Raw genomic sequence first — 288,358 nt, forward strand, 5'->3', positions numbered from 1 at the left:
AAATAGGTCAAGAAGCAAAGTTAATCTCAGTCTGTGATGCCATTATCCATGAAACGTGCCAAGAGTTCCTTAGAGAAATGGCTCACTCCAAGGCTGGCGCAGAGGAGTGACAGGATAAACCTGGGAGTTTTGTTAGGCCAGAAAGTTAAGAAATTATGTTTTAAAATGGGACATATGGCCCTGGCTGGTTGGCTCAGCAGTAGAGCGTTGGCCTGGCGTGCGGGGGACCCGGGTTCGATTCCTGGCCAGGGCACATAGGAGAAGCGCCCATTTGCTTCTCCACCCCCCCTCCTTCCTCTCTGTCTCTCTCTTCCCCTCCCGTAGCCAAGGCTTCATTGGAGCAAAGATGGCCCGGGCGCTGGGGATGGCTCCTTGGCCTCTACCCCAGGCGCTAGAGTGGCTCTGGTTGCGGCAGAGCGATGCCCCGGAGGGGCAGAGCATCGCCCCCTGGTGGGCAGAGCATCGCCCCTGGTGGGCGTGCCGGGTGGATCCCGGTCGGGCGCATGTGGGAGTCTGTCTGACTGTCTCTCCCCGTTTCCAGCTTCAGAAAAATACAAAAAAATAAAAATTAAAAAAAAAAAAATAAATAAAATGGGACATATTACAATGACATTGGAGTGAGATTGAGGGGGCATCCTCAGGTCAGATCTGAAATAATTTGAGCATAAAAATAATAAAGACCAATAATGAATTATTAGCCACTGGAAGAAATAGGAACCCACAAGCCCATAGTGATCAGAGGTAATTAATGATGGGGGAGTTGGGAGGGCTCCTGCTTAAAGTAGAAAGCTGAGGCCAACTGGAGGGGTTGTTGGAGCTGAGCTACTGTCTTTTCCCAACCAGTACAGTAAAGATTGTTTCAGCCAAGGTTCATCGATAGACGCTAACTCTAAGGGGAAATTTTAATGAGGACCAGACAGCTTATCAATTGCCAGAGAGAATAAAATGCGGTCATTATACCAAAAAATTAGGTGACACTTTAACTGACTGATGAAATTTTATGTTACCTGTGAGGGACAGACAAACATTGGATGAGGATGAATCCCTGATACCTATGCTGTCTTCCAGCCAAAAATGCATTTTATCAATGTCAATCTAACAAAAAGAAACATCAGATGACAAAACAAACAAACAAAAACCAAGGAAAATTATAGGTTAAAAAAAAGAAAGTGGTTGGGGTGACGTGTACATTCCTTCGTGGCGACCTTCCATCCTTACAGCCAGTGGTTGCACTCCTCCAACCTCCGCGTCCTAGTTCACGCCTGCTCTCAGAACCTGACTCCCTCTCGTAGGGACCCTGTGATATGGCCAAGGATAATAATCTTCCTGTCTCTAGACTTAACTCAATCAAAGTCTTCTTTGCCATGTAGGGTAACATAATCACAAATTTGGGGGGATTAGGAAATGGACATTTTGGGGGTCATTATTCTGCTTCCCACTGGACTAGTTTTCAGAAATGTCAATGCCATAAAGGACAAAGAATGGCTGAAGAGAAGAGGCTAAACTGATAAGACAGCTAAGTACAGTATCTGACCTTCAACTAGATCCTTTTCAGGAGGGGGGAAATGCTAAAGGACATTCGTTATTACATCAAGTGACAAAATTGGAACATGAATGGTTGATTAAATAAGGGTAAAAATATAAATTTATAAAGTTGATGAATGTACTGAAGTTATATAAAAGTATATACTTATTGTAGGAAAGGTACCGTGGAGGGTGTAGGAATTAAGGGCTATGATATAAGCAGCTTTTCAATGGTTCAGAGAAGATTATGTGTAGTCAGACACAGAGATGGAGAGAGAGCAAGAGGACAAATAATGAAGCAAATGGGGCAAAATGTTAACAGGAAGTCAATCTGGAAAAAGAGCACATAGCTGTTCCTTATATTATTTTTATTTTTCAATGTTTGGTAAGTTTGAAATTATTTCCAAATAAAAAATTTAAAAATACACATTTATCTGCCCTGGCTGGTGATGCAGTGGATAGAGCATGACCTAGGAGAGCTGAGAGTGCTGGCTCAATCTCTAGGTAACAAGTTCGAGCCCCGGTCTGGGCACCTATGTGAAACAATCAATGACACAACTAAGTGCAACAACGAATTGATGTTTCTCCACATCCCCAGCTACCTCCCTCTCTCTTTCTCCTTCCTCCCCTGCCCTGTCCACCTCATCCTTGCTCTTTCTCACACACACACAGAATTATCCAACTTGCCACTTAGTTCCCAATGTCTGCAGTCCTGAAGTGATGGGTGGTCATTCAGCCGCCTGGCATCTAGTCTAGCGGTTTGAATGCCTCCGAGGATGGGGATACTCAGCATCTTTATGCGGCACTTGTCCATTTACTGGTTATCACAGGGGTATAAAAGATCTCTACAGGTTAAGAAAAATGAAATCATTTTTTTGTTGACTTTCACCTGTTGTTTGGTATAGTCCTGCCTTGTGGTGAAATCCATAAGTCTTCTCCTTCTTCAAATATTCAAGATTGGGTATCATATCTCCTTCGTAATTTGTCTAAAAGTTTCTTGTCAGTGGATGCTTCTGCATCGGTTTCTAACCCATCTTACCGGGATGCATTTCTGTTTGTCACTGTTGCTCTTAAAATGCTTTATTTCGGAGAACACAGCGCTCTAGCCGGGGGCCACTGCACTGAAGAGCACAGTGGGCGCATCCGTTTAGTTTTATTTGTTCTCTCCCTTCTCTTCTAACCACACACTCTTCCAAGTCACCACAAACCCTACAGGGAAAAGCCATTTAACGATATGCATTGATTTTGATGACTAAATCAATGCAGGTGGTTAGGGTGCAGCCCCAGTAGGGCTCTGAGGGTCCGCAATACCCGGTACCTGGTAAAACAAAACGGGACCTTAAAATGAGCCTCTTTACTGCTGTAATGCAGTCTACTATAAGCACTTGCTCTAACCCAGCCAGGGCAGAGCCCAGGTCTCTCCCATAAAGTGAAATCGGCAGACCCTTAATCAGACATCAAATGTCAAAAATAAAAACCTGAGCCTGAGCTGAGCCAGAACCAGAGCCTGGGCCACAGCTGGAGCCTGGCCCAGAGCAGCAGCTGCCAATGCAGCTGCAGCCACAGCCAAAACCAAAGTCTGAGCCACAACGCAAATGTGAACATGAATGACAACCTGACGAGAACATGAACGTGAAGCTGAACCTGAACCTGAACTTGAACCTGCAACTTAACCTGAACTTGAACCTGGGCCCATGCTTCAATATTTGGCAAGTTTGAAATTATTTTTAAATGAAAAGTTGAAAGAAAAACACATCGACTTTAGTGGCTGGTAGCTCAGTGGAAAGAGCATCACCCAGGAAGGCTGACGGTGCCAGCTGAATAGCTGGGTAACAAGACTGAGCCCACACCAACATGAAAACACTACAACTTATATGTCAGATTTATAGTCACAGTCAAGATAAAGTTCACGGTCAAGTTCAAGGTCAAGGTCAATTGCAAGTTCAAGTTAAAGCTCACAGTCAAATTCAAGCTCAAGTTCACAGCCAAGTTCAGGCTCATGGTCAAGGTTAAGTCATAGTTCAAGTTCACGGTCAAGTTCAAGTTCACGATTAAGTTTAAGTTGACAATTGAGGTACTCACGGCCTCAGCTGGAACAACAGCCTGAGTCAGAGCCACAACGTGAAGGTGAATATGAACGTGAACGTGAGTGTGAACCTGACTGTGAGTGAGAACTGTGAACATAACATCTTCAGGAACAGTCAAGTTTTCCGGCACAGTGAAGTTCAGGATCACTGTCAAGTTCAAGTCAAATTCATGGGCATAGTCAAGTTCCTGGTCACTTTCAGGTTCAGGGTCATCGTTATGTGCACTTTGCAACTTAGCTCCGGTTTCCACTGAGGCCCGTTTTCTACCATACGGTGGAATTGACAGGGACTCAATCAGATCTCAAATGTCAAACAAAACGGGACCTTAAAATGAGCCTCTTTACTGCTGTAATACAATCTACTATAAGCACTTGCTCTAACCCAGCCAGGGTAGAGCCCAGGTCTCTCCCATAAAGTAAAATTGACAGACCTTTAATCAGACATCAAATGTCAAAGATAAAAACCTGAGCCCGAGCCCGAGCCCGAGTCTCAGCACAACTGTAGTTTTAGCTGGAACCACAGCCTGACTTTGACCCATAGCTTGAAGGTGAATGTGAATGTGTACGGAATCTTGTTCAGTCAAGTTTACAATCACGGTCAAGTTCACGAAGTCAAGGTCCCGATTTTGGCCACGACGACCAGCAGTCTCACCAGAAACCGCAGTCTCACCGGAAACCGCAGTCTCACCGGAAACCGCAGTCTCACCGGAAACCGCAGCCTGACTTGGCACCACTAACTGAAGGTGAATATGAACGTGACTGTGAACTCGAACCTGAACGTGAACATGAACGCGAACGTGCACGAAAACTTGATTGTTCAAAATTTCAGTCACAGTCAAGTTCATGGTTAAGGTCAAGTTTTTCACCAGGACACCAGCAAGCCTCACCTGAAACTGCAACCTAACTCGGAGCCAGAATGAACATCAGCGTGAATGTGTACGAGAACTTGAACGGTCAAGTTCCTATCACCATCAGGTTCAAAGTCACGGTCACATTTACCTTGCAACTTTTAACTCCGGCTTTTGCGGAGGGGGGGTTTTCACCCATAAAAGGAAATTGACAGGCCCTTAATCAGATGTCAAATATCAAATGTAAGAACCTGGGCCTGAGCTTGAGCCAGAGCCGCTGCCCCGAAAGGAGCCTCAGCCTAGACCAGAGCCGAAGCTGGAGTTGGAGCCACAACGCAAAGTTGAACGTAAACTTGAACGTGAACGTTTACGAGAACGTAAACGAGAACCTGAGCCTAAAGTGACGCGAACGTGAACTTGAACGTGAATGTGAATCTGACCGTGAACCTGAACCTGAATGAGAATGTGAACTCGAACCTGAACCTGAATGTTACCGTGAACCAGACCGTGAACCTGAGCTTAATTAAACCTGAGCTTGACTCCAAACACGAACCTGGGCCCACGTGGATGACCAAAAATAACCTTCCTGTCTCAAGAGCCTTAACTCAAAGTCTTCTTTGCCCTGTAGGGTAACGTATTCACAAGTTTTGGGGGATTAGGAAATGAACTTTTTGGGGTCATTATTCTGCTTCCTACTTGACTAGTTTTCAGAAATGTCAATGCCATAGAGGACAAAGAATGGCTGAAGAGCAGAAGAGGCTAAACTGATAAGACAACTAAGTACAGTATCTGACCTTAGACTAGATCCTTTTCTGGAGGGGGGAAATGCTAAAGGACATTTGTTATTACATCAAATGACAAAATTGGAACATGAATGGTAGATTAGATAAAGGTACAAGATACAAATTGATAAAGTTGACACATGTACTGAAGGTATATGAGAGTGTATCCTTACTCCTAGGAAATGCACACTGGACTATGTAGGAATTAATTGACATGATGTAAACATCTTTATAATGATTCAGAGTAAAAGATTAAAGATTATGTGTAGTCATTACACACAGAGAGAGCAAGAGAACAAATGATGAAGTTAACGGGCAAAATGTTAACAGGAAGTGAATCTGGGAAAAGAGCGTGTAGGTTTTTCCTTATGCTATCTTTGTTTTTCAATGTTTGTAAGTTTGAAATTATTTCCAAATAAAAAGCATAAAAAACCATATTTAATCTACTCTAACTGGTGATGCAGTGATAGAGTGTCACCCAGCAGTGCTGAGGGAGCTGGCTCAACTCCTAGATGATGGGTTTGAGCACATAACAGAAGCAATCAATGGCACAACCAAATGGAATGAGTTGGTGCTTCTCTCTCTCTCTCTCTCTCTCCCTCCCTCCCTCCTCTCCCCTTCCTCTTTCTCTGTTCCTTTCTCTCCTTCCCCGTTCCTCTCTCTCTCTCTCTCTTAAAAAAGAAACATTTAATCAACCTCTCGATTAGTCCCAAATGCCTGCAGCCCTGAGGTGATGATGGGTTATCATCTAGCCTCTAGACATGTAGTCTAGACTCGAGGTTTAAACTCCTTTGAGGATGAGCATACTCAGTATGTGCATGAAGTACCTGTTCAATTGCTGGTTATCAGAGCAGTTTGACAGTTCTCTCCAAGTTAAGAAAAACGAAAGCAACTTATTGGTGACTTTTACCTGTTGGTTGGCGTAGAATTGCCTCGTGGCAAAATTCAAGAGAAGTCCTCCCTCTTCAAATATTTGAGGCCGGCTGTTATATCACCTTTGTATTTTGTCTGAAAGTTTCTTGTCAGTGGATGCTTCTGATTCGGTTTTTAGACCTTCTTACCAGGATGCATTTCTGTTTGTCACTGTTGCTCTTAAAATGCTTTGTTTTGGAGAACACAGCGCTCTAGCTGGGGCCACTGCACTGAAGAGCACAGTGGGTGCATCCGTTTAGTTTGATTTGTTCCCTCCCTTCTCTTACAACCATACACTCTTCCAAGTCACCACAAACACTACAGGGAAAAGCCATTTAACGATATGTATTGATTTTTATGACTAAATCAATGCAGGCGGTTAGGGTACAGCCCCAGTAGGGCTCTGAGGGTCCGCAATACCAGGTACCTGGTAAAACAAATGGGGACCTAAAATGAAGTAAATGGACCTAAAATGAGCCTCTTTACTGCTGTAATGCAGTCTACTATAAGCACTTGCTCTAACCCAGCCAGGGTAGAGCCCAGGTTTCTCCCATAATGTGAAATCGATGGACCCTTAATCAGACATCAAATGTCAAAAACGAAAACCTGAGCCTGAGCCTGAGCCTGAGCCTGAGCCTGAGCCTGAGCCTGAGCCAGAGCCAGAGCCTGGGCCACAGTTGCAGCTGTAGCCAGAGCTGCAGTGTGAATGTGAACGTGAACCTGAACGTGAGCCTGAGCCTGAGCCTGAGCTGAGCCAGAGCCAGAGCCTGGGCCACAGTTGCAGCTGTAGCCAGAGCTGCAGTGTGAATGTGAACGTGAACCTGAACGTGAGTCTGAGCCTGAGCCCGAGCCTGAGCCTGAGCCAGAGCCTGGGCCACAGTTGCAGCTGTAGCCAGAGCTGCAGTGTGAATGTGAACGTGAACCTGAACGTGAGTCTGAGCCTGAGCCCAAGCCTGAGCCTGAGCCTAGACATAGCAGCGCAGCAGCAAGGACTGAAATCTGACACTGGCAATATTTGCAACATCGACTGCAGGATCAACAGTCATAGTGAATATTGGGGTGGTATATTTTTTCCACTAGCAATCTTCAATTTTCAAGCAAAAATCATTCTCTATCCAGAAACAATACTATTAGGTGATTGCACCCGAGGATCCCCTTTATTGCTCACTAACACCCCAGGATCCTCAGTAACCAGCAGCAGTTTTCAGCCATGACTGAATAGCTGCATTCACTCTGCAGGACTAACTTTGGTTTAGTCCACTAGTCGGCAAACTCATTAGTCAACAGAGGCAAATATCAATAGTACAACGATTGAAATTTCTTTTGCAAGCCAAGTTTTTAAACTTAAACTATATAGGTAGGTACATTCCTTATTGAGGTAGTGCCTACACGTGGTATTTTGTGGAAGAGCCACACTCAAAGGTCAAAGAGCCGCATGTGGTTCGCAAGCCGCAGTTTACTGACCAAGGCTCTAGCCTCAAGGATTAGCTAAGCCGTGGGATCAGGAGAGTTTAACTCTAGTTAGTAAACTGGCTGTTAGTCTCAGAGGCAGGACTGCTCCAGAACACAATGGGAAGTTTTACAACAGTTCTGCCCAGCTTTCAAAAACTGAAGTGAAGGTATTTAGGAGACTGCCTAAGGTCACAGCTGATGTCTGATGGCAACAGACAAGAAGGTGAAACTCAGTTATTAGGTTCTACTGTGTTGCTTAGAAATTGGCAAGAGAGGGCTTAGGAACAGTCTTCTGTGGCGAGTACTTTTAATGACTATAGGTGGTTTTAGGATTCATCAGGGTCACCTTTGCTTCATTCTAATGAGGGAATCAATGCCAATTGACCTCGAAGCATCATTTCTCCAGATCATGTGGTAGACGCTCCTTTCCCGTTGCATTAATCCTTCAGCAGCAAGTCCAGTGAGCCAGGGCTACATGACCCCACGCCTCGCAGCGCTCTTGCGAACATTGAAAAGACCAGGCTTTCAGTGGGCCAGGGCTACATGACCCCACGCCTCGCAGCGCTCTTGCGAACATTGAAAAGACCAGGCTTTCAGTGGGCCAGGGCTACATGACCCCACGCCTCGCAGCGCTCTTGCGAACATTGAAAGACCAGGCTTTCAGTGGGCCAGGGCTACATGACCCCACGCCTCGCAGCGCTCTTGCGAACATTGAAAAGACCAGGCTTTCAGTGGGCCAGGGCTACATGACCCCACGCCTCGCAGCGCTCTTGTGAACATTGAAAAGACCAGGCTTTCAGTGGGCCAGGGCTACATGACCCCACGCCTCGCAGCGCTCTTGCGAACATTGAAAGACAAGGCTTTCAGTGGGCACTCTGCAGCAATAGAAGTGTCGGGTCACTACACAACTGCTGCCTTCCAGGGTCAGATATCTCACAGTCAAGGCAGTAGGAGAGGACTGCTTTCTGCAAAGTCTTTTAAAGAGAATTCCTAATAATCAAGCCTTCATGATGGTGGGATGAAGCTGGTTTGAGGGAAGAAAGACAGGGACGGAAGGAGAGAGGAGGGACAGGCTCTTCTTGTGAGCCCTTTGACAGTCAACTTGCAGAAACTCTTAAACTGGAAATCCTAATGGCTTGTAATCTGAACTGCCTGAGCATGGTTAGCTCAGTAGTGACCAACCCATCGTTTTATCTCTGCCACCGCCCCCGCCCCCCACCTCCCCAGCTTCTAAAGTAGAGTTAAGGTATGAACAGCATGGTCCTAATAGTTTGTCAGGGGGTTTTAGAGATGGGGTCGAAGTCTCAAAGGGTGGTGGTCTGGATAGAAGTACAAGGAATGGTGAGAAGCTACCCTGTTGGGCTGTTTTTGGGAGATATACCCAGATGTGGATGAGCTAAGGGGCTCGGTAAGTTACCAAAGGGTGTTTCGCTGACAGAGAACACGAGCAAGGGAGTGGGGCCACTTACCGGATTCGGTAGGGAAGTGTCTTGGCCATGTTCACAGGGGCTTTTCTCTGTTTCTTTTAGTGAAAGAGAGAGACAGAGATAGAAGGGCAGGAGGAGCAGGAAGCATCAACCCCATATGTGCCTTGACTGGGCAAACCTGGGGCTTTGAGCTGCTGAGCGCAGCATTCCAGGTCGAGGCTTTATCCACTGCGCCACCACAGGTCAGGCTCCAGGGGCTCTTCTCCTTTTAAGCATCTGGTAGAGCACCACCTCCTCTTCCCTGTGCCTGTTTATCTTGAGTCATTACTCAGTATCACAATCAGCTCCACTCTGAGCACCCTTTGTGTCTCAGAAGAGTCAGTTGGTCTTCAAATCTCTAGACATTGCGAAGTTTCTCTACACTGGAGGCTGGGGTCAGAGCATGTGGGCAAGGCAACTAACAAGAAATGTGCATCATCACACGGGGGACCGCAGATCACAGAAATGTCCCCGCATGACCGTGATGGTGTAAATGAAATGGGAGTGAACTGTTTCTCTTCTTCCTCCTCCCAGTGAAAGAAACCACAGGCAAAGAAGCTGAGAGAACAAATATTGATACTTTATTGGAATGATACGGCAAACATTATACTTCGAACCCTGTCTCCCATGAAAAATAAAAACACACCAAGGTTTGATAAAAATAAGTATCCTTGTTAAAAAAAAACCCTTGTGTGCAATCCTGTGTTCAGGTTGTTTGATTCTATGGAAACACACAGCTGGCTGCAACAGCCAAAAGTGTGTCAGGGAAGAGACCAAAGGTTAGACCTAATATTTTTCCCATAAGACTGATGAAAAATAAGTCTGGTTGGTCTTTGCTATAAAAAACACAAAAATCCTTATAAACAAGAAACTCATTCCTCTAGGGTTCCCAGCTTTCTCTAAAATAAAGAATTTACAGATTTTAAGTCATCTCTTAATTATGAGCTCAACAGGTTTTTAGACTTCAGAAGAGTTCATGTTAATAGGGGAAACGGGTAGATTCAGAGAAAACGGGCATCTAACTCAACAGAGTAATGGTCTGTAAATGACCCCGCTGCAAGAAGACCTAAAATATATATTTTTTTTTGTAGGAGACACAGAGAGAGTCAGATAGGGACAGACAGACAGGAAGGGAGAGAGATGAGAAACAATTCTTCGTTGCGGTTCCTTAGTTGTCATTGATTGCTTTCTCATATGTGCCTTGACCGTGGGCCTTCAGCAGACTGAGTAACCCCTTGCTTGAGCCAGCAACCTTGGGTCCAAGCTGGTGAGCTTTTGCTCAAACCAGATGAGCCCGTGCTCAAGCTGGTGACCTCGGGGTCTCGAACCTGGGTCCTCCACATCCCAGTCCGATGCTCTATCCACTGCACCACCGCCTGGTCAGGCAAGAAGACTTAAAATCTTGACTTTAAATTTCTCTACAGAGTTCTGTGTTTCTCAAAGGTAGTGTTATGGAACCGAATGGTATCAAGTAATTGTTAAACCTTGGGAGTTCCTTGATTTTCCACTTGGTAAGAAACAAAAACCTCACACACAAAGATTCCCTTTCAGAACATGGTCTTTTGAATAATTGTATCCACACTATTTTAATGATTATCCTTTTGCACTACATAAATCTATGTTAGGTTACAGAAAAGGGGCAAAGTTCTGGAGGGCCAACCTCTTGACAGAAGCACATTTTCCCCAGTGACAATTTTCTTTTGTGTAGACACCAAGGACATAAAAGTTTAGTGTGGTCTGAAAGTTTCATGTTTCCCCTGATTTCTATCAACACGCAAAGGGCCACTGAAGGTCTAGGTGGTTCCCTATGTAGCTTCACGCTCAAATGTACAAATATGCAATAATAGGCAGATTCAGTTTGTGGGATGGAATATAAAATTTGTCCAATGGGCAGAAGACTCTTCCATCTGAATGAGAATCAAGTGTAAGAGAACAAAGTAGTCTTTAAATACTATGCAGTATCCAGTGACTAGATGAAAAATAAGATGGCTAGTAATTACAAGAACATCATGAATCTCATTCTGAAGATCAGAAGTGCTTGGGTCCTCTATCAACCACCGAGACAATTTGTTCTCAGCTTGACTTCAAAATGGGTTGAGAATAGCCAGCAGCCAGTGATATGGGGCCAAGAGAAAGGCAACACTTCCCATATTGACCTATACCATAAATTATTATTATTTTTAAGTGTGCGCACACATGAGAGAGAGACAAACAGGAAAGAAGAGATGAAAACCATCAATTCTTCATTGTGGCACCTTAGTTTTTCATTGATTGCTTTCTCAAATGTGCCTTGACCAGGGGCTCTAGCTGAGCCAGGGATCTCTTGCTCAAGACAGTGACCTGGGGCTCAAGACAGTGACCTCTGGGCTTCAAGCCAGCAACTTCTGGGCTCAAGCCAGCGACCATGGGGTCATGTCTATGATTCCACGCTCAAGCCAGCAACCCCTTGCTCAAGCTGGATGAGCCTGTGCTCAACTGGTGACCTTGGGGTTTCAAACCTGGGTCCTCAGTGTCCCAGCTGATGCTCTATCCACTGCACCACTGCCTGGTCAGGCCATAAATTATTTTTTAAAAAGTCCTTCAAAATGAAACAGGTTTTGATTCTAGAGGTTAGAGTCTTTTCAATACCAGCAGATAAATAAGTCCATGAGTAGCCCCACCATGAAACTGTATAACTCATACAGAGTTACACAAAGAGGTTACAGAAAGAGTTACAGAAGGAGGTAGCCTACACTGCCACAAGAGAGAACTATACCCTTCTAGTCTGGTATGTAAAAGCTAAAAAATATGTATGTATATTTGATTTAGTAAACAACTTGCAGTATTTAATTTAATGGTGGAAAGTTCAAGGAAATTTGATAATGCTGTCTTAATAACTCATAGAAAGCATATACACACACCCAGTGAATTCATCTCTTTATTGCATATTGCTATTTTAAAAAAATGTACAATTTCATAACACATACATTTTTTTCTTGGTACTATAACAACAGTCTTGCACCTAAAGACTAAGTGGTTCCAACTACTAAGCTAATAAGATACAAGACATATAATTAAGTTTACAAATTATAATGCTTCTTCTTTTTGGCATTAATTTATAAAAACAAACAAACAAAAAAAACTTTTAAAATACACACCCCAAGAGAGAAAAGTGGCTACTTACACCAGCACCAATCTAAAAAAGTAGATTTTTTTTTTTCAACAATGGCACATGGAATTACCTGCACACAGCTTTTGGGAAAGAAAGCAAAAATGGAAATGGCAAAAGAGGCCTACCAGGACGGCCGTGTCAAAACGAGGGTGACTGGAAAGGGCAGGCAGGCTCGCTCCTGCGGGTGACTCTCCACCCACTTGTCTATTCCTTAAACTGTGAAACAAAGCCATTTTCAAAACACAGTTCCAAAACTGAGCCAAGACCAAATTTCTCCTGCTCTAAATAGAAAAGAATATCCACAGAGGCACTTTAGTTAAGGAATAGACAAACCCATCAGCATAGCCACTCCTCCTCATCTCCAAGCCTGGTTTGAGTGAAGTCTCGCCTGCACCTTTGGCGGGCGTGTTTGCAGACCTTGATGACTCAGGGTTGGGGGAGCGCAACCTCTGCTGTGTATTTATGTCTGTTTTATCTGCTGGAGTCATTTACTCCCATCTAGTATGTAGAAAGTCACTTAAGTTTGCAATGAGGGGAAATATGTAAAACCACAGCTCTTGACAACTCCTAGAGCACTATTTCACAGCTTCCACAGAGCGCAGAGACCGCGCCACCTGCGCTAAGGATTATAGTTTATACAAATTATTTTTAAATAGCATGATTCTTATACAGCACACACATTGGTATCCTACTTACCCCTAATATCCCCCATAGAATGTGAGCTCCTCGGGGGCAGGGGCTCTGTCTTGCTTACCATTGTAGCCTTACTATGCCTGGCACATAGTAGGTGTTTAATAAATATTTGTTAATTGACTGAAAAACTCAATTTAGTGAGTAAATAATGTTCTAGTGCAACAGGACAAACTACTCTCTCCACAGGAAACCCAACCACAACAGGATCGATAGAAAGAAAAGAAGGAAGCTTAGCCGCCCCTCCCCCACTACAAATAAATAAAACAAAGCCAAAAAAAAAAAAAAAGTAACAGTCTTCTTTATATAACATATAATTTAAGGATATTAAGAGTTGGTAGGTTAATGGTAAGCATCTATATTTTATTTTCTAATGTTCACTGTTTTTATTCATTTCTCCCTGAGAGCTTTATCTTTTGGACTGAAGTTTTACAGGTAGCTTTACTGACACACATTTAAAAATGACAACATATAACAGTAAACCACTGCAGACATACTTAGAGATAAAGAGATCTTGGTATCTCTGTTGGTGGTGCTGACATTTTGTGCATTTACTAAGTGTCCTTTATTTACAGAAGATGCAGCTTGTCCTAAAAAACAGAAAATAGATAATACAAAAAAAAAAAAAAAAGGAAGGCACCCCATAAAATTTTTTTTTTATAATAATTGTTCAGAGAATTCCTCCTTTTAGGTCTTGGATGGGAAATTTTAGTTAAGTTTACGTATCTATTGTTAGACAGCAAGAACGTTCTGGCAATCTTGTTCTTTAACAAGAGCACGAATTGCATTTAGATAAATAGCGTTCTTTCCAAAAGCAAAGTAAAGAAATCATCAAGAGCACTTGGCAGAGAACTCGATGAAATCTGGGGGCAAAGAAACTGATGTCCAAGTTTTAAATATATAAAAAAATTCTGATTGACATTCTACATGATTCAGATTGTGTGCAAGATGTTCTCCATAAACAGTTACAGACTGCATCCCCACACCGGCGTCGGGAGTCCTAAGCTGGTCCTGTCCGGTACTGACGAGATGCTTTGGCACCCCGTGGTCAACTAGCAAAAACCATTTTAAATCTATATTTTCCAACACCAGTTTCACCAATGAAAATAATTTCAAAGTATACCAAGCTTGGAAACCATAGAATATATTTCTCAAGCTTTCCTTTCTTTATTATTTTTTTTCTTTTTAGGGAATGTCTCTGTCATGTCTTTCAGGAGATAGGCTTGTGCTTCTGAACAGTCGTGGTGTTCAGGGGAAGATGAGCCACACTCAATATGAATGCATTCACAAGGTTTCTGAGCACAAACATTAATTAACACAGGTGTTTTTAAAACCGTATAGACAGGTCTCCAGACAACACTCAGACTTCTATATACATTTTTTTTTAATATACATATACACATACATTTACATACACGCACATTCACTCACAGGTGAAAGAAGAAATTGCCACTGTTCGGATTGCAAGGCAGTGTAATGAAAAGTTCTAGTCACCTCAAAGGGCTGCTAATGAGCTTTCTAAAAAAAGGGTATTCAAGGAAAATTAGAAATTAAGTTTCGTGACTGGTCTCTCCCGGCTGCTGTCCGTCATCTGGTTGGTGATGCGTTTGCGATTCCGTTTTAGTTTAGAAAGGTCTTTGTCAAACACTTCTCCGGAGCGTAAAGCTGAAACCAGGTCATCAAACTCTCCGCCTTCCTCGCTATTCTCTTTAGCTTTCCTCAATTTACGTTCCCTTTCACGTTGTTCTTTGAGCTGCAAATAGAAAGCACCCTCTTAGAAGAGTCAAAGTGTTGTTTTTTGCTTTCAGTGGCAATGAATATTTCTATAATGGACTGAGAAACTTATCACTATTAAACAGACCCCAAATATTGGTTTCTTTGATGATACAGAGAGACTAAAGCAAATACTCATTGGGCCACTCTCCTTTCTTCAAAGACTTAGCCTACTGTGAATATCTGAAACCTGCTATGCAAGAATTACTATTATTAAAGGCCAAATAACACCAATACATTAGAGAAAATTTGAGACAATTCAGATAACAAAAAGAGAAAAAAATCACCCTTAATTCTACTATCATGATCACTATTTGGAACTTTAGGGGGCAATATCAAACCACTATTATTTTCTATATTTACACTTACTTTACATAAAGAAAAGATTCCATGTAGAAATCATTTTGTAAGCTTTCTTGCATTAATCTTTGAAGACACGACTTTTAAGGACTGCATACATATTCCATCACATACTATTACTTCAGTCAGAACTAATATCTGGCTGGTAAACACGTCAGTTGTTTCCAGGTTGGGGCAATTACAAAGACTGCTGTTCTCTTTGTGCAAATTTATGGCCATTTCTTTGGAGTAATTTCAAAGAAACGGAATTCCGGATCAAAGGATAGGAATGTAATTTTTCGGGCTTTGGATAAAGACTGCCAAATTGCCCAAGAGAAACTTTATACTGAATTAAACTCTCAGCAACATTTGACAGTGAGCTCTGATGCCCGCCTTGTCAGCACTGCCACTGAACACCACGGGGCTGCAGCTGCAGAACCGCTGGGAGGCGACCGGCCAGCAGCCACCCTCTTACCTGAGCCTCCATGCGTGCTCGGCGCTCTTCTTCCTCTTTCTTCTTCCGCATGTTCTCATTCTCTTGTTTGGCTTCTGCCACAGCCTGAAGAAACTGATCAAAAATGCCAAAGAACTCATCCGGTTGTATTTTGCCAGCCTCTTCCCCAAAGTGTTTCACTGCTTTAGTAAACTGGAAAAAAAAAGATAGGAGTTTGAGAAGCTCAGTGTTCCCAAAGAGTTCTATGATCCGATGTAAAAATCCCTCTAGGACTCCAGCTCCAATTGAGTCAAATGTAACTGGCTGGATGTTAGTGAGCCCACATTCATCTCTGGCTGCCGGATGCGTCTATCACTCATTTCTAAAGTTACAAAATTTAATACTCCTCGACTTTAGAAACCATTTATTCTTGTCTGCCTCATTTCAGCTTAACATCTATGGTTACCTCCTATGACTTTTTATTAACTAAACAGTAGTAAAAACAAGAAAGCAAAATATCGTAGGGCAGAGCACTCAAGACATAAAACTAATAGTAAGCTCAGCAGGGGTAGGGAAACTTGTACTTTTAACTTTCCTTTGAAGTAAGTTTAATATCATTTATTGGTGCCATATGGTTAATTTCAAAAGCAAATGGGAACCAGGGCTTCCAGAGGTTCTTTCTAATCAGAAATAACGCTGGTATTGTGGTGATAGTTCCTGGGCCTCAACTAGAAAACAGTAACTGATTATTAAGGGAGATTTTTTAAAAATTGCATTAAAATATATGTATATGGGAACAAAATAGTATGTTCAGTCTTTTCAGTTTTAGCTGTTTCTATTTTTAGTTCTTCTGGGAGTTATCCTCATAACTTGAGATTGTGTGCTTTCAGGAGTCTTACCATCATTATCATTATCCAAATAACGTTCAACACTGGTCAAATTATTTGTTAGCGTTCTTCTTCCTTGTAAGGATTTAAGGCTGTTATTTCTGAGCTTCTAAGGATGGTGTTTCTAGCTTCAAAGTCAAATAAATACTCATTCTCTATGCCTAATTAACTACTTAAATTTTTCTAGGTTTTTAATATTTTTTCATATTTATACCACAAAGTTAATGCATTCCCCCAACACTAGAGTTTCTGCTTTTCATTTTTCTTGCTTTATTTGCCTTTATTGCATGAAGTTTTTCTGATATCTCAGTACTACTAGCTACCTAAAGGAAATGTTTCCAATATTTATTCTTTTATTTTTTATTCCTCCTTCCCTGTTTTATTGATATGACTGCACACAACACTGCATAGTTTAAGATATACAGCATAATTACTTGACGTATGTATATTGGGAAAAGACCACCACAATAAGTTTAGTTAACACCCATCATGTCAGACAGATAAAAATATTTCTTTTCCTTGCAATGAGAGCTCTTAGGCCTACTCTCTTAACGCCTCAAGTACAGCATCCAACAGCGTTAACTGTAGTCGTCATTACATCCCCAGGGCTTATCTTAGAACTTTGTATCTTTTGACAACCTTCCTTTGATTCCCCCTCAATCTTTATTCTTAAATAATTTTTGATTATATGTGTGTGTATGATATTTTATAAATATTATTTCATATCTTTAAATTTATTATGAAAAAAAATATTTTTTACCATTTTTCTTTCACTGAATTGTTCTCAACGTTTTACTTATTTGGAAACAGTGTTAAAAACCAGAGCTCTTTAGGAAAAAAAACAGCATTCTTCACACACCACATAAACACTCCAGCTTGTTCCATGGCTTTATAAGCTAATTTCTAAAAGTTCTGGTATGAACAAAACGTCAATAGATGGCCTACAATTGTGTTTCTGAAATACTCAAGTTCATGCACTTCAAGCCATCTTGAATGATCTTTTTATCTAGGAATTCTGGTGATGATGAAGTCATGTATATTTTTGTCTTAGAAATCTGAAGAAAACTAGTTCCAGACTAAAGTTCCCACGCTAAAAGACGGGGGGGGGGGGGGCGGAATAGACTTTGTGTGATATGTATACATCAAATATTAACCATCTAGTTGACTTTAATAAAAACGTTTGAGCCTTGATGCAGTGCGTACAGTATTGCCTGGTTTGAGGTAGGGGTGTGTGGGGAGGAGGGCCCCTGTCATAGAGTGCATATTTCAAAGTGTGAGGCACATACAGACGGGGCTGGGGGCTATCTGAGGGGAGGCTGCTGACATAGTTGACTCATTGCAATCACGGGATATCACAGGCTGGACCTCTAATAGCAGTCATGAGAACATACATTGTCTTTCCATTTATTTAATAATGTTCAAAATGGGGCTTAATGTTGAAACTATCTAACGTATCTTAGCACAGTCTCATTCTAAATTTTGACCAGTTATGTATGTACCCTTTCATAAACAAGCATCCAAGTGTATGACTGAACACAGGACACAGAAAAATGACATCCTTTACTCAAATTTCAAAGGAAAGATTCAAGTTAAAGCAAAAGTTGTGGCAACTGAGTAATGGGCAGTATGGAAGTACTCAATGGGTCGGGGCAGGGCTTACCTTCATTTATAAACAATGGAAAAAGGAAACAAGAGGATATATGCCTATATATGATTTTAATATGCATATATTTTGGGAGAGGAAATAAGAGAGAGAGAGAGAGAGAGAGAGAGAGAGAGAGGCAGGAGGACTTAAAGGTCTTGGTAATTAGTTTAAAAAAACCTTTTCCTTTATAGAAAAACAAAATTTTGAATTAGCAAAAATTATAAAAAGGAGTCTCTTATTAAAAAAATATTCTTCCTGCAACAAGACTGAGGATGAAGAGATATCTCATCTAATAAGTTCTGGTAGGAATTTCAACAGGAAGTATCCTATCCTCCTGAGTCTCTACGTCAGGAGAGCATATTATTTACAGGAACTGAGGCACAGGGCATTGGCCACACCTGATCTCACAGATCATCCTGGCTTTGGTTTCCATAATCTACTCTTCTCTGGCTTCCAGAGATAAGTACCTCCATCCACTATTAACCAAGAGAACACTGGCTTGCTTTCTTCATTGGTTTCACACCGTGGTCTTGCTAATAATGCAAAGGCAGCACAGGGCAGTCAGACAAAAAGGGTGTGTTTCAATTAATCATAGCCTAGAAATGAAAATACACTGACAGTATAATATCTGAAAGTAGCAGCACTGTCAAACAACGCTCAGTGTGCAAGGGGAAATTTACCAGGTCCTTAGCTTCTGCTAGAAGATCTTCAACATCAGAGAAGCTGAAGCTGGCTACTGTGATGAACTGGCTGACAACAGACACAAACTTATCTCCAGGCTGCGGGGGCTGAGACTTCTGATACTCCAGCTCCTTAAACACAGGAAATGGATAATGTCAACGTAGGCTTTAAATGCAGACACACCCTGTCTCATTTCCCATATGTCTCAAAGTTAGTAAATGAGAAACCTGCTCTGAAACATATTGTGAGGCTCTAGTTCCACCCGCCCTTGCGCCCACCATGCTAGAGCCGTGCCCACGGGCACACACGTTTGCAAACAGCCATTTAACCAATCATCTGAGTCCTTTATCAGTATGATTTCTTACACTGACTTAAAGGTACACAGACTAGTATTTGCATAAAACGAGCAGAAGTTAAACAAGAATTCTGGTTCCTTGATTTTTTTCTTCTTTCCCTCTCTGCCAAATCCTACTTCCTTTCTAGACTGTGATATTTGGGTCAGTGGGATTTCAACTGCAACGTTTGGCACCATGATCAGCTACCACTTTTCTCCTGGTCCTTTTTTTTTTTTTTTTGTGAACAGGCAGGTAAGGAGTAGCAGTGCCTTGTTCATTATCCATATTCTCCATCACCGTGGTGACGAACACACAAATTATTCAAATTTAAATAATCAATTTCAACCCGTGCCAGATGCACTTCCTTATTTAATTCCACAACACCTCTATGAGTGAGGCGTTACTACCCCCCATGGTGGAGGCACATAAATTGCAGCTTAGAGGGTTCAAAATCCTTGTGCAAAGTCAAGTAACTTATATATGATAGGGTCAAAACTTGAACGCAGGTCTGCCTGACTCCAGTCTCAGTCACAACTATGCCGTGTACCAACTGACAATCTGGACTTATGTTCTTCTTCACCTGCTTGGGCAGAGGTACTAACAAGCAGAAGCAGTAGTGTGGAAGTCACAGGCTATGGGTTCTGACTCAGCTCCCCCTCCCCCCCCCCCCCCCCCCCCCCCCCGATTTGGTTGTGATCCATGACAGGTGGTCTGGGCTTCAGTTTCTTCACTTGTAAACCGAAGGCATTATCTGCACCACCATAAGAATCAAATGAAATAACAGATGTGGAAACTCATAAATTATGGAGATTGCCCTGATTGGAAAAAACTGCCACAGTTCTAGTTCTCTGGCCTAGAAACTGAGGTCTGTGCGTCTGTGAGGGGCAGGCGTGAAAGCAATTTTAGCATTTTATTAATGTATAATTTCAAAAGAATTCCATCTTTGATAGCTTCAAACAGTACCATCGGTTTGTGCACATCACCACTGGGATACATGGATATGTAGGCAGGCCCAGGTCTGCCGCCTGCCACTTCCTTCCTAGGCTACATCTTGGCATTGAAGCTGCCAGGGGAGGGGGAGGCTGCTGCAGCCGCTTTCCTGTAGAGTGTGTGACAGTGTACATGACCCAGGGGCTGGAGCGATCTCAACAAAACTAACTTTAATAAGCCCCAAACCCAAAACTTCCTTGCCCCTCCCCATGCCTTGCTGTGAAGCTCATAGCTCAGGTGCAAGGGCGAGAGAGCGCATGATCATAACGGCCACGTTGTCCTCAAGAAAGCCTTCTACTGGGAGGAAATAAAACAAGACTCGTCCCAAATTGCCCTTATCCAGTTTGGCTTTTGAAAGCCAAGGATGGCCTATGTCAGTGTCCTGCCCACGGGGGCTAGGAGGTAACAGTTCACTCAATTAGTTCATTTGTTGTTTTTTTTTTCTTAAATAGCAGCTCCGCCCCCCTCCCCAACTTCAGGGGTGGGGGGGGAGAAAACCTTACATGCTCCTTAATGAATTAAAAGCAAACAGAAATGATGAGAAATTATAACTTCAATTTTTATTAAAGGTATGTCTTTAATGAAGTCAACTACTTTCTGTGGCATAGTTTAGAAACATACTTAAGAGAGGGGCACCTTTCCAAGCTCCCTGTGAATCAGTGTCCTTCACAAAGTGCCAGACCAGAGCTACATCCGCTCTCCTGAGCAAGCTTCTCATCCCCTGAGCTGCCTGCTCATGCTGGCCCCGTCTGTGCAGTACGGAGGGGGCACCGCCACGGTCTGCCCACCGAGCCCCTTGCCCCCAGCAGTCTGACCTGCTCTCCTGTGCTGGAGCCTGGGCCAGGTTGTCTGTGTAACTGGGACGACCCCCCTCCTAGGCACCCGAGTTCACCCACCCTCCCTCTCAGCCACAGCTCATCTCCTCCCCACGAGAAGCTTCCGCTAATACATGCCAGTCATTCCACAATCGCAGACTAACCCACACCCACCCTTCTTCCTGCAGGCCCCTTTGTCATCACTGTGCTTATCTGGATGCGGCCAAACTGAGCAAACGCAAACGTTCTCTGGACTGACTGCTCTTGGCCGCCGCAGCACCTGGAGGGCAAGGACTCCCGGTTGTCATGACCCCTCGCCTTGAGAATGGACTGCGCCAAGTGCCTGCTCGGTCACTACTCCCCCGAGGACAGACTCAAAGACAACAGAGAAGTTCCATTATTCTACAGAGAGCGCAAACGTCATTTATTACAGAACATGAACACTGAGGGGACCTTGACCCACGTGAATGACTCCTGTCTCACGGGCAGGAGGTGGGTGCAGCTCTAGGTCCAGCTTCCCAGCTCCTGCTCCTGTGACACCCCCATGACATCAGGCTGCCTGCAGTTGAGTTGCCTGGCTACACACAACCTGCCTTTGTTTCTTCACTGTTGCTGTTTTGTTTGGTTTTTTAAAGTCAATAAATGTTTTTCTGGGCATACCATATGCCAAGGCAACCCGCAGCTCATCTGCTGGGTATCCCAGCACTAGACAGGGGGACAAGACCAGGGACTGGAGCAAGGAACGAATTACTCACCATTTCTACTGCTTTCAGGCCGCTTCTCAAGGTACTGATTTCTTTGTCCAGCTCAGTCATGCTGTTGCAAACAGCAACATTTTAGTAACCAACATGTGATTTACATGTACTAAATAGGTGACGGCTTTAATAGTTTATGCTTGGCAGCCCATACTGGTTTATTTCAAACATTTCAAGTTCCCTTCACTGTTCAGATCTCACAGAAAGACAACACTATTTTAAATGTAACAAAATTGTTTTGTTTTGTTTTTTAAATTTTCCACAGCCAGCAGGTATGTTTTATAGGTTAAAAACAGCAGAATGAAAATATCTTTCCATCTGTACAAACTACTTCATGTTTTAATCTCAAAGATCTCACTTAAGCAAATTACTCTGGGGAAATGAATTTCTTGCCTTGTGAGGCTCCCTTAGCACAAGGAAAAGAAACAAGCTATCCACCACCACATGCGCGTTGTGCCCTTTATAATTATTGGAGTTCTTCTCATGAAAGCTCTGGTAATGTGAAAATTACAAGGTGATGGCTTAAAGTTCAATCAACAATGATTTTTCTTATGGTTGCATTAACCAGTTTTCATTGTTTTTGCCTTTTTTTTCCCCCAGGCAGAGAACGCTTCCTGGGCTTCTTCCATTACACTATTTGACGACTTTTAAATTAGAGAACACAACTTCACTCTCACAGATAATTCACATGTAAACAAATTCGCCAACACTTCATTTACATTTTAACCTCATGTCTTACATGGTACATTTCTACCAAACTCTAAAAGCTGAGGGAAAAAATTAGACTGTTTATGCTTTTCAAATTCACTGCAGAAAGATGCAGTTAAATAAAATGTTTTCTTTCTTCTTCTTTCTTCCTTTTTTTTTTTTAATAAAAAAAAAAGACCAAAAGGAGGAAAGAAGAGAACAGCAAGGAAAACTGCCCGCTCCTCAGTTTCTGAAAAGTGGTGTGAAGTTTGTGGTAAAAGTTTGGCAACTTTCCATCTTTTATTTTTAGCGTCTTCATTTGCATAAAGACTGCTTTCCATTCAAAGGTTGCCGTGGTTTCTGGGAGTGTGTACATGTGAAAACTACTAGCTGCGTTCTGACATTTAGGTCTTCTATTTGCTTACCCATCTATCCTCATTTAACTACCTCTTTTTTTTAATAGAACTGCCTCTGAAAAGTACTAGTGAAACCACATTCCTTCACTCATAATACCTACTCTGAATACACTCATAATAAGGTCCTGTGGAAGTTAAACATTTCATGCAGGAGTATTCCAAAGGAGCTAGAACACACACATATATTTAAAACCATATGACACATTTGAGAGATCTGGATAAGGTTCAAACTTTATTTCATATACTAGTGCTCAGGGAAAAGCAAACAGAAGGACCCTTTTCAGGCGAAGCTAACTAACGCTCTCAATGGCTAAAGCACAGTCCAAGCGATACAAAGGAAACCTAAATAATTCACTGTAAGTACTTACTTTACTTTTGCTGCTTGAGGAATGTCCCGCAGCTCTTCATTTAGATTGAGAACCTTGGGGTACTTATTTTCCACAATAGTTATGAGATAATGCAAAAGTGTAATGTTCCTACAATTAAAGAAGGAAAGAATATCAACCATGGTTAATATCTGCATGTGATTTTGTACATTCAAGTGGTCAAATTTACAAGAATGCTATATTCTTGCATTCATTTCATACTTTGGTGGTTCCTATGAGGCAAGAATTCTCAAGAGAAGGGGATATAGAGAGAGCCTACATGAAATTTACATAAATATATGTCAAAAGGAAGCATACATCTACAAGGGAAGGGCAGGGGATGAGAATTACTTCTTTGGCCCATAATGAACATCCTTCAAAATCTGGGTAATGCAATGGGTGATGGAAATGAACCTGAACCATTACCAGTGGGGATATACCTCCACAATGCCTCCAGCAAAGAAGAGGTATATGCCCTGAGGGCACACAGCACGCAGGGGGTGGGGACTGAGGGGTGTTTAGCCCACTAACAGGACAACTATTTTCCAGTCTGGAAGTACAGAGCAGGAACTCACTGATGACAATTATTGATAACTCTCATTTAGGGTTCCCTTCCTCTCTGACTTGCCCATTTTGCTGTTGCAGCAAAGGGTGGTCAGAGAGCAGGAAAGCTCCCTATGGCAGGGCTGGGCCTGGAAGTGGGCCAGATTGAGCCATCATGGATGTGATACTCTGGCGGCCAAGAATCCACTTCCTAATTTTAGTAACACTTCAGGTCCTAACTGTACAACCCAGCTCCCTCTTCAGTGGTGACAGGCCTGAACCCTGACTGACCTGGCTTGAAAAGGCAGGCGTTGGATAACACTATCTATTAGGCGAAGCTGTGGCAGTCTGGGCCCGTTGTCTTCAACTCCACTGCACATCATAAACGGACCCCAGATACTCGGGCCAAACTAACATTCGTTTCATTGCAATGAAGTGGGTCCAGGAATGGGTATTTTTAAAAACTCCCCAGTGATTCTAACAGCAGGATCAAGAACTGCTGGTCTCTTGAAAGTTATCATAATCAGGAGGACTCAATGCACTTCTTTTAAAACTCTTGAATAGTTCTTAGGTAGCTTACTAATCCACAATGCCAAGTCACAGCAGTCCCACCCACCTCCGGCTAAAGCCGCAGAGCTGTCACACAATTTTCTTTTCTACAACAATGAAAATCACTTCCGGTTACCCTTGCAGCTTCAGAGAGTCAATGTAATACTAGTACTCTGAGTCAACTGGTTCACGTGTGAAAAAAAATCCCTGACTTTCCTTGCTCTCAATAATTAGAGAACAACTGCTCGGCAAAGTAGCTGAAAATTCTAGCCGCTTATTTTGCAATGTTCCGCTGTATCACTGCACATCAATTCTGCCGTTCACAGAATCTGTGAGTTTGGCTGCGTGCCCACTGTGTGCAGAGCAGCCCGTGGGAGCAAAATCTCAACCACCAGCCAAGAAAGAGAAATGCCATTTTCCTACATTATTTCAGAGAAATGCTTTGTCAGAGAAATTTAATTTACCACATACACCTTTCTTAATGTAGAAAGACTTAACATCAGATCAGAGTTTCCACATATAGTTGTTATCCAAATAACACTTCATTTGACTGGATATAAATCTTGAAGAATAAAAAAAACAACTAAGACACTCATTGGATCATCCTCGTGTCATTTCCAGAAATAAGCCTTTGATGCAGAGTGAACGCACCCTGCGTGCCGACTGTCCCAACCTTACACGGTGTGATTACAGTCAACTGAACATTGAATGAGTGATTGCTCATAAGCAAGCCAGGCTGCTCAGCACCACAGGTTGATAAGACACTGGAGCTACTTTGGGAGACCAAACAGTCCCAGGCAGAAAGAAGAGGAAAAAGAAAGAGATCAAAAATGCCTTTAATTGAGTTGTTTTGAAAAGACTGGTGGATTAGATAAATTCTGTAGTAACTTGAATAAGCAGATAATCATGCAGTGTCAGGTTGTCAGTCAGTTGGGGAGGGCAAAGGGTATCACAGGCTTGCGGGTGTTTGGGAGAGGGGGAGGGCATGGGAGAACAGGACTGACTGGTGGTGAGCCCCTCCCCCCTGCAAGCCCAGTTGGAGCGGACCTCCTTCCTTAGAACGTGGCCGTGGCCGCTCTCGGAATGCGAGTCAGATGTGGCAGTTGACTACAACCACCAGATCAGAGCTATTGTTTTTATAGAGCAGAGCTGCAGACAGACTATTATCAGGTGTCAAATACCTGTAAGGCCAAAGGCCCTTCTTGTCTGTGACCCTAGGCAAGCTAAACAAGTCTGCCTCAGTTTCTTTATCTGACAACAGGTGATACAACACCTAGCCTGTGTACTTCACAGGCTGTTGTGACAGTCAAATGGGGAAGGGCCCTGAAGAGGATCAAGGCTTACATGAAAATAAGGTGGCAGCGAGGAAACAAAACAGCTGCCCTTTGCCCCTCTCTCGCTACACGATGCACAAATAAGGCTTAGTCCTTCTATTTAACATGTTTTGTTTTTTTTCACGGGATGGGTGCAGGGTGGCCATATGCTATTCTTCACTATCCGGATAGAAAATACAGAGCAAGAAGCCTTGCCAGGTAGGAGAAATCAGGGTGAACAGCACACATTAAATAAGAAAAAAAGAATGCAGGTACAGAGAAGTTTATCTTAGAAACAGTTGTGCACGTTCCTTTGAAGTCAGAACCTTAGAGACTTCACATGCTTCATGACCCTACCTGCTAATGACACCACGGCCTTTTCACATCGCAGGGTCTCTACCTGGAACCAGGTCACCTAAAACTTTCTAAGAAGCATTTTAACGAGTCTTGGGAGGAGTAGCTGCATACTAACAGCCAAGGAACAGTTTCACGTCATACTTTTTTCATATAGTGCCAGCTTCAACGTGTAAAGGAAAGCATGACCTGAATAGTCAACAAGCTTCAGATTCTACCACCAGCTGTCAGGTTTTTTCCTCTTCCCGGGAACACGGTGCTCTGTGGGGGGTCGTGACCCGGAGAGGCCATGAGCCGACCCTGAGAGCGCTGGCCGAGCTCCGTCTCTTGATCTGGGCACTGGTTATACAGAGATATTCAATTTGTGAAAATTCACCAAGGTGTACATTTATAATTAGTGAATTTGTCTTTACTGTGTCATCCTAAAATAAAAAAGTTTATCTAAGAAAACCCAAAAAACAAAAAACTCAGACTAGATGATATCCCTGTGGACTGAAAATGGATGAAGGGTAACTGGCCCGATGGGAACCTGGGGCTTCCTGTGGTTGTGAGAGGAAGGAGAGAAGAGAGAGAGAGAGAACCGGAGCTCACAGTATCACGGAGGCCCAGGGCCAGACGGGTACAAATTTAAGCCCTGGCTGAAGTGCTGTGTCCTCCAAGCACTGGAAGATCCCATACTTACTTGTCAATACTGGATTTTGTGTCAGCAATCTTGTTTAGGCTGGAAATCTTGAACCCATACGCATTGCCTCTTTGGCCTTTATTCATGTAATTTCCAAACGCCAAAACCACTTCTAGCAACTGCTTCAGCGCACTGCTCCTAAACACCTCTTCTGAGCCGGAACGTATCGCTTCAAAACAAAACATACAAAACACAACTGTTACAACCAAGGCTTTTCAGTGCTACCCATGCTAACTCCACACTCCTAATAGCATCTACTGATGGTGCAAGACTGGGTTGTTAGATGGCCAGGGGCACTTTCAAAACACCTAAACTAAGAGCCAAGAGCAAGAGGATGGGGAGAGCCAGCTCACGGTGTTTAAGAGATCCCCGGGCAGCTGCACAGTCCTGTCCTTTTCCAGCCCTGTTCTTGGCTGACTTATCAACCAGAAGCAGCTAGAAATACACAGAACAGAAAGTGCACTTCCTACATTCCCTCGCAAACACTTTCTGCCTGGTAGAGTCAGATCAACAGGATTACTGATCCATTCCATTAATAGAAAAACTGGTCAAATGTGTTACATGTTACAGCTCGCAGGTATCAGGGCTCAGGGCTCAAGCAAGGTCCTGATGCCAGCCTGCCTTCTGGGGCTGTGCTCTTCAGTTGCCTTGACTACATTTCAAACATCTACACATTTAATAACCTCAAAATCAATCCATATTTATAACCTCAAATCTTACCTCAGAAAAATCTAGTAAGGCCCTGTTGCAAGAAAGCTAACTAAAGGTTGAATGCTTGTAGCAGTCAAATATATTCCTCCCAACACCCATGTGGTTAAAGGCCGAGTCCCGTAGAGGAGCCCAGGAGGGGTGCTGTGAGTTCTGGAACCTGGGCCAGGACAACGAGCCAAGCGCTGACCCTAAGTAATTATTCATCAGGATTCCAAAAGATTTTGTATAAATAAACACCAAAGGAATCTTGTTTATATGTATTTATACTTGGACGGCACTTGCAATAGGGGCAGTTAAGATGAACAGCACTTTCAATCTGGGCGACTTGACTTTGACTTTACCTTCCACTTTAGGTTTAACTTCTGCCACGCGCTCTGCAAACTTCTTTTTGAAGTACAGTGACTGCAACCTTTGCTGATAATGATTAATTCTGTAAGAGCAAGCACAGATTAATGAACATTCACTTAATATGTCTATGTTCACTCAATGCATATGGAGGCGGGGGAAGCTCAGAGCGCTCTCCCCAACTCCAGACTCTCTCTCTCTCTCTCCCCTCCACTGTTCCTCTTCTGAGCAAGAGCACTGGGCAGGAGGCAACTTTGCCTACAGGACCCACTCTCCTCTGACCTACAGGGGACATTCGGGCAATTGCGCCAGGGTCCTCATCTCCAATCCGATTAGGCAATGGTTGGCTGCTATCGACTAAAGCCCCCTTGGTTCCTCAGAGTCCCAGCAGCTCTGTGAACAGAGAGGGGATACAGAGCGAAGTAAATGAAGAGTCCCCATTCTGCTGCGAGTAAAGGGCTGTTTCCTCCACTTCTCCTTTGCTTCTTAACCTTCTACAAGGTTTGCTGGGGCAACACCGCAGAGGAGAACTGCCTCCAGCACTTTCTCCTCACTCACGTCCCTGCACCTTCCCTTTCTTTCAGTTAGCTCCCTATCTGTTCCCTCAGGGTGGTGAGCTCGGCCTTCCCAGATAGCAACTAGCTACTCCAGACAACAGGGAGGCGGAACGGCCTCTGGTCCCCACCAAGGTTAGCAGCTCTGGGCTGCTGAGGGGATGAGGGTAGGCATTTTGGTCCAGACTTTCTGGAATCACTGCCTAACCTGCTACTGGGTGGAAATTTCAGTCCAGCAGGACCAGGGATCAGCCCCTCCTCCGAAACTACACTATATCATCAGACAGACCTGGGTTTGCCTCCCGGGTTCTCCTTTTATTAGGTGACCCTGAACAGGTACCTTGACTTCTCCATTAAATGGAAGAGAACAGCTCTGGACTTCACAGCCCTCCTGGCAGGGCTGACAGGAGGATTAACTGAGATGATGCATACATACAAAGATCTGGACAATTACTAAGTGGCAGTAGTGTGGGTGGTCATCTGGTTTGTGTACACACAGGTTGTTGGACACAGCTGTCCAAACTGCAAAACCATCCTTTGCTCTACTGTAGTAGGTAAGTTGAGATAGTACAACAACAAAAATAAGCTTGGACAGGTTAGAAATGTGGGGTAAGAGGCATGTTCACCTTGGCTATATTTGTTGGCCTTTGGCTCTTGGGAAGTGTCCTGCCCTGGAGTTGACTGACAGTTTCAGGACCACTGGTCCTTCTCTAATGCAAAATCAATTCGCTAGGCCTGGATGGCAAACACACTCAGCTCACATGCCAGACTCAATCAGGAAGCAGGGGCTGCCTCAGGGACTGCTGGAGAGGGTTGAGAAAGCCAGTCGAGGAAGAACGCCATGACTGATTAGTGATGTATGCATGTGTCATGATTTGACATCCAGGACCCAGCTATTCAGTTATGTGCACTCTGGGTTGACAGCACAGAGTCTGTCCATCAGCATCAACAACCCTGAGATGGTGAGGTAGGAGGAGGAGACACAATCCCCCAAAATCAGAGTGGTGAGGAGAACGACACTGACTAGGAAAAGTTATGAGTTAAACAGGTCAAAGCTCACGAGTCAAAAGGGCCCAGAAATAGATAATTGTAGAGAAACCTGACCCTGTGTCACCCATGGACAAGCAACCAATTAAGAAAAACAAATTCCACACAACTCTGACTTGAAAAGATTCTGGAATTCAAGAGGGCTTTGAGTTAAACCGAACCATTCGACATGAATCAAACGTGTAACCTCCTTAGAAAGGCAGGGGCATCTTTGCTTCTCAAGCATTTTTCAACTCACCGGCTCATCTCGAAAAGGAACCGATCGGCCTTGGCCATCCGGTCCAGCTCATGTTTATGCTCCTCCAAAAGGTCAATGTCACTTTTTTCAGGAACGAATTTCAGGAGCTAAAGAGCATACACAAACATTAAAAGTGAGGTTTGTGACTTAAATTTCTTCAGTAACCTTTTCACCCTTTCAGTGAATTCATCCCAAGATGAAGTTTTAACCTTTGTTTAATTTATAAGCTCTGCTCACAAGTGATTATTTAGATACAACAGAAATTCAATCTCTCCATTTTTACCTGAAAGTAGTTAAGTTGATATAAAACTCCTTCCTGGCATCTTTCTGTTCTACACTGCCTCTCAAGCCAGAACTGGGGCAGTTCATCACCACGGCCTGCTTCACAGACACCATCAGCGGGACCTTGGAGATTCAACCCTCTCATTAGGAGATGATACAAATGAGGCCGCGAGAGATGAAACGCCTGAGCCAGGAGCATAGAGCAAGTGCGTGTCAGCCTCGGAAACGGAACCCGCGGCGTCTCTCCTCCCTGCTCTCTGCGTTTGTTCTCTCCCATCACGCTGGAACGAGTGATTCTCTGCATTTTCAATTCAGTTTGCTTATCGAGCTTATCAAATTCCATCTTTTTTTTCTACTCCATGTAGAGTTGGATAACAGGAACGCAGTGGGATTTGAAGTCTTTAATTCCACATTTTATTTTGGAAGATGAAATGAGCATGGGATGTGGAAGAAATAGCAATGATATTTAATGAGGAAAAGTGCTCCTTTAAAGGAGCAGATATGTGTCTGGGTATGCACAAGCCTTTCTAGAGCAAATGCCTGTGGACCCTGAAAAGAAAAATGACACTAACCCCGTGGACTCTAAAATTCTCCCCATAGCTTGACGCCGACCTTGGGTGCTGTTTAGCAGGTTTTCAAATGTTTGTTGGGTTGATATAAGGCACCCGGGAAAGGCAGTCGGTATGGGTGCGACCGGAGAGAAAGAACTGGGACCCCAGGGAAGGATGCGAACGCCGTGAGGTTGGACACAGACAGCAGGCAGAGCGCACACTGTGTGCCCGGACTGGCATGGGTGGCGCAGCACCCACGCAGGTGGAGGAGCAGCTGTAACAGCAGCAGGGGAGGGCGGCAGTGGTCAAGGTCAGGGAGTCGCAAAGGCCCTATAAGAAGTTCAGTTTTTATTTTGAGGGTACTGGGATAAATCTAAAATCTGAAGTAGAGGAATGAACTTGTAGTTTGAAAAGGTTACTGTGCCTGAAGAATGCAGAATTAGAAGCGATCGAAAGTGTTGGGGGGCTGTGATTAGGTGGTCGATGCCGTCATCCAGGTGGGAGATGGCCGTGGCCTGGACCGGGCAGCGCTGAGATTCTAGAGCTAGTCAGGGGGTTTGAATAGACCCGGCCTGGCTTGTTGCTGGATGGATTATGGTAGATGGGAGTCAAAAGGAGGAGATCCAGGCTTCTGGTGTAGGCAACAACGTACCCAGAGTGTACCAGGGAACCCGGGAAGAGAAGGTTGATGAAGGGTGGGTGGGGAGGTGAGTTGGTGTGTGAAATACTGACAAGAGAACCAAGTAGTGATTTCTAGTAGGCAGGTGGACAAATGGGCCTGAAATCCTAATCTGTTTGGGAGACAAAGCCCTGGGGTTGGTTGGAACATGCACAGAAGTGAGTGAGGCCACGTGGACAGCCATCAGAAGATAAAAGCAGGGCTCCAGAGGAGCCAGCATTTAAGGGGTGGGGACAAGAAGAGGAACCTCCGAAGGAGGCCATGGAGGGGCCTACATGGAATCTCAGGACAATGGAAGGAGGTGTTTCACCAGAGGGCAAGTGGCCATCAGTGTCGCATACCATCAAGAAATGAAGGAAGACAAGGACTGCAAAGAGCCCCTGGCTTTGGCAACACGGAATTTGTGTCCTTAGGGAGGTGAGGAAGACAGACTGCAGGGAGCTGAAGAAGAGTGATGAGGAGGTGAGTGGAAGTGGGGACAGGCTTTCAAGAACTTGGGCTGTGTCAAGAAAGAGAGAGGACAGCAGCTGGATGGGGCTGTGTGGCCTTAAGAGGTGTGTGGGTGAAAAGCTGAGGCTCAAACAAGTTATGTGTCAAGAGGGAGAGGTGAGAGACTAGGAGAGGGGTCCCTGAGCAGAAGGAAGGGATGGGCCAGGGGCACCCCTCTTTCCTAATGGGGTGGTAGGGGTGGAGGAGATGGAAGTGCTTGCGGGGAAATTCATAGGTCTGGTGGCCTGATGGCTTCTGGCTAATTTATGTTCCGCTATCCAAACAGTGGCAGTGAAAAGGACACAAATCTTCTTGTTCTTCCTCAGTGCAAGGAGGGAAGGTAGCAGGCAAGAGCAATGGAGAAGGAAGAGTGAGAAAAAGGCTTAGTTTGGAAATTCAGTTCTAGTCTCAGGCATCGTCCCCACTCGTGATGCAAAGCCCACAGGCCCCTGTGAAGGAAAACACAGTCCCTAAGCCAGGGGTCCCCAAACTTTTTACACAGGGGGCCAGTTCAATGTCTCTCAGACCGTTGGAGGGCCAGACTATAAAAAAACTCTGAACAAATCCCTATGCACACTGCACATATCTTATTTTAAAGTAAAAAAACAAAATGGGAACAAATACAATATTTAAAATAAAGAACAAGTAAATTTAAATCAACAAACTGACCAGTATTTCAATGGGAACTATGCTCCTCTCACTGACCACCAATGAAAGAGGTGCCGCTTCTAGAAGTGCGGCGGGGGCCGGATAAATGGCCTCAGGGGGCCGCATGTGGCCCGCGGGCCGTAGTTTGGGGACCCCTGCCCTAAGCACTCTTCCGTTATGTACAAAAGAAGAGTAAGAGGAACATTCTAAAGGCGCAGTCCTCCTCACAACACAGTCATATCACAGGCCGTGCATGGATAGTTTTAAGAGAAGAAAGAGTTAGAAAAAGAGTCAGTTGATCTTATCCGAGTTCTGAGCCCAGTAGCTAAAAGCAGCAGAAGAGGACATGAATATGGCTCAAATGCAAATCAGAGAGGAGCAGAGAGATGCTGGCTTCACCCCGTGCTTGGGGAGAGTGCTGTATGAAGGCAAAGGGCACAGCGGAGGACTGGCAGGACCGGAGCCGGGGGCGGGGCTGAGAAGAAGAGGCTGGGAGTGGAGCGGAACAGGAGATACACAGTTACCCGAGACCTAGTCCAAGCACCCTTGCTGGCCAGATCTGGCTGGCTTCAGTAGATAGATTTTCTCACTTGTATTTATTTGAAGCACATTCTATTTGCACTGCAAGCCCTTTTGGCAAGATTTTGAAATCTTTTCCCTCAAGGAGGAATTTTGCTGGATGCAATTTCACAGTAAACAGATTTTGTGGAATTTTAAACACATGACCTTGTCGATAGGGGGCCGAAGGCCTCAGGACTAAGACAGCTTTCTGCATGGCTCTCCACCCTGGGCGAGCATTCTGATGCAGACAACTGCAGTGCAGGGCGGGGTGGGGGCAGAGGTGGCTGGGCTGCATGCCCATGGGCAGACTGCTCTGCCTGGTCCACAGAGAGGGACAGAAGAGAGTGTGGAGGAGCTGTATAGTGCTCTGAGAAATGAATCTGAGGTTTAGGAATGACTTTTAAACTATTCACACACAGAGCACCCTAACAGACTGGAAAGCGCAGTCATTAACTGTTTTGATAACTAAATCAAACCTTAAAAGGAAAGCATGGAAGTTTGGCATTGCTAAGGTGTGAGACTTTTCACTCAGGTCAAGTGCAGCTGCAGTGGCTCCAGGGAGGGCAGGGCCATGGAGGTGTGGTGACCCTAAACACACCACCCCTCCTGCTTTGTGCTTGAGGCCTGTTAGGACATCAGCGAGAACCTAAATGTACATGCAGACAGACACCCCTCCCCCCCCCCGGGGCAGCCTTGCTACCCAGGATCACTGTTAGCAATGCAAACTATTCTTCTCCTCTGCTCTAGGGGGCTGACCATGCCTGCAGATGGTCAAGTTCAGCCTGGAATCATGATTACTTGTATCCAGTCAACCTTAAGTGTACCTGGCTCTAACAAACATGGACCTTTTGACGAAAATCACTCAAACTATGCTTCTATCCCAAGGACAATGAGAGAAGCAGACAGAACAGTCTTAGAGTATTCCAAGACTATCTCTAAAAAGCACAGAACAATTTAAGTCCAGACCAAGAAACAGGCGATAATCCTTAGAATATCTGCTAGCTAACAACACTGTCATGTGGGGGACCAGTGAACCAAGCTGTGGAACAACATGACACAGTTGGAGTGGCTACACAGAGCACGTTATAGAAATGCTGCATGAAGGGAGGCTGGGTCACCACACGCCCTTGTCTGCCAAGGATAATATAGATGATGTACAACTTGCTAGCCCCGGCCACTGAATGAACTGCCATTTACAACACAAGAAGAGTACCACACGATATAGGGACAAAACTCAGCCCCATGAATGCGAATCCCACCTGATGACACATCTGGATATTTAGATGTAGATGGCAGTGATAGGGGTTTAACAGTGGCTTCTGTGGTTGTGGGAATGGTGAGCACTGTGGGAAAGACACGCATTGTATGCATGAAGGATTTAGCAATGGATCGGTGTATGTAGTACAGCATGATCTCCCAGTGCTAGTGATTCTTGATATTCCTGTGAAACAAACTTTCTACTAAAGCTACTAGATATATATGACCTACAAGGGAGTAGTAACTTAGCAGCGTGAGGGGCAGAGCCGGCATTGTGGACCCAGGGCACTTGACACACTTGTCACCTTGCTTCTCATGCATCATTCGGAGGAACACCGAGAGAAGAGAGTCTCAGTTTCCTAACAGAACCCTATGGAACCTTGGCTCAGCCTCAGTTCAGAAATGAAGAAATTGTCTATCAACCACAACCAGCTTTTCTCAGCATCTCACTCCCTGCAGCAAGTCAGCTGTCGCTTGGGCTCTGAGGTACGTCTGGCGGCTCACCTGTTCCAACATGTCCTTGGGCAGATCTTCTTGTTCGTCCATTGTCAGAATTGCCCGTTTGATTTCATCATTGGACAACTTCAACCTGGAGAGAGAGCATTTTCTCTTGTTGGTAACACCCCTGGCTCGAGCGTTACAATTGAATGGAAGATAATTCATTTTGCTACTGAATTACTCCAGCTGCTGATTTTCAAGTACTGTTTTGCTCAGAATCTCTCAGTGAAATCTTATTTCCTGACAATACTGCACCTAAAATTAGGATTTTGAACCTGCTTTAACATTCTTTCAGGGCTTGGTCAGGCTCCGCTGACACAGCGCACGGAGCTGTTCGGTTCTGCTGGTCAGTTTCCTTGGACGACGGCTTAGAAGAGGAGAGGTTTGGACACCACCCATGCCCGACATCCCCTTCACATCCACAATCTGCAGGCGAAAGAGGAAAGACCAAAATCTATGGTCTTAACTTGATTATCGACCAGGAGTGTTTAAAGCTTCCTGTCATGCTAAAAACGGGTTTAAATAAGTTAGGATCTATGTTATTGTTAAAAAATTGAAAGATCGTTAATATACAAAATAAAATGTACAAGTATTTCACACTTGAGGAGTTGTCACATGTTACTTCATCTGAACTTCAAAATAACTGGGATAGTCATTTTAATATTTTCTAATAGAGGAAGAAACAGAGGCTCAGAATAGTTAAGCAATTTGCCCACGGTCAAACACACAGAAAGTGGCAGTATTTCACACAACCCTGACATTCTTGATTTGCTTATCCCAAATTCTTTTTATAAATATTACTTACCTAATTAATGTTTTATAGGGGAGGATTTAAAACAAAAACAGAAATCTGTTTTCTGAGTACCATAACTTTATATAATTCACTAACTAAGGATTTGTCTTGATGATGTCAAGACACCAAAGTGTTGACTGGAAAGAGTCATAAAATTAAAACATACTTGTAAAAGTGTGATTTTAGTAGATACAACCAACAATCATAACCAGGGCAAACGATCATTAACTGTAACAATCGAGTCATTCTTTTCTTATTTGTAAGCACAGACCCAGACTTCCATTAAAAATCTCCCTTCCTTACAAGGTACCAGTAACACGACATGTTAACATCATCTGATCTGTTCTTTTAGTCTCTGATCTTCAAGGATAACATTTCGGCCTAGTGAGGAAGATATGAACACAAATACAGAGCAAGACGTAAGCCCTCACACGTAATGCTTAAAGACGGGGACTTTGGCATCAGACGGGCTAGGCCCCGTCCTGGATCTGACACTGTCTTAGCCTGTGTGACCTTGGAAAAAGATTTTCCGTAGTCTCAGTGTCCTCATCTATAAAATAGCAAGAATAAAAACCACATTTAAATAAAGGAGTGTGTGTGCATGCGTGCGTGCGTGTGTCTAAGTAGGTGTATAAAGTGAAATAACACATGTAAACTGTTTAGTGCCTATCCATAGAAGGGCTCAATACTCTGTATGAATCCTCTACAAGGTAGACTTTTCTACACCAGGAAAAAAAAAAAAGGCAGCAATGCTTATGTAACCTTAATTGTCATGTGCATTTATTTGATCATTAAACAGCACTTAGCGGGGTTACTATGAACACTTCCCACAGTACTCTCATATCCATTATTTCACCATAGTTTCCTCTCCACATATACTACCCATTAGGCCTGGGAGTACTGAAAATGAGTTAGGGGACATGGTGTTTATTTTAAAAGTGGGTATAATTTTTGGAAGAATCAAATGATAAGCTGAACACTTGACATAAAAGAATGGAAAGCCCACAGTTACCGCGTTCCCGTGGATAAATGAGAGCTGGACGAGAGCGGGGGTGACATAAAGGCCGCGGCCGGAGGAGAGAACGCCAGGGTGGAGACCCCTCTGGACAGCCCTGGCTGGGCCTTGCCTCTCGATTTTGATATAATCTTATTAAAACCACCCACCCAGCCATTTAACCTAAACATTGTTTCATGTGCCAATAAGAAGGACAGGGAAGGGACAGCAATCTGGGAACCCTGTTGTACCAATACCATTCTCTTCTATTTCAAGTTTCCAGATCCAAATATAGCATCTAGGCGACATGCCCAGTTGTCTGTGTTCTAAAATAAGGCCCATACTATTGCCTAGGCTGGGCTGTGGTAACGTTGGAGCTTCTGGGCTGTAGACAGCCACTCTAGACCTCAGCAGACTTCTGGGGACAGTCAGTGCCCCCTAAATATGATGTCCACTAGAACATCATAATGGAAAAGCCTCAAATTTAAATGGAACAAGTAAGCAAGTTGGCATGGGTAAAACGTCTGTTGGGAAAACACGGTATCCTAGCAAAGGTCTCCACCGTTCTGGCCTGGGCAGCCCTAGACGCCAGGACACCAAAGGCTCTAGGGTCAGTGAAGGGCAAACACCGCGGTGCGGCCCTGCAAAGTCGAAGACGAGGGCCCTTAGGGAAGGCTGAACGTGCCACTAATAAAAACCAAACCGGCTGTGGAATTGTCTATAGTCATCATGAAAAAAACTGCACTTATTATAAGAAAAAAATAAATTAGTTCTGTGTCCTTCTCACACTGAGTTGAAGAAAGTACTTTATGGTGCCGTTCTGCTGAGTCCTCTGTTTTGTATTTAAAAGGAGCTGAAAATCAGAGTGAGAACAATACTTGAAGTATCAGATTTGCATTTCATTAGCTCCCCATATGGAGTGCAGAACTTCTTGCTTTTGAAATTGTATATATTTATGCTCCTCAACCCCTCCATCCCCACCCCCCACCCCAGAGGCTGTCTGGACTAAACACTAGCTCTAATTCATAACAAGTCTCGTTTCTCTAAATGTGGCCCAGAAAGAGACCCGAGACTTTAATGGATAGTACTTAAGAAAATCTACCTGTCAACATACCGCCTCGCACGTGGCCCGTTGGAGGGACAAGGAAACTGTACCTTTGGGGAAAGCGGAGAAGGGTCTGCTGCCCCCCAGGATGGTTCCATAGGTTGCTAGGCTCTTCGTATCATCTGTCATCCACAGAATGAGTTGCTAATCTCTGTAATTTAAGGACCCTACCATTTCTAACCTTTTAATTGCTTTTAAAGCTTGGCAGTGTTCTGGTGTACTGGAGGGTGGCAACTTCTGAGACATCCCCTTCCACTCTCTTTACAAGGCAGGAAAAAGCCATTTAAAAACAATATTTAAATCTACCTTGGTCTACTCAGGTATTTCAGAAATGTGCCGAGGGAACATCCAGGCGTAATTACAGTAAGTTAGGGACGGACAGCTGGATCAGCCTCAGCTCTGTGTCAGTGGATTTCAGCCAAATCCTCCCACATTAAAGTAGCTTTCTGTGGTCTGCTACAGCCCGGCTGCCATGTTAAGTGAGCATCTGGAGAAAAGAACGGCAGGACGCTTCACAGAAGCGTGTTTCAGGTGGGTTCACTTTGCAATGTGAACCAGCCTCCGAGGCTGCTTCTGTCTTTTTTATTTTCTCCCTTTTTGGAAGGGAGAGGTCTGTTTGAGGGAATAAAGCAGAGTGAATTTTAGATGGCCACAAGCCGTCTAGAGGCATGCAAGAGAAAAGGTGTGGCTCAGTCTCCCAGGGCCCGAGGGAGGGGTTCTCATTCTGCACTCCTCGGGTCTGGGAAAGGCCGGGCCAGTGGCCTGGAGCTGCTGGTTCAAACCCACATCTTCCAGGCACTCTCTTTCTAGGAGCTGCAGTGACCCTGGCCACTCGTGCTGTGAACACATAAAAAGGGCCTGTACCTCCCTGCTGCTTGGCCCCTGGGGTGGGAAGGGCTTCCTTTTTGATTGTCTGCTCAGCTCCTGGCGAGGCTGTGGCAGGTGTCTCCGACCAAAGGGCCCACGGACTTTTGCAGTGTGGGGGTAAGGAAGAGCTTCTAATGATCATCAGCACTGCAGACAGATGCACTCACTAAAATGGAAACACTGCAGACTTTTCACTGTAGAGGAATTTGGTGTAATGACTACATTGCTGGAATTAAATTCCTAGTCAGCAAGATAAGAAACAGAGCGGGCTGCCACTTTTGAGAATGAAATAAGCAGAAAAGAAGACAGTAAGTGTGGAAAGGTAAGCAATCTTGACATCGACTTGGCAACGTTTCTACTCGCTGTCCCTAAGCACAGAACCCGTCTCCAAGTCCTGTTCAGGGTTTCTCCATCTCTCTCAACTCCATGCCCCCATCAGGTCTCACCTGGACAACAGAAAGAGCCTCCGACTGGAAGGCCACCTTTGCCTCCAGTTCCTGACCCCTCCCACCTATCCTGCGGACCTCTGAGAGATCAAACGTGCAGCCTTATTAAAACAGTGTGATCTCCTCCCCAACAAACTGCACTGATTTTCAATCTTCTGGGCACCTAACAGGCCACTGCCTGAACAGCAGCTGCATGCATATGGGCATCCTGCCAGGTCTAATCCTCACAAACCCGCTACAAGGCTAGCACTTTCATTATCTGCATTTTACAGATGAGGAGGGTATGGCTCGACCCTGGGCTGACTCACGCCTTCACCAAGGCACCAGGCATGGGTTGCAGTCACTCCTGTCTGTTCTCATTCAAGCCAAGCAATGACGGTCTGCTGCAATTTACAGAGCTCTCTTTATTAGCTGTGCTTTGCCCCTCTGGTGCCTTTCTTCCTGCTGCACACTTCCTTGGCACTGTCTCCATCTCCCTGGCCACATAACTGTTCCTGCCTTCGAGGCCCACTGTCCTGGGAAACCTGTCAGTGTCCCTCTCGCTTGGCTGGGCTCCTGTCTCCTTCCAGCCAGGCCAATCTAAGCCGGGAATTGTTCACAAGTCACCTCATCCGTGTCATCTCTCTTCTCCAATCAGCCATAAGCTTCCCAAGGCAGCAGTGCTATGTCACTGTGGGTCGTCCCACGGTGTCCAGCCGAGTGCCAGGCAAATGGGTGCTTCAAAGTGAGAACTCTAAGAAAAAGGCCTCGGACGTGCTCTCAGAGAGCTCTCTGCCTTTAAGCCCCTAGCTCCTTCAGTGGGGAGCAATGCAGCGCCCGCACAGAGGGGAAAGCAAAAGCAAGGAAAACTGCTGACTGGTTAACAAATAAATCAATCAATAAAACACAAATTAAAATTCAATCTGCTTAATTTCCTTTGCCTTTACCACAGCCCTGTGCTTTCCTGAGAAGAGAGGGGAAACTACTGATCACTGAGCAGAAAAGCAGGTGCTAATGAATCAGCTGGGGAAGAGGTTTTCCAACCTGATCAATAAGGCTCAATTACCATACAGTCAACTGAGATGCAGAATTACTTTGTTATGCACAATAACTTTTAATTCTGCATCCTGTCATAGCACTTATTCATTAAACTGGACTTCAATAGATAATCTAACAGCTACCATCTTCGAGAGAGAGAGTTTAGGCACATTTTAAGTTCTAAGTCACCTGATACTTCTGAGGTAACAAAGGAATTACATACCACAAATATGAAATAATTCTTTCAATTATAGGATGGGAAATTTGCCGGCAAGAGATGTAACCTTATCTATAACTGGTGTAATTACCCTGGTTGGCACCTAGTACTGAGAATAATCTGTCTATAAGGAACTGGGTCATAATTTATATACCTATGAGCACTTTCAATACTACAGAAATTCAAGAGTGATAGCTCCCTTTGTCAAGTTGTTTTCAAGTATTCCTCTAAAAATAGAGGAGGAATTCTAAAATTGAAATAAAAACCACATTTCCCCAAATTTTCATTTTATTTTGCTGTTAAGAATGTTATTTGTGAAAAGAAATTGGAACAAAACAGATGGTGACCATGACAGAAGAAAAATGAGAGACCTTCCAATTATCTTCAGTGGTGTCTTCCTGAGCATGTGCTCAGGGAGTGAAAGTGGGGATAGATCCAGGGCCTGCCCCTTAACACAGCTGCCATTCTTCCAGCTGCAGAAATGAAATGCCAGCGAACAGGATGGTTCACATTACCTTACCAGTTGTATTAAAATTCAGTGATCTCGCGAGGCTTCAATTTCCTGTTGACTAGAAGAAACACTTGGCCCCTGAAGTAATATATATCTGGCTAACAATCAAAGTCCCATGCTGAAAACCAAGTAGCAGTTCTGTGCTGAAAGAAATTTACTCTAAGACTATCTAAAAACTAAGGACTATGACTTTCCCTCTTTACTCTCCCTGAAAGAAAAGTCACCTTACACCAGTCTCAACATATACACAGCATTCTTTCTAGCATGTAACCAATGGGACTTATACTTAAAGCCTCAAAGCTCAGGATTCTTTACATCTTCATTCAGCTCATAAGCATTAGGTATCTTTGCCTAATGTGAAAGGCCCTTTTAGAGAAAAGAGAAAACTAGATCCCGATAGGCTACTTGAAATACCCACGGCAACCTCAAGTGACAATTAGATCCCAGGCTCCCAAATTTCCTTTCTTCTTTTCAAGTTCCAAGGTCGTGATGGTTCACTAATTATGAGAAAGATTTCTGAACAGGACTGACTTAGATAAATTAGCATTTCATTGAAGTTTGAGATTTACATATTTTTTTTTAGCCATAACAATGTTCAGAAAGAGCATGAAATCATGTAACTTTGAAGTATAAAAGGATGATTTTTTGAAAGCAAGAGAAAAAAGGAGGCTTTATGTTTGGTCCTGATTCTGTGGCAATGTTATTCAACAGACAAAATATCTCTGAAGTCAAGAAGTATAAATAAAAGTCAAGTCCATTTTATAGGCTATCTGGGAAAAACAAACAAACAAACACAAACATTAACTTGGGATGTTCTGCTTCTTAAATTTAGGAGTCTGTGGGAATTAAATTCCAAGGCAGTAGGCAACCAGCTCCTATATATTCAAGTAGAGAAAGTACATAGCACAAGTGCTTTCCGCTTAGACAGAAGAGAAGCTGAAGAACAGTACCTCAGCAGAGTTTACTTATAAGAACAAATAAAACATGCGTTTTGGAGCTACATGATAGAGAAATTGGTCCTACCAGAAATGTCTGTTCAACATCAACAATACCTCGATAGAAGGATGTTGCAATTCTGAGCTCTCCGACCGTCAATCACTGAAAGCTCTTTGACTTTAAGTTTGGAACTCAATGTGTCATCGATGGCATCTGCTTCTTTCTATAAAGAGCATGAAAGAAATCCATCACGGTCAAACAGGGACATTCCGATTTCAGACACATACTTTTCCTTTATAGTTTCCACACACACACACACACACACACACACACGTGCGCGTGGACACATACATGCAAAGCTGAGATGGTGAGGGGGGAGTATAGGGAGGTGGCGAAATTAAAACAAAGACTAAAATTTAGTAGACAAGGAGAAATAATAAGAAAAGCTGACCACCCACATTTGAAAAGCATTCTTTGGAAGAACAAAGTGCTTCTAAGTTGAAGATGCTCGGTGTGCATAAATTATCAGTGAGTGGTGCCCTCCTTTTGTCTCCCAAGTCCTATGGATAGCAGACAGAACTGTCACTATGAATCAAGCTCAGCTGAGGTCTGCCATTGCAGGTCCAGCCTTTCGCAGGGCACATTCACCCCAGAACCATTTGCATCCTGAATGCTCAAAAAGCTGAACAATAAAGACTCCCAAACATCTTCATGTGCAACAGGAAGCTCCCAAGCCCAGATGGTACCTTCCATTACCCTGAAACCTGATGGACAGTCACTCAAGGGGAGGGGACAGCTCAAGCATTAGTTCAGTTGCTTGAGTTAACAATGAAACTCTACTTGCATACTCTGCTGCTATACAGAAAGCTGTAAGCAATGATGGCCACTCATCACTTTTGATGGAAGAAGCACAGAACAATTATATATAAGATACTGTTTGAGTAAACTGGACATCAAAGTAAAAACATAGACTAACTTGATAAATAGCAAGTTTGATCTTATTAGAGAGGTCAGGATCCATTTAAAAAATAGATCATGCCATTTAAAAATGTAAGAAAATCAGGGAACTCTGGAATTGTCTAACAGTTTAGGAAACAAAAACAATGCGGAGTTGAAAGTAAGAAGCACCGGGCCCTGGCTGGTTGGCTCAGTGGTAGAGCGTCAGCCTGGCGTTTGGAAGTCCTGAGTTCGATTCCCAGCCAGGGCACACAGGAGAAGTGCTCATCTGCTTCTCTACTCTTCCCCCTCTCCTTTCTCTTTCTCTTCTCCTCCCACAGCCAAGGCTCCATTGGAGCAAAGTTGGCCTGGGCGCTGAGGACGGCTCCATGGCCTCCACCTCAAGTGCTAGAATGGCTCCGGTTACAACGGAGCAAAACCCCAGATGGGCAGCACATCGCCCCCTAGTGGGCATGCTGGGTGGATCCCGGTTGGGCACATGAGGGAGTCTGTCTCTCTGCCTCCCTGCTTCTCTCTTCAGAAAAATATAAATAAATAGATAAATAAAGTAAATAAGTAAGTAAGAAGCACCATGTGAACAAACTTAACAGCTGTCTTTTGTAGTGATGAGATTTCAGGAGTTGAAACCCAATGTGAAACTACCTCAGCACAACCTTACAATATCTGAACAGAACGAGGTAACCAAGACATTTCAAGTTTACAGTGAGCGAAGGAGTTTATACGAAGCAAGGTTTAGGTAGTAACTCACTTACCTGCTTGGAGTTACTGTTCACAAAGAAATCCTACAGCCATGGCAGAGGCATGGAAAAGGCAAAGCAGATACATGCAATTCAGAAATCACAGCAACAAATGAGAGAAAGTCAAGGAAATCAGTGACATGGGCTAAGAGATGATTATGCCCCTAGGAGCGACAGTGAGAGTTAGTGAAGATGGGAGAGCCCGGCTGGAAGGACAGGTAAGGGCATGGCACTGAGCACGCAGGGCAGAGAGGGAGGACGGCAGGGGCTGCACCTCATTTTCACTGGTGGAAAATCAAACTCAGAAAAGAAAGGACTTAAACACCCAGGAAGACTCAAGTTGGGAAATGAAGGTATCCCGTTGGAAAGGATCACTGGGCTCCCTTTATTTATCATGACTTCCACTTAAAGTTAAAAAAAAATTAGTTTAATCAACATAAGGAAATTATTCCCATTGTCATACACTAGCAAAAATATGTGTGTGTGTGTGTGTGTGTTAGAAGTAATCGTTTGTCTTCTCGTATCACAAGGGCTATGGAAAGGCAAAAGGCTGTTTCAACAACATAGGTCCATAATATTAACCTTCAGTACTCCTCCAGAGTCCAAACAATGCCTGTCAGTGCTATAGGCAGGTATGAGGAAAAACACAGAACGTGCAATTGTGAAATAAGGGATTCGTGTGGTGAGCAGCCACCGTGGCCCTGTCCCAACTGCCTCGGGGTTGTTTCAAGCACACAGAAGTCAACAGTCTCTTCTTGAAATAGTCCACAGAAAAGACTTGGCGTGAAGGAGAAAAAGAGGAAGAAGTAATTGACAGACTCTGAGAAAGTTATTGCTTTATTTGCATATTTTTGCCATGATAAAATGAAAATAGCTTCGGTGTGCAAAACATAGCCCAGCTTTCCAGCCAATCACTTGCACAACCAGCACTTGCTCAGCAAACTCCTTCAGGCCTCACTGGTCCTAGCAGCACCGCCAAGGCCAATTTCACACAGATGAGATGGCTCATGTCATTCCTCTAGTGGGAACCAAAACGTGCCCTCCTCCCTGGCTCCACCCAGACCAGAAGGGGTTGTTTTCTCTAGAATAGCATTTAAAACATAATTTGGTGACCATGAGAAACCTTTCTTCTTCTCTGACGTCACAATTTTCTCTTGATCTTGTTGTAATGGTCCATTTTTCTACTCTGGAACTCCTGAGTACTCTTTCCCCGTAAAAGCAGTTTCTCCTTTCCAGGACAAGAAAAATCTACGACAACGTGAACTCCACGAGGTCTTACCCTACTTTTCTCTCTTCAAGAAACAAGTTGCTAGTTGATTTATATCTGGCTCACTCTCTGGCCTTCAACAAAAAAACTTTGTGGGTTTTTTTTTTTTTTTATTAAGTGAGAGGCAGGGAGGCTGAGAGACAGTCTCCCCCATGTGCCCTGATCAGATCAACCCGACAAGCCCACTAAGGGGTGATGCTCTGCCCACCTGGGACCACTGCTCTGTTGCTCATCAACCAAGCTATTTCAGTGCCTGAAGCAAGGCCATGGAGCCAACCTCAGCAACCAAGGCCAACCTGCTCGAACCTTTGGAGCCATGGCTGCGGGAGAGGAAGAGAGAAAGAGAGAAAGCAAAAGAGAGGGGAGAGGAGAGAGAGAGAGAGAGAGAAGGGATGGGGTGGAGAAGCAGATGGTCACTTCTCTTGTGTGTTCTGACCGGGAATCAAAACTGGGACTTCCACATGCCGAGCCTATGCTCTACTGCTGAGCCAACAGGCCTGGGCCAAAAAACCTTCTAAGACCTTGTCTGGAAACACTCCATAAGTTCCCACCATCAGGAAACTGAGATTTCTGACTTCTACTGTAGTGGGCTATGAACTCAGGCAACTAGTTGGGTACAGGTGCTCAGGCTGTCCATAAGATGGGGCCCACAACTGAGTCATCGGTGTGAGGATTAAATGTGATAATGCGTGTAATACATTTTGTACAGTACCTGACACATGGTGAGCTCAATACTGGGAAGCGATTATAAAATTATCTTTCAAGCTGATAATCAAGTCCTTTTTTTCTCCTACTGTCCTGCTTTCAGCTGAGTTGAAGATCAGTTAGTTGGTCATGATCTCCCACATGTAACCAGCGGCAGCAATAAGTGTAACAGTTAATAGCTAAGTAATATACCTTATCTTTCCAAAGATGAGGATGAGGAATGCCAGGGGAGAGTTTGGTTAACTGTTAGCTTTCCTTAAGAGTCCTTTAATCATCACATTTTAAATAACATGACAAAGCTTCTCAGATTATAAAAATAACTGTTTCCAGGCCCATTTCAAATAAGTTACCATTCTTTTGAAACCTTAAATCCTTTACTAACTGGCTTGAACCAAACATGATAGAATCCTCTATATTTGGCTCCCCCTAACAGGATGCCTGCTTTTTCCAGATGATTTCTGGTGTCAGGCTTTGGGCTTGGAATATAAATAGGAAGTTGGGACTTGCATTTTCAGGAACTAGTGCTGATAGATTCCTATTGGTAGGGTTCCACAAGGAAATACTGACTCAACATTTCTTAAATAATAGTAACCCTTGCACAAACGGTTCTTCATCTTTTTGAGGTTGAGATTCCTTTGTAAACCTGATAAAAGCTGGGATCCCTCTCCAGAAAAATACATACACTAATAATTATGACCATTTATAAAAATCAGAAAATACCACAAAATGTTCCAAAAGGGACTCCAAGAATGATTTGTGTATTACATGTTAGCAGGAGAGATCAGATTGTGGAGCCGGAGATAGCAGTTACCCTCTGTTCCCTAAATCAGAGTAAGGAGGCTTTGAAATATTACTTTATGTTCTGATAACAGGACCTATAAAGAAGGGGTATCCTCAGGCAAAGAGCTGGGAGGAGGAATGAAGACAGCAAGCTGTTAATTTATTGCTACAACGATATGACTCCCTTTAGGTAAATGTCAAGTTCATTTTCCTCTGTCCAACTGTGTGGATAGGGAGAATGAATTTTTAACATCTCGAGATAAAATTTCCCATGAGACCAAGATTAATAGTGTTAGATAATTGTATCTGAAATAGTATTACTATGCAATGTGCTACATGGTATAATAAAATACGTCTTTGGTGGCTGGCCCGTATAATAATAGTTTTAATGAGGAAAAAAACGAGGTTTTGAGATTCAAGAAATTGACTTTCAAATGAACTTTTGGAATATGAGCAGGGGAATAACTGCATGCTATTAAATTCCATTTCATGTGGCACATTAGCTTATATAATTAGTTCTGCACACCTTTGATATCCATGCTGAAAAAAAAAATCCTAAATAAGAATGGTCTTGTTCTTAAAATTGCAGTTAAAGAAAATCCTTTACAAAACCCGACCTTCATAATGAATAAAAACCATGAACAACATGGAGCTCAGAATCGTGACACTTGTCTACCTGGCTGTGCCACCTGTTCAGACACTGAATGTACACTAAGCCATTTTTTATTATCTGTGAAATAGAAGTAATATTCACTTCATAGAATCAGTGAGGATTAAATTAAAAAAAAAGTATAAGAGCTCCTTGAGAACTAAACTTTAGGGTTGATGAAAATGGTAACTTTATATATTGTTCTCAGTACCAAAACTGATTATCTTTCTTTAGTCTGTCTATGGTCATTTAAAAACTTCCCTCATCTCTGCTTTTATACTACAAGTTGCACTGCAGGCCTGCGCAGTAGTTCAATACGTTCGTCATCATTTGAAGTACTTCCTATACAAAGCAGACAGTCTAAATATTTGTTCTGTTTTTAATGATACAATATTTCTCAAATCAATGGAGCATATCTTGTGTGTATGTACATTTATTTACATCAGACCTCCCCTAAATGTCATTAATCAATGTTCACATAATTATACTGATCTGATACTTGAGTTTTTTAAAAAACCGTCCTCTGTGTAGTGTTTTTGGTGCATGAATGCAGATAATGTGCTTGTGTCCCTTGCCTTGCTGAGATGTTCACTTGGCCAAACAACTGGCTGAAGTACAGAGGGTTTGATGAGGTTGTTTTTTCGTTTGTCTGTTTTTTGTTTGTTTTTTGAACTCTAAAGGGAAAAAAGAGGAGATACCACAGAAAAAAAATAACATGTTCCCAGTATTCATTTGGGAGTGCAAAAGAAAGCAGCTCAAGTGTAATGATAATTATACAGCACCGTGCCAAGACTACAATGAAAATGCATAGGTTTTTGATGTTCTCATCAAATGAGATGAGGGACCATTCAAGGACAGGCACACTCGTCCCTTTATGTTGTCCTGCACCTCCCCACTAGAATGCCTGCATCTTTCGATTTCTTGTCTCTCAACACTCAGTAAATTCAACTAAATGGTTCAAATTTCCTTCATTTGGGAAATATAGTTATGGCTTAAAAGTTCTTATGTCAAATTCTTGCACCAAGAAGAGAAACACACTTGAATCAAGCTTGAGCAGAAGTGTTGAAATTTTTTTGCAGGAAGTGCTAATGAAAATGTCACAGACGAGTCTCCTTACCAGCCTACTCAGTGTTAAATACAACTGAAATGTTCTGGTCTATGCTGACTGAAATGACAGCTGATTACTTAAACAGTCACTGGTTGCTAGGAGACAATCACTCAATTGCCAAGCTTTCTGCAACCCCGTCTCTCAGAGATCTTGAGAACTGTCCACATATTTGTCCCTGAGCATTTTGGCAGCATCCTTTTGCACCTTCTGCTGAAAGCTAGTTAATTACAAGTCTTGTAAACTTGGGTCTTCCAACCACCTGCCTTCATAATAAACGCAATCTACATGCTCAAACTTGAAGAGCATCGTTTGGAATAACTGCTGTTTTCCTTTCTTCTAATTTACTTCCCAAACCCTTACCTTCTGCAACCAGCATGGACCAATATTAGCAACTGAAACTGAAATAGGAAATCAATGAGGTATTTAATGAGGTCAGAATTATTTGAATCTACCAGGAAATCAGCTAAAATGTCCTAAGGCTTCATGTGAAGGCCCAGAGAATACCTTCTTGTGATAGCAGAGAGAGGAGGCCCTTCGTAGCCAGTCAGGACTAAGTCTGCACTGAGCACCTGCTGTATGAGGGCTCTAAACACATCCTTTATTTGAAAGGTAAAGTGTCTTGCTTCTTCTCTTCCTGTACTTCATTTCCTTGAATGGTGTGTATGACTATGCATAAGTTTGCCTTCACACTTCTGGGCGGCCCCAGCCAAGGGCTCCCGTTTTAGGGGTGTACCACCATGACAGGCAGCCACTTGCATTTCTGTACTTTTCTAACAGCATTAAAATGCACTGAGAGAGGCTTTCTTTCCCTCTAAGTGAAAACTGTCGGGCTAAAGGACAGACCGCGTTTCCTTTACAAAATTTCAGATGTATCAAAAGCAATTTTGAAAATAAAACGCACTGGCTTTTGTTTCTCCCCCACCATCAGTCCACCTTCTCCCTTGGCGCCCGGGGCTCGGCAGTTGTTTTGAGACACTCTTTCTTAGGAACCAGGCCAAGCGTCAGCAGACTAGGAAGTGTGCCGCTTGTCTGAGGATGCCCCACCCTGGGCATGATTCATCTGGGAGTTACGGGCCTCCCAGCAGAGCCCAAGGAAAGCCGCTGTGCACAGGCGTGGCCTCTGCGCCTTCCTGTTAAAGATGTATCGTGCTCTTTCTTCTCTTCCTTTCTCTCCCACAGTTATCCTTAACAATCTTCCTTCTCACACTCAGGACTTAATTTTTCCCTCCCCAGGTCTCTGATTGACTATTTGGGACCCACTCACCTTTTCCTTGCTATTCTGAAACTCTCTGAGCCAGCCACACTGCCATGACCTCTTCCGTTCCATCCTTAAACGGCTTGATTAAGATGCCTGGTCCAGGACTGAGAAGTATCACGCAGATGCGACCAGGTCTCACCATGTGACACTGCATTTCGTGGCTTGGCCACATAAACAAGCACTGGATCACATGCTCTCACCCCGATCATGGAAGCTTTGTTCACTTTCAGAGGCATCTCTGGCCCTATTTGCGTCATTGCCCTCGGCACACATGCTCAGTCGGTCATGTTCATGACACGGTAAAAACCTCTCTCTAGATCCTAGCCAGCTACCAAACTACAGTCACTGACCAACCCTCATACTTCTAAAAGGTTCCATGTATTTGAAAAAAGCAGTCCACTTCTAATAATAACCATATGAAGTATATATTTTTAAAAGTCAGATAAATGGCTTCAGAAATAAATACAGTTTTGACTAAGCACAAGTGATAATAGTATACAGGACTTCCACCAATGGAGACAAGGCCTTGGACACACACAGGGTATGAAGTTCCCTAACAAGGAGCTTATATACCTCTGACATGTCCACACACACGCACACTGCCAGGCAAACACGTGTGAACACATACACCATGCTGCTTTGCAGGAACATGCCCCGGTAGACCAAACAGCCGAGAACTTAGATGCCTATCATATCATGGGTATGGCAGATGGCCCGGGGGTCATGCACAAGGACATGCTTTTCCTTCTGCAGGATCGGGAGGGCACATGCTGTAGTTACCTGCTGTCTTTGGTAGGCAGAGAAAGTTCGTTCCAGGTCTTCAAGATCTAGAATTTTGAAGACTTTGGTATCATCAATCTCAGTCCATACTGTTCCTTCCAGTTTGTTCTGCAAACATTAAGTTTATAAGTGCTAGGGTTTACAGTTACGCACAAAAAGAACAGCCGTGGTTTTAGTTTAACGTGCTACTATCCCCAACTTTTCATTTTACCAGATGCTCAGAGTGAGCTGGCTTCGAACAACATGCCATTTATTTCAGAAGCTTTATCACTTAGATATTTGAGCTTGTGAAAACCCCAAGTCCGTGCTGGAAAAGGAAATCATTTAACAGCCAGCATTCCCTCCCCTTTCTGCAAAGGCATGGGCTGCTAACGCCATCGTGGCTTACCTCAGGCAGCTTAGACCAGTTGAAGGACTTCAGGGCGTTGGTGGGCTGAGGGATGTTTTTCTTCTTTAGTGCCAGACCCAGTGGGGCACCAGGAGGTGGCATGATTCCCCCTAAGGGAGGAGGCCCAGGGGGAGGAGGAGGACCGCCTGGAGGGAGGGGCGGAGGTGGGGGAGGAAGCAGTCCTCCTGGGAGAGGTGGGGGTGGTGGAGGAGGAAGGAGAGAGCCTGGCACAGAGGAAGGAAAGGGCCCCCCTGGGGCCCCAGGCGAGGGTCCACCTGGGATTGACGCACAGACAGCCCTCTGCAAAGATAAAAATAGAAAAAGATCAATGGAAAAAGTAAATTCATTGGATGATTCTGAGAGTCTGATAGTGTGCCTAAAACTATAGAGAAATTCACACCTCTGAGAATGTGGGTTTTGCAGGGGCAGTAAGTCAAAAAGACCGTCTAGGCCTTGCTGGACTCTATTGGGTCAGCCCCTTCCATTTGGCACTCTGGTGCTTGTTTGCAAAGCAATTACATGCCTCTCACTTCTTGAACCATCGTCCAGTTTGGTTTTCATAAAATCAGGTTTCATTTTAAAAGGCTAATACAATTTCCCTTGCCTTTATTAGAGGATTTGTGCTTAAAAATGCACACCCCCAAATGGCCTTGGAGGCACAACCTATAGGACAGCAAAGGGGGCCAGTCTCACAAGCACTGCGACAGATCCTGAGACGCTCAGGTGCCGCTCCCCCAGTGAGGAGCCGTCTGGAGGGTGAGGGGCTCCCAGGTGCGGGAAACAAGAACGGAGGGTGCTGCCCTCGGGCCTCACCCTGCTGAGCTCATGGAGCTGGGCCGTGAGATCTGCCACCTGCTGCTTGACTTGCTTATGCTCAGTGGTCTCCTTCTCAAGTTTCTCTTTCATTTTGTTCAAGGTCTGCATCATCTCCTCCTTCTCTTGGGTCTTGGCATCACACTCTCTCTCTTTCTTTTCCAGTTTCTGTTGCAGCTCATTGTGCTCTGCACACGAAAACAATCAGACATGAAAACAAGGGACTCTTCAAAGCTGAGGTGTTTTCTCTAAAAAGAAAGTGGACTGAGGACTGTGAAGCTCTTTATTAGGTAAACATCTTTCCTCTTCTTCACCGAGGGGAGCAATTTCTGCGGGCTCAACAGTGTTTGTGCTTGGAGGGGGCCTTAGATGAACAACTTTATTAAGGACAGCATTTTGGAAAAGATGGAAGAAGAGGCCCTAGAGTCACAGTTCTTGTGGAGGAGAATGGTACCTGTTGGTACTTCATTCAGAATCTTATCATAGAAATGGCCCTTTACCTACACTAGGGAAAATGAATATTAAAAGGGCCTCTTGCCCTGGCCGGTTGGCTAAGTGGTAGAGCGTTGGCCTGGCGTGCGGGAGTCCCGGGTTCGATTCCCGGCCGGGGCACACAAGAGAAGCACCCATCTGCTTCTCCACCCCTCCCCCTCTCCTTCCTCTCTGTCTCTCTCTTCCCCTTCCGCAGCCAAGGCTCCATTGGAGCAAAATTGGCCCGGGCGCTGAGGATGTTTCAGTGGCCTCTGCCTCAGTGCTAGAATGGCTCTGGTTGCAAGAGAGCGACGCCCCAGATGGGCAGAGCATTGCCCCCTGGTGGGCATGCCGGGTGGATCCCAGTCGGGCGCATGCAGGAGTCTGTCTGACTTCCTCCCCATTTCCAACTTCAGAAAAATACAAAAAAAAAAAAAAAAAAGGGGCTCTTTTGCAAAGATAAATGAATGGGACCACATCAGACTAAGAAGCTTTAGCATAGCAAAAGAAACTGACAACAAAACAAACAGCCAACTAAATGGGAGATGATATTTTCAAACAACAGCTCAAATAAGGGCCTAATATCCAAAATATACAAAGAACTCATAAAACTCAACAACAAACAAGCAAACAATCCAATAAAAAAATGGGAAGAGGACATGAACAGACACTTCTCCCAGGAAGAAATACAAAGGGCCAACAGATATATGAAAAGATGCTCATCTTCATTAGCTGTTAGAGAAATGCAAATCAAAACTACAATGAGATACCATACCACCTCACACCTGTTAGGTTAGCTATCATCAACAAGACAGGTAATAACAAGTGTTGGAGAGGCTGTGAAGAAAAAGGAACCCTCATCCACTGTTGGTGGGAATGTAAAGTAGTACAACCATTATGGAAGAAAATATGGTGGTTCCTCAAAAAATTAAAAATAGAACTACCATATGACCCAGCAATCCCTCTACTGGGTATATACCCCCATAACTCAAAAACACTGGTATGGCCTGACCAGGCGGTGGCGCAGTGGATAGAGCGTCGGACTGGGATGCAGAGGACCCAGGTTTGAGACCCTGAGGTCGCCAGCTTGAGTGCGGGCTCATCTGGTTTGAGGAAAAGCCCACCAGCTTGAATCCAAGGTCGCTGGCTCCAGCAAGGGGTTACTCGGTCTGCTGAAGGTCCGCGGTCAAGGCACATATGAGAAAGCAATCAATGGACAACTAAGGTGTTGCAACACGCAATGAAAAACTAATGATTGATGCTTCTCATCTCTCTCCGTTCCTGTCTGTCTGTCCCTGTCTATCCCTCTCTCTGACTCACTCTCTGTCTCTGTAAAAAATAAAAAAAAACAAAAACAAAAACAAAAACAAAAACAAAAACAAACAAACAAAAAAAAACACTGGTATGTAAAGACACATGCAGTCCCATGTTCATTGCAGCATTGTTCACAGTGACCAAGCATGGAAACAACCAAAAAGCCCTTCAATAGATGACTGGATAAAGAAGATGTGGTACATATATACTATGGAATACTACTCAGCCACAAGAAATGATGACATCGGATCATTTACAACAACATGGATGGACTTTGATAACATTATACTGAGTGAAATAAGTAAATCAGAAAAAACTAAGAACTATATGATTCCATACATAGGTGGGACATAAAAATAAGACTCAGGGACATGGACAAGAGTGTGGTGGTTACTGGGGGTGGGGAGGGGAAGGGAGTAGGTAGGGGAAGAGGAGGGGCACAAAAAAAAACAGATAGAAGGTGATAGAAGACTATATGACTTTAGGTGATGGGTATGCAACATAATCAAATGTCAAAATAACCTGGAGATGTTTTCTCTGAACCTATGTACCCTGATGGATTAATGTCACCCCATTAAAATTAATTTTAAAAAAGGGCCTCTTTTCACAAATAAGAAATGAGAAGGAGAGAAAGAGTGGTCCAGTGCTTATTAGCTAGGTTTTCTGCTTGTGTCCGACTAGCAGGGGGGCTGAGAGGGAGTATCTTGCACTATAAAGAAAACACAGCCAGCCTGACCAGGCGGTGGCGCAGTGAATAGAGCGTCGGACTGGGATGTGGAGGACCCAGGTTCAAGACCCTGAGGTTGCCAGCTTGAGCACTGGCTCATCTGGTTTGAGCAAAAGCTCACCAGCTTGGACCCAAGGTAGCTAGCTTGAGCAAAGGGTTACTCGGTTCGCTGAAGGCCCACGGTCAAGGCACATATGAGAAAGCAATCAATGAACAGCTAAGGTTTTGCAACAAAAAACTGATAATTGATGCTTCTCATCTCTCTCTGTTCTTGTCTGTCAGTCCCTGTCTATCCCTTTCTTTGACTCTTGCTGTCTCTGTAAAAACAAACAAACAAACAAAAAAACAGAAAGAAAGCATGGCCAGACCCTGTGTTTGCCCTAAAGCAGTCATCTCTCCCCTCCCCTCTAGAAAGCTACTTGGACTTGAAGAATTTTACGCTTCTGGTAAACAATTCTTAAAAATTTGTGAAAGCAAATGTTATCATCTCAGCATTAAATATCTTTAGGGCAGCAGCACTGGCTGAAAGTGAGAATCACCATAATATGGGGAAAATAATGCTAGCTCTTAACTATAGTTTTACTGACCTCCTCAAGCCTGCTATAATGAACAGAGCATCCAATTTAGCAATAATGCTTATTTACCTTGCCAATGTGCCTGCTGACCCCAGCACTGATGAGACTGATTCGTTTTGGAAAAGAGGCCTAATGAAGTTTAGGTTGCAGATCTTTATTTCAAATACTTGGCCCCAATTCCTATTCCTTTTCTATCAATAGACCCACCAGAGATATAACCCACTGGGGCAGAGCTGTACAGAATTGGTCTCTATGTCTGAATTTGATAAAAGCATTTAAAGTTTTGCTTTCTCTGTCTCTTAGTTTCCCTCTTCTGAGTCCTCCAAAATCAGAGTTTGCTGAGACGGGTTCAAGATAGCAACATCTTTAGATTTTACCAGCCCAGGAGCGAAGGCAACCATCAACTCACTTCTACCACTTCATGTAGTCAGGGACACACCTGAAAAGTCCTGCACTGTCTCCCATGCTCCTCCTTCTGGCTCCGTTTCTCTGCTCTGACAGCTGTAAGAGCTGGCTTTTCATCATCAGTCATCCGCCTTTGACAAATCTGCCCTGGCCTCAGAACCGCCTGAGATGTACACCTTAGGGCCCCCAGCCCCCATCCCAGGAGGTCTCTTCTGTAGGCCGGGGGCAGGGCTTGGCAGCTGTCATTTGCAAATGCTCCTCAGGTGATTCTGATGTGAGGGCAGCCTTGGGAAGCTTCCGCCTCAAGGGTTCTGTCCATTCATCATCCATTTGCTATGCTTTCACTCAACACTCACTGACCTTGTTGCATGAAAAAGAATTTTCCCCAGGTATTCTCCACCTTTCAGGTCTATAGAACTTCCTGTCTCTTCACAAGTTTCCACCCTCTGACTAATTCATCAACATGTGCCCTCTCATGCAATTTTGCTACTTGAAGATTCTGGAAAAGAATTAATTTCATCTACCATCTCTCCTTTCGCACTCTATCCTTGACTTCGCTTTAAAGCATCCTGTCCCTCCTATTGACCGTGGCCATTTTCCCTTGTACCGCTGCAGCCAACTAAATCCTACATAGTCCCTATCCTTTATTGTGCAACTAGCATGTGCCAGAAACGATCCCACAGTTCTTATATTCCTTTTGTCATTTCATCGCCACAACAACCCTGTGATTTAGGTTTAATTTTCATTTCACAGAGGAGGAGGCGGGAGAAGAGGAGATGGCTTAGCCGACCCACACAATAACGAGCAGAGCTGAGACTCAGACCCAGGGCCCAGCACAATGCCTGACACATACCGGAACCCAACAAGTCTCCTCTGAGTGAATGACTGAATGACTCCAAAGCTAATGTCCTAAGTTCTCTCCTAGACTTGCATACCCAAGTCTCTATCCTCCCAAGGCATATTCTTAAAATACCACTCACTGACCATTTTCTCTTTGGTATAACCTCTCTTTACCCTAACTTTTAGTCAGTGTTTCTATTTTTTTCTATAGAAGTTTCTGGAATTTATTTATAAAAATGGATATGTGGCCCTGGCCGGTTGGCTCAGTGGTAGAGCATCGGCCTGGCGTGCATAAGTCCCAGGTTCAATTCCCGGCCAGGGCACACAGGAGAAGCGCCCATCTGCTTCTCCACCCCTCCCCCTCTCCTTCCTCTCTGTCTCTCTCTTCCCCTCCCGTAGCGAGGCTCCATTGGAGCAAAGATGGCCCGGGCGCTGGGGATGGCTCCTTGGCCTCTGCCCCAGGCGCTAGAGTGGCTCTGGTTGCAACAGAGCGAGGCCCCGGAGGGGCAGAGCATCGCCCCCCTGGTGGGCGTGCCGGGTAGATCCCGGTCGGCGCATGCAGGAGTCTGTCTGACTATCTCTCCCCATTTCCAGCTTCAGAAAAAAAAAAAAAGGATATGCAACCTTACTTTTTTGAGAGCAATCTGAATTCATAGGAGGAACTTGGTATCTCACAGTACTCCATGCTGGGTATCCTCTCATATCAGTAGTGTTTCCTAATACATATATCTACAATGGTCACTGAGCCCCTGCAGGATTTCTCTGTTTATAACTGGTGCCAAAATAAGGTCACGTGGAGAACTGTAGGGCCAAAAGCAAGCGCCCTCTGTTTCTCTTTTAAAATTCTGGCATTCCTTATTCCATTTCTGAAAACACAGTGTTCTTTAAAGAACAGTTATGGGGATGGTTTGGGAAGATTGGCAGTTAAGAAAAATTTGAATCAACAAATACTGAACAGCAAATGCTACAAATTTTTCCCCAAAGTTTATGATTCTAATAAAAGGAAATTTTGAGAACTAGCAGGACAACTAAAATAGCTTAATTCTAGAAAAAACCAACACAAAATGTCCTTGACATGAAAAAAAAAGACTTATGCATTAGAGTCAATAAGATGCATCAATGTCAATTTCTAAAATACAAAGAAGCAGAGTTCATTGCCCAATAACCAACCACGTGGTCTCTTTTCCTGGCAGCCCCCCCCCTTACCTTTTCTCATTTTTTCTGCTTGTTCTTTCCACTGCTTAACTTCATTTTCATTAACCAACCTGTGTAACAGTTAAAGTAGCATCCATTACAAAAAAACAGAAACAACCCACTGCTAATGAAGGTTCTCTAGGTACAAAAACAGTCTACTGCAGAGAAAACCCTCAGCGTGCTTGAAACCCACTGATATCCAGGTGATACGTAGATATAATACATGTGTAGATAAAAGAATTCATTTTGACCTCTAAAACATTTCAGGTCTCTCAACTGCTCTTTTAAAGTAAGATTAAAATGAATGCCTTACATTGTCACTTACTATCTTACAGGCAGCAAATAAGAAGAAACTTACATGCGTACAACATTCTTAATATTAAAGTTTTCCAAAGGTGTGGAGTCAGGGTCCTGTCCTTTGTCATTCTGGATAACTATTTGCTGTATAATTCTATCCAGTAGGAGCCAGTACTGAACGGTGTTTCCACTTCTCTTGTCTAAAAAAGAAAACAATGGTGGAAAACACTTCAAGTTATTTCTAAACTAGAATGAATATTTTTCCAACAGTGGTCACCTGGAGACCCAGCCACAGACCAGAGAGATGTTTACGTCTGTACCTACGCCTCCCAAAGTTCCTGGAATTCAGGCCTGCAGTGATCATTTGTTTGATTGAGAGGAACTTTTTACCCCCTTTCTAAATGTGCTGTGGCCTGATCTGTGGTGGCGCAGTGGATAAAGCATCGACCTGGAAATGCTGAGGTCGCCGGTTCGAAACCCTGGGCTTGCCTGGTCAAGGCACATATGGGAGATGATGCTTCCAGCTCCTCCCCCCTTCTCTCTCTCTGTCTCTCCCTCTCCTCTCTAAAATGAATAAATAAATAAAAAATTAAAAAAAAAATGTGCTGTGAGGCACATATTTATTTTTAAAATCAAAGTAAGTTATAATTAATTTCATTTTGAGAACTTCACAACACCCCATAGGCTGTGTGGAGCCACACTGGGCTGTCACCAAACCAAAGTTTGAAATCCCTGGTGTGCACCCAACCTAATCAGCACTGTTCAGAAGACACAGTCCTTTGGATGATGCCCAAATGTTCAAGATCAGTGTCACAAACACTCACAAGGCATTTGGAGGCAGTGGTGCAGGATGGACATGAAGTGAGGGTAAGCTTCACTATGGGTCAGCCTCTTCCTGGTCAGCTCAAACATCTGAGTTGCACTTTTTGTGTCTATGTGAACCTATTTCACATGAAAAAGAAATCTAAGTCAAACACCTAAGTTCCTCAATTCCCACAATGCAAGGCAAGGGGACCCGAGGCAAGCAGAAGTTCATCCTGCCCCTTAGGTGGAAAAACAGAACTCTGATGTTGCTCTTAGGTTGCACTGCTCCATGTCACCTCAGCGACACATTACAATGGGGAAATTCCACGAGCTCATGAGTTATGTAAGAATATTTGTAAGCTCACGTACCAGTTCAAATCGTTTGGCAAATTCTAGTTCATCCTCATTTCGGAGCATTTCAAAAAAGTCTAAATGCCTGAAAGACAGTTAAAGAGAAGCTATTAGAAGTAGAACACCCTACAAACACAGGCACATAGGAATCGGGACTAGGTTATGGAATCAGGGCTAATGCCAAAACCAACACCAGGTTCTCTGCACAACATACTGCTTCTTTCACAAAGAGAGTCAAGAAAATAAACATCATTAGCCGAATTAACCTTCTGGTGCGAGTACCCTGTGTTACAGACAAGTTACAAGTAGTTCACAGAATGGCCATAGAAAAGCATGACCTATCTCAGATCTGAACAGTCTGACTTACCTATCTAATGTTGAATTTTCATGTTCCCGTAATTTATCTATCACGGGTTGAATTCCCAACATCAGAAATTCATAGCGGAGATGAAGCCTAAAGTCCAAACTTTCCTGAAAGGAAAAGGGTGATAAAAAATACATTTATGCTTCTGAGACTAAACCGTCGAAAATCTTTTTTAACAAGTGCTTAACTAATGTGTGTTTTCCTCTGTGGTACGGGAGGTGCTTACCACTCCTGCGCCTTGGCTCAGCACCGCATTGATGAAGGACATGATGGCCGTCTTGAGGCTCACTTCGTCCCGATACCGCCCTGTGCTTTTATCCAAGTCGTTAATTAACGTCTACCAAGGATACAAATAGAAAAACAAAGGACGGAATCATTAATAACCTTACACTCATTATACTTTTTTTATACTCAGAAATTAATTTTTAAAATCTTGTGTTTAGTCAGAATTACTTTGAGCCATAGAAAGTCACTTTTTAAAGATTAGGCCTAAAAACTTTCAAAATCCTTACTATTGGCCCTGGCCGGTTGGCTCAGCGGTAGAGCGTCGGCCTGGCATGCGGGGGACCCAGGTTCAATTCCCGGCCAGGGCACACAGGAGAAGCGCCCATTTGCTTCTCCACCCCCCCCACCTCCTTCCTCTTTGTCTCTCTCTTCCCCTCCCGCAGCCAAGGCTCCATTGGAGCAAAGATGGCCCGGGCGCTGGGGATGGCTCCTTGGCCTCTGCCCCAGGTGCTAGAGTGGCTCTGGTCGCAGCAGAGCGACGCCCCAGAGGGGCAGAGCATCACCCCCTGGTGGGCAGAGCGTCGCCCCTGGTGGGCGTGCCGGGTGGAGGGTCAGGCGCATGCGGGAGTCTGTCTGACTGTCTCTCCCCGTTTCCAGCTTCAGAAAAATACCAAAAAAAAAAAAAAAAAAAAATCCTTACTATCACTTATATTTGCATATACTTATATACAAAGTACACAGACTGTCCTTTGCTAACTCTGCTTGTTTTGTGTAAGGGAGTATAAATATGGTGATATCATCTCGCTGTTTATTCTGATCAAAATCAAGAATGGCAACCTTAATAATTTGGGGGCAGCGTTCCATTTAGTGGATTCAAAAGATGTGTGCTCTATGGTACGAGAGAAACAGGGCCAGATTTTCAAGTTTGGTACATCCCAAATCCCAGATTGATCAACTTCAGAAAGCCTACCCTACTCTCTGGTACTATCACCACTTAAGAGGAAAGAAATGCTTGATGTAGAGTGTGTGTAGTCTCCAGCCAAGGAAATGTCAGGTCATGTTCCCCGCTCAGTGCCAGGAAAGGCACCTGTCAGAGGGGTGAGTGAAGAAGTGGGGAGGTACCTGAAAGCGGGTCCTTTCGCTGGCGTACTTCTGGTAGTGCAGCATGGCCTGCAGAACCTTCTTGTGGCCCCCGGGAACCAGGCACACGGCGCCCAAGATTTCCAGCACGGCCACCTTGGTTTTAATGTTCTCTGTGCTCAGACTCTGAGCAATTACATTAATACTCTCAGAATGAGCCAGGACATGAGCCCGACCTTGAGAGTTGTTCATTAGCGCTTTGATACATCCAATGAGAGAGGTATGTATGCGAGACTCTGAGGTCTCGTAGTCCATGGTCTTGAGGAAGTTGAGAATGCACGACAGGCCATCCAAGTCGATGAATCTGGTTACAAACCTGTCAGGAGGAGGTGAAATGTATCCAACATAAGTCTCTTTGGAGTTCGGTAACAGCCCTTAATAGAAACGTTTAGAGGGTGAGGAGCAGGAGAAAGGAAGAAGGTGCAGTTCCTAAAGTACCAAAGACTTACACTGATGAAGTTTTCTTAATTCCTGCCTCTTCCTCGGCACAGACCCAATGGTCAGGTCTAACCAGAAGTGTGCAAGAAGTCTCCATTTGAGGTAAACAGATCTCAACTGACGCAAAGATCCAATTAACAGATCACATAACCCCAGAAAACCAGGAACAAGAAGGCACTCAGAATATCTGCTGCCCCTGCGTCATGGCAGTACCCTCCCCTGCCCCCCACCTTTCACGTGCTGCCCACTGACTCAGGCAGGCCCCATGTCAACGCAAGTCAGACAGAATGCTTCAACTCTGGGACATCTGCTGTGAGAAGCACTAATCTCTATCCCTAAGGTTTTGTAGCAAAACCCTTCTTTTATATAGCACGCTACCCAGAATCCAAATATATAAAATAAAGTAACACTTTATATATCACTATACATTTATTTTGTTGATATGTATGGCACTTACTTAACTGTAAAGTCAATCAACAAGAATAATTCACAATGCCCATCTGTATGGTAAGCGTCTGAAGAGTTCTGAAGTCATATAACCTGTTTATCTGACTACCCCAGAAATTTCCAGACTTATTCAGTGTCCGATACCCACTACCATCTGAGAATGCAGAACACACACCTTCAGGGAAACACTGATCTAGTATGGATAGGCTAGAAAACCTCTGACATACAACTACATGAGATTTTTGATAAATGAGTAGCTTTTCCTGGTTAGCATTTTATAGTCAAATAAAGGAAATCTTTATTTTCCAGCCTTTTCATCCAACTGCATGACCCAGATAGAGCCAAGCTGGTTAAACCAGTTGGCTTCATTCATAGCACTTGTGCTGACGAAATGTACCTGTACGCCCAACACCTCACCCCGCCTGAGAGGCATTAATAGAAAAATGAAGGTGTGGGGCTCACACAATGGAAGCTGACTGCCCATCCTTTTTAATAATGGCACTTTTGAGAGATAATTCAAAGACCGTACATCCACACTTTCAAATGTACAATTTTGTGATTTTTTGAAATATATTCACAGAGTTGTGCACCCATTGCCACTACGTGATTTTAAAACCCATTATCAATTTAATCATCCCGAAAAGACGATTTCCCTTTCTCCCCAAACTCAGGCAACCACCAATCTTTCTGTCTCTATGGGTGGGCCTTTTCTAGGTACTTCCTGTAAATGGAGTCACATAACACGTGCTCCTTGGTATCTGGCCTCCCTCACGTTGCACAAATATTTTCAAGGCTCATCCATGTTATAGGGTATATCAGTACTCCATTCTTTTTTTTTTATTTTTATGGCTGAATAATCCATTGGATGGATATAGCATATTTTATTTATCTATTCATCAGTTGATAGTATTTGGGTTGTTTCCACTTTTTGGCTACTATGAATAATGCTGATGTGAACATTTGTAAACAAGTTTTTTGGAGGATGCATTTTTTCATTTCCCTTGGCTACACACTGAGGAGTAGAATTGTTGGGTGGGGTGGTGACACTACGTCTAACTAACATGTTGAGAAACTGCCCCACTCTTTTCCAAAAGGGGCTGCACCATTTTTTTCATTCCCTTCAGCAACTGATGAGGTTGGCAATTTCTCCATATTCCCATCAACACCTGTTAGTCTCTTTTTAAATTTTATTTTAGCCAGTTTAATGGCTGCTAGCATATCTTTTAATTGAAGAAAATCAATTTATCGAGTATTCCATGATTAAAGGATTTTATCCATGGTTCAGCTGCATGCTTTTAATTTAAGAATTCCTCGAAAGTTTGGCTACTGCAGGAAAAAAAAAAAGGAAAGAAAGAAAAAGGAAGAAGAAAGGATAGAGAAGAAGGAAAAAAAGGCAAGTAGTACACACTACCCAGGTAAAAATTACCTCATTGGTTTTGTCCTTAGTGCTGTCTTCAAACTCTCTATGGTTTTACTTCTCTCTTCTTCTTCTTCCTTCTCTAACGCCAGCAGAGATTTTCTCTGTGCAAAGAAAACTGAAGTTACTTCTTTCAATTCTATGGATTAATTATGATACAAGCAAGACAAACCCACAGATTACATGCTACTAATACAAATAAATAATAAATCTGTAACGAAGATTTACGACAGGCCAAAATGTAGAGCAGAAGCACCAAGAATCCCACAAATTTGTTATCTCTACAAAAAAAGTTCTTTCCAGTTTTAAATACAGCTTTAAGAAAATGTTTAGAAATCTTAGTAAAGATTAAGTTGTCCAAATATTTGTATAACTATTCTGTAACTGCACTCTGGTGAAGATTCTGCTATTTATATTGGAGGGAAAGAAAAGCGAAACCTGTGATTCATTATAAAGTCCTGGCAATTAAAGTTAATAACATTATCACACTGTCAAACTGAGGTGGGCAGCAATCCCTTCACCCTATCTCTCCCACCCTTCAGACCAAAAGTATAATCTGCATTGAAAGCAGTAATCAGTCATACTTTTTGTGACATCAAATTAATTTTTTAAAAGAAAGAATTAAATTGGACCTGATACTAAGATAGACAATTCCTTCAGAGGAAATGCTTATGTTTTAGAAATAACTCAACATTGCTTGGAAATCAGCATGTGGAGGGGGTATGTGTGTGCACTCTCTCCTTACCCAGGGATCTGCCAGAGCAGTGCTTCTCAAACTTGAATGTGGATACGAATCACCTGGGCACTCTGTTAAAGCACAGGTTCTGCCTTGTGTGTCTGGGTGAAGTCTAAGATGCTGCAGGTCTGTGGCCCTCACTTTGAAGAACAAGGCTCTAAGGAAGCAGACCTCAATTGATATTATAGAGTCATGATCACTAGTAAGGTGTATAGACTTGTTAAAAAGTTTTTTCTATTCCTTTCACCCCATGACCACCTAATTGTACGAAAGGTAGCCCAAGTGTTATGGCCCCAGGTGCCTCTACCCACAGACAGAACCATGGGTCCCTTTCCTTCATCCTGCTCCGAACAGGTGATTGTCTGATCTCAGTCTTGTTACTGTTACCAATCCTGATAAAATGCATGGCTGTGGTGCAGCCTGGGGTATATGGGTGGGAAAATGTTTGGCTCCTATCCAATGTGTCCAAATGATCCAGTCTCTCCCCTTCTCTCAAGAGGAGGCTTTACTTTCCAGTTAACAGTATCAGCATTGAGTAACTAGATGCTAATTAAAGCTTAACTTTGACTTCACAAATAGTGAGGTTGTAAAGCCCAAAGAAAACAAATATCTCAGTATCATTTATGGCAAGTGAAATAAAAATCAGTAAAGCTTTGTTTTTTAAACTGTTACTGTTTCTGCTAAAGCTGTCCTGCTGCTGGTGATGCGTCTGGACAGCTGTCACCAGAGGATGGGAGGGCGGAAGCTGTGTGCAGAAGTCATCAGTGCACTCCTCTACCGCTCTAAGAGACCCGTCCCCTAGAAAACTCAGCACAAATCCAGCCAAGCATGTTTAATCTCCTATGGCACAGCTGAGCTCTAAACTCTTAAGCAATCACTTTGTATCTGCAGCTCAGAATCAAGCCTTTTATAACTATCACTTCTTGTTCCTAAGCTTCATCACACAAAACTATCCTCAAATTAAAGACTACTCACATTTTTTTTTTTATTATGGCTCACTAATACTAAGAGAAGGTGCACGTATTTATCTTAACAATCTTGAAGAGGGCAAAACATCTGTATAAAAAGCAGACATTGAGTCTCTCCGTAGTAGAATTGGGGAGTTTATGAGAAGAAAATTAAATTGGAATTTCCCTTTCCATTACTTTCCTCTCAAAACAAAAGACAATATGCTCTTTAATGCATATGATGAGATTTAAATCTAAGATTGTTTATTGTATTGAGAAAACTGAAGGTATGTAGATAAAGCTATTTTTCTACTGTGACTTTTCGAGATAAAAATATTTAATAGAGTCTCAAGTTTTCAAGCTTCCCATTTAGGAGGAAGGCTTACTTTGCAGCTTTTTATAGAAAAGGGAGGTATGCCTACATTTCCGAAGACAGCTGCTCTATCAAACATCCAGAATGCACCTTGGCATATGCAGGACTGCCCTGTGACCCTCTCTGGGTGCTCTATGCACTGAGTATATCCCTGCCTACACGAGGAGCAGGCAAAACACACAGTGCATCCGGGCAGAGGAGCTTCTGGTTCAAAGCTGCCTGAGTGCACACTGGGACATGCAGGTCCGGAACACAGGCACAAACGAGGCACGGAAATCAGTCCAGGCTGGGAGTCTGGAACGAAACTCTGGTGTGGAACATTTCGTTGATGTGAAACCAGCAAGCAGGCCGGTGAAGCACACTGAATTTCACTTATTGAGTCCATCCTTCCACCCTGAGAGTACAAGGAGAAGTCACGTACAAGGAAAGCCCAGGTCCTCTAGAACCTTTTGGGCTGCTCTCTGTTTTTCACTCTTTAACAGGGGTCCTTTAAAGAACAAAGCATTCTCGATATGAGGCTTACGTAAGTAACTGAACTTATCCCACAAATGGTTTCACAAACCATAAGTGCTGCAGTCCTTGACCTGGGCTGTTTATCACTCTCAAGGCATTAAAGAAAACAGATGCCTGCCCCACCTTGGAAAAGTTGGGGGGTGGGGTGGGGGTGGAGTCGGATCACCAGGCCTTTTTAATGGGTTTTCAGCCCAAGTTAGTGGGAGGCAAATTGGAAAGGAGCCTTTGAACTCAGGCTGATAGGTTTGAATTCCAGCCCTACCACTTCCTAATTACATGACTTTGGGCAAGGTAACCTTTTTTCTAAGTCTCAGGCTCTTTATCTATAAATAGCACTTACAGCACAGGGTGCTTGTAAGCCTTTAAAACAACGTGTAGAGAGCCTGCTATACTGCTTGTCACATGATGTACACTCAATAGCAGGAGTCGTTACTGATGCTGAAGACAATGGATGATGACAATGGATTAATGCTCCTTCAACAGTTTCCTAAGCGGAGAGCCAGAGTCCAGCTGCCAGGCCATAAAAGGATTTGAAGAAACTGTGTGCCTTTGCAGTCCCCAGGGACGCTGTCTCTGGATTTCTGCCGTGTGTTGTAAGGAATTCTCTAATACAGTTATCAGAGAGATTAGCCAGAACTATGGGTGGAGGTGGTGCTAACGAGTATGGTGAGAAAAACAGAAAATGTAGCTGTTTCTGGTTTTATCAGGCCTCTGTTATTTCTTTATGCACCCAGTAGTTCTCAGGTCTCATTAATTCATGAACTGTTCGTGTTTTTCCCTTTAACTCTGGAATAGGGCTGGCTGGGTCCCTAAAGGAGCATTAGAAGCTTTGTTAGGTGTTTAACACATAAAGACTAGCAAAGTACCTGACAATTTAATGGCCTTGAGATTCTCTTGGAAAGGACTTTGGATGAGGAAGAAAATATAATTAAAATGTAGGCGACTCATGAATGCAGCAAAGGGTTGCCCGAGGAACTGAATGAAGGAGAGAGGAGGCCCTTGGAGGACAGCCACGTACTGGCACATCACGGACCCTCTAGAGAAGGAAGGACCCAGGTTGACTCCAGACAAGGCATGGATTGAGTCAGTACAGGACAGATGAACCTAACTGCCTCAACACTTGAAGAAAGGAAAAATCCGTAGTGTTTAGAGCTTCTCCATTTATAGAAGTGAATTCATTAACAAAGAAGCAGCTGCCTTTGTTAGATATCAAACAATGCTGACTTAATTAGAAAGAGAGATAGCCTGCCTTTCCCCCCCTCTAACGGCAAAGAACAAGAATTCAGAAAATAACCTTTACATGCAGGAAATATAAATGACTCTAAAATTACTATGGTTTAGACGGAAGCATAGGAAATCCCTGATGGTCATCACAGGCCTCACATTCTGCTAACATATTCATACAAATGCTGAAATCACCCTTTTCTCATCTGTGCCATTGTGTGGGATGCTGTGCGTGGGCAGGTTCTGATAGGTATTTTCTGTTCTTTTCTGCAGTGCTTTTAGTCTAGAAACCCTTGGGGCAAAAGCCTCTATAATTTATACAGCCCTGTCCACATTTACCAGGCTGTTTATTATTCATTGCATGACAGCAGAAGGGGCATCATCAAAGAAAAAGCTAGAAAAGAGGAAGTTACTAAAAGTCAAGGACTCTAAAAGTTTAGTGAAATGTGAATGATTCACATAACACCAGTCAGTTTTTAACTTCTGCAGCAGCAGCAAAATGTTTGCTTTACGTGGTAAGAAACTGATTCGCCGTAAGTACTCCGGAGAAGGCAAGAAAGAGAGAGGAAGCGATCATCTGTTTGGATAGTATGAACTCAAAGCTGAATCTAACAGACTGACTTTTAAAATGATGAGTGTCTCCACCATGGCCAAGACTGTGTTCTACACGTGGGCAACCTCCCGTTGTTATCAAGAGAAACAGGATTTAAGCTACTAAGGCTCAAAGATTGATGACTTGTTTTCTGCTGCATTTTTCAGCTGGGATCAAGATCCATACGTGCCCCTCCAAGTTACTCAGAACACTGACATCACAGAGACATCAGAATGCGTATTTCAGACATTGGGGATGCATTTTAAACATTTACAGAACCAAAGATACACGTACTGAAGATTGCCAAAGGACACCTCAGTGTTGTTGTTGTTGTTATTATCATGCCTTATCACAACAACTACTTATACCATGGACTTTTTTTGTTGTTGTTGTTATTTATATGAGCAAAACAGTACCTGTCCAGTAAAATCAAGAACCCAGGAACTAAGTAAGAGAATGGGAGGAGAACAATGAAAGATAGTTTCACCGCATGATTTTTAAATGACGTTAACTTTTAGAATAGCGCTGCCTTAACTATACTCCAAATAATTGTAAGAGCAACTGCAAGTTAAAGTTGAACATAAGCCAGACTTAAGATTACATTTCCTCTTATAACATGACACTCACTTATATTTGAGAGTGTGCTGACTTGACTTAAAACGCAATGGAAAAAGTCATCTTGCCAAGTACCGCTCCTGCTCCCCTCCCCCCACAGCCACCCCCCTTCCCCCCAACATTGAGCACTTGGAACGGAGTCTGGAAAGATAATGACATTTGGTAGTTTTTACTCAAGTGAAGTGATTGTACAACTGTGTACTCTGTACTAGATCCGTATTTTAAACCACGTGTTCCGAAGCAAAGGTATACCTACAGCAGCCATGGAATTGAGCTGGTCAATGTAGAATTCAGGCCAACTTGTTGCTCCTTTGTTTTCTTCCTGATCCTAAAGAGAAAAATAAAAGAAGTGATACCTTAGCAGATGTACACACAAGGGCTGTAAGCACATCTGACTCCCAGGGCATCTGGTCATTGGCCCACACAGACCATTAGGAGGCACTGAGATTGAAAATATTTGTCTGTAAATGTTGGCTTTCCATCATCAGACTGTCCGCTTGACTGGGTGGTCTCGCCAATCCAATTTCCAGAGACTGCTGAAGTCATTTGAATGGGAACTTGGCCCCATCATGGTGCGAAGCTGTTTTTCTTCAGGGCACAATAACACTGGGCAGGGCACTGAGTTTGCTGCAAGGACAAAGGATCTCTAAGTCCTGTGTCACACTGGGGACAGCGCTGCTGGACTATTCATCTGGATAAAATCCACAAGAGAGGGAAAGTTGTCTTAAACAATGATCACAGGATTCAGCCGGCTGTTAAATAGACTGTTTTCAGTGAGTTTACTCAGACTCCAGCGGACAGTCAAAATTCTGAGGAGTGTTTCATCTGATGCGACCAAAACTAGGTACTGCTTCAGATGAGAATGGATAAAGCCGGGCATTCAATGGGAGGTAATAAAATAAACACACATTAGTCCCAGGCATAGCCATCAGGATGACAGATTGTGAGTTTCGATAGAAAAATAATATAATGTGTCTGAGCTGAAGGGAACAGAAACTCAAGGAATTTGGGAACCTGTTCCTAACCTGCTCCAGCCAGTCTTGCGTCTTACAAACCAGGGTGACGTGAAGACAGCACCAGAGTCCCCCAGAATTCTGCTGATGGGAGGTCAGTGCCAGACTGAACCTACACCTCCAAATTATAGAAATCAATCAACCAGGCAGCTGCACTGGAGCATCGAGTCCATCCGAAGACGGCATTGTGGTTGGGGATCTCCACGCGTGTTTGCAAACCTAGGTACTGCAAGTCACGTGTGATCAAACAGACTCGAGGAAGAAAATATCAGCTAGTCACGCGTTTCACATTTAGAGAACAGCTTAGTGCAATCGATCCTCCCATCCCCTTGGAGAAGACACTAGACCAGGTACTTGCAGCTGTTACCCGATGATGAAGAAGTTACTGCCTTATTTTTTGGTGTCAGAATCCCAAGCCTCAGGATAGTGGTTTCAAGGTGGGACTTATAAATTCAGTTCCATACTTTCCCTCAGAAACCTCCCCTCGAACAAAAACAAACAAACAACAAAAACCCCACTTTCTGTAAGCAATCTTTCTAGTCAGGTCTACTTGGGTAAGAGAAAAAAAAAACTTTAATTTCAGAAACTATTCTTTAAGTAGTTACAAAAATGAGGCAAAGTAACTACTTCTTACAGTATAGCCTTAAAAGCTGGCAGCAACTGATATCTGAACTCAGGCAGTTGCATACATTTCATTTGGAGACTGAACAAGCCAGATGATGGGGACAAAAGCTGCAGCAGAGGCTTTGAAGTTGGGCTGGATTACACTTCCACGGTTTTATAAAGCTTAGGAAATCTGATGAGTTTGTAGAAGAGCCCTTGATTATTATTTAACATGTTAATAAACTAGCTAAATGGTAGTGTAAAGACTGAACCCTTCTCTCCTCTTAAAATGGAGTAGTAAAGTTAGCAAAACCCCACTGTTACCAACGTATTCAGCAAGCCAAAACCCACAGTGGTATTTGAGCCTATAAAATGAAATAGAAGGTGCCAGATCTTTTTATTCCTCCAAACTAGGGCAAATTTCCAAAACTACAATAAAATCACACAACATGTTCAGGGTCCCATGAGAGCCTTAATTTAAGTCATAGTCATAGAACAGAGATCATTTCAGAAACTGAAGATTAATATATAGGGAGAAATCTCAACACTTTGGAAATGCTTTAATAATGTAAACAGATTAAGAGTAGACCTAGATACTGTAGTCAAAATAAGGGGAAGACTTATTTTTATTTCACATGCCTCGGTGCTGAGAAAATCAAATGAGCTCACGTACATGAAAAGTTCTTGTAAATGTACCAAGTGTTATCACTCTATTCCTGGGGGGCGATTCTCAGAGTTCTTCATTCGATCAATGCATTTCCAGTTACCCTGTGCAATCCTGGTCCCTCTATACCGATGTGTACTGCAGTAGCCAGCTGAAACTCACATCTGTGAATCAACTCTCCCCTACTCTGTGTGGCTGCCTGAGTCTGCAGTTCTACAGAGGCCCAGGACAGAAGGAAATGAATGTAGTCGTTCCCTGGGAGTTTTCTAAGGAGCACAGGACACCGAGACAGGCCAAGGGGAGACAATCTCCTAGGAAGTCTGTGAAAGAAACTCCCCATGGGAGTGCAACGTGTATAATATTCCTGGAGGGCAACTGCGTCCTTGTTTTACCACCTCTAACAGGTATTATTCTTTGTGCTATCAGTCTCAATTCTACTTATTTGTTCTGGAGAAACAAGTGGGAACTATACAAGACCATATGAATCGTATAAAGAACATTATAATGGAAGCAACAGCAAAAGCCAACACATATATAGCTTATGTGTCAAACACTGCTCTAAGCACTGTGCTCCTCACTTAAGCTACCCCACCAGGTAGGTGTTGTTATACTTATTTTACTAAAGAGGAAACAAGAGGCAAAGGGAGGATGGGTGGGTTGCCAGAGGTGACCTTGCTGAAAATTCAGTTAGTAGGAAAGAAACAGAACAAATTCCTTCTAAAGTTAGACCTCAGATGAATCACATTGGAATACCCATTAAGTGCAAAGTGGGCCTCTCGCTCTTACCCACTTCACTATAAGAAACTTTGACATGGTCACTTCTATCACCATCAACAGACATGCATCTGAATCCTCAGTCAGTCAATACCTTAAGTGACTAACGAGCAGGCAAGATAAGTAAGCACTCTGCGTGACTCGGTTTTAGTTTCCTTATCTGTAAAATGGGTACTTACCTCATAAGGTTACTGTGAGGTTTTAGAAAGTTAATACAAGTGAAAAAGGCACAGGGAACAATGCACACAGAACATGCTCAATAAATGTTAGCTAGGATGGTAACGAAACTGTTCCAGGATCTCTGGCTGTGGCCATTCTAAGTCCTTGTTACTGGGACTGTAAAAATCGGAGCAACCAGTTTGGAGGTAAATTTTGGCAGTTAATTGTTCAAATTTAAAACACGCAGAACCTTCCCTGGCTGGGTTTCTCAGTGAGTGGAGTGTTCATCTCAGAATACCGAGGTTGCAGATTGGATCCCCAGTCAGGGCACGTACGAGAAACACTCAATGAGTGCACAACTAAATGGAAGAACTAAGTGGAACAATGAGTTGATGTTTCTCTCTCTCTCTCTCTCTCTCTCTCTCTCAAATCAATGGAAAAAATTTTTAAAAAGGAAAAAAAAAGCACACACAGAGCCTCTGACTGTGCAAGTCACTTTCAGGAATTTAGCCCACCATCACATATATATATATGATATTTAGACTGGCACAGATATGTATTACAAAGACCCCCACCACCACTGTAGTGCTGTTTGAATTAGCAAATAATAAAGTTAACATATGGAAAGGGGGGAAGGTTGAATAAATTATCTTGGAGCAGAAATAAAGAATAAAGTAGAATTATTTAATAATATTAAAAATGACCAACTATATTAAGGTAAAAGTGCTTCTGAATCTGATTTCCTACCTGAAAAAAAAAAGTATACTTTACATGCAAACATTTCTGGAAATATATACAATTAATTTTACAACAGCGGCCTCTCAGCAGCAGGTCTTTTACTTATAAACTTTTGAACAACCCAAACTTCTATTTCACCAAGTACATGCACTATTTTCACAATTAAAATAGAAGTTCTAAAACATTATATGTTCTGTCAGGACAGAAGCTTTGCTTTTCTGAGGCTCTGTGTAAAGTAAAATGCATCGAGTGAAGACCACTGCAACATTTGGGATGTCTGTGTCTACCCCTGGGGCATCCGTCCGCTCCCCACAGCAAATATTTAAAAACATTTCTCTATCTATCTTCCTCTCACCAGATTTTCTATTTCTAAAACATACTATAACTCTAGTATCAACTGTCGGTGAAGAGAAAGAAACTATGATTTGGGCTAAGATTTATGTACCTAACGCATGCTAAAATTTTCTCTATTTCCACACTTACATATTTCTGTGGCAAAGAATTTCTTGGTAGTGGTTGAAGTCTTTCAGTAATACAAGTGGGACTTAGAGTAAAGTTTAAAAATTAAATCTTTAAAAAAATTACAGCTTTTAAAACTAACACAGGGCAAAATTTTAATAGGATCATTTCCCAAGTAATAATAATATGTAAAAACTGGTCAAGTTTTTCTTCCATTTAAGATGCTCCTAGTAAGGCCCAAAATAGGATGTGCAAAGGTCAGTCAATGGTAAAAGACATGGCCTGGCATTGCTCACAAGACCACAAATCACAGGCTGAAGCAATAAGCACTTGGCCAACTAAAGCTGAAAGTCTCCATGTGCTCTGTTATATACCCATGAGGTTCTTAGACAATACTTGTTAGAAAAGATAGACACACGCTTTCCCTGTCTGGATTGGCTAACATTCTCCTAGCAATGCATAAGAGTACTATCAACTCCCAAACAGTAGGGACATAGTAAGGTTTAGCCAAGTGAATTTCAACAGCAGAAAGGTATTATTTCAGTTTGATAGTATGAAGTAAATTTCATTCTGATAATTCACAGTATAGGACAAAGGCAACTAAATACTAATAAAAACCTGTTCCATTTGTAAATAAAACATGTTAACTGTGATCATTTAAAGGATCAAGGAATTCTATCCCTTGGTAATGATCAAAATATTCAGCTGCTGCATTAATTTGTTTTTACTATTCTGGATTTCATGGGTCCACCCCATATACTAATAAATAAATTCATTCTATACTTATAATTGTTACAGAATTCTAGTAGGCCAAGACGTAAAGGCTAAAATATTTACTTTCTTAGGCATGTATCATACTCAGTGGAGGGATAGGAAACAGGAGTAAATGTGGGTGAAACTGCATCGAAGGAACAGGAAAGGAAGAGCAGGTACGACGGAAGATGGAAAAGTATTTTGTGGAACGCCTTGCTCATCACTTCTGCTAACTTTCCCCTCTGCCTCAGTAATAGTGTAACCAGCATCTTCTCAAACAATGGTCACAATGAAGTGTGGAGGAATAGCCTAGAGACCAGCGGTTGGCAAACTTTTTCTGTCAAGGGCCAGATAATAAGCATTTTAGGATTTGCAGACCACACACTCTGTTGCAACTACTTGACCCTGCCACCGTACAGTACTAATGACAGCTACAGATAACATTTAAACGAATGAGCATTGCCATGTTTCAATAGTACCGCATTTCCAACAACGGGTGACTGGCCAGGTTGCGCTGAATGAACTTGGCTCTCAAGAGAGCGGGAGTAGATCAAAATTCTAACTTGATCACCAGTTATATTCCACGCCTTTCCTCTTCTTGAGGCCACTCCATCTCTAGTAAACCTGAGCTGTAGGTCAGGATCAGCTCATGAAATATTAGCAATTTCCCCGGCAACCTGAACTTCTAGAGAAACAGCAGGACCTGCCATGCCTGAAAAGTCTACCTACTCACCAACCTCACTTTGCCCTGAAAGGGGTTAAGATAGTAGAGCATCCCTTGGTCCTTTAGATCCGGTTATTAGCCTCTGTCTCCATCTCTTTCATCTTCCACTGGGTGAGAAGCACCAGCAGGTGCACAATCCTGGACTCCCGAGGCCGTTGCTTTCCTCAGTCCTTGCAAACAGGGGGCTAAAACTAGATCCCAAATCCGAAGCTTGTCAAAGGGAGGCAGTTGCTTTCTTTTTTTTTTTTTTTTCCTTTCATTTTTCTGAAGCTGGAAACAGGGAGAGACAGTCAGACAGACTCCCGCATGCGCCCGACCGGGATCCACCCGGCACGCCCACCAGGGGCGACGCTCTGCCCACCAGGGGGCGATGCTCTGCCCATCCTGGGCGTCGCCATGTTGCGACCAGAGCCACTCTAGCGCCTGAGGCAGAGGCCACAGAGCCATCCCCAGCGCCCGGGCCATCTTTGCTCCAATGGAGCCTCGGCTGCGGGAGGGGAAGAGAGAGACAGAGAGGAAAGCGCAGCGGAGGGGTGGAGAAGCAAATGGGCGCTTCTCCTGTGTGCCCTGGCCGGGAATCGAACCCGGGTCCTCCGCACGCTAGGCCGACGCTCTACCACTGAGCCAACCGGCCAGGGCTGGCAGTTGCTTTCAAAAAGTAATTCCTATGTTGTCACATTTCAAGGCAGTCATGTGGTTCCTGGGACTGCTGATCCTGGTTACATTTTTTGGTCACTGCTACAATTATACATCAAGGGCATCTGCTGCCCGGACCCGGTTGGGCCCACACAAAACAGCAGCTTCTGCATCTGCCAGAAAATCCAACACGTCCTCCTAAGCTTCAGCGGATCAGTCATTTTCTGCAAAGACTGGAGGGGTGACTTTGCAATCAGGATGGCTTTCATATTTAGCATTCAGAATCAAGGAAAAAAGCAAACCGCTGTCCCTATTTTTCCTAATGCTACAAAACATCTGTATGTTTTTAAGGAAAGCAATCACATAATTATATAGCTAGATCTTTGACCCTAGAGACATGTTAGTTTGAGTTCCCCCTCCCAGGGGGCCTTTATATAAGTCATCAGCAGGTGATCGATCGTGCGCTCTCCGAGAGAAGGCTTCGAGGGGTCCACAATCGCAGCCAGTACTCTGTTAGGAAATTCGCCTCATGGTGAATTGACAGATGTCTCCTTGCAACTCCCAGCTCTTGTTGGCCTTGGTTTTGCCCTTGGGTACTACATGGAGTAAGTCTAATATCTCCTATGAGCTATAACCCAGCAAATATTTAAACAATTTGAATAAAGCTGTTATGTTCTCCCAAAGTCTTCTCTTTAACCAAGCCAAAAATTCTCCATTGGCTGTGTAGCACAAGTTTATCTTCCTCAATTCATAAATAAATCTCAAATTTTCCATAAGTTCATCATGCCCTCATGTCCGTTCTTCACAAAAATAACTCCAATAAATATATCTCAGTGCCTATGAAAGGGCTCCTCTCACACGGCTTGTCAGTGATACACAGCTCTAGACAGTCTACTGAGCGGGCATCTGGAAGGTTTCTGACCCAACTGTCTCCCCAAGAAGAAAAGGAACGAGTTCTTGCTCTCTTGCTGGCCCACGGCAGGTAGTATTTATGACTCAGAAATAAAAGATACCTGCCACATGACGCAGAGGCACACATGTATAGTTCTTGTTTTATTAACTATATCTATTTTAGCTAAGTTGGCCATAAACTCAATATCAAAGCTGGTTTTCTTGTTATAAGATTGAGGATACTTTATCTCTAAAACATAAATGTAAGTTCAAGAATTAAAAAGGAGTGAATAGTGTCCTGGCCGGATGGCTCAGTTGGTCAGAACATTGCCCCGGAGTGCAGAGGTTGCCAGTTTGGTTCCCAGTCAGGGCACATACAGAAGCAGATCGATGTCTCTCTCTCTCTCTCTCTCTCTCTCTCTCTCGCTCTCTCCCTCTCCTGTCCTCTCTCTCTAAAAATCAATAAAATAAACATTTAAAAAAATGAGTGAATAGGATCTGCCAGGAAATTCTGTGGGATGCTCAAGCCCCTGGAAGTGCTGATCTCCAGGCTCTGCCTCACACTCTTCGGGAGCCCTGCTCTTCTGCTGTACACCCACCCCCTGCACACAGCACCGGAACGGCTTCGTGAATGCCTGGGAAGCCCGACACTTCTTCTGAACCCTGAGCCCTGCCCCTTCCTCTTCTCGGTCCAGGCCGACATAAAGCATAGAAGAATCGATATACAATGCACGTTTTCCCATACAGAGCCTTCTGCTAGCATATCATGTACAGCAGCCTAAGATTATTAAAGGCCTCAGATCATTTAGAATGTTACCCCTTTTATGAGTCCTCTAACTTGAAAATTCTGTATTGGGAGAGGACAATTTTTAAAAGGTAAACTCATGGCATGAACTGATGTCAAAAATTTTAGAGAACTCATTAATAAACGAGGGAAGTGCTAAAATGTTACAATGGGTTCAAAACAGAATCCAAGGGGCAAAGACATATATATATATAACCTTCTACTTAAAAACAGATACAAAACTGTTCAACAGGACAACAATCAATTGCATTAGACAATTTGCATTTTAACGGACAAGGATTATTTGCACTATCAGGTTTTTAAAACAATTTTCAGAATGTTCAACAGCTCAAGTATAGTTAGATGTAGAGAACACTCTGTAGAGTGCTACACACAGAACATTTGATATCCCCCCCATTTCAATATACCTGCAGTGCACCAGAATGAGAGATTCGGGACTAGTTCTTCCTGGCTGAGGAGAACACCAGAAAGGTGTAATGTGCAGGCCAAGTCCTATGACGAACACTCCGTCCCAGGCTCCTCACACCCAAGTTACCCAGATGCTCAGTCCTGCCCAGAGCTCTTGCTCAAGAACTCCTACCCCATTCTGACCGCTCCACCTCCATTCCGCCTGTTCCGGTTGCCTTCTCTAGGCCGTGCGGCGCATTTTCTATTTGTGCATCACTGAGTCTCCGACGTGAAACAACTGCGACCGCTCCATTCTATACCCCTTATACTCCCAGCTCCCTGGTCCTCTATCCTGCCCAGAAATCTGTTGGGCAAATCGTTGGAGTACTTCTATGATCATAAAAAACAAAACAAAACAAAACAAAACAAAAGCTGTGAGCCAGATGAATTTAGACCCATGCCCCACCCCCTCCTATCTCCATCCTGAAAGTTAGCTTAACTTAACCACTGTTGTCTAATAGTTCCATCTGGAGCCTGAAGCCATTTTTTTTTTCATCTTTTTTTTTTCTTTTTTTCTTTATTTTTAATAATTTTATTTTTTTAATGGGGTGACATCAATAAATCAGGATACATATATTCAAAGATAACAAGTCCAGGTTATCTTGTCATTCAATTATGTTGCATACCCACCACCCAAAGTCAGATTGTCCTCTGTCACCTTCTATCTTGTTTTCTTTGTGCTCCTCCCCACCCCCTTTCCCTCTCCCATTCCCCCCTCCCCCCCGTAACCACCACACTCTTATCAATGTCTCTTAGTTTCACTATTATGTCCCACCTACGTATGGAAGCCATTTAAGAGTAACACTTAGCCTAACTTGGGAGCAGTATTAACACTATACTGCGGAACCTAGGGCTTCTCAAGGGCAGGAGAGGTACAGAAACCCTTGTCATCATACTTCAAATTCACAGTGCTGAGCTCAATCTAAAAAATCATTTGCTTTCCTTTTCATCCATTTACTCAACCAATAAACACTTACTGCATTTTATAATGGCCAAGACACTGTTCTAGATGATAGAATACATGTATAAGAGCACAAAACTCCCTGCTTTGCTTGTAAGTGATCCACAAATACAAGACACGAGACATGACAATATATTTCCAAATTTTAGCATTGAGAATTTCTTACAAGATCACAAACTTATTCTGACAATAGGTTCTCAGTCTTTGCAGGTATAGCTACAAAGAACTGTATCCATTTACAGACTGCACTCCTTCTTCTCATCATGATAAAAAAGAAAACAGTCCAGTCTTCTTAACTTCTGCATTTTTACTAAACTCCAGTCTTTCTCAATGTATCTTCTAGCTTCAAAAATAAAAATCAGGTGTTAATATTCCTAAGCTCTGCTGGGAAAAATGCTTTGAAACATTTCCTTGATAGCATAACATGTTACATTATTTTCTATTGTCACAAACTTTATTTACACTGGTAAAAATCATCAAACATTTCTAAATGACCGTAAGTGAAACACAGCACATCGGAAATCAGGCTTGAACTGCACCTCTCAATCAGCTATCGTTTTTGATCTCCCCAAACAGCATACCCAGAAAAGCAAGAAGAGTGCTGATTGAAAGAGATCAAGTGTCTTAATAGGGAACAGCGGCAATGGAACGGAGATGAGTAAGACTTCAAGAGTAAAGACACCAACTGCATTTCCGACACAGCTCAGGGGCCTGGCCTGTACCAACAATACCCTTTTCTTTCCTGAAAAGGCTTTGGCTGACATTACAGAATTGAAATCTCAAGACAACAGGAATAGGAACCTGGGGGAAAATGCATTTCATGTTCTGATATAGCTAACATATAGTCACAATCCTTATCTAGATAGAACTATACACTGAGACTTTGCATTCTACTTCCCAAATGAAGAGACACTCGTTTCATTTATGAACCAGCCATTTCTTTGGCTAAACGCTTCACAGCATGGAGTATGGCTGGAGCCTGAAAATCTCAATCCGTGTAACTCCAACATCTGAAGCCAATTTTAGGTGACAATTCCCCTTCACTTTCATGGCAAAGAAAAAGAAACATTCTCCAATTATTATTTTCAGAAATGACACAAGCCAACATTCCCCTCTTAGCTATGACACAAAAGTATACAGTGACATAAAACAAATTACTTCCATGTAGCTCGGTAAGAGTCAAGTCTTTGACCCCCGTGTCACCATGGAGTGCTACAACCCTCGGTTCAATTTAGACCAGCTGGTTGGTAAAAAGCACATGTTTGGACACACGTCACTAAACCGTGATGCAGTGTGGAAATCCAATCAGTGGTGTCCACGGCCTTGGCTGCCTCACATCTTGCTACCAGATTTGCTGCTACCAGACCAGCCTTTCAGGATGCCGTGAAGCAGGTTTTGATGTTCTGTAACCTGCTCTTGGGAAAACAATCAAAGTGTGTTTATGATTTGCAATCTAATGCTTAACATGAGGCTATAAAGGGAGGACTTTAGAAAACAGTAATTAAACTAAGAAGAGAACCAGGGGAAACAGTAAGCCCACAAAGGCATATTCTATTCATGGCAGCATTCTCAGGATGACTGGAAAAGAAAAAAAATGCTAAGACAGGGCGGACTGTCCCCCAGAAGGAGAGTCATGATCGTATCCCTGATTTTAAGCTGCCATTGACTCTGTGGCATGCTGCTGAATTAATGACAGCAAAATTTTTGCAAAAGAAAATAAAGAAGAAAAGGATTAGCTGGAAGATGTCGCTCTCTCAGATGTGTGTAACTGTGAGGACATGGGAAAGTACATCTTAGAAACTGAGGAAACGTGTATGTTTGGGGACAGATAAAAGGATGCTTTCTTAAGACTGCTTAAGTCAAATGTTCTGTGCCACATTGAAGAACAACAGAATTTTTTTTTCTCCTCTGTGCCCTGACTGGGAATCGAACCTGGCACATCCACATGCTAGACTGATGCTCTACCACTGAGCCAACTGGCCAGGGCCAAGAACAACAGAATTTAAGACACCGTAACTTAAAGTTGGTCTTCCTCAGTAGACTTTCTATTGCAACCTCTTTCTAGTTTCACAAAGTACTAGGTTCCTGAAGTATAAGAAATTAGGAGATGCCCAAATTAGAGGTATTCTAACTTACACTAGAAGCTCAAAGCCTCTTCCTACCTTGTAAGGGGTAGGGGTGGAGGGGGACTCTAAAATGCACTAAACATAACATGGATTCACTAGTATTAGGTTGTGCTACAGCTATTAGTGACAAGAAAAAATAAATATACACATATTTCTTTGCCAAAGTAGATACTTCCTTCCATTGATGTCCTTCATAAACCTACCCCTGGAGATGGTGAAGTCAGGCAGGCTTGGGGTATTCTTTCTATGAAGGTACTGGCCACAGCACTTAGAGAATCTGCAGAGAACCAGGAAGAGACCCAGAAAAAAGAAGTACGAAATATGGTAGTCACATCCAACTATAATCTAGGAGCAAGAGGAGCCCTCAAAGGCAAAGATGGCCAATATTTCCTACATATGACACTTTTCCCCATCATGTGTCATGGCAGACACTGCTAATCAGTTAGCACACTATTCTTATTGAATCCATTCATAACCTCTGAATACTTCTCAAAGTGCTCCAAGTTTCAATCCCAACTGTTCAGATTTAGTAAGAAGATAAACCTGTATGGTAACTGTGTTTGAGGTTCTTCAAAGTGTGCTCGGTTAACCAGGGAGGAAGCTACGGTCCTACAGAATATTGAATCAAAGGATGTGCACTGCTCTGGAGTGTGTCTTGTGCTGTGTGTCCCTCAGCGGTCCATTGGGCCGGGCAGCTAATTCTGGACTCTCCGATATAAGATAGAGTGATATCCCCTTCCATACAGCTATCATTCAGACCACTCACTCAGTGTGCGGTCCCATGCCTGGAGACTGCAGAATTCTGGCGGTGAAATGGAGCTGTGCCTGTGTGCTTCACTCTACAGAGGTGAGGGGTTCAAGGGGCCCCCCACAGCCTCAGTTAGAACCCTGGGTCTGCAAGAGCACTGCCGACAAATACCCTGTGGCAGAGACCGAGAGCTCGTAGTCATGCACTCCTCACTCTGCAATTGACACGGGATGGAACTAGTCCGGTACCCGAGCTGTCAAAGGGAACTTGCTCAGAAATTAAGCTTGGGAGGCCAAAGAGAGCTGCTCTGTAGCAGCTGAAGACCACTGCCCTCCCGGGGCTCCCGTTCCAACCCAGAGCTCCACGTCCATTCCAGTGACCGGAGCCTGCGTGGGAGTGCTCTCCCAGAGTGCAGCGCCGATGCAGGCATGAGTGACAGGCACGGAGTGAAAGCCGTGGGGGCTGCTTCTCTAGCCTCCGCTCCGAGGAGGAATAGAGCTCCACAGGACACAGCCCCACGCTCCCCATGACTCCACATGTACTCGTTTGTCCAACTAAGAACTGATCTCCCTTTCTCTCAGCTCTGTATTGCTTACTTATCTTTACTGTTGTTTGAATGCTTATAACTGAACACAAACAGGGGGGTGGGTGGTTATTCTCTCCACCCTCCTCCAGCCTGATGTTTCCTAATTACAAAGAAAGCAAGGCTCCAGATAAAGGGGTTACTTAATGAAATGCCACTATGAGGAAACGCCAGAGAGAGATGGAATCCACAAAGCAGACACACAGGCATTGCTTTTCCAACGCTGTAAAGAACAAAGCAGAGTATTTCTAGACTGAAGCATCCACAATCCCCAGATCCATCTGTTGACTTGTGCATAGACACTAGCTCCAAACTTAGGCCTAAGGGACAAACAGAAGCAAGCCGCCTGTCTGTTTCTCAATACTCAAAGGGATCCCGGAGTGTGAGAAAGGAGAGAGGCTTTCCCCATTTTATAAGGAGATGCTCGAGATAAAGATGCTGTGGTTAGAGGAGAACGAGACCAGTCGTGTCGTTTCCAGCCACAGCCCATCTGCCTGTTTGTGCCGATGTGCCGGTTCTGCACCTGCACCTTAGTCACCCGTCAGGGAAGTGGCGAATGCTCGGAGGAACTTCCCGCAGTTGGTGACAGCATACACCAGTCGAGAGCGTGAGAGATGGAAACACAATTTGCCTCTGGCTGGAACGGGGGGGTGTAAAGAGGTCTGGAGCAGAGGAAGGGTGATCCCCACACAGAACTGGTTTTTTTGCAGTTGCATCAAGTCAACACAATGCTGGGTGAATTGTCCGTTTTCATGTACTTCCAACATTTTGTACTTTTGTATGGCTTGTTGGGTATTTGAATGGAATGCTTTTCATTTTCTAGCTCTGGGTTTTCCTTTTGTAAATGAACACCTTCTATTCTAGCAATTTTTACTTCAATTTGATTTGCTAAGACATATGGGAGAAAATGGAAGAATTTTAATGACAGTTTCTTTTACCTGAAACACTCAAACTTACATCTAGTGATTGATCAGGACGAGAAACTAATTCTGTCCTTTCAGGCAGCACCAGCCCCTCCGATGGTTGGGAACTAATTCACTGCAGGTATAAATTGTTCAGCCACTTTGGAGGCAATTAAAGGTGAAAATGTTCATACCAAACAACCCAGTAATTAGGTATCTAGATGTCTATCCTAGAAAAAATTTTGAACATATGCATAAGTATGTTCATTGCAATATTTTTTTATTAACAAAAAATTGGAAATATGCAAAAAATAAGTATTATCCAAAGGGGAATAAAATAATTAAACTGTGGCATTTTATATAATGCCACATTATATTTCCATTAGAATGAAGAAACACCATGTATTGTTTATGAGTCTAAACGTGTAGAGCAAGGTTATAAATATGGAGGAGAAAAAATAACACACCACCTTCAGAATAGAAGACACCACTGGGATTTCACTATATTTATAATGTTTTATGCCTTTTTTTTTTTTTTTACAGTGGCAGAGAGAGAGTCAGAGAGAGGGATAGACAGGGACAGACAGACAGGAACGAAGAGATGAGAAGCATCAATCATCAGTTTTTTGTTGCGGCACCTTAGTTGTTCATTGATTGCTTTCTCATATGTGCCTTGACCGTGGGCCTTCAGCAGACCAAATAACCCCTTGCTTGAGCCAGTGACCTTGGGTCCAAGCTGGTGAGCTTTTTGCTCAAACCAGATAAGCCCGCGCTCAAGCTGGCAACCTTGGTTGGGGTCTTGAACCTGGGTCCTCCGCATCCCAGTCCGACGCTCTATCCACTGCGCCACCGCCTGGTCAGGCTTTATGCCTTTTTTAAAAAAAGCCAAGGTGAAAATGATAAAATGTTGGCATTTGTTAAACATGAACTGTTTATTATATTCTGTACTTTTTGTACACTTAAAAATTTCACACACACATAAAAAATAGTCAACCAGGAAATAATAATTTATCCCATGACTTGATAGGAAGTTATCAGAGGTTTGTTAGTTGTTTTTTTTTAGAAATTTTAGAACGTGCCCGTTTATTAGAACCCAGAATATCTGCTCCAGTAACTAGGTTTAAGACTTCCATCAATTCTAGTGTCTGCAACTGTGCTGAAACATTCTTTTATAATCTCAACACTGAAGTTTTGTTTTGTTAGCTTAACTTCGAAAATCATGCCACTAGACTACACTACTGAATTTTAATGCTGCTACTTTGGACAAATGTCGTTGCTGAACAGGACGCTTGTACATCTGGCTCACTTCAACCTAATAAGTTACTTATTTGTGAAAATGGACTTGTTTAATGAAAGCTCTTGCCTTGGCCGGTTGGCTCAGTGGTAGAGCGTCGGCCTGGCGTGCAGGAGTTCCAGGTTTGATTTTTGGCCAGGGCACACAGGAGAAGCACCCATCTGCTTCTCCACCCCTCCCCCTCTCCTTCCTCTCTGTCTCTCTCTTCCCCTCCCACAGCCAAGGCTCCATTGGAGGAAAGTTGGCCCGGGGCGCTGAGGATGGCTCTGTGGCCTCTGCCTCAGGCACTAGAATGGCTCTGGTTGTGGCAGAGCGACGCCCCCAGATGGGCAGAGCATCGCCCCCTGGTGGGCATGCCGGGTGGATCCCGGTCGGGCACATGTGGGAGTCTGTCTGTCTCCCCATTTCCAACTTCAGAAAAATACAAAAAAAAAAAAAAAAGACAGCTCTTAGTGCCATGTCGTTTCACTAGCAGCATCTCTAGCCTGAAAAGCAGGACCGTGCACAGAGCCAGAACGCAGCACTCCAACAGAAGACTCCAGAGGTGCCTACATATAGTTTAGGTTTGTTTGCTTGTCCAAGCAGCAAAGAATAAGACAGAAGATAAGTTTTGGTTCGTTCCATGGGCAAGTTTGCTTTCTGCTCCTTCATTACTGGAGCTGGGCACCAAGAGCCAACATTTGTGTAAACACAAACTGTGAGCTCAGCACCATCCTAGGCACCACAAGGCGAGGGTGGTTGTAGGCGTGGCCCGAGTGACAGGACTGGTAACACTGGGAGGAAAGATGCCCCAAACTGGTGTTACTGAGCAAAGGGATTACAGGAAGAGCAGGCAAATGCTCACCAACCCACTGCCCTTACTGGAACACAACTTTGGTGTAAGGGCTGCTAGAGGTGGAGAATCCTTAACTTTTGAACTCCAAATCTAAACTTTGGTGCTCACTCTGATAGCACTGCTTTTGTAATATAAAGAAAATAGTGAATCACAAGCTTTGAGATTATGCTACTTAGTGGGGAAAGGGCAATGAGGAATAAGATTTCAGCGGATTTCTGGGCAGAAAACTAAGGAAATCTCATCAGGGCCCAAATCACTATGTTCTCACAGTCACTGCCTAAACAGATACATGAAATGACAAATGCACGGTGGTTTATAGATGCACCTTTGTTTTTAAGCCCCTGGGTGAGAGTAGAAAAAGAGAGAGAAGGAAAAGGGTCCCTCCACTAGAAAAAGAAAACAAGTGCCAGGGTCGTCTCGACAACACACGCACTGGTTGCATTTTACATACTATTTATTTTCCCTTCTCATTTCAACAGAAATACGTGGTGGCTTTCCAACGTTCAAGCTGACGAGGCGGAACAGCACCCTTTCTGGTAGGTTTCCAGGTCCATGAGCCACAGCAGAGCCCCTCTCGTGGGAGACGCGGAGGGTGGAAGGGAAGCCAATGCCACTGTGTCACTCATCCACGTTGTGCCCTGCGCTGGCTCACGCACTGGTGTGGAGCACAGGCAGGTCTACAGATGATCCACCTTCCCCGGCTCCTCCTTCGTCTTCGGAGCCAGGGGTGTGTATGTGTGTTGAAGTCCACGGCTGAGGGCTCAGGCTTCCACAGGACACCCACATCAGAGGCAGAGGCGGCGATAACGGACACAGGCTCCTGGCTGTCCAGCATTGTATGTAAGGGCTACAGCTTTATGGGTGCTGAGCCAGCTTCCATGGGCAAATCCTCCTGCTCTGTGAGTCCCCCACCCATTCTGCCTCTCTGACGGAAATCTCACTGATACAAAATATACCATATGCATTTTTAAAAAAGAACTAGTTTACTTTTACAATCAGGAAAAAAAAATATTCCAAGGTAGGAGGGAGAACAAAGCACTGTGGGAAATTAGGGGAAGTTGTATAGAGAAAGGAATATAAATCATGACAAATCACCAAATAATTGTTTGTCTGTCTGCCTACCTTCATCTGTACTCTTCTGCAAACTTTTTTTTTTAATTCATTTTAGAGAGGAGAGGGAGAGAGAGAGAGAGAGAGAGAGAGAGAGAGAGAGAGAGAGGGAGAGACAGAGAGAGAGAAGGGAGGGAGGAGCTGGAAGCATCAACTCCCATATGTGCCTTGACCAGGCAAGCCCAGGGTTTCGAACCGGCGACCTCAGCATTTCCACTGCACCACCACAGGTCAGGCTCTTCTGCAAACTTTTGATGGTGCTGATTACAATTTTATGTGTTTTTCTTAAACCTTGAGTAGTTTCTCATGTCATTAAAATTATGACTTTTCAGTGGTTGCAGATACTCTGTTATGGTTGTTAACTCTTCTTCTAAGTTGCTTAGGATCCTTGGTTTTCAGGGACAACAATGTAAAGAACAACTCACATACAGTTCTTTATCGGTATATCTCTCATCATTTCTGTGGGATTAACTCCTAGAAGAGGAATGTTTCAGGCTCTGGATACATATTATCAAATGGTTTTGGTCACCATCTTCAGGTCAATCAGCATTTCATACTTAGGTCAATGTTCAAAAACATTTATCAACCATTATAGCATGGGCATCAGTGAACTGGAACTAATGATGCAATATAAAAACAGGGGCTGGGAGCCCCCTGCTGTGTCATGCCAGGAGTTAACCCTTGAGTCCCTGTATCATGGGGGAAGACTGGTGGGCCCTTGGGGGAAGAGTCAGATTGTTAGTGTGTTTTTTATTGGGAGGGCTTGAGGCCATAGCTCTTTAACTAACTGGAAGTTGATAATATTTCAACAGGTGCTAGTTCCACTGAGGTATCACCAGTTAATATCAGCTTGTGTTGAAGTTTCCACCTTTCTCTTCTCCAGGCTGAACAAACCTCAGTTATTTCAGACTTCCTTCCCACCTCCTTCCCCTAGTGTCTTCATTTTCCCAAAGTTTAGGCCTCTTTACAGGTTTCCTAACAAGCCCTACGAACTATTTAGTAAAGATCAGATTAGGCCAACAGTCTAAACTTAGCCTTTTAAGTGTTGGCAAAAGGGACAAAGAACTACCGTATTTTTTGCTCCATAAGATGCACTTTTCCCCCCCAAAAGTGGGGGGGGGGGATGACTGTGCGCCTTATGGAATGAAAAATACAGTATTTTATTAAGTATCTTAACACACTATTTGGTTCAGGATATTTTTTTTTCTTATTTTCCTCCTTAAAACCCTAGGTGTGTCTTATGGTCAGGTGCGTTTATGGAGCAAAAAATACGGCAAGTACAACTCAAGAGGGGAAGTGTACCGTGTGTGCAAACATAGCTCAACGGTTGGAAAGGAGCCGGTTTCTGCATGATTGGATAAAGGCATGACAACATCAGCTTTTTCATTGGCGCAACCGCTGGATGGGTCAGTGTGGTCATCTCAGTCACGTACATGTACCCCCAGAGCCGGGCGGCTCCCTCTCCTGTGTCCCACAGCCTGTCTGCCTACCCTGTAACGGAGCTTATGAGAAGACCTGGCAATTATTTGATTTTATCTGCTTCTCCTCCCAGGACTACCCACTCTGGGTAAATGGACTTATTTGTTTAATCATCCTCAGAATCTAGCCAACAGTCTGCCCTAGAGCAGTGGTCCCCAACCTTTTTTGGACCGGTTTAATGTCAGAAAATATTTTCACGGACCGGCCTTTAGGGTGGGACGAATAAATGTATCACGTGACCGAGACAAGCGTCAAGAGTGAGTCTTAGACGGATGTAACAGAAGGAATCTGGTCATCTTTTAAAAATAAAACATCATTCAGACTTAAATATAAATAAAATGGAAATAATGTAAGTTATTTATTCTATCTCTGTGGACCAGTACCAAATGGCCCACAGACCGCTACCTGTCCGCGGCCCGGGGGTTGGGCACCACTGCCCTAGAGAAAGAACTCAATATACATCAGGGGACTCACACCCCAACCTGCTCTTCACCGATTCATTGTTTCATTAAGTGCAGTACCTGACGCTCAAAGATTGTCGTTTCTCACCACTTCACTCTGGGATTATACACTAATCCGCATCTCTCAGAGCCTGGAAATACGCAGAGACGGCAAGGGGTTTCAGAGACACAGAGCCTGGAAACGCCCATCCTCATCCGTGGACTATGCTGCCTTCATCTAGTCCTTAGAGAAATAGAGGGGGAAAGACAGCCAATCCTACTTCTAATCATGACTACTGCCACTTTCTTAAACTCCTTAGCTTTAGGAGCACAAATGCCAACTGAATCCATTATTGGGGTGAAAACTCAATGGTAGGAGACCAAATCAGGTCCTTCTAACGAAGTCTAGGAATAGTGCTACCGAAAGCTAGTTTTCTCCTGTTTACCTTGGTTCCCTCTCCCAGACCTTGACTGACATCTAGCGAGGCAGGTACTAGAACTCCAAAGCTCACGCTAATGTCTACCAAACAACGACAGTACAGAAGAAGAGGATGCCTAACTTGTCCCTCCTCTCAAACCTTCGAGGCAGAAAGCCCAAGCACGCAGGCCTCCCCTCCCAGCGGACCCCCAGCGGACCCTCAGCGGCCTCTCCTGAGGTACTGGGAACAACCAGAGGATTAACGCACCATCTTTCTTTTCTAGCTGGTATGTTTGATAGTCATGTGGAAAACTGATGAGTCCTTTTGTCTTTAATTCCACCACTTGAGCACATGTTCCTTTAAATCTGTGTTTTGATTAAACCACTCCATCCCTGCACTCCAAACGCTCGGGAGGATCTCACACTCTCAAGGAGCTGAAAGAAGTGCATCCCCGATGACCATACACAATGCAACTTCAATCTGTGTGTGCGTGCGGTGACAGGAGCATTCCTTTCTGGGGAGGGGGGGGGAACGGATCCAATCAGGATACGCAAACCAAAGAAAGACACCGCAGGAAAACCATCAGCTAAATTTTCCGCCACTTTTCCTAGATGTCGTCAACATCAGTGCTCCGCACAAATCACAGAGGCTGAACCGCGGCCAGGTGAGGCGAGACTCGGGAGGATTTAATTAAACTAGAGTCCAGCAGCTCAGCAGCAGGGCCGAAATTCACCTTCTCCAAAGCCAACCTCGAAAGATACAGAAATGTCATGTGAAGATTACAACACCTTGTACGTAAGCCTTGGCTTCAAGAGAATCAGAAATGAAAGGAGGAAAAATGAGGTACAGTTGTCACATTCTGATCTCTGCCTCAAACATCTGACGTCATGACAGCTAAATGTCTAGCGCCACTCACTTTGCAAACTCAGAAGCCCGGGAGGGGGGTGTTCTAGATACTTATAGGGGCCGGTTGAGTCACACAGCCAGCACAGTTGCTCCTGTGAAGAGCTGCAGTTAAAGACGATGGCTGCCTGTGCCGATGAGATCGCTGTCTCCATAGTGCAGCTAATACACCATTTTGTTTTGTCCGCTCTGAAGACCTACTCCTCACTTTTCCCAGGGTTTAAAAATCATGTTAACAATAAGCAAATACAGCATAGCCAGATGCCTTTCGTGGTCAGATGGTTCATTGTTTAAAAAGCTTCAGTTTAAAATCCAAAAGATTGTTAACAGATGCAGTTTCTGGCTGAAGACTGGGAAAAACCTCACTTAAACAAAAGAGTATGTTGTGATTGGAGCTAAAAAGGGAATTACCTTTAAAGATAAGAACCACAAACATTTCCTATTTGAAAATACTGCTCCCCTTCCCACCAACAGGACCTTTTTGGGGACCTTTCATGAAAGTTAAAACATTTGACTGGGTTGCTGCGTATGACAGACTGTGGCTGACCGACCAGTCCAGTGATTCCGACAGACCTGTTTGGACTTTCAACAAGGCCACAACAGCCATCCCTTGCTCTCTGCCGGATTACTCAATTAGGCAAAATTCCAATTAGTTTCTTTCCAATTCTTTTAGCCCCAGAAATACTTTTGCTGCTTTCGTTTTGGCTCTGGGAATAGGTTTTCAACTAGAGACTTAGATAGAGAAGTTTGAGAAATGAACACAGAGCCTGATAAGCAGACAGCCACTGCTGGGACTTCTAGTCACCACTGGATGGAAAAGAGCCACTTGGCTGAGAGAGACCGGCCCCATCTTCGGTTCCAGCCCTGTGCGCTTTTAAATAGAAAGTCTGCCTGCCTTTCACCGACTCACGTGCCTGTTTCTGTTGGTTTACATGGGCCCTTACTCTGTGGCTCCACTGTATGTAAGAACATCTGTAATACCCTGGGTTCTAATCTGAAAAGACAAGAAAATCTGAAGGAGCCAAGGGCAGGGAGCTTTCGCTCAGCCTTTGGTTTGGCTTGCTAGTGACGAGCCTGATTTGAAAAGACTACCCAAGAAACAGTGCAAGAAAAAGAATCTGTCCTCGGTATTAAGGATGGCCACCACAGCGCCATTCGGAGATGGTCAACCTGTCCCTTAGAAGATCACATGCTCAGAGGAGAGGCAAACATCACGCCCTTTCCGCGCTTAGATATTTGTGCTCTTTCATTTACTGTGCTAGTTCTGGATTTATTCAGTTTCAGACCAAAGGCATAGTATGGTATTAGCAGACCGAGGAGCTCTAATCAAGAAAATCTTTAGTTAGGCACTGCTTGCTACCAACCATTTTAAAGTGAGGCAGATCTATCAGCCCTTGGGACTCCCTGGAGAGTTCAAATGGCTTTCCCCCTCAGCTGTGCCACTGCTAAGTCACAGAAGAAACCCAAGCTGCTGGAATGAAGTGAGCAGGAGAACCGTGTTCTCAGAGATCTGGGCAAGCTGGCCAGGTACTCGCAGGAAGGGGCCATCCATCAAGAAATGGGATTCCAAGCCAGTGGCCACATCCACATCCATCCCCCTGCGAAAACCCCACCACACTTGCAGGAGACATGGTTTGCAAGGGGATCCGATAGGCCTGGAAATTGAAAAATGAGCAGCAGCTGCGAGCACGAGGTCATTACTATTCTCCAGGGTTTGCCTTTTCTAATCTAAGGGGCAGTCATTTCCATGATTAACTTTCAATTGCTGTCAAGGGTGTAATAAAATCTGGGAAAGAAGAAAACTTTCCCCTCGGTAAGCGGCTCCTATTTTCCTGCCTCTTCCCTCCAGGGCGTATTTCAATCCCCACTTCATATTGCTTCCTAATTTTGAGGGGGGGAAAAATCTGCTCTCGGATGAGCCAACATAGACAATGTCCTCTGTGTACACAGGCACTTGAGGACTTTTATTTCTCAGTCCTAAGGGCCAGGGCTTTAAGACAGGTCCCTAGTTTCCAAAGACCTTACAATACCATCACTTGCAGAACTGGGCAAGTTATATTTCATTTAACAATTCTTTCCCAGTGTATTATATCTGCTTCCTGAATCATGACAATCAGTTCGACAACAGAGAGGTTTTCTAGTTGAGAAGATGTGTATGAGAGAAAAGAGGAGAAGAGGACACACTCATTCACAAACACCCCTTCCTGGTTATGACAGAATCAGGAACCCTTAAGACTGCAACCTGGTCTGATCGGACAGCGGCTTGAAGATCATACTGAGAAGTTACAGCTGGACACGTCTCTCAGCAAGGGCCCCTGCAGCCAAACCCCACTCACGGTTTTATCAATTGTAACTGCTCAGGTGGAAAATTAAACGTGCTTCAAATTTTTGACAGTTCAGTATAACAGTAATGATAACTTAGTGGGTCACTCATCAGGCATTCATTTCCAAGTATCAGAAGCTGGAATTAGAGAGCTGAGGAAGACACGGTGCCTCACCACCAGAGGCAGAGAGTCTGGCTGGAGAGGGGACAAGCAGGGTCCTGTGCAAGTGCTCCTGGGAGGGTGGCACGCCAATTACACAAGGCAGCAAAGAGGGGCACAGGTGCTGCGAGATAGCCATGTGGGCAAATGGAGGACCCAAAATGCATTCAAGTCACTTAAGAAAAAGCTTTCCTGACTGATACTGTGTCTAGAAAAGATACACAATTGCTATAGTTTCTTTTTATTTCCCTGGGACAAAGGTGAGTAATTGGAGTGTCTATTGACTGTTGGAGAGAAGTAACATTTCTCCTAAGTGTTATCCCTGCCCCTTATGCTTACCCCAGCTTAACTGAAGTTGCTCTTGGAACAGAAGGGACAGTGGCTAAAGATGGCTATGAGCAGGACTGGTTCCAAAAACGGGACAGGAATAGTCTAAGAATTTGCCACAGAGTTTAAACGATGGCAGACCAAACTTCATCGCAGGAGATACAGTCCACGGAGTGATGCCTGGTACCAAGGATGCTGGGGAATAAGAGCTGTAGTGTTTCACTGTGTATCCATTCTTCCCTTCTACAAAGGTAATAGGACCCCCAGCTTTCAAGTGGGGGTTGACCACCCAGAATAAAGACTGTGTTCTGGCCCTGGCCGGTTGGCTCAGCAGTAGAGCATCAGCCCACCATGTGGAAGTCCCAAGTTTGATTCCCAGTCAGGGCACACAGGAGAAGCACCCATCTGCTTCTCCACACTTCCCCGTCTCCTTTCTCTTTCTCTCTTCCCTCTCCTGCAGCCAAGGCTCCACTGGGGCAAAGTTGGTCCAGGCACTGAGGATGGCTCCATGGTCTCCACCTCAGGCGCTAGAATGGCTCCAGCCGCAAGGGAGCAACTCCCCAAATGGGCAGAGCATTGCCCCCTGGTGGGCATGCCAGGTGGATCCCGATCGGGTGCATGCGAGAGTCTGACTGCCTCCCCACTTCTAACTTCGGAAAAATACAAAAAAAGAAAAAAAAAAGACTGTGTTCCTTGAAATGAGGTGTGGCCATTTGCTAACAGTAGGATGTGAGGGGGCATTCAGATGCATAACTCCCAGGGCATGTCCCTAAGAGTGGAGGTGGGAAGTTCTGCCTTCTTTCCCTTTCCTCCGTCCTTACCTTGGAATGTAAATGGCTGGAGAGCCACCATGAGGACAAGGCCTTAGAGATGGCAAAATGGAAGCCATTAGAAGGCGGTCACACCTGTGGTGGCACAGTGGATAGAGTCTACCTAGAATGCTGAGGTCGCCAGTTCAAAATCCTGGACTTGCCTAGTCAAGGCACATATGGAAGTTAATGCTTCCTGCTCTGCCCCTCCCCTCTCTAAAATGAATAAATGGAAAAAAAAGATCTTAAAAAAAAGGAAAGTGGTCACAGAAGACTATGACCCCACACTACTAGTACTGACCTACCTATGTATGAACTTTTACATAAAGAGCAGGAAGGGGGCTGGTGACTTTGATTATTGTTTAAGCCAATGTAATTTTGGGTCTCGGTTGTACGGGATTATGAATAATGGTTACATGTAGAATTGTGCACCTGAAACCTGTATAATTTTGTTAACCAGTATCACCCCAATAAATTTTTTTAAAAAATGAATAATGAATAACACTGACAGGTACAAGGTGAGGATGGGAGGTGTCCAGTGAAATACTGATAAAAACAACGTCCAAGGAGCTGGCACTTTGCCAAAGGCAGCTTCAATGTCATGGCAGAACATGCTCAATCTGGTCTGTACATTATAGACAGCTGTCTGAATTCTGGCAGAAATGGACGAGCCAAGGGAATCAAAAATGATAACTTTCCACTTAACCACATACACAACGGAGATCTTACCTTTTTCTTGCTACAGTATATTTGCCACTTTTTCTCGGCTGGAAGTGCAAACATGGCTTCCCTGTGTTTGTCTGTGAGGTCAAGTTCATCCTGAAAAGAAAAATACTAATTAGTATTTCACAGATTATGTGTTATCTCTATAAAGAAAGATCAGCATCATCAAGGAGAGAAGAAAGACACCATCACATATTTAAATGAACTCAAAAAAGACCAGGAAGCTAAATTAAGTTGTATGTTCCCATCATCATAAAAGCGCATCCCTGGCATGGGGCTTGGCACCGAGCATAGCAAGGGGGCCGGGGCCCTGCCTTGCTGAAGGGCGTGGGGGAGCGAGCTCATAGGGACCAGATTGTCCTGAGCTGTGTACACTACTGCAAAGGGCCCACTGATCAGTAAAGGCCATCCAAGCTCAAGTTTGGAATGATTAATCCTATTACAGATCAGGGTTTGCTACAGCTTGCTCCACAGACACTATCAGGCTGGGCCCCGAAGGACCAGGACTTGACAAGAGGAGGAACAGAATCAAAGGCCGGGAGATGGTGTCTGGAGGACACAGACCAGTTTGGCTGAAGCACTGGGATCATCATCAAGTAGCATCATCACATAAAAGCTTTGGGAGGTAAAGGGTGACCACTGTGTGGAAAGTCTTAAATGCCAGCCCAAGGAGTTAACTGCCTTGACCAAGGAGAGCCGATGAAGGTTCTGAGCAAGGAAATGACAACTTCATCGCCATAAACTCCACTGATATTTATTCAGTATTTTATGCACCAAGTGTCACGCAGGCATATTCTCATGTATGTCTCACAACAACTCTAATCATTCCACTCATTATTACATACTCATTATAGTAATAATTCCTATTTAATACAGCTGGGGGAAATTTAGCACTGTGCTCAAGACCACACACCTGGTAAGTGATGAGCTGGGTTTCCCGCCCAGAGCCGTCTGCCTCCACAGCCCAGACACTTGGCCTCTCAGACCAGAGTCTGGAAATGTTCATTTTACAGTGGTGTACAGCTTAGATTGGACACTATGGGAAGGCAATTTACAAACATCCATAAATTATGAATGACAACAGTGGGATAATGAATAGAAAGTGCTTAGAGGAAAGTTCTTGGCATTTAATAACTCAGTCCACAGTCAGTAGTATTATTGGTATTGAGCACCTAGCCCACTTTTATTCCTACAGGGAACGTTAACGAGTTGAGGGTGGCAGATTGGTGGGTGCTATAAACTAATGCACAAGTAGGTTTAGAACACTGAAGAGTAGAAACAAGTCCCCTCTCTGAATGCCTCTGGTGCAACCTGCAATTCTGCCACTCACAGACACTGACTTCCTCTCTCACATGCCCACCTCCATTTAGTCATCAAGTCCTATTATTTCTTCCTTGAAAGTCTCATCATTTTCCCTTTGTTTCATTTCCAAAGAAACCACCCAAACGTATGCCCTTAATAACCTCTCCCTTGGCTTCTGGCAAGACCTTCCACATGTTCTCCCTTATCCTTCTACTCCTTTCCGCAGAGGGCCATCATTAAGGAGCAAATTCTCGAACCCGAGCCAGCATCAGAATCACCTAGCAGACTCCTTGCATCGCGGACCGCCCAGTGTTTAGGACTGAGCAGGTGGGAGGAAGTATTAAGAATTTCCATTTCTGGCCTGACCTGTGGTGGCACAGTGGATAAAGCGTCGACCTGGAAATGCTGAGGTCGCCGGTTCGAAACCCTGGGCTTGCCGGTCAAGGCACATATGGGAGTTGATGCTTCCTGCTCCTCCCCCTTCTCTCTCTCTCTGTCTCTCTCTCCTCTCTCTCTCTCTCTCTCCTTTCTAAAATAAATAAATTTAAAAAAAAAATTAAAAAATTAAAAAAAAAAAAAAAAAAAAGAATTTCCATTTCTAATAAGTTTCAGAGTGTTGCCAATGAGGCTGGTCCTGGGACCACACTCTAAAACCACTGCCCCCAAAATAAAGCACCTGTGCTGTTTCGAGCTGCCAGTTCATAAAACTTCATTCATTTCACATTGGCTACAAAATCAATTCTACTATATGTTCCTCAGCCTGCCTGAAGGTCTTCAGTGTATAACCCTGTTGGTCAAACAAGTTTGTAAATATGATATATAGGTTTGCTCGCTTATAGTTTGCATTGGGTGTGGGGGACAGGTTGTAAGCAGGCAGGGTTCTATAGCCTAAGGCTTAGTTTTTTTGTTTGTTTTTTTGTTTTTACAGAGACAGAGAGTGAGTCAGAGAAAGAGAGGGATAGACAGGAACAGATAGACAGGAACGGAGAGAGATGAGAAGCATCAATCATTAGTTTTTCATTGCACGTTGCAACACCTTAGTTGTTCATTGATTGCTTTCTCATATGTGCCTTGACTGTGGGCCTTCAGCAGACCGAGTAGCCCCTTGCTGGAACCAGCGACCTTGGGTTCAAGCTGGTGGGCTTTGCTCAAACCAGATGAGCTCACACTCAAGCTGTTGACCTCAGGGTCTCGAACCTGGGTCCTCTGCATCCGAGTCCGACGCTCTATCCACTGTGCCACTGCCTGGTCAGGCTGTTTTAAGACTAAGCCTTTCCCACCCTAAGTGACTTTGTATCAGAGACTTCCTTGTTTGAATATTGGATTAAAGGTTTTGATTTCTACACTATAAAATGGGGCAGACCGGGGGCTTGCTCTCTCTCGGTTCCTGAGATTAGCATTAGAGGAGAGAGCAGAGAAAGGCCACATGGAGGAGAGGAGAAGCAGCCAAGATGGTGGAGTGCTGAAGAAGAAGCCAGTTTGTGCAGAGAGAAGGAGATAGGGAAAAGAGGTGAATAAGGCTGGTGAGGTAGAAAACTTTGATTCTAGGAAATTCAGATAAGTCAGTGGCTTTGGGAGCCCTGAATAGAAAGGGAAGTGTTTTCCACTGTATGTATTTCTTGCCTGCCGGGTGAAAGCTAGGATAAAGATGATGACCCACCAGTTCTTGGCTCTGTTGTTTCATTACCATCTGTCCGAATCAAATGCGAATCTGCATGGGCCAGGCGGCTGTGATGGTGGCCATAGCTACTGGCCATACAAACCCCAACTTGCTCTGCTGGGCTTCTTCTGATTACCCCCTGACACCCTGTCTTGTTAACACCCACACCACCAGGACCTAGCCACTCAGGGCAGTCCTGGTACATGCTGTCTTCCTGGGGAAGTTCTTAATCTCATTCATCTTCTACTTCCTCATCTCTAGGCTGGGCCGAGATTGTTTCTCTTGCGGGGCTGTTCTGAGGATTAGCAACATCCACTAAGCATGCAGCAATGCCTGACAAGGGTGGGGATGGGGACGGGCAACTGTACTGTTGTTATTTCAAAGTTTAAACAAAAATCTTCTTTAAGAACAGGGTAAACAGTTAAGTCACTAAAACACACCCACGTACTATTATTACATCCTAACCACAAAAAAGCTAGTTTACAATTTCAACAATGAACAACCAGGGAAAGAACGATAGCTATTTACAGTAAGTTCCACTATGAGGGAACATGCTAAAAATGTTAAAATTTTGGCATCCAACTATTATATATGTGAAGTAATTATTTTTCTTCCTTTCTTTTTTAATTTCCTGTAAGTCACACCTGCTTTTACCTGTTGATGAATGGGGAAAGTAATGGTGACATAAAGCATTTCCCAACTATTAGGATTTCTTTTTTTTTTTGGGGGGGGGGCTCTAGTTATTCAAACATCTTGATAACATGGTGCGTAGTTTGGGGAAAAGTTTGTGATTTGTAAGAGAGTAACCAGTGTTATAATGTTGCATCTTTGGCTACACTACAGCTCTGTGTTTATGCTAACTGAGCTGAGGTGTGAAGAAACATGAATCGTAAAGCCTAAAAATTCACAGCAAAGGGTATTAATATTGCCCTATTTTTCTTTAGAGGTAGGAAATGTGCTTTTGCCGAGACACAGAAATGACTGATTTTGAATTAAGGTAACACAGTTGGACAAGAACTTAGTGGCAGGTGGTTTCATGTAAGAAGTGAATTTCCATAAAATAAATTAAAAACTGCTACAAGGCCTCTGGGTATAATTTTAGATTACAGTAAAAAAAAATGGGAAGGAATTAATGGATACTGATAATAGTAACGGCTAGCAATTAGTGAGTAACATTCTGTGTGCTCAGTATTAGTGTTTTATATGCATTTAGTTTATCCTCACAACAATCCTATTAGGTGGGTAATATTACCTCCTTTTCCAGGAAACTGAATTCAGAAAGATTAAAGAGCTTGCTCAAGGTAACAAAGGTGGAGGAGGGACTTGAGTCTAACTGTCTGGTTTCCAGAGCCCACATTCTTAACCGCTGGCCTGTTCATTCTATTGATCATCGACAGGAAGGCAGACTCATAATCCTGGTGCAAATATGAAAACGCATGCTGTCTGTTAGCAGAAAGAGGAGCATTTGTTGTCAGACAACCCTGAGTTCCAGGTCTGGCTCTTATGGGTTAAACAACCTTGAACAAGTAACTTAACCTCTTGTTTGTCAAATAAGTTTGGAAAATGTGAATTTTATGTTTGCTCGCTTACAGTTTGTATTGGAGGCTGGGCAGAGCCAGGTATATGTGGGTCTGTGAAATTGCAAATTACCTTCCTGCTTGGGGAAGGGCCATTGTTTTACTGATGTTTGCTGGAGGAGAGGTTTTCCAGCCAGAAAGTTTTGGAAAGGAAAGAGCAGAAGGGGAAGAGAGATTCTGCCCCCACCACTAAGAAATGCCCTGGGATTTCTTTCTCCTCCCTGGTCCTTTGCCCTCCCGGGGAAAAGCAGGTTTCTGGCTTCTCCCTTGACTCTTTTGTAGCTTGCCTGTCTTGGTGAGACACCAATAAACAGAATGGCCCACCATCCTCCTCTGGCTCCGCTGTTTCTTTATCGTCTGCCCGAATTCAATGAGAACCTGCATGTGAATGGCCACAATGGCGGCAGCCCTTGGCCTTACACTTCTGAACTTCAATTTCTTCACCTAAAGAATTAGAGTGATAATATATGTCTGATAGTTATCTTAAGGATTCATTCATGCCACCAAAAAGCATTTGGAGCCTTCTCTCTCTCTGTCTCTCTCTCTCCCCCTCTCTCCTCTCTAAAAATGAATAAATAAAAAAAGAAAAAAAAAAGCATTTGGAGTGACTACTAAATGTTAGACATTGTGCTGCATACAGAGGACAAAAGGTATCAAAAGCTCATATTCTTGAGCAGGCAGAAGGGAAGTCAATCACATGATGATCATGCAGGAGGCTGAGCTTCAAGAGCCCACTTGCTGTGGGGGAAGATGGGGCAGGGAAGGCTGTCCCAAGGACTTGAAGTGAGAGCTGACAGATGGCTAGGAATTAAATAGTTTATTAAAGGGGGGGGAAAGCACTATAGACAGTGGACAGCAAGCCCTTGAAGGCCACTATGAACTCTGGTCTTTATACTAAGAGCAATCAAAGGTCACTGGGAGATTCTGAGCAAAGAGTGACAAAGATGAAATCAGATAATAACTGGGAGTGCCTAGGCACAATTCCCAGGATGTAATAAGACCCCCACCCGTCCATTCCAAAATTTCTCTGCTCTGACTCATTCCATTTTAATCATATGGCTGAATCAAGCATGCAAAACTGTAAGAGATTATCACAGCCTTAGCGATCAATCAGCACTTACTCGCTGTCCTACCCATTCCAGGACCATGGCCAGACCTTATAAAGAATACAAAGATGAATAACAGACCCTAATTTCATGGAATTTAGAATCTAGCTAGGAAGGTGAGATGACAGAAGGCTTCAGTGATTCCTTTTCAGAATAAAGTGCAAATTCCTTAGCTGGTAGGTTGAGATCCTTTATGATAGGGCCTTTGCCAACCTATCCCACCTCACTTCCTCCTCCTCCTCTTCCAATAGCAGCCACAGTTTAGGACTTTGGATCACGCCCACTTGTTTTGGAGGCTGGCAATTAACTCAAAGAAACAGAACAAATTTAGTTTCTGCCACTATACCTTATACCTGGATGGCCTAGCTCCATTCATTGGCTATATTTTTTCCCCCATGTTACTGGATATTTTTAAAAGTTGATGAAAGGAAAATGATTTAGTGAGTGATGAAAAGAGAAGCATTTTCACCAAGCATCATTCCTTTCCACGGAAAGCTTAAGTTTCTGAAAAACCAGTGGACAAAACTCTTCTTCTTGAAGATATTAATTATATTTTTATATCTTTATAAAATTATTTATATCTTAGCAAAAAGGTATTAATTTGTGTGTGTGTGTGTGTGTGTGTGTGTGTGTGTGTATATATATATATATATAGTTTAAATTTTTCTTATTTTTTAATTAAGAAGGAAGAACCTTTAAGAGAAGCCCAGCTGTGGGAACTAAAGTTCTAGGCTTCACCCTTAACAAAGCATATTATTAAGCCCTACTTCTAAAAGACTCTGGACAAAGAAATCTCACCAATCCTATGCTCTGGAGTAAGCAGGCAGCTCTATTGAGAAATCTACATAAATCAGAAAACAATAGGCACAGTATAAATAAATCTAAGGAAATGGATTGATTTGCTAGATAAAACAAGAAGAATTTTGAAATAATATACAATAAGGGTCTTGAATGACTTGAAAAACCTCTTTTCAGCAATGTGAGCTAAATGGAAATATGGAATTATTTATAAAGCCTGCAAAGCAATATTAAAAGCGTTCATTCTTTGAAAATCCACCAAATCAATAGGTTTCAGGGAGCCAATAAGCAAGCTTCTAGCTAACAAAAGAAATCCCTAATAAAGGAATTCAGGATTTCTACTTCTAAGGAGTTAAGCTAATTCTTTACATACATACTAATATATTCACAGGGAGGAGGGAAACATGTGATTAATGCTGGGGAAACAGAGAAGAAAAATGAGGCGAGGGAGAAGCTAAGACAGGCCCTTGGAGTCACCTGACAATCAACACATTGTTTTGTGTGTGTTTTTGGTTATTTGAGTTGTGTGCGTGTGTGTTTTACTTTTCAATGGTCCTTGACAAGGTAACCCTCTATCTGACTCCATGTACACCGCTCACAGAATTTCTAACCATATTATTACTCAGACAAGGCTAATTTTTCTCCTTTAGGCCAAAATATACCAAGTATTTGCCCAGAGCAAACAAGCCCAATTCATCCATCCTAGCCAGAGCCGCAGCCACATGCCAGTTTCCCCACATGCCCAGCAGGCAGCCACCCTGAGGTTCACCTCACACCCAGCACTATTAGCAATTCCTGCCATCTCTGCATGTAACCCTCCGCTCCCATCCTGCTGCTCCACACTGCCAGATACAAGTCAGTGTAGAGAGACAAGTGACTAGGACTTGAGTCATATGACATGGTGGTAAATACAACATTGCAGGGAAAAGGCCAGGCCAGGCGGATGGTGGGCTAAAGGGTGACACTTTAGCAGTAGGGAGAAAACATACTATTAGGCTGTGATAATTCATGAAATTTAGGAACATCCATTCCCACCACAGCAAATGACCCTCACACCCAGGAGTCTTGAATTGCCAACACAGCTCTTAAAATTTAACCACAGTGACCCTGAGAACAGTATTTTATCTTCTCGGTGATGGTTTGGAATCTGAAAGGTAAATAAGATTTTTGTCATATTAGGTAGAGGTACATTCAGTGAATTATTAGCTGTTCCTAACCAGTCAGGAAAGACCTAAATGGAAATAACCTAGCTTTCAATTTCAAAAGGGATGTGTACACACAGAGAACAAACCTTTAAGGTTTTCAACTTGTAAGATTTCTGCCAACATTCTTAGTCATTACACAAAATACCACAACATGACTCACCACCACCTACACAGTAATATTCTGTCTGATAGACATGTCTTCCTTCAACATATAAAAATAAGACTTGAGAAATCCCACAGGCAAAGGCTGACTAATAGAAATCATTTTTGGTTTCTTACTACCAATGGTTGAGTGTTTTATGCTCTTGCCCTCCTGCCTTTAATAGTAGGCAATGCAAACTAGGTTTCTTTCGCTACACAGAGTGTGCTGCTAACCCTGCAGCCTTCTTCTCATTTAGCTTCTCTGCGTTATTTCAACTAGAGACTCATTAGCGTCACTTTAACTTTTAATTAGACTGCATCACCAGCAGTTTCCCAGTAATCTAAAAGAAATAACTCTATTCTAAATATATGTTAAAATCATCTTCCAATATCCATCCAACCATCCTGGTTTCCAGCTTTTTCCTAATTGAGTGGAGGGGCTTTGTCTCCTGGGACACAGAACCAGCTGTAAAGTGACAGAAGAGAAAAGCACTGGTGGGTAACTGTGAAGTCAAGCTCCACACATGGCCCCCTCCCTCAGTGCCACCAGCCCTGCTCTCACCAGCCCCTCCCACACTGGCCCAGCACAGCCTCCACAGGCTTGTGGCAGCTTTGGCGACATTTTTAAGTTTTAACTGTGTCAAAAGATACCTAGGACAATGAGTCTCTTCTCACATTATATCTACTTATTTATGTTACCATGTAATAGATGGCAGAGAAACTGTTAAGGACAGAAAATATTTCTTTTATTATTATTATTATTATTATTATTATTATTATTATTATTATTTTCAGTGAGAGAAGAAGAGGCAGAGACAGACTCCCACAGGCTCCAGACTGAGATCCATCTGGCAAGTCCACTAGGGGTCGATGCTCTGCCCATCTGGGGTCCTTGCTCCATTGCAACCACAGCCATTTTTAACAACTGAGTTAGAGGCAATGGAGCCATTCCCCGCGCCTAGGGCCAACTGACTCTAATTGAGCCATGGCTGCAGGAGGAGAGAAGAGAGAGAGAGAGAGAGAGAGAACAAGAGGGGAGTTTGTTTCTCCTGTGTGCCTTGGCCAGGAATCAAACGTGGAACTTCCACATGCCAGACCAACGCTCTACCACTGAGCCAACTTGCCAGGGCAGAAAATATTTCTTAAATCATTATCACCCTTATCCTTTTAACTTTGTACCCTTCGTGCCAACCACTGTGGTGCTTTCATAGTAACTGACCTGCAAACGAAGAAGATGAGCAAAGAGAATGACAACAGATGATGGGATGCAGGAAGAGTGCAAGGACCAGCCCAAATCTACCACTACTGCTTCAAGAATAATTCAAAGCACAAACCCAACTGTTGAGAAATTCAGCATTCATTCATTCATGCACACAGGCACATGTGCACTCAAATACTTACGGAGCATCTCATGTGTTATCCCTCAGCACTTCGTTATTCATTCAGGCCATAAGCATTACTGAGCACCTATTCCGAGCCAGGAGCTGCTCCCGGCCCTGGGAATCCTGGGGGTAAAGCAGCCAGATGCAATGCCCATGTGCCATCCCTCTCTGAAGATTCAGGCTGCATATTCACAGTGCATGTAACATAATGGGTGTCTGTATGGGAAGAAACTTAAACTACCTGAGTGTTTAAAAGATGGCAAGGGACTTTTTCTTCTACATTCAAGAAATGCCCATCTTTCCTGAAAATAACACACACACACACACACACACACACATATTCTGAGTGAGCTTTCAGTCATTTGGTTTAGTTTAGTTCTTAAATATTACATTGTGTAATGAAATAAACAACTAGCAGGTATAGGCGGTTTCTAGTGGATTTATTTAAAATTAGGCAAGAGAGAAAAGACACAACTTTTTCAGGGATCTGGTTTAAAAAACAACATGTCTTCTATATGGGAACATGTAGAGAGTTGAAGTCAGACAGCATGCTAACTCCATGTAATTTGCACATGGTAGCCTGAGGACTGAGCAATATATATCATACACAGTGTGTCCATAAAGTCATGGTGCACTTTTGGCCGGTCATAGGAAAGCAACAAAAGATGATAGAAATGTGAAATCTGCACCAAATAAAAGGAAAACCCTCCCAGTTTCTGTAGGATGATGTGGCAGCATGTGCAGATGATGATGTAACACCGTGTATACAGCAGAGCAGCCCACGGCCATGCCAGTCGAGATGTGGACGGTACAGAGGAAAGTTCAGTGTGTTCTGTGGCTCACTAAATTAGAATCCGTGACCAAAGTACAACGTGAATATCAGCGCGTTTATAACAAAGCGCCACCACATAGGAATAACATTACTCGGTGGGATAAGCAGTTGAAGGAAACCGGTAGTTTGGTGGAGAAACCCCGTTCTGGTAGGCCATCAGTCAGTGAGGAGTCTGTAGAGGCTATACGAGACAGTTACCTAAGGAGCCCTAAAAAATCTGTGCGTGAGCCCACATCGAACTGCACTGAATAGGTATGAAACTGGGAGAGTTTTCCTTTTAGTTGGTGCAGATTTCACATTTCTATCGTCTTTTGTTGCTTTTCTGTGACCAGTCAAAAGTGCACCATGACTTTACAGACACACTGCACACTGTGTGTGTGTGTATTTTATATATATATATATAATATATATAGTTTATATATATTATATATATAGTTCTACACTCAGCCAGAAAGTCATAACTAAAAGATGAAGCTGATACCGAGCTCCTATAGCACATATGAAGAAACAGTTTTAAATTCCAGCTGAATTCTGGGAATTGAAGGGAGGGGAGGGGAGGGTTCTAAACACAGTTAATAAAAATCAGAAGAGAGTTTAGAACTAAAATACACCATCTACATATTGGGAGTTTACCTTCCACAGGCCATGTGACATATATTTTGCAAAAACAAATGATGTGTAGATGAATCCCAGTGCATCATATACAGTCTCATGTGCAGTGATTTGTGGAAATTACTACTGTTCCAGCCATTACTGAGACACATTTTCAGAATTACACTTGAAAGCTTACTTAAACCACACTACTTATGGAGATCATATTATTCTCCAAGGCATTTAAAACCTATACTGTCCCTATATGGGGTCATGTAGAGAGTTGGAAAGTCAGGATAGTATATTAACTCTGTAATTTGCAAACAGTAGCCTGAGGATTAAGTTCACTAATCAGATTTTTAAATTGGAGCCAAAATCTAAGTAGGTACATATTGCTCAGAGTCTCATCAAGATTCATAGTAATGAAAGTCATGGAGACCAATGGAACAACCATTTTTCTTATCACATTATTAAGTTCAGAGGCAATTTTGCAGTATTTGCATTTTTTAAAAAAAGTTTTTTTTCTTCCATCTCTCCATGCTCCCTCCATTTCAATCCCCATAATCCAAATTAAGATGTACCCAGAAATAAATGGATTGATAACAAAGTATCTAACATGCAGTCAAAAATCTAAATTTAACCTCCTTAAGAAAAGGACAATTGGAAAGCCCTTAGCAAGATAAAATATAAATTTGGGACTTCAGGGAATAAAATGGTTTTTGTGGACCTACCTTAAACTTTACTGCATTTGGTTAGCAAATCAGAGGACAAGAGAGAAATTTAAGAAGCCAACCTGACCACTTGACTGTCTCTAAGCAGACAGGATCCCAACCAGTACAAAGAAATGTATCCCGCCCACCCGCATGAAGGTCTACTGCCAACACTGCCTTGAGTCTTAGAAGTAACGCAATGTTCTATTCAAAAGTGCAACAGGTATAAGTAAGCAAAGCCACCTATATCAGCATCACCTTATAGCACAGCCATCAGCTGTTCTCTGGGCCAAACTTATTTATTTAGAAAGTTCTGGGTTTGGATTTTTTTTTATTTTATTTTTGGTCTAAATTGTACGTTGGCAGCAGCAGCTCACACCTGCTTCACAGAAATTAAGCACGGAACGCGCTGTAGCCCACATCTACATTCCCACTTCGCTTGGTGATATACGGCATATTTTCCTGCTGTTCTAAATTTGTCTATGTCCTCATCAAGTTGATTTATCCAAAAAATGCCACAGTGTTAAGCGAAGATCTACTCGATGTTTTTTTCCTTCTCTGTCAACTAATAATGTCCTTTACCTAATCATAGCCTTTATCTAAACAATTTTCTCTTTTGATCTTTATAGGATTGTCAAATAAAAGTAATTTTTAACTTCATGGAAATAGAACCATTTTAATATCAATTCCTTCATTAGACCCTTATTTTTGGCTTCCAGACAACTGAATACTTACTTTGAGACTATTTTAGGCATATCTTTGAAGTCTTTATATAGTTTGATTTCCTCTGCTTAATTACTGAGCAATCCTTTACATTCTAATTAAGAAACAATAGATTACAATCAGTTTCTTTTTTCTTTAATCATCTTAAAATGAAACGTTGTTGCTGCCCAATCTTTTCATCTTTCTTAGAGACAGGGAACTGAAACTTTCTATTCTTAGTCAAGGTCTTAGTGTAAAAGGCAAGTTTTAAAAATAAAGAGATACAAAGTGTTCATCAACTCTGGTGAAAATGGAAGAATTTTATTATTAAAGAGAGCTTAAAATTGCCCTGGTAATTAAAAAAAAAAAATTACGTTGGCTGAGAAGATGGGTAAACAATTCCCATGGCTACTAAAAGAACAAACTCTTACACTGGTAAATCCATAAGACTAATTTAGATTCCTATAGTACCTTTCAAACCACAGTGACTTCAGAATATATTGAGAAATTCAGAGATTACTGATGTGGGTTCCCAGGGGACTCATTTGGCACAGCTCACCTTGACTGAGAATTCACCTAATTCTGATACATCAACTGAATTCTCTCATTCCTTCTATCTTCATTTTCAAATTCTATGCTGGTTACTAATGTTAAGCATGTCCTCAGTACTTAAAATAATAACAAAACTCATCCACAGTAAGTGTATTTAGGAAGATACAAATCTTTCCAACAACCTATGGTATCCATCATCATTACCTTCCTCATTAAGATTGTAACTTTTTAAACAATCCTCAATAGTATATATAAATAATTGTTTAATGATTGGTAATGAATTTCTCAGTAAATTTCTTGAAAATATTTTATATTTCCTGGAAGGCACAACACCCTTTAATATCCCAAAACATTAGGCCCATTGGCCAAATAAATGAAAGACTAAAGCATTGGGCTTGAAATAAAGCCAGATTAACCAAAACATGGTAGAAAATGGAACTGGTGGCCCTGGCCGGTTGGCTCAGCGGTAGAGCGTCGGCCTGGCGTGGAGTCCCGGGTTCGATTCCCGGCCAGGGCACACAGGAGAAGCGCCCATCTGCTTCTCCACCCCTCCTCCTCTCCTTCCTCTTTGTCTCTCTCTTCCCCTCCCGCAGCCGAGGCTCCATTGGAGCAAAGATGGCCCGGGCGCTGGGGATGGCTCTGTGGCCTCTGCCTCAGATGCTAGAATGGCTCTGGATGCAACAGAGCGACGCCCCAGAGGGGCAGAATATTGGCCCCTGGTGGGCATGCCAGGTGGATCCCGGTCGGGCACATGTGGGAGTCTGTCTGACTACCTCCCCATTTCCAGCTTTGAAAAAATGAAGAAAAAAAAAAGAGAGAAAAAAAAAAGAGAAAAAAAGAAAAGAAAATGGAACTGGTAACATCTCAGGCTTAGAAAAATGTGGATGCATACTGCATATTATTTCCAATTAGATATAAATGCACAGTGATGCACAGATTAGAAATAAAAGCTTTTCTTAATAAGTCTGTAAAACTGATTCCAGGTACACAAGCAATGTATGTGCTGTAAGACATGGGATTTACTATAGTACACTTTAAAAATAATACCAAGACTTGTCTTAAACTTGGTTTCTCACCTAAAATCTTACCAGGAAAAGCAGTGGGACATTTTGTATGTTTCATAAGGTAAGAGAGCATAGGAAACCTAAGAGGAAATATCAATTCCAGTATCACTGTTGCTGTAAAATATTCTGTAGATAACCTTAGTTCGTAACACTCGGTGCATGCAGGAGTCTATGCATTGAGTAGGAAAGGGGAAGGGGGCTTCTAATAATTTTATTTTAAAATTAAAATAGCCAGAGGAAGTGTGAATAGTACAAGTAGGCATTTCATCTCAACAGCTGGACTCAAAGGAAAACATACTTAGAATCTACTCAGGGAGACATACTGTATTTCCCCATGTATAAGACGCTTCTATATATAAGACACACCTTAATTTTGGGGCCCAAAATTTGAAAAAAATGTTTACATAAAGTTATTGAACTCAAGTTTTATTCATCATAAAATTCATACAACTCCTCATCACTGTCAAAACTCCCATCCAATAACTTGTCCTCATCTGTGTCTAAAGATGAATCACTGTCTTCAACAATGAGTGTAAAAATAAGCGCAAAAAAAAAGAGGAAAATGCAAGTTAAAAAAATCTGCAGCCAGTGTATAAGATGCACCCAGTTTTTAGACCCCAAATTTTTCAGGAAAAGGTGCATCTTATACATGGGGGAATTCGGTAACACCTTTTGCTAAATTTACCAAAACCTCATAGAGACGGCAAAGAGTAATCACTATGTTTTGTAACTATAACCAGTTAGCAAATATTTTGATGTACTTTGGTATATTTAGTTCATTAAAAATCCTGTAGAAAAAGCAGAGGTACTTTCCTCTGGTTCAGAAACAAATCTGATACATATAATTTTGCCAACAATACAACTATCCCACCCCCTTTCCAGGCTCACCTCTCAGAACCCCCAATGACCACAGCCTCCTTCCTGCTTCATTGTACATCTGTGTGAACGTACACTCCCTCAGCCTTCGGCCCTTTCCCTCTCACCTCCCGGCACTTACGCATGCTATCCTCTCTGTAACCCTCCTTCCTCTCCTCGTCACTTCAATGACTCCTACTTGTTTTCCACGTCTTACATTCAGTGTCACCTGCTCCAGGAAGCCTTCTAAGATCCTGCGTACTGGGTTAGGTGCCTGTGGGCTTTGGGAGTCTGTGTCAGTAAACAGTCCTCTCCTGGCCCAGAATGTTTGGAATTACTAAGAACTAGCTAGGAAATCAACAAATGGAAATGAAAAGTTGGGAGAATCCAACTTTCACCTGCAGACAGCTGGGCTCGCTGAGATCTCGATGCTGAATTAGACATTTGTCCACCAATCCTAAGGAGAGCTGAGCAACTGCAGAACTCCCCAAAGGGCACTCATCCCTGCGAAGCCTAAAGCACCAAGGGTCACAGAAGAGGTGTTTTCTGAAAGCAAGTTAATTTGCAGAAAAAAAAAGAACAAGAAAGAAACTAAGCTTCGCATTTTCCAAAGAGGAGACAGAAGAGAAGCTGGCCCTGTTACTCCCCGGCAAGAGGGTTAAGGGTGAAGAACGAAACGGAACCTGTAGGTGGGACTTCCTCTTTGTAAAGACATGGGAATAAAGGTCATTCCCCAACAGAATGTACTGACTGAGACACCCCATTTCGTAGCAATTGGTTGTATTGGGTAAGACTATGTGTTTAGTTACCTACTTCCCTTGTAGACCTTGAGCCCCTCAAAGTCATTAAGGATCGTGTCTGGTTTGCTCACCAGTTACTTTAGGGCCTGGCACTGAATATACATACGGATCAAAAGAAATGGTCTGTCAATTAATGACACATTCTTCTGTTCATCCCCAAAGAAATCTCCTATTGCTAACATTGAGATGGAAAGTTACTTGGGAGCAAAAAAAAAAAAAAAAAATAAGGTATATAATGTAGCCATGCTGTTTGGTGGGGAAAACCTAAGACCTTAAGAGCAGGGAAAAAAAGTATAAGACTTTAGCTGAATCTTATTTTAGGGGAACAGGACTGGGTCACAGATTGGATGTGTTCTTGATTTGTGGCTGAGACAGAGGTGAGGCAGGGAAGGTAAAACAGGAAAAAGGATTGATACTGAGAGGCATTAAATGCATGGTTCGCAGAGATTACACAGACTCTCAGGAGTTGGCAAATACACGGAGAAACTGGACCTTTCATATACTGTTGATGAAAATGTTAAGATGGTGCAGGCAGTTTGGAAAAACGTCTGGCAGGTCATCAAACGTTCAACAGTGTCACCACACAACCCAGAAATTCTACTCAGGTTTCTATCCAGGAGAACTGAAAATATATCTCCACACAAAAACTGGTATATGAATTCTTCCTAATAAAGACTGACAACAACCCAAATGTCTATCAATAACAAATAGAGCAACAAAATGTGGTCTGTCCATATCACATCTGGCAATAAAAGGAAGTGAAGTGCTGACACATGCTACAGTAGGGACGAACCCTGAGAACATGTATGCTAAGTGAAAGAGGCCAGTCACAAACGATTACACACGACCACATATGATACGATTTTGTTTCTAGAAAACGCTCAGGATGGGCAAATTCCCAGAAACAGAGTGGACTAGTGGTTGCCAGGAGACCGTAGGGCTGGAGGTTCTCCCCACCCTACCATTTGCGGGGTGGCAGTGAATGGGTAAGAAAGTTGCCTTTGGGGTTGATAAAAATGTTCTAAAATTTATTGTAGTAATTCTGTGACTATACTAATAGCCATTGAATTGTATAATTTAAAGAGATGAATTATATGGCACGTGAATTGTATCTTAATAAAGTTGTTATTTAAAAAGAAACTGGTGGCCCTGGCCGGTTGGCTCAGTGGTAGAGCGTCGGCCTGGCGTGCAGGAGTCCCGGGTTCAATTCCCAGCCAGGGCACACAGAAGAAGCGCCCATCTGCTTCTCCACCCCTCCCGCTCTCCTTCCTCTCTGTTTCTCTCTTCCCCTCCCGCAGCCAAGGCTCCACTGGAGCAAAGTTGGCTCGGGCACTGGGACGGCTCCATGGCCTCTGCCTCAGGCGCTGGAATGGCTCTGGTTGCAACAGAGCAATGGCCCAGATGGGCAGAGCATCGCCCCCTGGTGGGCATGCCAGATAGATCATGGTCGGGCACATGCGGGAGTCTGTCTGGCTCCCCATTTCCAACTTCAGAAAAATAAAAATTAAAAAATAAATAAAAAGAAACTGGCATGGTGTGAGACAGACCCCCCAGAAACTACCGCTTCCTGAATTGGAAGCCTTGTTTCTCCTGCCTATGACAGGCTACCTGCTGGCGAACAAGGCACTCCCCACCGCCCACCTTCTTTAAAGGTCCCCACGGCTGACCTCCCGTAAAGGCTTGCTTTATTTATGAGATGATAAGGTTGCAGTAGGCTATTCTGAAAGCAACCCATTTGGTATCACTTTTAAAAACATCAGATGAGTGTCCCATCAGACAGAGCCAAGGAAATTAGCTTACAACCACCAGGTCGGTGAGATGCTTTCCAACAGATACAAGGTGAAATGGCCTGCAAGCTGGGACCCACATTGGCTTGCTCACCACAGGCAAATAGATTAGCTTTCAAGAACAGGAAAAGCCCGGGATATGTGCTCAGAGTGTTGTGCCCAGAGAATACCTGTATTATTTCCCTGCACTGGGCTGTGAGATATATAGCACTGACTAGGAGCCAGCCTTTTAAGGAAGTTATCTGCTTTAATAATCCTCATACCAACCCTATAGGAGAGAAGGTATTCTCCCCATTTTATAGGCAAGAAAATAAATTCAAATTCCAACAGAAACCATCCTTTTTTGGGGATGGGGGGGGGCAGCAAGAGGGACCGGGAGAGAGATGAGAAGCATCAACTAGTAGCTGTGTCACTTCAGTTGTTCATTGGTTGCTTCTCATATACACCTTGATGTGGGGCAGGGGGTAGCTCAAGCTGAGCCAGTGACCCATTGCTCAAGCCAGCGACCTTGAACTTCAAGCCAGCGACCTTGGGCTTTAAGCCAGCAAACTTTGGGCTAAAGCTGGTGAGCCTGCATTCAAGTTGGATGAGCTCATGCTCAAGTAAGCAACCTCAGGTTTTCAAACCTGGGACCTCAGTGTCCCAGGCAGATGCTCTATCCATTGCACCACCCAATAAGGCCAACAGAAACCATCTTAAGAGGAGTTACCCTAAGTGGTCTGACTCCAGAGGCCATGCACTCTCCGCCTCCCCACGTGGCCTCCCTCGCCTGTGAACTGGCAGAGGCAGAATTGCTTCTGCGGCTGCTCAAGAGAAACCAGGGCAGAGGTTTCCAGTGGCTTTGAGTCTACTTCCCTTGTCCCAGGACACCCTTGGCAGTTGGATAGCTTTGCGGTCTAAGTCCCTAAAATCAGAAGTAGACAAAAATTCATCTGTCACTCACCAGGACAGACACAAACCTCAAGATAATTTGTTTTCCAATGGTTTCAGCTTAAAATTCTGGTTTGGCATTGGCTTTTTAACAACTAACAGCTGTAGGCAATTTTCACACAGAATAAAGACATCAGTAAGGCAGGACTTGGAATTTTCTCCCTTATGACTACAGAACAATGAGCTGTCTTCAAAATACACGTGGAGCTGCCACCACACTCTGGCTCAGGCCTCATTCTGGAAGGATGACAGAATACAATGGAAAGAACAGTGGATGTGGATTGACTACAGAACAATGAGCTGTCTTCAAAATACACGTGGAGCTGCCACCACACTCTGGCTCAGGCCTCATTCTGGAAGGATGACAGAATACAATGGAAAGAACAGTGGGTGTGGATGCTTTGAGGGCACTAGCTCTGCCCACCAGCTCCACGACCACCAAGGAGATCGTCATCTATCAGCAACATCTGTCCCCTTAGGTTGACTTCTGATTTTAAAATGTTCTAAGTGGGAAATAAAACCAAGCCTTTCAATACATCATTACTGCCTATTTTGGAAGTCATCATGGCAAATGATTCACTGTCCCTCCCTAGGAGAAAATTCTGTGTCCTCCACCTACACCAATGACCTCAGGCTTGGACGTGTGACTTATGGTACCAGTCTTTATAGGATCCCTACCCTGTGAACTCAGGAGTGGCCATGTGATTTGCTTTGGCCAAAGAAATGTCGGCAGAGGTGACGTGCATTTCCAAGCATCAGCTTAGAGCCCACTAGCAGTTCACCATGTCTCTCTTTCCTCTTCCACCAGGGTTGGGTCCTGGACACAAGATGGAGAGGAGCAGAACCACAGCTGACCCACACTAGTTACATCGGCTGTTGTATCCATTTGCAATCACAGGAAACACTAGCTTAAGATGACCATGACTAAGGCATTAACATTGGTCCCCTCCATTTCCCATCTGACCTTCAATTGCTTCTCACAACTCACTTCCTCCAGAAAGTTTTCCTTGACCATCCCCCTCACCACCATGTCCACCACCACCTCCTCCACCTCCAACACCAGCTCCACCTTCTTCAACACCATCACCTTCTCCACATCCACCTCCACCACCACTACTTCCACCATCACTACCTCCTCCACCTCCTCCACCACCATCACCTCCACCACCACTTCTACCTCCACCACTACCTCCACCACCTCCTCCACCACTACCTCCACCACCTCCTCCACCACCTCCTCCACCTCCTCCTCCCACCACCTCCTCCACCTCCACCTCCACCTCCACCACCACCTCCTCCACCACCTCCTCCACCTCCAACACCAGCTCCACCTTCTTCAACACCATCACCTCCTCCACATCCACCTCCACCACCACTTCTACCTCCACCACTACCTCTACCACCTCCTCCACCACTACCTCCACCTCCTCCACCACCTCCACCACCACTACTTCCACCACCACTACCTCCTCCACTTCCTCCACCACCATCACCTCCACCACCTCCTCCACCATCTCCACCATCACTACCTCCACCTCTACCTCCACCTCCTCCACCTCCACCTCCTCCACCTCCACCTCCACCACTACCTCCTCCACCACCTCCTCCACCTCCACCTCCACCACTACCTCCTCCACCTCCACCTCCACCTCCTCCACCACCTCCACCATCACTACCTCCACCTCCACCTCCACCACTACCTCCACCACCACCTCCTCCACCACCTCTTCCACCACCTCCTCCACCACCTCCTCCACCTCCACCTTCACCTCCACCACCACCTCCTCCACCACCTCCACCTCCACCTCCACCACCACCTCTACCACCACCAGCACCACACATTTACACACAATCTATGCGTAAATGGGTTGTGCTTCTTCCTTTGGTGGCATTATTATACCTTTATTGGCCCCCTTTTGCTAGTGAAACTGCCAGCTCTTTGGAAGCAGGTTTTAGTTTTCTATTTTGAACCTCATTAACATCTAGAACAGAACTCCGTCTGCTGTGAAGATGGCAGAGGGTAGAAATTTCTGAGAAACACTGAAATATTCAACATCATGAAGTAAAAACACACTGCCAAGAGTCATCTCTCCTTTTCTGCCAACCAGTTTGGTTGGGAATAGGCCTTTAAATCTACACAGGAGACCAGAACTCAAATGACAGCTTCACAGTTCTCCCTCACATTGGCTTATCTTGTAGGAGGCTTAGAGGTGAACTCTACTCTAGAGGAGCTGAAGTGACAGGATCAGTTCAGATAATACCCCTGGGGGCACCAACAGCCTGCATTCCTGTCTGGACACGGTCACGCACAACGAGGGCACTCTCTAGTATTCTTCCAACAATATAAATGATCTGATCACAACTAACTCCATTACAGATCGCCAGTGGTGACCAAGGTAGATAGAGGACTCATGTAACACTTACTAAGCATCTAATGAGGACCAGGCACTGGCCCATTATACTCCTTATTATTCTCATTGAAACATTGCATCAAATTAGGAGGAAGTATTATTTTTTTCCCTCCATTTCTCAGAAAATAGGCTCAGAGAAGTCCTATGCTTTTTCCATGCTTATATGACTAATAAGGTCAGAGCAGTTATTTGAACCAAGGCCTCCCTAATACCCACGCCAGGGCCACCATCTCCTCTTGAAACACAGAAGGAAAAGAAACACTGTGTGGAGATGCTCGAAAAGCTATACTGAAGAGAACCCTCCCATCTCTTGATGAATGAGTGGGTCCAACGTTTTCCATCTCTCGATGCATGAATAGGTCCTGTGCCAGATACATCTCTTACTTCAGGATAATGGATTCTAAAATACGATTGTATCTATAACAAGTTTCCCACAACGGCTATTATCACAATCCTATGATTAGGCTAAATAATTATACTGTACTTAGTAATAATGCCTTTCATCAAAGGGTCAAGGACATGAGAGGTAGTATGACTAAATTTCACCAAGATATTAATCCTGTGCCCTGGGAGTGGGGGTGGAGGGTGCACTGGGGACCCCCAGGAGGTACAAAGCAGATGAGAGAACTGTTTATGCACAACAAGTGCATACTCAGGTTGGGATGCAGAGGAATCAGAAAGGGCAACTTAGGATGCAGTACAGCCTCGTATTGGAAGACCTAAGGGTCTAAATCGTTCCCCTTAGAGCACCAGCAAGGCTCTTTGATGTAGCTATGCTACCTTTTCCTTCTTTTTCCACGGGCTCAGTGCTCACAGTGGGGCTGCAGACATAAGGGACAGATGGCAGTCATTTCACTGATGATGCAGGGCAAGCCCACGGCTGACCCAACCAAACCCCTCACATCCTCCCCTGTCCCTCCCAGCTCCCAACCACCGCCAGGATCGAAGTCTGGGACTCACCACAAGTTCACTGAACATGACGTCCAGCTCCTCCACAGGGGGCATGGGTAACGCTGGCTCCATGGTCTGAAGCGCAAAGTTGCTATCATTTCGCAGCCGATACGTGATTTCTGGGTGATCATTATTTCGGAAACAGCAAAAGATGAATGAAATCCCTCGTCCACTTCTCTTCCTTGGGGCCATGGCTGAATTCTGCTCTATTTCTTGAGTGACTACACTCTGCAAAGAGAGGACATGACATGGTAAGAGTGCAAAATGAATAAAACATTAAAAAAAAAAATCAGACCAATTCAAGAATGAGCCCCCTGCACTGCAGGCAACGGCAGGGCCTCGTGGGGCAGAGAGAAAACCCCCAGGAGGGTTTAGAGTCCAGTTGCAGAGAGTCCATGTCCTTCTATTCACTTGTTGAATGTTTCCTATCACCAACTGCTGAGCAAACAGCCCAGTCCAGTCAGTCCCTGCCCAGCAGACGCGCCATCGCATCGGGCCACTGGCCATTCTCTATCGGGTGCTCTTTCCTGCCAACCCATTTTGTTGTTACTCTCATTGCACGAAGACCCTGCTCTTCCTTGTCCCCCAGAGATCTCTTACTCATCCTTCATAATTCAATTCTAATTTCCCCTTCTTAGCCTTCCCCAAGTAGAATTAACAATATGTATGCTAAGGCATATCTATTCATTCCAGCTCATGTCACCTTATAAGTTTTTTAGGAGTGTGTCTTCATGTTATGCTGTGATAACTCGCACTGGGGGGAGGGGCTATGTACTTAGCATCCTGACAGCCCTAGTGCCCCGCAACAATGCCGGCAAGATAGGAGGCACACAGTTCGTGTTTATTGTGTTAAATAATTTAAATTTATAACAAAAGAAGAACTTAATATGATGAGCTAGAAGGGTCAGAGATTTTCAAACATAAAGAGAAGTTCACTAATAGGGAGATGCTTAAATAATTTATAGCATATCACATAATAGAATACTTTGCACTCATTAAAAAGAGTAGGCATCTGTGTATCTAGATATAAAAAAAATGTTCAAGACACTATATGAGCCTGACCAGGCAGTGGCGCAGTGGATAGAGCGTCGGACTGGGATGTGGAGGACCCAGGTTCGAGACCCCAAGGTTGCCAGCTTGAGCACGGGCTCATCTAGTTTGAGCAAAAGCTCACCAGCTTGGACCCAAGGTCACTGGCTCCAGCAAGGGGTTACTCGGTCTGCTGAAGACCCACGGTCAAGGTATATATGAGAAAGCAATCAATGAACAACTAAAGTGTTGCAACGAAAAACTGATGATTGATGCTTCTCATCTCTCTCTGTTCCTGTCTGTCTGTCCCTATCTATCCCTCTCTCTGATTCTGTCTCTGTAAAAAAAAAAAAAAAAGACACTATATGATATATACCACATACTAAAGGACTACATGCTTTTTTCTGAATATATTGATATGTAAGAAAATGGTTTTTTGTTGTTGTTTTTTTTGTATTTTTCTGAAGTTGGAAACAGGGAGGCAGTCAGACAGACTCCTGCATGTGCCCGACTGGGATCCATCCGGCATGCCCACTAGGGGGCAATGCTCTGCCCATCTTGGGGCGTCGCTCTGCCGCAATCAGAGCCATTCTAGCGCCTGAGGCAGAGGCCATAGAGCCATCCGCAGTGCCCGGACCAACTTTGCTCCAATGGAGCCTTGGCTGCGGGAGGGGAAGAGAGAGACAGGGGGAGGGGTGGAGAAGCAGATGGGTGCTTCTCCTGTGTGCCCTGGCCAGGAATCAAACCCGGGACTCCTGCACATCAGGCCGATGCTCTACCACTGAGCCAACCAGCCAGGGCAGAAAATGTTTTGATAGCGATAACTTTCAACTGGAGAACTACTCATTTTTCACTTTATACCCTTTTGAATTTTAATTATTAGCATAAAAATACATTTTTAATGATTGTATAATTTTTTAAAAGTTGTAACTATATGTATTGGCTTGCAAAAACATACTGTCAAATGAAAAAAGCAAAAACCTAAATTACTTTTGTGTAAATACAGCAAAAGGCCTGGAAAGATACACAACATATCCCTAAATTGGAAAGAGAGAGAACAGGGATGGGAAAATGGCAAGAATGGAAGCCTTCTTTTCCTTACATATATAATAATGAGCATATTTATGTATAATCTATGTAGGTCTTTAATTTTTAAAGAGAGATGGGGTAGAGAGAAAAGAGAAAAAGGGAGGGTGTGACTTGGCCCTTCCTGGATTATACGGGGCGGAGGAGGAGAAAGGCATCCCTGCAGGGAAGATGGAGGGAGAATTCACCACCGTGTGAGTTTCAAGGAGAAGCCATGGGGAGTCAGATTAGAAAGGGGTGCTGGGGTGGAGAAGCTGTGGTCCAGGCTGAGTCTGGATTTATCCCACAAACAGCTGGGAGTCACAGTTAGCCTCTTCTACTCTTCTCTCAGAGAGAGAGAGAGAGAGAGAGAGAAAGGAAGTGTGCAGGGGTGGCTGGGCGTTGATTACTCTAATTTTTAAAAGAGCTGCAGGCAGGTGACCTTGCTGGAGAAACTAGAATGCATGCTGAGCACTCACACAGAGAGTAGACTGCAGATGATCAGACATGCGATTAACGTCACCGTGACAATGTCAGCATGCCCTGATGCAGGACTAACACTACTGTAGGCAGGTACCTCCTGAAAGAGAACTGAAGGCTTGAGGGGCAGGCAGAGGCCTGCAACTGTCCTTGAACTGACTTCAGGGCAGGTACCCAGGAACAGGGACAGAGAGTTGTGTCATTCCCAGGTTAAGTTTAAAAACAATGGATAGCTGCTATAAGGAAACATAAGGAAGAAGCATTTATTATTTAATTTAATTTATTTTATTTTATTTATTAAGTGAGAGGAGGGTAGATAGAGAGACAGACTCCTACATGAGCCCCATCTGGGATCCATCTGGCAACCACTGTCTGGGGTCGATGCTCACTCGTACCAACTGAGCTATTCTCAGCGCCTGAGGCCGACACTCAGACCAACCGAGCTATCCTCAGCACATGGGGCTGACGCTTGAACCAGTCAAACCACTGGCTGTGAGAGGGTAAGGGCAAGAGAAGGGGGAGAGGGAGGGGAAGAAAAGCAGATGGTTGCTTCTCATGTCTGCCCTGACTGGTAATCGAACCAGGACTTCTGCATGCCAGGCCAATGCTCTATCCACTGAGCCAACCATCCAGGATCAGGAAGAACTCTTTAAAGTCTGAGAATGGGACAGAATGGGAGTGAGAAATCCCCGGTCTGTGGTCTTTAGACTAAACTGTTAGAAACGCCTAAGGTGTAAAGTATCCCAACTATGAGAGGGAAGGTGGGGAGAGACGAGAGATGTTCAGTAAGTGCTGATTACAACTTCTCATACCAGTTTCAGTTCCAGCAGCTCTGCTTTTATCCATTTTGGATCCTGAATTATTAGTTATTTATCTTACTTTATAAAAACCTCCTGTGGCTACTGTTAATATAAGACTATGCAAAGGCCATCCAAGAACCTCCAAGGGTCTCCACCTCACAATGTAACACTTTTTGTATGAGTCACTGCACTTCAACTACACTGGCCATGCAGCCTCCTACCTCAGGGCCTTTGTATCAGCCATGCCCTTAACTGGTAAGTTTGGGCCCGCATTTGCACATAGCTAATTCTTCCTCACCATTATGAACCTCAACATGAATTTCACTCTCTCAAAGATGACATCCCCAACTATCGTTCTGCAGTATCAATCTCCTTCCACGCCCCAGTCACTCATCCTTTTAGCCTATGTGTTCTTCATGGCGGTTACCACTATGTGAAATTATCCTACTTGATTATTTTATGGGGCAGGGGCTTGGCACATATTGTTCATTGCTGTGTCCCCAGAACGTGACAGTACACAAACATGTGTACTAACCTATTCAGTGAAATGTGGTTAAGGCCCTCTTAGCATTTTGTGATCCCATGATGCAGACCCAATAGGGCAATCTGTGGCCTGGGTCTTTTCTTTCCCCACTGAAGAGTCAACTCCAAAAGGAAAAGTGTCCACCACAAGTGCTGACTAATGCCTCACACAGACAGGAGCATAACCAAAGTACTTGGGAGATGAATAGAAAGACAATTGCTTCAGTTTTACATTTTACAAGTTGTTTCACTTAAACCCCAGCTATATTACATTCTGGCTGTATTGAGGAAGGGCGCAGGGGAAACGTTAAGATCTAAAAATCAGTCCAAAGCATTTTTCAAGTCTTAAAAAAAATGCCAATAGCTCTATAAACCAAAGAGTATGAAGGTCTTGGCTAGTTTCTAAGATATGTAATAAGATGCAGAGCCTATTATATTTAAGAAACTAATTGAAATCATTTTAACAAGGGTGAAATACTGCCTTTAACAGGTGACTTGTGTTTAAATGCCTCTCAGTAAAGCCCGAAGGCCAAGTGTGATGCTGGTTCCTCTGTGGAACCCCAAATACCAGGTCCTCTTTTAAACCAAAACTTAAACTGCAGATGATGGCAGAGCTTTGAGGTTTCCAACAAGCAACCATTTCTAATGCACATGTCTGGAACTCCACTCTTCACAGCCTAGTCTCCTAGACACAGACTAAAACTAGAAGCAAAAGTGATCATCCCTCTTGGACCCCGCCGCTCCCAGCGGCAGTCGTTATGTCTAGCTGGTTAACTTCACTAATGAGGGACCCCGGCAACTGCCTGTGTGTATGACTTTAGTAAATACATTGACACCCATCTCCTTCCGTCACCCCCATTTCACATACGAGACTTTAAGAGGACACTTGGGAGGAAACAGAGCAATTAGAAACAGTATGAGAGAGCCTTGATTTGCTGGTAAAGGCCAAGAGATGTTTATTCAGAAAAGCCTAACTGGTTAGGAGTGGGGCAGGGAAGCTTGGCAGAGGTCAGGAAATCTGCTTGCTTAATAGGCTGGAATCCGGTCTCCACCCTCTCCAACCTCAAGGTCATGACCTTAGTTCAGCCTACCACATCTCCTGTCTGAATAACTACAACAGCTTTGAACTCTTCCCCTGTCCCTTGATTTCCCAGTCTAGAGGGTGGCAAATCTTTTCTGCAAAGGGCCAGATAGTAAATAGTTTCAGCTTTGCTGGCCATTAAACCTTACTCAACTCTACTCTTTTACTGTGAAATCAGGCCAAAGGCATCTGTAAACATGGGCACGCCTGTGTGTCACTGAAACTTTATATGTGGACTACGAAATGTAAATTTCATATAGTGTTATGTTACAAAATATTCTTTTTTTTGATTTGTTGAACCATTTTAAAATGTGAAAAGCATTCTTAATTCATGGACCACACAAATCCAGGTGGTGTGCCCTGGGTTGAAGGTCGCCAGATTTGCCCTATACTCATTTAATTTATGAAGTCAAATGCTGATCAAATACCAATTAGGTGTTTCACACTGGGCTAGGTACTTAGGAAAGAGTGATGAAAATGAGATCGTGTAACCTCAGAGGGCTTATTTACTGTGGAGAAGGCAGAAAAAAAAGTCAAGTAAACTAAAATAAGCATTGATTTTGGTTAGTGTTCCAGGGAAAGCAAGAAGAAAATGGTGGCAGGCAATGGTGGCGGTGGGAGTAGACAGCTGCTTTAGAGAGTGTGACCGGAAGGCCCCTCCAGGGAGGGGCATTTAAACTGAGACCTAATGGATCCACGGACCAGCCCTGCAGTGTCAGGGAAGAGGATTCCCGGCAGAAGGAGTGTGTATGGAAGCCTGGAAGCCCCGAACAGGTGGGGAACTTGGCATGTCTGAGTTGGGAAAGGAAGACCAGTACGGCTGGAGCACAGTGAGTAACAAAGGTGTGAAGAGAGACGGGGCTGGAGAGAGCAGGGGCCCAGACCCCAGGGACTCACATACCGTCTGGGATTCACTCTCAGCACATCATAAATCTGACTGTGCCACTCAGCTCGGCATTGTCTCCTGGATACAGTCCAACTTTCTGGCCTGGACCACAAGACCCTCAGTGGCCTGACCCTTGCTTACTTTATTTTCTACCCTTGTGCCCCAACACCCTGAACACTATGTGTCCACACTGCCCCCCCCCCCCCCGTGCCCCACCCTGCCCCTGTGCGTGCACTCAACAGACCCGGACAGGAGTCACACTTCTTTGCCCCTATCTCTGCAGTTTTCTTTCCTTCTTTGCCTGACATCCTCCACACCATTCAAGACCCATTCAAATACTGATGCTTTGATGAGCCTTAAGTGTCCCAGAGATGGTCACGCATTTCTTTCCACACCCCTAGCATTGTTCACACAGTTGAATGGCTTTTTGTTATTGTTGTTTCAGGCCATTAGACTGTGAGATCCTGAAACAGAGACCACAATTCACTCATTCCTGGGCACACAGTATATTCTCAATAAATACTTGCTGAATGCAAAAACATAAGCGCCGAAGTGAACGAATGATCTCATCTCTGAACTTCGGGGTCGTGTGACTGAGTGTTCTTCCCACAGCTGCCTGCGGATCTGTTTTTCACAACGGCCAAAACATGCAAAGCCAATCAGATCGCCAAGTGCTCTTTAGCCACTTGTCAAGCTTTTTGACCCTGACAGTCATCTCACAAACAGACTTCATCCTCGGGGTATTTGTACCTTCCCTGGAGCGAGGAATTTCTCGCTGGCTGAACTAACTGGTGCCTGTTTTTTCCACCCAACCTCAAGTAAGCTCCTTTGGAAACAGACCCATGAATAGAATCTCTGAGCCGCTTCCCCATTCCTGACACTCAGTGAACGCTTTGCCCAGGACAGATTCCCTGAGCTGTCAGAGCTGAGCCTCCTCAGTCCACAGGCCTCGACGGAGCGTTTGGTGCTGGGGAGACGGATGAAGAAGACCCACAGGTTAGGGAGATCACAGCCTCGTAGGGACATTGAGGGAGTAGTGAAGTTGGTCCTTCTGTCCAGTGAGGAGGGAATTCACAGTTACTGAAACCCAGGGCCACTGTTTCCACACTGTGGCCCCTTTTCAATCAGATCAGCCTGAGGGAAAGGACTAATTCCACCATGATAGTTGGGCCCTCAGCCAGAACACACCTTCTCCTCTCCTCTCCTCTCCTGGCATTGTTGCAGAGGGGTAAAAGTCACTTCTGGGACATCCAGAATGCAATCCATCTACAACATTACGGATGACTATTGCTATGCTGTGCACAAGGAAGCAATTAAAAAGTTACTTAAGATGCTGGAGCAGGTGCATTTTGCTTAGCAAAGAATAAGAAATTTAATCCATCTGTGGCCTAGCTCAAAGTCGGAGTCATTTGTACTGTCTTTAACAAAACAAACAGGACTCTCAATGTAGCAACAGTAAAAAAATGAGAGCCAAATTTTAAGGAATGTAGATGATGATAATCATGATAATGATAATAATAATAATAATAATGATAATAATAATAATAATAATAAAAGACACTGAAGAACAACTTACAGTCCGCAAGGAGACTCTCCTTAACATTTTCCCTTGATAATGCCAGGCCATAATACATGTGTGATACACACAGTTTGTTTTCTACAAAGCAACACCAAATATGTGGGGAAACGTGAAGGTCATGCTGACCAAATAGATTTGTATTGATAAATACATCACTTAAATTGGTTCATCAGAGACTTCTGCCACACATTTATAAGAAGGCTGTCCAAACAGAGAAATGTGGTCACTGGCTAAGTCACCACGGTTTTCCTCTAACCAGAGTGTTTACATGGGAGACAGCAGCTTAGATGCAGGAGGAAGGGAAAGGAGAGACGGGGAGTTCTCCCACACACTAAGTTATCCAACAGTTGAGAGTCTCTGCCTGTGTTCTTAGAGTGCACAGGTGACCATGTTCAGGAGTCTCCAAACTTTTTACACAAGGGGCCAGTTCACTGTCCCTCAGACCATTGGAGGGCTGCCAAATACAGTGGTCCTCTCACTGACCACCAATGAAAGAGGTGCCCCTTCCAGAAGTGTAGTGGGGGCTGGATAAATGGCCTCAGGGGGCCGTAGTTTGCAGACGCCTGATTGTAGGTCATGCCCCATTTCTGTTATTTTGTTCAAGAGAGATAGTAATTCATATTTAACTCTCCAATGATAATTTTAACACTAAAATACTGTCATTGCTCTTTGGAGTTACTGAAACAATGTCACAGACATAAAAAAGAGGGACAAGAAAGAAAATTTATGCCATGAGAGCCAACTAGAATAGTTAGAGGAACCCTCGATTTTAATTGCCATATCTATTGTTTTCAGAGCTGCAGTTTACCCCACACTTTCCATTTTATCTAAGGGCCCTGACATGTAATTTGGGATTCAACCACACAGTTATGTTAACCCAAGTTCTCTTATCAAAAAGAATGTGAAAGGAAAAATTGCTGTGCTTCTTTCCTTGGCCATCTCTCTCCTCGCTCACATTCCTCGTGTCTGGTTTCATTTCCCAAGTATACCAGATGCCAAATACTATTTGGAGCTTTAAAAAAAATATCATGGAATACAGTCTCAAGGTTGTAGGAGAAACATTTGAAAGGGGATGTGTTTTCCCTGCAAGTTTCAACATTGTTGCCATCAGGAAACGGAAAGGGCATCTCTCAGTAAGTTTATCCAGTATAGGGACAACCTCTCCCACATACTTGGTCCCCAAAGGATTTTCTAATAGGGCACTTATTGGGTGGCTCCTGGAAATTCACCCAGCAGTCAGTCCTGTCAGTCCAGTGACTTTTCTGATGCAAGAAGAAAGCAATTGCAGGCACCCCACCATCAACAAGAAAACCAAAAGGCAAGCATTCAAAACAGCTGCCGGCACCCTGAAAACACTTCGGCTGCCCTGCCTACAGTGGAGCAGCAAAAGCAAAGCACACAATCTTCTGTGTGTCCCCCCTGCACCAGTGTAGGCAGGGGTGTGCAAAGTGGAAGCCAGACCAATCCCCTTCCTTTCCCACTTCCTCCCTAGATAAGGGAGGAAGGAACCCAAGTGGAGTCCGTGCACACCCTCGAGCCAGACTGAGCCTCAACCAGCACATAATTAACAGTTGTTCTCCAAGACCAAGCCATAGACTCCTGCCAAAAGACACCCCACCCCCTCCCTCATGTAAAGAGCAAAAGAGGAGACCTCTAAGTTTCACCCTAAAAAACTGGCAATGACTGTTCTGTCATGACTCAATACTTTAACCATGGGTTTAAGGCATAAATCCCTAAAGCCAATATAACACTGTTCTCGAGTTAGGAAGTTTGGGCTAGTCATGTGACAGAAACCAGTCTGGAAGCCAGGACATCTCGTCTCGATCATCTGGGAGAAGAGCCAAACCAAAAGTGTCACTGGAGCTCCCCACTAAAGAATGCACAGCCTCGCCAGAGAGCCTGTGCCCTTGGCCCTGCTGACCTGTTGCTAGTCTGTGAGTTAAGTCAATAAACAAATTTACACTGACACTGAAAGAAATGCAAATCATATTCCCCCGTTGGGTTTCTACCTTCACTGCAGCTAAGGGAATCCCCTCGGACTGTACAAAGACAAAGCAAAACGGGAGGGTAGACAAACACAGGAAGCTACAACCTGATTGTCACATCACAGCTCTCACTCTTCCAAGAGGCCAAGTTTTGTTCTTTAACAAGCTTGTTAAAAAAGAAAGAAAGAAAGAAAGAAAGAGAGAGAGAGAGAGAGAGAGAGAGAGAGAGAAAGAAGAAAGGAAGGAAGGAAGGAAGGAAGGAAGGAAGGAAGGAAGGAAGGAAGGAAGGAAGAATGAATTCAACTTTTTGAATCACCTAGCAGGTCTTTTAGAAAGGATATGAGAGAAGGACAACACAGTCACCAGAAGAGAGGGCTTGTATATTGCCAGACACCAGCAATCACCTGCACTCTCTGCTCCGGTCCTTTGCTGATCCCACGGAAATAACCCTCCAGTCAGTCTTCACCGCTACAGGTAAACATGGTGCCTCTTAGACTGTCTCCCGTCACAATCACCACATTGCAGGCATTTTAGGTTTCAGAACTTCCCCCAAACAAGCAGCCAACCTTTTGATGACATCCATACGGAAAATGCAAATGATATTAAAAGATAGTGCACCAAAAGAAATATGTCATTCAACATTTTTTGGAACCTTCTCATAACTGAAATAATTCTGGCAAATCCTAGGAGAGAAGAGGCTGAACAGTTATATACTTAGTTTGAATAACTATGTTTTTCAGATCTTTAGACAAAGTTTAATGTGAGCTGGAGAAGATAAACTGAAGGTATTCCGGGTCAAAGATTCATAGTCATAGTCAGTCCCTCCCCCAGGGAGTCCATACGACACGGTCCCCAGGAAAAGTTATTTCTGCTACTGACCTTCACAGGCCCCGATCAAATGCTGTTCACACTTATCGCTTCTCAAATACTATAACTACATTTTACCATTGAGGCATTTTACTGCCAGGTAGGTAGGATTTTTATTTCCAAACAGGCCTCTATTGGCAGAATCATGTCTATCGGCATCCTTGGGAAACTCCAGTTTGCTGAGCTGAAAATAAAGACACAAAAGCCGGCCTAGAGGGCTTCACGTGTCCCTTAAGCAAATTTTAAAACATGCTAATTACCTTCCTCTTTTCATATCTGACTACTTTTATGCCAAGATCACTTCAATGCAATTGCAAAAGCAGAAAAATGAAACACTACATAGAACCAAAGTTCTTGGTGAAAATTAGCCTCACTCTCTGGTTGCTAGCAGGAAACCCCCATCTTTCTCATCGCCGACCGGTGACTGTGGGCAAAGCTAAAAGATACAAAATGACACAGGCAGCCGTGGAGTCACGGCCGGGGTTCCAGCTCAACCACTTCTTCTGCGGAGTCAGTTTAGGAATAGACTCGGCATCCTGAAGTGTCTATGACTGATGGGCTTTAAGTGGACGTGACAAAGGGAAATGAGAACAACATGACAGAGTCGGAGGGGGAATTTACATTTGATAACTACTGTTTGGTGAAAATATGTGAACCAGATTCCTTTCTCTGACATTCCTGTGTGTATCAGCAGAACAAATTCCGGGAATGAGGCTGGTTTAATCTCTACAGGGCAGTTGTCATCACTACGTCAAGGGCTCTGTAGGTTAGTCAGTTTATCTGCAAATGGTGGGAAATACTCTGAGGGGCTGGTGTGGGGGGGGGGGAAGGGCATTAAAAAATAATCTCAGCTTTCCAGTACATTCTAAAGCATTGAACAGGTTTAATATTTCAATCCAACCACTTATACGAAAACAACCACATAGCACACCCAGCTTAGTCACTGAAAAGATGTTGACATCTGCAACACTGACGTGATTCCCCTCCATACTGTCCTCAGCCACAGATCTCATCTACTGATTCAGTCTGCTTTCTACATCTGAGGGCATCCTGTCTGCACAGGAAAGTAATTACAAATTGGTCACCAAGATAGAAAACCCACTGCGAGCACCCAGGGCCACTGGCTTTCACGCGTTTATCTCAGAAAGATCATTGTGAACAAGTGTGGACACGGCCACCACTTGCCATCACGATATAAAATACGTTGAGAGAAAGCTAAAGACATGGTGATTTCTGGGTTTAAAATTACAGTGCGATGACTTGTTTACAACATCCTGAGTCTTTCCAAATGCCGACTGTTCAGAGGGCTCGTTCTGGGCACGGCCAGCACCACACCTATGCTTGAGCTGTTCCCCAGTGAGTCCGGCTCATGATGGGGCGGGGAGAAGCCACCCAGAAACAATAAGGACACATGATGTGGAGTCATATTATGAAAACTGAAACTCGCTTCAAAAGAAGCACTCTGCCCTTCATAAAAACTCTTACCTACAAATTTTACATAATAAACAGTTAAGAGAGGTTTATGGAAAGAGGATAGTAAAAGCTTCAACTGAATGCAAGTTCAGATATAGAAATAAGGCAATAAAGAGGCAGCCCAGTCTCCACCTGCTGCAGGTGTTGTGTGGTTCTAGTGGGTGTTGCCCTTCAATCAGAACTGCCCCAGCCCTTTGTGAGACACACACACACCCTCTAATGACTAGAAGTAAAGGCGTTCCTTTGTCATGTCAGCCTATACAACTAATTTTTAAAGGGACAGCACTAAAAAGACCTAGAGAAATAAAGCTTTGACATGAGGTTTCCCAAGTCTCCCTTCATGCTGAGAACCTCCATAATAAGCATTTATCTATACAAACTTCAAAAATCTGAACAAAATGTTTCACTGGGCAGGGGGGACAACCAGAGGCGCGCTCAGCTCCACAATGGGCAATCTAGCAACCTGTGGACGGGAAAGTCAATTGTACTGCCTCAGTGAAGGCAGTCTGGTAGTCTTTATTGTTACTTTTAATGGTCTGGCTTGATCCACATCTAAGAATTCTTAGATTGCATATCTAGGAATTGACCTACAGATATACTCACACATGGGCACAGATATATAGTAACAAAATGTACACTGCAACACTGTAATAGAAAACAGGATTCACAGACCTGGCTCAGGGCTGTACGGCTGTAGCATCAGGAAAAGACTAAAGATTAGATTGTAGGAAAAGAAAAATAGAAGCAGTGTTTCAAAGACTTGTATTCCAGGTGCTTCATCAGTTTGTAAGACATGAGTCTGAAATAGCAAGCAGCTCGGTTCTTGAAAATCTCTGAATTGTGTGCAGTTACTTGGGGAAGTGGGTCAGGACCCTGTCGTGAGGCAGGTGGAAAGGAAAAGCCCAGTCACAATATTTTCTTCCGCAAGAAATGAGATGTGGAAGTCAGGAGAAAATGAAACGTACCAAATGGGGGATGTCTGTCAGAAGACAACATGGCACAAAATTTCACTATTCCGACCTGGCCTCTGAGATGTGGTATTCAGTATGTGAAGAAGGGGTCTCAAATTTATGTGAAAGAGAAAGTAGACTATGGTGAATACATGGATAAAAATAATGTGCGGCCGCAAGCAACAATCATAGCTGATAACATTATATTTCTGAGTGACCAAAGGAGAAGGCGTAGCATGGACCATTCTTCTCTGGCCAGTGTTTGGTACAGTCTCCTTTCCAAGTCATGTATAGTCTTTATAGTTTCTAAGGACAATAATTAAAATATTGTTTTATATAAATATATATATAAAAAGAAAACAGGATTCATTATTTATAACACAGGAAACAGCTAAGTGTCCATCAATAGAAGAACGTTTGATAAATGTTGGTGCTTCTGTAGCATAAAACACCAGTCTTATCTTGATGCCCTGGTTTTCTCTGTACCAATTATATCAGATTCTTCCATATTAGGGGCCCAGGCATGGGAATTATTCCAAACCTCACAGGTGATTCCAATGTGCAGGCAAGTTTGAGAATAGAACCCTATAACCCAGTTCATAGAATGTGCTAGGTCCATGAATATTGACATGGAAAGATCTAACATATTCTTAAGAAAAGAAAGAAAAAAAGGAAAAAGAAATCAAGTTGCATTACAATACATATGTATCATCATTTATGTTAAAACTAAAACAAAACTATATTTGTAGCTACATACACACACCCCTTTATATGTAAATGCATAGAAATGCATCCAGAAATGAAAATATTAACTGTAAAATCGCTAAACTATTTAGCCAAATGTTTGGCACATGGGAGATGCTCAATAAATGGTGGCTATTATTTCCATGTGTGCCTGAGTTTTTGGAGCCTATAGGAATAGTTTCACGTGGATAATGAACTCTCATAAATGTATCATGCAGATGTCAGTATTCTATTGAAATAAGAAAATTGCAAGCTTTCTCATTAACCTCATTAAAACTCTAAGTATATACCTGAAAACTTGTTAGTCATTACATTGATTCTTTTTATTTAAAATTATAGCTTGTTTTGTGCATACTTGAAACTCAGGCCCCCAAAATGCAGACAGCTTCATTGTCAATATTAAATTGATTTGTAGAACCATCAAAATGGCTCAGTTAAAAGTTGTTCTAGCCCTGGCTGGGTTGCTCAGTGGATAGAGTGTCGTTCCAGGGCACTGAGGTCACGGGTTCAATCCCTGGTCAGGGCACATACTAGAAGCAAACAATTAGTACACAACTAAATGGAACAAGCTGATGCTTCTTTCTCTCTTTTCCCCCCCTCCCTTCTTCTTTCTCTCCCAAATAAATGGAAATAAATAAATAAATAAATAAAACTTAAAAAAGAAGTTGTTCTATGTCAGCCAACAAATCTAAACACTTGGATGTAATACTAGTTGCAACCTTGATGAACACAAGAGAGGAATAACATCCCTTAGGCTGCAGGCACTAGCTATAGGGATAACAACGTGACAAAAAAATTTTAATGTTTTGTTTTTGTTTTGAATTCTGCATGTCCTCAAGAGGCAATTACTGGAGAATTTCCAGTTCAGGAAAGCCATTATGTTGGAAGTTCTACAAATGGTCACAGGGCCAGTCAGAAGAGAAGTCGGGAAGTTCTATTGTATTTTCCTTTCATTTGGCTCTGTTTCAATTGGACTTCTATTGTGGATTAGAAATCATAAGGGCATCCTGAGACAGCCCGAAACAAGAGGCTTAAGGGTGCTCATACATGAATGAAGCTTTAGCACTTAGTATGTTTTTAAGGTACAAGCAAATATTCAAACAGTTGTATACACGTTAATTCAGTACAATTTTTGAAATTCTCCTTTACTTTTAGATACTTAAAAAAAAATACATAAGCCATATTTATTTGGGCACTGATTGTGTGGCTACAATTTTCAGGCTGGTTTCTAGCAATTTTCTCTCAAGTTGCATGCTCCTGAGGTTCTATTTTGAAAAGGTGAAATGTCTGGGGTCCTTCTTATCAACTAATAAAAAAGTCATCTGACTGCTTATAGAACCAAATAAAGCCTAGTGATCACATGAATTTATAAGAGGCAAGGAATGGTCTTCTCAAGTTAAGATTTTATCAAAGAATTTTATGAAATTGAGGTCTGAATGCTAACAATAATCCTATGAGATGATTCTAATTATTTCCTGACCACACCTCCAAAAAGTTTATGTAATTAAAACCCGATTCCTTCAAATATCACTATTCATTGCAAACAGATGGAAAGGAAATTGATTCTGAAAACTGCAAAATGATTACCAGTAGTATAGTGATATCAGTCCCAGTGAAATAAAGTTATCATTACTTTGAAAGAAAATACTCATTGGAAAAGTAAATATAGGCCTGACCTGTGGTAGTGCAGTGGATAAAGTGTCGACCTAGAAATGCTGAGGTCACAGGTTTGAAACCCTGGGCTTGCCTGGTCGAGGCACATATGGGAGTTGATGCTTCCAGCTCCTCCCCCCTTCTCTCTCTCTGTCTCTCCTCTCTCTCTCTCTCTCTCTCTCTCTCTCTCTCTCTCTCTCTCTCTCCGTCTTTCCCTCTCCTCTCTAAAATTAATAAATAAAAAATTAAAAATATATATAAATTTCTCTGAAGCTGTTATAGGACACTAGACCGTAAGTACACACAGCGCACAGGACAGTGATGACCAGGTCTGAACAAATGGCCCAGCACCCATCAACAGGACAAGCTTATCGAGCTTTAGGAAAACAGTGAAGACAGCAGGAACTTGTTCTGATACCTGTTAGAGCTAATAAACTCCTTTGACAATTAAGTTTCAAGTCACTTCTAGAAATCCTAGACGACCTACAAAGAACTAGATAATGAGGCCATTTTTGGGAGTTAAGAAGCCATCCAAAGGCCTGACCTGTGGTGGCGCAGTGGATAAAGCGTCGACCTGGAAATGCTGAGGTCGCCGGTTCGAAACCCTGGGCTTGCCTGGTCAAGGCACATATGGGAGTTGATGCTTCCAGCTCCTCCCCCCCTTCTCTCTCTCTGTCTCCTCTGTCTCTCTCTCTCTCTGTCTCTCCCTCTCCTCTCTAAAAAAAAAAATGAATAAATAAAATAAATAAATTAATTAAAAAGAAGCCATCCAAAGATAGAGTCTTGAAGAAATACAGCATCCATGCATATGCTGTCGGGAAAACAGTATTTGCCTGTTAACATGCACTTTAAAACTGCCTGCCTTGCACAAAACAAAAGCAACGCATAGACCTGGAGGGTAGGGAAGGAACAGGGAAAGGTTGTGGTCACTAGTGGTCACTGCCAAGGACAGGAGAACAGATGTGTTAAGCAGGTAAACTGGTGAATATACATATCATCTCTTTTCGTTAAACAAAACTAATAACCAACCAAAATAAAAATTATCAGCAGCTGCAATAAAGAGTGTGTTTTCCAACTGGTGATTTCTATGTGATAAGTATCCTTGGAAAGTTGCTCACACAGCTTAATAAACAATTCAAAATGACAGGTGCCAAATTGTGAAGAAAAAGATCTTTACTGAATTTTAATTACTATGCATGAATTACCGCACTCTTGATTTAAATCTGAGCCAAAAAAAGTCATTCCAGAGTCATCAAAAGGGAAGAGTGAAGGAACTTGACACTGTCCGATGTGCCCACTCCACCCAACACTGTCATTTTCTATACAATTAGGCAAGAGCAGTAATTGCTTTATTGGGTAAGTCAAGACGAGACACTAAAGAGACTGCTTCGCTTGCAAAATTTATTCTAAATGTGATAACAAGAAAAGCTGTTTTAAATTGTTATTTGAACTCATTCACCCAGCCTAGAGTAGTTGGACTGAGGTTAATATTTGGATTTCATATTCTCAGAAATACTGTGAAACAGCCAAAAGTCGTCAAGTGGCTAAATATGGGAAGCTATCAATATAGGACCGGTTAAATAACTTAGAGTACCTCTGTAGAATGAAATACTATACAGTCATTAAAAAAGAATGGGGCATCTTTTCTGATATTAAGATAAATTATATTAAATAAAAAGTTTGAGTTGCATAATAAGCCTGGTATATCCAAAATGTAAAAAGTATATATTTATTTACTTAAACATGCAAAGAAACTGTTTATCATGTGCTAAAATAACAGACACAAGAAACTATAAAGAGTAGCTCCCTCTAGAAAATAAAATGGAGATTGGAGCAGGAAGGGAACTTGGGTACAGCTTAGTCCCTTCTACTAATTCATTTTTAAACATGGGCTTGGACTACATTTTTTTTTTTTGCTTTAATTGTCAAGCTGCTGTTAAACTTTAAAAGGTTTAGCCACATTTGTTTGGAAACTAGTATTTAAAAAAAATAATTTTCAGCTATCAACCCTCTTCAACATACCAGGCACTTTCAATGTGCTTGATATCCACTCGTTTTCTGGATTAATCAAAGAGATAAGCAAAGATCCTTAAGTGTCTCATTTGTCCTCCTGGGAATACAGTCCACAGTCAACGAATATCTATGATCTGACCTTGCTTCACAAAATGTTTTCATTTCTGCACTTTTCTATGTCACCACGCCCAACCCTACAATTGCTAGATCTCAAAATGAAAACAATCTCTTCAACTGTAAATATGAGCAATGATTTTTTCCCTTTAAATTTATGATTTAGAATGGGGTGGTGGAGGAGAAGGAGAGGAGGATACCAAACCATTTACTAAAGACGCTGCTACGCCCTGGCCAGTTGGCTCAGTGGTAGAGCGTCGGCCTGGCGTGCAAGGGGTCCCGGGTTCGATTCCCGGCCAGGGCACACAGGAGAAGCGCCCATCTGCTTCTCCACCCTCCCTTCTCCTTCCTCTCTGTCTCTCTCTTCCCCTCCCGCAGCCGAGGCTCCATTGGAGCAAAGATGGCCCAGGCCCTGGGGATGGCTCCTTGGCCTCTGCCCCAGGCGCTAGAGTGGCTCTGGTCGCAACAGAGCGACGCCCCGGAGGGACAGAGCATCACCCCCTGGTGGGCGTGCCGGGTGGATCCCGGTCGGGCGCATGCCCGAGTCTGTCTGACTGACTGTCTCTCCCCGTTTCCAGCTTCGGAAAAATACAAAAAAATAAAAAAATAAAAAATAAAGACGCTGCTATATAGCAACAGAATGCCATACCTTCACCATAGCAACAGAATGCATAAGCTGCTCATTTCCCCCCAAATAGGACAATTCAGAATCCCCTTAAATTCACTGTACTTTTTGCTACAGAAGTAAATACTGTTTTATCTTCAGAATATCTACTCTCCGGGTGGTAGCCCCAGGAACAGCATATAAAAGACTAGAAGTGTCTAATTAAGGATTTTTTTTGTTGTTATTGTTCTGTCTTAGTAATCTCAAAGTACTGCTTCCTAAAGCCACATTCTAAAATTACTGAAATAGTATTACAGTGTGTCCTGTTACATTCATGGCTTCTGACCCAATCTCAAATAAGCAAAAGCAAATACAGTAATAGAAAGTATAAATTACAAAAGGGCACCAAATGGTAGCATTAACAGCTGTTCACAAAAGATAAAGGCAAACACATTGGAAACTATTTTCTAAAGAGGGACAATAAAATTAATGCCAAAATAAGAGGTGATATAACATTAACAGTCCTCAAAATAACAAAATCAAGGAAGATGGGCTTTGCATTTCAAGGGAACATTCAATCTACTATTTGAAGATATGATAAAAAATTTTTAATTCTTATTTATGATTTCTACATATACATCATCACCTTTCCCCTGTGCCCCACATCTTTTTTTTTCCTTCTAAAATGGCCATTTACCTTACAGTACCACTTTCCCTTCCACGAACATCATCAACCAGGACAATCTGTTTTCTCTCTATTCATCAGCAGTACACAGATCTGGGACCAGTGCTCTTCCTAACCTGGGTACTGGATCCTTCTTGGTTACTCCTCTTATAAACACCACCCACCTCACTGGGTGGTGGCACATAAAAGGAAAAGCCAGTCCCCTGATGGAAAAAAATTGCTGATTAGCAAACTGTTCTTGCTCGTACTGGAAAAGCAACCAGGACAGAGATGTCTGCAGATAGTCAACCTAAACACACACACACACACACACACACACACACACACACACACACACACACAGTAAAATTTGAGAGTATGCTGTATCTACCTTTGAGACCTCTGATCACTACCTTCTCCAATGGACATGTCTCTTACCTATTTATCTACCTTGTACATCTTTGGGAATTACTTCACCTCCTCCTCTGTGTGTTTTTAAGGGGTTAGTCAGCTAAGTGATCCTGCCTCTCCATCCCTAGAGATGGACACATGGCATTGGTTTAGCCAATCACAGCACTTCATACCCTGGTCTGAGTGACTGATCTAGGAATGGGCACCCAACTCTAAGACCAGAGGTCTTTACGTGGATGGATGCTACAGATAAAAAGGCTGCTTTCCTTTTCTTGGAATCATGAGATATAAGTATGCATACCCCTAAAATTTACAATAGCTGCCTCTTATACCGCATGTCAGAAACTGCCCAAGAACGAAGCCACCATAGAAAACAGCAGAACTGAGAGATGGGATGGGGGGGGGGGGGGGGATGGAAGAACGAGGAAGTTTCAATGACATCATTTAACTGCAAGATCCAGCTGTGCCACAAATCAAATATCCCTTGAACTTCCCAATGCATGAACTTTTCAAAGAACTTTTTTTCCCCCTTAGGCCAATTTAAGTGGCATTTCTGTCTCTTAACAATGCAAGAGACAGATTCATGATTCATGCTCCATGTGACTAAATGAGATGAAACTACCACTTATGGAGAACCTCTTAAGTGTTGAGGATGACGTGGAACATCAACATGCATCATTTTAATGAGTTTTTACAGTCATGCTGGAAAGAAGATATCAGTTTCGCACAATAACAAGAGAAGCAAACATAATAATTCCTAGAACTAGGAGTTATTAGCAAGGAGCTCAACCCTGCCTGTCTCATCCCAAAGCCTACTCTCCTTCTACACACCATACCCCTGGAACTACAAACTCATCTCATTAAGCTACTGTGTTATTGTCTTCTAAGAATCAACCTAATAATCCAGCCATAAATCCAAAGACAAACGCGTCATTCTAGAGAAGACTCTGAAGTCTTTTTGTCACCCACATATAAGTATGAATAATGTAACACCTCTTTTTTCAAAGGGTTCTTATTTTTGGAAACAGATTTTTTGCCAGCTCGACTTTCTAGGAATCTTAAGCCTATGGGGGAATTATTCCTCAAAGCTTGGAAAGAATGTGAGTTTTGCTATGTACGGCGCTGAAAAGATAGAGTTAGCAGAATGTAAAAGTCATCATCATTGCTAAACACCGAGCACTGAGAAATCAACACCACCACCCTCTTTCTCCAAGACAGGCCACAGTCCAAAATCTGAGCCATTCATTTCTAACTCCATCCCTGGAGTGAGTCTGAGAGAAGGAAGGGGAAGAAATATAACAAGGATTGGGGGGGGGGGGGGGAACGGGAGAAGCATACAACAAGAAAAAATTTAAGTATCAAGAATCTGAAAAGTCAATCAGGGAGCCTGCAAAAAGAAAGTGTCCCCGGTCTAGGTATCAAAATAGTTGGGGAAGCTGGCCTGACCTGTGGTGGCGCAGTGCATAAAGCGTCGACCTGGAAATGCTGAGGTCGCCAGTTCGAAACCTTGGGCTTCCCTGGTCAAGGCATATATGGGAGTTGATGCTTCCAGCTCCTCCCCCCCTTCTCTCTCTCTGTCTCTCCTCTCTCTCTCTCTGTCTCTCCCTCTCCTCTCTAAAATGAATAAATAAATAAATAAATATTTTTAAAAAATAGTTGGGGGAGGAGAGAAAAATGGGGGTGGAGAAACCGGAACAGGCCAGGGTGTGGTGAATACAATTCAGTGTTCTGCTGCGAGCATGAAATTGATTAGCGACATCTCTCTCTCTGTCCATCTAGAAAAAGAACTAGCATGGCCATAAGGTAATACATCTAACTAACTGGGCACTACTGTCCTTTCTCCAGGATTTGGGTATAACAGGTGGAACCTGAGGCCCCTATTTGGGTAACAGCCAACTGTCCTAATTACAGATTGGATAACTTATTTTATATAACCACAAAAAAATGTACTGTTAAAATCATAGGGTGTCACCCTATTTCATAACATGTAACAGTATACTCCCTCTGTAACGTAATTTATAGTCTTCTAAGTACTTGTGTATGTACCGTATCATTTGATTTTCCCGACAACCCCGGGAGAGGAAGAGAAAGGCACAGGCAATCAGATAGTGTTTTTATTTCAAGTTTATAGATGAGAAACTAGCTTTGAGCACTCACGTGACCTCCACAAGGTTAAACCACTCCTAAGCGGCAGAGTAGGAACCTGAAGTCAGACCACCCTTTTCACAATATTCTGCACTGCCAGCCTGCCCACGCTAAAATGATCTAACAAGGAGTGGCCTGAGGCTCCTTCACTGAAAGGCTCTGATGGAAGAAACATCATTTAAATTATGTTTGCAGTAGATTATTACTGTGTCATCAATACATTTGATGTTTTAAAGGGCAATGCATTATACTTCCAGAAAGTGTCTATAGCAAAAAAAAAAAAATCATACAAATACAAATGTATGTATATTCCAGTGTTTTATTGGGTCAACTACAGCTTCACTGTTCCATTCATCTAAACATTACACAGCTATCTGTCAGGGGTTATATGTGAAAAATTAAGAATACAAAAGCCATATTCTATGCCTTTCAGAAATCAAGTAGATAAAAGGGAGAGGCTGCCCTGCAGATGTGCTCTGAGCACACAGGGTTAGGAGAAACTAGATCCAAGACGCTCTCAATAGGGTGGGAAACAGAAATCACGCTTGGTTCTAGTCAGTTAGGAACTTACACTCCAACAGAAGAGAGACTCACAAACACAGCAAACTACAGAGCAACAGAGAGCAATGCCACAAAAGAGGTATTAAGTACCATAAGGGTGCAGAGGACATAAAGGGCACTTCCAATTAGGATGACCTCAGGAATTTCTTTAGAAAGATGAAGTATGAATGGGCCTTTAGATAACTGTTCTCTCTTAACGGATCTGAAGGAAGGGCCCGCAGCCCTCTGCCTGCTGCCTGCTAGAGACACAGCCTGCGACACTCCGAGGTCCGTTTGGATCCACCTGAGAACAGGGTGCTGCTGGACTTCCTTGAACGCCCTCTGATTCACAAGATCAAAAAGACATCTATCTCATAAAACAAACAACTGATGAAAGACACCTATCTTACTAGGACCTGTGCCATTATGTCAAGGACGTGGATGTGAATCACTTGTGCCTCCAATAGGTCTCTTTAAATGGCCCTCACACCCACTGAGGGAAAGATGGCAATGTAAGGAACAAATATCCTATTTTTCTTTTTGTATTATTTTTCCTAAGTGAGAAGGGGGGCGTGTTGTCGGCAGACAGACAGACAGTCTCCCACGGCACCCAACCAGGATCCACCTGGCATACCCGCCAGGGGGCGATGCTCGGCCCACCTAGGGCGTTGCTCTGCTACAACCGGAGCCATTCTAGCACCTGAAGCAGAGGCCATGGAGCCATCCTCAGCGCCTGGGCAAACTTTGCTCGAATGGAGCCTTGGCTGCAGGAGGAAATGAAAGAGATAGAAAGTAGAGGGAGAAGGGTGGAGAAGCAGATGGGCACTTTTCCTGTTTTCCTGTGTGCCTTGGCTGGGAATCAAACCCGGGACTTCCACATGCCGGGTGGATGCTCTACCGCTGAGCCAACCAGCCAGGGCCAATATCCTATTTTTCAAAACTGTCAATTACATCTTCAAAAGTCATTCTAATTAGACCATTTAGTTTAGAAGGAAAAGCAATTTATGAATATATCATCGGACCTTGGCTGGTTGGCTCAGCAGCAGAGCATCAACCCAGCGTATGGATGTCCCGGGTTCAATTCCCAGTCAGGGCACATAGGAGAAGCAACCATCAGCTTCTCTCCCCTTCTCCTTCTCCCTTCTCTTTCTATCTTTCTCTGTCTTCTCCTCCTGCAGCCATGGCTTGACTGGTTTGAGCATATCGGCCCCAGGTGCTAAGGATGGCTTTCTGGAGTTTGAGCCTCAGGCACTAAAAATAGTTAGGTCGCAAGCATGACCCCAAATGGGCAAAGCATCAGCCCTAGATGGGGGTTGGTGGGTGGATCTCAGTTGGGAAGTATGTGGGATTCTGTCTTTGTATCTTCCCTCCTCTCACTTGGAAAAGAAAAAACATTAAAAAAAGATTTTAACAATCTAATTCTAACTGCTTAGTAGAACAAGTCAACTTTGATTATATTTTCTCTATTTCAGTAAAAGAAGAAAAGTAAGAACACAATTTCACAGACAAACTATGCAACATATCTGTGAATCTGTGATCCTTCAAATAACTGAAAGAGCTAGTTTGGAGAGAGTTCCCACTGACCAGGGGGTTCCTACTTTTGGGAACAGTGTGGGGAGAAAGGAAAAGGTCCAGGGACGAACAGTTTCCTCGGCTACTAGGAAACTTGGAGTGCCTTACTAGAGACAACAAGGCCTGTATCAATCCTGGTTAAAAAAAATTATAAGTTCAAGTTTTCAAAAGTATGCCCAAAGAGCATATAGGTTTCTTTAAAGGAGTTTATTCTTCCTTCAGAGAAAAAGTATATAAAATGTTACATAATTTCAGACGCTTCCATTGCCAAAATTTGCAATATAGGCAAATTTAGTCTAAACTAAATCCTATATTGGTTTAGGTTGGCCAGAGGTGGTCAAAATAAATTTTTTCAACTTTTAATTTTTACAAATGTTCTTCCTGGTATTTCTACTGCGGTGCTAGATCAGCACTTAATTTTTCTGTTACGACAATCTCTGGTAGGTATTCCACCACCTGGGCGATGTCTCTCTTTTGGAATGTTTTTATCATGCTACAAACCATTTTTATTACATGTTCTCTTCCAGCAAAATAGGTACAGATGTTCACAAGCTCCAAGTTGTAAATCAAGCCAACTGAGCTTCTAATTAAGACGGCTACTCTTCAAATCCCACACTCTTACCATATACTCTAGAATATGTACGTTAAAACTGAGGGACTCGGCCCTGGCCGGTTGGCTCAGTGGTAGAGCATCGGCCTGGTGTGTGGGGAACCCGGGTTTGATTCCCGGCCAGGGCACATAGGAGAAGCGCCCATTTGCTTCTCCACACCCCCTCCTTCCTCTCTCTCTCTTCCCCTCCCGCAGCCAAGGCTCCATTGGAGCAAAGATGGCCTGGGCGCTGGGGATGGCTCCTTGGCCTCTGCCCCAGGCGCTAGAGTGGCTCTGGTCGCGGCAGAGCGACGCCCCGGAGGGGCAGAGCATCGCCCCTGGTGGGTGTGCCGGGTGGATCCCGGTCGGGCACATGCGGGAGTCTGTCTGTCTCTCCCCGTTTCCAGCTTCAGAAAAATACAAAAAATAATAATAAAAAAAAACAAACAAAAAAAAACCTGAGGGACTCAACACGAGGGGTAGGCAAACTACAGCCTGTGAGATCTATGTGATACCCTCCCTTCACCAATGGCTTTTATAAATAAAGTTTTATTGGATTCCATCCACACCCATGTTTATAGACTAACTATGGCAGTCATTGCTACCAGAGGTATTTTGGCCCCCCGAACCTAAAACGGTTACAATCTAGCCCCCTTTAGACAAAGTTTGCTGAGCCTTGACCTACATTAATTACATGAAACAAGAAAAGTTTGGGGATGTTTTCAAAACCACTTCCATTAAAAATAAAGTAATTCATTCATTCATTTAACAAGCAAACATTGACTAGCTTTGGGGATTGTTTTTGACGCTGGAGACCCATCAATGAGCCAGAAAAATGGGGCCCCCATCTTCATGGAAGTCATATTCTAGGGAGAGAAGACAAACAAACAGAACTAGTCCCAATTTCAGAGAGATAAAGCAGGCTATTAAGAGACAGTGGCCAAAAATTCTGGAGGGGTAGTGATTCTTTAGCAGATGAAAAACCATGAAGATGACACTAGGAAGATGCCACTGGAACTGATATTTGAATGATGAGAAGCCAGTCATGCAAAAATCTAAAGAAAATTGTTGCCTGACCTGTGGTGGCGCAGTGGATAAAGCGTCAACCTGAAAACTCTGAGGTCGCCGGTTCGAAGCCCTGGGCTTGCCTGGTCAAGGCACATATGGGAGTTGATACTTCCTGCTCCTCCCCCCTTCTCTCTCTCTCTCTCCTCTCTAAAATGAATAAATTAAAAAAAAATATTTAAAAAAAAATTAAGAAAATTGTCCCAGAGAGACTAGCAAAGGCTTGCGGGGAGGAAATGCTAGGCCTGCGCAAGAACCATAAAGGTGACTAACATACCTGAAGCAGAGTGGACGGGAGAAAGAGGCCTGAGACAAGGCCAGAGGCGTCAAGGGCCAGGCCGTGCTGGGTGAGTAACAAGCAGAATCATGAGACTAAAAAATTTCCATCTTCAGATCCTTCGCTATTAAAAATACTACCAGATAGAAAACTAATCAAAGTGTAAGGACTGCCCTGGCAACTTCATTCGGCCACAACTCCTTCCACGAGATCTGCTAAAAATTACCTGAAGCCTCCAATGTCCAGCTGCTCAAGAAAGAACACTTTGTTAGAAACAGTTTCTACTAAGGAAGCAATTACTCACTCCCACACCCTCCAAAAATGACTGACTGTACTTCTCATTGCAAAGACATAAAGTGACCATTTGAAATAGGAATTTTTTTTTAAAGAAAGGGAATTTCCCGTTATTAAGCATAATTAAATCTATTTTCTTAAGTCTACTAGGGTACTCATTGGATGAAGTGAAGTCCGTTTCCTCACCACCTCTGCGTCCCAGCTGTGAGCATGTCCCACCAGAAATCCTTCAAAGTAGTAGACTGATTTGGACCCAAACACAATATTCCTTGAAAGCCCATAAAGATGTACTATGTGACTTCATTTCCCATTTCGAAACTAAATGAAATAGTAAATTTCAATATGTTGAACAGCCACCATATCAATCTCTTATGTTAATGCCCTTTCCCTCTCAATTTTCAGAGGATTTATAAATCTGGAAAGACAACTTTCCATTTTTTTAGACCCAAGAATAAAAGAAGTCGAGGGCATTCAGAAGAAAGGCCAAGACGGAGGTGATCTGATAAAACCATGACTCTCAGTGAACAATCTAAATTTAAGAAGGAAAATTAAGTTATGAGATACTCCGGCGGGATGACACCCGACTGGCCTTCACTAAGATGTGACAGTGCACGGGTCTGCAGAACAAGCTCTCCTCGTGGAGAACACTGTGGGGTGACAGGTACAGATGTTTATAAGCAGACCTGGACAGGCTACGGAAGCACATCTCTGAGAAATATGCTGAGGCGGGAACCTCCGAGCAGCAGCACTGCAGGAGAAAAGCCAGCGCACCTCCCAGAAATAACTTGCCATCAGTTTCCTCCCCTGGAAGGTGGGGATGAAGCCGTATCAACCGTCGGGCTGGTGGGCACTTTATTAAGTGCTCAATAAATAATATGTTTATCAACTGTGCCAATCACTTCACATGCCTTACCTCACTGAATCCTCATTAAACTCCGAAGTAGGTTCTATTTTGCATACTTAGAAATGACTAGAAACGAAGGCTACAAGGTATAACATAAATTGCCCAAAGATAAAGTAAATGCCCCAAAAATATATTCTTAAACAGAAGTTGCATATTGGTGGTTCAATGACACACTTTCTTAGGTCCACTTGGTGGTAAAGAATAATATAATAGCAGCTAATATTTGTTAAGCATTTACTATATGGCGGGCACTGAGTTCTTTTAATGGGCTATCTCATTAAGTTCTACCTATAAGTCCATGATGCTTTTGTTTGTTTTTTTGTTTGGTTTTACTTTTAACCTTGGCATTGTTTTACAGCGAGGATCTGAGGCTCAAGATTACGTGTACCGTCCAAGGTCACACAGCTAATAAATGGTTCCAGTGAGATCTGAACCCTGGCTATCTGGCTCCAGAGCCAAACTCTTAACCACTAGACCGGTTTCCTCAAAAAATAATGTTTCAAAATGGAGGTTTATGACTTGCCAAACAGTTGGGCATTCTATGAACACAGGACTTCCATTCCGAGCAGCAGCACTATGGCACACGGTTTGCCATGGGCCCACCACTGCCTCCTGTTTCTCCAACCGAGGCTAGGAGGCCGCTGCCATTCTTTATCATTATCGCTTGCACTTTTATGTTTCCTGTTAGAAGAATTAGGAGGAAGGAAAAATAAACCTTGCGTTTGCATGTCTACCAGACGTGAGGAAATAGAAGACAGTGTACCCCAAGTCCAAAGAAAAATGGGAGACAGGTGAGAATTAATACTCTCGTGCGCTTAATGTGCAGAATGAACGACTGCTTTCCTGCCTGTGCTCAGTTACATTGCCTAGCTGCTAGAGACACGTGAATTTGATCTGCTTTAACCTGTACATCACTGTAAGCAGCAAAAGACATGTTAACAGCAAGCCTATGGTTGTCCAACAGGGAAAATTTTTATTCTTAACAGAATGATGGAAAGAGTCCAACATGCCTTAGAATAATGCTTCCTAAATTCATATGATTTTGAAGTCTCTAGTCAACTTAATTAATACGTTTTATTTTTTAAGTGTTTAATTAGCTTGAATAGAAAGAAACCAGCCCGAGGAAGAGGCTCCATGTTACCCGTGGAACACTACTGCCTCCCTGGGTAAGGGACTCCCATCTGTAAGAGAGGCCTCTAAACCCCCCAATGTCCATACTGCCACCCGCTCGCTTGACTGCAACATTTGCTTCCAGTTATACTAGTCTCTGTACTGTCCCGATCAGACTTCCGGTTAACAAAGGCTACAGGAGTCTAGTTCCACTATGGCCACTTGGGAGGATCTATTTGTAAGGAAGTGATAAAAGACCCACCTATTGATAAATATCTACTGTTTCACAGAGAAATCATGGGTTTGTCATGCGGTTTGCCTCATCTACATCACAGCTAAAATTCCATTTGCAAGGGGAAGAGAGTTAATGGTAGATCTTAAAAATCAACTAACGTTTACACTAGGAAGTTGACAGAGCTAAATTTATCCCTCTCACACTGTTCCATTATCTCAAACATTCTACTAATAAAATGGGCAGTGGGGAAAGAAATTTACTTGACATTTATTTCAACATAGTCAACTATTTATAGGCAGGAAAATAGCCATGGCCACCCATAAGGTGGAAACCACCGTCCAGAGTCTTGGCTTTGCTGAAGGGTCGTCTCTCCGGGCTCGCTGACGACAGAAGCTGACCCACATGGCGGGGGAGGTTAAGCCTCCTTCCTTTGAAGTTTAACCAACAAGTTTAATTAAGTAGGTTTTAAACAACCTTATTTACTCTTACCAAGTTTTTAGGCTTTAGGACTATACTGTTGACAACCTGTTAAAAGCAAACAAATGGAGAGATCTCTCTACTGCCTTGACTTCAAAGCTGAGAGCAGAATGAATACACAAAGGGCCAGGGCAGATTACAAGTGAATGTAGGTCTTCCTTTTACTTTTATTTGCATGTTTTTTACTTATAAAAATCAAAAAACTACAACTCACGGGAGCCAAAAGCTAAATCATTCACTAGTGCCAGGAAGATGTCCTCCAAACGTAATGGAGAACAAACTACAAAAAGCCTCCTCTGCTCTGTAAAAAGCAGGAGTGTCTTTGGTAAGCAGGTTAAGTCAAGTACCTCCGCTGCTGACGTGTCAGGCTGGGCAGGACGGCGGGCACTGAGGAGACACCTGGGAGGACTCTTCCAAATCAGTCCAGTGAATGCTTCTTAGTTTCAATACTTGCTGGCTAATCAGGGCCACAAATATTCATAAGCAAATCCTCATAAAAAAATTTATTATACTACTACTCTTAACACTTTTTATTTTTTTTATTTATTATTATTATTTTTTTAAGGAAGTAAACAAAGGGAGAGGGGGACTCTTAACACTTTTTAAATGTAATATATCTTTTTTTTTAATGGAAAATCAAGGTGTTTTAGGACTCAAGGGGAAAAATAGAGAGTATTCATTCTACCAGTGGACTGCCCCTGGTAACCAGGAGAAATAAATTACTTGAAGCCAGAGGTAAATCTAAAACAAAGTAACCCTTTGATCTACAACACTTGGGAGAAAGGCAGAGGAAGAAGCCCAGCAGAGAAGACACATGATTTATTCAGATTACAAACTGACATGTGTACTGAGTGTGCTGGCCTCCAGGTGGTTCTGGGTAACGAGAAAAATAAGGAAAAGCCATCAAGCACAGTATGGATAAATATGACCCTGGCCCTGGGGGAATAAAATCTGAGTAATGAAGCCCAAATATAGGCGTGCAATCTAAAAATAACCCTTCTGCTTCCACAGAGGTATTTTCCTTTTAGCAGTCATTCGAAATGTGTGGGAAGACAAAACAGTTTGAGTTAAGTGAATTTCCAGATATTATCAAGTCAAGTGATGCTCTAAACCATTTTCAATCAACAGTAAAAATTGAATTTTCCCTTCCTTTAGTTTCCTCTTGTAAGTAAGTGGGTGGGGTAGGGAAATGCAGGGCAATACTAGCAAGAATGCAATTTCTACATTCTATGGGAAGCTGATATTACCTCTACATAAAACATCTTCATATCTAACTTATGTCATGGGAAACAATTAAATCCTTGGAATTGTGGCAGTGAGAACCATTCTTTTTTCTCCCCCCCCCCCATAAAGAAAGATGAATAGAGAATGACAGAATATTGACATTGGGATTACATTTTCCTCTCATGCCACAAATTAAAAGATTTCTGTATCACCACTTAGGTGCCCCACCCTTAAGATTAAAAAAAAAAGTGGCAGAAATACCAACTTGTGGGTAGAAACAGATTGTAATTCTAGCACTTCTTCAAAATTATTTAAGGGGTATCTACTTGTAGCCAGGTTCTATGCTCTGTGCTGCCCCCAGCTGAGGTAAACCGTGTCCCCAGCGGTAGGTAGAAGACAGCCTTTCTTCATTTTTCCATGCTATATAAAATTATATAAATACAATGGTAGGGATGGGGGGGAGGGAGTACCAAAGGATCCTATTTCATTACTTAAGAGCAGAGAGGAGTCATATAGGGATGTCCTTTTGGTCACAGAGAAACCACAGTGATGCCTCAACTGTTTCAGGATGAGATGAAGAGAGAAACTGGTGAGGATAACTGGGCATAAAAGTCACTGAGTCCCACTGTGACAATCTGCCTTTGGCAGTGAGTACCATCCACTGAGTAGTTCTGCATGTGCATAAGGGAGCCCAGCAGCGATGCTCTCACAGTAAACAAGATCGCTTCCATCCCTGCTCTCAGGAAGAGTGAAGTTTAGTGGAAAAATTTACAGTGTGAACAGCGAGCACCAAATCCAGTCTGGGAGGGACACTGGGAAAACTGGTCCAAGTGTGAGGTTACACACCTAACCTATCCAGAGAGCCCAGGCCCACATGTGAACTCCCCCATTACTTTGCATACTTTATGCAGCATAGGAGGAACACTGTAGAAATGTTCTGTTGGAACAAATTAAACTTGCAAATCACACTTCGGATACCTGGCCATCTCAAACAGGTCCTTCAAGACCTTGACACAAGCACAGATCTGACCGTCTCACTGCCAGCTGTCTCAGTTCAACAGTGGAAGAGGACCAGAGGGTAGCCTGCATAGGTGGTCTGTAATGGAGCCTGAGACTTCCCTCTTTGCTGCAAGCACAATTTCAGGAGTGAGGAACAGCAGGAAGGAAATGAAAGGTACACCACACCCTTCCTGTCCGCATATAAACCCACTGCAGCACAGTGCTTCACCTTCAGAAGCACCCTGGGAATGTGCACGGGAGACTGTATAAAGAATCATATGCTAAAATTAGAACATAAGAGAATTACTTTGAAAGTAAACTATATATTAATTAGTTTGACTCTGAAGAAAGGAATATTTTGACTGAAAACAATGGTTAGTTGTTTCACTAGAAATTTCATAGACTTATGCTGGACACTTTTATTAAAGTCCAGAAGTGGAAAAATAATCTGACAGAAATATAACCAAACATACGGAAAAACTGAAAGCAAAACTTTGCGTAACTCCATGGCACCATTCCCACCGCACTTTCTGTGACTGGAGTCGGGCAGGGTCAGCCTATGTAGACAAGTGACACAGGATGCTGGTGAGTACCATGGCCCATTCCTGGATTCTAGGGCAAGGGCCCTTACATTATATTTTTAGGACAAATACCTCTCAACTCAGTAAGGATCTTTCTCAACTTCTGTTTCTCTTGTTAATAAAAGGGAATGGGAGATTTAACTTTTGCTGGTAGGTATGTGGACAGAAGCATATAAAGCACCTCCACCCCATTTCAGAGAACTGAGAATCCTGCTGAAATCCACTGCTGTGTCTGCCCGTCTAGCACACTGCTTTTATAGGATGCTCTGATTTCCTTTGCACTCTTGGTGTCATGCCCCCCACCACTCCAATTGTGCCAAAAATGTGTCAGTGCTGAGCAGACTCCAAGGATATGCCAATTAGACATTCTCCCTGGAATTCTAAATCTCTAGAGCTGCCTCTGCTTTCTAGGTCTTTAAGGTAAAAAGGCTACCTCATTATCTTCTGGCAAATTCTTTGTTGTTGTTGATTAATTTTACTTTCTTTTACTTGCAATCAAAATAATTTGATGCACCAACTAGAAAGAGCAGAGAGATGCCAGTCTGGCGCTACTTGGTGCCTTCTCTACGAGGTTACAGAGGCACAAACCACGTCAGCTTAGGCAACAGCACACCAGGGAAGCAGGCATTAGTTCAACCTCCCTCAACCAAATGGAATGTCCCAGTGGAAAATCTACAAATGGATTTTAGTGAAAAGTGTCCCGAGCTCCATTCTCAAACTTCTTGAAAATAGTAAGAGGTACCAAGTTGGCCATTCAAATACAAAAAGCAACAAACAATCAATAAGCAACTAACCTACAATTTTAGCATACGTTTCATTAGAATCCTTGCAGTCATTCTTAGTTGTGCCAATGCCATCAGGTGTGTGTTTCTTGACACATGAATACGAGGGTTCAATGAAGATAAACATCAATCAACAGATACACATGGGAAACTTTTAACTTTTTAATAGCAAGATCATATATTTTATAGTACCGTGCAAAATAATTCCATGCACTGTTTCTCCTTTGACCTTCACAAAGCCCCTCTAAGTAGGTAGGGAGGCGAGGCATCATAATACTCATTTTATAAAAGGGGAAATTAGATCAAACCTTGCCCAGAATCACAGAGCTAGTAGTGGCAAAGCTGGCCCAAGGAGAGCCTCAAATCAAGATCTCTGCCTGCCAAACCCAGCATGCTACTGCACCGCCCTGATGAATTCAGAGTCCTTGAACGACATCGTGTTTAGTCCCAGGGTTTCTCAGTGCCCACTGGGACAGATGGGGCTCAACACAGCTGTGGGGTAAGGTCGGCGGAGAAGCAAAGGCAAAGAAAGAGGAGCCCCTTGCTCTACCTTGTATTCGTGGGGAAAACGGTTTCATCAGTGCTGCTTCAATAACCACATTCACTGTTTGGCTTCATTAGGACATATTAATTATCATGAATAGATTCATAGTAAGTGTTGTTGGAAGCAATACTAAGTGTGGTTAATGAGAAAACCACATAATAATTGACTTCGTTGTTCAAAACTAAGCAAACATTTTTTAGACAGAATATTTCATTTTAGCACCTTTAAATATTAACAAAAACTTTAAAACCTCGCTGAGTGTTTGTTCTAAAGTTGATCAATCAGCTTACAGATCAAGTACTATTGATTAACTATTTATACGTTAAGTATAGGTAATAAAGTAAAATATTTGGCCCCTGCCATTTAGGAGCTTAAATTTTAGTTAAGTTCCATGACATGTAGAGGCTTGATCCACTGCTTGTCTGACTGCTCTGGGTCTCATCCTCAGACCAATCTGTCTCCTGCCAGAAGCTTCTGGTAAAACGAAATCCCAGGAGGAGAAACCTTGAAACTTTGGTCAAATGCTTAAAATTAAAAACTGAAGCCAAGACAATACTTTTCACTGTGGTTTAGTGATGGGCAACGGATGCCATTCTGGAAAATGTGTATCTTCAAAACAAATAACCACATCCATAGCAGAAACCACTCTTGGGTCCAAAAACAATCTACAGCTAGCACCTAAACAAGGTAAGTATAGCATTTGGAGCAAGATGCTAGACCACAGTTAAGAATAAACAAATTGCATGACTACATGTAGTACCACAGTACCTGAGGCAAAGACACAGACACCAAAGGTGGTGGAAAAGAACAGGATCCTGAGAGAGAGAAGCCAGATGTAGGGGCTGAATGAATCGGAACACATGATGGCCAAGTTTCGGTTCAAACCAAACATTGCATGTTTAAATGTTCATGAACATATTAAAGACATTGGCACTAAGTCTTGACTAGATCTAAGGTCCAGTCACAGAGAGCAAAAAATTCAATTTTCTAGACTTCAACTCAGGTTTCACTGCTGGAGGAAAGAGTATTGTATAATAGTCTACAACAAATTTACCATGAACTAAAGGAAAAAAAGTGCCACTAATTATAAGCAGGTGTGGAACATAACAACAGAATAAGGAATGTGAGTGATCCATGAAGGAGAGACTGTAAAAGCCCTTCTTGAAGTGCTGTGATGAGAATAAAAAGTGCTCTTGCTTGTCCCAGTGGACGGCAGAGAACACGAACCAGGACATTCACTATAGCATGCCCGTGATCTCCAATGCAGGTGATGGCAATGCTGGCTAACTGCTATGGAGGACGTTTTTCCAGCCCTCAGGAAGATTATTTTTTAAAACAAGAAAAAAGAAACAACTCATACAACCTCACCTACAAGGTGAAATAGGCTGGTGATGGGAGGGGGGGGGAGGTGGAGGGAGTTAAATTTCTCTGCAGCCTGACATGTTTAGCCTGAGTTTGCAGAGGCATTTAGATATAAATTTGATGTAGGCACCACCACCACCACCAAATGCCAACATTAGGAAGAACACAGTTATATATACTCAAGCCACTGAGATTTGAGTTAATGGAAATTAAAGAATGTTTACGATGTCTAGGGAAGGTCTTCTTGTTAATTGCCACTCTTCTGTCCACTGGCCAGCACCTCTCTGGAGAGCTAACATATTTTTTGTCTGTGTAATATGGCCATATGCAGTCTCAGCCCTTGGACATCAGTCATACAAAAGCATTAATCACTTACCAGTCATGTGAGCGGACAGAGGAAGAAGGAAATTTGTGCCTAATTCTTCTATGTATAAATTATAACTTGTAAATTCAAATTTCAAGGTAGATAAAGTAACAAATATCCAGTCATAAAATTATCCCCAAAGAACTAGAAGCCATTAGACATTCATACATAAGGCTAAACGCCACTGAACTCCCCCAAAAGACAGAATCTGAACAAGATGAAACTCATATAGACGTGCACCATTGAAAAACAGGTCAATAATGAAAATCAAATCTTAGTAAAATTTTAACTTACCCTTATCTCACTCCTGGACAGAGAATTAGAAGTACAGTATTGACTCTAGTGAAAGGAGGTGGTAAATAATAACTTATTAATATACTATTTCAGAATCTTGAACTTACATTTGAATATGTGCAAGTCTGATTACTGGACATTCATAGACCTTTGAAAACAAAACAGCCAGGAAACAAGACGGCCCAGAAAAAAACAGTGCACAGATGGCCCATCTACTTACTTTTCTCATTTTAGGCTAGGGACCAACAGCAGAAATTTTCCAGCACCTGAATTCACCTAAGCAAAGCTTTTCCTTTACTGTGATTAATGTCTTCCTCGGATCTTCTGGGGTAGAAAAAAGTCAGCCAACTTGCTGTTTTGATGGATATGTGCTATCTCTGCACTGTTAAATGGAGTTGCCAGTAGCCACATAAGGCTAATGAGGGTCTGAAATAGGACTAGTGTGACTGAGGAACTGAATTTTTATTTTTTATTTTATTTTTTTTTAGAAAATTCAATTTAACAGGATGACGTTGGTCAACAAGAACACATAGATTTTGGGCAAACATCTCCACATTATTTGGACAGTCAATTATGTTGTATATGTATCACCCAAAGTCAAATCATTCTCTGTCACCTTATATTTGTCCCTCTTTACACCCTTCCCCCAGGAACTGAATGTTTTATCTTAACTAATTATAATTTAAATAGACATATATAGCTAGTCACTACCATATTAGACAGCATAGGACATGTTTTATATAGAAGTATCAAATCTCAAATTTCACCCAGAATTCATTATTATCGCCTGACCAGTAGAGGCGCAGTGAATAGAGTCTTGACCTGGGATGCTGAGGTCCCAGGTTCAAAACCTCAAGGTTGCCAGCTTGAGCGAGGGCTCATCCAGCTTAAGTGTGGGATTGCTGGCTTGAGTGTGGGTTCATTAACAAGATCCTATGGTCGCTGGCTTGAAGCCCACGGTCACCGGCTTGAGTAAGGGGTCACCAGCTCGGCTGGAGCCCTCTGGTCAAGGCACATAAGAGAAGGAATCAATGAACAACTAAAAAGTGATGCAACTACAAGTTGATGCTTCTTATCTCTCTCCCTTCCTCTCTTTCTCTCTCTCTCTCAAAAACAAATAAAAAATCTCATTATAAACCTACACTGATTTATAATTGGAAGTTCATCAAAGGTGGAAATGTCACAAAAAGATAGTAGGATGATTTTTTTGTGGATAAGTTGTAATGTAGATAAATCCACTCATAGTACTCAAGTTGAAGGTGGCTGTATAAAGTGTTAAGGGTGACTGATGCTACCTGCTTACTGCCTGAGAAATCAGTCACAGACACTCACAGGAAGCTGGTCCTGAGGCCTGGCAGGTCAGACAGCTGCCTCTCTGAGTCACTGTGGTCGATAACAAAAAAGGCACGTATACAGTTTAGGAAGAGCCCATTTTGCACTTCCCACCCACATGAGAACCAGCCTTTTTCAGACAGTTCTCTTTCTCCCAAGACCGGATCAAACAGAAAGCCAAATGAACAAATGTGTGCTGAAAATCTGTTTTAGAAAACTAAAAACTGCCTGACCTGTGGTGGTGCAGTGGATAAAGCGTCAACCTGGAAATGCTAAGGTTGCCAGTTCAAAACCCTGGGCTTGCCTGGTCAAGGCACATATGGGAGTTGATGCTTCCTGCTCCTCCCCCCTTCTCTCTCTCTTTCTCTCTCTCTCTCCCCTCTCTATAATGAATAAATAAAATCTTTTAAAAAAACAAAAACAAAAACAAAAAACTAAAAACTGCTAAACTTCTATTTTGGAGAGTTGGGGAAGGTATATGAAATCTGAATCTGGTCAAAGCATGGCAGGGCCACAAACAGTCCAAAGAAATATACAATTATTGTATATAATCATAGTGAAGTGAAATTCCTTATAGTCCCAATTGATGTCATTAAGCCCAATACATCAATTACTACAGAGATTGTACAATGGGTTAGTTAGCCAACAGAAAACACATTAACTGTACTCTAATCTTCAATTCTTCATGGTGATATTAAATTGACCCTTAAAATTGCTATACTTAAAATCTTCTTTTTTGTGTGTGTCTAATCTAAAATATAGGCTTAATAAATTGGGCAGATAATTTGCATCATGTAATAAGCAAGCAGGTGTTCAAATCCACACACTCCCAACCTCATTTTAATGGGAGCAAGATAATGATTTGACAGAGATAACATGGGATATTGAAGACTGTGCCTGAGAGGGGCAGTTTTTAATGGAGAGAACATAGGAACACAGGGTCCTCTCCTGACCTGAGTATGGCATCTAATGGAAGTTAAAAGGAGGTATGACCAGACACTCCTCAAGGAGATGAGCTGAAACAGCACTGGAGAGGGCCTACGGATCAACACTCACCTTCTAGACCCTACCTGCAAGTAGTAAATCCCCCCCACAAGGAAACTGTCAAAGGCTCACACTGGGTGTGTGAATGAAAATCTGGAGAGAAATCGACCCTTGCAAACATCATTCATAAAGTCCTGCTCTGCAAGAATACAAACGGGGAATGTGAGAAAGGCGATCATAAGAGGTGGGCCTTCTCTGTTACAGTGGCTGCAGCAGGCAAAATGATCTGACTGATTACTGCCAGCATATGACCCAAAGCAACCAACAGTGGCCAGGACACAGTAGGAGTTGTCATATTTATATACCAGAACTAAGAAATGACATTTTGTCATTTCTTAAATGACAGGTGTCTCCTTCCTGGCCTACTCCCCAAGTCGGCCACCCAGGGCAAGGGAACTGGGGTCTTGCCTTTGGCCGGTGTCCTGGGCCACTTCCAGCATCTCCAGACTCGCCTGTTCACTGCCCTGGTGGATTATAAAAAGTCCCGTTATTCCAAGCTCAGACAGGGCAGATTCAAATGCCACCGCCCGCTGCAGGCCTTTAAAAAGCCCGAGAGGCTATAGCCTGCAGAAAGCATGGTCTGTGGCAGGCCTGCCAACAGCCCCGAGCCAGCTGACCAGCATCCAGTCACCGTTTCTTTTCCAAACACCAACTGAACAAACCTTGATTCAGCTCTTAAGTTTCGCTCTGGTGGAGCACAGCGCAGAGGAAGCAGCGAGAGACTGACTTTAGAGAAACTAATCTGGGCATAAACTAAGCCCGTGTTCCCGTGGAATTAGTAAGAACTCTGGGGTCCTTTATGTTTGTTTGAACCCTCCATGTCAAGCTGAGGAAAAGACATATTTCTTTTTTCTCCTCGGGGAGAATAAAAGCAGGAAAGTAAAAATTCCTGGTAATGTCATATCCAGTCAAACAGGAAGGTTTGTAGGCCCAGGGCTGAAAGGTTTCCAGAGCTCCACTGAGCCAATCTGAAAATAATTTATTTGATTTTCATTTCCTCCAAATTATCATTCAACTCCATGCTCCCACACCTACCCAGACAAGAGGAAACATTTTGTAAACATACTGTTTAGGAAACACCTGAGATGTGGGGAAAACTGAAACACTCATTCATTGCTGGTGGGAACATAAAACAGTGCAGCCACTTTGGAAAACAGTTTGGCATTTCCTCGACATGTTAAACATAATCTCCATATGCCCCGGCAATTCCATACTTAAGGTATTTACCTAAGAGAATTAAAAACGTATGTTCACACAAAACTTACACACAAATGTTGACAGCAACATTACTCATACTAGCCGAAGAATGAAAATAACCTAAATGTCTGTGAATAAACAAAATGTGGTATATCCATAAAATGGAATATTATTTGGCAAAAAAAAAAAGGATTAAGTACTGGTACATGCTATGATATAGATTAACTTTTAAAAACATTATACTAAATGAAAGAAGCCGGACACACAAGACCACATATTGTATGTCTCCATTTATATGAAATGTCCATACTAGGCCAATCTATATAGACGAAAAGCATAGTGATGGTTGCCTGGGATGTGGGTGGGGAGGGGATCGAATGGGATGGGATGGGGTGGGGTGGAGGAGGATGGGGCACACAGATGACTGCTAATGCCTATGGAGTTTCTTTTTAGAGAGTTGAAAATGTTCTTAGATTAGATCAGGGGTCAGGAACCTTTTTGGCTGAGAGAGCCATGAACGCCACATATTTTAAAATGTAATTTCATGAGAGCCATACAACAACCCGTGTACATTTCGCATTATCCAATAAAAATTTGGTGTTGTCCCGGAGGACAGCTGTGATTGGCTCCAGCCACCCACAACCATGAACAGGAGCGGTAGGAAATGAATGAATTGTAATACATGGGAATGTTTTATATTTTTAACGTTATTATTTATTTTATTAAAGATTTGTCTGTGAGCCAGATGCAGCCATCAAAAGAGCCACATCTGGCTCGCGAGCCATAGGTTCCCGACCCCTGGATTACATTGTGGTGACGGTTGTACAACTCTGTGAATAAACCAATGAACTGTGGAAAAAACTAATTAACTATATTCTGAAATAGGTGACTTATGTATGTGAAATATACCTCAATAAAGCAAAGCTGAGAGAGAAAAGAAGGGAAAGAGAGTGGAAGGGAGGGAATTCAGACCTGCGATGGCTATTCTTCTTCTCAAGGTTTTTCTTTATCTTTTTTTTTTTTTTTTACTTTTTCTCTTTTTTAACCATTGACTCATAAGAATTGCAGGAAAAAAAAGAAAAAAAGAAATACAAACAAAAAAAGCATAAAAATTACCCCCCTTGGTGATATATAACTATGGTCCACTAGCAAAACCAAGAAATTGATATTGACTCATCACAGTTAACAAGACTATTTCCAGGGATGCCTTTCTAAAACTGCTTCTGGGTCATAATCCTTGAGGTTACCCTCCTACTTTTTAACCTTAAACAGTGCCTTTAGTTGTGATTATTGCAAACTAAACAATAATTCCAGTGACAGAGATATGAGCTATGGACAGTTTAACATCTGCTAGTTCCTAATTTGCCTTGGGAAGAAACGAAATTACCATTAGTGAAATACTTTAAGGGGTCCTTCAAGCTCATTATGTCACTCACCAAGCTTTTTCCCAGGAAGGGAACTCGGTGAGTCTCTCTCCAGAGTGGTGTTGGTGACGTCCTGTGACATCTAAAGCTCTGGTACAGCCTTTCCTCAGGCAGACAAAGAATTTGCAATTAGCCAACCCTAGTTCCTTCCGAAAGAAAATAGACCGGTGGAGGGCTGACCGAAGACAGGAAAATAGCTTCCGCTTAAGATAACAGATAGCTTTTCAATTTCCGTGTGGGAAATGACAAGAAAAAAATTCCTGCTCAGGTGAAGTCTTTCTTTCACTAAGTTCCCGAAATCCCCTCGCATCTCAGCTTTATGGCTTAGAAGCAAAAGTTCCTGCTCATTTGTCTAATGATTAGATTTCCAAAAATAAGACTTTTCCTACGTTTTCTTTCTTCCTTTTATATTCTTAACTCTGGCTCTGACACTTTAGTAAAAAGTGAGGTAAGCCAGAGAACGTCATTTCAGATGAAAAACACGGAGGCTGAAATTATGGACTGGAGTGAAGCATTTGGCTTTGCCGCAGTCAACAGAAAGGCATTTATACATGCGAGACGACCTTCCTGAGGAGGCTGAGGAGCAGGCTCCGGCCAGGAGTCTGCGGGAGCAGTCAGCGCTGCCTAGGCCCTGCCCACAGGAATCAGAATGGGAAACACCTAACACCCCACATCCAGATGTGGAGCTGAGATGCACACAGGACCCTCTGCAAACTGTCACCAGACACTTGTAGTTATTCTGGCTCACCTACAGTCCCAAACATCCAAGGTAAACTGAGGTAAGCAAGTCCCAGGAATTACAGGGGGGAAAAAAAAAAGGTAGCCCAGACCAGGCGCGTTAATATCAATTTGGCTGGTATGTTGATGGCACGTGGATGTAATAATGAAAATAGGTGACCACTGCAGAGAACTGAGCCCGGAAGTTGTGCTTTGATAGATGACAGAATCCAGGAAAGAGACCAAAGACGCTGCTTGGTTAAAATCAGGACAAGGTAAAGCATGCTACAAACACAATAAGGAAGGCACACAGCACTGGGAGAAAAGAAAACGGAAACTGTCTTCTGCCCATAGCATTACTGTTTACTGTTTTAAAGAAAAATTAATTTTAAAAAAAGATTTCATCATCCCCTACCCACCCCAAGTAGTGAAGGAAGCCCACATCCAAACCAGACAACCATTTACAAATACGTACGCCACATAACCTTTTATTCAAGGGTGGAGACAGATTTCAGTCCCCTGGTATTACAACATAAACAATTTTTCTTTCCATATAAGTATGTACTGGACTCTCAGCTGGCGGTGGTGTCAGCTTACATCCGCCACGGCTTCTATGAATAGCAGCTCAGGTGGGGACATGAGGAGTGGCTGTGAGCCGGACAACAGAGCTCTTCATCCTTGGTCATCCTAATTGGGTAACCCCAAAACACTGTAAAATGGGAAGGGGGGAGTAGCAGGGGTTTTCAATATTTTTTATGCTGTGAAACACTTTATCCAAATGAAGTCTCCTGGAGAACCCCAATATGCAGAAAACCTTGAAGCAGACAGGCTGGCTAAAGCCGGAAGGTGTGTGAGAGAATGGGGAGGGGAGTCTCCCATGAGACACTTCCTGGAATTGGTACTGCACGGCATATAGAATGAAAACCACTGAGAGCTCTTAAAATAAAAACTTCATCCTACTTTAAAAATCTAAACTGAAACCAAGAAAGACAAAGTTGGTACCTAATGCCCAACTCTTACTGGGGCCATGGAGGGGAGTGGGAAGGTATTACAAGGGGCCTTTCATTTATAAGCATGCAAAATACCTTACACAGATACGTGTGCTCTCTATTCCCAATGAATTTAATATACTGTGATTAATAAAAATGAAATTCATTTAAGTGTAACAGAATTCATGGCCATGTGGGAATCTATAGGTTCGTTTTAAATTAAAAAAGGAATCACCACATTGGGAACCACCACTAAAGAGAAAGTAACAATATTCCATTTCACTTGAATTAAACAATATAAGTAAAACTCCTTAACAGACTTTACAATGGCCTTTTTTATTTTAAAGATTCTACTGCCAACAATGTCGAACTAGTTAGATGATCTTGCCTATTAGCTGCAGCTTTTAGAATGTTGCTTTGAGGGGCCTGGCTGGTGACTCAGTGGACAAAGCATCAGCCAAATGCATGGATGTCCCAGGTTTGATTCCTGGTCAGGGAACACATGAGAAGCTATCATCTGTTTGTCTCCTCTTTTTCTCCATTTTCCCCTCCCGTAGGCAGTGGCTCGATTGGTTCAAGAATGACCCTAGGTGCTGAGGATAGCTCTGTTAGTCCAAGCATGTCATCCTCAGGCACTAAAACTAGCTCGGTACTCGAGCATCAGCCTTAGATGGGGGTTGCTGTGTGGATCCTGCTAAGGGTGCATGTGGGAGTCTGCCTCACTATCTCCCTACCCTCACTTAAAAAAAAAAAAAAAGACCTGACCTGTGGTGGCGCAGTAGATAAAGCATCGACCTGGAAATGCTGAGGTCGCCGGTTCGAAACCCTGGGCTTGCTTGGACAAGGCACATATGGGAGTTGATGCTTCCAGCTCCTCCCCACCTTCTCTCTCTGTCTCTCTCTCCCTCTCTCTCTCTTTCCCTTTCTCTCTCCTCTCTAAAATGAATAAATAAAAAAAAAAATTAAAAAAAAAAAAAAAAAAAAGCCTGACCAGGCAGTGGTGCAGTGGATAGAGCATCGGACTGGGATGCGGAAGGACCCAGGTTTGAGACCCCGAGGTCGCCAGCTTGAGCGCGGGCCATCTGGTTTGAGCAAAAGCTCACCAGCTTGGACCCAAGGTTGCTGGCTCTAGCAAGGGGTTACTCGGCCTGCTGAAAGCCCCCGGTCAAGGCACATATGAGAAAGCAATCAATGAACAACTAAGGTGTCACAATGCTCAATGAAAAACTAATGATTGATGCTTCTCATCTCTCCGTTCCTGTTTGTCTGTCCCTGTCTATCCCTCTCTCTGACTCTCTCTCTGTCTCTGAAAAAAAAAAAAAATTGAAAAAAAAAATGCTGCTTTGAGAGGAATCTGAGGCCGTGTCCATGCTGGGTAGGAAAGATATGTCACATTACACAGTTAATAGTTAAACACTGTCTGCCATTTGAAGGGAATAGGAAGTGAGGGAAGGGACACATATATTTGATATCCAGGGCTGTCAGATAATCACCTAAGATGTAATGGTCAGTGGAGACCTGAGTTCTTACTAATTAGTCATCATGCTACATTTATTAGTAGGCGAGTAACTCATTCCGGGTTTTAATTGTGCCAGGCCTAAAAAGAGGGCATCCTGATGTCTGATTCAAAATAGTCAGAGTCAACTCAGAGAAAGCTACATGCCTTTAAAAGCCACTGGAGACAACAAAACTGTCACAGAACTGGTGAGCTAACCCAAACCTCTCCATTTTACAGGTGACAAAATCAAAACCCAAAAGGTTGTTGGCCCAAGTCACACAAGTTGAGAGCAGGCTAAAGAATTTGCATTCTCCCATGGAGAGTTTTCTACTACATGAGTCATAATATGTAGTCTGAATCCTTGACTTAATTACTTGTGTTAGTTCTCCTTGGGACAATTCATAACATAAGGGCTTTTGGTTTGATACTATAAAACAATTCTCCCTGAGAAAGAGTTCATACTTCTCAACTAGATGATTATACTAAATAAATCATAGTATTATTGCTGTTAAAGTATTCTATACTTTGTCTCTTTTAAATTTTGACATTAAAAACAATTCTTCAATAGAAAACAAGATAAATTATACATTTGAGACTCTCAATAAACACAAACCAAATAATAATTGCCCATCTCAGTAGAAAATTAATGATATCCTATAAGATGACAAAAGTTAGACCCATTTTGGACCAGACCGTTTAAAAAATAAAACCTAAATAAAGAAAATTACAAAATGTGAATTCATTGGTCATACAGTCTATCTAAAACTTCTATAATAAGAATGAACAAGGGACAGTAGAAACAAAATGACAAGAGTATTTTATACTTCTTAAGTCAACTTTCTTTGGTCAATTCATAAAATAATATGGAATTCCTTACCATTAACAAGATGTATGTTTGAATATTTTTAGTCCAGAACTTTACCAGCCGCAGAATAAAAGACTTTATCATCTTTCCCCTAGCCGGTTGGCTCAGCGGTAGAGCATGGGCCCAGGGCATGGAAGTCCCAGGTTCGATTCCTGGCCAGGGCACACAGGAGAAACACCCATGTGCTTCTTTACCCTTCCCCCTCTCCTTCCTCCTCTCTATCTCTCTCTTCCCCTCCCATAGCCAAGGCTCCATTGGGGCAAAGTTGACCCGGGCGCTAAGGATGGCTCCAAGGCCTCCACCTCAGGTGCTAGAATGGCTCCAGTTGCAAAGGAGCAATGACCCAGATAGGCACAGCATCACCCCCTAGTGGACATGCCCAGTGGATCCCAGTTGGGCACCTGCAGGAGTCTGTCTCTCTGCCTCCCTGCTTCTCACTTCAGAAAACTACAAAAAAAAAAAAAAAGAAAAAAGACTTTATCATCTTTATTCTGTTTCATATTAAATATATGTCACAAAATTTTGCCATTGTAGGTCAAGAAAATATAGAAATTTAAGGTAAAACATTTCATGATCCCTTTTACACTGGAGGTGATATTTGTCTACAGAATGTGTGAGTGACGTATCTGGTTCCTTACTTAAAGAGGGATTTGGAACTTTTTCCTCCCAAATCAAAACACGGCTTTTATTACATCTTTAAAATATCACAAATAAATCTGAGGAATCATCTGGCATCTTGATGAACAACTTAAATCTTATTCATCAGCCTGCTGAACTGTTCCTTTTTTAGAAACATAGATGAGATCCAAAAATTTCTGATATCCTTCTTTTTAACTGTTTTGGCTTGCTGAATCAAAGCAGCTGAATTTGATACAAGTTCAACGTCGTTTCCTTCAAGAATTAACTCATCTTTCTGGGCTCAAGATACTGAACAAGCCACGCCTGACCTCATCTGAACCCGGCAGATGTATTTTTCGCCCAAGAAATTTCTGATTTCAACAAGAAAGCCATTCTCCTGAAAAATGACATTGATTGGGCAGTAAGGTACAAACGTCACCTGGTAAGAAAAGCCCAGAGTAACACCTTGACCACGTTCTGTACAGGACTGCAGACAGGGCAGAAGTGGCCCGTTCCTTTCTATTTCCCCACCGTTGGTCAGCCTGGCCCTTCTCTTTCTTCCCAAGGAGCCTGAGTCCGGCATTGATGTGACTGAAGTGCCCCCGCAGGGTGCCCCCTAGGCCCTTCACAACACCTGCGCACCATTCTCTGGCATGTGGACCGTCTGTTGGCTGAGAATGGTCTCCACCCTCACCGCGGATGTGGCTAAGAGAGGGCCTTTGGTACTCCTGGAAATGCTGCTCCATCAGGCCACTTCACGATGAGTCAAACCACTTGTGATCTGAATAGTGCTTAGGAACTAACCTATCGGCTGAAATATCCATTTTCCCGGGCCAGGAAGACAGGACTTGATGTTTCAGGAAAGAGAGGACAAAACTGACCTTCACCTCAGGATCTTGGTCCTTACTCCAGAGAATACTCTCCTAGCAACCTCTGTGCCACTGGGTCAAACCATATCTCCCGCAAGTGCACGGGGACTACCTACCAACATCTGCCTTAAAGAGAGCGAGCGCCAGGGGATCTGGTGTGTTTTGTTTGGTACTCTGAATGAAAACAGCTGCAGTGCCTCACAACAGAGACCCAGGAAAAAATACTACTGTGTAAGTGGTCATCTCTAAAACATGCTGGAAATACTGCATTATATTCTATTATAGGGCTATACCATTATCATCTAAAATTAGTTTCAAAGCATGAACCTTTTTAATTTTATTTTCTGTTTAAATGAGAACACACCTAAAGCACTTGAGGTAGGTGAAAAGCCATCTCCCCCACAGTACTGACTCGTGCTGATACACCAAGGCAATCGGACTGCCAGGAGCACAGCATTTTATTTTTCTAATGTTAGGTGATGCACAGGCCGCCCTTTAAATACCTTAGCTAGCATTCGAGTATGTTTTATAACAGCATTTATAAACAAAAAGTACGGGGTATAACATTTCTTTCATCACATAAACCATTCTAATATAAACTTCTGCCTCCCTCCTCATAATATTTGGATTATTTCATTGTTCTACCTCTTATTCTTCCAAACATATTCAGTTCGATGGAAAAAACGACCTATCATCTCCCCGTTCTCTCTGCCTTCAGAAATGCCTTCCCAAGAGCAATCTCACTATCAGCAGAAAAACCTCTTACAGTAGGAAAACCACTGAGGCAAACTCCAGGAAATGCAAACGGGCCATAAAATGACAGGAGCTGACCTAAGGTTTCCCTCCAGATAATGAGGAAAGGGCTTGTTAAGATAATTGATTTTGCAAATCGGCAGCCAGAGACCCTTAATCTCACAGAAATATTTTTGGTCATTTTAAATCTGCCTGGAGGTCTCCTAAATTTCCTTCTAATGGGTTCCATGATTGTTTGCTGCAATTATGAAAAGTTCTGGTAGCTTCATATTCGCATTGCTAATTAATTTCTTTTACGATCTGTTCAAACTATTGAGACTTAATAGTGAAATGGTCAAACAGGCCCCTTGAGAAAGAAAGAAAAAATATAAATAGCTGGAGAGAAAAAAAACTCCCGGTCCTTAACAAATTTTGAAATAGCAAATTAAAATACAATGTGATAGCACTTGCCAGTTGCTTAATCACAGATAACAACTGTAAGTGATACTCAGCGCAGTCAGGGAAAGATGCTTTAATATGCAACTTCCGTGTCAACTGGCAAAACCTTTCTTGAGGACAATTTGGCAGTACTTACTAAAGCTTTAAAATTATATACTGTTTGACCTATTTATTTCATTTCTAAGAATGTATCCTAAGAAAACGATCGGAAACATGAAAAAAAATGTTCATGAGTGTTTAATGGAAAAAGTATCAGGAAAATGATTACCCATTAAAGTACATAAAATGGAAATAAATGCCACCCTCTATAGAAGTTTATTGAGAGTTTTAATAACCTCATGTCCATTAGGATGGCTACTATGAAAAAAAAAAACAACCCAGAAAATAACAAATGTTGGTGCAGATGTACGCTTCTGTTGGTGGGAATGTAAAATGGTGCAACTGCTATGGAAATAGTATAGCAGTTTCTCAAAATATTAAAATAAAGCTACCTAACGATCCAGGCCTTAGGTATATCCCCACCTCCAAAACTGCTCACAAAAATTAGAGGATATTTCAAAATGAATATGAAGCGATAAAATATCCCTTAATTTTTGTGAGCAGTATATATATCTAAAAACACCAAAAGCATGGTCTCAAAGAGATATTTGCACAGCCATGTTCATAGAAGCATTATTCATAATAGCCAAGAGGTGGAAGCAACCAAATGTCGTCCATCAGTGGGTGAATTAACAAAATGTAACATACACATACAATGGGATAGTATGCAGCTTTAAAAGGAATCTGTCACATGCTACAAAACAGGTGAACCTTGAGGACCTTATGCTAAGTAAAATAAGCCAGTCACTGAAGGTCAGATACTGTATGATTCCGCTAATATAAGGTATCCAAAGTAGTAAAATGCAAAAGAGAGATGAATGGTGGTTACCAGGGGATAGGGAGAGAGGGAAAAGGGAATTGGTTCTGTTTCAGTTCTGCAAGACGAAAAGGTTCTGGAGGTCAGTTTTACAACAATGGAAATAACACTTAATACTATTGAACTGTATACTTAAAAATGGTTAAGATAGTAAATTTTATGTTTTTTACAATAAAAAAGTTTTAATAACTTGAAACATGCTATAACAACATTTGATTGGGGGAAGGTTGCATAAGAGTGCGAATAATATATAACTGAAAATATTTTTAAACTTCATAAAGATATTTCCCCATGATATTGACATTATTTGCCTCCTTTGTGAGATTTTTCTCTATTTCCTTATACTTTCCTATTTTTTTCATATAGTAATCTATATTAATTTAATTGATTTTTTAGAGAGGAAGGGGGGGAGAGAGAAATAGAGACAGAGAGACATTGATTTGTTGTCCCACTTCCTCATGCATTCATTGGTTAATTCTTGTATGTGTCCTGACCAGGAATCAAACCCGCAACCTTGGTGTATCGGGACAACCAACTGAGCTAGATTAATTTTTATAATAAAATAAAGTAAGTTTCTGAGTTAACAGTTTCAGACTAGCCTTATGAATTCCCCATGCTAGGCAAGACAACATTAGTCAGAAAAGGGACTACTTTTAGGGAAAAACACAAGATCTAGATATAGGTAAAGACACTACTGAGTATCTTTTCAGTATAGTGCTATTTGGGGTTGAGCAGCTGTGTCATGGACGATCTTTGATTTTTTGTTTGTTTGTTTTAACTAGGCCAATATCTATATAAGGAAAACTACAAAACTCTGATGAATGAAATCAAAGAACTAAATAAGTGGAGAGAAACTCCATGTTAATGGGTAAGAAGACTCAAAATTGTCAAGATGTCAGTTCTTCCCAACTTGCCCCATTCGTGTTTCCATATTGTTTATGGCTGACTTCTTATAATTGTGGAATTAAATAATTGACAGGGGCAGTATGGACCACAAAACCTAAAACATTTACTATATACCTGGCTGGCCCTTTACAACAAAAGTTCTTTACCCCATATTCTAAACCATCATGCTCTTAATATTTTACTTATTTTGACCCAATTTTCTTCCTCCAAAACAAAATTTAAAATACATAACCTCTTCTACTTTCTTTAAATGGCAGTCATACAAAGTTGTTCTTGTAAAACAATATTAAGTGTTGCATTTTTAAAAATAGAATGTTCCAATGGTGAAGATTTGAAATATCCATCATGTTCTTTGAGGACAAGGGCCATGTCTTTAGAGAGCCTACAGATATGGAATAACTAGCAAAGCCCTATTATAAAAAAGCAATTATTTCATGATGTTCCTAATTTTTAAGATAAGGCTATTTTCCAAGACTCAAAACTGAAACACCTTCTTCCTTAAGAAAATGTTTTTCCTTTTGTGGAAGCTATAACCTGATTTAACAAAAACACTTGGGCCATAGAACTAAACAAATTCAAGTATCACTTAATGAATCTATATGTTGCATATTTGCTATAAGAATTTAAACTGCACTAATTCATGCACTGGAAGTATGTGACACTTAGACTGCTCTCAATAACAGTTATCTGGAAAACCCGACATACTTGCTCTACTTCCAAAGATTTTTCTAAATATCTATATACAAATGTATTTAGAAAATTTTATCTATACATTCTATTTATCAAGTAAGTTTTTGATAAATCTCTAGTGATCATAAAGGCCCATGGCACTAATTATTTTCATCTTAACTAATTTATAGGACATAGAGATTTGTATCATGAGGTCCTGACCATGGGAAATTCTTTAAGACAAAGAGGGTTCTCCTCGCAAGTAATTTGCAAGGAAAAATACTGCGTGGATTTAGAGAGGCTTAAGGGACATACCAAAAACTGTAACATATGAACTTAATTGAAATCCTGAGTTGAACAAACTTTTAAAAAGGGTAAATTTGAAAACTGATGAAATGGTTGGTAATTTTAAAGAAATAATATAAAAATTATTATAGGTACCACAGTGGTATTCTAGTTATGTTTTTAAAGACAGTCCTGATTTTATTTTTTTGCATAAATACTAAATTTTTTTACAGAGGAAATTATATGGTGCCATGAACATGCTTTAAAATAACCCCCGAGCTGATGGAGAGTGGTTGGCAGTAGAAATGAAAGCTTAGTCATGAATTGATCATTGGTGAAGCTCTGAGTATTAGGAAGATTCTCATATTGGCTATATCAGTAACTCTATACGTGTGTATACATGCAGGAAAGTTTTAATACAACTTTTTTTTTATTCTTTATGTTCACTCTCTTTGAAACAAGAAAAGTATGGATAAAAAGCAGGAAGTCTGAGAGGGAGACATTTTAGGAAGACTTGAGGGTGCCCAGAAGCACAATTGTGAGGTGCCATTCATTTTTGGATTTTGGATTTTGATCTTAATAATCGTCAATGTCTATTGGCATAATTTCTGTTATCTGGTATCCTGGGCTGAATTTTAAAAGACCCTCCTCCGCTATCTTTTGAGAATAAGTAGAACCTGTGAGAGTGATGAGATATCACTCCAACGATTATGTTACATTCTATGGTCACAGGGAGAATACCCTGCGTCAGCCTGACCCAATCAAGTGGGGTCTCAGAATGAGCCTTTTCTCTGGCTGACTGCAGAGAAGAAAGTCAGAGAAATGTGCTCCAGCTGGTCTGGAAGAAAGCAAACACCCACGGTGTGAACTGCCAGTGTGGGCCACATGGCATGAAATGTGGGTGGCCTCTAGAGCTCAAAGCAGTCCCTGGCCAACAGGTAGGAGTCCTTGGTCCCATAGCCACAAGGAAATAAATTCTGCCAACATTCAAGGAAGCCTGGAAGAATCCCAAGACTCAGATGAGAACTGTAGCCTTGGCCGACATGCAAGCTTTAGCCTGGTGAGACCCTAAGCAGAGAACCCAGCCACAACATGCCCAGACTCCTGACCTGGTGGAGTTTTAAGCCACTAAATGTGTGGCAATTCATTATGCAACAATAAAACTAATGTGCCTGGATAAGTATCTTATACCTGAACAGTACCACAGTACCTCAAAGCCTACCTCTACACCTGAGTTTAAGATCCTACTGGCACCAAGAAGTACCTAAACATTCAGCAATTTAACTTTTCATGCAGTGTTTCTCAAAGGATCATGAATCCAAATTTGAAAAAACCTTGAGCTACATAATCCTTTATACATGAACTATTTCATTTCCAACACACATAGTTAGCTTTACAGGCAAGATTACATACTTGAGTGCTTTTTACAGTGTAAAAGATTATACAGCAGAAAAATCCTGCAAAATAATCAAATGGAACATGTTTAAAGCAAAGTGTGACTAAGCCAAATGTATCACCAAAACCTGAGCTCATCATCACAGCAGGCATAAAATAGTGCAAAACTTTCTATCCTTTAATACAAGGGTCCCCAAACTTTTTACACAGGGGGCCAGTTCACTGTCCCTCAGACCACTGGAGGGCCAGACTATAAAAAAACCTATGAACAAATCCCTATGCATACTGCACATATCTTATCTTAAAGTAAAAAACCAAAACGGGAATAAATACAATATTTAAAATAAAGAACAAGTAAATTTAAATCAACAAACTGACCAGTATTTCAATGGGAACTATGCTCCTCTCACTGACCACCAATAAAAGAGGTGCCCCTTCCAGAAGTGCGGCGGGAGCTGGATAAATGGCCTCAGGGGGCCGCATGCAGCCCGTGGGCCGTAGTTTGGGGGCCCCTGCTTTAATACCTACCCTAGTTCACAATTAGGAGGTATAAGCAAAATAGAAGCGAGATTCCACTGCAACAAATAATTTCTTTCTAATAGTTTCCCATGTCTCAGGTGGTCCATAAATACTAAGGATCTTTCTCAACTATTCTTTGTCCAGGATATCCATCTATTTATATAGAGGAAAACTTGAGCTATACACAAGGAAAATAAATGGAAAAGTAAGTCATAGATATTATCCTGAAGGTCTCAAATTATGTTTCTGAAATTTAACTTAGTCTGATTCTTTTTTTTAATAATAGCTTTATTGAGACATAATTCACATGCCATAAAATTCATCTATTTAAAATGTACAGTTTAGTGCAGCGGTTCTCAAAGTGTGTGCCAGGGAGCACTGGTGCGTCCTAATTCCAGGTGTGCCCTATAATATTCCAGAGAAATATGTGCCTGTTGGGGACCAAAAAACCAACAGGGTTTTTGGAGTTTAGATTTTTGGGGGACAGAGGTGTGGGGAATTGGCTGTAAGCTGACAGTCTGTCTGCCCAACCCCCCACCTCACTTGCCTGATTAGGTTGCAAAAGACTATTTAGATGTGGTGCTGGATTGTTTATGCTACACCCCATGCTCCCCGGAAAGACTGGAGGCAAGTTTCTTCTATCCTTTGTTTGGTGTCAAGTTAAGATGATATGTATGGTGGGGGTTTTCTGCACTCAACACAATTAAGAGTAAAAAGAGAGGAATTCTTCAATGTATTGACAAGGAAATAAGAGTTTGCCTTTCACACATATGCCCAAACATTGAAGAATCACTAGGACACATCAGGCTCATGCTTCTCAAAAGCATAAGAATGAAAAAACTTAATACATTTGTGCCGGGACCTGCTGAATTTACTAAATCTTACTAAGAATGTATCTATATATATAAAAAGATAACTTTTTGTCACTTTTTTATTTTAACCCCTCTTTTTTTACGAATTCTAAAAAGTATAACAAAAAATGTAACATAAAAATTTTTTTTAATATCAGAATAAATTTAATTTTGTCATATTTATTTCATTTAATTACCATAAAAGCACGCTTGGACTTTATATTTTTTTCTTTAATATTTGACTTAATTATTATAACATATTTCTCAGAAATTTGTATATAGTGCGCCTACAATTTGTAGGATTTTTTTTATAAATTTTTTTTTTTTTTTTTTTTTTTTTACAGAGACAGAGAGAGAGTCAGAGAGAGGGACAGACAGGGACAGACAGACAGGAACGGAGAGATGAGAAGCATCAATCATTAGTTTCTCATTGCGCATTGCGACACTTTAGTTGCTTATTGACTGCTTTCTCTTATGTGCCTTGACCGCGGGCCTTCAGCAGACCAAGTGACCCCTTGCTTAAGCCAGAGACCTTGGGTCTAAGCTGGTGAGCTTTGCTCAAACCAAATGAGCCCGCGCTCAAGCTGCCGACCTCAGGGTCTTGAACCTGGGTCCTCGGCATCCCAGTCCGACACTCTATCCTTTGTGCCACTGCCTGGTCAGGCAATTATTTGTAGGATTTTAAGTGCACCTCGACTTCAAAAAGTTTGAGGACCACTGGATTAGTGGGTCTCAGTAGAGTGGTTTCCCTCCACTCACCCCACTTACTCACAGTTTCGTTTTCCATAGTTTCGGTTACCAGCAGTCAACCATGGTCGGAAAATATCAAATTTCCCCAACCACTGACATCATCGGCTCCTGACATCCAGAATCACCCAAAGCAGAGAATGCTCTTCCTGACAGATCTTCAGAAGGTCAGTGTTAGCATCACAGGCTATATCACAATGCCTAGTCACTCTTTGTACTTCATCTTATCACTGAGTGTCTTATTACCTCATATCATCATAAGGTGAGTATAGGAAAATAAGATATTTTGAGAGAGAGAGACCACATTCACATAACATTCATTATTCACTTTATTTTTATAATTATTCTATTTTATTATTAGTTATTGTTGTTAATCTTTTACTGTGCCTAATTTATAAATTAAACTTTATCATAGGAATGCATGGACAGGGAAAAACCTAGTATGTATAGGGTTGGGTACTGCAGTATCTATGGGTTTAACACATCCTCTGGGGAACTTGGGATGGATCCCCTGTGGATAAGAGGGGACAAACTGTGTAACCATTACCACTAATTAGAGAATATTTTCATTACTCTATAAAGAAACCCTGGATTCTCGCTCTTTTTAACTATCATTCTCCCTTTAATAAATACCATGTCATGCTTACAAATTTCTCTGTAGCACTAGAAAACATTGGCCATCTGAGATTCAAAATCAGCTTTAAAGGGAAGAACTGAGGGTCAAAGACCTGATCTACGGGCATAACAAAGAATGGAAAGACTCTGATTTGAGATTGTAGAGTATTGTTTCCTATAACCAATGCTGTGAACATTCCTTTGAAAACACAGCCATGATCCAAATAAGCAAAACATGAAAGTCCTCGCCAGCAAAAGCACGGAACCTTCGGTGGGGGAGACTCTCCACCTATTGCGCAATGTCACTTGTTTGTTTCGGAAGCTGATGACAGAGAATGGCATTTAAGTAAAACCAGAGTCCTATATATTCCAAAGGAAAAAAAATCTGGGATTTAAAATAGCATTTTGAAATGTTTACACCCAACATTTAAACAGTTTTTGACATGCTAAAATGAATGTATGATGTTTTAAAATGCTGTTTCCATGTTTCAGAAGATAGCCTATAAAATGCCTACCACGTTTTCCCCTAAAACTTAGTCATTCTCTGGCCTCTGCTATACTCGGTAGAAATCTGGATCTGAAATTCTAAGCAAAATCCAAATGAAGGGGACCATTTTATTCTATTTCCCACCGTTGGCAGTTGTAACTCTGAGACTTTAGTCCTCCAGTGGCACGTGGCATAGGCTAAAAGAAGGAAACTTGCAAAAAACAAATCTACTCATGTTTATGAAGCCAGAGAGTAAAGTCTGATGGGAGACTCGAGTTAAACTCAGCTATTAAATATTTCGATCCTTCCTATGATCCAGATTTTTCTAGGACAGAAGCTGGTTAAGAGCACTGACTAGCACTCTCTCCCCTACTTTATCTCCAGGGCACTGATGGTGTTGGCCACTTGTGATAGGGTGGCTTCTGTTTCCTTATCTTTTAAACCAGGGGTTCCCAAACTTTTTACACAGGGGGCCAGTTCACTGTCCCTCAGACCGTTGGAGGGCCGGACTATAAAAAAAAACAACTATGAACAAATCCCTATGCACACTGCACATACCTTATTTTAAAGTAAAAAAACAAAATGGGAACAAATACAATATTTAAAATAAAAGAACTAGTAAATTTAAATTAAAAAAAACTGACCAGTATTTCAATGGGAACTATGCTCCTCTCACTGACCACCAATGAAACAGGTGCCCCTTCCAGAAGTGCGGGGCCCGGATAAATGGCCTCAGGGGGCCACATGTGGCCCGCGGGCCGTAGTTTAGGGACCCCTGTTTTAAACAATAGGTTAATATGCAAATTGAATCCTCTCAGGGAAGCTTTTTTTTTTTTAAACTTTTATAAATTGATTTTAGGGAGAGACAGACAGATATGTGCCCTGACTGGAGATTGAACCCACAACCTCTGTATATCGGGATGATGCTCTAGCCAACCAAACTATCCAGCCAAGGTCAGGGAAGCATCTTTTTGGGGGGTTTTTTGTTGTTGTTTTTTACAGAAACAGAGAGAGTCAGAGTGAGGGATAGATAGAGACAGACAGGAACAAAGAGAGATGAGAAGCATCAATCATTAGTTTTTCGTTATGGCACCTTAGTTGTTCATTGATTGCTTTCTCATGTGTGCCTTGACCATGGGTCTTCAGCAGACCGAGTAACCCCTTGCTCAAGCCAGCGACCTTGGGTCCAAGCTGGTGAGCTTTTCCTCAAACAAGATGAGCCTGTGCTCAAGCTGGCAACCTCGGGGTCTCAAACCTGGGTCCTCTGCATCCCAGTCCGATGCTTTATCCACTGCGCCACCGCCTGGTCAGGCAGGAAGCATCTTGAGAAGGAGAGAACTACACAAGTTTTTCAGTAAAACCTACAGCTTCATGACTATTAGAAGCATTAGGTTCCATATATCAGATAACGTGCTCTATATACCAGATGTAAAAGAGCAATTCTTTTCACAAATTCTAACTTCTAGAAAAGTAAAACAAAAATTCACACCAAAATAGATGCAAAATTTTTAAACACAAAAAATTTAACCAGCCAGCCATTTGGGCCCAGCACACATCTGCAACTCTAACCACACTTCCCAAATGAAAGATCACTTGCTCTTCCCACTAGTTTTCAGTTCAGCTAAATATTAGAATTACCTGGGAGCTTGACGTATCCTGGAGGTTGGACCCAAACCCCAGATCTACTGAATCAAAACCCCTAGGCATCTCTTCTTAAAATCCATCGTGAAGAATGTGGATGTGGCCCTGGCTGGGTATCTCAGTAGGTTAGAACATTGTTCTGATACGCCAAGGTCCTGGGTTCAATCCCTGTGTCAGGGCACAGACAGGAATCTACCAATGAATGCATACATAAGTGAAACAACAGATCGATGTTTCCCTCTTTCTCTCTCTCTCTCTTTCTCCCCTCTTCGTCTCTCTCTAAAATCAATAAATAAAAGTTAAAAAAAGAAAAAAAATTCTGATGCACTTCCAGGGTGCAGAACCAACAGAGCCTTTGGGGAGAGGCACAGATCCCTTCAGAAGTCTCACTGCGCCTCTGAGAAGGGACTCGGGTTTACCTTTGGACTGAAACTGTGCTTCCCCAAACATGAGCTGTGCGTACGTTGCTCAAAAACTGAGCTTGGGTCAGTTAATTGAAACTTCACAACATTCTCCCTTTGTACACCAAAAATCTTATCAATGTTTTTCCGGCAAGTTTGAGTGTTGCCAAAGCCCAAGTTTTAGAGACAAATTTAAAGACATTCTTGTGAGACATTCAGGGTGAGGAAAAAAAAAAACACCAAAAAACAGAATGGCACTCTGTTAATCCTTTTCAGACTCTTCCCACACTGCTGATTTGAGATAAGCTGTCATTTTTTTTTTTAAAGGCTGAAGGCTATTTTTTCTTTTTTAAAGCATTTTGGCCTTTGACAATAATGACAGAGATGACCTTTCCTCTCCCCAAAGCTTCATCCTCCTCACCCACAGATAACATTACTGATCTAGCAACACAGGCCATGGGCTTCAAAGCTGTTTACCCACTAGCTCTGGTGGGCTTGCCCTGACCCAGCATCAGTGTCTCACAGAGTCCCCTGTTGTGACCAAGGACATGTCCTCAAAGTGTGGCTGGCCTCCCAGGCAGTGGTCATGGAAGAATGGAGAAGTGACCTCAGAGGGCCTAATCCACTGACCTTTACTTTGCTCTAACCAACTGCCCAAATAAATAAAAACAGCAGGGTAGCTCGGTTTCCCAGATGAATTCCAATTTATCCTTAAATATTCAAGTTTGGTCCAATGTTTAAAGGCCTCAGGCCATCCCAAATCTGTCAACTGGCTCTCAGCTGAAGCTGATTTTGTCCCCCTCAGGAGACATTTGGCAATGTCTAGAGACATTTCTTGGTTGTTGCAACTGGGGGATAAACTGCTGCTGGCAGCTAGTGGGCAGAGACTGAGGATGCTGCTAGCATTTCACAGTGAACAGGGCTGCCTGCACAACAAAGAATTTCCAGGTTAAAGTATCAATAGCGCTGAGGTTGAGATCCTGGATTGGGTCATTTGCCAGCCCACTGCTGGATAAATATTTGAAGAGCCTCCCATCACAATTTAATGTTGTTTAAAATGGGGATCACAAACTCAACTGCCTTCAAGGGCCAAGGAGGTAAAGAATGTCACATAAACAAAGTGGTTGTGTATGAGCCAGTAGGGTAGGGTGAGGTCTGTGACAAATCAGGGTGTGTAAATGCTTACTAAAATCATTCCATTTTTAAGAAAAACACAGCACCAAGAGCATTTGAGATCCTGCTCCCTGACTATGTTGTTGGTTTGGTTCAAATAAACTTTTATAAAATTCAAAGAAAAAAAAAAAGAATAATACTGTGCTGGCCAAACAAAACATGACGGCTGGCTATATCCATCCTGTGCACGACTGGTCGTCAAGCTCTGGTGTGAAGAGAATTATCATTTAAACAGAACTAGATGATCACTCAAGACACTGTCTAGCCCAGTGGTAGTCAACCTGGTCCCTACCGCCCACTAGGGGGTGTTCCAGCTTTCACGGTGGGCGGTAGCGGAGCAACCAAAGTATAAATAAAAAGATAGGTTTAACTATAGTAAGTTGTTTTATAAAGATTTATTCTGCCAAACTTAGCGAAAATCCAACATAAAGTACTTGGTAAGTAATTATTATTATATGCTTTAACTCGCTATAACTCTGCTTTATACATTTTATAAAGTAAAGTTACTTCCCTACTTGATAAATCACCATTACTGTGGAACCGGTGGGTGGTTAGAAAATTTTACTACTAACCGAGATACAAAAGTGGGCGGTAGGTATAAAAAGGTTGACTCCCCCTGTCTAGCCCCTTCACACGGGCCTTTCTGAGCACCAGCACTGGGAAAGGCGAGTGGAAGCTGTTTGGTTAGGAACAAACTACAAATCATGCCTTAAGATTTTAGCTCCAGCCAAGAACAGGGTTGTGCTAAAAGCCAGGGACAATCGACCTCCCTTCTAGAGAAACCCAGTGGCTATGACGCCAATGATACACAAGGCCACAAAAGGGAGGTCATTATTTTAAAACAATACCTTTCTCATAAAATTTTAGTTTTCACATAGTTTCACAGACAAAGCAACAGAGGTCCAGGATGTTTAAAGGAATTGCCAAGATTACCCAAATAGAAACGTAAAATCGACTGGTTGGGGTATCTTTTTCCTCTGTGCAACTGCAGAGCAGCAACCAGAAGGGAAGGGATTCCATTCAAGGTGTCAAACCTTCGTGACTAAGCTCTCTACTGACATACATAAGTTATAGGTTAAGTTTAAACCTACTCAGCATCATCCTTTCTTCATCAGAAAAGTCATTAGCACGTTTGCCCCAAGTCAGTTTTCAGATCTCTTTTCCACCTAACAGAAATATTCAAAGCAGGTTAAGTATCTCCAGGCCTCCTTTCTTTCAGATCGGGCTGTAGAGAGGAAAGCCAAGTCAGCAGGAACACAAGAAGGAAGCGCCATCAGACTATCCCCACGTGTATGCATGCTTCTGCGGGAGGAATTCCTGGCCCGAAGAGACAGGATAAACAAAGGCAATCCAGAGGGAAGCGCATGATAAGATAAGTGAAACCCAGTAACTCCCTCTGTCCTCCCTTCCACCTACTTCCCCCCAACTTGTTCCATCAGAAAAACAATCTGAGTGCTGGAGAATGAAAATGTAAACCTTCCCCTCTTGGCTGCCAGACAGTTCCCTATCCTCAGTTAGGAGGTTAAGGGGAAAGATGTGCTTCTCTGGAAGGTAAGAGACTGTGGCTCCCCTTCTATGGAACCTGGCAGCCTGGAGACAGCCTCCCTCTGCCCACAGGGAGGCGGAGAGAGCAGTATGGCAAGGAGGCAGGCAGTTCACTGGTCCTCCAAATTACAATCCGAGGTGGAGGAGGAAAAGGTGGAGTGTGGAAGAGAGGAAGCCACAGCCTGAAAAGAAACTGGGTCAACCTGAAAACAACATCTATTTTTAAAATTTTTAAATCAACTTCTTAGTAGAAAATGTGGCCAGCAAGGTAGTTTCTTGTCACAGTTCCTAGAACTTCTATAGTCGGAAGTGTCAGCTACTCACATAATATCAAGCCCCAAATGAATAGGTCCTAGAGGTTTCTCACTCCAATCCGATCTCTACTCATGCTTTGAAAAACAAAAATATAATAATAGGCTATTCCTTTAACCTTCTGCAAACGTGATGCAATTTCAGCCATCAGCTTCAAGCGTCCAGCATGATTCCTTTCACATCCTGACTTTCAGTTTGCATTACCACTGAGTCCTTGGAGGTGCGGGCAGATGGGACCAGGACCACCACCGATGTCATCACCATTACCACACATAAACCGTACTGGAAACAAATAAATGTTACTGTTGTTTCTTTTGCCACCATCATCCTAAATCAGATAACAATTACTAACAAGGAGTAATTATAAATGCATTTAACCCTTTGAATAGTACGAACATTCACATACGTCCTCGTGCCTCCTGACCATAGAGTACAATCGGTTTATTTTTAAAAAGTGTAAGGCAACATGTAAAAAAGGCAAATGTATGTTCTTCTTGTTTCCATAAATTGGTTATCAAACAAACATGATTTTAAGTTAATAAAACTATAACTGGAACTAATTCTATTTTTTGGAAAAAACAAACCGCACTCCCAGGGGTCAGTGAGCATGAAAATACTCACTACTCAAAGGGTTAAACAAAATCCTAAATAATTTACATCATCTAGAACCATAGGACATTTTCTGTATCCACAATTTTACCAACTATTAAGAATAAAGTAGAGCCTGACCAGGCGGTGGCACAGTGGATAGAGCGTTGGCCTGGGATGCGGACGACCCAGGTTCAAGCCCCCAAGGTCTCCAGCTTGAGCGCGGGCTCATCTGGTTTGAGCAAAACTCATCAGCTTGGACCCAAGGTCACTGGCTTGAGCAAGGGGTTACTCAGTCTGCTGAAGGCCCACGGTCAAGGCACATATGAGAAAGCAATCAATGAACAACTAAGGTGTCACAACGAAAAACTGATGATTGATGCTTCTCATCTCTCCCTTTCTGTCTGTCCCTCTCTTCCTTCTCTCTGACTCTCTCTGTAAAAAAAAAAAATAGAATAAAGTAGAGAATGCAAAAATTACTTGAAATGGTTAAATTTGTTTTATCAAATACCATTTTCTTTAACTTTTTACAATATTTTGTAATAAATTCTCAGCATTTAGGAGGGCCCGGAGTCTAACCTTGTCACAGAACTACAGGTTCTAGTTTGTGTCTAGACATGTCACTGCTTGGTTTCACCAAATCTCTATGGAACAAATACAAACTTACTTCTAGACACATACGACCACCATCCCTCATGCTCTGTCTAGAGTGCGTATCTGCAGAAGTTTCATGAAAGACGAGTGAAGCCCAGATGTGGCACTAACACACTCTAATGACTTCAGTCGTATTCCCCAAAAGGGAAAAGACCGAGGCTTATGGGGCCTTGACAAGGTCTTGACGTGCCCTTCACTGGTGGACACCGGTCAGAAGCATACAGTTCTGTGGCAAAGTTAGCAAAGCCTTGCCCCTAACTCATGGGGCCTGAAAACACTAAGACCCCTATCAGTTCATTTTAAAATATGACATCATTTTTGTCCGTAGTGATGATGGCCATGCACTGATGTATCTACAGTGTACTGTCTACTCTATTTTGTAGCCAAGAGCATGATGAGTTTAAAAAAAAAAAAGTTGACTAGGATTACAGGTACAGTTTGTGACTCCAAACAAGTCAAAGCTAACCCATGCCCTTGACCTGGTTTGTACGTCAGTAACAAACTGACCTTAGCCAACAAGCCAGAATATAAGAACCCATCTCAAAAACAAAAGATGGGCATCTCTGTTGCCCAGACAATGCCCAATGCTTGGATCTGGGCTATCTACTCTTGGAAGTCTAAATTCAGAAAGTCCATCAGATGGGCAACATTAGCCAACTTCACAGCCTTTTTTTTTTTTTTTTTTTTTTTTAGAAATGAAAGGACAAAGTCCTATTTAATAGGTGACCTTAATTGTGTACCTGGCAGAAACACAAGTAACCTTCAACTCCAATCCTGGTGCAATATATAGAACAGAATGAGCTCAGGTTATTACTAAAGGTGAATGACATACTTAGGAAGTGTAACAAGATGAATAAAAGAATGAAAAGTTTCTGGAATCAATGTCTGGTGAATGAATATTATGTTTGAGTAACTTAATGACTAACAAGTCTTTTGTTTTTATTTTCCTTCCCTTGCACTATGCTATTAGGGCACACTTTCCTATTCTTTCCCTGAATGACACGGTTTGTGTTTTAGTGAATTGTCTTCATTAAATATTATCAAAGTGGCACAATATCCAGTTTTAAGCCAAAAGGAAAAGATCTATTGTAAGTCAGGAAATCACACCAACTACATTGGAAATTGAACTTACTTCCCTAGTTTTCCACATTTAATTCACAATAGTGACTATGGTTTAGAAGAATTGCAATTGTATATTGGGCACCAAACTTGTACCACTGTAAAAATAAATAAAAGTCTCTCTTTTGAGGTGTGTGTGTAGGGGAGGGGGAGGCTTAGTTTAGTATCTAAGGATAGCCAATATCAGATTTCATGTTTGACTCCTGCTCAAGTTTTCATTCTTTTCTTTTCAAAAGAGCTTTTACAATTTATGCTAAAAGACAACGGGGAAGAGGGAAGCTAAGAAGTTATGGGAGTCTTAACTCTCAAGGCAGGCTCTGGTGGCCCTGCTCTGGATAAGAAAGGCTTTCTTCAGATAAGGGATTCAGCCTACTGAAAAGTTATCTCAGTTAATAAAGAGGGTCTAACACTGGACAGGCTCCAAATAGATTTGGAATATTAAGAGCGTTTCCTGTTTCAAACACTTTGCCTATCCTTCACATGCACACAGGAGGGAGTTTGAAAGTTTTATCACTTTATCACTCAAATAAGCAAATGCAATGTTTTTAATTTCTTGTAATATTTTCTGCTCCAGAAAAAATCAGACTGTAAGATACCGTTATGTGTAGAATCGTTTTTACTCTTAATCAAACCGGCATTTATTGACCCAGTACTGTGTCAGGATTAAGAAATGCAAAGGTAGTTGTAGTTCCCCCAAACTGATGGAGAGGAAAGAATATATGGGAAAACTAGAGGCAAGAAGAGAGGGTAGGGTGTAAAGAACTAGACTGCCTGGGTCCCGGACCTCGTCTGCTCCTTACCAGCTATGTGACCTGAGCTAGGCAAGTTCCTTAACTTCTTCATGCCTCAGTTTCCTCACCTATAAAATGGTGATAATAGTGCTGGACCTTCTTTATACAGTTGTGAGGAGGCAATGGTTAAGCTCATGTAAAGTATTAGGAAGGGCTTAGCACAAGGTAAGGTAAACACCTCACATACCTTGACTATTAGAACCACATTAGCTGTCAGTGTTAAGCTGTGTGGTCAGGCTCAGGGCTCTAAGGAGCAAGGAGCAGAGGTGGCTGGTGAAAGCTAACGGGTAGACAGGGAGGGCTTCCTGGAAGTGGTAGCATGCCAGCCAGATCTGAAGCACACGGAGAATGTAAGGCTGAGGGAGCCATTGCTGCAGAAGTTCCCAGGCAGAGGTAAAAACCAGGCGTGCTTCATCATCAACAAGGAAAAGAAGCTCGCCAAAGCTGCTGAGGGTGTATTTGGTAACTTCAGTTCAACAGGGAGGGTGGCTTGTATGTTTGCTGCTGTGCTCCTAGGCTTTTCCACTTAACTCCTTTTTCGACTTGTACTATGAATGTGAACTCACTCTGAATGCTCAGGTCTATGTTCCTAGGACAGTGGAAAGAATGCCAGAAAATAAAAAGGGAAATAGTTGTTTCTTTCTTCCCCCCCTCCCCTGCAGAAATAGTCTGCTAAAGTGGTATGTAGGTCACCAAAATCAACTGGCATCTCATCTGTATCTGTCCCTCTTTCAGTGGGTATGCTAAGCGGTGGCATGGAGTAAGCTGGGAGGGCGGGGCAGATCCATCCTTCAACTCCAATCCCTATCAGCGGCTCCCGGCCACTTTCTGCACGACCTACATAAAGAGACAGTACACTTGCTAAGTGAATATAACTTCAGGAGAAGTATCTTCAGGCCCGGCCTGCCCCACTCTGCCCTGCCAACATATGGAAACTGCTCTCCTTATTGATTTCTTAAATGTTACCCGCGCTATCAGTTGCCTCTCAACTTGGGAAAACCACTAAAAACTGATGTTTATGAGTGTTTAAAATATATGTTTATTTGGAAGTTTCCCTCCATTACCAAGTTAGAATACATAATGCCAAATAAGTGACAGTAGTCCACACTCATTCAAAGAAAAAGCACAAACAAAATAGAAGAACTTTCATTTTGACTGGTGCCCCCTCTGGACATTAAACAAGTCTGCTAATGTAACTTGGCAAAATTGCTTTGTTTCCTGCAATGTAAGGGATACACTTTGACACTTGGAAGTACTGGGAGCACAACAAAGCCAGGGAGGGCCCCACAGAAGTTACAAGCTCTGTGATTGTTTCCCAAACCAAGTACTCAAGGTTCTCAGCACTATCAAACTTTGTTGGAAAAGCTTCTTTTCCCGATCCAACAGCTGTAACTTAAGGGATTTCACAGAATAACTCAAGATTCTCAAACCAAAGCCACTCACTCTTAATACCTTCCCCCAAATATTTACAAAATGAAACATCCTCAATGTTAACTATATTTTGTTAGAAAACACCTTATTTATTCTGATAACCATACTACCAACAACAAAAGCAGCCTTCTAAACAAAGTAGCTCAAATAAAACCACACGAGACACAACACACACATTCTTAACACCCAGAGCGTGTCCACAAAGCAAGAAAGCCAAGATTCAAATTCCTTGGCACCTACTCACTGAGCTCCTGTAAGCGCCATCCAAGGACATGACCCACCACACCCTCTTCACTATCACACCCCCTCACTAATTTATACTTCTGAAAACCCACACAACCCGACTTACCAGATGGAAACAGAATGTTACAAATATTGGACGAATGTTTCCCACTCTGTTTCTCTCTCAGGTCAGGCAGCCCAGAGAACGACTGATCCTGTTTAAGGAACAACCCCATCCCAGGTGAGAGCACTAGTGTCTAGCTCTTCTACCCAAATGGTGCCCCAGGGGCCACTGATGACCTGGCAAAAGCCTCTAGGTATCTTTGTCTTGGTGTCTCTCCCTGTTCTCCTGTCTCACACCTCCTGGGAAAGTTATCTGGGCCAAGGAGAGTAGAATGGAGAGAAATCAAGAAATGTCTGATTTGGGGTAGTAAGAATTATATTTAGAATTATAGAGGACCTGGCCAGGTGGCTGGGTTGGTTAGAGCCTTTTCCCAATATGCCAAGGTTGCATGTTCAATCCCCAGTCAGGGCACATATAAGTCAACCAATGGATGTATAAGAGGAGGAACAGTACATCAATGTTTCTCTCTCTCTCTGTTTTTCTCTCTCTCTCCCTTCCTCTCTCGAAAATCAATAAATTAAAAGAAAAAATTATAGGGTAAAAAATTCTATATGGGTGAACGTATTCCAAAAGCAAATGATTACAAATTATGTCTCTATTTCAAACACATGGAAGGCGTGTTATACTTTAAGTCACATGCTACAGAGGTTTTGGTTTATGCTGAGATGAAACTGCTTGACAGAATGCTAAGAGGAATATTACAATTGGTGACAGAACTATCAGTGGAAAGGCTAAAGATCTTGGATCTCCAAATCATGGCTCTACTACTTGATATCAATTCCATAAATATTTATTAAGTTCCTACATAGATAAGCACTGATTGAAATGCTGGAGAGACAGGGACAGACAAGACAAAGACCCTGTCCTCAAAGAGCTTAAATGAGGCCCTGGCTGGTTGGCTCAATAGTAGAGCATCCGCCTGGCATGTGGAAGTCTCAGGTTCAATTCCCAGCCAGGGCACACAGGAGAAGCACCCATCTGCTTCTCCACCCCTCCCCCTCTCCTTCCTCTCTCTCTCTCTCTCTATCCCTCCCACAGCCAAGGCTCCATTGGAGCAAAGTTGGCCCAGGCACTGAGGATGGCTCCATGGCGTCCGCCTCAGGAGCTAGAATGGCTCAGACTGCAGCAGAGCAATGCTCCAGAGGGGCAGAGCATCGCCCCCTGGTGGGCATGCAGGTGGATCCCCGTCGGGAGCATGCAGGACTCTGTCTGTACGCCTACTCCCCGCCCCCCACAGGCCTCTTACTTAGAAGAGTGTCGGAAATCCCCCATACATTGGAATTGGTGTCAGAATTATAGGGAAACAGATAAAGGAGATTTTTGTTTCAATCCGTGTTAATCTTGGACAAAAATAAAAAGTAAGTGACAACTTCTGATCCCGTTTCCTTCTGGGGAAGTATCTATCTACTTAAAATGAGTTGATGTATGTCAACCACCTGGCACATCCCCAAAAATTTAATGGCACACAAATGCACATGCATAGACACCCACAGATATATACTTTCCCCCCTTAATAGCAATATGTGGGATAATATACCCTGGTATAAAATGAAAGCAGAAGAGGAAATAAATATTTGTGTAATCAATTACACTTAATGCAATTAAGTTGCAAATAACTGCATTCAAAAAAGGCAAAACCTAAACAATTAATTCTAACATAAAAGTCCAGATACTGGGATAATAGTACATAGTAGTATTAGAAATTATATTATAAATAGTAACATGGCTGCCTCGTCTACTTTAAAGACTCACCATGTTATTTGTTATACAACTGAGGCTCAGAAATAGTAACTCAATGCCACAGTGTTAGAAGCTGGGTTTAAACTCTCATCTTCAGATTTCTCTGAGGAAAATAAAAGACAATGACCAAGTTCATCTTAGAGTCATAAGATTTTTTACATCTAGAATCAACTTTAGGAAACCTTCTGTACCCTTCTCCCCACATCATCCATGATAGAGGTCCCCAGAGGTAAAAGGTTAACCTCAGAGTGGGTAGCCAGTAATGACATAGCCAGCATAGGTGTGGGATAAGGCTGGCTTCCTAGATCCCAGCCCAGTACGCTTCCCTCTTAAGGGCCTGCATCCTCTAAGCAGGCTTTTAGATTTTATCAGAACCACAAGGGTTGGCAGTGCCTTTCAGAATTCAATTTCAGTTATTAACTGTCACTAAAAACTCTGAGTTGCACCTAGGTCAAATTGAGGATCATTGCTGGTGGTCAAGGAGCTCTCTTCAAGCAGAATAGAGAGATCTCTCCTTGGGAAAGCCACCTCAAACACTATAATACACAGTACAGAAAAATGAAGTTGCTAGCCTGAAAGGGGAAAGAGATCTTTCCATTGTAATTTTCAGAGTCTGCTCAGGACTCCAAACAATTATTTCTGGAGAGGGAAGTAAAGAGACAAGGTATGGGCACTATGAGAGGGAAAGTACTAAGAACTGTGTCCAAGCCATTTACACGAAAATGGAGAGAGCCCCTGGGCTGCGAAACCGGTGAGGAGGAGAAAGCAGCTGGGCCCAAGGCGAGCATTTGACCACACTCACTGGCCACTCCCTCCCAGCTGCCCGCAGAGCCACATCGAATTGAAACAGCAGTGAGAGCAGTTAAGATTCCGACGGCAGGAGTCGCCATGGCAACGAGATTCATCTTGCAGACAAACTCCGCTTCGATTCACTAGGTCCTTCTCCAGCCTCAAGAAACTACCAGTTTAATGGCAGCAAAACGGTGAAAGGTGGTATTTGCTCCTGATGCTCACCTGCAGATGGAGATGGCAGCGGGGCAAAGGGGGGCGGGGTTGGGGAAAATAGGCCGTAGGTATCTATCTATACCTAGGCCCAGAACACCCCAAACCCAGGCTGTGAGCAACTTGAGAACAGAGCCATTAACAGGGTTTGATCGACGAGTAAGTGAAAGAACAAGAGTGTTAAGAATGGGAAAGGAAATCCAGAGGACTTAACAGAGTTTTTGGGCCTCGGCGTACGTCCTCAATTCGAGAGCAAGCTGATCACAAGCAGATGGATTTTCGGCATCAGCTGGGAAAACCCGATTGGCGAGCCCTCCTGCCCCACAGCGAGCCTTACCATTAGATTATTCAACAGCCCCCACTGCTTTCTCACCTCCCACCCCAGGGCTCCAGGTAAACCCCCAGCTCAGGTACTCTTTGTCAAGGGAGCATTCAGTGCAGGGGGCACCGAGATGCGCCCTCCTCGGAGGGACGGGATGCAGGAGCGCTCTTCGGCGCCTGGAACCGGGTCCGCGAGCGGCGCAGCCTCCCCTCGCCGCTGTCCGCCAACACCCCCTGCTTCTTCCGCAGCGCGGGTTTCCCTGCCTTTCTCTTTTGAAACCTTCAGCTTACAACTTTCCCTGAATTACAGTTAGCCCATCCCTTTCGAATAAGTGAAGATGCCAGGGGTAGTGCGGGTTCTGCTCAAAGTCCCTCCTTCCCTGTCGCGACCTCCGAATCCTCCACGCCCCAGGATTCTCCCTCTCGGAACCTCCCCGGCCAGCCGCTCTGGACAGCAGCAGTGACCGCAGCCGAGGCCACGACCCCTAGCGCCCCAGCCCCCAGGTGACTGCAACGAGGCTTCTGTACCTGGTACCCTGCCGGCTCTCTTGGCATCCGAGAGCCTCTGAAAGAAAGGAGGGAGGGACCCTCATCCTCGGGGGCGTCTTCCTCTGGGTTCGCTTTGCTTTGCGCCGCGCTTGCAGCCATTTTCCCAAATCTAGTTTGGCAGCCGGGAGTTATCTAGGTCCTGTTCCCACCCAGACCCAACCTGAAGGACGGGTTTAATATTTACCTACTGGTCCGGGAGCTCCGGAGAGGCAGCCGGAGGGCGCGCCGCGAAACCAGCGCCCAGCCGGGAGAAGCGCGCCCACCCTCGCGCCACCGCGCGGTGCCACTTAATGAATGAGTGCAGCGAGGGAGGAGGCGCATCACCCTTACCTGAGCAGCCCCTGCATGCTGGAAAGGCGGCTCTGCGGTCGGGGTACAATGGGATCCGGTTAAACAGTTTCCTTCACAGCCGCTCGTAGGTTACCAACTCGCAGGTGACATCACCCTCTCCTCCACTGATAGGATACAATGTGGCGCCCACTGCGCATGGACTTCCCTGTCGAGCCCGCAGACTCCTTGGAGTTGTAGTCTCAACTTCACAAGCAGAGGCCCGGTCCCTACGCTCCCGGGGTTGGCAGAACTACACTTCCCGACGCGTGTCTCGGTCTTTTTGTCTCCGCCCCTAGTCCCGCCCCCACCCCGCCCTCCAGCCTTGCAGTGTTAGCGGTGGTCGTTCAGAAGCTAAGCTGCAGACAGCGCGGACAGGAGCGGTGGGCACCCTGCGGTCGTGCTCTTTGATTTGACCTCTACTCGGCCAGTGGGGGGCTCTGAGGTCCCCGAAGGGTCCAGGGCTGGTGTGTACTGGCCAGGCAGCTTTGACCAACCAACCCTGCTCTGTCGGCCCCAACTGAAAAAATAAGATTAAGCCTTTCACTGTGCCTTCCCTAGGCGTAGCAACTAATTAATAGGACGCACAGGTTTCTGGGTTAAATGCAGTCCTGGAATTCCCCTACGTCCCTGAAGATGAGGCGAAGCCCACCCCAAAGGAGAGAAATGAATCCCCGAGTGCCAGACTTGGGCCAATTTACCTTTCTGTCTTCTCTTCTCCCATTTAACGGAGTTCGCGAGGAATAGCTTAGTTGGCTGAGCTGACAGAATAACGGAAGCTGTCACTAATAAAAATGCAGTGTAATAGACAAGACAGTCGCCGCAACGCTCCCTCGGAGCCTCCTCCTCCTGCTGCTGCTGCTGCTGCTGCTGCTGAGATAATGTTATCGCGCAGCCATGCTTTTGTTCTTCCCTGCAGCAGACTTCCCGCTCTAGTGGCTTTCAACTCCCAGGAAGACATCCTTTTCTAAAGTTTTCATAAATGGCATATATGCATACACATGTACTTTTAAATCCATAACACTGTACCCATACTTTTAACTTCATATATTGTTAAATGACCTACCTAAACCAAACAGCGTGCTGTTCAAGAACTGCCATGATCTTAATACACATAAATGCTTATTTAAAGGTGAGGAAAAGGTGTGAATCAGAATCCTGTACCTTCAGGAAGATTTTATTTTTAATACGTAAAATATCTCCGTGGTATTTTTCATTGTTCAATGAATACCAAATATGAAAAATAAATTAACATTGAGAGCCAATCTCAAGGTATCTTTTTAAATGAAAAAAAAATGCATCTAGTTATTCCAATTGTAAAACTGAAGCCCACTGCAAATGCATTTGATGTTGCAGTCCTATATGTGGATCAGCACACATCCCGTTTCCACTAGCAAAATCTCTAAAATACTGTGCGTCTTGTGCAAAGAAAGTTCACAATTAAGATTTTAAACAAGTCTCTACCTAACTGTTGGTGGAAGTTTTATCACTTATTTTCTCGTTTCATTGTACAACAATAACTTGGATTCAAGAGGAAAATACTCACGGAACTAGTTGAGGATCTTGAGGGAGAGGAAAATGCTTTGTTCTGCTGAAAAACGTGTTTTAGTGCTGAATTCTAGTTTTCTTTTAACAAGCCTATTGCTTATGTACTAAATACATTTTTCTCCACTGAAGGAAGATAACTTTGCTGCTCTCCTGTTCTCAGCTATTTCATCCATTCCAAATATTGTCTTAAATGGAACCCAGACAACACAAATGTTCTGTTGGCCATCAGATTAAGAGTACAATCAGTGATATTCTAGCTAATGGGTAGGCTTAGTAGGCTTAATGTACTGCAGTTCATTGTGGAAAAATATTCAGAAAGAAACTTGACCTGGGATGATTCTAAAAGCTCTTCCAGTTTTAAAACTGTGTAAAGCTTTTGGATGGAAATATAATCAGTGAGCCTGAAATTTATTTAGTCAAATTGGATGTGGAGACTCTCCATAATGCAGGGCTTGTCCTTATAGATAAAAGTATAATTTTGAGGCACACTGAGGAGTAACTTTATAGGACAAATCACCTAACAGCAAGTTCTCTTGGGTTTTCAGCAGTGAAGGAGAGAATGGAGTTGGCCTGGAAAAAATAATCTATTCTTTATAGCAATTAACATTATAGGGATATAGAGGAGATCATGCACCATAGAGTGTAAGTACACAACAGTGGGGGTTGCATGTGTGAGCTGTTCTTCTTATGAAATAAATGTAGATAAATAAATATTGAAAGCAAGGCATTGTGTTTGGAAGGGTTTTGCTATAAGTGTAATGGATTTGAACTGATCCCTGCACACTGTTTCACTGGTAACCAGGGGAAACAAAGATGGCTTTTCAGCATCATATATGTAGTCTGTGGACCTGGGACCAAAAGCTTTACTACTATGGAGACAAAAAGATTACACACACACACACACACACACACAGACACACACACACACACACACCACCTGTCTCTCTCCCTCTCCCTCTCTTTCTCTGTCTGTCTGTCTGTCTCTCTCTCTCTCATACACACACTGGTGTTTATATTTAATTCTTTCTAGGTGACTAAGTAGTCTCATAGCCATCAAAAATACCCCTCTGTCTATTAATTTATATTCTCAGTCAATGGGTTTCTTTACTTTTTTTCTACTTTTAAATGACTACTGCTATTCTAGAATGATCTTATGAAAGGCCTTGTCTTGTCCCATGATCATTACCTATTAATTAGGAAGTCGTGAAACCACTGAAAACAGATTTAATTGACCTTCTACACTACAGGTAGAGGAGAGGGAAAGACACCATAGGGTATTTTGCTCATCTTTCAAAGTAATTTCTTAGTTCTGGTTACAAGGTTGTACTCTAGATGTTGGTTTTGATCAGGGAGAAAATGAGATATTAACAGAGAAAGAATTTTAAGTTTGTAGGTTTGCATGTGTTTTCACACAATTGCTTGGTGTTTTGCTACAATTTAGATTATGTGCTGAGCCCAGGTTTGGGATCGTGCCGTTTTATCACTTGGGAGCAATGTTGTGTGTCTCAGAAATATCCACTCTATTCATGTAACATGTTAATAAAAAACTATTTGAATTTTTTAAAAGTTTATTCTTAACAAGAAACTATGAGAAGGTATATAGTATGTAGATATTGTCTCACTAATTTGTAAGTAGGCAAATGTACTTTGAAGAAAAACTGAGAAATCCAGGTTGAACAATGCTAGTTCTTGGCTAGTTTTCAGATCCATACTTTGTCCTTCCACAGTGCCCCAAGCTGTCCTCAGTATCACTAGCCCTCTCCCCAAGCTTCTCAGCATGGAGGGGACTTCTGGGAGATTGGAGGCAGAGGGAAGGACAAGCCAAGGTGTTTTTCCACCTCCGCAGAGTTGCACCAGGCAGTGTTTCTGGCAGCATCAGCAACATTTCCTCTGTTGGACTAGTCCATTATGGTTCCAGCTTCTAGATCACCACAGCTTCTGTTGACGCCACCTTCTCCCTTTGTCCCTCCAGCGAACGGGTGGCAGTAGCTTCCTGTTGTTGCTAATCTCTCACTGCCAGTTTGTCTTAGACCTTCTATCATCGAGGAGACCAGTTCCCTCTACTATATTACACCTGTTTTAAATACTTAGAATGGTTTTTGTTTTCTTGGTGAAACACTTAACCAATATATCCATGTCTTCATTTAAGTTCTTTTCAGAGAAGACTACAGAAACGTGCTATGGCCAATTTATGCAAAATACAAGATATAATAAAAATATAATAGGATTTATTGAAAGAATTGAACAACTAAGCCTCCATCTAAGACCCAGACAAGCTCTGGGGACCTCAGTAATAGTGGTTCTGGACCTTACCTCCAAGGCATTGCTCTAAAAGCCCGCAGTCTCTGTGTGCCTTTGTTCCAAATTTCAAATTCCAGAGAGAAGCTGATTGCCCTTAGAATCTTAGAATAACTCCCTCTGCCTCAATTATCTACAGCAATGGTTCTTAAAGTATGGGCACCCGACCAGGAACATCAATATCACCTGAGAACTTGTGAGAAATGCAAATACGGGAGCTCCAACCCATAGACCTATGGGACAAGAAACATTAGGGCTGGCTCCCCCAGTCTGTGTTTTAACAAGTCCTCCAGCCGATTCTGACACGTAAAAGTTTTTGAACCACTCATCTATAGCAAAGATTACAAGATTGTATGGCTCAGATAGGATCACTCAGGACCCGTGCCTGTGTGGGAGTCTTCCCAGAGGGGAAAAAGTGTTGTGAACTTGGCAGCTACCCCCAGTGGTGTCTGGTAAAGCTGGTAAATCTGTCAGGTTCTTAAACAGTAAAATGTCGTTCTTCTTCTTGAGGGAGAGGAGTTCATAGCATTCTGAGCTAACTAATCAATTTACTCACAAATTCTAAAGCAGCAGAACAACTATTTGGGAAATAAAGGTAGGATCTAAAAACTGAAGCTAGCAACCTAAAACTTCTCAAGAATAACAGAGACAGAAATGCAGAGAGCTTCCTGCGTTCTGCGGGAGCCTCAATGCTGACTGTTTCTGGTTCTGACGACAGAAGTCTTGCCTCTAGGCACACAGTCCTTGTTGCTCTTCATCAGGAACTCTCAGATGAAGACGCTCCTGACCTTTCCACTGGTAAAAATCCCCTGGCCATACATTTTAGACAAACCATCCCCCATTAGCTTGCAAAATATTCCCTGCTGAGTGTGCCATCCGATTGTAATTCTCTTTTTCTCTTTAAATGTCAAATTTCTACATGGACTCTTTTACCTTAACACAGGCAATCCACGTGTGGCAAAACCTGTCTACAAGTTAAAAAAAAAAATGGGCTGGGTGTTCCGTGGAGAGAAAGAATTCTGTTTACTTTTTCTGTAACTTTCCTCATTGGGAATTATCCTGGCTGATAGAATTCTCCCTTGTAGCTGAAATATTACAGCGTGTGGGATTTATGTAAGAGCCTTGTTTCACAGCAGGTAGTGTTAGCACTTAGACACTGGATTTGGAGATTAGGGATGACTTTAGTCCTATATTATGTGAGAACCTTGTGATGTGGAATTTCTCATGGAAAGGCACACTTTGATACAATATGTCATGGCGTATTATCTTTGTGAGAGTATTTTCTCTTCACCAAGCTGTGATTGTAACCTTTTCTCTTGGGTTGTCTCTGCCCTCTCCCTATGTCTCAAGCTCCTAAAATAATATTTTGGGTTGTCAGAAGACTAGCCACTCAGTTAAAATGGAAAAGGAGATATTGGAATGCTTTATTCTGGCTTTGCTTTCCTGCAAGTGCCAGGTTTTCTTCTCTGGGATTTATGTTATTGTTTTAGGAAATTATACTCATTTAAATATAAACATAGTTAAAACAAGCAAAATACAAGACTTACTTTTCAGTCATGTGTGACAGTGATTCTGAATAACAGGGTCATCCCCTCTTGACTTTGCATGTATGTTAACTATGCTGGAAGCTATACCACCTCTGGCTACAAGCCCACGAGAATTTGCAAGTTGAGTAGCTTTGAATAAGGTCAATGCTAGGATGGGACCTGCCAAAGAAAACCCAGATGTCTCTAAGATAAATATATGATTTTAAATAAGCTTGACAGATCCCAACAGCCATCCTTTCAGGAAGCTTCCTCATTCTGCACATCTTTATTGAAAGTGTGCAGGTGAGAGTCCCCTGTTCAAGGCCAATTGACCTCACCAGTTTGTTGGAGCCCCATGACAGTGTCTCACAAAAACTATTGCTAGCTTTTGAAAATTTTGTGAGCCAGTTATTAAATACAGTCAATATCTCAAGTTAAATTATATCAACTTACAGTTAAAGAAGTTATATTTAAAACGAAAGTGATTACTCAAAACTCATCCCTTGTTCATCGTTTCTCCATTTTACTATTATCTCTGATCTTGAGATTCCACCTGTATCTGAAGAGTGGCCATTCTATGTCATGGGGTACCACTGTACCTTTCTTCCCAACTCCACAGTCAGTGACATCACATTGGTAGTCAAAATCAGTGATGGCGGAAGCAGTTACATCACGGAAATCTGCAAATGCTACAGGTTGGGGCTTCCCCCACAGACCCAGTTGTCAACCATTTACTGGCAGCTTCCACCTCCTGCATTTATAATAAGAGAGAATAATCCTCTTCTAACTACTCTGCGAAGCTCTGTATTTTTTTCTTGTGACTTCATTTTGCTGTTGGGTTCTAGAAAGGGAGTACACGTGTCATTTTACTCAATTTGGGCATCAGATCCTGAGCAGAGAAGAGCCCCATTCCTTACTTACTCAGGGAGCAGAGCATTTTCTGTCAAACAGGAAAGGAAAGCTGAGTGATAGGTTTAGCAGGGGTTAAGTGGTTTTGAACCAGGAAGAGAAGGAAGTCAGCCTGGGTCTTCTGTGGGTATCAGCTGGGATGCAGAGAGAGTTCTGGAGTAACTGCGCATGCACTGACGCTGCACAGGGCCCCACATGCTGTTCTCAAAAACATTTTCACCAGTCTGCAAAATAATGATAAAAAATAATCTTAAAAAGACAATAGGGAGAGTATTTTATGAAATAATTTTTTTTTGTCATAAAAAGGATGATCCTTTACTCTGGGGTCATAGGTTAATCATCTCAGGAATAATAATGACAAATTTATTAGATGCATAAAGCTGTTATCTAAACTATATTTATGGGTAGTTTACATCTTAAGAATTATTTTGTTCCAGAAGTCCATTTTATGCCTATTTCACCTGCTTGTATGCAGGCGTCCCCAAACTACGGCCCGCGGGCCATATGCGGCCCCCTGAGGCCATTTATCCGGCCCCCCGCCGCACTTCTGGAAGGGGCACCTCTTTCATTGGTGGTCAGTGAGAGGAGCACTGTATGTGGCGGCCCTCCAAAGGTCTGAGGGACAGTGAACTGGCTCCCTGTGTAAAAAGTTTGGGGACCCCTGTAAAAATGGGGTTTTTTGTTTGTTTGTTTTTAAAGGGGGCCTGACTAGGCGGTGGTGCAGTGGATAGAGCATCAGACTGGGATGTGGAGGACCCAGGTTCGAGACCCTGAGGTCGCCAGCTTGAGCGTGGACTCATCTGGTTTGAGCAAAGCTCACCAGCTTGGATTCAAGGTCGCTGGCTCGAGCAAGGGTTTACTCGGTCTTCTGAAGGCCAGGGTCAAAGCACATATGAGAAAGCAATCAATGAACAACTCAGGTGTCGCAAAGAAAAATTGATGATTGATGCTTCTTATCTCTCTCTGTTCCTATCTGTCCTTCTCTCTGGGAAAAAAAAAAGGCCCTGGCCAGATATCTCAGATGGTTAGAGCATCATCCTGATATGCCAGGTTGTGGGTTCAATTCCTGGTCAGGGCACATACAAAAATCAACCAATCAAGACATAAATAAGTGGAACAACAGATAGATAGTTCTCTCTTTCTCTCTCTCTTCTTCTCTTTCTTTAAAATCAATTTTTAAAAAAAGGATGAATGTTGTTCATGGTAATCAGTTTCCCAGAGTAGACTAGCCACAGTATTAATCATGTTAGCCTGGGTATAAATGGTAGGGGATGGTGGCAGTCCTTGCACGAATAAAGACAAGCAGAAGAGAGGAAAGACTATTATGTTCTATCCTCTGAGCCAATGGATGTTTTTCTAGAAAGATCCAAATTATTGAAGTGTGTCCTTATCTAGCCCCTCACCTCAATTTCTGCCTCACTCTCTCAGGATCTGGTACCCCTCTCATTAAGCTCCCCTCCCCTCCTGGCACTCTGTATTCACCACCACGGTCCCTTCCCTGGTCCAGCTGAACTCCTAAAGTCTCCAAGTTCCAAAAATTACTTGCTCTCCCCTCCTTTTAGTCATAGCCCCTCCCTCCATTTTTCCAACACAGCTGGAGTCAGGTGTCATTAAACAAGTTTACAGAAATGTGTGAATAACTGAAAGTCCCTAATTTCCCAGAATCACTTGAATTTCTAGGAAGGAATCTTACAGAAACAAGTTATCTTTGATTGGTAGTATATTATGACATTTAGAAAACAAATAGTACAAAAAACCAAGACAGTATAAATTGGGAAGAGTGTTGGAATAGTAAGGAACTTGGCCGTTCCCACGGAAGAACGCTGCATGCGAGTTGCTTAATCCTTTTAAAACGTGTCTGTGATTTTCACAAATTCCTCCCTCTGACCCACAGATTTTCCTGATCTGGACAAAGTTGGATTTAAGTTAATCCTTGTTTTGGTCATTGCTGACTGGTACAAGCAGCCCCAGAATAACAAATGTTTGAAAATTAAACATTGCAATCCTCTCAATTTTTTTTCAGATTCATACTTGGAAAGCTCCATGTTTCCCATGAGGGGTTGTTGTGAGAACGGTGGAGCTCCAGCCTTCCAAGGGGGTGGTATGAGGCGAAGTGTGTGAGCAAGTGTGTGTGTGCGCGCATGAATGTACATGTGCATTTGCACTGCAGTGGGTTGCAGGTGTATGTATGCATGCACAACTATTTGTCATTTTGGAAGAAGAGTTCAATGTGTAATTAAACATGCAAAAAACACAACCAATTCTATCTTTGCCCCGGTTAGCACACATATCTTAACTCAAATATCTACACTCACATCTAAAATTTCTTCTGCCCAGATATTCTCTTCTCTGACTGAGGTTTTCTTGCTATGATTACTAACTAAATGTCTTTGTATAATTCTAACCTGTTTGCTCCTCTTTTCCTCATTACTGCCCTATACTTTCCATAAAATAACAGGTGTCTTTTGGTGCTTAAAGTGCCTTTGATCTATTGTTCAGAGTTAACCAGAACTCTCTGTTATCCTCTCTCAATTAGCCTTTCCTCATTAGCAATAAATGTTCAGCAATTAGCTATAGCTGTTCATCTTTACACCCTGAACACTATTGAACAACCACATGTTAACGAACTACTGTGAGGTGTAAACAACAGGAGGCAGCTTGCAGGGACAGTGGTCATTGTTGGTTGCATCATTATCCTGCATTCACAGTGGGAGAGGAGCCAGGCAAAACTCAGAACACAAGGCGCCTGACCCCGGGGAACTGAGGGGTTAAAAAAAAGAAATAAAAGCAAGAGTGAATCTGTCATTTCACCACAGGGAACCTCACCAGAGTAAAGGGGAGAAATCTCAGCGACTTGAGTGAAGGTCAGAGAGAGGCATTTTTGGAATGGAACCTGTGCTTTCGTTCAGGCCAGGTGAAAGGCAATAATAGACTAGCCACTAGTCACTTAACATTTTTTGCTAGGCAGCGTCTGCTTACCTTTTTGTCTTGGAGAGCTGTTGTCTGATAGAAATATATTACAAGCCACAGAGGTACTTTAATATGTTTTAGAAAGAAGTACAGAGAAACAGGTAAGATCCATTTTAATAAACTATATCCAAAATACCTTTTCAACATGCAATAAAAAACTATTAACTAGATAGTTAACATTCTTGTTTTCACACTGTTTTCAAAATCAATATGTATTTTACACATACGGCACATCTCACAATTCAGACCAGCTACGTTTCAAGTGCTCAGCAGCCGCACATGGCCAGTGGCTACATCAGAGACAGCTCAGGTCTATAGAATACTCCACTTCAGAGGGTTTTTCTGTGTATTGAAGCTCAGTATTCTACGGAGGGGATTCTAGCCTACAGTCAGAAATTGTTGGAGGCAGGGAAGGGATTGGGTAAATCATCTTTCAAGTTTTCCAAGGAGCAGTTTAGCAAGGCCTGTTATCATGCTGCGATGCTGAGGAGCAGTAGCATTCTTTATCAAAAGCAAACTTTCTTTGTGGCTATCAGAGCACTCCTTGCATCCTAGGAGTTTATCTTCCTGCAAGCTCACCACCTATGTGATAGGCTTGGCCCTGTGGTTTGGATTGACAGGAATTCTGACCCATTATCTTTCCTATCTGCGACTACCTCAAGATAATTCACACTGGAAGCACTTCTTTCTGTCTCTGGGACTCTTTGAAATGCCAAGTCTCTGTCTAGGAGGGAGTATGACTGATAACAGTGGCTTCCACCTCTCTGGTGTTTGGACTTTTCAAAGCAAGCTCCGGGGTGCTATTGTGTCATCCTCCTTCCTGGCCATCTGTTAGGACTGGCACGTTGATAAAGAAACCACATTTCCAGAATATTGTAGTGATTTGGTGGTTAGTCTCTGGCCAAAGCTTTCAAATTTTAGCATGCATAAGAACCTTAGAGGGTCTAACCAGGCTCAGGCCTTGTGTTGACCTTCATTTCTTAAATTTTATTTCAGTTTCTATTTATTGATCTTTAGTCAGAGAGAAAGGGCGGGGAGGAGGAGACATCAACTTGTGGTTCTATTTATCCATGCCATCATTGGTTGATTCTATATGTGCCCTGACTGGGGATAGAACCTGTAATCTTGGCATATCAAGACAATGCTCCGACCAACTGAGCTATCCTGCCAGGGCTTAAACAAATCTTTATTCTTAACAAGTACTCCAGGAAATTCGAAGTCAAGTGGCTTGGCTCTCTATGGTTTAGAAATATTGTTGGGTACTAGAACCCAGGTTCTTGTACATGGAGTTCATTGCTGTGTCCTTAGCCGTCCCGCATTAGGAGGTAACTCAATAAATCACTTGCATTTCCATATGAAATTGTATTTTTTAAAATTCTTACACATCAATTTGTTTTTTCACTCATTTACACATTCATATGTGCCCTAACTGGGAATCAAACCCTCAACCTTGGCATAATGGGATGACACTAACCAACTGATCTACTTGGCCAGGGTTGAACTTATATTTTAAATCCATTTTGCCCATCATAAAGTTTCTCTTGGTAGCATGAAATGCAGAGTGTCTTTTTGGAATATGGATCTGTAGGACAATTTTTTAGAAAAAAATAATGAGACAGATGTATATAAGCCAAATAAAAATCAAATAGGGTGGGCCAGTTGGCTCAGTAGTAGAGCGTCGGCCTGGCGTGCAGGAGTCCCAGGTTCGATTCCTGGCCAGAGCACACAGGAGAAGCGCCCATCTGCTTCTCCACCCCTCCTCCTCTCCTTCCTCTCTGTCTTTCTCTTCCCCTCCCGCAGCCAAGGCTCCATTGGAGCAAAGTTGGCCCGGGTGCTGAGGATGGCTCTGTGGCCTCTGCCTCAGGCGCTGGAATGGCTCTGGTTGCAGCAGAGCAACGCCCTGGATGGGCAGAGCATCGCCCCCTGGTGGGCATGCCGGGTGGATCCTGGTCGGGCGCATGCGGGGGTCTGTCTGACTGCCTCCCCGTTTCCAGCTTCAGAAAAATACAAAAAAAAAATCAAATAGGGTGATATTAGGTTTGCCATTAACTTTCTTTCTTACCCTTGTTAAACTTTTTTTAAACATCAATTTTATTATTTAATCAGTAAGGCACTCTTTAGGTAAGCAAGGAAATACAGATATACAAAAAGAAAGTTGCCTGCAGGTTATCATTCAGAAATATTAGCTTCTTTTTAATAAAATGGACTCCTAACATAAATTCTGATTGCAGCAGCCTTTTTTTTTCTAACTTTGATCTTTTTTTAACTTTGACCTTTAAACTTATTTGTAGCAGCCTTTTTTTCTAACTTTGATCTTATTTAACTTTGACCTTTAACCTTATTTGTAAAAATGTCTATGCCCAGCCCTTGTGGGACAGCTCAGTTGGTTAGAGCATCATCCTGAAGCACAGAGGTTGCCAGCTCGATCACCAGTCAGGACACATACAGGAACAGCTCTATGTTCCTGTCTCTCTCTCTCCTTTCCTCTCCTGCTAAAATCAATCAATTTAAAAAAGGTTTATCCATATTATTACTGCTTTTTTATGATAATGTCTTCCACAATACAGCATAATTTCATCAAGTCTCTATGTTGGAACTTTTATTTTTTTCAATAGACTTCATATTTTAAAGCAATTTTAGGTTCACAGCAAAACTGAGAGGAAGGTCCAGAGATTTCCCTCATACCCCCTGCCCTCATACACGCACAGACCCTCACCCCCCATTATCACCATCCCTCACCAGAGAGGTACATTTGTTACAATTGATGTACCTATATTGGCACATCATTATCACCCCAAATCCACAGTTTACATTAGGGTTCACGCTTGGCTTTGTACAGTCTATAGTTTTGAATAAATGTATAATGATCCATATCCACTGTTATAGTACCATACCAGAGTAGTTCCTCTGCCCTAAAAATCCTCCATGCTCCTCCTAGTCATCCCTTCCTCCCTCAACCACTGATCTTTTCACTGTCTCCATAGTTCTGATTTTCCAGAATGTCATATAATTGGAATCATGTATCATGTAACCTTTAAGATTTTTTCTTTTCTGTTTTCCTACTTCCCCTCCCCACCCCATCCCAGACCTATACTTCTCCTTCTAATCCCTTTTAACAAAGCTATTACACAAATTCTTTATAAACATCTCTTTGAGGAAAGTTTGTGAATTTCTTTTTAAATGAGAGGAGGGAGGCAGAGACAGACTCTTGCTAGCACCCTGACTGAGATCCACCCAGCAAGGCCCCTACAGGTCAATGTTCTGCCCATCTGGGGCATTGCCCTGTTGCTTAGCAACTTAGCTATTCTTAGAGCCTGAGGTGGAGGCCATGGAGCCATCCTCAGCAGCTGGGACCAACTCGCTCCAATCAAGTCATGGCTGCGGGAGAAGAAGAGAGAGAGGAAGAGAAGTGAGAGGGGGAGGGGTGGAGAAGCAGATGGTTGACCAGGAATCAAATCTGGGACATCTACACACTGGGCCAATGCTCTACCGTTGAGTTAACTGTCGAGGGCCAGATTTTGAATTTTTAATAAGCAAAACCATCAAAAGCAGAAACTAACATCTATTTCCCATTACTCAGAATTTACTAATATTAATGTTTCAACACATTATTTCCTAGCCTTTCTATGTATATAAATATTTTTATTTATTTTTAAAAATTATTTTTAAAGACCTTATTTGTTCATTTTAGAGAGAAGAGAGAGAGATAGAGAAAGAGAGAAAAAAGCTGGGGGAGGAGCAGGAAGCATCAACTGCCGTATGTGCCTTGACTGGGGTAGCCCACGGTTTCAAACCATGGACCTCAGAGTTCCAGGTCGATGCTTTATTCACTGCGCCACCACAGGTCAGGCTATAAATATTTTTAAAGTGTACAGATGCAGTGTACAAATGCAGTTGTCTTTTAAAAAACAATATGAGGCCCTGGCCGGTTGGCTCAGTGGTAGAGTGTTGGCCTGGCATGTGGAAGTCCTGGGTTGGATTCCTGATCAGGGCACACAGGAAGAGTGACCATCTGCTTCTCCACCCCACTCCCTCCCCTTCTCTCTCTCTCTCTCTCTCTCTCTCTCTCTCTCTTCTCTTCCTGCAGCTCTGGCTTGATTGGAGCGAGTTGGCCCCAAGGATTGAAGATGGATGGCTCCATGGCCTCATCTCAGGTGCTAAAATAGCTCGGTTGCCCAAGCAATGGAGCAGTGGCCCCAGATGGGCAGAGCATCTCCCAGTAGGGGGCTTGCATGGTGAATCCCAGTTGGGGTGCATGAGGGAATCTGTCTGCCTCCCTGCCTCTCACTTTATATATATATATATATATATATATATATATATATATATATATATATATATATATGACTGTTCCAAATGAAAATTCCTTTGGCTACCATCTTCCAATCTGTTCCTCTCCTTCCTCTGTAGAGGAGATAGGTATGACAAGTTGGGTGCATATTGTAATAAATTTTTATACATACATATATAATATATGTATCGAAAAATAGTCATGTCTTGTGCTTTTTTTACATAAATAATATTATTCTGTATATATAATTCTGCAGTTTGCTTTTCTCATTATTCTATATGTTTTTTACTTTATACCATGTAGTTATACATAAATCTAATTTATTCCTCCATGTTATGACTTTACTACCTCTTATTTATCTGTTCCCTACATAAGGAAATTGAGGATGTTCCCCCTCTTTTTTTTTCTTGTTTATTACAAATAGGGTGTGAACATGCATGTCCCTGTGTTTGTCTTTATGAATGAGTATCTTTTTCTCTAGGTTACTGAAAAATAGAATCATTGGGGTGCAGAGTAAGCATAACATTTTTTAAAATAGTGTCAAATTTGTCTTCCAAAGTGAGTATACCAAGTTAGCTTCCTACCAGCAATGTACATCTGTATTTTCAGAACCTTGACAATGCTTGACATTGGAAAAATATTTTAAATTTTGACAGCATTGTGGATGAACGATAACATTTTCAGTTTAGTTTCTCAGGTTAGTTGTGAGGTTCAGCATCTTTTCAATGTTTATCAGTTTAACACGACCTTATATACAATTATATTATTATGTTCTCAGAAAAAAAAGAAGTCCTATCTGCTCCAGGGCTGTTATCTTAGTGCTTTCAGAACATGTTTTGAAACTACCATTAAAATTTTTGAACCTATTTATATTCTTGTCCAAACTATGATAACATATCTATTTTCCACACTCTTACAAAACTTTATTATTCATTTTATTCTTTGCCAATCAGAAAAGCAAAAAAAAAAAAAAATGTACCTTGTTTTAATTTGTAATTTCTTTGATTACTGGCAAATTTAAATATATATAGTTTTAAATACATTCATATTTCTTCTTTTAGAGATTGCAGTTTATGACATTCACCAAATTTTATATTGGGGTATTCTTATGAACTCATTGTCATGTAATTTATAAATACCTTACCAGTTTGACATCTTCTTTTTTTTTTTTATTCAGTTAGAGCAGGGGAGGCAGAGACAGAATCCCACATGCACCCCTACCAGAATCCACCTGGCAAGCCCGCTAGGGGGAAATGCTCTGCCCATCTGGGGCATTGCTCAGTTGCTCAGCAACCACACTCTTCTTAGCGCCTGAGGCACAGGCCATGGGGCCATCCTCAACACTCAGGGCCAACTAGCTCCAATTGAGCCATGGCTGCAGGGGGAAGAGGAGAGAGAGAGAGAGAGAGAGAGAGAGAGAGGGAGAGGGAAAGAGAAGTGAGAGGGGGAGGGGTGAAGAAGCAGATAGATGCTTCTCCTGTGTGCCCTGACTGGGAATTGAACTCAGAACATTCACATGCCGGACCAGTGCTCTAACTCTGAGGCAAACGGCCAGGGTTTATATCTTTTTAAACTTTGTTTATGATAATTTAGCTATTGCATGTATTTTTAAAATGTCAAGTATTTAAATATTAATGTATTTCCATTATATTTTCTGCATTCTCTTTTAAATAATAATGCATTTCTATTGTCAAAATACATGTTCACTATGAAAAATAGTTAAAATACAAACAAATGAAAAGAAATAAGTAAAGCTCATATAATTTTACCACTGACAAATATGCATTATTAATATTTTGAAGTATATTCCCCCAGATTATTTCTATGTATATATAATTTTATTTAATTTTTAATAATAGAATCATATAGAACATTCCATTGTATAATTTAAAAAATTTAAATCAGGCATCCCCAAACTACGGCCCGTGGGTCTCATGCGGCCCCCTGAGGCCATTTATCCAGCCCCTGCCGCACTTCTGGAAGGGGCATCTTTTTCACTGGTGGTCAGTGAGAGGAGCACTGTATGTGGTGGCCCTCCAACGGTCTAAGGGACAGTGAACTGGCCCCCTGTGTAAAAAGTTTGGGGACCCCTGAATAAAATATTCTTATGAACCATCAATTATAATATGATACTTTGTAGTATTAAGTTTCAGGATGTACCCTTATTTGGCCAATCTCTTATTTTTTAATACAGCATTTAGATTGTTTTCAGATATGATTGCTTTCAAAAGAAAATCTGTCTGGTTCTTGCATGGCACAAGCAATTCTTCATACAGAGTCTCTTTCAAAGACAAAAATATGTGCTCTTTCCACAAATGTCTATTTACTCTAAGACTGAAAATTTACATTGTCCTCCCTGGCCAGAGAGTTCAGTTGTTGCTTAGAGCATTGTCCCAATGCACAAGGTTGCAGGTTCAATCCCCAGTTAGGGCACATACCAGAATCAACCAATGAATGCATACATAGGTGGAATAACAAATTGATGTCTCTCTCCCTTCTTCTTTCTCTCTCCCTCCCTCCTTATTCCCTTCCTTTCTCTCTCTTTAAAATCAATCTTAAAAATGTTAAAAAAAAAAAAAAAAAAAGATCTACATCATTCTGATATATAGGATTATTACATTTCCTTCCTAATAGACTAAGGCTTGCTCCTGGAGATCCTTATCAGTACGGGAGATGTGTGGGCCCGTAGTATAAATATTTTCTCCACCTTCTCCTAGTCCTCAGTTAGCAGGGCCATGGTAGTCCACCTGAACGCTGCCCCCTCAAAATGCGTGCTGATAACATGTCAGTGGTGGCGCTGCTTAGGCCAAGCCACGCTTTTATTTAAAACAGGTGTGATTTGCAACTTCCCAATAATCTCGCTGAGTATGTGATTCAGGGAAAATGTTCTAGGTTAGTGGTTCTCCAACTTCAGGACACATCAGATCACCTGGAAACGCTTGTTAAAATACAGATTGCAGGGTCCGCGTCCATAATTTCTGATTCAGAGGATCTGTGAGGGAACCCGAGAACTTGCATTCTGACAGGTTTTCAGGTGATGCACGTGCTGCTGGTCTGGGCATCACACTTAGAGAACCAGTGTTAGGCTCTCTCCCTCCGAGCTTCCCTACTTAAGCCCCTTTTATGGTTTCCTCCTGTCTGCAGGACGAAGTCCAGACTGCTTGGCAAAGCCCACAAGTCTTTTATGATCTGGCCTTGAGCTGCTTCCTCTGCAGACTCCTTCCTCACACTGGGCCCAGCTCTCTGCCCCAGGAAGCTGCCCTGACTGGCTGTGTCAACTGGTTCTGTGCTCTGCTTCCTGGGTCGACTGACAGAAGACTGGAGGGTGGGAAGACAGAGAAGTCACGGAATATTCCTCCCAGCCTTTTTTTCCTCCAGCGTTTGTCTGTGGCTGCGTTCCTCCACCTAAGGTCCAACCTGATTGGGTTCTTCCCTACAGCTGTAGTTCTCACTGAGTTCAGGTTCTTTTTCCCTCCAACAGACCCTTAAGCCTCGGGATCATAATAACTTCCTGGCGTTGTAGGTCCCAGGAGAGTGTCACCATCCCTTTTGTGTTCCCTTAACCCTGCCCACACCTCTGTGAACAATCTCTTCATTACATTAGCTTTACCCTCCTTGGATCACTCTTTCTTCCTCCTGCTGGGACTGGCTGATTCAGACTTCCATTTTATTTTCCAGTTTCATTTCCCGTTAACCTCTTTCTAGGCGTGCACTGGCCACACATTTCCTAACTACCATGCAGCTGACGATTCCTAGCTCTCCCCTCCTGCTGGGAAGCCCATTCACCTTTCTCCATGGGGCGCTCTTCTCCTCATCCTTTAATAGATCAAATCTCATTTTCTTCATAAAGCTTTCCTCTTCTCATTACTCCATGGTTCTGGGACTTTTTTTTAAAATATAGAGTTATACTGAGACATATTTCACATTCCATAAAATTCACCAATTGAAAGTGTACAGTTCAGTGGCTTTTAGAATATTTCCAGACTTATATACAACCATTACCGCAATCTGACTTTAGAACATTACCCCCTGAAGAATCCCTGTACTCATTAGCAGTCACTCCCAATTCCTCTCAGCCCCTGGCATCCACTAATCTACTTTCTATGTGATTTTGTCTGTTCTGGACATTTCACATAAATGGAGTCATACAATGTGTGGTCTTTTTTTGACTGGCTTCTTTCACTTGATGGAATGTTTTTAAGGTTTATTCGTGTTATAACATATAATAGTACTTCATTCCTTTTTATGACCAAATAATATTCTGTTACATGAATATGGCACTTTTTTGTATTTCCACTTATCAGTTGATAGACATTTGGGTTGTTTTCACTGTTTGGCTATTATAAACAATGCTAGTATGAACAGTCACGTAGAAGTTTTTATGGAGACATGCATTTCCTATAGTAACTTTACGTTTGGCATTTTGAGGAATTATCAAAATATTTTCCAAAGCAGCAGTGTATTCCCACCAGCAGTGAATAAAGGTTCACATTTTTTACATCCTTGCCAACAGTTGTTATTATCTGTCTTTTAAATTATAGCATCCTATTTTGTGTGCTTGATTCTTGTATGTGCCCTGACCGGGGATCAAAACTGCAACCCTGGTGTATCTAGACGACACTCTAACCAACTGAGCTACCTGGTCAAGGCTCTTGACATCCTTTAAAAAGATCAATTGAACATAAAGATGAGGGCTTCTGGCCCTTTTTTATAAGTAACTTTACTATACCACTTACCACATTTACTTAATTTAATAGAATTTAAGCTTCCTGAGTCTAGGAACTGGCTGTGTCCGATGATGTAGGTAGAGCATAATGCCTGACACCAACAGTGCTCAATCCGCACCCCAGTGTTCAAGTACCTCTTAATGTTTTCTTCTGCTAAAATGCAAGTGATCTCTGGAAAAGGACATTATTAATTCCTTACCATGGACTAGTTCATCAGATTAAAAGATAACAGAAATTCCAGGGAAGGAGACACAGGACCGGTATATTTTGTTGAGAGAGTTAAGAGAAGGGAAGATCTTCAGCATTGGTCCTGTTTGGACAAGGGAACACCTTAGGCAATTGAAAGTGCACGTCCTCGTGTTGGGTCCTTGCAAGGGGCTGTGAAAAAATAGAAATTAGAATGTAACAAGAAGGAACCGAAGAAGTCACCTAATCAACAATTTTGATAAGGGCCGCAGAAAACTTTTCTGGAAAGGCACAGAATTTCGGCTGTCTTGGTAGATCACACTTAAAGAATAACCCTTTATGTTGAAGGCAAAGGCATTAATCAGCAAACAAACAAACAACAACAACAAAAAGGCAAAGCCATCAAAACTTAGCTTATATTACTAAAATTTTAATCTACTTCATGGTTTCTTTTAAAAAACTAAGGCAATTCAAATTTACTTTCTACTTCTTTTCCCCTTCAGATTCATTTCATCATTTCTTTTCTTACTGTAAATGTGTGGTACTTGGAGTTCTTTTCTGAACCAATGATAATATCTTACCGGTTCCCTCGTTTGTGAGTTAAATAAAACTTTTCAAATATGTTTACTTTATATTTGTATGAGAGTCATTATTTTATCCTCTTGTAAAAATTATTCTTTAACACATGAGACACTAGGAACATAGTCTCACCACTCTCGGCCACAGGATTTTGTGATCGATAGCACTCATAGGACCAGAGACAGCAATTTTCTTCTCTAGACTGGGAAATAGTAATTAAATCGTTTGGGGGTGTTTTTTTGGTAATTAAGTGAGAGGAGGGGGCATAGACAGACTCCACATGCACTCCAACTGGGATCCATCCAGGAACCCCCATCTGGGGCCAAAGCTCCTGAGGTGGAGGCTCCATGGAGCCATCCTCAACCAGGGTCAACGTGCTCAAAACAAATAAGCCATGGCTGCAGGAGGAGAAGAGAGAGAAGGGGGAAGGGGGAGGGGTGGAGAAGCAGATGGTTGATTCTCCTGTGCGCCCTGACTGGGAATCAAACCTGTGACTTCCACATGCCAGGTCAATGCTCCACCACCAGAGGCAGCTTTAACAGCAGGCACATTGGGCGCACGCCCTGGACCCCGAATTCTGAAGGGCCCCGCAAATCCCCAACTTTACACTTTTTTCTAATGACAAGGGGCCCAATATTTTCTTCTGTGCCCAAGGCCTCAACCGACCTTAATCCACCTCTGTCTACCACTGCGTCAACTGTCTAGGGCATAATTAAACCTTTTAATTCTTCGTAGCAGTCCCCTCATCCTTAGGTTATCTACAGTTATCTCACAGTCAGCTGTTTTGTGTTAGAAAGAATTCTAGTGTGTAGATTTTTATGGAGAAAACAAAATCTGTAACATAGTAATAAGTTTTAATTTTTTCCATCTTAAAAATCAGAATGTTTTATCTTTTATCTTCTTCAGTTTTTTTCCTGCATATCAACTACCTTGATCTTTCTTTCGAGATTTTCATTTCCAAGAGATTTTGGTGGTTGTTGTTCGTTAATTTTTTTATAGCATTCTATTCTTGTTTCATGGGTATATCTTCCCTAACCTCAAGGATGATATGAATAATTTTCTAAAAGAGTTCTTGCATTATTTTTATTTCCTCAAAGTAATGTCTTCCTTTTTTTAGTTTGTGGTTTGAGCTTTCATTTGAATTGAGGAGCTTTTCTCACTGAGTGGCAATCTTGGCCGCTCGTGTTTGAGATCAGGAAACTGAAAAGTGCCTTGAAAGCTCAAGAGTCCTTGTATTTACCTGGCACTCTTTTCTCCTCAGTCCCCCCCTCCCCTTTTTTTTTTCTTGTATTTTTCCGAAGCTGGAAACGAGGAGAGACAGTCAGACAGACTCCTGCATGCGCCTGACCAGGATCCACCCGGCACGCCCACCAGGGGCGACGCTCTGCCCACCAGGGGGCGATGCTCTGTCCCTCCGGGGCGTCTCTCTGTTGCGACCAGAGCCACTCTAGTGCCTGGGGCAGAGGCCATGGAGCCATCCCCAGCGCCTGGGCCATCTTTGCTCCAATAGAGCCTCGGCTGTGGGAGGGGAAGAGAGAGACAGAGAGGAAGGGGGGGGGTGGAGAAGCAGATGGGCGCTTCTCCTGTGTGCCCTGGCCAGGAATCGAACCCGGGACCTCTGCACGCCAGGCCGACGCTCTACCACTGAGCAACCGGCCAGGGCCTCCTCAGTCCCCCTTTCGACACACCCTCCCCACTCTCCCCTACTACCAATCCGGCTGCCTCTCTCTTTTCTTTCTAAATTCAACTCAAGCATTATCTTTTCTTGGAGGTGGTTTTGGTGTCCCATCCTGCCCCAGTACTGCCCTGCAGCCCACTACACCCCTCCCTAGCACGGACTGGGGACAAGTCTGGAGCCCACTCCTGGCCCGGTCAGAATCAATGTAGGAATGCCTACCTCCAACATGTACTTTATATGCATTACTCCTTTTGATCCTCATAATAACTCTAGGCCATTCTGCTTTTTTTTTCGTGGTTATTTTTCAATTGTGGAAAAATTGGAAGACCGACAGGTGATAAAATGTTGAGCCAATGAAGATATCAAGCAAAAGAACAGATTTCCTATCACTGCATAGGTTTAGGGCAGAGCCGTAAATGGCAGGAGAGCGAGATTGGGGAGCGAGGGGGAAGGCCTGATGTGTACCTGGCACTGTGCTAAGTAAGCACTTTGGACACTTTGTTACTTCTCAGAACCATCCATCGATTTATAGACAATAAGTTGAGACTCAGAGACTAAGTAATTTGCCCAAATCACACAACTACATTTGAAATCAAGTCTCTCTGGTGACCCTAAGCCTATGCTTTGGGGTGTCTCTGGGGGATCAAGACAGAGTGCTGGCTTTGGTGGCACTTTTGATCCACTGATGGGACAAGCCCCTCCCCAGCCTACCCAACTTTTTTAGATGTCTCCCTTGAATGTCTGAACTTCTCAGGGCAGAATGCCATATAAACACCAACTTTATACTTATCAGCATGATTCTTAGCTGTAGCAGTCAATAAGACAAACCCTTCTTTTGCTAATGGCTACATTACAAGGCTTCTGTCCCTTTGCATTAAAAAATCACGTTATACTTGTCGGCCAATAGACCAAAATAAAAAAGCACTTCCAACAGCTGTTCCTCTTTAACTGCTGCTGTTTTTCTTTAGAGCTTAGCAAGAAAAAGACCAAAAAGATAAACAGAATGGGACTCCTAGTTTCCTCGCCTTGCCCACCCCTTACATGGGCACTGACCATGGAGCTAAACTAAAACATTAGCTTTTCAGGCCTAAATGTCATATGCAGACACACGGGAAAGTTCTGAACTCTTCCGCAAGTCATTTCTCCACTTCGCAGTGTCAGAGATGTGACTGAACCAGAGGGCCTGAGGACATGGAGCGTTTGTGTTTGGGTCATCACTTTTTATTTTTTTTTATCCCTGGATTATTGGATTTAGGTCCAACCTGATTTGAGTAGGTCCAAGGCCAGCTTACATAATTATAATATTCATTAGCAAAGCAATTTTGTGTATTTTTCTCACATCTGATTAAGGGATATATAAATATATATCTCTATGTTTCTCAAGCCATTAGTCATCTAACCTTTCCCTCGGGCATGAGACAGGGCTTTATTCTTGTGCTTCCTAAGAGTATTCTTCTGACAGAGTAAGTCATAAAAGCTAAAATGTAGTCATTCTCTTTTCAATTTGTGGATCTGATCCACCATAAAGCATTCTGACTACATAAAAAAAAAGCAACTGTGTAAAAAGCAAGTATTATTAAATGTAATACTTCCCCTGGGCACATTTGCCAACCAAAATATTAAGCTCCTTTAAAGAAACGCTTGGGAATTATTAGTTTGTCATTCAATTGAGGGTTCATCTGTGTAAAAATATCCCAGCCAAGGTTAATGTGTTCTGCATTGTAATGTCATTTGTAGTCTTCCAAAAGGGATATTTTGGGGTCTGTAATTCCCCCTCTTTGGATAGTTTTTATTAATTGCTGGAATGCCAGGAAAGTATGCTTTTAGCATACTAGGCCAGTCTTAGATACAATTAGCAGCATCTCCTTATATTGAAAATATTAAAGCCTAAATGGAATAGCTGCTATTTACCACTTTTATTTTTACCACAACATGTTTATTTCTTTATTTTTTATATATTTAGTTTTCTTCTTTTTCCAAGTGAGAGGAGTAGAGATAGAGAGACAGATTCCCACATATGCCCTGACCAGGATCCCCCCGGAGTCCCTGTCTGGGGCCAATGCTATGCCCATCCGGGGCCATGTTCACAACTGAGCTATTTTTAGCACCTCAGGTAGAGGCTCCATGGAGCCATCCTCAGTGCCCAGGACGGATGCACTTGGACCAATTGAGACATGGCTGCAGAATGGGAAGAGAGAGAGAGAAGGAGGGGGTATGGAGAAGCATGTGTGCCCTGACCAGGAATTGAACCCAGGACATCCACAAGCCAGGCTGATGCTCTACTGCTGAGCCAACTGGCCAGGGGCCACCACAGCATGTTTAAACATGTTATCCATAGCTGCTAAAAAAAAAACCCAGAAAACAAAACAACTAGGTGAAATAAAGCAAAATATATTTAAATCCAAATAAAAAGCACTAGCCCAATTTGGTTTTCATAAATAGTCAGAGTATTAATTCTAGCTTAGCTTCCTTCTCCCCCTCTCTGCTCTCTTCCTTTTTAAAGTCAAAGCAAAGACTTTAACACTTGAAAAATCATCTGTGCTTTTTCAATCTAGATTTGAAAGCCATGCTCCCACCCCGCCCCCTGCCCAGGCAAGATTACGTTGAGTCTGTGGCGGGACAATGCAGGGCCTGACCTCATCTGTGCTCCTGGGGGGTCTGGATGAGCACTGCTCACACAATGCAACAGCTGTCGCAGACCAGCCTCTTTCTTTCCCAACTGAACACACAGGGCTGGGTCTCACTAACTGCACTGCACATCTATACTTTTTTTCTCTGAAAGTGCAGGTGGCCCTAATGCAGCCTATTTCCAGCACTCCCCCACCCCCCTGTCCCTTTAGCCTGCCCATCCCCAAGTAGCAAGTTAGTCACTTGAGGCTTTGGATGTGAAATATGATGCAAAAGCAGGCAGAGAAATCTTAGACTTGAAACAAAGCCGTTTGAGAGCTGTCGCATTGCACTAGGACTTTGATTGTGTGTGTTTGCCGCGCTAGTTACTATAGCTACCGTGAGCAACAGATATAAAAAGGTGGTAATGGAACCAGGCAGTGGCTTTTCAGGAGGGTTGTATATCACATTTCCTTTTTGAGCTTTTCTTGCACTGCATATTAAGTCAAGGAAACCTACTTTAATTAACAGCTGAATTGAAAACCAGGATGAATTGCAATTAGCCGCTAATGTTGGTCATCTGTACCCTCGGAGTAAGATGTTCAGTACTCCAGTTTTCTGTCACATGTAGACGTGGCATAATGCAGAGCTAATCAAGAAGGGAGTCTCAGAAACCCATGTAAGGCTTATTGGTATTGCTATTTATTCTGATTTAGATGCCCAATGTCAGATTTATCCTATTAAGTTTAATTTGGAGAACAATGGATAGCAATCCCCCTAACCTTTGATATTTTTCAACGATTAGATAAGCATTTTCCCATATCGCTAGACATTGCAAAGACTCAAGTGTCTAAACCATAGAATCTCACAGAGAATAATAAAACTGAAGGCCAAAAGGACATGGGAAAAAAAAACCTCATGGACACAGACAACAGTGTGGTGATTGCCAGGAGGTGAGGAGGTGGAGGAGGATGTGGGGGCTTAAATGGTGATGGACAAAGACCTGACTCGGGGAGGGGAGTGAACACACAATATGGTGTACAGACAGGTGTTGTAGAATTGGGCATCTGAAACCTGTATAATTATGTTCACTAGTGTCACCCTAATAAATTCAGTAAAAAAAAAATTAAATAAAAAATAAAATAAAAGCTGAAGACCAACCTGCACAACTTTATGGTATTTCTCTGGTTTATAATTATTTTCTCTTTGGTGGACTATACTATTGTCCAAACAGCAATGACAAACTCTGAATTTCCCTTTCACTGAATTAACCAGCTATATAGTCAGAGGTAAAATTTTGCTTTGGTAAAAGTCTTCACCGCAAAACCAAACACAACAAAGATTTATGAAAAATCTCCTCAAACTTAAAAGAGAAGCAAAAAGCAGCACAGCTTCCCCACTCCCGATGGGAATGATTACCAATGCAAGATTGCCCACAGAAAAGCCTCTCTCCATGATGCATGGAAAAGTTTCCAGAACATAATCTAATCACAACAAAATAAATAGGAATACTAAATAAATACACCAATAAGCCTGTAGTTCACATCACTAATGGAAATCCAGAGCGCTGACAGTGGGCGGGGTTTTCCTGTGACCCAGAGCATGTAAGAGGTACGCACCCAATCTGGGTGATATAATATCAAGGTGTGGAATGTCATCGTGCTTTTCCATGTGGAAAAAGTGATGTACAGAAAAAGGATAGGGCTTGCCCAAGGTTATCTCACATAGAGGCGAGTTCATTATGGACACGAGCATTCTGGCATTCAGCTGGGGCTTGGATGTCTGATTCACTGCCTCTTCCAGCACATAAACTCTCTTTACCATGAAGCCTTATTATGCTGTTCTATATCCCACTGAGCCTACTGTGATGATCAGAAAATAATTACTTTAATAATAACTTTAAAAAATGTATGCTGGCAATGCATGTTCATTATAGAAAAACAAAAACTATATTCAGGAGAAAAGAAGAAAATAAAAATCAACTGTAATTCTATCACTTGTATGTTAGTACATATACCCTTTTAGACATTTTGGGGGGGGGATTTTCATAGTACATAAATAATACATAAATACCAGTATGTAATTTTATTTTATTTTTTTACCAGAAGGGCACTACACCATACATAATTTTATAATTTTATTTTTCACACATGTAGATTGCTAATATAGATATATATATGTTAATAAATATACTCCTACAACTTTACTTTTAATGCCCAACTAGTGTTCTATTATATCAAATTCCATAATTGTTAACTAATTTTTTGTCAGTTGGACATTTAGTCTGTTTCTACTTTTTTTTTTAATGAATTATTGTTTAATAAAGTAGAAATACTGAAAAATACAGAGGTAAACATTGTTCTAATTAATGTTTGCACACACCCTTAATTACAAACAATTATTAATTTTTTTAATTCATTTTTAGAAAGGAGAGAGAGAGAGAGAGAGAAGGGGGAGGAGCAAGGCTCCCATATGTGCCTTGACCAGGCAAGCCCAGGGTTTTGAACCAGCGACCTTAGCATTTCCAGGTCGACGCTTTATCCACTGCGCCACCACAGGTCAGGCCAAACAATTAATTGATTGGTATTGGTCTAATGATATTTTTAAGGCCAGCAACTTAAAGATCACATGTACCATAAAGGGTCATTCCTTCTGAAGGATTTATATCCTGGTTCCCATAGTGTTACACAAGTAGTTGTCTGTTAAAAGCAACTTTGAACTTGGCAGTTAATTCTACCTTGACAGTATAGGCAGGCAGGATTTTAGTATCCGGAAAAGAGGAGAAATGAAGAGTTGAAAGCTTTGACTAAATTAAAAAAAAAAAAAATCTTCACTAGTGAAAGCATCCAGTTCCAATCCATACGGTGAATTCTGAATAGAAACGTTCAGAATCCTGCCAAAGTGATAGCAAATACTACCCATGCAAAGGAACGAATTGTGGGAAACAAACTGTGAAGGTCAGATTATCTTCTAAGAAGCCACATGGAGAAAGAAAACTCCTGATGACAGAATCTCATCAAACCAACAGATCAGCCTTGAAATATGAACTTTCATGGGATATCATGACTCCTTCTAAGAACTGCAAATCTCCTTGATCTTTCTGCCTGTAGTGTTTTGGAGATGTTTACAGTAGAACTGTAATTTAAGACTTGACTTTCAGGAAAAGAATAACTGGTAATCCGATCCTAGAAAGCTTTTTCTGCACTGCGCTTTTTAAATAGTAAGTGAGTAGAAGGCTTTCCCTCCCACCATGCCCCACAAGGGAAAGGGGAGGGGAACTAACACGCGTTCAGTTGCCTCTGTGAAACCGGGCGCTGTGGTAAATACCCTACGTGGATCATCTGATCTCAGTGCTTCCTCCCAGCAGCCTCCTGAGTGACTCATTATTACTCCATTTTATGTAAGAAGGAAACTAAGATTCACAGAGATTAAAAAATGTACTCTGAATCATATAGTTGGCTAACGGCAAAGGCCAAATTTGAACACAGTTCTGCCAAATAGCCAATCACAGATTTTTTTCTACCATGTTTATGGATTTATAAAATCTTCCTCCTGTTTTGCCCCGATGTTGGTAATTCCTCTTTGTCATTAAGCACATGCCTTGGCCAGCCAGGCAAGGTGACTTTGTGAGTTGGGGACCCACTCCCGCATGGTGGCAGGTCTCAAATATATACACAAGGTGACCTCTAGCTTGAATGAAATGCTACCTCCTTCAGATGACTCCAAAATTTTGAGTGGCTCAGAAGCTTGTGTACTTGCAAGTGGTACTTACGTGGGAGCCTTTAAACTGGGTGCTGTTGAGAGAGGTTTCTGTTGTGCATCTGAGACAAGGCCTGGAGGTACACCATGTTTTCTTCAGTAACCTGGAAGGGACATGAGGGGATCATTTCTGTTTGTAGAAAGAGGCTTGGAGCCTGACCTGTGGTGGCGCAGTGGGATAAAGCGTCGACCTGGAACACTGAGGTCGCCAGTTCGAAACCTTGGGCTTGCCTGGTCAAGGCACATATGGGAGTTGATGCTTCCTGCTCCTCCCCCTTCTCTCTCTCTCTCTCTCACTCCTCTCTCTCTAAAAAAAAAAACAAAAAACCAATAAATAAAATATTTTTAGAAAGAGGCTTGGAGATGCCACATGTTGAGAGGAACACTAAACTCTGATAAGAAAGACTATGGCATAATGGTTCAATATTGTTGCAACATCACTGGGATTCTAGTAACTCAAAAAATTAATAATAACCCTAGTAATAATAACTAAAAGCTATAATAACACTCAGCCTTTACTGAGCCAAGTATTGTCTCTAAGTATTTTAAACATATTCTAACACCACCTGGTGTGCTCTGATTCAATTCTGTCACTAGCCACCCCAGTTAAGGGCTCAGTCCTCCACGAGACTGCCCTCACTTCAGATGCCAGTCACACTTCAGAGTCCCTAGGCCACCTGTATGTCTGACTGATTGGCTATAAATTTGAGGCTTCCTACAAGCCCTCCGGGTTTGATAGTTCACTACAACAACTCACAGAATTCAAGAAAACACTATACTTATTATTAAAGTTTTATTAAAAGGAACACAATTCAGGACCAAATGAAGAGAAACATAGGGCAAGGTCTAGAGAGAATCCCCAAACATAGGGCATTGTGCCATCTCTTTGTGGAATAAGAATGCCTCACCCTCCTGGCATCGAGGTGTTCACCAACCAGGGAGCTCCACTGAGCTCTGGTGTCGAGTTTTTATTGGGATATCATTACACATTGAATCATTGGCCACAGGATTGAACTTCATCTCCAGCCACCAACCACCCTCTCCACACATGGCCCAAAGCCCCAACCCTCTAATCACACGGTTGGTTTTTCTGTGAACCAGTCCTCATCCTGAGCCATCTCCATCTTGTTAGCATGAACTCAGGGGTGACCCAAGGAGCTAATGAATGACAAAGACATTTGGGAAATTCTGAGTTTTAGAAGTGCCTTGCCAGGAACTCCAGACAAAGACCAGAAAATTAGTTATCCAATAATATACATTACTTAATTTAATCATTATAATTTTCTTATGAGGTAAAAATTACCTCCTATTTATAGGTAAGAATATCAATGTTTAGAAGAGCTAGATGCTTAGTCAATGATAGAGACAGGATTCAAATTCAGGTCTCTCTACCCTCAAAGTCTATTCTTGATCTATATCTACCATGAAGTAATATTGCCCTTCATGTTAGCCCCTAATTACTCTTAGGAATGCTTGTGTATATAAGCTTTTTACTCTATATAATGCCTATATATAAACACACACATGTATTTTGAAGCTTGTCATTTAACTACTATGGGAAAATACTAACTGAGCTCCAATTTTCCTTCCCCTCTGAGCAGAAGAAGCTCCTTAGTTTTCAATTTTCCAAACTCCTTTGCATCTAGCTGTGAGGATGTGTGATGTATGTATTTTTGGGGCATGTTCTCAAAAAAGAGGCTAGCTGCCCTCCGTCTTCTCATTCCCCGCTTCTTAGGGCTGAACCATGGTCTGGTGCTAACAAGACACCATTGGTTGTGAGAATGAGAGGGGAGCACCTTAACGGAGGCAGGGCATCAAAATCAAAGCAGTTTGGCTCCCTGTCTGGCTTTGAAACACAGCCACCTACTCACCCTGGAATGTTCAACCAGCTCTGGGCAGTCATGTATGAAAGAAATAAACTCCTATTTGACTTAAGGTATCGTATTGTTGGGTGTCTCCATGGTAGTATCTTGACCTATATTCTAGTCGTTACAACTACAATTATAAAGGTGTTTCCATAGCCTCCTCGTATTGCATAGTAACGGGTACAGTGTCACTAGTCAGCTTGTCTTCAAGTGTTACTCCTTATTCAGCATTTGCATCAGGCTTGTGCCTACTTGTCGGTTCTTGAGTGCTTAGTTGTGAATCCTCCTTGATTGACTCTGCTTTTATCAGCTTGAAATGCTTCTGTATTGAGTTGGCTGTCTGCATGCTGAATCCTATTAATCCTTCTGTATAAATGCGTTCTGCTGTCATATGGCTGCCGTATTTTTTCTCCTAATGTGAAGCACTGTTGGCAAATCTCAAAATGGAAGGGGAAAATGCCATAAACATTCCTTCCTACATTATTAACTCAGACTTGCATTCAAAATGCTGCTCTGCCAAATATGAATCTGTGCAGTGTCTGCTGTGCAGTGTGGCCCTATCCCTACCTGAGCTTGTGCTGATGCTGGGCTCAGCCAGTGTGGGGGGTTTGGGTCTTGGACGTGAAAGTTTGGCTGGAACCAGCATCCTAGACCTTTGTTTAAACTTCTTCTCTACAGGCTCAGATACATGTATAAAATAGAACCTAACCCAAAGTGTCTCACAGGAAGAGAAATAGAAAATTTAAGCACAGTGATTTGCAATTTTTAAACTTATAAAATCTGCGATTATTTAAAAAAAAAAAAAACACCACTACCCTGGCCTTTTAAAACTCAACTCTATGTTTGTCCCAAATGAATTCTTTTATAGTGGCACATGAAAAGCAAATCCTAACAGCATGCTATGGGGCTGTTTTTGAATTGTGTCCAATGAAAAATTGACACATTTTCAAAGCCTGCCTCTGCTTTCCAGAAAGTCCTTTAAAGAAGTTGTTTAATTTATATATGACTGAAATTAGAGAGGGGTGTGATTATTTACATAATTTGGTGTTCCCTAATTACCCATGGTATCTAAAAGTAGAAAGCTAATTCTGTGTAAGGAGAAGACAAAAGGAGTTAAGAACCAAAGCTTTCTTCTTTTATTCAGTTGGGGTGTCAGAAGAAATACCCATGGTAGTACATGAAAGAGTAAGTCTTTCTGAGGTCTGAATATAAGATCATCAAACTATAGCCATATCTCACAGGGATGTAAAGTACAGCACAGGGAATATAGTCAATAATATTGTAATAACTATGTATGGTGCCAGGTGGGTAATAGACCTATCCAGGAGAGTCTATTGCAAGTTATATAAACGTCTAACTACTATGCTGTACTCCCGAAACTAATATAATTTTGAATGTCAACTGTAATTAAAACATTTAAAATAAGCATAGTCATATTTAATGTGAAAGGCTGAGACTAAACAATCATAGAAAAATGGATTGGGAGGGATCTAGTAAACAGGAAAATAGGAAAGCATTATTTCAAAGACGGGGTACCCCATGGTTCCTCCCGTCATGGAGAAGTAGACAACCATGGCGAGGGCCTCTGAGAACCCTATTTCACGCTTTTTCTTTCCACATTTTATCTAATACATTCCTTTTTAAAAATGTGACATTAATCTGCGCCTGGTGGCGCAGCGGATAGAGCGTTGACCTTGGACACTGAAGACCCAGTTTGAAACCCTGAGGTCACCGGCTTGAGCATGGACTCATCAGCTTGACTGCAGGGTCGCTAGCTTCAGCGTGGGATTATAGACGTGACCCCATGGTTGCTTGCTTGAGCCCAAAGGGGGCTGGATTGAGCAAGGGGTCACTGGCTCGGCTGGAGTCCCCTAGTCAAGGCACATAAGAGAAAGCAATCAATGAACAACTAAGGTGCCACAACTATGAGTTGATGCTTCTCATTTCTCTCCTTCTTTTCTGTCTGTCCCTTTCTCTTACTCTCTCTTGCTAAGAAAAAAAAGTGACATTAATGTGAGCTACTTTAATCAGCTAAATTTTTTAAATTCCAAACTAAGGGACAGACTTTGAAGTGGAGAGGAGAAAATGAGAATGGCCGTGTTTTGTATCTTTCGTTGTGTAGGGTACTTGGTGAGGGTAATGGGCTGTGAACTCTAAGTGTAGTGTTTTAATAGGAGGCTTTGCACAGCAGAGACAACTTGTAGAAGCACAGTACAGAGAGTGTTGTTAAGAAGGCAGGGCTGAGATCAAAAAGGAGACAAGAAGGCAGCAAAGATAAGTGTCCTCTTACGCCAGTAGAATTTGCTAGGTCTCTAGTGGCGTCAGAGGTTCACCAGTCCCTGGCTTTGCCTGTCACTACAGAACACCTTTACCCCTGCATCAATTAAACAATGTACCTACAAAAACATGAGAAATGAAATCAAGAAAGTGATTATTTTTTGAGTCATGGAAGCAGGATTAAAAACAGATTAGCAAAGCTGACCTGTGGTGGCGCAGTGGATAAAGCATCGACCTGGAATGCTGAGGTTGCCAGTTTGAAACCTTGGGCTTGCCAGGTCAAGGCACATATGGGAGTTGATGCTTCCTGCTCCTCCCCCCTTCTCTCTCCGTTCTCTCTCTCTCTCTCTCTCTCTCTCTCTCCTCTCTACAATGAATAAATAAAAGAAAATCTAAAAAAATAAATAGATTAACAAGACATAGGCAATATTGGTAACATACAGGTTGGTTGTTGATATTAGAAATATAAGTTTGCTAAAAAAAATACAAGTTTGCTGAATTTAAAAAAATTGAACAGAAGCATCTTTCCTTTAAACTTAGTGTAACTATGATGAGTTCATCTTTATAAAATGGGCAAATGAAGTGGCTAACAACACAACTTGACTGAAATATCCAGGAACTATTTATATTATTGAAGTCAAATCACATTGAGACTTAATCTATTTAAATAATCACTTTAGTTCTTCCTTTACTTTAATGATAGCATGAGATCAGTCATTCTGTCAACCCATGTTTTGTTTTGAAGTTTCTCAGCCCAATTTGATATATTGAAGAATTTTCTTACAAATAACTGGTAGGCTCCTATGCTGAGAAAACTCTTTCATTACAACATATAACATTATTAACAAGCAAAAGTCTGGCAGGAGTTTTATGTACTAATAAGAACAAACCATTTGAGAGATGATCATCTATCGCTCTGTTGGTGGCCATCTCTCAGCCTTGGGCAAGAATATAATCAACACCATCAAATATTTATTCAGCTCCCATAGGAGTGTTTTTTCTACATGGGGCTCCACGCCTTCTCTCTTCTGGTGATTACATAGAGTTAAAACTTCAATCCCCTACAGAAAATTGTGAGAATTCATTTGTGACCTGACCATTAAAAATTAGTATTTTACATACATACTCACTTATACTGGATCCAAACCCCCAAAATCTAATCCTTAACCTCCCCCTCCAAAAGTAGACTTTCTCTTTTAAACTAAATATCATGTGGTTGAGACTTCAGGCTATGATCCCACCTCCGCCCCCATAAAGTAAGGATGAGTATTTGAGTTGTGGGAAGCAATCATGGTTCTGGATAGCCTATATCGACCATCAATTTTATACATATTCATAAATATATATATATACACCTTTTCTATGTATATAAATATATAATATATTTAATCTTTAGATGGTTCTGTAATAGCTATTTTATCTATCAGTTTTTTTTAATTTTGAGGGGTATTCTAAGAGCTCTTCAATAAGTAGTTTCATTCTCATTTTCATCAGTTGTATATAATTATATATCTTTACTAGGCTAAGTGAAATCCCCAAACTTGGGATTACTTCATAAGAACAGTTTATTTTGGTACTATCCTTCCCTCTCTGGTTGTCAGATCTGAATTGCTGTGAACCATGATCACACAGAGCTGACTGGAAAGGGCGGAGGGCTCAGAATGAGAATTTACAAGCCAGAGATTACTGAATAATTCCCGGAATCTGGAGGAGTAAGGAAGGATTCTCCGCTAGAGGCATCAGAGCAAGCATGGCCAGAAGTAGTGCCGACACTGAGAGGCAATCCCTGCAGCAGGGGCTGACAAGAAACCCAGGGAAGCAGAATGCAGAAGCCAGAGCAGTGATCCTTAAACGTGAGTGTTCATGAAAACCACTGAGACAGCTCGTTGGAAACGTGGAAGCCGGAACCCACAGCGAGGGGCTCTGATTCAGTCGGGTTGGGCGGGTCAGAATGAACGATTTTTGAGTGATTCTGCTGCAGGTGGTCTTTGGACCACAGTTTGAGAAACATTGACGTAATGGGTTGCAAGATAGGTAGTAGATGATAGTCAGGGATGACAGTTGGCAACAGGAACGTTGCATCCTGGGAATGAGGCATCATGGAAGATGGACAGAGCTTCGGCTGAGGAATTCAGTTACAGAAAATATTCTGAGAACTGAACTGGCAAGCAGCAGTATAGGAAAGTCCCGAAGATCCCATGTCCCAGCCTGAGACAAGTCTCTAGCCTTTGGAAGAGGTGATTAAGTTAAAGGAAGGTTACTAGGGTGAGATTTCATCCAATATAACTGGAGTTCTTATAAAAAGGGGAAATTTGGATTCAGAGACAGACATACGCAGAGGGAAGAGGAGGTGAAGACTGGGGGGGGGGGGATGGCCATGTGACTGGAACAGTGAACCGACAAGCCAGGGATTGCTATCAAATATCAGGAGCTTGGAGAGTGAGAAGGATTCTCTGCTGGAGGCGTCAGAGGAAGAATGGCTCTGCCAACACCTTAATGTCAAGCTTCTAGCCTCCAGAACTGTGAGATAATAAGTTTTCTGTTGTCGTGAGCCATCCAGTTTATGGTCCTTTGTACCGGCAGCCCTAGAAAACTAATACAATGCTCAGACTTCTTCCCTTCTCCATCACCACTCCCCTGCCCCAGCCACACGACCACCTGGAGACTGGAGGCAGCCCTCTTCTCCAGCTTTGCTTCTCTCCCCTCCATCGTCCATCCTGCTGTCTCTCTAAACACAACTCCATCAGTTTATTTGCTCGCTTTCAGTGTGTTGGCTTCCCATTTCTTTTTGGATAGAGTCCAAACCCCATGGCTTATAGCTCTCTTTCATCTGGCCCTTCCCACTTCCCCAGCCCCATATCTTGTGATTTGCCCTGTTTCCCTTACCCTTCACCCACTCACTTTCTACGCTGAAAATGAACAGTTCTTAGACTTCCCTGCTGGCCTTTGTAGATACTAAATCTTCTGCTTAGGATTCTTTCTCCTGCCTCCCTCCTACCTACGTCATACTATGCTTTAGGTCTCATCTTGGAGGTTATTTGCATGACTCTTGGGTTCAGTGTCCTTTTTAGGTGTCCATAGCCCCAGTTAGTGCCCCCATAAGATCATTTTAGTCCTGGGTTGTAACTGACTGCTTACTTTTTGGTGCTTGACCCACTAAATGTAAGTTCCATAAGGGCAGGGATCAGATAAGGGATAGCTTCAGAATTTCCATAGGAGAGGATTTGAGTGGTAGTCTGGTTAGAAGAAGGGGTTAGAATTTATGTGGGATGGGGAGACTAATAGACATTGTGGGGCATCTAAAGCCTCCCCCAATTATTCCACATATTGCCTTGGGCAGGCATCATGCCTGTCTTGCTCACTACTGTGTCTGGCACATAATAGGTACTCAAAAATGTCAAATAACAAATGACTGAGTATGTGGGAAGTTCCACGATAAGTTCTTGTACCCAAGGACAGAGCTAGATGCACTATATTTTGAATAGAACGAGAATATTTTAAAATCCTTCCTGCCTAAGGTCAGGATTGATTGTTGGTGGCCCAAGCTGTTGGAAAAGGAGAGAAGCAAAGACTGGGAGCCAGACTAAGCTCCATTCTGGGAAAGCACAAGTAGTCACCTATCATTTGTCATCAGGTCCTCTGGCCTGGTCCTTCCTGTGCTTATCGAAAGTGCAGCTCTCATTATTGACTCTTCACCAGCTGCTTCCTTCTTTTGCAGCAAAATAAAGGGCACCATTTCTCCAAGATTAATGGTCTACATGAGAAGGATTTTATTGATCTCTAAGGATGCCACACAGCAGTCACCCTCTTACGCGTTTATTGAATGGACATGGCCATTCAGGATCCTATGAAATGGTGTGTCTTTTGGGAGTAGGAACAGCTGCATTATAAAGGGACAATAAAATAGAAAGGGGAGAAGAAGGGATAAGAAACATAACTGGATGTTGGACAGTGAATGCAAACCTTGGAAGAAGAATTTATATTGAGCCTGAAGAGACCCAGGATGAATCCTGACAATTACATTGTTAGACAGCCAACAGCAATTGGAGTATCTGCAAGGAGTACTGTTCTAGAAACTAAGGGGGACGTGGAAAAAGGGTAGGAACTTCCACAAGTGCACAAGTGCATGTATTAATGGAGTCTATACAATGGAAAAATTGTTGTATAGCTAACACTACATTTCGTGATACATTTGGGAAAAGACTAGAGCCAGGGAAGAGTCCAATGGCCATGTAATATTGTAGGCTCCCTGCCTGTATCTTTTCCAATGGAATTGTAGGCTACACTCCGAGCCAAGGAAGAGAATTGATTTTATTTCAAGTACTAACTAAAAGGGATAATAGCTCAGAACGATAGCACTTGGTTTGAGAAGACTTCTGAGAGTACATCTAGACTAATTGAGAAAACAGTGCCAGAATTAATTAGTGATATCTGTTGGTTAATGGGGAGGGAGCAGAGGGGGAACAAAGGCACCATATATTTGATACATTTTCCACCCCTATTCTAGACCATTGGTAGATAGAGAGCTGTGTAGCCTCTGGGGCTTTCAGTTCCTAACTGAAAGATGAAAGTTTGCTCTTCTAGACATTCTTTTGATGTGCCAGTAGATTGTGTTTTCTAGATTGAAAAATAAGAGAGTTAATTAAAAATGCATAGGTACTTATCCTATTTCAGTAAGATTTATCATTAATAATAAAAAAATTTTAAAAAGCAATATACTCTTTAAAAACTTATTAAATATTAAAGAGGAAGGAAAAAAAATAAATTTCAGGGAAATGTACACTCTTATAGAATACTGAACAATGTTCAATTTAGTATAACTTTTTGAGAAGGTCCTTAGGGAACATACAAATATCAAAAGCCCAGAATGTTCATATCCTTTTACTCAGTGATTTTAATACCCAAATTTATTTTAATCATATTACCATTCAGCTATAAAAGTTTATGTGTAAAGATATTCAATAAGGCACTTTTTTATAACAAGAAATTGAAAACAACCTAAATATATAATAAGATAAGATTGATTAAATAAATGTGACATTAATTCAATAAAATAATATAGGAACACTAAAAGTCCTCAAAGATTATTTTTTTTAAAGTTGATATGTATGCCTGACCTGTGTGGTGGCGCAGTGGATAAAGCATCGACCTGGAAATGCTGAGGTTGCCGGTTCGAAACCCTGGGCTTGCCTGGTCAAGGCACATATGGGAGTTGATGCTTCCAGCTCCTCCCCCCTTCTCTCTCTCTGTCTCTCTCTCCTCTCTCTCCCTCTCTGTCTCTCTCCTCTCTAAAAATGAATAAATAAAAATAAAAAAAACAGGGAGAGAAAAGAAAATTAAAAAAAAAGTTGATATGTATTCAGTAAAAAAATTCAGGCTACAAAGCACTATATACAGTATGATTGTAATTTATTTAAAAATATTTTTTCTTTAACAGTGTGCATATTAATAGTGTGTCACAAGCACACATATACACAAGGCTGAAAGGAAATACACCATATGTAAACAGTGATGATTTCTGGATTTACGGGGAAATTTTAATTACTTTTATTTCTCTGTATTCTGCAATATTTTCCATACTGAATTGTAAAACAGGGAAAAAAGATAATTGCTTCTTAAAAATTCACCCACAGGCCCTGGCCGGTTGGCTCAGTGGTAGAGCGTCGGCCTGGCGTATGGCGGACCCGGGTTCAATTCCCAGCCAGGGTACATAGGAGAAGCTCCCATTTGCTTCTCCACCCCCCCCCCCCCTTCCTCTCTGTCTCTCTCTTCCGCTCCCGCAGCCAAGGTTCCATTGGAGCAAAGATGGCCCGGGCGCTGGGGATGGCTCCTTGGCCTTTGCCCCAGGCGCTAGAGTGGCTCTGGTCGTGGCAGAGCGACGCCCCAGAGGGGCAGAGCATTGCCCCCTGGTGGGTAGAGCGTCGCCCCTGGTGGGCGTGCCGGGTGGATCCCGGTCGGGCGCATGTGGGAGTCTGTCTGACTGTCCCCGTTTCCAGCTTCAGAAAAATACAAAAAAAAAAAAAAAAAAAAAAAATTCACCCACAAAGAAAACCAGATAGAAGGTGACGGAAGACAATTGGACTTTGGGTGAGGGGCATGCAACATAATTAAATGTCAAAATAACCTGGAGATGTTTTTCTTTGTACCCTGATTGATCAATGTCACCCCATTAAAATTAATAAAAACATTAAAAAAAAATTCACTCATGCTTTAAGTTACCCCTGGGTGGTCTAGCTTACCTAACTTGTCTCTAGGATTGAATAGAATTTTTTTTTTTTTTCTTCTTATTTTATAATTTTATTTTTTAATGGGGTGACATCAATAAATCAGGATACATATATTCAAAGATAACAAGTCCAGGTTATCTTGTCGTTCAATTATGTTGCATACCCACCACCCAAAGTCATATTGTCCTCTGTCACCTTCTATCTTGTTTTCTTTGTGCCCCTCCCACCCCCTATCCCTCTCCCATTCCCCCCTCCCCCCCGTAACCACCACACTCTTATCAATGTCTCTTAGTTTCACTATTATGTCCCACCTACGTATGGAATAATACAGTTCCTGTTTTTTTCTGATTTACTTATTTCGCTTCGTATCATGTTATCAAGATCCCACCATTTTGCTGTAAATGTTCCGATGTCATCATTTCTTATGGCTGAGTAGTATTCCATAGTGTATATGTGCCACATCTTCTTTATCCAGTCATCTATTGATGGGCTTTTTGGTTGTTTCCATGTCCTGGCCACTGTGAACAATGCTGCAATAAACATGGGGCTGCATGTGTCTTTACGTATCAATGTTTCTGAGTTTTGGGGATATATACCCAGTAGAGGGATTGCTGGGTCATAAGGTAGTTCTATTTTCAGTTTTTTGAGGAACCACCATACTTTCTTCCATAATGGTTGTACTACTTTACATTCCCACCAACAGTGTATGAGGGTTCCTTTTTCTCCACAGCCTCTCCAACATTTGCTATTACCTGACTTGCTAATAACAGCTAATCGAACAGGTGTGAGGTGGTATCTCATTGCCGTTTTGATTTGCATTTCTCTAATAGCTAAAGAAGATGAGCATCTTTTCATATATCTGTTGGCCATTTGTATTTCTTCCTGGGAGAAGTGTCTATTCATATCCTCTTCCCATTTTTTTATTGGATTGTTTGTTTGTTTGTTGTTGAGTTTTATGAGTTCTTTGTATATTTTGGATATTAGGCCCTTATCTGAGCTGTCGTTTGAAAATATCATTTCCCATTTAGTTGGCTTTCTGTTTATTTTGTTATCAGTTTCCCTTGCTGAGCAAAAACTTCTTAGTCTGATGTAGTCCCATTCATTAATTTTTGCCTTCACTTCTCTTGCCATTGGAGTCAAATTCATAAAATGCTCTTTAAAACCCAGGTCCATGAGTTGAGTACCTATGTCTTCTTCTATGTACTTAATTGTTTCAGGTCTTATGTTTAGATCTTTGATCCATTTTGAGTTAATTTTTGTACAGGGGGAGAGACTGTAGTCGAGTTTCATTCTTTTGCATGTGGCTTTCCAGTTTTCCCAGCACCATTTATTGAAGAGGCTTTCTTTTCTCCATTGTGTGTTGTTGGCCCCTTTATCAAAAATTATTTGACTATATATATGTGGTTTTATTTCTGGACTTTCTATTCTGTTCCATTGGTCTGAGTGTCTATTTTTCTGCCAATACCATGCTGTTTTGATTGTCGTGGCCCTATAATAGAGTTTGAAGTCAGGTATTGTTATGCCCCCAGCTTCATTCTTTTTCTTTAGGATTGCTTTGACTATTCGGGGTTTTTTATAGTTCCATATAAATCTGATGATTTTTTGCTCTATTTCTTTAAAAAATGTCATTGGAATTTTGATGGGAATTGCATTAAATTTGTATATTGCTTTGGGTAATATAGCCATCTTGATTATATTTATTCTTCCTAGCCAAGAACAAGGTATATTCTTCCATCTCATTATATCTTTTTCGATTTCCCTTAACAATGGTTTATAGTTTTCATTATATAAGTCCTTTACATTCTTTGTTATGTTTATTCCTAAGTATTTTATTTTTTTTGTTGCAATTGTGAAGGGGATTATTCTTTTGAGTTCCTTCTCAGTTGTTTCATTGTTGGCATATAGAAAGGCTATTGACTTCTGTATGTTAATTTTGTATCCTGCGACCTTACTGTATTGGCTTATTGTTTCTAGTAGTCTTTTTGTGGATTCTTTGGGGTTTTCGATGTATAGGATCATATCATCTGCAAAAAGTGATACCTTTACTTCTTCTTTTCCGATATGGATGCCTTTTATTTCTTTGTCTTGTCTGATTGCTCTGGCTAGAACCTCTAGTACCACATTAAATAAGAGTGGAGAGAGTGGACAACCCTGTCTTGTTCCTGATTTAAGGGGGAAAGCCTTCAGTTTAGTGCCATTTAATATGATGTTAGCTGATGGTTTATCATATATGGCCTTCATCATGTTGAGATATTTTCCTTCTATACCCATTTTGTTGAGAGTCTTAAACATAAAATTGTGTTGTATTAAAAATATGGAACGCTTCACGAATTTGCGTGTCATCCTTGCGCAGGGGCCATGCTAATCTTCTCTGTATCGTTCCAATTTTAGTATATGTGCTGCCGAAGCGAGCACGAATAGAATTTTTTTACCATAGTTTTTTACCTTAACACATAACATACACAGCATACTATAAATAATGCCTCTCCCCACCACACTGTCTATAGACAAAGAGATTGAAACACATCGGAGAGAAAAAAGGGGCATAAAAAATTAGGGTAAAGTCAGGCTGCAAGTCACTGGAAAGACCTTGAAGAAAATTCGAGACTCCAGTCCCAGCCCCAGACTTAAATCTTTCCAGGACATTCTATTCCATGGGGGAAACCCATTTGACTATCACATGTCCTCTAATCAGTTAGGATTCAGTTTTTGCAGAATTGGATTGTGAATAAAAAGTTGTGTTTTGTTTTGTTTTTTTCTTTTGTCTCAACTGCTGTTGTTGAAGTCTTTTCATCTGAGGCCTCTAAACTAAATAACTTTGTAACTTCAAAGATCCTCTCTTATTTCTGTGACTACGGGATGCTTGCAGTTGGACATACTTCACATACCCATTCTTTCTCAGTCAACATCAATGTTGACTTTGTTAACATGTTAACATTGACCTATTATATATTATTTATCATCGGTGTTTACAATTTTGAGGTAACAGATGCTTTTAGTTCTTGATATTGTAACATTGTTATCTTACCAGTTAACTACAAATGAAAGTGACAAAGTAAAGACTTTTTTTTGAAATTCAAACAATACAATTAATTCCACCAGATGAGTAGAAGTAGTTATGGGTATAGAGGCAGTCTATTTGTGGTGTAACAAAGGGGAGACTAGACCTACAAGCACAGAAATCTGTCTCTTTTTTGCCAGATTTAATGTCTGACTGTCCATAACTCAAGTTGTGTTTTTTCCCTACTTTCTCAGAGACCCAGTGACTCAACTGTAAAACAAAGTAATTTATGCCTTTCACATAAAACACAGGGTTGGAATAGATGGCCCACTCAAAGTGGAGATTAGTTCAAACTGACACAAACACCTTACAAGTTCCATTAGCTTCTTAAAGAAGTATATCAAATGGCAAGACGTCAGATTACTTTGATATTTGATGAAAGATAATATTAATATGACTTACATTTGTATAGAACTCGTTTATGAAGTAATAGGGTAAAGTAAAAATGTCATCTCAATTAAATTTGTCAAATAGTAACATTTGAAATGCTGCTTTAGGTATTTTACATGTAAAATAACATTATTTAATACAGTGTGGGTGTATTTTATGTGAATCTGAATAATCTGCATTAAAATAGTGCAATATAAAAAATAGTTTTCTTTAATGTACAAAATTTGAGATGAGAATCCCCAAATTAAAAATTTATCACAGGCCCTGGCCGGTGGGCTCAGCAGTAGAGTGTTGGCCTGGCGTGTGGAAGTCCCAGGTTCAATTCCCGGCCAGGGCACACAGGAGAAGTGCTCATCTGCTTCTCCACCCTTCCCCCTCTCCTTTCTCTCTATCTCTCTTTTCCCCTCCCACAGCCAAGTCTCCATTGGAGCAAAGCTTGCCCTGGGCGCTGAGGATGGCTCCATGGCCTCCGCCTCAGGTGTTAAAATGGCTCCAGTTGCAGTGGAGCAAAGTCCCAAATGGGCCAAGCATCGCCCCCTGGTGGGCATGCTGGGTGGATCCTGGTCGGGTGCATGTGGGAGTCTGTCTGTCTGCCCCTCCCTCCCCCGCTTCTCACTTTCGGGGGAAACATTTTTTTTTTTTATAACAAATCTCATGATTTCAAAACTGGCAGGCCCAGGCCCTGGCCGGTTGGCTCAGTGGTAGAGCGTCGGCCTGGCGTGCAGGAGTCCCAGGTTCGATTCCCAGCCAGGGCACACAGGAGAAGTGCCCATCTGCTTCTCCACCCCTCCCCCTCTCCTTCCTCTCTGTCTCTCTCTTCCCCTCCCACAGCGAGGCTTCATTGGAGCAAAGATGGCCCGGGCGCTGGGGATGGCTCCTTGGCCTCTGCCCCGGGCGCTAGAGTGGCTCTGGTCGCAACAGAGCGAAGCCCCGGAGGGGCAGAGCATCGCCCCCTGGTGGGCAGAGCGTCGCCCCCTGGTGGGCGTGCTGGGTGGATCCTGGTTGGGCGCATGCGGGAGTCTGTCTGACTGTCTCTTCCCGTTTCCAGCTTAAGAAAAATACAAAAAAAAAAAAACACCCCAAAACAAAAAACAAACAAACAAAAAAACCCTGACAGGCCCAGTGGATCATTGATACTGTGATAGCTTCATTTTAGCCTTTTAAGTAAACAAAATTCCATGATCTCTCTCATCAGGATTTGTCTTGAATGTTACAGGTGTTGAAATAAATGTGAGCACTGAATTAATCAGTCTCTGGGCTTCTGTCCTTTGTATGACATGTTCCTGTTCCTCACATAAAAATAACTATGGGATGTCAAGTATTATTACTTTAAAGGCCTCTAAGTTAGACTTTGAATTTAAATAAAAAATTAAGTCAAGCCTTGCGTTTTGAATCCAGTTAAACACAGAGTTCCAGCTTTGTAGGAGCACCAAATGCCAGCCTCTGCCGTTCTAAAGCCACAGTTCGATTCCCACAGCCTTCTTCCATCAGGAAAGAAATTCATTCCCGCTCCCAAATGGGCTCCGATTACTGTAACATGACATTGACTTCCAATGCTCGATTTACCTCGTGCTAATAGCTTTTTAATGGCAAAATCCAAAGATCTATATTTGGTATTTGGTCTTTTTTTTTTTTTTGCTTTTCTTCCCTGTAACATTTCCTTCTTGAAACCCCTTTATTTGCTTTCTGAATACAGCTCACTACAGTCCTCCTGCCACTCAGCCCTCTGCTTTGGGGTGTCTGCTGCTTGTTCCTCCTTTTCTGCTCATCCCTTAAATGTTGGTGTTTCACAAGGTTCCAGCTATTGGTCTTTTTCTCTTCTAACTGTATAAGCTGTCCCTCACTGAGTCCCCTCTGCTCCTTGACTTTAACCTCTATCCTTATGGTCATGACTCCTACCTACTTAGGACCATCTTTAGCTCTGCAGACCTAACTGAATAGACTCGGGCACCCAGAGCCAATTCATTATTCCTGTTGTCCTCATCCACTTGTTCTTGGCCTTTTTTTTTTTTTTTTTTTTTTTTTCTGAAGCTGGGAACGGGGGAGGCAGTCAGACAGACTCCCGCATGCGCCCTACCGGGATCCACCCGGCACGTCCATCTGGGGTGTCGCTCTGTTGCATCCAGAGCCATTCTAGCGCCTAAGGCAGAGGCCATGGAGCCATCCTCAGCGCCCGGGCCATCTTTGCTCCAATGGAGCCTTGGCTGCGGGAGGGGAAGAGAGAGACAGAGAGGAAGGAGAGGGGGAGGGTTGGAGAAGCAGATGGGTGCTTCTCCTGTGTGCCCTGGCCGGGAATCGAACCCGGGACTCCTGCACGCCAGGCCGATGCTCTACCACTGAGCCAACCGGCCAGGGCCTGTTCTTGGCCTTTTTATCTGTCATCAGTGTCATCACTGAGGCTCTAAGCTGGAGGACAGAGTCATCCTCAGTAAAGCACTCTCCCTCATCTGTCCCTCTCCAGTTTCTCACCCACTGTTACTAAGTCCACTACAAAATTACATATTGAGTTTGGTTCCTTTTCCCCATCTTCACTGCTACTACCTATCTAAGTGGAGGTTTCTTTCACATCTTGCTTGGACTACTGCAATGGCTTCCTAAACTGTGTCCTTGCCACCAGTTTCCTCCTCCACGTGGGTCATCCTCCACACCACTGCCGGAGAGAGCTTCCTAAAAAATAAATCTGTTCATGCTCAAAAACTTCCATTGGTTCTTCGATCAATAGAAGTGTTTGAATGAACAATGGATTTCTTTAATAGCAAGTTAATATTGCATAATGATTGAGTCCAGATTCAGGAGTCAGGCGTAGCTGGACTCAGGGGATTTTTGTTTATTATCTCGGTGATCTTGGACAATGTCTCTAAATGTTAGTCTAGGCATTTATAAACATGGAATAAAAATAGCACCCAGTTTGTATTATTCTGAGGATTAAATGAGGTTATGCATGTAATAAACTTAGTATAATGCCTGGTTTATAGTAAGTGCTTTGTAAATGACAGCTATATAGTTATTATTAGATTCTCAGACTTAGGAAACTCAGTTGTCTTACTTGGTACTTTTCATGAATCTCAACATGAGTAAGATCAAACTATAAGATGTTGAATTTACCATTATTTCTCCTCTACTTTGTGACCATAATGACTGTGTATTACATTTTTTTCCCTAATGATTACTCACAGAGTTTTTGAGTAATTTGTTTTATTTGAGTAGTTTGCTTTATTTCATTACTGTTTGTTTTTCCCCTGATTCTTTTTCTTTTTCTTTTTTTTAACAGAGACAAAGTCAGAGAGAGAGAGGGATAGATAGGGACAGACAGACAGGAATGGAGAGAGATGAGAAGCATCAATCATTAGTTTTTTGTTGCGACACCTTAGTTGTTCATTGATTGCTTTCTCATATGTGCCTTGACCGTGGGGCTACAGCAGACTGAATAACCCCTTGCTCGAGCCAGCAACCTTGGGTCTAAGTTGGTGAGCTTTGCTCAAACCAGATGAGTCTGCACTCAAGCTGGCAACCTCGGGGTCTTGAACCTGGATCCTCCGCATCCCAGTCCGATGCTCCATCTACTGTGCCACCGCCTGGTCAGGCTTTCCCCTGATTCTTAAATGGACATTTATCTAATGTTTAAAAACTTTTATTTAGTTAATAAATTAGATTCTGGATTCTTTCTTTGGCTAACTGTTGAAACAAAATGAATTTTTTTTCAGGCAGGATTTGTTCTTTTAATTATTTTTAATTATTTTTACTTATTCATTCATTCATTTTAGAGAAGACACACACACACACACACACACACACAGAGAGAGAGAGAGAGAGAGAGAGAGAGAGAGAGAGAGAAGGGGGGAGGAGCAGGAAGCATCAATTCTTGTATGTGCCTTGCCTAGGCAAGCCCAGGGTTTTGAACCGGCGACCTCAGCATTCCAGGTCGACGCTTGATACACTGCGTTACTACAGGTCAGGCAAAACAAAATGAATTTTTAAAACCTAAAGGGTTAATTTACTCTATTGCCTTGTATACATATGAAGGAAAAAGAAACCCATATTTTAAGGCAAATATTTCTAAATTTCTAGCAGAAATATTTTAAATACATATTTTGCATGATACCTCAAAGCAGTTTCTCCCACACCCAAATTGATTCAAATCACCAGTGTAGTTATTTGTGAAGCAACACCCATAAATTCAGCTAAGATATGGTCAAAAGCTCCTCTTTCGCTGTAATATATAACATTGCAACTGAAAGGCTGGGAAATTTCAGAGTTGTTAAGAAGGATAGCTTCCCTTTCATGTTGGGGAAAAGTTAAGTGGCAGGTCAAGGTGTGGCTTGCTATGCTATGCCAGTCTGTACCTCAAAATCCCAAGTTGCTGATTATGCCAGAAAGGGCGGGTGAAGCAGGAGGCATCCTAACAAGGTCCACTGGCCATATGTATTTGACTTGCTCTGGATTTACCATACAAATGCTTAATGTTGTGTATTTATACAGAGAAGAAAAATTAAGTTTGCCAAGTGTTTACCAATTTTAAACACTTTTTTTCCAGACTTATTATTTAGAAATGAGAGTTTGTTTTCATATTTTTTAATGGCAAATATATATGATTTATCAATTTATCAATGCTACCATCTTTTGGGAGCAGAGAATGAAAGGGGAAACTTTTTTTTTTTTTTTTTTTTTTACAGAGACAGAGAGTGAGTCAGAGAGAGGGATAGACAGGGACAGACAGACAGGAACAGAGAGAGATGAGAAGCATCAATCATTAGATTTTCATTGCGTGTTGCAACACCTTAGTTGTTCATTGATTGCTTTCTCATATGTGCCTTGACCGCGGGCCTTCAGCAGACTGAGTAACCCCTTGCTGGAGCCAGCCACCTTGGGCTCACGCTGGTGGGCTTTTTGCTCAAACCAGATGAGCCTGTGCTGAAGCTGGTGACCTCGGGGTCTTGAACCTGGGTCTTCCGCATCCCAGTCCGACGCTCTATCCATTGCGCCACCGCCTGGTCAGGCAGAAGGGGAAACTTTGTATACTTTTCCTTGAAGAGCAATAGCCTGTAGGGCCATCTTTGGAAGCCACGCCCACTGAGTAGTGCTGTCCACTAGGCAGCATGGGACTGTGGGAAAGGTGCTAGATTCTGAGTTCAAGTCCTGCTCTATCCCTTATCTGTGTGATCTTAAGCAAACCACTTGCTCTCTTGGAGCTGCATTTTTATCTTATCCTAGCCTATAGGTAGGATTTTGACACCTACCTTCCCAAGGGCATTATTTCAAACATCTTTTCGGAACATTTCTTTCTCTACTCCTGTATTTTTCTCCTCTTCTTCCTCTTTCTTCATCCCTCTCTTGTTCCCACTTTTCCTCCCTCCCTCCCTTCCTTTTTTCCTTTTCAATGCTTTTTTCTTCTCTTTTTCACATTGACCTTTCTCTTTTTTTAATGTAGTTTAGAGACAACCTATTTTTGTCAGCTGTGTGGATAAACAGTTATTAGAATGCAGTTCTATGTTTACACCAGATAGCCAAATTGTAGGGTATTTAGTTGACACACTGCCTAACCAAATTAGTTCCAGAAATAAAAGATGATTTCCAAATGAATGAAATGCACTGAAATCTACTATGATTCTAGTTGCATGAATACCCACCCTGTCTTTACAGTCATAATACGTACTCACTTACAAAAGGTTGATCAAGCCTTGGCTGGGTAGGTAGCACAGTTGGTTAGAGCATTGTCTTGATACACCAAGGTTTTGGGTTTAATCCCAGGTCAGAGCCCATACAAGAATCAACCAGTGAATGCACAAATAAGTGAAATAACAATTCAGTGTTTTCCTCTCTCTCTCTCCCCCTTCCTTTCTCTAAAATCAAGAAATAATTTTTTATAAAGGTTAATCTAGGTTAGAACTGCTCATATATTTGGTTATAACCTTTAAGAGTGCTTAGTTATTTCTCAGAGGGATACAAGCACTTACTGAGACACTAGCTAGCTTTCTTTCCTCCACTTCTAAATATATTTCTTGTGCATAGTAGCTCTGCAGTCATAAATCACTCTGAGATTCCCAGATCTGGACTGTCTAAAGCTGTATGTAGATTATCACCTGAACAAAATTCTCAAATCTCTGGCTGCCACACTGCATCTTCCGGCCCCATACAACTTTGGTCTTTTCTTTGAGGTCCAGGAGTTGGTGTCCATGCATGTGATTCAATCCTCAGTGATTCTTCATTTTCATTTTTGAGGAGAGATTTCTTAATGTAGACTAATTATATTTTGTCCAGTAGTTTTTATTCATAAGATATTGTGAGGCAGCCACAGTCCTGCCATTATCTTTCAATGAACTTAAATTAGATTCATAAAATGGCTGAGCTAGAAGGGGTAAAAAGAGACCATCTGACCCATCCTTCTGCCTTTTAACTGTAGTCATAGCCTTTTCCCTTTGGGGCAAATTAGGTGATTTATTTGTTTTTACCTTATCTGAATAGCATGCGCTTAGTGTTTTTTAAAAAGTTCAAACTAGTTTAAGACAAGTTGGGCTTTGGTCAAAGAAAAGGCCATACTCTTTATGCCAAAGGAAATGGATGTTGGAAGCAGGTGAGCATATATCACAGGGTCTGAACAACAAGTCTCCCCAGAGCTGGCTGGAATTCCACTGGTTCATGATCCTGTCATAGTCAAGTGCTAGGGAGGAGTGGGCCCCAGACTTCCTCCTCTGCAGCTGAACCCTGCAGCTGCTGGTCAGTGCTAGAATGGGAAAGATCAGCACCCTCATTTTCTCTCATATAAATTATATATTATTGAGGAAGGAAATAAAGGTTATTGATCATTGGGAGACAGCTTCAAAAAGAACAGGTGTTCTTTGGAAAAATCAGTTTGGTTTTGTGCAGAAAACAGACCATCCTGGGAGAGATGGTGATAATACCCACTCAACCACGGGATAACAGAGAACAAGTTTGTTAGCCATATGGGATCAGTCAAGGGGATCTGACTGTTTTGTCAAGGTCTTGGTGTCAGTCCAGGACTATTTGATAGGGTCTCTGGTACCTGAGGCTGAAGTCTTTTATGAGTTTCCTGCACATTTACCATCTGCTTGAGGTTGAGTTTTGGAGTTAATTTATTTCACATGTTGTTAGACCTGGAAGAAACCTTAGAGATCATCTGGCCTTTTGGTGCCAATTTATGTGCTTTCAGGGGCCAGGTACTATGTAAATGTGTATATTGCTGGGATAGATGAGAGAGAGTAGTGGGCACTAGGTTGGACTAAAGAGTGGGACACACACACACACACACACACACACACACACACACACACACACACTATGCTTATCAAAGTGTCTGTGGGCACCAGGTTTGACCCAGGGACCAAACCTTGCAACTGCTAAGTCTCTAACCCCCTTATTTTGTAGAGGGAAAAACTTAGGCCACATGTATGATGGCAAGGCTGAGAATGGAATCTGCAGCTCTGTCTCCCATCCTGAAGTTGTGGGGGAATGTGTTCCTAGATGTTCAAGACACAGTCATGAGAGCATATTATCACCAAGAAATGCCATTGCGTGGGTGACTGAAACGCAGGCTTCAGAGAGAGTAGGAGAAAAGTGATAGGAGAGAGGACTAGAAAAGGAGCCTGTGCCTGGACCATGAAGAGCCTTCTCTGCCATGCCAATGAGTTTGGACCCAGTCCTGGAAAAACTAAAAACAAAAACAAAAACTTAGGAAGCTACTAAATTATAGTGAGCAACTTGTTCTTAAGAGGATGCTGTAAAGCAGATCTCCTTCTAATCTCCCTTTGTTGATAGAGCTGTGCAGAGCATTGCTGGGGAATGAGAATATCAGCCAATATTCTTAAAATTAGAAGAAGACAACTTCAGCCCTGGCTGTTTGGCTCAGTGGATACGCATTGAGCTGGCGTGCAGATGTCCTAGGTTTGATCCCCAGTCAGGGCACACATGAGAAGTGACCATCTGCTTCTCTCCACCTCACACTCCCCCTTTCCTCCTTCTTCCTCTCTCATAGCCAGTGGCTCAATTGGTTTGAGCATTGGCCCCAGGCTCTGAGGATAGCTTGGTTGATTCGAGCATCAGCCCCAGATGGGGCTTGCGGAGTGGATCTCAGTGAGGGTTCATGTGGGAGTCTGTCTCTCTATCTCCCCTCCTTTCAATATAATAATAATAATAATAATAATAATAATAGGAAGAAGAAGAAGAAGAAGAAGAAGAAGAAGAAGAAGAAGAAGAAGAAGAAGGAGAAGGAGAAGAAAACTTCAAAGATGAATTTAAAGTTTCATTAGCCTTAAGGAGATGATCTGCTCAATAATTTATTGACCAGAGATAAAGTCTCCTAAATTCATTTCCTAAAGCTCTCATTATTTTAAGTCTTCTTCCTGCCTCCACCCAACATAATATTCTTTTTTAAGCAACAACTTTATTTACTATAAGGAGAATTATAAAAGTAAATGTACAGGAAAATGGCAAAATCTGAATTATATAAGGAAGTCACAATTCTTGCCTTTTATTCAATCTGACTGTCTTATATAGTTTGAATGACAAGAAACAGTAGCGCATAATGAAATGACTGAAGCTCGGTTGTCAGTGTAAGGACAATCCTCATCATGGTTTCCTCTTTCAGTGCTTAGAGTGTGTTTGTCTCTCTGTTCATCCACTGTGGGAAAACATCTGTGAATAATGAGAAAATGCTTATAAATCCCTATGGGCAGCCTCAGAGGATATAATTGGTCTTTGGAAACTTCAGTGTTCAATTAGTACCAAAGAAATGACAAGCATTTCTGGGCTATAGTTTATAAGAAAATACAGCTTTATGGGAGATGATAGGTTATTATTTTTTTTTCCTCTATAAAAATTGAGAGTGAAAATGAAAATGTACCTTAAATTTGGTTCATCTAAAAAAACCTGCACTCTTTCTATATAGAACATGCTATTTTGTTCTATGGGGACCTTCTATCTATTGATCTCTGTATTATTCCTGTGAGATGCTGCAACTTTACCTCTTTCCCTAATCTGATTTAGATTTTACTGTCCATCATTCTAATCCCTTCCTTACTCACTCTTTTTTTAAATTTTATTTATTCATTTTTTAGAAAGGAGAGAGGGGGGGGGGAGAGAGAGAGAGAGAGAGAGAGAGAGAGAGAGAGAGAGAAGGGGGGAGGAGCAGGAAGCATCAACTCCCATATGTGCCTTGACCAGGCAACCCAGGGTTTCGAACCGGCGACCTCAGCATTTCCAGGTCGAGGCTTTATCCACTGTGCCACCACAGGTCAGGCCCTTGCTCACTCTTGTGCCAGTCTGCCTTTGGTTGCACCCAAATGGATGAGTGGTTGTAACTGGGGTTGCATGTCACTGAGGGATTTCTTCTTACCAGAAGGGATGTATGGACCAGCCATAGTCTAGGCATGTGTGTGAGCAACTTCCAAAAAATTCCATTGTGATTTTGACACAAACACTTGCTAAGAACCACTGCACCTATACAACCCTATGCGGAATGATCTAGCTACGTAGCTTCTTTGTGATTCATCGGGCGGAGGAGAAATGTTGGGGAAATATCACACAACACACTGATCATTCTCACCACAGTTTCATGATCACCAACCTCAACTGGCCGCTCCAAACTGCCCATGAATCTTACCAAGTTTCTTTAATTGACTGACCTTCCTACTCTTTGCAATTACCATTTGAATAAGCCTCCACATTCTTTGGCTTCTCTTTTCTTTCCCTCTTGCTTTCAACAGACAGTTTTGCCTCCGATGTTGCAATAGAGGAGGAGGCTCCTCTCCAACCTGAAGCGAATTCTTTCACATGTCTTCTGGATCTCATGGCTTCCCCCGAATAGGCAGAAGGCTGAATTCGACTGACACATTCTTCCTAGTCACTTCCACGTCTCAGAGTGTTTTACACAGCTGGTTGCTCGGCCCTTCTTGAGCCACTCTTTTTCTCCTGATAGAACACACTCTCCTGAGGGTGGATTTTGTATCTCACTGTCCCTCCCCTAGGTCTCCTTTACTGGTTTTTCCCAACTAACCTTTAAATGTTGAAGCTTCTCAGGGTTATGCCCTAACATTTTATGTTCCACTCAGCATTTACTTCCAATATCCATCTTTGCATTGTATTGTTTGTACGTGTGTGTCCGCACAGATGTAGCTTATTCGGTTATAGAAACTCAATTGTGCAAAAATATAACCTTTTTTGAACAGTTTTCCTTTGTGCTCATGGTGGTAACTCAATCAGTGTGACTGAGGGGTTCTCAGCCTCAATAGCCCTCACATTTTGGGCTGGAGAACTCTTTGTTGGGGGGCGTCCTGTGCATTGCAGGACGTTTAGCAGCATCCCTGGCCTCTGCCTACTAGTTGCCCATAGCCACTGCCCCTACTCCCATGATCCAACCAAAAAATGTCTCCAGACACTTTAAAAATTCGCCTGGAGGGGCAAAATCGCCCTTGTTTAGAAACTACTGTACTTAAGCTCAAGTCCAGTCTCCTTGGAGGATCACAGTCATTTCCCGCGTCACCTCCTCTCCCTTCTGTTCGCATCTCCCAGGGCAGTCCGTGGCCCTCCCTAGGGGATTTACGTGCAATTCTGGAGTTCAAAAACCTTTTGAACTGCAATCCCTTTTCTGCTGACGTGCACTGCTGATGTAAATCGAAGCTGGGTCACACAACAGGCTCGCCTCAGGGTGATTGCTCCGCTGGGCTCAGCTTTCTTCCCCATTGCTGTGGCTCCCAACTTAACTCTGCCTGACGACTGTGAGCTTCTGAAACTCAGCAACATTTCCCATCTCATCTCCAACTCTGGCTGCCCACCCTGCAGCCCCTGCCGTGGGAGCCCCTCTCCCTGCTCTGCAGTCCGGCACTTCAGTCCTCTCTGTGCTCACTCAAGTCCCTGATTGCTCTCAGAACTCCTTCAGGTACTGCAGCTACAGAGAAGACTCTAGGTGGCATCTGGGTCACAGGTCAGCCTCACATCCTTCCTTTCCTGCACCTGCCCTGTCCTTCCCATGCCACTCCCTGTTGGCACGGGTACCCTGCAAGGTCATTTCCTCCCAGCACACCAGACAGGACCCAGGGCACAAGCCCCTCCTCTCATCGTGTCTTCCCACATCTTTCTGGGAGATCCCATCACTCTTGCCCTCCAGGAATCTGGACCCAGGTGCCCTCTTACAGAGACGCACGTCGTAAACTCCATTTCTGTCTTCTACTCCCTCACATCTCTTCAGCTCCCTCCCTCAATTATGTTGATCTTTCTCTGTGTTTCAGAAAAAAACGTTCACAGTTGGACACTGGACTTTATCATATAAGCACTATGCTCTGAACACGTTATGCTCCTTTCCTTCTAGAGTTCATAAAAATCTCTCTCTCTCTCTCTCTCTCTCTCTCCTCCCACTTATTGATGCCTTCATTGGTTGATTCCTGCATGTGCCCTGACCGGGATCAAACCTGCAATCTTGGCAGGTTGTGATGACGCTCTAACCAACTGAGCTACCTCCTCAGGGCAAAGAACCTCTTCTGGAATTCAGTACAGGATCTGAGGTGGCTATTTAATTCTTTTGTTCTTCCTAGGGTATTTGGTGTCCTCTTTTGTCTTTGGCAAGAAGCCGCAGTCTTAGGATTCAGCATAAATGATAGAAGGACTGGAGAATAAGGAGAAGTTCCCAAGAAGAAGAGAGAAAATGTATCATTCCCATGACATGCATCTGATTATTTAACTTTTGTGATTTCCTTTGCAAAAGGCTTTTGCAGGGTTCACTAAACAATCATTTCCAACAGAGCTTCATCTCCTTGGAGATGGAGGATAATGCTACCTTTTTGCTGGCCTGGAATGGGAGTTGAAGATACAGGGTCACGAAGTGTTAACTACTATGCCCTTTCTCCAAACTGTGGCGTGGATAATGCCATAAAGCAGTGTGAGTCGCCAGAAATCAGCTTTGAGAGGGACTGCTGGTGTAGAACCTTCAGTCTGTGTGGATATGACCAATAAAAAAATTTCAAGGGAGTGTAAAGTGTGTATATATGTGCTTAAAAAGTTATTGGCAATGGCTGGTTGTTTCACTGCCAATAACAGTCACTCAATTTTTTCCTAAAATTCTATTCAGCTTCATTCTGGACTGATTCAAATAGGAAGCCAACACGATGTCTACCAAAAATCATTTTAATCTCCAAGTTCCATAAAACAATGTAAGACACTCATATAACTCACTTTCCTGGAATGAAGGTTGTTGCCGTGAAAATGCTTCCAATTTTATTTTTAGAAACTGGTTCATGCATTTTTACATTAAGCCTCGTTCCTTTCTGTGACAGTTGGGAGTTGTTTTCAATCTCAGCCAGTAGGGAAAGAATAATTTGTTTCTGATCTACATTTTTGCTCTGAAAAGACCATTGACTCTATTAATAAAACAAATGCTGTTTTCATTTCCCTGAGAAGCCACAACCTGCATAGTCTCTGTTTGACAATCTGAGACAAAAATGAATTGTGATAAAATAGATTTTCTACTACAGTAAGTCAACCTGACACGGGAGCAAAGGGACTGGTCCTGAAGAGTGACAATGACATTTACTACATTCCAGAGCCACAAATGCTTCATGGCCCCGTCTGCAAGTGCTTCTGCACAGAATGTTCAAGCCCTTGCAAATCCATACGCAGCCTTTCAAGATAATCGATACCTCAGCTGGTTCTTAAAACCTCAAAATTACTGCCCACAGACAAAGGCATCATTTAAAAAAGAAACTCCCATAAAACACACGCACATAAAACCTAGGTTGGAAATGGTGTATAATTACTGGTCCATTACTGATCATTACTGGTGTGTAAAGAGCTTGCTCTGATTAAAGAGATAATAAATTTTCAAGGAATTAAATAATTCTTAAAAGGCAAAGTGACAGTTAATGATAGATTTCTGTGTCCCACTAAGAAAAACTAAAAAGTGTGTTTATGTGGGAGGTATTTTTTTAGTTTCTTGAAGGACAGGACAAACGCTGAGTATCATTTTTGTTTCTAATGTGGAGATCTAGTAACAAGTAAATTTTTGGTAAACCCCTTGCAGTCTGGAATTGGCTCAGAAAAGAAAAACAGGAAGGAGAATTCAGAAAAGCCACAAGGATGAGAGCTGTGGGCTGACAGATGACAACTCCCGAAGTATAACTGCTAAAGAGGCTTATGTGCAAACCTCAAACCACTCTATTAACTGATTAACCCTCAGCCCATGCTACCGATCGATCATGTATATTTTGCTTGGTGACTTCTTTCTACGTTCTTATTGTTTTTAGGCTTATATATGTTTTATTTCCCCCAACTTTTTATTTTGCAAACTTTTAAACCTACAAAAATGTTCATAGAATAGTAGGATAAATACTCTCATATTCTTCACCTAAATTCAACAATTGTTAACATTTTATCATATCTGTGATAAATTTGTGCGCTTTTTGTATACATTTCCTCTAACCGTTTGCAAGTAAGTTGCAATAGTGTGTATCCCCCAAGAGCAAGGGCATTCTCCCACAGAACCACAATACTTTTATCACACCAGGAAATTTAACATGGTTCTAAAAAGTATTATCTGACTCTACAGAGTGTACTTACATTTTCAAAGTTGTTTCAAACTGTTCTCTTTTTCTGATTTAGTCCTATCAAAAATCATGTATTGTATTTGGTTGGCTAATATTCTTTGTCTTCTTAAATTAAGAACAAGGGCCAGCAAACAGTTTCTCTAAAAAATAAGATATAAATAATATCTTTATGTATAATATATTTATGTATAATATTTACATATAATATAATATAATATAATATAATATAATATAATATAATATAATATAATATAATATGCCTGACCTATGGTGGCGCAGTGGATAAAGTGTCGACCTGGAACACTGAGGTCACCGGTTCAAAACCCTGTACTTGTCTGGTCAAGGCACATATGGGAGTTGATGCTTCCTGCTCCTCCCCCCTTTCTCTCTCTTTCTCTCTCTCTCTCTCTCTCACTCTCACTCTCTCTCCTCTCTAAAATAAATAAATAAAAAATTAAAAAATATATAATATAATATAATATAATATGATATTAGTTGACCTTCAAACAACATGAGAGTGAGAGATACTGACACCCTCCACTCATGAAGTTGAAATTTGATATGTAACTCTGACTCCCCCAAAAGTTAACTACTAGTAGCTTACTGTTGATTGGAAACCTTACTGATAATATGTACAATTAACACATATTTTCTATGTTATATGTAGCATATATTGCATTCTTACAATACAGTAAGTTAGAAAAAAATGTTTTCAAGAAAACCATTGTCATAGTCAACACAGTGACAGTTGGGTGATCACTTTGCAAGGTATATAAATGTCTTACCACTTATTGTTCACCTGAAACTAATATGTCAATTATAATTAAAAAATAAAGAAAAATATTTTTAAAGAAGATCATAAGGAAGAGAAAATACATCTACAGTATTTATTGAAAACAACCACACATATAAGTGGACCCAGGCAGTACAAGCCTGTGTTGTTCAAGGGTCAATATTTAAGATGTAAAGATTTTAGGCTTTGCAGATCACATTGTCTCTTTCTCAGCTATTCAACTTCGTTGTAGCTGCACAAAAACAGTCCGAGACACTATGTGAAGGAATGGGTGCGGCTGTGTCAATAAAACCTTCTTATGGACACTGAATTGTGAAAATCATATAATCTTCACATGCAAAAAATACTACTTTTTTCCTGGTTGTTTTTTTTTTCTTTTTCACCATTTAGAAATATATCAACACCCCCCTTGCCCCCCCCCCCCCATAATCCATTAATCCATTCAGAGCTCACAGGTCAAAAAAAGGGATTTGGGCCACTAACTGTAATTTGCTAATCTCATGTTTAGAACAATCCTTTACCTTTTTTAAAGTAAACTTTTTAGTGATGTATATAGAAATATACATTGTTTTTTCTTGAGAGATAGAGATATATATAGAGAAAGACAAGAAGGGAGATGAGAAGCATCAACTCATAGTTGTGTCACTTTAGTTGTTCATTGATTGCTTTTCATATGTGCCTTGATGGAGGGGTGGAGGGGGGTCAAGCTGGGCCAGTGACCTCTTGCTCAAGCTAGTGACCTTGGGCTCAAACCAGTGATCTTGGGATCATGTTGATCAGGGGTAGCCAACCTTTTTATACCTACCGCCCACTTTTGTATCTCTGTTAGTAGTAAAATTTTCTAACTGCCCACCAGTTCCACAGTAATGGTGATTTATAAAGTAGAGAAGTAACTTTACTTTATAAAATTTATAAAGCAGAGTTACAGCAAGTTAAAGCATATAAGCAATAATTACTTACCAAGTACTTTATGTTGGATTTTTGCTAAGTTTTGCAGAATAAATCTTTATAAAACAACTTACTATAGTTAAATCTATCTTTTTATTTATACTTTGGTTGCTCCGCTACCACCCACCGTGAAAGCTGGAACTCCCACTAGTGGGCAGTAGGGACCAGGTTGACTACCACTGATGTTGATGATCTCACCCTCAGGCCTGTAAGCCCATGCTCAAGCCAGCGACCTCAGGGTTTCAAACCTGGGTCCTCAGCATCCCAGGTTGACACTCTATACCAGGGGTCCCCAAACTTTTTACACAGGGGGCCAGTTCACTGTCCCTCAGACCACTGGAGGGCCGAACTATAAAAAAAACTATGAACAAATCCCTATGCACACTGCACATATTTTATTTAAGTAAAAAAACAAAACAGGAACAAATACAATATTTAAAATAAAGAACAAGTAAATTTAAATCAACCAACTGACCAGTATTTCAATGGGAACTATGCTCCTCTCACTGACCACCAATGAAAGAAGTGCCCTTTCCGGAAGTGCGGCGGGGGGCTGGATAAATGGCCTCAGGGGGCCGCATGCGGCCCGCGGGCCGTAGTTTGGGGACCCCTGCTCTATACACTGCACCACCACCGGTCAGGCAGAAATATATATACACATCATTTTAAGCAGACCCCTTGATGATTTTTCACAATGTGAACACACTCATGTAATGCAACTCAAAATAAGAAATAACTGTCACTTTTAGGGATGTATAAAACAGCATAGGGAATAGAGTCAGTTATAGTGTAATAACTATATATGGTGTCAGGGGGGTACTAGACTTATCAGGGGACCACGTTGTAAGTTATATAAAAGCCTAACCACTACACTGTACACCTGAAACTAATATAACATTAAATGTCAGCTGTAATTGAGAAAATGAAAAGGAAAGAAATGTGACTTTATTTTAATTTAAAAAACACTACTGGTGTGACATGTTGACCCACATGTGGTTAGTACCAAGTCTGTATGGGACAACTACAGAATGCTTCTAGAAACAGATCTGATTGTTATCGAAGAGTCCTGACCCTGCGTGTACACAGCAAGGAGATCTGCTGTGATCTAAATGTTTCTGTCTTGGCCATTAGCCTGCCCATTGGAGCTGTGTCAGAGGGCATGACAGCTCCTGCAGGTTCTCTGAACGGCTGCTCCTCCACTTCTTCCAGCTTTATGCATCACCTGGAGGGTGCCCAGGCAAGTAGGTACTATTTTAAGAATAACCTCACAGGGGAGATGAGCAGGGCCCACGGTCTGTCAGGTCTGAGCTCAGCACAGTTCCCCCTTTATCAGCAAATCTTTTGGGAAGATTTGGACCCATGGCACATCCCAGGATGAAAGCCACACTTCCTGGAGCATTACTGGCTGATGAGACAACTTAAGGTAGTGACTATATCTTATTTTGCCACATCTTATTTGCCACGGGCTGCAAAATCTCCTAGCATTGTAAAAACAGAACTTGGAAAGGCTTCTTTACATGGGAATAGTCATGGGTGAGTCATGGGATCTCCACCTGAAACAGAAATCAGCTGTCTCACAAGGTCCCTCTGCTGGGTCCCAGATCTCCTATTTACTCCCGGCCTCAGGCCTTGGGCATGCTATACCTGTTTACCATATTTCTGGGGATTATTGTGAGTGCAAAGTGGGGATTAAAGCATTCTCCCAGGACCCAGAGACCGGCACCGGTCTCAGCTTTTCTGAAAGCGGCAAAATTATTTCGATGCCTGTTTAGGACACCTCTTAATTTGAAAGACATACACGTAAATAAGCCATGGTCCAGCCTGGAGCCTCAGCCCATGGGCTCAGTAATGCATTTCTCAGAGGCAAATTTGCTTGAAGGTGCTTAATCCCAGGGCAACCGCCCCGCAGACCTTGAATACTCTCATAGGGAATCTTGCATCCTAGGTTCAAAACAGAAAGTACATTCCAGGAGGGTCTGGCCCCAGAGAACTGGACTGAATAGGGGGCCAATTTCACTCCGGGGGTCTCAAGCCCTTATTTTTTTTTCTGCTCTCAGACCTCGTTTTGTGTTCATCTCCACACCCCACCCCCCCCACCCCCCAAGCTATTTTCATTTGGGTGAAGGCATGCAATCATTAGCGCTTCAGTTTTACTGAAAATGCTTTTTTTTTTTTTAGTATAGTTACATTCCAACTAATAAAATGGCACAATTAAGCCATACAATTTTGCAGAGAATCGCCAGTAAGGGAAAAACAAACCACACCACACGGGGAGTTTCAGGACGGGAGGGGAAAAGCTGTGATGGATCCTGGTAGCTTTTTCTTTGTAAGTTTATTTAATACGATGCAGCTTGAAGAGACGACCGGCCTTCTTCCTTTTATTTACGATAGGACAAGGTCGTCAGTTGTTAAGTAAAATCCCACTCTCTGACTTTCCCATTTAGCTCATGGTTCCAGCTCAAAGCATCATAAATAACCAATGAAGAAAAATACTGTCTAAACATTACGAGGCAACTTTCATAAACGTTCGCATTAAAAATGCATGATTATTATGAAGACTTCATTTTAGCCTTAGCGGTGTTTCTGCTTGGCTGTGGTCATATTTTTCTTCGCGTTGTCTGTCTCAGCTATTTAACTTTGAAGCCCACTAAGGATGAAGAATAGGCATTTACAAAGAGGGTGCACATGCATTAGTGGTTCAGTTGCTGACCTGGTATTTCCTCCTCGGTAGCGGTAGTCACGGTGTTCTCAGCAAATGAGTTTTAACCAGCAAAACAGTCTAAAACCTGAGAGGTGGCAAAAAGAAGAGGAAATATCACATGATCAGTGGTCATAAGAAGGTGGACTATATTATTTTTTTCACCTGTAAATAAGGTAAAATAAACTAACACACAAATAATCACTCCTTCTACCCCAGCTATGTGAAGTCTACAGTCATGCAGAGTGGTGCTGGAAACTCCCTGTGATTTATGGATGAGCTTTCTGATTCAGAACCTAGTAAATAGAGATGCAGTGTTCCTACAATGGCTTTCGTTTCATCAAGACCAAGGGAAAGCCTTAGCATGAAAGAGAAAAAGACCCAGAATAAGCTATTACTATTATTGTTGTTGTTATTGTTTGGCAACACAACAGGGGCTTCTGGCTAATTACTGTTCTTTATCATAACATTTAGTAAATATCTTGAAATGTAGTTTGTTAAATGGTTAAAGCTGAGAACATAAGCGAGATAAGCCTTTTTTTTTCTTTTGAAGTTCTTAGCTACTAAACTTTTGTTAAGTGTGGGCAGGCTGCTGGGGTCTCTGTGGGAAAGAGCATGTTGGCCATAAGTAGTCGTCCGTCATCCAGGATCTCCGGGGCGGGGGCTTCTTGGCTGTCTGGCAAGAAGGGTTGTGAAATGTCCCATTTATTTCCACTGGGAAGGGGGCTACTTCAAGACTTATTTTCTTTGCCTCCAGTACCGAAAATGTAAAAAAAAAAAAAGGGTGTGTGTGTGAGATATTTTAAGTCAAACAAGTGAAAGGGTAAAGAAAACATGGCTATACGAGGCTAAAGATGAAGAAAAAAACCTACGGTTACATGGAAGCAACAAGCTGAGTATCTCAGGAGGAACTATCTAGAAGCACTTAGTGATATTGGAAGAAAAAAAATTTAATTTTTAAAAAAAGCGAAGTTCTGATGATTTTATGAATATAGTTCTTTCCAAGTATCTTCCAAATTTCTTAAGGGTTGAAGTTCTTTACTTTTTTATGTCTTCCACATAGAACTTCTACATAGTGATGGTTCAACATGGACTCACATCATACTTAAAAAAATAATTATGGTTATACTTTGCCTCTATGTCTATTTGGTGTATTTTGAGCTAGAACTAAGTCACATTCTTTTCTGTAAAGAATACTTACGTGTTAAATGTGGAATGAGTCAAGAAATAGCCTCCCGTAGTTTCTATCCTTAGATTGGGATTCTTTGTGATCTGTGAGATGTTTGGAGAAGCAACACTGCCACCTTCTGGTAGAGACGTGTCATCTTTCTTTCAGCTCACTCACGGCACTCCCGCCCATTCACAGTTTGTTTCAGTGTAGAGATAATTTGCTTTTAAGTTTTGCAAAGTTTAAATCAAGTCTAAATACTATCTCAGACGAGATGGCTGAAGAACAAAGGTCTGGGAATAAGACTCTTTTGACTTGTACCTTTGTTGGAGAGGATTATGATTTTAATATAACACAGAAATTTTACCCCAGCCCCACTGTGATGCCAGCTTTAAGACCTACTACTTTGCTGGGGTATTCTTTAACATGACCAAGAATGTTCTGGCATTAGGGCTGGGGATGATGGGAGTGGATAAAGGGCGATTATGGTGAAAAATTCAGACAGGTTGTATCCATCATGAAAAATATGGATGAGCAAGCTGGTCAGACAGCTGGCCTTAGAGGTAAACAGGTGAAAAGGATTTTTCACACTAGCTCACCTTATTTGGGGTTAAATGTTTTTTAGTTACAGTTACTTGAGCAGTTCCCTAGAAACCATATACACTCATGGTTGTCCTAGAGGTAGGGTTTAGTGTCAATAAGAATTAGTTGCATGAATGAACGAACGGGAAACTTTCCTTGTTTCTATAATTCATCTCTGAAATATGATCCTGGGACTGGTGCGGAAGAGTAAGTAGTTGAATTTCCTAATCTTTCTTACTGATTCCTCTATCCAAACCCTGTGGCAACTGCTCTCCAAACCCTGTGGCAACTGCTCATAAGGGAAGTAAAGTGCTCATGGATCGATCTTATTTATTTTTCCTCTACTTGATCTATGTAAGGAAACATCGAAGACATTGGAATAAGCAAACAAGATTGATATCTTTTCAAGGGAATGCTGTAACCACTGGGGGTTGTCTGCCTATAGTAATATGCATCTTTGTCTTTGGCCAGGCTATTTTATGATTCCAGAGAGCACAAAGTTAACTGGTAAAAAACTGAGAGCAACGCACATATGTCAATAGACATACAAATAAACTCTGTCCAGTGAAGGGTTAATTGCCTTTCTCTCCCCCACCCTTTCTCCATAAAAGTACCAGTTATGCTTCCATTTGCCAATTCGTTTCAGTATTCCTGATTTATAAATGCCTCTGCTTTTTTACTTCTCCTTTGAACTGGTTGGTAATGGAGCCTTACTCTTTCAATCACTGAGCAATTGTACTCTTATCTGTTTAATGGAATTTCCTGTTGAGTTATTTGAGGCCCTCATTTCACCGGTTCCCTCATTTAATGAATGAGTTAAATGAAAGATTTGACACGTGTTTGTTTTTATATTTGTCTGAGAGTCATGACTGTAGTTTCTTTTAAAGTTCCTATAACACTCGATGATAAAGTCCAAGTTAAAGGAGGAGTCTGGGCCTCTTCCCGTTCAGTTTCTTTGGAAACTCTACCTCTACCTCGCTCAGGTAATCCAAAGTTTAGTTCCCTTGCCTTCCTTGAAGTAGAGAGGATGGCTCAGAGTGACTGAGACTATACGATAACAAAGGTTGGAAGCTGACCGCCTCCAGTGTGACCTCCCCGTGGGGTGGTTCTGTGTGTGTCCTAGTGATCCCGCCTCTGTGTACACCACTTCTGGAAACTCCTCTGCTGAAGCCCCTTCACAGCCTGCTGGGTAGTCTTTGCCCCAATTCTCGCGTTTGCAGCATCGGCGAATCTCACTGTACATCCGACTCTGGTATTGGTCAGAGGTTCTTGAAATTCTTGTTCTCCCATGCTCTAGCTGTGGGATCTCGTGGAAACTACTAGATATTTCTGGTTCACTCATCTGTAAGGTGAATCTGATGTAAAGAGTGAATAAAATAATTCCTATCATGCCTGGCATATAAGTGCTCCAGAAATCTTAACCTGTTCTTACTACATAGAGAAAAAAAAAAATCATAGACCAAGAGCCGGAAGCTCTGCTTTCTACTTTAGCCCTGCAGAACTGTAGCTATGCAGTAACACTATGAGGGTGATGCCTGGAAGTGAACTCAGATGGGACTACACCCACGTGGGCCTGCACAGGCCCTAAAGGATCCAGGGGCTGGGGAGACTGGATCAGGCAATTTGCTAGGGCAAGTAGACTGGGCCTTTTAATTATTTGGTTGTTGGGAAGACCAAGGAATCTTCAGGTAGGGCTCAGAAGTCAAGATGTGGGGAATGGCATGTGGTGGCCAAGGGCAGTGGCCATGTACCAACTACCCTGAAAGTATTTCAATATTTGATAATGGGTATGGTCCTACTGAGTAAAAATTAGCCCTGAGAGAGGGTGCGTGAGATGAATTGGGGTTGGGGGACATTACACCAGACACCCACGATATTCTGTAGGGGTGGGCATAGGCAACCCAATGATCAAGGCAAGTACTCCTTTGTTCTCCTGATGGATTCTATGGGTGATGGAACAGCTATGATGGAGAAGTCTTCAGTGAAGGGCTGTTTCTACCACTCTACCTTCTAGTACAAGTTTCACCTGCCACCAGATAACACTCTTGAACCAGGACAGCAGTAAAGTAGAGGCTTCTCCAGTATCACAGCAGCAGTGCTACTCTGTAGAGAGGCCCCTAAAGTGGCCGTGATACATACCACATTCATTAAATCTATTCACTCCTTTCCCTTCAATCAATATTTCTACACCATAGGGAGAGCTGACTCTGAAATTTATATTTTAGGCACAGAAAAAATAATTCTGACACCAGTGAGGCAATGTAGCTGAATTTTCATTTTAAAAAGCTATAGAAAAAGAAAAGGTTTTCAAGAGCCCATGTATTGTTATTCTGGTTACTTTGCCATGTTATTGATGTCTAACTTCAAATATCCAGTAGAGGGCATAAAAGGAATTGTTTGGCTCACTCGGATCCTGGAGACAGGATTTGAACCACAAAAAATGAAAAATTCAATGAATTACATATTGCAGCTTTCACACAGGGGACAATAAATAACCTTTAAACATCAACCTGAAATATATTTTAACCTTTACTTTGTCTTAGTTCCGATCTATAGCCTTCATTTAAAATAAAATACTTGTCTCATTTTTGTAGAATTAGATATATCTATAAAAATATATGAAATCATTAAATAAAATATTAGTGATTTGTATTCAGCTCTTAGAGATGAATCTGAAAAATATACAAAACCTTAGTGCATGATAACATTGTATCTACAATAAGCAGAGTGCCACCTTCTGGCGGAAACTCTTCTTTGGAATACACACTGCTCTCAGCAGGACCCTGGGCAGGACCCTCTGCATCCCACCCATGCATCCTTCAGATCTACAACCAAGCTTTGGCAGCAGCATGAGACCCTTCCCCACAACCTGTGCTAACCTTGACTAAGGATGAAGTTAGCAACTTTCTCACCATCCTCCAATGTCTGTGGGAAACACAGGGAAAGCACATAATAGTTCTACTACTTAGTGAGTGCCTACAATGTGCTAGACATAGGCACTCGGAAATAAATGAAAATGTTTTACAAATTTATTTATTGATTCGAGAGAGAGAGAGAGAGAGGGAGAGAGAGAGAGAGAGAGATTGGTTTGTTGTTCCACTTATTTATGCATTCATTAGTTGATTCTTGTATGTGCCCTGATCAGGAATCAAACCCTCAACTCGGGTGTATTGGAACAACACTAACTGAACTATCCAGTCGGGGCTGGAAAATAATTTTACTCTTTATAAAAACTCCAAGTAGCCAACTTTATTATTTCCATTTTGCTAAGACTCAGAGAGGCTGCAAATCTCACAGCATTTTCCTGGTTGGCAGTCATCACTCTTTCTCATAAAACCCTTGGGAAGTAAGAGATAAATCTTCCATATAAACAGACCAGGATCTAGAATCCTCAATTTAGGCCATAAAAAAAACCCCAATCTGATCATTTATGTATTTACAAATTTTAGATAATATCTTTTCTTTTGTTTAGCCAAATCCCACATCTGGTTGATAATAATGTGTGAATTTATTTGTTTATTTATTTTCCCTCCTGACTGGCTTTTTAAATTAACTGGCACCCTCACACTTCTAAAATTGTAATCTGTCCCAGAGTGACAACCCTGTCTTATGTCATTTTCTTTATATCTTGGGGTCCCAGTGATTTTCAGAGGTGTTCAAAGAGCACCTGCATTAAAATACTATGATGAGCTTGTTTAAAATAGAGATTAGTGCCTGACTTGTGGTGGCGCAGTGGATAAAGAGTCAACTTGGAACGCTGAGGTTGCCGGTTCAAAACCCCAGGCTTGCCTGGTCAAGGCACATGTGGGAGTTGATGTTTCCTGCTCTGTCCCTTCCCCCGCCCTCTTTTTCCCCCTCTCCACCTCTCTAAAATGAATTTTTAAAAAAATAGAGCTTAGTGGGCCACAACAAAGATCAATTGAGACAGAGTCTCTTGGTTTGAGGCCTGAGGATCTGCATCTTCACATCCTCTCCAGATATTTCTTAGACACACTAAAAACAGACGCTCTCACTGATTTAGATGATGAGAACGACTGATGTTCAGGCAGCACTTAGAGAACCTTAATTGTGAATGATGATGACTGAGGCCTCGGGCCACTTCCACATTGTATTTGCTGGCTACTAAACCTACCTCACAGATTGGGGGAGGGCATGGCTTTGGAAAGGAGAACTACCTAGATCTTGATAATTTATTTAGCTTCAGTTTCCAACATCTGCAAACTCTTGCAGTACTTTTTAAAAGATAAAATGAGATATATCAAACAAAGACCTAGGACAGTATCTGGTCCATATTAGAACCTCATAATGGTAGATACAATAACTCAATATGAAATTCCATTAAATAGATCTAATACCAATACTTCATGTTTGAAAGTATAAGGTTTCTATGAAATGAGAGGATTATGGAAAAATGATCTGATCATTTGCATTAAATCTGAACTCGAAAGAAAAATCATAATTAAGTACATCTAGAAATAGTTTTCCAGAAAAGTGATAGATAAGTAGGACATACTTCATTTACATAAAGCTTGCCAAATTTTGGGAGGCAAGTCTGCATGGGTCTCTCATATTTCTGCATGTCTTGTGAGCAAGGTATTGATTGCTTTTTGTTCTGTGCTATCTTTTCAAGGATATTTGTATAGCTAACAGCATTGGGAAATAGTTGTCTTCCTTCAGGGCAAAGGCAGGCATGCCCATTGCTCATTATAAAAAATTTGGGTCCCCTAAAATCAGGATTTCTTTCCTGAAATGCAATAAATGTTGTATAAGCTTCCTTTTGGGCCCTTCTGTCACACTCATGCAACATGGCCACAAGAAGAACTGATGTAGCCCTGGCTGGATGGCTCAGTTAGTTAGAGCATCATCCTCATGAAGCGTAGAGGTTGCCGGTTCAATCCCCTGTCAGAGCACGTACAGGAACAAATGTTCCTATCTCTCTTCTGCATTCTTCCTTCCTCTTTCTAAAATCAATGAAATAAGTATTTAAAAAAACCCAAACAACAAAAAACGACTGATGCAAATATACTGATACTCATGCTGCTTGCTATGTTGTGATAACAAAGTCTTTGGTCTCTGACCGAGGGATCTCGTGATTTTTTTTTTTTTTTTGCCATCTATCATGAAATTGTGGCAGGCTAACTTGTTTGATTTCAAGCAGGGTAAATCTTGGACCCTGCATAGTTCTTGATGAAAGCACTTTTATCACAGGTTTGGTATATTTTATTTTATTTTTTGCTTAGCCCAAGTGCCTGTCTGGTGAAATCAACAATGACAATGAAAAGAAGTAGGTAGCTTGACCAAGATCACAGAGTTAGCTCCAAGCAAGTCTAGAATGCTAGACTCATAACTTCTAACCCTCTGCTCTTTTCTTTGGGCTCTGACCCTTTTTTTTTTTCAACAACCCAGACAAAGAATGTGCAAAGAGAGCATGATTTTATCAGGAGAGTTAGACATTCTATCATGCAAAAGGAATGCCTCCTATTGGGCCATTGGGACTTGAATAAAGTCATCCTTAGGCCGTTTCCTTTGCTAGCTTTCCTATATAAAGATTGATGGACTGTGCTGGTTCAGCGATATTTTCATAGAAAAGTCAAGTTCATGGGTTGCCCAATGACGCACAACATGTATGAAGGAAAGTGGAGTGGAGACGACATTGCCAACACGTCTTGGGATTGATGGATGTGCTGAGCTGATGCATAAGTGAGGAATTCTGGGTTCCATCGGATCTAAGGTGCTGACATTCACAGATTGGTAACTGATGGCCTGTGTGTGGGAGGTTAGATTACGTTTGGGATGGATGATGGCAGGAGGGGAAAACTAGGAGGTAAATATAAGAAATAATTCTACTCAAAAAACTATTTCTTTATAAGCTGCTCAATACCTTCTGGTTAGTGAAAGAAAAACTTAAAATCTTAGAAGTGAAAACAGCTGGAGAACATGAAATAATCTCCCAGAGCTAGCAGACAAAGGTTGCAAGAAATTGCGATAGATTCTCAAAAACAAAGGACGTTTGATTTAAAGTCTTGTCAGGAAACTTGGTTTTGCATTGGACATTGCTCCTACTTAGGTATCCGAGTTCCAGTCAATAAAATACATGCATAGTATTCCGCTTAGAGTATTCATGTGCCAGTAACATCCTTGGGAGACACAGAGAGTCCTTTAAAAGTTAGGTTTAGTATAATTAGGCAGGCACAGGGTCAAGTCTAATCAGACACAGAGAGAAAAAAGGTACCAAATGCCTCTGTCCTTAAATCACAATCCAGTAAGAGAAACATGAACAAATAAACTTCAGCAGAGTGAAAAAATGTGCAATAATATAATATTTATGAGATGCAGAAGAGGGTCATAAGAATAATGAAAGTAATGTATGTGATAGACAGTAATAAAAAGGTTCACAGAGCCTGACCTGTGGTGGCGCAGTGGATAAAGCGTCGACCTGGAAATGCTGAGGTCACCGGCTTGAAACCCTGGGCTTGCCTGGTCAAGGCACATATGGGAGTTGATGCTTCCAGCTCCTCCCCCCATTCTCTCTCTCTGTCTCTCCTCTCTCTCTCTGTCTCTCCCTCTCCTCTCTAAAATGAATAAATTAAAAAAAATAAAAAATAAAATAAAAGGTTCACAGAAAAAAGTAACATCTATGTCCCTGGTAGACCCTTTGGTTCATTCTTTTAATATGACCTTAAATGATCTGGTTTTCTCTGTCAACAGCACATCCTTTTAAAAAGAGGAAAGCCTCTTTCTTCATTCCACTTCATGGAGGAAATAATTTAAAAGCCATAGTAGGCCATTTGCCTCTTTCAAATTCAGATGGTATCAGAATTACTGAGTGATTGTGCACTAAGAGATTATGACCGGAACAATTTGCTTTTTGATTGTGTCATAACTATATTGAGGGTCAATTCATTTTGTCCTGCAGGTTTGAGTTTAGTTTAAAAGATTGAGGACTTGTGACTGTGAAGAAGCTGCAACATCTTTTGTAACTAAAGTCTCCCATCCTGGGTACCTCTGATCCCAATGACAAATGTTAATTTGGAACATGTAACACACAGACATAGTAGCAGCTAGATTTTCTTGCCATTTTAGTCATTCTAATTTCACCTACCAGATACTTTTTGATAGTATTTAATATTTTCATAGTAATCTTTCCCCTTTATTTTTAGGAACATCCTCTGGACAAAATGCTAAGACAATTGACTTCATGTCTTCAAAGATCTTGTATGTTTTTCTTCAAACATATCGGAAATATTATGATTTTTCTTCAACTTCCCGTTTAGTGTTTAAAGGTCAGCTTGTTCTCCTGGGAGTTTAAGGCTAACGGGAGCCGGTGTGGAAGGCATATCAAGTAGAAGAAACAGCATGCACATAAACGTGAAGAAAATGAAAGAGCAAGGCGTTTGATACCACTGAGGACCAAGGTGCAAAGGCAGGAGAAAAGGGTAGGAAACGGGTGAGAGAGGGAGGCAGGGATCAGTTATATCAGTGGTCCCCAACTCCCGGGCCAAGGACTGGTACCGGTCCGCAGAGAAAAAATAAATAACTTACATTATTTCCATTTTATTTATATTTAAGTCTGAATGATGCTTTATTTTTTAAAAATGACCAGGTTTCCTCTGTTACATCTAAGACTCACCCTTGACACTTTGTCTCGGTCACGTGATACATTTATCCGTCCCACCCTAATGGCCGGTCTGTGAAAATATCTTCTGACATTAAACCAGTCCGTGGCCCAAAAAAGGTTGGGGATCACTGAGTTATATGGTCGAGAGGGAAGGATGGATTCAAAAGCTACCAAGTTCACACCTTCAGGAAATTTCTCTTTTTTTTTTTTATGATAAGAAGTGGCTTTTTGTCTTTCCCTGCTTTTTAAAAATCTTTCTTCATAAGCTAGGCTAGCCAACAGCGAATCTTCCTTCATTTTAGTAGAACTCCCAGCCTGATGTGGGAGTCAGAGTTGAAAGACAGTAACAGAGGTGACCTTGGCAGCCACAGTCCTTCTCCTGCCCCCAGGGACAGCTCTGATACCATCGCTCCACTGCCAGCAGCCTTTCAGCAAGTTTAGCTGTGACGAGTTAGCGGCTGACAGAGCCTGTGCAGGGTTAAGGGAGAATATTATGATGAGGAAGATTTGCATTTATTTGCCAAGTGGAAGATTTTGATAGAGAGGGAGAAGCTGGAGACAGGGAAGTCCTATCAAAGGGTTGAGTCCCTCCCTGCCCCAGGCATTAACCTGATCTAGCAGTTAAAACACTGATGTTTATTGCAGCATTACTTACAATAGCCAAGATGTAGAAGCAACTTAGGTGTCCATTAATAGATGAATGAATAAAGAAGATTATATATATAAATGTGATATATATACATATTTATATAATATATAATTTATATAATATATAAATGCATATATACTGCTCACAAAAATTAAGGGATATTTCAAAAATGAATATGAAGCAATAAAAAAAGCATTTGATTTTTTTTTTATTAAACAAGAACATCAGAAAGCAAACAAGTCAAAAAAAGTTTAATTATGCAAATGAGATGCAAAACCAACTTTCATTTCATTGGTGAAAATTCACTATACAAAAGGCTGAAAGTACTAGAGTATCTGCATGCTCCCTGATCCCTTAATTTCTGTGAGCAGTATTATATATATATATATATAATGTAATATTCCTCAGCCATAGAAAAGAACAAAATCTTGGTATTTGCAACAACATGGATAGACCTAGAGGGCATTATGCTAAATGAAATAAGTCAGATAGAGAAAGACAAATAAGGCCTGATTTTACTTATACATGGAATCTAATTATAAAACAATCGAACAAACAAAACAAAACAGAAACTCATGGATTCAGAAGACAAACTGATTGTTGCCACATGGGAGGTGAGATAAGGAGTGGGTAAAAATGGTGAAGGGGATTAAGGGGTACAAATTGCCAGTCATAAAATTAGTCACAGGGATGTAATGTACAACATAGAGAATATAGTCATCAACATCATAATAACTTCGCATGGTGCCAGACGGTAGATTTATTATGGTGACCACTTTGTAAGGTATATAACTGTCTAACTGTGTGTTATATACTTAAAAGTAAAATCATTTTGTATACCAACTATAATTTAAAAAGTAAATGTTAAAAGTCTATTCAATTAAAAAAAAAAGACACCTAACTTCCTACCCCACCACACAGCAATTGATTTAATTAATTTCTTGCCCATATCAGTAATTTTACTGTTACTACTATTTGGGTACCTTTGCAGGGTCAGTGGAGATTACGGGGTGGGAGATATATTTCTTCATGCAGTCCTTGGTGCCCTCATTGATTTTTTTGCTCTCATTGAATTTTCATATCATCAGTTAAAGACTTTGGGGCTGTCTCCCTCTGGTCTGACTCCTGCAATCATCATTGTTCATGTGGACGGCCCATCTAACTCCTTCATGTCTTAGTTCCTTGACACTTTCATCTCCAGTGACCTTGTTATTCACTCCTCAGCTACCCCCTTTCACAGTCATGTGCTTGCCTACAAGACCTTGGGCAATGAACTCCTGCTACCTCCCCAGCTGCACCAAGCAGCTCTCTCCCCTTCACTCTCTTTGCTCCAGTCTTATTGGATAGCATTTAGTTTCTTGAGGTTAGGATGTGAGGGCGATCTGGCTGTGACATCTGTCACCCCATTGATCGCCAGGGTTGATTCGGCTGGTCTGGCTGGCTAGGCGGGTGTCCCCTTCCTCCCTCACCGCTCCATGTGCGTCCCTCCCGAAGCTGTGCGCTCGGTCGAAGAGGACGACCTTCCCCGCTAGAGGAGAGGACAGTTCTTCGGTCAGGAGTATATGAGTAGCTGCGCTCCCCTGCTAGAACCTCCAAACAAGTCTCAAGTTTCTTGAGGTTACATTGTTTCCCAATCAAGGCAACACTTGAGGGAACACATGCATTCTCTGCTTGAAACACATCCTTCTCCCAACACTAGGATCCCAGCTACCTACCTAGCCTCTGCTTACTTATTGATTCAGTTTCACCTTAATCAATGCTCTCTTGGGAAAGCCCTCACTGATCTAAATGACAAGGTGAGGGCTCCCTGTTTTACATTCTCAAGGCATTAGACATTTTTCCATTGTAGCATATCTTACAACCTTGATGAATTACTTCAATGGTATAGTGGCTTGTATATGATATACGGAGCAAATATTTGTTGAATGATCAGATGAAGCAATGAATCAATGGAGCATCTGAAGTTACAGAAGAAAGAGAAAACTTGTTATTTTTTAAAACATTACTACAATCCATGAATTCCATTCAGATTTCATTAGTTTTACATATACTTATTTACATGTGCATATGTTTAGTTCTCCATAATTTTACCACATGTATTGATTTATGTGGCCACTGCCACAGTCAGGATCCAGAATAGTCCATCACAGGTATCCCTCCCACCATCCTTTCACAGTCGTTTTCTTCCCTTTCTCATTTCTTTCTAACCATTAGTCACCACTAGTCTGTTTTCTATCTCTATTACTTTGTCATTTCAAGAATGCTATGTCAATGGAATCATGTAGTATGCATACTTTTCAGATTTGCTTTTTTCACTCAGCATAAAGAGAGGCATCCAAGTTCTTATGCTTATCAATAGTTTATTATATCGATGAGAAGTATTCCATTGTATAGATGTAGCATAAGTGAACTTGTTCATCTGTTGGAGGCATTTGGTTTGTTTCTGGGTTTTAGCTATTACAAATAAAGTTGAACATTTATGTACAAGTTTGTTGTGAATATAAGTTTTAATTTCTCTGGGATAACTGCCTAAAAGTGAAATTGCTTAATCATATGGTAAGCACATATTTAGCATTTTAACAAGCTGCTTTATTGCATATATACATATATTTAATATTTTGCTTCATGTTGCTAGTATTTGTGTTCTATAAAAATAAAAGGCACTGTATATAGTCTTTAGAGATTTACTTTTTATTTCTTCTTTTTTAAAGATTTTATTTATTGATTTTACAGAGAGAAGGAAGAGAGGGAAAGGGAGTGAGAAGTATTAACTCACAGTTATTTCGCTTTAGTTGTTCATTGATTTTCATATGTGCCTTGTCGGGGCAAGCCCAGGGTTTTGAATGGGCAAGCTCAGTGTTCCAGGTCGATGCTCTATCCACTGCGCCAGCACAGGTCAGGCAAGATCTACTCTTTTACTCAACATTAGATTCCCAAGACTTCTCCATGCTATTGCATGTAGCTGTAAATCATTCATTTTCATCACTATATAAATATTTTATTTTGTGACTATGTCACATTATCCAATCAATGGTGGAACAAATTGCACTCTATTGTGAACAAAGTGCATCATTTTGTGGATAGATGTTTATGTAAAGTTTCTATGGCCATATTCCCAGAAATGGAGTTGCTGAGTGTTAGGGATTTGAATGCTTGGCTTTCAGACAGAAGGCTGTATTAGTATCCAAGGGCTACTGTAACAAATGAGCACAAATGTACTGACTTAAAACAATAGGAATTTATTCTCTCATAGTTTTGGAGACCAGATTTCTGAAATCAAGGTGTCAAGCAGGGTTGGTTTCTTCTAGAAACTCTGAGAAAAAAATCTGTTCCATGCCTCTCTCCCGACTTCTGGTGGTTGCCAGCAGTCTTTGGCATTCCTTGGCTCATGGACACTTCACTCTGATCTTTGCTTCCATCTTCACATGGAGTTCTCCTCTGTGCATGTCAGGAATATATATATATATTTGTATTTTTCTGAAGCTGGAAATGAGAGGAGGCAGTCAGACAGACTCCTGCGTGCGCCCGACCGGGATCCACCCGGCATGCCCACCAGGGGGCGATGCTCTGCCCATCCAGGGCATCACTCTGTTGTGACCAGAGCTACTCTAGCACCTGAGGCAGAGGCCACAGAGCCATCCCCAGCGCCCGGGCCATCTTTGCTCCAATGGAGCCTTGGCTGCGGGAGGGGAAGAGAGAGACAGAGAGGGGGAGGGGTGGAGAAGCAGATGGGTGCTTCTCCTGTGTGCCCTGGACAGGAATTGAACCCGGGACTTCCACACGCCAGGCTGATGCTCTACCACTGAGCCAACTGGCCAGGGCCTCAGGAATATTTTATAGGACAAAAACCTAGAGGTGGTGGAAAGGACACGATCCAGAAACAGGTAGGTAGGGATGGAGTGAGTCACTGGCACAGTGTGCCATGGTTTATAAAACATTTATGTTGCCTCAAATGACCCTCAAATTAATCCCATGTAATAGACATTATCATAATTTCTGTGACTGAGAGCTAAAAATTATCCAGAGCTGGGGTTGAATCGCAGGTTGTCAGAGACTAAGTCTAAAATTTTTCCTAAGACCTGAGTTGGATAACTTCCATATATGTGAAATTTAGACCTGTCCTGATGGATTACCATCTGGATACTTTGATGCATAAAATATCTGGTAATATTAACTGTATAAAATAGACTTTGTCTATTTGCTCCCTTGGGTTATGAATCTAATACTTTTTGATTCTGTTTGCTGACAATTCTGAAAGCAAATGCTCAGTTTACTATGCTCAACTTGAACTGAAAATGGCAGGGATTTGAAGCTGAGACCATACCAGGGAGAACAGTGACCTTTAGAGAGCTAAGCTTCCCTGCTGGGAGGCCTTGCTTCTTTCAGACTTACTATGGTTATACTCCTAAATTTATCTCAAAGCTATTGTCACATACATGATTCATCTTCGGCTCCCTGAATTTTGTTGCCAGGTAGGTGAGGAGCTTACCTAGCTGTCAACCTTAAAGAATTTCTCAAGTTTCTCCCAACACAACACTAGTCTCTTTAAGAAATCAGGTTCCATTGTGCACTGAATGTCTGCCACTACTACTTAGACTATGTAATTTTTTAACTTTTGTGTGTGTGTGTGTGTGTGTGTGTGTGTGTGTGTGTATGTGTAATACTATAGACTACGGCATACAATTTCAAATATTCAAATTTCAAGCTAATAAAATATTCAAATACTTTTAAAGTCTTTACAGAAAATCTCACTGGTTTCTTCTAGTTTAGAGGTATGTAGCACTCTATTATGAAGATGCAACACAAGAAGTATTAGGAGGTTTTTCTATCTGGTCTTGGAGTTAGGCAGTTATTGCTTTGAAATGGAAGGAATAGTTAAAAAGAATTCTCTGTTCACCTATTCAATTTTACTTGACAGAAAGCAGAGCAGCATTATTCACAGTGGCCAAAGACATGGAAACAACTGAAGAGTCCTTTGATAGATGATTGGATAAAGATATGGAACATATATACAATGGAATACAATTCAGCCATAAGAAAAGATAAAATACTTCCATTTGTGATAACATGGATGGATCTTGAGAATGTCATGCTAAACAAAATAAGTCAGACAGAAAAAGTTGAGAACCACATGGTTTCACTCATGTGTGAGACAAAAACTTAAGGCAACAAATAAACAAACAATAAAAACAAACAAACAAAAACTTATTATGGTGGTTACCAGAGAAAAGGAGGGTGAGAATAGAAAAGGTTAAAAGGGGTCAAGGGTCAAGTATGAGGTGATAGAAGATTTGACTTTGGGTGGTGGACACACAGTGCAATACACAGATATCATAGAAATGTACACTTGAAAACTATATAATCTTATTAATCAGTGTTACCCCCAATAAATTTAATTAAAAATAAATAAATACACTAGGGTTATTAAACAACTGTAAATTCAGTAAATTCTTTTGGCAATGAATGGCAACATAGTAGCTTCTCCATGGTGTTCTTGGGAAGAATAAATGAAATATTGCAAAAAATTTAGAAGTTTGATCAATTAACCCAATAAATGAAATAAAAAACTATTGTTTAAGCATAGAACATTATGATCAAATTTCCATGTTAAGAAATTCCTTCAGGCTGCAAAGTGGATCATGCAGCAGAGAAGGGCAGTGCCGAGGCAGGGGGACCAGACAGGAGAGGCTATTGTATGCTTTGGGCAATGCTGTTGGGGGTTTGGACTAAGGTAGGAGCAGTAAAAATGGAAGGAAATAAATGGATTAGAGTTACTTACAGGTAGAAATGGCAGAATGTGATAACTGATTGAATATGAGGGGGGAGGTAAAGGAAGGAAATATAGATGGGTTAAAGTTTCAGGCTTAGTGCATTTATTAAGCCAGAGGACTCACAGGATGTGGGTACCTAGGGAGTGGAGAGGGGAGGGGAGAAGGGAGTAGATAACTTTCGTTTGGGACTTGATGAGTTTAAGTCACCTGTGAGCTAGCCATGGAGAGATACTTAGCAGTTGAATAGATACGTTTTGGCTTTAGAAGTCTGGTCTAGAGATGTAACTTGAATTGTCAACATATGAATGGTAATTGGAGCCATGGGGGTGGGCAAAAATTGGGAAGAGAAATAATGACTAGACCTTAGAGGAAATTTAAACAAAGGTTAGTCAATGAGTCAAGAAACAATGAGTTTGTTTGCAAATAATTAGACCAACCCAGACTGGCTCCAAGAGTAAAAAGATTATGAAATGAGAAAGTCCCAGGGCAGTGTGGACATTGGGGTTGATTAGATTCAGCAGTTTAATCACGCCTTCAAGTTCTCAAGTTCTTTCCATTCTGGGTGCTGCCTCGCGTGGTGTGGGTGGCCCTCTCAGGCTGACTCCTAATGGAGTTGCAGGGTGGCCATCTACAATTTCCAGGGCTAAAATGTTTCCTTTTCCACAGAGAGAAAAGAGAGTAAGTCTGTTTTTGTTTTTGTTTTTCTCAGAGAAAGAGGAGGCTTTTTTTCTTGAATTCCTCCTTTCCTTGGAAAGCATTGGGTCACATGCCCATCCCTGACCCAAAATTTACTAATCCTCAAAATGGGATTCTGATGATTAACCTGAACCACATACAACCCACACAAAGGTTGAGTGCGAAGTCACCTTCCCCATTGCTCAGTGGCCCTGAGCCTGAAGCCTAACACTCAACTATCTGGACAACATGGTTTAGCTCTCAAAATAAAAATGCCTGAATGTTGAGGAGGCAGTCACAGTACCTACCACAACAATGAAATAGGTGGAGAGATGGCTGGGGATTATAGAGAAAACAAGGAAAGAACAATGTCATCTTTGTGTTTCAGGATGAAAGGACGTTCTACATGAACATCCAAGAAGATGAAAAGAGAAAGGGAACACTCACTGGTGAGCTCAGGAAGGAGCGGTGACAGGGGCAGGTGAAGAGACAAACAGGAGGTAAGGGCTAAAGGGAGGTGACGTAATGAAGGTGGAGAGTGTGTACATGTGTACATCTTTTTTGAGAAGATAGGGTAATGAAACTTAATGTGGAATGGAGGAGGCTGGTTTATTGGTTTGTTTGTTTTGAAGATCTTTCAGTATTTATTCAGATAACCTATTATAGAGGGAAAGGCTTTATCGGAGTGGAACGGTACACTTTAAAATGCTAGATTATCCTATGTTGCTGAACCAGTATTCCTTGATATTGTGTCTACCATGACAGTGAAAATATTTTTTTCTTTTCTTTTTTATTGATTTGAGAGAGGGAGGAAGGGAGAGAGAGAGAGAGAAAGAGAGAGAGAGAGAGAGAGAGAGAGATTGATCTACCTCTGCATGTGCTCTGATCGAGATAAAACCAGCAACCCCTGTGTATCAGGACAATGCTCTAACCAACTGAGCCATCTGGCCAGGGCAGAAAGGATCATTAGCCATAACAAAGATCAGTGTGTCTTATGTGAAGAGTTCAAGACTTCCATGTGTACTGTGGTGCACCAGGAGACAAACACCTGCCTCAGGTTTTCAGGGAGGGAGCGAGATGGGTCCCGAGCTTGGGTGAAAGGATTAAGGGTAGAAGGCATGCCCCCTTCATTGTGATGAGGAGAGGAGAGAATAAGTTTGACCATTCAGAAGTGAGGAGCTCACCTGGTGACTTATAGTTTATCTAAAGCAAAGAAGCATCTTCTGTTGAGTGTTGAGGGAGAAAGGGACTCAGAGGTTGGAGCAGCGTGAGCAAGTTTTGAAATCTCTATTTCAGAGAATCTGAGAATGCGATGGCCAGAAGAATGTAGGATTACTAAGACAAACCACCATCACAGAAGCTGGAGACCTCTAGTTTACGGAGGGACAGTTCTTCCTGGTTGTGTGATTTTCTTCAGCAACGCTCATCTGCCCATGTTCAGGAATGGGGAAGTTGAACCATTAGATTCATGCAAGGTGGTTTTGTGAGGGGCTAATGAAAGGGGAGGGTCCGTAGGATTAGGGGAATACACAAGAACAACGATTGAAAGGAAAACCCCTGAAATCTAAGCTTGAGATAGAGAAAATGTAAACAAGTTTGGGTTTGGAGGAAGAGAAGAACATAGTCTATTGATGGAGGGCTCAGTGTGGTTGGAAAATGGTCTTCATGGTAGCGATTTAAGTAGCAAGCAGAAAGAATGGGCAGGAGGATCCTAAGAATATGAAAGTATATAAGTTAGTGATTTTGGTGGAGCAGTTTCAGCTACTAACGATATTCTGTGCATGACTCTTTTCTTTTAATTATTTTTAATTAATTTTAATTTATTGTGTTAACATGGATTCAAGTGTCCCACTGAATATATTACATTCTAAAAATTATTTTTAATTATAGTTGACATACAATGTTACTTTAGTTTCAGGTGTACAGGGTAATGATTCCACATTTATATACCTCACGAAGTAATCACCACTGTAAGTCTGGTAATGTGCATGACTCTTATACTGACTGTCTCAAGTGAGGCAGTGGCAAAGAGTCCTTGGAGATGAGAGACCCAATTTATAAAGGAGGATGTTTGGATGTTGTAGTTCCCAGAGAAGATAGCAAGAAACAGATACAAAGATTTCAAGTGCCTATAATCAAGGCTGGCCCTGAAGAACATAATAGTAATGGAAGAAAGGCCACTTACAAAGTCCAGACAGCCAATTTCTCCTCTCATCTTGGCCACTAACTATCCTAGTAACTTCGGGCAAGTAACTTAATGCCTCCAGGCTTTAATTTGCTTACAGAACAAGGAAATTATTCAGCATAATCTCTAAGATTTCTTCCAGGTATAAAGATGCTCTTATGCCTGACCAGGCGGTGGCGCAGTGGGAGAGCGTTGGACTGGGATGCAGAGTACCCAGGTTCAAGACCCCGAAGTCGCCAGCTTGAGCGTGGGCTCATCTGGTTTGAGCAAAGTTCACCCGCTTGGACTCAAGGTCGCTGGCTCGAGCAAGGGGTTACTAGGTCTGCTGAAGGCCCATGGTCAAGGTACATATGAGAAAGCAATCAATGAACAACTAAAGTGTCACAATGTACAACAAAAAACTAGTGATTGATGCTTCTTATCTCTCTCTGTCCCTGTCTATCCCTCTCTGTCTCTGTAAAAAAAAAAAAAAAAAGCTCTTATTCAGGCCCTGGCAGGTTTGCTCAGTTGTTAGAGCATCATCCCAATACACCAAGGTTGCGGGTTTGAAGCCCGGTCAGGGCACATGCACGAATCAACTAATGGATGCATAAATAAGTGAAACAACATATTGATGTTTCCTTTTCTTTCCTCTTCTGCTCTCTCTAAAATCAAGAAAAATTTAAAAATTAAATATGCTCCTATTCTGTGATTTCATCATGCCAATCTATTGGGGCTTGACTGAATCACACTCTTCTCTCAAGTTTGGAAAGCCCGAGAACTAGATGTAGAAAAAAGAAACCAAAGAACCAGCTGATTACTGGTAATGCTGGACAGGAGAACGTAGCTGGGCCCAAGGTCTGAGAGACCTTCCTCAGTCCTTGCACCTTGCATCGCATTCACCCACCCAGTCCTGGCAAAGGAGCTGGACAAGCACTGGCCTTCACCTGTAGGGCCAGGGCCTTCTCCGGCGGCCTTACAGAGTGGAGGAGAGGTGAGCAGGGGCAGCTGCAGGGAGGCCGTTTCCTAGAGAGAGGAGACGGCACGGCACATGCGGGCGGTGGTTGCTGACACACAGACCCTTTCTGAGAGAGGGCAGATCTGCTCATTAGTTTTGGTTTTTATTCCTCCCTAGGAAGAAAGAAAGGAAAGAAAGGTGAAAGGTCTCTTTCCAAAACCATCAATTTAGTGCAAGTGTCTCTTTTATCGTAGGAGGCAGGAACCTGGGGAAAAGAAGAAAATGTTTCCTCCTTTGTGATATATGGAGTAACAACCCAAAAGCAATAGTTTTAAGTTGTAGCTATAAAGTTGTAAATATATACGGAGAGATACACGGGGCTAACATGGAAAGAAGTTTCCTGAGTGATGACAGAGTTCCCAGAACAGTTTCTCGTGGTTTTCCAAGTGTTCCATTTGTAACTTGGCGTCAAGTCAGAATGAGGAGGTTTCTAAGCAACATAACGAGAGACAGAAAACAGGGCCTGCGTCTTTTTAAAATAAAATAAACACACCCCGTGTCACTTTAGCTCTACCCAGGTCAGTTGAGGTGTCAATCGATCTATTTAAGGTGACCTGATTTGGTGCTGTTAAAAATCTATGGCAAGCATGGTAAAAACCAGGCTGCAAGCCAGCGAGAAAAGTGCAACGTGAGAGTTCAGTCTGAGCTTTCCGGCCCCCCCCCGCCTCTCTTACACAGGATTCTGTTAAGCTGACATCTTTGCTGCTGTTGGTCCTGAGACATTAGTAGGGGCACCCTAGAAAGCAACTAGCCAAATGGACCATAGATGTTAGAACTGCAGCAGCCCCTCTGCGTATCAGGCAGGGGTGCGGCACACTGCACAGGCCCTGACTTGCTCATAGACGTGGGCGGGCACTTTGATGGTGACAACGAAGGGATGTCAGGAAAGTTCTATTTTCCCTTCAAACTTCTTCCCTATGAGATTTATGAGTCCACCATCAGATGCTGATAGGGGGGAGCCAAAGGGAGGTTAAAACTTATTATATAATATTCATATTATATAATGTTCCTTGTAGTTAAAAATAAATTAATTTTATTAATTATGCTCTGCTTACTGAGGCAGGAAAATAGGCTCACTGAGTCTAATGATTTTATAAAGACTTTTCAGCTTTTTATGTAAAGTTATTACATATGGTGCATTCTCTAGCTAACACTGAGATAACCGTGGTATTCTATTCTTCAAGCACCTCAGCTAATTGTGGTTTTTCCTTAAAAAAAAAACAATGTGGCCGTGGTTAGATACCAAGTTGTGGTTAGAAGGGAGTAGCAAGAAGGGAGCATACATCGACTTTAGTAAAAAAGAATTATTTATACTTTGGTTCTGAAATCAATGAACGGCCATCTGTTGGCAATATTTCCTTTATTCATCTTGGCACCATTGCAACATACGCACAATTTATTCATTTCTAGGATGCTGAGAGGTCTCGGGAGACTGAACAGCAGGCTGCAGAGGAAAAATCGCTGGTGTTGAATTTCAATGTGTTCATTAATTTTCTGAGTTATTTAATCTCATCTCTCAAATAGGCAAATCATCACTCTCTTTGGATGACTCAAGCAGGAAATCAAATCTCTGCTTCAGTTCAGTTTGTATTTTCCCCAATTCAATTATCTCAATCACATGGAGACCCACACCCAGACCAGCCCCTGTTGTAGTATTTAATTAACAAGGTCATTGACAAGACAGGTCCCGACTGGGCTGCAGTGTTTTCTGTTAGATGTTAAATTCCCTGGAAAGCACAGATTGGGTTTGAACCCAGAGCTGGAGGATTGATTTCCAACTCTTTTTACCTTGATGGCTTTTTACATTTATTTATTTAGACCTAAGTGCTTTGGAAAAGCAGGAAGAGGTCCTATAGCTACTGACAGAAATTGTGGAAGCTTAATTTATTGAAATATTTATTTATGTCTTCCCCCTGAATTTTCCCTTCCCCCAGATATGCTGAGATCGCTTGGACCTACAGGAAGTCTGCCCTCGGGGAGAAACGCACAAGCTCTAGAAGCCTTTCCTTTCTCTCAAAAAACTTCAAGCCCATTGAGCAGAGGATGCTGGGTGTCTGGAGAGAGAAGCCTCCGGAGAGGGCAAGGGGGAGCCATCCAGGAGAGAGGACTGGGGGTTGGGAAGGGAGGAAGGGCTGGGGAGCCAGTACACTCCTCTCTGCCCACCTGTGAGATGGAATTGCAAAGGAGATTGGTATCTCGTTTCCAAGGAGTGGTCTAGGAAAGTAGCCACAAAGGAGAATGGCGGCATGGTGTGCCCAGGGAGGCAGGCCAAGGTGGCACACCAAGGTTTGAACACCCTACACCGTCATGAGAGGTTGTGGAGAAGATCCCCTTTCACTCCTGGACCTGGCTCTTATCCTTGACCCTACTCCCACTCTGGGGAGAGCCTTTCACTGACTGAAATCTTACTCTCTCCTGAAGACTGACTTCAAGTGTTATCTTCTCTGCTAAGTCTGTTCCCCTGACTCTAGCCTGCTTACTCCCTGATCCTCAGAACTCTTCCCACCCTTACAGATGGCCCCACACAGAGAAGCACTTGATGATCCCGTGTCCTCAACTCTTCTCTAATTCTGCTCAGTCCAGAGATATTGAACTCCTGCTGTGTATGCCAGGCTCTGTCCTAGGCACTGGGGAGAGTGCTGTGTATAAAGGAAGACCCTGCCCTCAAAGCGCTTACATTCTAGCAGGGAGGAGACAGGATTATAGCTCTTGCTCTTCAATGTGTGTCAGACTCTTGATCCAATCTAATTACAGGTTATGAGAAGAGTCACAGAACACCAGCATGGGCACAGCTCTCAGAACCCTCCTCAAGGAGAACTGGTACATCACAAAGTCCCCAGAATACACCAGAACATCTGGGTTCACCAGGTCATTGAGGAAGAAGGACCCACAGATGTCAGGCAGGATCCTATAAACCCTAATCTCAGGCACAGTGAGATCTCAGATTTTTTTTCCACCCTAAATTTGCATTTTATTACTATCTTGCTAAAGATACCTGCTGGTAAATATTGACTTCCAGTGTATTTCCTTTGACCTTAGAGTTGAATTTAGAACCCTCCTATAGCTTCATAAAAAGGCGACTGGGGATCCCCCAGATGCTTCAGACACAACGGGTGTCTTTCCTGCTCCAGCTTGAATGTGTCCAGTAGGTTAAAGGTTTGTTTTTTTTTTTGTATTTTTCTGAAGCTGGAAACGGGGAAAGACAGTCAGACAGACTCCCGCATGCGCCCGACCGGGATCCACCCGGCACGCCCACCAGGGGCAACGCTCTGCCCACCAGGGGGCGATGCTCTGCCCCTCCGGGGTGTCGCTCTGCCGCGACCAGAGCCACTCTAGCGCCTGGGGCAGAGGCCAAGGAGCCATCCCCAGCGCCCAGGCCATCTTTGCTCCAATGGAGCGTTGGCTGCGGGAGGGGAAGAGAGAGACAGAGAGGAAGGAGGGGGTGGGGGTGGAAAAGCAAATGGGTGCTTCTCCTATGTGCCCTGGCCGGGAATCGAACCCGGGTCCCCCACACGCCAGGCCGACGCTCTACTGCTGAGCCAAGGTTAAAGGGGTTTTTATACTCAGGAGCCAGGAGTTTGCAGATACATTTATAGCTAAATATCTTCCCAGGCCAAAGTGAAATGTTGGTTTGAAAATCTGGCTTCTCTGACGATAGAAAGATAAAACACGGAAATAAAGCAACTTAAGAGTGGATGATCTCTTTCCAAATTATTGGCATTGTCAAGAATTATTCCCCCACAATATTGAAAGCCAAATAGATCCTTGGAGAAAGGGGTCATGGTTCCGTGTGGAATAGTGAAGGTAGAACAAGAGATTGATGGTTTCTAAGAGAAGCAATGATTTTACGTTTGGTATTTGAATCCCTTGGTTAGATCATTATGTCTTAATCATTCTTCCTGTTGGTGATTATCATATTGTGAGGCAGGGATCTCAATCATGGAATTAGGACTTGTCTTATGTGTGTTTCTTACCAAGGTGTGTCAACAGTAAAAAAAGAAAAGTCTAGAAAAAGCAGAGTAGTGGAAAAGAGATATTTGTAATCATTAACAAGGTAAAGAAATAATTATGGTCTCAAATGGGCCCTAGAGGGATAGCAGATGTTCTAGTCAATTGAGAGGAAAACTGATAGATAAATGAAGTTTTCTAAATAGTATCTGGAGACCTAAAATACAAAAAGAGGAGAAAAAAGAAAATTTTGCATATCTACAATTTTTTTGTTAGTAGAAAACGTTGGATCTCAACCATCTTGGGATAGCTGACATCCCACAAATAAGGTGAATTCCAAGAAAGTGTGATCAGGAGCAGAATTTACTGTCTCCTAACCGTATTATAAGCCACTTATTTCTGTACGCTGTCAAGGCACATTCACAGCAGCAAAAGATTAGCCAATAAAATAACCATCTGGATAAGCAATCCAATCCAGTTGTGACAACTGCATGTTTGTTGTCTGCAAAGGGCATAGATTTGAATTGAATGGACTTAGTGGCCTCCATGACCTTCAGTTCTAATACACACATTAAGGATGATCATGGCTTTAAAAACATCTGAGACAACCAAACGGACTATGCAAAATAAAGAGTGCCACTTTCTATCCTAGAAGCCATGGAAAAATCCCAGAGCATTAAGTCTGTGTGTGATAATCTACTTCGTGTGTATGTTAGACCATGCTTCCAGATCTTGTGGACTGGCCCTAAGTTTTAAAGTATAATTGATTTAAAACTGTATATACCATGCTGATAATTATAGGTAATACTTTGTGTTATAAATGTTAATGAAAAGAAGACCACAATGTACCACAATACAACACTTAAGTTTCTGCATGATTAAGGTAAATTAAGAACAGGTACTAGTCGGACTTGCTGCAAACCATTTCTTCCCAGAACAAGCACAGAATACGGTGGGTGACCCCACAGGAGACTGGGTATTGGGTAAATATTGTGTTGCCATCCAGGATAACCTATCTCTGACTAAATTCTGGACTCCCATGAGTGCAAAACAAAGATGTTTGTTTTACTAGTCCTCTGTGTTCCAAATAAAACTACTGTGAACTGATTTATTCATGCCAATGGGATGGGACAGAACTATTAACTGACATTTGGAACATGATAAGATCTGCTAATTAGCTCATAAATGTGCTCCATGAAATGAGCCTCTGGGCCCGGATGCAAGCCTATGCAAAGTCAGCGCAGTGCTGGCTCCATCACCAGCTTCATGTACACAAACAGAACAAACTGATGCTTTAAGGTCTTTCTGTGTTTAAGTGAAATTGCCTGAGAGTGCTTCAGGTATGCATTTGGGTACTTTGATGGTTGTGCTCAGTTCTTTTTCAGTGAACAAAATTTTCATTTGGTATCAGCCTGTGGTTGGTTTGTTGCCTCTGGTTTTAAACTTACAGATTCTCTGCAATGACCCCTCCGGAGGGGGGGGGCACTTGGCTTGGGAGTACAGATGAGTAAAGTTTTAGGCAAGAACCCCCTGCCTAGTTTCAACCATCATACAATACAATCTCAAAATGGGAGTTCATACCTCTTAAGGCTCATGGAGATAAGCCAAAGTTAGCAAAACCAATGCGCAAAGCCAAGGGGCACAGAGCTCGGCAGCCTGAATGACAGAGACATACAGCAGTGGCATTTGGGGAGGTGGCTCACAGGTGTGGAAACCTTTCCCCGACATGCAATGAAGGTCCACATGGAAGTCTTTGTTAACTCCCAGATCACACTGAAGCTGAAAACTGGCAATGATGACCTCACTTGCATGTTGTCTCAGTAGAGGTGACTGCTTCTGGACATGTGACACTTTATTTATTTATTTATTTTTAAGTGAGAGACAAGGAGGCCAAGAGACAGACTCCTGCATGTGCCCTGACCAGGATCCACCCAGCAAGCCCCTATCTGGGGTGTTGTACCATTGCTCAGCAACAGAGTTATTTTAGTGCCTAAGGCGAGGCCATGGTGCCATCCTCTGTGCCAGGGCCAACTTGCTCAAATAATTTATGGCTATGCAAGAAGGAGAGGGAGAGAGAGAGAGAGAAAGAGAGAGAGAGAGAGAGAGAGAGAGAGAGGAATGAGGGGTGGAGAAAATAGATGGTTGCTTCTCCTATGTGCCCTGACTGGTAATTAAACCTGGGACTTTCACACGCCATGTCGACACTCTACTGCTGAGCCAATTGGGCTAACACTCTACTGCTGAGCCAACTGGCCAGGGCCAATATATGTCTCTTGAAGTCAGCTAAAACAATAATACAGGACCCTAAGCCTTCTTTGTGGCTAAATCCACCATAGGTTTACACCAGAATCCAATGTGTTTGATCTGTAGATTACAATCAAGGACGACTGCTTTTTGGAATGGTTTTGTCTTAATGAAAAGAAATATCCATTTGTATGCTTTGTTCTCAGAATTAAAAGGAGTAAGTGGACGTCACGGAAATGGCGCCGTGAGAAGCGCGTCCGACAGCTCTCCCCTAAATCACAACAAATTTATCAACTAGAAACAGAAAAATTTATCCTCGGAGCATTCCGGAGTTCCACACAAACTGAAAGCAAAAGGACTGTTATCACTTGAATCTGAGAGACGAGGGTGTGGAGGAAGCTACCGCAGCGACGCTCATTCAAGCCGCGAGGGAGTGCGCCTGCGGTGAGTCAGCCCATATACTTGGGAACCGCGAGCCGCCGGGAGCGGCCCACGCGAGCCGCCACCGCGAGCCACTGCGAGCCCCCGCGAGCCGAACCGCCTCCGCGAGCAGCTGCCACGAGCCGCCGCCGCGAGCCGCCGCGAGCAGCCGAGCGCGCGCCCGGTCCGGTTGAGCACCGCTGACATTCCCAGCAGCCCGCACACTGCGAGTGGGGGTCGCCGGCCACCGGTGCCCAGAGCGCCCCATTCGCGCGCGTGCCTTGGGCATTCCATGCGCCCAGGGCGCCCTGCTGGCCCGCACACCCAGGGGGCTCCATTATCCTGCGCCTGGTGCGGTCCAGCCGCCAGCGGCGGGGCGAGCGGGAGAGGCTTGGGAGATTCTCTCCGTGGGCGGGGCACCTCACCCAGCCATTCAAGTTAACAATCAAGCGTTGGGGGAGGGGCGCGCGCAGGCAGCCTAAAATACCTTCGGAAGCACAGCTGCGACCCAATCACTGAAATTAGCTTAACCCATAAAATCTGCGCACCCTCGGTTCTAATTGATAAGATCTCTCTCAGTTCAGCGATCCAAGACAAGAGGCGTGATATTTTTTAAGTGCCTCTCGCTAAAGGGGCGGGGGCAACTTCTGATTGATAGAGCCTCCATATTCAGGGATAAACGCTAACAAGAAGGACTTGGCAGATAATAAGGTCTATACTACACTAGTCGTAAGCAGAGACTAGTGCCTCTTCTTCCCTGCAAAAACAGGCTACAAAGTGTGGAAAGCCTGAGTTGAGAGGTCCAACTAAATGATAGGCGCTGAACAGTCACCTTGACAACAATTGACTCCCACCCCCGCCTGATTACACTGGAGGCCCTGACTCTCAGAGCCTTTCCCAAAGCCTTGCACTGAGTGGGGATAGAGTGGGGATTTCCCAGCTCTTTGAGCCTCTTACTCCCCAGGCAGAAGCAGTTGCAGCCTTATAGCTGGATCACCAGGCTGCTAATTCAGGAAGGGGGGACTAGGAGAGAGAATCCAGGAAAGCAAACTCTCTCATCGTTGGACCCTGCAAACGCCAACAAGCCTTTACTTCCAGCAAGACTAAAGCCAATTATATGACATTGCCATAGAATCCCATCAACTGCAAATCCCTACCTAAGAGTGACACAGGGGCAGAGCCTGGGGTATAGAGTCACCGACTAGGAAGAGGGAGAGAAAAGAAAAAGGAAGAAGTTAACCTCTCAAAATCAAGAAAAACCCACAGACTTTACAACTTGATCCACTAATTTTTTGTTGTTGTTGTTGTTGTTTGTTTCTTCTATCTTTTTGCCTTTATTTCCTCCACCTCGGTCCTTCTATTCTCTGCCCATCTTATGCTTCCCCTTTCTTGAACTACACTACCCATGAGTGTTGCATTTTATTTTTCTTCTTCATCCTCACCCTCCTTTAAGGTTATACTCCAAAACACTTAACTCTCACTCTCTCCTCTTTTGTTTTTTTTTTTGTTTTTTTTTTGTCTTGCTTTATTTTGTTTTTTTCTCCTCCTATTTTATTTCTTCCTTCGTTTTTCTCTTTTTCTTATTTTTTCCTTTCTATTCGTTTTTTCTTTTCTCATTTTACTTTCCTCCCATATAATCCTCAATCATGAACAAATTAGTTAATTTGGGACCAAGGCTTTTTTTTGGCTTTATTTCTCTTTTTTGCTTTTGTTTTTATTTTTTTTTTCTCTTGTCTGTTTATTTTTGTGGCATTTTGGGTCCTCCCAACCCAAGGTCTCCATTGTATTTAGTCTTCGCTCCACTTAATACAACAGATTTTTACTTATTATTTTTATTTTTTCTTCTTTATTATTCTTTTTTGGTCCTTTTTTCTGATTCCCTCTTATCCCTCTCATTATATCTCTTAGTTGACCATCACTTACAAGCAAATCATCTTATGCTTGTCTAAAATTTTCTTCCTTTTTTTTTTTTTTTGCATTTAGTAGGTCCCTACTCCCTTTTTTTTGCCCCTTGAACTCTTCACCCCAAATCAGGCCCTCCATTATAGGCACAATATTTCCCTGAGGAGGGGAGAGGAGGGAAAGAGAAGAGAGAAAAAAAGGGGGAAATAATAAATTATTACTGTTTTTTTTTGTGGGGTGTTTTACCCTTTTTTTTTTTTCTTTTTACTCTTTATTAATTCTAATTAGTGCTATCAATAAGACCACCCTCAGATGCCGATAAGAAAGAGGAAATCGAATATTATGGATACAAAAGAAAGAGAGGTAACACAAATAGATGTGGAAAAATCTATGGAGAAAAGACTTAACATATTGGAAGCCTTGGAGCTAAATGACAGAGAATTTAAAATAGAAATCTTAAAAATACTCAGAGATATACAAGAAAACACAGAAAGGCAATATAGGGAGATCAGAAAACAACTCAATGAACACAAAGAATATATTACCAAGGAAATTGAAACTATAAAAACAAATCAAACAGAAATGAAAAACTCAATTCACGAGCTGAAAAACGAGGTAACAAGCTTAGCTAACAGAACAGCCCAGATTGAAGATAGGATTAGTGAAATAGAAGACAAACAACTTGAGGCACAACAGAGAGAAGAAGAAAGAGACTCAAAAATAATAAAAAATGAGAAAGCCCTACAGGAATTGTCTGACTCCATCAGAAAGAATAACATAAGAATAATAGGTATATCAGAGGGAGAAGAGAAAGAAAATGGAATGGAGAATATACTCAAACAAATAATAGACGAGAACTTCCCAAGCCTGTGGAAGGAACTAAAGCCTCAAATTCAAGAAGCAAACAGAACACCAAGTTTTCTTAACCCCAACAAACCCACTCCAAGGCACATCATAATAAAGATGACACAAACCAATGACAAAGAAAAAATTCTCAAGGCAGCCAGGGAAAAGAAGAGTACAACATATAAAGGAAGGCCTATTAGATTATCATCAGATTTCTCAGCAGAAACTCTACAAGCTAGAAGAGAGTGGACCCCAATATTTAAAGTCCTGAAAGAGAGGAACTTTCAGCCAAGAATACTATACCCATCAAAGCTATCCTTCAAGTATGAAGGAGATATAAAAACATTCACAAATACAGAAAAGATGAGAGAATTTATCAACAGAAAGCCCCCACTCCAGGAAATACTAAGGGGGGTTTTCCAACCAGATTCAAAGAACAAAAGAAAACAACACCACAAGTAACAGCTCCACCAAGAACACAATAAAACCAAACTTAAACTGTGACAACAAAGGAAAAAAAGGGGGGAGAGGATGGAGATTAACAGTAGCAAAGGATGATGAAGTGCAGAAATACTTATAAGATAGGGTACTACAATGAATATGGTAGGTACCCTTTTCATTACTTAATGGTAACCACCCTTAAAAAAACCACCACAAAAACACTTGACTTAAAAAAGGTAGCAACAGAGGAAAGAAGTATGGAACACAAACAAACAAAAACAAATGATAGAAAAACAAAAGAGAAGAATCAAACTAGATACAAAACTAACAGAAAGCAATTTATAAAATGGCAGTAGGGAACCCACAAGTGTCAATAATTACACTAAATGTAAATGGATTAAACTTACCAATAAAAAGACACAGAGTAGCAGAATGGATTAAAAAAGAAAATCCAACTATATGCTGCCTACAAGAAACACATCTAAGCAACAAGGATAAAAACAAATTCAAAGTGAAAGGCTGGAAAACAATACTCCAAGCAAACAACACCCAAAAAAAAGCAGGTGTAGCAATACTCATATCTAATAATGCTGACTACAAGACAGAAAAAGTACTCAGAGACAAAAATGGTCATTTCATAATGATTAAGGGGAAGATGAATCAAGAAGACATAACAATCCTTAATATATATGCACCAAACCAAGGAGCACCAAAATATATAAGACAGCTACTTATTGACCTTAAAACAAAAACTAACAAAAATACAATCATACTTGGAGACCTCAATACACCGCTGACGGCTCTAGATCGGTCATCCAAACAGAGAATCAATAAAGATATAGTGGCCTTAAACGAAATACTAGAACACCTGGATATGATAGACATCTACAGGACACTTCATCCCAAAGCGACAGAGTATACATTTTTCTCTAGTGTACATGGAACATTCTCAAGAATTGACCATATGTTGGGCCACAAAGACAATATCAGCAAATTTAGAAAAATTGAAATTGTACCAAGCATATTTTCTGATCATAAAACCTTGAAACTAGAATTCAACTGCAAAAAAGAGGGGGAAAAACCCACAAAAATGTGGAAACTAAACAACATACTTCTAAAAAATGAATGGGTCAAAGAAGAAATAAGCGCAGAAATCAAAAGATATATACAGACAAATGAAAATGAAAATACGACATATCAGAATCTCTGGGATGCAGCAAGAGCAGTAATAAGAGGAAAGTTCATATCACTTCAGGCCTATATGAACAAACAAGAGAGAGCCGAAGTAAACCACTTAACTTCACACCTTAAGGAACTAGAAAAAGAAGAACAAAGACAACCCAAAACCAGCCGAAGAAAGGAGATAATAAAAATCAGAGCAGAAATAAATGAAATAGAGAACAGAAAAACTATAGAAAAAATCAATAAAACAAGGAGCTGGTTCTTTGAAAAGATCAACAAAATTGACAAACCCTTGGCAAGACTCACCAAGGAAAAAAGACACAGGACTCAAATAAATAAAATCCAAAATGAAAGAGGAGAGATCACCACAGACATCATAGAAATACAAAGAATTATTGTAGAATACTATGAAAAATTATATGCCACCAAATACAACAATCTAGAAGAAATGGATAAATTCCTAGAACAATACAACCTTCCTAGACTGAGTCATGAAGAAGCAGAAAGCCTAAACAGACCAATCAGCAGGGAGGAAATAGAAAAAACTATTAAAAATCTCCCCAAAAATAAAAGTCCAGGCCCAGATGGTTATACTAGTGAATTCTATCAAACATTCAAAGAAGACTTGGTTCCTATTCTACTCAAAGTCTTCCAAAAAATTGAAGAAGAAGCAATACTTCCAAACACATTTTATGAGGCCAACATAACCCTCATACCAAAACCTGGCAAGGATGGCACGAAGAAAGAAAACTACAGACCAATATCTCTAATGAATACAGATGCTAAAATACTAAACAAAATACTGGCAAACCGAATACAACAACATATTAAAAAAATAATACATCATGATCAAGTGGGATTCATCCCAGAATCTCAAGGATGGTTCAACATACGCAAAACGGTTAACGTAATACACCATATCAACAAAACAAAGAACAAAAACCACATGATCTTATCAATAGATGCAGAAAAGGCTTTTGATAAAATACAACACAATTTTATGTTTAAGACTCTCAACAAAATGGGTATAGAAGGAAAATATCTCAACATGATAAAGGCCATATATGATAAACCATCAGCCAACATCCTATTAAACGGCATAAAACTGAGGACTTTCTACCTTAAATCAGGAACAAGACAGGGTTGTCCACTCTCTCCACTCTTATTCAACGTGGTGCTAGAAGTTCTGGCCAGAGCAATCAGACAAGACAAAGAAATAAAAGGCATCCATATCGGAAAAGAAGAAGTAAAGCTATCACTTTTTGCTGATGATATGATCCTATACATCGAAAACCCGAAGGACTCCACAAAAAGATTATTAGAAACAATAAACCAATACAGTAAGGTCGCAGGATACAAAATTAACATACAAAAGTCCATAGCCTTTCTATATGCCAACAATGAAATATTAGAAAACGAACTCAAAAAAATAATCCCCTTCACGATTGCAACAAAAAAAATAAAATACCTAGGAATAAACATAACAAAGAACGTAAAGGACCTATATAATGAAAATTACAAAGCATTGTTAAGGGAAATCGAAAAAGATACAATGAGATGGAAAAATATTCCTTGTTCTTGGATAGGAAGAATAAATATAATCAAAATGGCCATATTACCCAAAGCAATATACAAATTTAATGCAATTCCCATCAAAATCCCTATGAGATTTTTTAAAGAAATGGAACAAAAAATCATCAGATTTATATGGAACTATAAAAAACCCCGAATAGCCAAAACAATCCTAAGGAAAAAGAATGAAGCTGGGGGCATTACAATACCTGACTTTAAACTATATTATAGGGCCACGATAATCAAAACAGCATGGTATTGGCAGAAAAATAGACACTCAGACCAATGGAACAGAATAGAAAGCCCAGAAATAAAACCACATATATATGGTCAAATAATCTTTGATAAAGGGGCCAACAACACACAATGGAGAAAAGAAAGCCTCTTCAACAAATGGTGTTGGGAAAACTGGAAAGCCACATGCAAAAGAATGAAACTCGACTACAGCCTGTCCCCGTGTACTAAAATTAATTCAAAATGGATCAAAGACCTAAATATAAGACCTGAAACAATAAAGTACATAGAAGAAGACATAGGTACTAAAATCATGGACCTGGGTTTTAAAGAACATTTTATGAACTTGACTCCAATGGCAAGAGAAGTGAAGGCAAAGATAAATGAATGGGACTACATCAGAATTAAAAGTTTTTGCTCAGCAAGAGAAACTGATATCAAAATAAACAGACAGCCAACTATATGGGAACTGATATTTTCAAACGATAGCTCAGATAAGGGCCTAATATCCAAAATTTACAAAGAACTCATAAAACTCAACAACAAACAAACAAACAATCCAATAAAAAAATGGGAAGAGGACATGAACAGACACTTCTCCCAGGAAGAGATACAAATGGCCAACAGATATATGAAAAGATGCTCAGCTTCATTAGTTATTAGAGAAATGCAAATCAAAACTACAATGAGATACCACCTCACTCCTGTTAGATTAGCTATTATCAACAAGACGGGTAATAGCAAATGTTGGAGAGGCTGTGGAGAAAAAGGAACCCTCATTCACTGTTGGTGGGACTGTAAAGTAGTACAACCATTATGGAGGAAAGTATGGTGGTTCCTCAAAAAACTGAAAATAGAACTACCTTATGACCCAGCAATCCCTCTACTGGGTATATACCCCAAAACCTCAGAAACATTGATACGTGAAGACACATGTAGCCCCATGTTCATTGCAGCACTGTTCACAGTGGCCAAGACATGGAAACAACCAAAAAGCCCTTCAATAGAAGACTGGATAAAGAAGATGTGGCACATATACACTATGGAATACTACTCAGCCATAAGAAATGATGACATCAGATCATTTACAGCAAAATGGTGGGATCTTGATAACATTATAAGGAGTGAAATAAGTAAATCAGAAAAAAACAAGAACTACATGATTCCATACATTGGTGGAACATAAAAATGAGACTAAGAGACATGGACAAGAGTGTGGTGGTTACCAAGGGTGTGGGGGGGAGGGAGGACATGGGAGGAAGGGAGGGAGAGAGTTAGGGGGAGGGGGAGGGGCACAGAGAACTAGATAGAGGGTGACGGAGGACAATCTGACTTTGGGCGAGGGGTTTGCAACATAATTTGATGACAAAATAACCTAGACATGTTTTCTTTGAATATATGTACCCTGATTTATTAATGTCATCCCATTACCATTAATAAAAATTTATTAAAAAAAAAAAAAAAAAAGGAGTAAGTTTGGGATTGAAAAAGACACTTTAAAAATGGACTCCTACTTACTAATGGATTAGCTCAGGGCAAAAAGCTAGGCCACAGTTATTTTTAAAGTCAAAACTCAAGTAATATCTTTGTTCTTTAGGAGATATAAAGGTACCTTCCCCTTTGATCTGTTTCTACAAAGGAGCATGTTAAATGTTTTACAAATAGACTTGTCCAGTAAATTCCATTATGGAAAGACATCCTAAAGAAATGAAAAGGAGATTAATGTACAGGAATGTTTCAGCTTTGTTTATAAGAGGAAAAATAGAAAACTCCTTAAAAATCCAGGAAAAGAAATCCAGTTAAGTAAATTATGGCACATTCACATATTGTAAAGTTATATAGCCCTTCAGTGTCATACTTTTGAAGACAAATGGCTTTAGAAAATTCTGATATGAATGTTAAGTGAGTGTAAATTAAATATTGCAGTAAAGTTAACTTAGTGTGACTTCAAGTAAGTAGAATTTTAATCCTAATATGTTTAAAAATGTATAGATATAGGCATAAAAAGACAACAAGAAACTTCATCTCAATATTAATAGCATTTATCTTTGTGTGTTAGAATTAAAAATAATTCAAAACATTTTCCCTCTGGACCTTCTTTTATTGCATATATTCTTTATTAAGAGAACATATTATTTTTAGAATCAGAAAAAAAAAACTAATTATGTAGCAAAGAGCTTAAGCAGACAGAAGTTGACACACTTTTTTACTGTAAAAAAAAAATATGTGGCTAAAAGAACTTAGAGTTACTAGGCAAGAGACAGGCAATCTGCCTGAGAAAGTCCCAGAGCTTCAGGAGAAAGAGAGACCCAGAGCTGAGTCCTTTCCTCCTAATTCAATGTCACTGACACTGTTGGGTGGGCTGGACAGCTCTCACCATAACCCAATGACAGGAAGGAGAATAAATCCGTAACACATATCACAAGGATAAAAAGAGGCGGCACAAAATGATTGTCAGAGAGGATAGATGTCTGGATCTGGTTGGGTGAACACGAATCTGTCCTACTCGACCAGGTCATTTTGAGCTCTGGCCTGATGCTTTGGATCAAAAAATACATTTCAGGGACATTTGATTTTATCCCCAAAGGGGTCTCTGCTAAGGACAGGCGTTTTTGTGAAGGGAAGATGAAGACATAAACCATTTAGCTGAAACCCTATAATAAAATGTAAACTTATTTTGAACCCCCAACCTGGCAAAATAGGACCTAACAGTTGTCATAAAAGTAAATAAATGGATAAGTTAGCTAAGAATACATACAAGCAAGATGTTGAGATAAAGTCCTATTAAATGAGCTGAAATGGTATAATAAAAGTCAAGAATGATTAAGAGTAGGAATAAAAAAAACCCCTCAACAATTCTAAAAATAAAACAACCAGATTAAAAATATCAAGATTGTATAAAGAGTAATAAAAATAATTAGTTTAAGAAATATTCCAGATAGATATTGTTAGTATTTCATCATGTATTTTTTGAGATTCTCCACATACATTGCTGTTTGCAACTTGTTTAACTTAAAATTTTACCAGATGTATATTTGTAAATCAATACATATACATCTATAGCATCTCTCTCTTTTAATTTTTAAAATGTTTATTTTATTGCTTAGAGAGAGGAAGGGAGAGAACAGGGAAGAGACAGGAACATCTGTTTCTGTATGAGCCTTGACCGGGGATCAAACCAGCAACCTCTGCACTTCAGGATGATGCTCTAACGAACTGAGCTATACAGCTGGGGCTACAGCATCTCTTTTAATGGCTGGGTAAAATTCTGTTTCATGGTGCAGTGACAGGGTTTAACCTTCTGATTGTACTGATTTGACTTGGGGGCGGGGATAATTATGGTGAACAGCATTCCGTCCATAAGTGAAAACTTTCCTCTGCAGATGTTTTTATTCTTATAAAAATACAGCAACCAGGGCCATACTCATATTCAGAGTTAAGATAATACATTCTCATGAATTAAAAGATCATTCTGTGAAGGTCAGCAGGACCCAGGCGGAAGAGTATTCTGATTTATTAGACTTGTCTCCCATGGTAAATAAAACAGGTGGATCAATGTTTGTTCGATCTACTTCTCTCTTCTTGAGTCTAAAAGTGAAATATATACCAAAGAGAGGTACTTCCCCTATTCCTTCTCACATAATAGCCTTGATCTGAGATAGAAAGGTATCTCCTCTGGTGCACAGAAATCTGGAGAGACACTGTAATCACTGGCTACACTGGGGCTGCCGCAGTCAGTATTACCTTTATCTTACCTGGGTGAAACCCTGTCCAAACTTTTCCTTTCATCTTTTTTATTTTTATTATTATTTTTTTTGTGATAGAGATAGAGACAGAGAGAGAGACAGAGAGAGAGAGACAGAGAGAGGGACAGATAGGGACAGAGAGACAGGAAGGAGAGAGATGAGAAGCATCAATTCTTCATTGCGGCTCTTTAGTCTCCTTAGTTGTTCATTGACTGCTTTCTCATATGTGCCTTGACGGGGGCGGGGGAGCTGCAGCAGAGCACGTGACCCCTTGCTCAAGCCAGTAACCTTGGGGTCAAGCCCCGACTAAGGCAGGGGTTGGGAACCTATGGCTCGCAAGCCAGATGTGGCTCTTTTGATGGCTGCATCTGGCTCGCAGACAAATCTTTAATAAAAAAAATAATGTTAAAAATATAAAACAGTCTCATGTATTACAATCCATTCATTTCCTACTGCTCATGTTCATGGTTGTGGGTGGCTGGAGCCAATCACAGCTGTCCTCCTGGACAACACCAAATTTTTATTGGATAATGTGTAACATACACGGGTCGTTGTATGGCTCTCACGGAATTACATTTTTTTTTTTTTTTTTAGAGAGGAGAGAGAGAGAGAGAGAGAAAGAAAGGGGGGAGGAGCAGGAAGCATCAACTCCCATACGTGCCTTGACCGGACAAGTGCAGGGTTTTGAACCGGTGACCTCAGAGTTCCAGGTCGACGCTTTATCCACTGCACCACCACAGGTCACGCCGGAATTACATTTTAAAATATGTGACATTTATGGCTCTCTCAGCTAAAAAGGTTCCTGACCCCTGGACTAAGGGGTCATGTCTATGATCCCATGCTCAAGCCAGCAACCCTGCGCTCAAGCTGGTGAGCCTCTGCTCAAGCTGGATGAGCTCATGCTCAAGACAGTGATCTCGGGGTTTTGAACCTGGGTCCTCTGCATCCCAGTCCCACACTTTATCCACTGCACCACCACCTGGTCAATCCAAACTTTTCCTTTTAGATCATTTATTTATTTATTTATTTTTTTTTTTATTTTCCATTTTTCTGAAGCTGGAAACAGGGAGAGACAGTCAGACAGACTCCCGCATGCGCCCGACCCGGATCCACCCGGCACGCCCACCAGGGGCGATGCTCTGCCCACCAGGGGGCGATGCTCTGCCCATCCTGGGTGTCGCCATGTTGCGACCAGAGCCACTCCAGCGCCTGAGGCAGAGGCCACAGAGCCATCCCCAGCGCCGGGGCCATCTTTGCTCCAATGGAGCCTTGGCTGCGGGAGGGGAAGAGAGAGACAGAGAGGAAAGCGCGGCGGAGGGGTGGAGAAGCAAATGGGCACTTCTCCTGTGTGCCCTGGCCGGGAATCGAACCCCTTTTAGATCATTTTAAGTTGTAAAGCCAATGGATTTATGTAGATAACCTATGACCCAGGAGAAGAAAAATACATCCTTTCTGAAGAGAAACATATATGGACACATAAAAGACTTTAATTAGTCAAAGGTAAGAAAGTTTTTTACATCCAATAATTAGAATTATTTGTTTTTTTTAAAAAAATACAGTGTTTGCCTGACCAGGCAGTGGTGCAGTGGATAGAATGTTGACCTGGGATGCTGAAGACCCAGGTTCAAAACCCGAGGTCACCAGCTTGAGTGCTGGCTCACCAGCTTGAGAACGGGGTCACCAGCATGAGCATGGGATCATAGACATGACCCCATGGTTTCTGGCTTGAGCCCAAAGGTCGCTGGCTTGAACCCCAAGGTTACTGGCTTGAGACAGGGGTCACTGGCATGGCTGGAGCCATGCACATATTAGAAAGCAATCAATAAACAATTAAAGTGTCACAACAATGAGTTAGTTGATGCTTCTTTCTTTTTTCTTTTTCTTTTTTTTTTTTAGAGAGAGAAAGAGGAGAGAGAGAGAGAGAGAGAGAGAGAGAAGGGGGAGGAGCAGGAAGCATCAACTCCCATATGTGCCTTGACCAGGCAAGCCCAAGGTTTCGAACCGGCGACCTCAGTGTTCCAGGTCGATGCTTTATCCCACTGCGCCACCACAGGTCAGGCAGAGTTGATGCTTCTTATCTCTCTCTGATCCTCTCTTTCTCTCATAAAAGAAAGAAAGAAAGAAAGAAAGAAAGAAAGAAAGAAAGAAAGAAAGAAAGAAAGAGAGAGAGAAAGAGAAAGAGAAAGAGAAAGAAAAAGAAAATAGTGGTTAAAAAGAACTTAAAACAACTGAATTGTTCAGGGTACCTAAAGAAAATAGCCCTGGCCAGGTAGCTCATTTGGTTAGAATGTCATCCCGATAGGCCAAGGTTGTGTGTTCAATCCCCAGTCAGGGCATATATCCAGAGAATGCATAAATAAGTAGAACAACAAATCAATGTTTCTATCTTCCTCTCTCATTCTCTCTTCCTTCTTATCTCTCTCTCTCTAAAAATTAATCAATAATTTAAAAAATATTTAAGAAAATTAAAACAGGCTCCATATATTATAATTTCTTTAGTCAATTCTTTAATTAGCTAATCATTGTTTATTTCTGGCTATTTTTCTGTGTTTTGGCCTGAAAGCATTCTTGTATATATATTTTGTCACATTTATTTGATAATAACCTTATAATAATTGCCTTAAAATGCAATCGCTGGGTAAGAGATTGTAAAAGCTTAAAGTTTTTGATATATATTGTTGTTACCTTCAAAAAGATAATTATATTTCTACAAAACGTATATAAAACTGGTTATTTCCTTAATATTGTCCCCAACACTATGTATTATATTAAAATTTTTTAAATTGTCTAATCTGAAATGTGTTTTATTTTTTAATTTTTAAAAGGATTTTATTTATTAATTTTACAGAGGGGGTAGAACGAGAAGTATCAACTCATAGTTGCTTCATTTTAGCTGTTCATTGCTTTCTTATCATATGTGCCTTGATCAGGCAAATTCAGGGTTTTGAACAAGCGGCCTCAGCATTCCAGGTCGAAGCTTTATCTACTGCACCACTATAGGTCAGGCTCACTGCTATATTTTTAGATTACTTCTTTTGATAGAGGATTGGATAAAGAAGATGTGGTACATATATACAATGGAATACTACTTAGCCATAAGAAATGATGACTTGCCATTTATGACAACATGGATGGACCTTGAGAACATTATACTGAGTGAAATAAGGAAATCAGAAAAAGCTAAGCACCATATGATTTCAAACATAGGTGGGATATAAAACTGAGACTTACGAACATAGATTAAAAAAAGTGAAGTGGTTACCTAGGAGAAGGGAATTATGGGGGATGGGGTAGGGGGAAGGGAGTAAAGAGGGATAAAAATATGACAGAAAAAGATTTGACTTTGGGTGATAGGTACACAACATAATCAACAATTCAAATGCTATAGAAATGTTTACCTGAAATCTATGTACTCTTTCTTATTGATCAATGTCACCTCATTAAATTTAATTTTCTAAATAAAATTAAAAAATTAAAAAAAGAATTTAGTGGGCATCTACTATGCATTGGTCCCTATTCTTCTCATTTATGGTACTAAAAATAGTTACATTTATTGAGTCCTTAACTGGAGCCAAGATTTTTTATTGTATTATTCTGTTTAACACATATGTTATTTTACTTGGCAAGGGAAGAATTAAGGTATTCAGTCAGTGGACCTTGAGACCGTGAGATTACTCTGGAATATCAGGATGGGGACAACATATTTGCAAGGGTCTTAAAAGGAGAGTTGGCATCAGAGGGAGATCTGAAGATGCTACGCTGTTGGCTTTGAAGATGGAGGAAGACACATGAGCCAAGGAAAGCAGACAGTCTTTATAAATTGGAAAAGGCAAGGAAATAGCTATTTCCCCTAGTGCCTCCAGAGTAACACAGCCCTGCCAAAACCTTGACTTTAGCTCAGGTGAGACCCATTTTGAATGAATGACCTCTAGAATTGTAATCATAAATTGGTGTTGTAATAATTCGTTACAGCAGCCATAGAAAACCGATCCATTGTAGCCAAGGGGAGGGAAACTGTCTAGAGAACTTACCCTGCCCAAGGTCCCAGAAAGAATTGTGGTGTTTATGAGGTCACTTAGAAGGGTTCTATGTTACCACTCAGATGCTGGAGGAACATTGCCCAAACACACTATGAAAACAATAGATAATGAGAAATATTCACTTAAAGGTAGGACTGCTTTCAAGATGTTCTATTTGAGTGGAAGTTAAGCTTGATAAGCTCTGGCCTAATCTTGGTTAAAGACTTTCCTGGGGGTTGGCTTCTCCTCGTAGACTAACAAGAGTTTCTTGACAAGTCACTGGATGCATTTTACTTTTTCATACTTTTATGGTGAATCTTAGGATGTTTTCCCCCTTAGTCATAGAGTACAATAAAAATAAAAATGATTTTGATAGATCCTGCTTAACTCTGGTCCCTTTGTTTTTGAACTCTTTTAAAAAAATCTTTATTAGTTATAGGTTTTAGAAAGAAAGGAAAGGAGAGAGGCACAGAGAAAGAAATATCAATTTGTTGTTTCACTTCTTATTCATGCATTCATTGGTTGATTCTTGCATGTATCCTGATCGGGGATTGAACCTACAAACTTGGTGTATCTGGATGATGCTCCAAACAACTGAGTTATCTGGCCAGGACCTTCTTTTTGAAATCTAGTATTAGAGTTGACCCTGGAACAATGCAGGGGTAGGGGTGCTGACCCCCTCACTACCATCACCTCTACTCCTCACCCCCAACACCTGCTGCAGTGAAAAATCCACAAATAACTTTTGACTCCTCCAAAACTTAAGTTGTCCCTCAGAATCTACAGGGGATTTTTGTTCCAGGACCCCCCCCCCACACACACACGCACACACAAATACCAGTCTTTCCATGCCTACGGTGCCAATTAATTCATGCAGTCTCTTCTCCTTTTCTGTGGACTTCCAACCACAAATAGAAAACAGTACAGGTATTTATTGAAAAAAAATCCCACATATAAGTGGACCTGCACAATTCAACATGTATTTTTCAAGGGTCAACTATATTCTTTACATTAAATGCAGACTAGCAAACAATAAAATCCTATCACAAATTGAGAAGAAAATTAAAGTCACTACCTTTATTGTTTTAGCAGAAGTTGAACTATCTGAATACATATTAACTTTATTGTGCTTTGAAGAATATATCTTTATCATCTATCTTCATATTGGTATATTTGGTATTTTAAAGTATTTACTTAAATTGGTATATTGATTTCAACATATATCTACTTCAGAAAGTGTTTCCAATTGTTATGACTATGACATTTCCAAAGTTAAGAATATTTTTTAGCTTGTAAATCACACAATAGCAAAGTTATCCCATAGTACTGTTGAGATCTGACTCAGTTTCTAATGAAAGAGATTGGTGGGGAGGTAGGTTTGATCTGAAGGAACAGCTAAGTAAAAATCAAGTATATCTTCAAAGAACTTCTCTGAGAATTAAGATGGTCATTTGGCTGCCCTGTCTTATTATTAGAGTCAGGCCTCACCAAAATAATAGTATCTTTCCACTCAGTAGGTAGTTTTTTTTCTTCTTCATGCTGAGCAGCATAGAGAGGAATGAAAATGAGAATTAGAAAAAGAGACCTCATGGTAGATAATTCACCCAACCTCATCTGGATTGTATAAACTAACTAATAATAAGTATTTCTGAACATACAGTAATCGTTTTCGCAAGAATAAGCTGTATTAGACTTACTTGTTTCTCCATGTCAGTATATGAATGATTAAACAGTAATATTTGACAAAGTCCTTCCTCTTCTTTTATATTAACCAACATTCCCCAGAAATAAAATTTTTCCCTGAATTTTCACAGCTTCATGTCAGGATATAAATGAAGTTCAAATTTCATTTTGCCATGAATATTTTGGAATTGTTTACTTTTGTATATTTGTTTACATGTAAGTTTGCTATTTTTTATGGAGGAGAATGTTTGGGGTTTTTTATTGTTATTATTGTTTTGTTTGGGAGAAGTAAACATTTTATATTAAAGCACTCTGACCTCCTGAGCCTCTCATTCCATTGGTCTTCTGTTTTCTAATAGAATTGGTTTCTTCTTAAGTCTCTAGGTGCATACTGTTGATGGGTTTTGTGGGCTACTGCTTGATGGGGGCAAAGATATTTCAAGCATTGGAGACAGACATTCAGGAAGAATTGAAAAATTCCTTTGCGGCTGCCAGGGCAGATTTAAGGAAAAACTATGCCAACATAACTCCAGAAGAACTTGAAATCTTTCTGAAGGTAGGAAATAAAGGGATTTTTCTTTGAGAGTTATAAATGTGTCAATTGTGTAAAAGAAAGCTGTAGATTAAAAAAGAAATTATAGACTGTTTTCCGATGTGTTTTACCTAAATTTATATAAACAACAGCACTAGTTTTCTGTCATCTGAAGAGAGGTGAAAAAAATCAAGATAAATCCTTATAATGATGGGGAACATAAAGACAACAACAACAAAGGCAAAGAGATAAAATCAGACCCAGGAAAGAGGACAAATTACAGAGCAGACATTGCAAGGGCATAGGAACACCAAAAGACAGCCTGAGAGGCAAGAGAAAATACAAGTGTTGGACTGACTGTCTCACTGATAGCATTATAAAGCAAAACAGTGATCACAAAAAGAACTCTCTGAAACACAGGAGTTTAAGCAAAGTAGGCAGGACTCAAACAGTGATGGCCATTTGAAGAAAACACATGAGTTGAGTTCCACGTTGACCTGTGTTCTCGAGGGCCACTTTCCAGATAACTCCCTTGGCTGGTTGCAGGCAATGAGCCCGAGGAGAAGGCAGGGGTCTGAATGGGCAGAAGCGACAAGAAGTCAAGCTCCCAAATTCCAAACCTGCTATGAACGCTTCTCGAGCTGTTGTCTGACCCCAACGTCATGCAGAGTCTGACCTCGGAAAAACTAATGAAGGAAGGAACTGGGATTCTAAAGATCTTTGTAGAGACTTTAACCATCTGCTGCTGGGGAAACAGCATTTGGGCTTCGAGGCTTATCAAGTCAAAGGGATTTGGTAAACACCGTAGGCTTTCTGTTGAGACACCAGGAACACCACACCCTAGAAGAAAAACAGGAAATAAACCAAAAGTTCTAACCAGGGATAAAATTAACTCACTCTCACGAGAATCAAGGTGATCTGATGGTATTCCACCTGCTTGCCAAACAACATAAAACCTTTGCTTAAGGAAGACAACATTATCTCAAATCTACAAATTTTCATACACAATGGTCAGCATCCAATTAAAAATTAGAAAGTATGATTAAAAGTAAAAACAATTGCAAACTGAGTGGAACCATAGATATTAGAAAGAGGCTCACCAATAATTTGGTATGGCATTATCTAAAGACTTTAAAATATATGGTTACTAGTCAAAGAAAATCTAGGAAAGGATAGAGGATTACAGTAAATGTCTGGAAGTCTTTTTGAAAAGCATCATGGAATTGCTGGAGGAGGGGAGTAGAGAAGGTGAAGAAGGGTATAGGAGGAAAAATGGTGATAGAAGGAGATTTGACTTGGGGGGGGTGAACACACACTATGGTATACAGATGATGTGTTACAAAATTGTGCACGTGACACCTGTACAATTTTGTTAACCAGTGTCACCCCAATAGATTTAATAAAAAAGTAATTAAAAAACATCAAGCCTATATTATAGAGATGGAAAACATGTTAGTGGTTATAGAGGTTAGGGAGGAATGGTTCTGGTGGATATACTATATATATATACAGGGTTGGTAATATGAGGGAGATTGTGTTTTGTTGATAGAATAGCTCTGTATTTTGACTGTGATGGTGGTTATATAAATCTTATCTTAAAAAACACAGCTTTATGAGATATTATTCACATGCTTTACGATTCACTAATTTAAAGCTTACAATTCAATGGTTTTTAATATTCAGAGTTGTACAATCATAATTTTATGCTATTTTTTTCTTGTTTTGCTATCAGTTATGTAAGTCTTATAGAGAGTATTGGAAACAAAACTCCTTCCTTCTCTTCCTCCCTCTTTTCCTTCCTTCCTTCCTGCTTGCCCTCTTCTCTTTCTTCCTTTAATAAGTATGTGTATCTACCTGGCCCATGTCTAATGAATAAGGCTGAGCTTGAAGTACCTTTAGGACTTTATGTTAAAAGCATCATTTATCCCCAGTGGCAATTTGCCTTTATTTTTCTTTTAAGTTTTGGGCTTTTTGTTTGTTTAGTGATCAATTTCACTTATTTTAGAAATTCTTTACAATTCAGATTTACTTAAAAAAATTTTTTTTTTTTTTGAGAGAGAGGCCAGTGGGGAGAAAGACAGGAACATCAAGCTACTCCTGTATATGCCCTGACCAAGGGATCAAACAGGCAACCTTCATGCTCCAGAACGATGCTCCAATCAACCAAGCTATCTTGCCAAGGCTTAATTTTTATTGATTTTTAGAGAGACAGAGAGGAAGGGAGAGAGAAGGGAGGAATGAGGGAAGCATTCATTTGTTGTTTCACTTAGTCATGCATTCTTTGGTTGCTTTCGTGTGTGCCCTGACTGGTGATCAAACCCCCAACTTTGTTTCTGGATGGTGCTCTTAACCAACTAACCTCACCGTCCAGGGCCATTCTTGCTTTTCAATATGTGTTTTATGATTTTGTTTTATATACTTTTAGTGTTATTATAATGAAGTTTTAGGTGAGCAGGAAAGAAATAAAAATGAAAAGAGCCCACTCCTCTTATGTCATTCTTTGCACACTATTTACGAATGATTATGGTATCTACCATTCCTTTTATTTCTTTTTATTGATTGACTTTAGAGAGAAAGAAAGGGTAAGAGAGAGAAACATCAATTTGTTGTTCCATTTATTTATGCATTCATTCATTGATTCTTATATGTGCCCTGACCAGGAATCAAACCCACAACCTTGGCATATCAGGACAATGCTCTAACCAACAGAACTACCCAGCCAGGCTGGTGTTGACCATTTCAGTTAGCAATCTGTGCACACTTTTCCTACAGATTCAATCAAGAACATGGTCATAATTAAATTTTATTCACAATCTGTCCTCATCTTTTATAACTTACAGCAGCATTTACCACAGTTGATCACTCTGTCCTTTTATATATATTTTCTGCACACTGTTTCTAAGACCTCACACTCTAATTCAGATTTTCCTTCTATTTTATTAGTTTTTTCATCTTTGTTGCCTTTGCTGGTTCCATTTTTCTCAAAGTTAAAGGATCCCTGGGCTCAGCCCTCAGACTTTTACTCTTTTATTTTATTTTTTGGGGTGTGTGTGTGTGTGTGACAGAGACAGAATCAGAGAGAGGGACAGATAGGGACAGACAGGAAGGGAGAGAGATGAGAAGCATCAATTCTTTGTTGCGATACCTTAGTTTCTGATTGCTTTCTCATATGTGACTTGATGGGGGGGGGGCTACAGCAGACCAAGTGACCCCTTGCTTAAGCCAGCAACCTTGGGCTCAAGCTGGTGAGCCTTGCTCAAACCAGATGAGCCCGCGCTCAAGCTGGTGACCTCGGGGTCTCAAACCTGGGTCCTCCACATCCCAGTCCGACGCTCTATCCACTGCGCCACCGCTTGGTTAGGCTTCTTTTCAATTTTTACTAATTTCCTTTATGGTTTATTTATCTCATGGCCTAAAGTAAAGACTATGCACATGCCAACAACTCCCAAATTTTTACCTCCAGCTAAGGCCTTTCTCAAAAATTCCGGATTGTATATCCACTTGCCTATTTGAAATCTCCACTGAGATGTCCAGCAAAATACTCAGACTCGTCACTTCCAAAAATGAATACCTGCTCTTTTCCCTTGGAAAGGAAAATTAGCCTTCCTCACCTCTGTTGTCAACAACTCCGTTCTTTAAGTTGCTCAAGGTGAAAAGTCTTGACTATGCTCTTTCTCTTAGACTCGGTTTTTAAAAAGACTTTACTTATTCATTTTAAAGAGGGTAGGGAGAGAGAGAGAGAAAAGAAGGGGAGGAGCAGGAAGGATCAACTCCCATATATGCCTTGACCAGGTAAGCCCAGGGTTTCGAACCAGCAACCTCAGCATTCCAGGCTGACATTTTATCCACTGTGCCAACACAGGTCAGGCTCTTAGACTCAGTTTTAATTTTGCAGGAAATCCTGTGGGCAGGACCTTAAAACCTCCAAAATCTCACTGCTTTTCATCACTGTTACTGCTGCTACCTGGTCTCACTGAATCACCATCTGGTCTCTTCTGGAACTTTTGAAGTTCTGCCCTATTCTCCTAACAGAGCTCCAGGCTTCAACTTCGCTTTCTCTATTTTCTTCTAAGTACAGCAGCCCAGTGATCATTTTGTGGTCTTTTGAGAATGAATATAAGTCACCTTCTCTGCTCAAATCCTTCCAGGGACCCTCCCCATTTCATTCTGATTTAAAAGCTAAAACTCTTTGATCTTCCACAACCTGGTGCTTCTGCCCTATTTCCTCTCTTACTTCGTCTTCCCTTACTCTGCCCTCAACTTCTGTCTTCATACTGCTGGATATTCCTAGAACATTCAGAGCTCTTATGTTAAGGCTCGTAACTTTGATCTAGTTGTTTCTTCTGCTTGGAATACACTCTCTTCAAATATTTGTTTAGCTAACTTTCTCATGCCTTCATGGTCTTGCTTACCCCCTTCTCTCCTCAGTGAGGCTTCCTCAGACTATCCCCTCCCCAACACTCCTGTCCTACCTTATGTTGCTCTGCTTACCTCTAATCATCTCCTAACGTATTATGTAACACTTGTGTTCATTTCCCCTTGCTAGAATCTAAATTCCACAAAGGTGAATTTGTTTTCTAAATTCTTTAAGGGAAAGATCACACATTTTATCAAATTAATGCTTGTTTCTTTTTGTTTTAACTTGTAGATGCTCATTTTTTCTATAAATCATGGAATAATCCCCAGAAGAAATGTAACTTCTTTTCTTGGTTGGAATTTTATGAACTCTTTTTCATTTGTGGCAACAATATTAAGCACAATAGGTAAGTAAGGTACTTTATGTTTAGTTTACTTTAGTTTTATTTTTTACTTAGGATGCCAGTTAGTAAAATTTTTATCATGGTATAGAACTTTGTCTACATGAGGCATACCCTTTTAACCTGAAAATTCAGAATCTGATTTTATTTTTAAGATGATGTTATATTAATATGTGTAGCTTCTCCTTTTTGGATTGTTAAATTATTTGTCTCTTCTTATAACAATGTCTCTGAGCCTGTTCTCTTTAGTGGGTGGTCTTGGCAATGGGATTTCCATCCCATTGGTGAGAGAAGTAGCAAAGCTAGAGCCAGCCCAATCTTCTAGGGCTCCTGATAGAACTATGATGTCTACTTGTTTCTCTGGAATACATGGAGAACTTAGCTAGAGGATTGTGTGATTTAAAAACAGAAAGCTACCACAGGTTTCTGCTAAACTTTAGTTAATTCTAAAATATTTAATTATCAATGAGGTGCCATTAGGGTTTACAAAAAGAATAACCATAACTTAAGATAGCTTTGCCAAAGACCCTCAGGAGATTCCTGGGAAATAGCACGGCAGACTGCCAGAGATCTCTGGCACTGCCATGGAATTATCCTTCTCATGGGAACAGAGACGGTTAATAAGTGATGACTGTTATTCTCAAGTATGGCATGCTCAAATCTGTTTTCTCTTACTAAAAATAGGATGCATATTCATCATTATGGAGAATGTGATGCTTGCCAACTCCCACAAAAACGATCGTATTTGTTTAGAAACCATTCTCATTTGCTTATTATAGTTCAATAAAATAATTGGGAGAATCTTGAATTTCATGGGGCTGCAGGAGGTTAGAATATTGGCATTGAGTATCACACAACTCATAGTTTCTGCCCAGGGAATATCAGTAGGGGTCTGTACATCCCTCCTACCCTGGGGCATGGCCTGCTCACAGAGGCCCAGTTGAATGGTGGGCATAAATCTTGTCACCTGATCCCTAAGCCCAGTGAGCTGCTCCAGCTCTGGGCAGCAGCAGATGAAGCATCTTAGCTTCAGGCAGTTCTACAGCATTCAAAGACTCTGTCCAACAGGGAATTAAGGGAATTGAAAACATGAGCCATTCTCTATAATTTTGGTACTCTGATATTTTTATATTGAGATAGAACCAAAATACCACCTTGCCTGAAGAGAGGAGACAGTCCTTTTTGTGCAGTCCTGAAAACAGTCAATACATCATCTTTTTCCTTTATTCTTAAAATCAATTCTTTCAAACCAACATGAGTCAAGGCAAGCTATTTGAGTTCAGGCATGACTTAACATAGGCATGAACTCCTTATTCACTGTAATGGCTTTGACATTGCCAGGCTGTTTAAAATATTACAATGGCAGCCAAGAGAGCTTCTGTGTAAACTCCACAAAAAATTGTGAAACTTTGGTTTCTGTGTGTGTGAAGGGGGGGAGGGGGTAGCATTCTTTTTCCCTTTGTTATGTCACTGAAAATAAAAAGTGAAGCCCTGGCTGCATAGTTAAGTTGAGTGTTGCCTTGATATTCCAAGGTTGTGTGTTCAATCCTTAGTCAGGGCACATATAAGAATCAACCAATGAATGCATACATAGGTGGAACAACAAATCCATGTTTCTCTCCCTTCTTCTCTCTAAATAAATAAATAATTTAAAATAATTGTTAAGGCCCTGGCCGGTGGTTCAGTGGATAGAACATCAAGCCCGTGTATGGATGTCCCAGTCTCAATTGTTGCTCAAAGCACACAGAGAAGTGACCATCTGCCTCTCCTTTCCTCTTTCTCCCCCTTTTCTTCCCTCTTTCTCTCTCACAGTCAGTGGCTTGATTGGTTTGAGCATGGCCCCAGGCACAGAGAATAGCTTGGTTGGTCAGAGCGCATTAGCTGCAGGTGTTAAAAATAGCTCAGTACTTGAGCATTGGTCCCAGATGGGGTTGCTAGGTGGATCCTGGTCAGGGCACATGTGGGAGTCTGTCTCACTATTGCCCCTCTTTCTACCCTCCCCCCAAATTGTTAAAATTTAAAATAAAAAAAGAACCCTGGCTGGTTGGCTCAGTGGTAGAGTGTCAGCCAGAGAAATTGATGTCCCAGGATTGATTCTTGGTCAGGTAACACAGGAG

At 42.1% G+C, this 288,358-nt stretch overlaps 1 protein-coding gene and 1 non-coding gene across 5 annotated transcripts; both read right to left on the reverse strand.

Moving 5' to 3' along the window:
* Positions 1-11,974: 11,974 nt before the first annotated feature.
* Positions 11,975-180,485, reverse strand: DAAM1 (dishevelled associated activator of morphogenesis 1). Of its 4 annotated transcripts, none has more exons than XM_066272980.1 (26): positions 180,190-180,485; positions 112,844-113,062; positions 91,485-91,574; positions 66,927-66,998; positions 61,680-61,774; positions 59,351-59,684; positions 58,230-58,340; positions 58,007-58,110; positions 57,658-57,724; positions 57,309-57,426; positions 56,546-56,684; positions 56,200-56,258; positions 50,662-50,849; positions 49,849-50,148; positions 49,461-49,568; positions 42,929-42,958; positions 41,336-41,442; positions 34,340-34,424; positions 29,369-29,475; positions 27,526-27,614; positions 26,474-26,642; positions 23,036-23,143; positions 21,565-21,625; positions 18,669-18,800; positions 15,499-15,669; positions 11,975-14,664 (listed from the first exon to the last, which is right to left on the reverse strand). In XM_066272980.1, the coding sequence occupies exons 2-26, from the start codon at positions 113,024-113,026 to the stop codon at positions 14,455-14,457; spliced, it is 3,237 nt and encodes a 1,078-aa protein (XP_066129077.1). In that variant the 5' UTR covers positions 113,027-113,062; positions 180,190-180,485; the 3' UTR covers positions 11,975-14,454. The 4 variants fall into 4 exon arrangements, with proteins under 4 accessions (XP_066129077.1, XP_066129078.1, XP_066129075.1 ...); XM_066272981.1 differs by lacking the exon at positions 180,190-180,485 and adding an exon at positions 180,044-180,172; XM_066272978.1 differs by lacking the exon at positions 180,190-180,485 and adding an exon at positions 179,839-179,991.
* A 39,456-nt stretch (positions 180,486-219,941) lies between these two features.
* On the reverse strand, positions 219,942-220,048 carry LOC136336893 (U6 spliceosomal RNA). The gene has a single exon (XR_010731629.1). It is a non-coding gene; the product is annotated as a U6 spliceosomal RNA (small nuclear RNA).
* Positions 220,049-288,358: the final 68,310 nt, after the last annotated feature.

The sequence above is a fragment of the Saccopteryx bilineata genome, chromosome 4, assembly GCF_036850765.1.
Source record: "Saccopteryx bilineata isolate mSacBil1 chromosome 4, mSacBil1_pri_phased_curated, whole genome shotgun sequence".
NCBI lineage: Eukaryota > Metazoa > Chordata > Mammalia > Chiroptera > Emballonuridae > Saccopteryx > Saccopteryx bilineata.

Excerpts from the sequence above, each read along its gene's own strand:
- DAAM1 (XM_066272978.1), bottom strand. The coding sequence starts at position 179,958 with ATGGCTGCAAGCGCGGCGCAAAGCAAAGCGAACCCAGAGGAAGACGCC. Across the intron at positions 61,775-66,926 it reads AGCTCAATTCCATGGCTGCT|AGAAAATCTCTGCTGGCGTT; the intron begins GTAGGTATACCT and ends TTCTTTGCACAG. Across the intron at positions 18,801-21,564 it reads GCCTGAAAGCAGTAGAAATG|GAGCTGGAGTATCAGAAGTC; the intron begins GTGAGTAATTCG and ends CCTGTGTTTAAG.